The sequence below is a fragment of the Rhinolophus ferrumequinum genome, chromosome 22 (genome assembly GCF_004115265.2).
Source record: "Rhinolophus ferrumequinum isolate MPI-CBG mRhiFer1 chromosome 22, mRhiFer1_v1.p, whole genome shotgun sequence".
NCBI classification, from domain to species: domain Eukaryota; kingdom Metazoa; phylum Chordata; class Mammalia; order Chiroptera; family Rhinolophidae; genus Rhinolophus; species Rhinolophus ferrumequinum.
Genome location: NC_046305.1, coordinates 26,103,722 through 26,392,079, shown reverse-complemented (window position 1 = coordinate 26,392,079; position 288,358 = coordinate 26,103,722). Strand labels below are relative to the sequence as shown.

General features: G+C 46.3%; 1 protein-coding gene across 29 annotated transcripts; it reads left to right on the top strand.

The window, feature by feature from the left end:
• Positions 1 to 89,454: 89,454 nt before the first annotated feature.
• On the top strand, positions 89,455 to 271,022 carry NFASC (neurofascin). 29 transcript variants are annotated; one of them, XM_033093328.1, is made up of 34 exons: positions 89,468 to 89,588; positions 130,002 to 130,136; positions 171,536 to 171,644; positions 194,024 to 194,204; positions 202,563 to 202,580; positions 203,346 to 203,451; positions 205,040 to 205,236; positions 205,682 to 205,804; positions 208,303 to 208,473; positions 212,807 to 212,857; positions 219,063 to 219,174; positions 219,789 to 219,973; positions 221,167 to 221,298; positions 223,626 to 223,769; positions 224,362 to 224,473; positions 224,817 to 224,983; positions 225,546 to 225,693; positions 226,963 to 227,087; positions 227,938 to 227,982; positions 229,199 to 229,300; positions 229,580 to 229,777; positions 230,547 to 230,617; positions 231,367 to 231,589; positions 233,672 to 233,787; positions 235,466 to 235,670; positions 236,831 to 236,953; positions 238,032 to 238,205; positions 241,036 to 241,050; positions 245,452 to 245,673; positions 249,551 to 249,667; positions 250,879 to 251,031; positions 258,557 to 258,688; positions 260,850 to 260,919; positions 264,768 to 271,022. In XM_033093328.1, exons 1-34 carry the CDS (start codon positions 89,485 to 89,487, stop codon positions 264,997 to 264,999), a joined length of 4,518 nt encoding a protein of 1,505 aa, XP_032949219.1. In that variant the 5' UTR covers positions 89,468 to 89,484; the 3' UTR covers positions 265,000 to 271,022. The 29 variants fall into 29 exon arrangements, 27 of the variants coding, with proteins under 27 accessions (XP_032949223.1, XP_032949219.1, XP_032949216.1 ...); XM_033093325.1 differs by having other exon boundaries at positions 249,503 to 249,667; XM_033093337.1 differs by lacking the exons at positions 89,468 to 89,588; positions 130,002 to 130,136 and adding exons at positions 122,588 to 122,836; positions 177,938 to 178,042 and having other exon boundaries at positions 249,503 to 249,667.
• Positions 271,023 to 288,358: the final 17,336 nt, after the last annotated feature.

Below are 288,358 nucleotides of genomic sequence, written 5' to 3'. Positions count from 1 at the left end.
ATTATACTAAGAAATCTGTCAAATGAAAACTGTAAACATGAAAATACATATCACTTTAGTTTTGAAAAAGTTTTTTTACTACTATTTCTTTGTTACTTTCCCCCTCGTTTTGCTGTTTTCTCCTTCCTGAACTCCTGTTATTCATGAGTTTATCTTCTAGTTTTCTTAATACTATACTCTATTGTTCCCTTCTTTCTCCCCTTCCCCCCATCATTTGTCTTTTTATTCTGACTCCTGGGAGATTTTCTCAACTTAATTTGTCAACATTTTTTAATTTTGAAATTTCTGCCATGTATATAATTTTGTATTTACAAGAACTCTTTCTTATTTCCTGAATAAGATACATGTATGTATATGTGTGTGTATGTGTGTGTGTACACACATATGCGTGTGCACAAGGTGTGACAAGTTTGCAAACTTGTTGCAACGATGTTGTTAACCTTTTTTGATATCAGAGGGATTTTCATTATGAATTTGTACCGACTGGAAAACAGTTAACCATGTTTACTATTTGGAAGTGTTAAAACAGCTGTGTGAAAAAGTTAGACGACCTGAATTTTTCACCAACAGTTCATGGCTCTTGCATAACAACAATGCACCAGCTCACATGGCACTGTCTGTGAGGGAGTTTTTAGTCAATAAACAAATAACTGTATTGGAACACCCTCCCTACTCACCTGATCTGGCCCTCAATGATTTCTTTCTTTACCCGAAAATAAAAGAAATATTGAAAAGAAGACATTTTGATGACATTCAGGACATCAAGGGTAATACGAAGGCAGCTCTGATAGCCATTCCAGAAAAAGCGTTCCAAACTTGCTTTGAAAAGTGGACTAAGTGCTGGTGTCAGTGCACAGCTTCGCAAGGGAAGTTTTTTGAGGTGACTGTGGTGATATTCAGCAACGAGGTATGGAGCACTTTTTCTAGGATGAGTTCGTGAACTTAATTTTCATACCTCATATATATATTTCCAAGAGCTCTATCTTATTCTGTGAATGTTCTCTTTTATAGAATCCTGTTCTTATTTCATGGATGTAATATATTTCCCTGTATCTCAAAAGCTATTTAAAAATTTTAAAGTTTTCTTTTGCATTTTTCATTGTGTTTTCTCATTATTCTCTTTTTCCTTGCTGTTTTTTCTTTGGGGAAGACTTGTCTACATGTTGTCCTCCTGTTTGTTGATCCTTGACTGTCCATTCAAATCTAAGAGTGAGAGACTTAAAATCTGATTCAAAATTTAGCGAGGCTTGTCAACTAGAGGGTTTCACTGGTGATGGGGCAGGGAGGGGGCGGACAGGAGGTTGGGAAGAGAGAAATAAATACAAATTCCTTTATTTTTTTCTCTTTTCCACCATGATCATTCTTTAATCTCCTGCTTGGGGGTGGCAGGTAAGTGTAGGATTGGCTGCCAATATTCTGGGACGCAAGTAGGGGGAGAGGAGGACTGCAGTGTGGGGGTTCATGATTTCAGGATGCAGACTTTGGTTTAGGCCCCTTTGTAGACACTTGGTCCATCTGTGTTGGGATTCCAGGTACAGAGCCCCTCTTGTTCAATCTCTTGAGAGAATAAACCTCCCCTCTTTTGCTAGGGTGGGATTGGGGTATGTACATAGTTCCAGAGGTGGGAGATTGGATTTTCAACTAATCCTCCTATTTCAGCCTCACCTCACAACTCCTGCTTCAGAAATACCAGGTGCCTCCAATTTCAAAACTTTTGCAAAGGTCTGGGTGCTTGCTAATTGGCTTCTTCTTATTGGCTTTTTTAAGATTCACTTTTCCTGGTCTGCTAAATTAGTTATCATTTGCACACCAGCATTTCAGCTTCTAAGTCTTTTTAAACATTTCTCTTTTATCTTTGACTTTTATCCTCTTTGAACTTGAGGGATTATGACTTTAAATTATTTTACTCTAACTTCAGCGAAATATTGGAAAGAAGCTCAGATATGTATGTGTAATAAATCTGTCGTGTTTTAATGGAAGTTATTACCTCCTTTTTAAAGATGATTCCACATGCTGTAGCAGTATCTTCAGTGAGGTGCAGTTACTCCCTCCCTGTCACATCCTGCGGACAATTGGGGCCCCCACTGCTGATTCTTACAGGTTCTGGATCCCCGACAAAAGAATTGTCAAATTAATAATCTAAGTTCTTACCTTGAAAACCTAGGAAACAAAAGCAAAGAAAAACAAAACAAACAAACAAACAAAAAACAAACCCCAAAGCAAGTAGGAGAAAGGAAATAACAAAGAACAATGGAAACTAATAAAATTGAAACGAGTAAAACAATGGAGAAAACCATTAATCTGGTTCTTTGAAAAAATCAGTAAAATTGACAAACCACTAATAAGACTGACAAAGAAAAAAGAGAGGACACAAATTACCAATATCAGGAATGAAGCAGGGGATAACACTAAAAACCCTGCAGACACCAAAAAGACAATAAGGGAATGCTACAAACAACTCTATACACATACGTTTGACAATTTAGATAAAATGGACCACTTCCTGGAAAAAAACTGCCACAATTCACTCAATATGAAATAGATAATTTGAATAGCTCTGTAACTATTAGGGAAATTGAATTCATAATTAAAACATTCCCCCCAAAGAAATCTCCAGGCTCTATATCCTTGTTGATTTTTTGTCTAATTGTTCTATCAATTGTTGAGAGAGGGATGTTGACATCTTCAGCTATAACTGTGGTCTGACCATTTCTCCCTTGAGTTCTATCAGGTTTTGCTTTGCGTATTTTGCAGCTTTGTTGTTTCGCATGTACACATTTAGAATTGCTATGTCTTCTTAATATACGGAGCTTTTTATCATTATATTAATGCCCCTTTTTGTCTCTGGTAACTTTATCTGAAGTTAATATAACCACATCTGATTTTCTTTGATTGTTTACATGGTATATTTTTGCCTGTCTTTCTACTTTCAGTCTGACTATAGCATTCTATTTGATATAATATAGTTGGTAATGTTTTTAAAGTCACTCTGCCTATCTCTTTCTTTTAATAGGCATATTTAGATGATTTATATTAAATGTAATTATTGATATATTAGGACTTAAGTCTGCCATTTTATTTCTGTTTCCGGTTTGGCTCCTCTGTTTTTCATTTCTGTTTTCTTTTCCTGACTTCCTGTGGACTGCTCAAACACTTATTAGAATGCCATTTTGATTTATCAATAGTGTTCTTGAGTGTATCCCTTTGTATAGCATTTTCAGTGGTTGATCTAGGCATTACATTATATATAATAACTTACCATAGTCTACTGGTGTCATCATTTTATCAGTTTGAGTATAGTATATGAGGTCTGACAATTAAGTTTGAAAACTCATCCTAGAAAAAGTGCTACATACCTCATTGCTGAATATCACTACAGTCACCTTCAAAGTACTCCCCTTGGGAAGCTATGCACCGATGCCAGTGCCTAGTCCACCCTTCAAAGTAATTTCGGAACTCTTTTTCTGGAATGGCCATCAGAGCTGTCTTCACATTACTTTGATGTCCCGAATGTCATCAAAATGTCTTCTTTTCAATATTTCCTTTATCTTTGGGTAGAGAAAGAAGTCATTGAGGACCAGATCAAGTGAGTATGGATGGTGTTCCAATAGTTACTTGTTTACTGGATAAAAACTCCCTCACAAACAGTGCCATGTGAGCTGGTGCATTGTTGTGATGAAAGAGCCCTGAAATGTTGGTGAAAAGTTCAGGTCGTCTAACTTTTTCACACAGTCTTTTTCAGCACTTCCAAATAGTAAACTTAGTTAACTGTTTGTCCAATTGATACAAATTCATACTGAATAATCCCTCTGATATCAAAAAAGGTTAATAAAATCATTGCAACAAGTTTGCAAACTTGATTGTCAAACCTCATAGAAATCTCAGTATTATTTACGTCCCTTTACTCTCCCTGTTTGCAATATAATTTTCTTATATATTTTTATACAAACATTTAGAACCTCATCAGATGATGTTACAAGTTTTTCTTCAACTGTCAAATATAATTTAGAAAACTTAAGGAGAAACACATTATATCAATCCATATTTTTACTCTTTCTATTTTTCTTTTTTCCTCTTGATGTTCCTGGATTTCATCTTTATTATTTCCTTTCTGTTTCAAATATTTCCATTAGCCATTCTCTTAGGGCAGATCTAATAGTGACAAAGTCTTAGTTTTCCTTCTTCTGAGAATGTCTTAACTTTCTTTCATTCCTGGCTAATATTTTCATTGGGAATAGGATCCTACATCGACAATTCTTTTCTTTCAGTACTTGAAAAATATTGTGCTACTTCCCACTGGCCTCCATAGCTTCTGATAAGAAATCTGCTGTCATTCAAATTACTTTTCTCCTATAAATAGTGCCTTTTTTCCCTCTGAACTGTATCTTGACTTTTGTTTATCTCTTTAGTTTTCCGAAGTTTAGTTATGATGTGTTTTGGCATGGATTTCTTTTAACTTATCCTGTTTGGGGTTTTCTCTGATTCTTGAATCTGTGGGCTTATGTGTCTTGTTAAATTTGGGGAGTTTTCAATCACTATTTCTTCAACTACTTTTTCAGCCTTACCTTCTTTCTTTTCTCCTTCTGGAACTTTGATGACATGGGTGTTACAACTTTTGTTATAGTCCCACAGACCCCTGAGAAAATCTGTTCATTTTTTTCAGCTTATTTTCTCTGTTATTTAGATTTGGTCATTGCTGTTGTTATATAAAGTTCACTGATCCTTTTTTCTGTCTCCTCCATTCTGCTGTTAAGCCCATCCACTGAGCTTTTTATTTTGAGTACATATTGTATTAAGTTATAAAATTTCCCTTTGGTTCTCCTTTATATCTTCTATTTCTTTGCTGAGACTTCTTTTTCACTTCTTCCAACCATATTCATAATTTCTTGTTGAAGCATTTTATCATGGCTGCTTTAAAATCTCAGATAATTGTAACATCTTTGCCATCTTGGTGTTGACATCTATTGATTATCTTTTTTTTTCATTCAATTTGAGATCTTCCTCGTTCTTGATATGACAATTTTTTTATTGAAACCTGGACATTTTTATGTTATGTTATGAGACTCCAGACCTTATTTACTTATTTTATTTTATTTTTTAACTTTTTTTTGTTAGTTTCAGGTGTACAACACAATGTAATAGTTAGACATTTATCATTTATGTCCCTCACACAGTGATAACCCCCCTCCCCCATCTACTACCCCTGTGACATCACATACAGCCATTACATTTCCACTGTCTCTATTCCTAATGCTGTACTCCATGTCTTGTAAATTATATATATATATATATTTATATTTATATATATTTATTATATATATTTATTGTAGTTGACATTCATTATTGTTCAGCTTCAGCTTCAGGTGTACAGTACAGTGATCAGGCATCTACATAATCCCTGAGGTGGTCTCCCTAATGAGACAAGTGTAGTGTAGGATACCCTACAAAATCTTTACAACATTATTGATTACATTCCCCAAATTAACTTTCATAACCCCGTGGCCATCTTGTGGTTACCGATTGTGCTTTCTAATCCCCTCATCTTCCCTCTTATCCCCAACCCTCCCTCCCATCTAGCAACCCTCCGTTTTTCCTCTATGTCTCTGAGACTGTTTCTGATTAGTTCATTCATTTATTCTTTTCTTTAGATTTCACATATAAGTGAGATCATATGGTATTTGTCTTTCTCTGTCTGATTTATTTCACTTAGCATAGTGTTTTCTAGGTCCATCCATATTGTTGCAAATGGTAAGATTTCATTCTTCTTTATGGCTGTGTAATACTCCATTGTATAAATGTACCACAGTTTCTTAATTCAGTCATCCACCGATGGTCATTTCGGTTGTTTCCATGTCTTGGCTATTGTGTATAGCACTGCACTAAACATACAGTTGCATAAATTTTTTCAAATTAGCATTTTGGATTTCTCCGGATAGATACCTAGGAGTGAAATTGCTGGCTCATGAGGCAGTTCCATTTTCAGATTTTTGAGATACCTCCATACTGTTTTCCATAGTGGCTGCACCAATTTGCAATCCCACCAATAGTACACAAAGGTTCCCTTTTCTCCACATCCTCGCCAGCACTTGTTGTTTGTTGATTTATTGATGATAGCCATTTTGACTGGGGTGAGGTGGTATCTCATTGTGGTATTTATTTGCATTTCTCTAATGATTAGTGAGGTTGAGCACTTTTTCATATGTCTGTTTGCCATCTGTATGTCCTCTTTAGAAAAAAGTCTCTTCATTTCTCCAAAGAGGACATACAAATGGCAAATAGACATATGAAAAAATGCTCAACATCACTAATCATCAGAGAAATGCAAATAAAAACTACAATGAGATATCACCTCACCCCAGTCAGAATGGCTATCATCAACAAGACAAATAGTAACAAGTATTGGAAAGGCTGTGGAGAAAAAGGAACCCTCATACACTGTTGGTGGGAATGCAGCTTTGTGCAGCAGCTATGGAAGGCAGTGTGGAGGTTCCTCAAAAACTTACGAATAGGGCCAGCCCGGTGGCTCAGGCTGTTAGAGCTCCATGGTCCTAACTCCGAAGGCTGCCAGTTCGATTCCCACATGGGCCAGTGGGCTCTCAGCCACAAGGTTGACGGTTCAACACCTCGAATCCCACAAGGGATGGTGGGCAGCGCCCCCTGCAACTAAGATTGAACACGGCACCTTGAGCTGAGCTGCCGCTGAGCTCCCGGATGGCTCAGTTGGTTGGAGCGCATCCTCTCAACCACAAGGTTGCTGGTTCGACTCCCACAAGGGATGGTGGGCTGCACACCCTGCAACTAGAAAACAGTAACTGGACCTGGAGCTGAGCTGCGCCCGCCACAGCTAAGACTGAAAGGACAACAACTTGAAGCTGAATGGCACCCTCCAAAACTAAGATTGAAAGGACAACAACTTGACTTGGAAAAAAGTCCTGGAAGTACACACTGTTCCCCAATAAAATCCTGTTCCCCTTCCCCAATAAAATCTTAAAAAAAAAAAAGAAAAAAATTACGAATAGAATTACCATATGACCCAGCAATCCCTCTCCTGGGTATCTACCCAAAAAATCTGAAAATATTTATCCATAAAGACACATGTGCTCCAATGTTCATTGCAGCTTTATTTACGGTAGCAAGTCATGGAAACAACCAAAATGTCCTTCGATAGATGAATGGATAAAGAAGTTGTGGTATATATACACAATGGAATACTATTCGGTGGTAAGAAAAGATGATATAGGAACATTTGTGACAACATGGGTGGATTTTGAGATTACAATGCTAAGCGAAATAAGTCAGACAGAAAAAGCAGAGAACCCTATGGTTTCACTGATATGTGGTATATAAACCAAAAAGAACAAAAGAACAAGACAAACAAATGAGAAACAAAAACTCATAGACACAGACAATAGTTCAGTGGACACCAGAGGGTAAGGGGGGAGGGGGTGGTAGATGAGGGTAAAGGGGGTCAAGTATATGGTGATGGAAGGAGAGCTGACTCTGGGTGGTGAACACACAATGGGATTTATAGATGATGTAATACAGAATTGTACACCTGAAATCTATGTAATTTTACTAACAATTGTCACCCCAATAAACTTTAATTAAAAAAAAAAAGAATGGTCATATGAGATAAGGATTAGACTTACTTCTCATGGATTCAGAGAGCAGAGCTGTCCAATCAGAAATCAGAAACCATGCATCAGAGATACTATGAAAACGGTCTCTAAAGGCATGGTCCGTGGACCACCTGCATGAGAATGTTGACCACGTTTGTTAGAAATGCAAATACTGAACTGACTGTATGTACACCCCCGCCTCCCCAGATTAACCACTGCTACAAAGAAAAAATGGGGAAAATTTTATAACCTGTTGGAGCTCCTCAAACTGAGACTACGATACTCCTGTGGGAATTGCCACAGTCACCCCACATGGGTGACTTTCCATGCTGCTCTTTCAGTTTCTGGTAAAACTAGCCTGGTGAGCAAGGCCAACCCAGTCCTTGCTTATAGGGACAAGCCATGAGCCTTGGGTGTCAGGGTGCTTCCTCCAGAGGAAGGACAATTGGGGGAAGAGAAGGAGAGGGCTGGACCTAGTCAGAAGTGGCAGACAGTAGGAGACTAATGGGATTCATACTTGACATTCATTAGCCAAGGATTCTGGAACCTTGCCAGCCCGCTCCAGCAAATGGCCCAAAATACCCTCTTAATAGCATTAAGTGAAATTACAAATCAGAGATGCTGGCTGATCAATCTCCTTGGGGTTTCTCTGCAGACACTGTTCAGTGGGGGTGGGGATGATCCTTCAGTGGGGCTGCTGCTGCTTCTCTGCCAGCAGCTGCAGCTCTTAGTCCACTTGATCAGTTCCCCTCTCCTCTGGTCTTAAGGGAAGGAGACTGTCTGGCGCAGGTCTGGTCAAGGTCAAAGCTTATTCCTTACCCCATCTCACCCACCTCACCCCAAAGCATAACGTCACCTTTCAAAGGGGAGCAAGGAGCAAAATGCTCTGTCCCACCAATTTTCATGGGTACAAAATTTATTTATTTATTTATTTTAAATTATAGTTGACATACAATATTATATTAGCTTCAGCATAGTGACTAGACATATATGTACCTTACAAAGTTATGACCCCGATAAGACTAGTACCCACTTGGCATCAGATTTATTACAATATTATTGACCATATTCCCTGTGTTGTACTTTATATCCCCGTGGCTATTTTTATAACTGGCAATTTGTACTTAACCCCTTTCACCTTTTTTCCCATCCCTCTTCCATCCAGCAATCATCAGTTTGTTCTCTGTATCTATGAGTTTGTTTCTGTTTTGTTTGTTCATTTATTTTGTATTTTCAGATTCCACACATAAGTGAGATCATATGGTATTTGTCTTTCTCTGTCTGACTTATTTCACTTAGCATAATACCCTCTAGATCCATCCATGTGGTCGCAAATGTTAAAATTTCATCCTTTTAATGGCTGAGTAATATTCCATTGTGTATATGTACCATATCTTCTTTCTCCATTCATCTTTCGATGGACATCTAGGTTGCGTCCATATCTTGACTATTGTAAATAATGCAGCAATGAACATAAGGGTGCATATATGTTTTTGAATTAGTGTTTTGGATTTCTTTGGATAAATATCCAGAAGTGGAATTGCTGGGTCATATGGTAGTTCTATTTTTAATTTTTTGAGGAACTATTTTTCCATGGCCACAAAATTTAGGTTGGAGTGGTGTCTTGGGCAGAAAAGACATTTTGGAATTGTGCCAGGAGGGACTTTCTTTTTCTCAACATAGTCTGAGAATAGGTTGCTTGAGAATCCCAGAGGCTTCAGATTGAGAAGAGGGAGCCCTCATTCGTGGGTACCACTTCTTCTCCCAAGGCCAGGCTCTGGGGCACGGAACCTACTCTGAAACCCATTTGGGGCTTAGAGACTCAGAGATTTGGTGACTTGAGTTACTTCCCCTGTCTTTCAGCATGTGATTTATCACAGCTCTTGGCTCTGCCTGATCGAAAGTTCTTGGATTCTCCAGCAGACGCCCTGCTGCCTCATCAGACCACTTGCTTGCATTCTCCACTGCCTTGGCCTAGCTAATGGGGTTTAATGGTGATCCATCATCCTCTGCTTCTCATGACAAGTCTTGATTACCTAGTCACCCACACCCTTCCTTTCTCTTAGGAAGAGGGATGGAAAAGATAACCAAGCCTGGTCAGAAAGTGAGAGCAGATGATTAAGTAGTGTGGGCTCCTGTGGAGTGGCTGAGACCCCAAGGGACCCAGAGATGGTGGGCCAGATGGGGTGCACCTTAGGTCCCAGGATGCTTCAGTGTCGGCAGCAACCATTAATTCTGCCTGTCAGGATCTCATTGGCTAGGCCTTGTCTCCTGCCAGGAACAGAGTCTTTGCCCCTCACTGAGACCAATCAGCAGCACAGTCAGCTGCAGAATGGGCCCAAAGCAATTTCTTTATGACATTTCCAAGGGAGGGTGGGATTTAGCACAGTGTTCATTTCTATGGGCTCCCTAAGGGTCAGATGGCAACTGAACCTACTACTAGCCAGCACCTCAAAGGTGGGTGTGGATGGTGAGCGTGTGTATGTATGTGTGTGTGTGTGTGTGTGTGTGTGTGTGTGTGTAGGCCTGCTGAGGCTTCGCACAGTTTTGCATGCGTGAGTAAGCACAGGTGTTTCCAGGTGCCCAGTGAATAATTTTCTCTATGTACATCAAAATGGGAAATCAATTCTGATAATTATCCTAATTCTGCAATACTAATATGCCATTGTTTATAAGATGCACCATTGATTTAACAACTACTTAAAAAAAACTTTACAATAAACATGCATATCTATTTTAAGACATATTTCTATTTCAGAAATGTTAAAATGTGTGTAGGGGAAGGGGGAGACGCATATTATAATTAAGAGAAAATAGTAATTGGGAGAAGATAGTCAAAGCAATTGCCTGATTAAATTCACCAGCAAATGCAGTCAGTATGATTTATTAGTCGGTACTGTGAGAGAACCTTTATAGATGAAAGATTTTTGTGTCAGTGGGCACCCTAACCAATGACTCAACCACCTTGAGTTCAATTATTGTGCCCCACTCCTTGCCAGTCTCAAGGGCCCTGCCTTCCCAAAGAGCATCTCCTCATATTCACTGCCATGTGAGGTATCTGATTGCAACTAGGTGATTCCCAGAATTACAGACAAGAAGGTACCCTCATCTCCTTTCATCTGGCACTGTCTTTTCAGCTCGGTTTCTCCCTACAGCTCCCCAGGGATTCAGATTTCCCTTGTCTCGTGTCACCATCATGAAAGGCTCATACCTCAGTCTATATCCAATTTTAATTTATTGGGGTGACAATTGTTAGTAAAATTACATAGATTTCAGGTGTACAATTCTGTATTGCATCATCTATAAATGCCATTGTGTGTTCACCACCCGGAATCAGTTCTCCTTCCATCACCATATATTGGATCCCCCTTACCCTCATCTCCCACCCGCCACACCCCTTACCCTCTGGTAACCACTAAACTATTGTCTGTGTCTATGAGTTCTTGCTTCTCATTTGTTTGTCTTGTTCTTTTGTTCTTTTTGGTTTATATACCACATATCAGTGAAATCATATGGTTCTCTGCTTTTTCTGTCTGACTTATTTCGCTTAGCATTATACTCTCACGATCCATCCATGTTGTCACAAATGTTCCTATATCATCTTTTCTTACCGCCAAATAGTATTCCATTGTATATATATACCACAGCTTCTTTATCCATTCATCTATCGAAGGACATTTTGGTTGTTTCCACGTCTTGGCCACCATAAACAAAGCTGCAATGAACATTGGAGCACACATATCTTTATGTGTAGATGTTTTCAGATTTTTTGGGTAGATACCCAGGAGAGGAGGGATTGCTGGGTCATACGGTAATTCTATTCGTGATTTTTTGAGGAACCTCCACACTGCCTTCCATAACGGCTGCACCAGTCTGCATTCCCACCAACAGTGTATGAGGGTTCCTTTTTCTCTACAGCCTCTCCAACACTTGTTACTATTTGTCTTGTTGATGATAGCCATTCTGACTGGGGTGAGGTGATATCTCATTGTGGTTTTTATTTGCATTTCTCTGATGATTAGTGATGTTGAGCATTTTTTCATATGTCTATTTGCTATTTGTATGTCCTCTTTGGAGAAACGTCTCTTCAGGTCCTCTGCCCATTTTTCAATTGGGTTGTTTGTTTTTCTGTTGTTGAGTTTCATGAGTTCCTTGTATATTTTGGATATTAGCCCCTTATCGGAGGCACTGTTTGCAAAAATCTTCTCCCATTCAGTTGGTTGCCTCTTTATTTTGTCGATGGTTTCTTTTGCTGTGTAGAAGCTTTTAAGTATCATATAGTCCCATTCGTTTATTTTAGCTTTTACTTCCATTGCCTTTGGAGTCAAATTCATAAAATGCTCTTTGAACGCAAGGTCCATAAGTTTAGTACCTATGTTTTCTTCTATGCAGTTTACTGTGTCAGGTCTTATGCTTAAGTCTTTGGTCCATTTTGAATTAATTTTGGTACATGGTGACAGATAGCAGTCCAGTTTCATTCTGTTGCACGTAGCTTTCCAATTCTGCCAGCACCATTTATTGAAGAGGCTGTCTTTCCTCCATTTTATGTTTTTAGCTTCTTTGTCAAAAATTATCTGTCCATATTTATGTGGTTTTATTTTTGGGTTCTCAATTCTATCCCATTGGTCTATGTGTCTGTTTTTCTGCCAATACCATGCTGTTTTGATTATTGTAGCCCTGTAGTACAAGCTAAAGTCAGGAGTGTGATACCTCCAGTATTGTTCTTTTTTATTAAAATTGCTTTGGCTATTCGGCATCTTTTGTCGTTCCAAACAAATCTGATGATTTTTTGTTCTATTTCTTTAAAAATGCCATTGGGACTTTGATGGGGATTGCATTAAATCTGTATATTGCTTTGGGTAATATGGCCATTTTAACTATGTTGATTCTTCCAATCCATGAGCACGGAATGTCTTTCCATTTCTTTGTGTCTTCTTCAATTTCTTTCAAAAATGTCTTATAGTTTTCAGCATATAGGTCCTTCACATCCTTGGTTAAGTTTATTCCTAGGTATTTTATTCCTTTTGCTGCAATTGCAAAAGGAATTGTTTTTTGTATTTCTTTTTCTGAGATTTCATTGTTAGTATATAGGAATGCAATGGACTTTTGTACGTTGATTTTGTAGCCAGCAACTTTACTGTATTCATTGATGGTTTCTAATCGCTTTTTGGTGGAGTCTTTAGGGTTTTCTATATATAGCATCATGTCATCTGCAAAGAGTGACAATTTAACTTCTTCATTCCCAATTTGGATGCCTTTTATTTCTTTCTCTTGCCTGATTGCTCTGGCAAGGACTTCCAACACTATGTTGAAAAGCAGAGGTGATAGGAGACAGCCCTGTCGTGTTCCTGAACGTAGAGCAAAGGGCTTCAGTTTTTCACCATTTATTATGAGATTAGCTGAGGGTTTGTCATATATGGCCTTTATTATGTTATTTTCCTTCTATACCTGTTTTATTAAGTGTTTTAATCATAAATGGATGTTGTATCTTGTCAAATGCTTTTTCTGCATCAATTGATATAATCATATGATTTTTGTCCTTTATTTATTTTGTTTATGTGATGTATCACATTGATGGATTTGTGGATGTTGAACCATCCTTGTGCCCCGGGGATGAACCCCACTTGGTCGTGATAAATGATCTTTTTAATGCATTGTTGTATTCGATTTGCTAGAATTTTGTTTAGGATTTTTGCATGTGTATTCATCAGAGATATTGGTCTATAGTTTTCTTTTTTTGTGTTGTCCTTACCAGGTTTTGGTATCAGGGTAATGTTGGCCTCATAAAATGAGTTAGGGAGTACTGTCTCTTCTTCGATTTTTTGGAAGAGTTTGAGCAGGATTGGTATTAGATCCTCTTTGAAGGTTTGGTAGAATTCACTAGTGAAACCATCTGGTCCCGGATTTTTGCTTTGGGAAGGTTTTGGATGACTGATTCAATTTCGTTACTGGTGATCGGTCTGTTTAGATTTTCCAGTTCTTCATGGTACAGCCTAGGAAAGCTATATGTTTCTAAGAACTTGTCCATTTCTTCTAGGTTATTGAATTTGGTGGTATATAGTCCTTCATAGTATTCTTGGATGATCCTTTGTATTTCTGTAGTGTCCGTGATAACATCCCCTTTTTCATTTCTGATTTTGTTAATTAGTGTCTTCTCTCATTTTATGTTAGTGAGTCTAGCCAAGGATTTGTCAATTTTGTTAATCTTTTCAAAGAACCAGCTCTTTGTCACATTAATTTTTTCTATTGTCTTTTTGTTCTCTATTTCACTTAGTTCTGCACTGATTTTTGTTATTTCCTTTCTTCTGCTGACCTTGGGTTTCACTTGTTCTTCTTTTTCTAGTTCTTTAAGCTGTAACATGAGCTTATTTATTTGGGATTTTTCTTGTTTCTTGAGATAGGCCTGTAAGGATATAAATTTCCCTCTTAAAATTGCTTTCGCTGCGTCCCAAAAATTTTGGTAGGATATATTTTCATTGTCATTTGTTTCTATGTATCTTTTGATCTCTCCTTTAATTTCTTCTTTGACCCAGTCGTTCTTTAAAAGTATGTTGTTTAATCTCTATGTATTTGTGTTTTTTCCTGCTTTCGTTTTGCAGTTGATATCCAATTTCAATGCCTTGTGATCAGAGAATATGCTTGGTATGATTTCAATCTTCTAAATTTGCTGAGGCTGATTTTATGTCCCAATATATCGTCTATCCTTGAGAATGTCCCATGTACACTAGAAAAGAATGTATAGTCTGATGTTTTAGGATGAAGTGCTCTATATATGTCAATTATGTCCATTTCATCTAATGTGTCATTTAGGGCTGCTATTTCGTCATTTATTTTCTGTTTGGATGATCTATCCATAGCTGTCAGTGATGTATTTAGGTCCCCTAGTATAATTGTGTTTTGGTCAATTTCTCCCTTTAGTTCTGTTAGTATTTCCTTGGTATATTTTGGTGTTCCCTGATTGGGGGCATAAATATTGATGACTGCTATGTCTTCCTGTTGTATAGTCCCCTTTACCATTATGAAATGTCCATCTTTGTCTCTTGTTATCTTTTTCACCTTGAAGTCTGTTTCATCTGATATCATTATGGCTGCACCTGATTTTCTCTGGATACCATTTGCTTGGAGTGTCAATTTCCACCCTTTCACTTTGAGTCTATGCTTGTCCTTGTAGCTGAGATGTGTCTCTTGGAGACAGCATACGGTTGGGTTTAGTTTTTTGATCCAATCTGCTACTCTGTGCCCTTTTATTGGTGAGTTCATTCTATTTACATTTAAGGTGATCATTGATATGTGAGGATTTCCTGTCATTCTATCTTTAGTTTTCTGGTAAGGCTGTGTCTCCATTGTTTCTTTGCCTTTTTGTTGTTGTCTATTATTTCTGTGTGGTGGTATTCTATGATGTTTCCCTCTGTTTCTTCTTTTATTACAGTACATATTTCAGTTCTGGATTTTTCTTGAGTGGTTACCCTTAAGTTTAAGTAAAAGAAAGTTTGATATTTAGAGTATTCCATTTTCTTTAGCACGCTTGCTTTCTCCATTCCCATATTCCGGTTCAGGCCTTTACTCTCCCCCTTTTTATGTTTTGGTTGCCACAAATTGTCCCTGTTGATGGTCGAATAGCCTCCTTTAGTATTTCTTGTAGTGCAGGTCATGTATTAGAAAATTCCCTCAGCTTCTGTATGTCTGGAAAGGTCTTTAGTCCTTCTTCATATCTAAAGGATATCTTTGCTGGATACATTATTCTTGGCTCATAATTTCTCTCTTTCAATAGTTTGAATATTTGGTTCCACTCGCTCCTGGCTTGTAGAGTTTCTGCTGAAAAATCTGATGATAATCTAATGGGCTTTCCTTTGTAGGTTACCGTCTTCTTTTCCCTAGCTGCCTTGAGGATTCTTTCTTTGTCATTGATTTTAGACAGCTTCAATACAAAGTGCCTTGGAGAAGGCCTGTTGGGATTGAGGTAATTAGATATTCTATTTGCTTCTTGGATTCGAGGATCCAGTTCTGTCCACAAGTTTGGGAAGTTCTCATCAACAATTTGTTTGAATATAGTCTCTGTTCCCTTCTCTCTTTCTTTTCCTTCTGGTATGCCCATTATTCTTATATTGCTCTTTCTGTTGGAGTCAGAAAGTTCTTGTAGAGTTCTTTCATTTCTTTTAAGTCTCAAGTCTCTTTCTTCTTCCATCTGTGTAATTTCCAGGTTTCTGTCTTCGATGTCACTGATTCTTTCCTCCATCTGGTCAACTCTACTACCTAAGCTGGTTTTTTCATTCTTAATTTCTTCTATTGAGTTCTTAATCTCCAGAAATTCTGTTTGGTTCTTTTTTAAAATTTCAATTGCTTTCGTAAAATGCTCATGTTGTTCTTTGGTTGCGTTTCTGAGTTCATTAAACTGCCTTTCCGTGTTTTCTTGCATCTCGTAGAGTTTTTTCCGAACTGCAATCTTAAATTCTCTGTCATTTAAGGCACATATTTCCATATCTTTAAGTTCCTTTTCTGGAGACTTTTCACTTTCTTTCTGAGCTGTCTTGTTGCCTTGGTTATTCATGGCAATTACTGATTTATTATTTCTCTTCCTAGACATCTACAGGAGTGGCCTCTACAACAGGTTGATAGGAAGAGGTCTTTCTTTTGTTTTCCAGTACTTGTTGGTAGAATGTTTTATTTTCTCTCCGACTGCAGCCTTTTATTTCTCTTAGTGCTATGTTTTCTCTGCACTATTCCAGCTTCTCACACAATGGGGGATTCCCTGCGAGACGGGCTTCTCCTCTGTTAATAGTTCGCTTGGGTCACAGGACGCAGTGTTCGTGTGGGTATGCGGAGAGCTTTTGAAGTTCCAAAGCTCTTCCTGCACCAGATTCAGAGCCTCTATATTTCAGCAGTTCTGTTTCCTCCTGCAGGGATCCTCCCAGATAGGTGGGGCCAGGGGTGGGGTGAGTTGTGAGAGGTGGCCCAGAGCAATGGCGGCTACCACCACCACAGTTGGTCCTGCTTCCACAGCTGCCTCCCCTTTGCAGGAACCAGTTGGGCTGCGAATCTGTGTCTGCGGTCCACAGTTCGCAGAACAGCAAATATTCTGTTCTTTTGATCTGACACTGCTACTGTTCCGCTTCTAGCACCGGCCAGGTGGGGGCGAGGCGAGCTCTGGGAGGGTAAGGAGGGGGTGGCTAGTCTCAGTCCCTAAGGTGTCCGTTCTCTGCTGGGCAGTGAGGGCTTAAACCACCGTTTTCAGCCTTCTTCCCTCAGTCTTTGCTCCGAGGTCTCTGCCGTGAGCTTGGGTTCGGCTGTGTTATATGCTGCCCCCTCAGCCCTGTGGGCCATAAGCGGAGCCCTAGCAGTCCGAGTTCTTCCCTCTCCCGCAGCTGCGGTAGCTCCGGGATGCAGCGAGCTCAGAGCACTGAGCTAGGTCTGCATCCTGCGTCCGCCCGTGTGGCTCCGTCTCTGCACTTCTCCCTTTCCTCCTCCCCCACTCGCGCGATTCGCCCACCTTTAGGTATATTCAGTAGTGAGACTCTTCGTCTTGCCTGTCTGCTGTGCAGGGAGTCTTTTGTGGAGTTATTGTTGTTCCATTAGTTGTAAATTCTAGCGGAGCTTTACAGAGGCTCACCTCACGCCGCCATTTTGATGACGTCAATCTCTCTCTTTTTTTTTTTAACTCACAATTTTTCTGTGATTGAAGCAATTGACTTGGTGCAAAGACCTCGTTTCTCCTTACTCTAAGGAAACCACAACCAGTCATAGTTCAGACTGGTCCCGATGCTGTCCTGTTTAAGCTTTCCAGAGGCCAATTCCCAGACCTTTCTCTGGGTGTGACCCAGAAAAATCATGGGTTCAAATCCACTCCAGTCTCAAGCTGCCCTGGCCTTCTGGGCTCTTCCCAATCTCTGGTTCATCACACTATTCTGAAGCATCAGATCTGTCTGAGCAAGGTGTGGTCTTCCCTTCTGCCCCTTAGGGTAAGGATACTGCTAGCAGCTAAATGGGATGCTCATAAACTCTCATGGTTTAACACAATAAAATTTTATTTCTCACTCACCTAAAATCTGAAACAAGTATTCGTGATTGGCAGCAACTCTCCTCCAAGTGGTAATTTGAAACCTAAGCTCCTTCCATCTGGTAGTCCCTCCATCTTTGATATGTAGTTTCTAAGGTCAATATGTGCTCGCCTTCATCACGCCAGCAGCAGAAGAAAGACTGCGGAGGGATTGTCTGTGGGTGGTCTTCATGGGCCAGACCAGTATTGCCACACATTACTTCTGCTTATATTCTATTGGCAGGAGCAGACACTTGGCCTCACCTTCCTGGAAAAGAAACTGGGAAATGTATAGGAAAACAAAGAATTGGGTTTGATGAGCAGCCAGCAGTATCTGCTTAAATCCCTCCTTGTATGGAATTTTGAAAGTCCTGTTGTCATTTTTATGTACCATTTTTGGCTGGTATACAGCAATTTTCTGGTTAAGAAGAAATGGCTTTTTCTTCTAAAAGTAAAACATAGAATTACCATATGACCCCACAATTCTACTCCTAGGTATATACCCCAAAGAATTCAAAACAGTACTCAAACAAACACTTACACATGTATATTCATAGCCGTACTATTTGCAATAGCCAAAAAGTGGAAACAACCAAAATGTCCATCAATAGAATGAATGGATAAACAAATTGTGGTATATAAAATATATATATATATATATATATATATATATATATATATATATATATATATACACACACACACACACACACACACAATAGGGTATTATTCAGCCATAAAAAGGAATGAAGTGCTGATACATGTTACAATGTGGATGAACTTCGAAAACATTATGCTAAGTAAAAAAACAGACACAAAAAGTCACATATTGCATGACTCCATTGATATAAAATGTCCAGCTAAGGATATCCATAGAGACAGAAAGCAGACTAGTGGTTGCCAGGAACTAGAGGAAGGACAGAGTGGAGAGTGACTACTTATGTGGACAGGGGCTCCTTTGGAGGTGATGAAAATGTTTTGGAAGTTGACAGAGGTGGTTTTTGTACAACATTGTGAATGTAGTAAATGCCACTGAATTGTTGACTTTTAAATGGTTAATGTTATGTTATGTGGATTTCACCTCATTAAAATTTTTTATGGTTCTAAAAAAAAAAAAAGAGTAAGTGGATGGGCTTAAAAACTTTTGTTCCAGCCTGGAACAATGATGATTGACATACTCTGGACTTGATTATTTTTACTAGCATTTTTCAATAAATTCCCTTTTCAGATTATATCAGTCTAAGTCAGTCCTGACGTTTACAATCAGAAACCCTAACAGATGTAGAAATTGGATCTTAAATGGTGGTGAAAAGCAAATCTTCAGAGAAATGAGACATTTGTAGTGTGCCTGGTTGGAGCTGAAGGCAGTGGTATCCATGGCCAGGAATTCTAGCAGCCTGTGGCTCAAGTGGCAAAACAGCTCCTTAAGTTATCACCAGTGGTCACTGGAGTGAAGCATTCACTGCAGGCAAGGACCTGGAGCCTCTGTAGTAGATGCTCTTCGCGCCTGCCCTCCTAATTTCAGTGCAGCTGTGGGACGGTCTACATGCAAGCATGTGCCAGTGTCTGCTTTTCTACCTCAAGGCTTTCTCCAAAGCCACAGAAGAATACTCAGCCCATGATCAGTGCAGCCAGGCACCAAGTGTGGGAGAAATTAACATTCTTGAGGGCAAACCTCAACCCAAAGGGGATGGGAGCCAGGGGATTTATGTTCCTTTCCTTCTGAGGACAATTCAGAGGCGCCTTCTGCAATGTGCTTCTGAAGATGCCCAGTAGGAGTGAGCCCACCACATTTAACAGCTCAATCATGCATCCTTCGTTAATTTCTCTCCCTCTCCTGTCTCACACTCCCTGCTCTCTCATCTGCTTCCTGATGGCAACCCAGATAAACTACCTTTACCCAAGTCTGAGTCTCCAGCTTGCTTGTAGGAGAGTCCAAACTAAGATAGGGAACAGTATGAAGAAAAGAGGAATTTAAGGACAGTAGGTGGAAGAGGAAATGGAATGAGTGAACGTACGGTTGCTTCTGCCAGCACTGGAAGCTTAAGAAGAGAATGGAAAATTCAAACTCATAAATTTGAGCCCAAGGCATGGACAGAAACCCAGGGACTTTCTATGACCTTACTAAAAGGCTTTCCTTTTTTTTTTTTTTTTCTTTCTTTTTTTTTTAGAGGACATTATTTATTTATTTTAGATGTTTGTCATTTATATCCCTCACACTGTGTGAACCCCCCTCCCCCCATCCACTATCCATCTGACATCACACAGAGCCATTACATTTCCACTGTCTCTATTCCCAATGCTGTACTCCGCTTCTTGTAAGTATACACATATACTTATATATATAAAATTATAGTTGGCATTCATTATTGTCCAGCTTCAGCTTCAGGTGTACAGTGCAGTGATCAGGCATCTACATCATCCCTGAGATGGTCTCCCAAATGGGACACGTGTCCATCGGATACCCTATAAAATCTTTACAACATTATTGATTACGTTCCCCAGATTAATTTTCAAAACCCCTGGCCATCTTGTGGTTACTGACTGTTTTCTAATTCCCTCACCTTCCCCCTTACCCCCACACCCCCGCCCATCTAGCAACCCTTAGTTTTTCCTCTTTGTCTCCAAAACTGTTTCTGATTAGTTCATTCACTTATTCTTTTCTTTAGATTCCACATATAAGTGAGATCATATGGTATTTGTCTTTCTCTGTCTGACTTATTTCACTTAACATAATGTTCTCTAGGTCCATCCATGTTGTTGCAAATGGTAAGATTTCTTTCTTCTTTATGGCTGTGTAATACTCCATTGTATTAAGTACATGTGTATTAAGTACCACAGTTTCTTAATTCAGTCATCTACCAATGGTCATTTCAGTTGTTTCCATGTCTTGGCTATTGTGTATAGTGCTGCAATAAACATAGGAGTGCATAAAGATTTTTTTTTCTTTTTATTGGGGAACAGTGTGTACTTCCAGGACTTTCCAAGTCAAGTTGTTGTCCTTTCAGTCTTAGTTGTGGATGGCGCAGCTCAGCTCCAGGTCCAGTTGCCATTGCTAGTTTCAGGGGGCGCAGCCCACCATTCCTTGTGGGAGTAAAACCGGCAACTTGTGGTTGAGAGGACGCACTCCAGCCAACTGAACCATCCAGGAGCTCAGCAACAGCTCAGCTCAAGGTGCCGTGTTCAATCTTAGTTGCAGGGGGCGCTGCCCACCATCCCTTGCGGGACTCTAGGAATGGAACTGGCAACCTTGTGGTTGAGAGCCCACTGGCCCATGTGGGAATCGAACCGGCAGCCTTCGGAGTTAGGAGCACGGAGTTCTAACCGCCTGAGCCACCGGACGGGCCCACATAAAGATTTTTGAATTAGAGTTTAAGATTTCTCCAGATAGATACCTAGGAGTGGAATTGCTGGATCATAAGGTAGTTAGTTCCATTTTCAGATTTTTGAGATACCTCCATACTGTTTTCCATAGTGGCTGCACCAATCTGCAATCCCACCAACAGTGCACAAGCATTCCCTTTTCTCCATATCCGCGCCAGCACTTGTTGTTTGTTGATTTATTGATGATAGCCATTTTGACCAGTGTGAGGTGGTTTCTCATTGTGGTTTTTATTTGCATTTCTCTGATGGTTAGTGAGGTTGAGCATTTCTTCATATGTCTGTTTGCCATCTGTATGTCCTTTTTAGAAAAATGTCTCTTCATGTCCTCTGCCCATTTTTTAATTGGGTTGTTTGTTTTTTTGGAGTTGAGTGAGTTTTTTATAAATTTGTGATATTAACCCCTTATCAGACATATCATTGGCAAATATCTTTTCCCATTCAGTAGGATCCCTTTTTGTTTTATTGATGGTTTCCTTTGCTGTGAAAAAACTTTTTAGTTTGATGTAATCCCACATGTTTATTTTTCTTCTTACTTCCCTTGCGCGAGGGGATATATCAGTAAAAATCTTACGCCGGGTAATGTCTGTGAAGTTTCTTCCTATATTTTCTTCTAGGAATTTTATGGTTTCAGATCTTACATTTAAGTCTTTAAGCCATTTTGAATTTATTTTTGTATATGGTGTAAGGAGGTGGTCCAGTTTCATTTTTTTGCATGTGTCTGTCCAGGTTTCCCAGCACCATTTATTGAATAGACTGTCTTTACCCCATCGTACATTCTTGCTTCCATTGTCGTAGATTAAATGGCCATATAGGCATGGATTTATTTCTGGACTCTCTATTCTGTTCCATTGATCTATGTGTCTGTTTTTATGCCAGTACCATGCTGTTTTGATTACTGTAGCCTTGTAGTATAATTTGAAGTCAGGTATTGTTATATCTCCCACTTTGTTCTTATTTCTCAAGATTGCTGAGGCTATTCGGGGTCTTTTATGGTCCCATATAAATTTTAGGATTATATGTTCTATTTCTGTGAAAAACGTCGTTGGTAGTTTGATAGGAATTGCGTTGAATATGTATATTGCCTTAGGCAGTACGGACATTTTAACTATATTAATTCTTCCTATCCATGAACATGGTATGTGTTTCCATCTATTTGTATCTTCTTTCATTTCTCTCTTCAGTGTCTTATAATTTTCTGAGTACAGATCTTTTACTTCTTTGGTTAAATTTATTCCCAGGTATTTTATACTCTTGGAGCAATTGTAAATGGGATTGTTTTTTCAATTTCTCCTTCTGATGTTTTATTATTGGTATATACAAATGCAACTGATTTCTGAATATTAATTTTGTATCCTGCTACTTTACTAAATTCATCTATCAGCTCTAATAGTTTCTTGGTGGAGTCTTTAGGGTTCTCTATATATAGTATCATGTCATCTGCAGATAATGACAATTTTACTTCCTCCTTACCGATTTGGATGCCTTTTATTTCTTTTTCTTGTCTGATTGCTGTGGCTAGAACTTCCAGCACTATGTTGAAAGAAGTGGAGAAAGTGGGCAACCTTGCCTTGTTCCTGATCTTAAGGGGAATGGTTTTAGCTTTTCCCCTTTGAGTGTGATGTTAGCTGTGAGTTTATCATATGTGGCCTTTATTATGTTGAGATATGATCCCTCTATTCCCACTTTCTTAAGGGTTTTTATCATAAATGGCTGCTGGATTTTATCAAATGCTTTTTCTGCATCTATTGATATGATCATGTGATTTTTATTTTTCATTTTGTTAATGTGGTGTATCACATTAATTGATTTGCTGATGTTGACCCACCCTTGCATACCAGGGATGAATCCTACTTGATCGTGGTGTATGATCTTTTTAATGTATTGCTGAATTCTGTTTGCTAATATTTTGTTGAGGATTTTTGCGTCTATGTTCATTAGCGATATCGGCGTGTAGTTTTCTTTTTTGTGGTGTCTTTGTCTGATTTTGGGATCAGGGTGATAGTGGCTTCGTAAAAAGTGTTTGGGAGTCTTCCCTCCTTCTGGATTTTTTGGAAGAGCTTGAGGAGAATAGGTGATAATTCTTTTTTGAATGTTTTGTAAAATTCACCTGTAAAGCCATCTGGTCCAGGGCTTTTGTTTGTTGGGAGATTGTTGATTACTGATTCAATTTCCCTGGTGGTAATCAGTCTATTCAGGTTTTCTGTTTCTTCTTGAGTTAGCCTTGGAAGGTTGTACGCCTCTAGAAAATTGTCCATTTCTTCCAGATTGTCAAATTTGTTGGCATATAGTGGCTCATAGTAATTTCTTAAAATGTTTTGTATTTCTGCGGTGTCTGTTGTCACTTCTCCTCTTTCATTTCTGATTTTATTAATTTAGGTCCTCTCTCTCTTTTTTTTAATAAGTCTGGCTAAGGTTTGTTAATTTTGTTTATCTTCTCTAAGAACCAACTCTTGGATTCATTGATCTTTTGTATTGTTTTTCTGGTTTCTATTTCATTTATTTCCGCTCTGATCTTTATTATCTCCTTCCTTGTGCTCCCTTTGGGCTTATTTTGCTGTTCTTTTTCCAGATCACATAAGTGTTAAGATAAACTGTTGATTAGTGATGTTTCTTGTTTCTTTAGGTAGTCCTGCAATGCTATGAGTTTCCCTTTTAGGACTGCTTTCGATGCATCCCATAGATTTTGGGTCGTCATGTTTTCATTTTCGTTTGTCTCGAGATATCTTTTGATTTCTTCCTTGATCTCCTGGTTGACCCATTAATTATTTAGTAACATGTTTTTCAGCCTCCATGAATTGGTGTGTCTTCCAGTATTTTTCCTGTAGTTCATTTCTAATTTCATAGCAGTGTGGTCAGAGAAGACAATTGGTATGATTTCAATTTTCTTAAATTTATCAAGACTCATTTTGTGGCCTAACATATGGTCTATCTTGGAAAATGTTCCACGTGCACTTGAGAAGAACTTGTATTCTGTAGCTTTGGGGTGAAATGCTCTGAAAATATCAATTAAATCCAAGTGGTCCAATGTGTCATTTAAGGCTGTTGTTTCCATATTGATTTTCTGTCTGGAAGACCTGTCCCTTGTTGTCAGAGGTGTGTTGAAGCCCCCTACTATGATAGTGTTACTGTTGATCTCTGTCTATATATCAGTCAATATCTGTTTTATATATTTAGGTGCTTCTATGTTGGGTGCATAGATATTTACTAGGGTTATGTCCTCTTGTCGGATCGATCCCGTTATTATATAGTGCCCATCTTTGTCTTTTAATATGTTCTTCACTTTAAAGTCTATTTTGTCAGATGTAAGTATTGCAACTCCAGCTTTTTTCTCATTTCCATTTGCATGAAATATCTTACTCCAACCCTTCGCTTTCAGCCTGTGTGTGTCTTTTGATCTGAGGTGAGTCTCTTTTATACAGCATATACAAGGGTCTTGCTTTCTTATCCACTCAGCCACCCTATGTCTCTTAATTGGCACATTAATCCGTTTACATTTAAAGTGATTATTGATAGGTACATAGTTATTGCCATTTTTAAATTTGTAGTTAGATTGTTTTCATCTTTCTTCTATTTACAGAAGTCCTTTTAGTATTTCTTACAATGCTGGCTTGGTGGTAATACATTCCTTTAGCTTATTCTTTTCTGGGAAGCTCTTTATTTCTCCATCAACTTTAAATGATAAAGCAATCTAGGTTGTAGGCCTTTGATTTCCATCAGTTTGAGTATCTCCTGCCACTCCCTCCTGGCCTTCAATGTTTCTGCAGAAAAGTCATTTGATAGTCTTATGGGAGTTCCCTTGTATATAACCCTCTGTCTTTCTCTTGCTGCTTTTAGGATTCTCTCTTTGTCTTTAACCTTTGCCATTTTAACTATAATGTGTCTTGGTGTGGGCCTGTTTGGGTTTATCCTGGTTGGAACTCTCTGCACTTCCTTGGCTTGTATGTTGGTTTTCTTCATTAGGTTAGGGAAGTTTTCGGGTATTATTACTTCAAATATATTCTCAATCCCTTGCTTCCTCTCTTCACCTTCTGGTATTCCTATTATGCGCATGTTGTTGTGCTTGATGTATCCCAGAGGTCTCTTAAACCATATTCATTGTTTTTTATTCTTTTTTCTTTCTGTTGTTCTGTTTGGTGATCTCTGCTAACTTGTCTTCTAAGTTGCTGATTTGATCCTCTCTTCATCTAACCTGCTGTTAATTCCTTCAAGTGAGTTCTTTATTTCAGTAATTGTGTTCTTTAGTTCTAACTTGTTGTTCATTATGATTTCTACATCCTTCTTTATGTCGTCTCTAAGCTCTTTAAACATTCTTATCATCAGTGTTCTGAACTCTGTCTCTGATAGGTTGGTTACCTCTGTTTCATTTGGTTCCATTTCTGGAGGTTTCTTCTGTTCTTTTATTTGGGACGTGTTTCTTTGTTTATCCATTCTGCCTGACTCTCTGTGTTTGCTTCGATGCATTAGGTAGATCTCCTAGAGTTCTTAGTTCTTGCTGGGTTATCTTATGTAGTATGTGTCTTTTATATTTGACTTGCACTACTTCGTTCTTCTCCTCTGCGTGTGCTCCAAAGGTGACTCTTGTGTTGTGTATATTGTCCTGTTAAAGAAGATCTTTAATTGCTTTTTGCTTGTGAGTAGGTGGGGTTAACTCCTAGGCTGACTCGTTGTGAGACTTGGCTCTGCCCACCGCAGGGTGTTCTGCTGCGTGAGGGTTGACCACTTAAATGTGGTTTGGCCTCTATGGGCTCTTGTGCCTGTAGAGAATTCCCTCTGGGTGTGTCACTTGTAGGTCAAAACCGGTAGTACTCTGGTTTGGTCTGGAGTTGGCCTCTGGGTATTTTGAATCTTGTGCCTTTTAAGCTGGGCCCTGATAGGGCAATTTCAGAACAAAGCAAATCACCAAGCACAACAACAACAACAACAACAACAACAACAACAAAGAGAAAATCAAATACATTCACATGTAGAAACAACCAACAACCCCCACTTAACACAGGCAAAGATATCAAAGATATAAAGACAAAACAAAACAAAACAAAACAAAACAAAACAAAACAAAAAGTAGCGCCACTCTGGGCTTAAGCCCACCAAGTAATCTCCAGGTTCTCCTCTGCTGTACCAAAGAGTCCCTTGCGTATTGTGCAGGCAGAGCCAGTCACCTGGTGCCCAGAGTGACGTTGGGACTGCAGATTTAGATGCGTGGGGCTGAGGGGTCTGGATGGTATTTTCTACAAAGTCAGTGCAGTTTCTGCCCTTGCCTGCACATATGCACACTGAGAGTAGCACCACCAGGCCTGTGTCCAGTTCTCCTGAGTCTTAGGGAATTTCTTCCCTGTGTGTGTGTGTGTGTCTGTGTGTGAGTGTGTGTGTGTGGCGGGCGCGAGATTTCTGAGCTACTGAAAGCCCAGAGCTGCATCTGCCGCTTACTGCTGATCCCTGGGAGTACCTCCGCAGTTGTAACTACCCTGCCCTAGGCAGGCCAGAAAGGGTTGGGGATGGGGGTGGGGGAGTCTCTTCTCTCCTAGCCCAGCAAAAATCACAGTCTTCGCAGCCTCTTCCCTTGGTCAGAGCTGCACGCCAGTCTTCCTGGGCACTAAGGCTCCTCTGTAATCTGACACTACTCCTCAGTTCAGGGACCAGTTTAAGTCTCTGGCAGGGCGGGGGTAGGATTGGAAGAGCCGGGTGGAAGGGCCCAGGTATGGAGTTTGTGTCCTTTGTCCGTCCTAGGGCCCAACTGGAGGTCCCAGCTGAGGTTACTGCCTCAAATGCTGGATATGCTGCCCCCTCGGTGGGAGAGATCAGCTGTGGGATGCAGGGAAAGAGCCCACCTCCTGGCTTCTGTACTCTCTGTTCTGTCCTGGGATCCCCTGCGTCTCCCAGCTGGGGAGGCCGGCCACGTTTCCACAGCTGTAGATGCAGATTCCACAGCCGCAGATGCGGGCCGCGTTTCCACTCCGCTCCCTTCCCTCTTCTCCTGCTCGCCCAATTTGCCCACTGTCATGCAGGGTGGCCTGCGGGGTCTCTGCTCCCGCTCCTCACATAAGGACGCAGGGTATGGTGAGGCCAAGAAGGAACACTCACGGAGCCACAGGTAGGGGAGTCATACCACTATAGTCTTGCTGGCGGCTGGGTTGGAGACACAGGAAGCAGGAGCCACACTGTCTGCAACGTGCTGTCCACTTCTCTGCAATCTGCAACCCGCACTCCGCCGTGCTAACTGCAATCCACGCTTGCAGGCTTAGCCACCATCTTCTTGCTAGCCCCCATTTGCTGCTGGCCTAGCCACGGCAGTTATATTAGTGGCCAATGGCTCACTGGTAACAGCTGACGGCCAACTAGCCACAGCTGATGGCCATCCAATCATAGTTGATGGCCATTTACTACCTGAGCCATCACCTTTCCACGTGAGGCCAAGAGCCTGGAAACTGCATTCCTGCCTCTGTCCCCACACCCACCTTCAATTAATCCTTGCACGAGTCTCTTACCTGTTCTGCGTGATGAGCAGAGAGTCCTTTGATGGGTTATTTGATGTCCCGTTTGTGATAAGATCCGGAGGAGAACTCAAAAAGTGTGCCCTGCTGCCGCCATTCCTATGACATCCTAAAAGGCTTTCTTATAGCTCACAGTTACAGGACTGAGATAGACAAAAACTGTCAAGTATGATCCTGGATGGTCCAATTGCAAACTTAGTTAAAAATCACAGCTTTTCTACATTTCCAATGTGAAAGATAGGGTGTTGGCCAGGAAAGATCGGGGCCCCAACAGTTGGAATGAGGACATATGGGAAGATTTGGACTCAGAGTTCCCTTTCACCCCCACCAAGCCTTTCATGCTAGAAACAGTAGCTGTTTCTGCCTTGTTTGGAAACCCTATGTGGACCCAGCTTATGGAGTTAACTTACAAAGGGAATAGTCACAATCCTTGTTATCTACAGACACACACACACACACACACACACACACACACACACACACAAGGCGGAGCTCAGAAGGTCATGGGTGGTGGTGGTGGTTAATTACATAGTAAAATTCTGGAGAAAAAAATGTGCACAACAAAAGTATTGCATGATGTTATGAATTTGAATCACGAAAAATCTGGGAAATTCATGTAAGAATAAATAAGACCAAGGAGGAGAAGAATTAGATTGCCTGAATTTGAAGATTCTAGGTTGAATGTCTACCCTAAGTCACTAAGTGCTAATTCTGTGTTTGGTTGATTGAAGCATGGATTCCACATTGGTTCCCACTAAATGGAGTTTGAGAAACCAGAAATTCCTTGGACATAGGGAAAGGATGTATAGAATTGGAAGGACAGAGATGCTGAAATGGATTTATGTGAGACCCCCTCACTTGCTCTAAGAGGATCCAGAAGACATTTCTTTACCTCATGGTCTTGAGAAATATGTATTTACCAATATGTCTAATGGGTCATGATTTGTTGCCCTGGAATAATGGTTAAGGCCAAAGGGTAGAATGGAAGTTACTAAGTATCACACATTCTAAATCCAGAGTGGTCAACTCACCTCCATGCAGGGCATACTGAAGGATAGGTACCAGCACCACCAACACCCTCTCTGATCCTACAGTGTGCGGTGATACCTGAAAGAGATCTGCTAGCCTTTGAGGGGTGTAATGTTCATAATGAGAAGCTAAAGGAGAAGGGGTGCTCTAAGAGAATCATTTGTAAAGAAAGAAACGGAGAAGACTGCCATTTCATGTCCTGGTTGGATGTCTGCTTAACTGATCTGAGCAAGGGAAAGGAGACTTGAGGAAAGATGATGCGGTAAAGTATGTGTATTGCAGGGGTCTGGGGCACAAGCAGTAAACCTATACTCCCACCATTTAGCATGGTAAAGACCCATGAGTTTCCCATTGGTTGGGTGGACATAGCAGAAGGGAGCTGGTCTTGAATTGTCTTGTCAGTGACTTCATACAAGGACTGCCTGCCCACCAAGGTATTCCCGGCGCTGGAGGCCCAGCGTAATTGCATTTGGCTGGTGCTGAGGGGTGGTGGGGAAATATGGCAAGCCAGAGTCAGTCTCTTGAGCCAAGAAAATGTTCAGTGCAGGTGCCTACAGGCGTTCCTCACATGTGGGACAAAGCCCAGCATTTGGTGCCTAATGAGGTAAATGCCGAGAACTCCAGGACTGGTAAATAGAGGTCTGATTTAAGCTATAATGAAGACCGCAGCCCCTCACTTCTTTCCCATTCCTGAATTAGTTTACTGAAGGTCAACAGAAGGTCATGCATTATAAATCTTCTAGCTTTCCCTCAAGGGATCTGTGGCCATATACCAGGGCTGATATGTATTGATCAGGATAACTGGATTACCCAGATTTTTCAAGGATTATCAGACACCGGCTCTGGTATAACATTAATTCTGGTGTAACATTAAAGTCTGGGACCCACAACAGCACTTTATCTGCTGGTCAATGTGAGGCTTGGAGGGCCAGGTGATAAATGAATTTTTACCTGAGTTTGTCTCATGGTAGACCCAGTGGGGCACTTAGCCCATCCCATGGTTATTTTCTCAGTTTCTGATTAAACAATTGGAATAGATAACCTCAGCAAATGATAGAATCCCTGCCCTGGCTCCTGATCCATGGAGGAAGGGCTGTTGCCATAGGAAGATGGGGTTGGGGGTGGGGAGACTAGGGTGTGTGTGCGGCGGTGGGGAGGGGGCGTCTCTGGACTCCTCCCACAGTCCTATGGGAGTTGCAGAGAACAGCTTCCAGCTTTGAGAGGGGCCCAGAGCACGTGAAGTTGTGGGTCCAGGTGTCAATACAAGCAGCTTTGCCCTGTGCCTCTCATGACCAGAAGATCCAGTGATGGTCAGTGTGTGGTAGGTCAGAATTCCCTGTGGAGCCATTGGCGAGCACCAACTGGAGAATCAGAGTGAGGGCCCCTGCAGTTTGGGAACAATGATGTCTCACTCTGCCCAGTAATTATTCATAGGAGAAGTAGCTCGTAACTTTTTACTAGACCTCATAGACTGAACACCAGAATACAAGACACCAGGTGACCATGCAACCCACATTGCCTAGTGTGTGCTGGGTACGCTCTGACCAACAAACCACGGAGGGTGCACCAGCACCGCCACACCGTCAGGTGGAAGCACTGCGTTGGGAACCAGGTCAAGCAGGGCCTGAAGACATCAGCACGTTGCATGTGGCTCACACTGCCTGCCAATCTCTTTGCTCCCGTTACAAGGCCACTCTACCCTCAGCACACACCTATGACCTCATGGGGAGCTCCTTCTGACCAGGTGACTATGAAGGAAAAATTGGAGCCTTATTTTCAGGTTGCTCTACATAATATGCTGGCATCACACAGTAAGGGACTGCCATGACATTGGAACTGCCCTCAGGTCAGACTTAAAGGACATCAGAGAAGGCAAATCACCATAGGGACAGAGCTTCCAGTGGTATATTTTGATCACTCTTCCCAAGAGAAGAGAGGTCCTGAGGGAAGCATCTAAAGTAATTCATGAGCAGCATCTAATGGTTTGGCCAGATGGCCAGGGATTTGGAAGGAACTAGATAGGAGAATCAGTGACAAGGAGGTTTAGAGAAGGGTGAATGGACCCAGACCCCCAAATTACGATACCCTCTAGTCTCCCTCCTACTTCCAATACATCCCCAACCTGTTCTCCAAGTGATCTTGCTGGCAGGCTAATATGACCACGTCATTCCCCTGACAAAAATTTTAATGACCCCCCCTTTTGTTTATAAGATAAAGTATAAGCCCTTTACATAACCTGTTCCTGTCTATTTGTTCAGCTTCACCTCTTACCACTTCCTTCTCTAACACTTTATGCTCCAGTCTGATCCCCAAAAGTATGGACAAGTCACATGGCGAGTAGAAGCTTCAGTTTCCTCATCAGCAAAAGGAGGATGATAGCACAAATATTAAGCTGAACCATAGGAAAGTGCCATATTGTAGGTCAAAAACAATTAATATCAGCAAGTTCATATGCTTCAACACAATCCTTACATCTTAGGGCTGAAGGGAGGCCCAAATGAGGTAATGGATGTGAGAATGATTTATAAGCTGTAAAGTGCTGTACAAATGTTGGTATTGATTATTATCAGATATGTGTGGCAGGCTAGAGTTGATGTACTGTGTTTCCCCCAAAATAAGACCTACCCGGACCATCAACTCTGATGAATCTTTTGGAGCAAAAATTAATATAAGACCCAGTCTTATTTTACTATAATATAAGACTGGGTCTTATAATATAATGTAATGTCATGTAATGTAATATAATAAAATAATATAATACCGGGTCTTATATTAAGTTTTGCTCCAAAAGACAAATTAGAGCTGATGGTTCACCTAGGTCTTATTTTCGGGGAAATATGGTAATAGAGTAGAGGAATAATTTCGTTGAATTCTATTTGTATAATAAATAGCAATTTAGAGAAACAAATTGAAATTTTAAATTCTCATACAGATGGCATCATGCTGGGTTTGAACTCAGGACTGAATAGAAGGACCATGGGTTTGGGTGAGGCTTCAGCCAAGGGAGGAGCACAGGGATGTCTGGCAGAGTGCTGTGGATCTGAAAGAGGCAGTGGCCTGCCTGTCTTCCAGCCTGTTTGCATTTAGCATTCTGTAGCTGTCCAAACCCCCTCAGGGATCTTTCCAGCACTCTGGTTCCTCCAGGAGCACACACTGTATTTGTTCACACTCACTACACCTTGCCCAGACTCCCAAGGTGACAGGCTCCCTGGAATTCCTGATGCAGCAGGAACTTCCCTGGTGAATGTCAATACACACAGGTCCATGGGAGCCCTCAGCTTCCAGCCTGGACAAAGCCCCTCCCTGCCTCCTGGTGACTCTGCTGAAAGAGATCTCTATATAGACTCGGGCTTCTCCTAGCAAACGTCCTTCTTGCTGTCCTTTCACCAACATGTGACCATGTCAGGTATGATATGAGGAGGGATACGGGCTTGATGACTTCTGAGGTCCAGGCTGGCCAAGCAGAGTCGGTGACTAGCAGAACTAACACCAAGCTGCCTTTAACTCAGAGCCCCCAGTTACTTCTTTTGTGTATCTTTCGCCCTCTTTACTTTCCTGTATAAAAAAGACTCTCAGTCACCTAAACTTGGAATGAGTTGAAGTCATAGAACCATCCATTAGAGCCAGAAGGGTCCTCAGAGACCCCTAATTTATAGCTGAGGAAACAGGCCTAACCAGAGATAAGAGGTTTGATTATAATCTAGGCTCGTGGAGTCCCAGATTAGTACTTGTGATGCCATGTTATGTGTTTTAAACAATGGACTATCATTTATAAAAATAAGAGTGTATGACATGAAATAGTCCTGGGTTCACCTAAACTTGCCTTATACCAGCTATGTGACCTTGGGAGCATCGCCTGACTTCTCAGCCTCAGTTTGCTCATCTGCAACAAACTTCTCAGTGTTAGAGAGAATCAAATAACATGTAAAGTGCCCAATATACAGAATACTAATTAAAAGTAAGTTTCATTTAACTGTAGAATAAAAGACAAACTTTGTCAAAGGATCAATAAGTAAGATTTTTGGCAACTTTGGTCGGGGGGAGGAGAGGAGAGTAGTGCACCCCAACATATCTGATGTCACACTATTTTATCCTGCTTTTGTATAAGATTGGAAGTTTTTTCCTAATTTGATTAAATTCAAGAAACATATATTGAATATTTAGTACATGCCAGACTAGGTTAAGTTTTGTTGGTACAGAATATACTAAGACAGTGTCCCCTACATTCTGGAAGGTGACCTTCTAACTTGGGAGACTGATGGGCAAACAAGTAACGGTGACGTTGTTCTGCATAAGAGAGGAGCTAACAGAGTGTATAAGAGTGTATAGGAACAGGCCATTCCAGGCAGAAGGGACAATTTGAACAAGTGCCTGGAGGCATGAAAATCAATTTGGAGAATCTATCAGGTAGGCATAGGCTTGGCAGCTGACAATAGAAAACTCAGAATAGCAGGGGCTTAAGTAAGCTTGAGGTTTATTTCTCTCTTACATTAAAGAAGTGCCGAGCTAAGGAGGCCAAGGCTGATGTGGCAGCTCCTTGGTCGTCAGGAACCCAGGCAGTGCACAGTGGCTGCTTAGACTACGGACTGCAGAGTCACACTGTATGGATTTTAATTCTTTCTTAGGCCATGAGATCGTGAGGAAGTTACCTTTCCTCTTTCTTACAGCATCTGTAGAATGAGGATAATAAAAGTATCCATCTCATAGGATTTCTGTGAAGATTAAATGATTTCATACAGGAAATATGTTTTGGACAGATCTTGGTGCATAATGGTGCCATATGTTTTTTAATATTTTATTTTTCTGTTCCACCTTCCTTAGCACACGGCTTCATACTCAAGTTCACCTTATGGTCCAGAATGATTGCTGGAGCTCCAGCCATCACATGTCAATTCTAGGCAGCAGAAATAAGAAAAGGGAGGAGAACAAAGACCCCCTCCCTCCAGGTGAGTATGCTTCTTTTAAATAGTTTTCCAGAATTTCCACACATCACTTCTGCTTATATGTCACTGGCCTGAACTTTGGTGGCCTCATGTAGTTGCAAGGAAGACTTGGAACTCTGACCTTTTAGCTGGGTTCTCTTAGAAAGAAAGAAGAGATATAGATTTTGATTGGCAACTTGCCGTCATCACCACAGGGAATAATGGATAAGCACCAGCAGGTGGGCTCCAACACCAGGGTTTAGGGTTAGACCAAATTGTGGACAGCCCTGACTGTCATATCACATGCTAGTTAGATGCATAGGATCTAAACCTCATAGGAAATTGGGATTGGAGATATTTTCTGGGGTCATCAGAATAAAGGTGGGAGTTTGAGATGTCTTACACATCACAGGGAGAGTGAGATGAGGGGTGAGGAAAGAGGCATATTCAGGTCCTAACATCACGCCTGCCTGGGAACAGGGATTAGGTTGATGATTGGTAAAGGGTAAGGGAGAAAGTTGAAAAAGTGCCACCCTTTGACAACTGTCTCTCCACATCTCATCTTACTGTGCTATTTTCACGCTGCTTCCTCTTCTAACAGATTTTCATCAGTCTTTACAATTGTCATGCAATATTATTGCCTTGAAAAATGAAAGGTGCCACTTTTCAGGAGTGTGCTTGCCTGCACCCCCTCCTGACACTGCAGACAGAAGCCTGGAGAATACCAACATCTAGGGAAGAGGAAGCAGAGTCCATGTGTCTGGTTAGGACTCTGAGCACCCAGCTTACCATAGACTTTTATTGAACAAATGTCTACTCTGCATACGTGAGTTTAGAAAGTATGGGGGTGGAGCTGGCCATGATATTTCTCAGAGAAAGAGAGGGGCTCAAACATGGTGTTCCAATATTCATCCCAACTGTGGTTGGTGGCAGAGTGGTGATCCAATTGGAGACCCTTCTGGAAACCAGACCTACTTTGGAAGCTCTACTTTCATGCTCCAGGTCCCAACACCTCCACATCTTTTGAGGAGAGGCAGCTTCTCAGCTGGCCCCTTACAGGATAAAAGGTTGAGCCAGCTTTTCTCTAGGAGCCAAAATTCTTAGTCCTCAAAGTATTGCTCCTGGTCTGCCAGCCCCTGCCGCCTTCACCCAGGACAGCAGACAGACTGGCAGGATGGCGAAAGCAGGGTGCCTGGGCTGCATTTAACTTCAGGCAGATGGAGTGTATTCGTTATCTATTGATGCAAGTCTATTTACCCCAACCTTAGTAGCTTAACATAATAATAAAAACACACATAATAAAAAAAATAATAATCAACATAGTTTCTGTGGGTGAGGTGTCTGGGAGCCACTTGGCCTGACAGGTCTGATTTTGGGTATCCCTGAAATTGCAGTTAATATGTCGGCCGGGGCTTCAGGCTTCTAAAGGCTGGACTGGGGCTGGAGGAGCCATTCGCAAGATGGCTCACCCATATAACTAGCAAGATAGCCCTGGTCTTTGGTAAGAAACCTCAGTCCTCCTTGTAGGTGTCTCCTGGGGATGCTTAAGTGTCCTCATGACAGAGCAGCTGGCTTCCCCAGGGTAAGAGAGCCAGGAGAAAGAAAGCAGGCAGAGGCTGTCCCTTTGATGTCCTGGCCTTAGGATCACATTGCACAGCTTCCACCACATTCTATTGTTTAGAACTGAATAACTAAGTTTGGCTCACAGTCAAGGGGAGGGGAATTAGGCCCCGCCTTTTGAAGGAAGATCAAACAATTTGCGGAAATATTTTGAAGCCACAACATAGGATTTAGGCCCTGGGGATCCTGAGAAGGAAGCCAGAGGTAGAATCAGAGGGAGGCTTATGAGCTTCTAGAAATTTAAAGGCAACTGTGAGAAATTATGTTGCGTTAGGTTGCCACTGGAGGATCCTATGACCTAATCCAGAAACTTCCAAATGCCAGGTGGCTCCAATGTTGTCTCCGAAATGCCCCTGTTTTGTTTATGCTGACGCCCAAGAGGCTGCCAAACTGCAAGTCGGTATCACTATCAAGCCCCATTGCCTCCTCCCCAGAAAACACCTTCCTGTGGTATGTAAATGGAAACTGAGGCCAGGAGAAGGTGAGCAATTTGACTTGTCGTCTGCCAGTGAGGCCCAGGCAGTGGTGGGAGGATTCTGAGAAAGGTCTGACCTATATACCCCACCTCTCCACGCCATAGCATCTCCCTTCTGACACTCCGGGAGCCTAGCATTTATGGGAAACTTTCAACATGCCAGCAGTGTGCTGAGTGTGTTTATGTCATTTTCTCCTCCTCCCGATCCACTAAAGTAAGTATAGATTCCCCCATTTTACTGACGAGGAAACTAATGCACAGGTACAAAAAGTTATGCTGTAGAAGTAGCTCGAGGTTACTCAGCTACTAACAGGTACTGTGATTCTAATCCAGCCTGACTGACTCCAAAACTAGCGTTCTGAATCCCTACATTCTCCCACCTCCCAGATGTCTGGCTTCTGGAATTATTAATACATCTGTTCTGCTGCCTCCCTGGCACCAGGACATCTCCTAATTTCCTGCATGAAGCTGGGGGTCTCCAAGATGCAGAAGCCAGAGGTCCAAGATTCCTTTGCAGGAAAGTAGTGTTCAGGCTCACTGCCCACCCTACCCCATGTTCCTCCCTTCTGACAGCAACCTGCAGTATCTCCAGAATCCTGGAAACAGGAGTCAGAAGTCTACCCCCTCTGTTTACCCTGAGCTCCCGTGTCACCGATCCTCTTAATGGGTAGCAGGGTCATACATAGCATGGTCAGCTTGGTCTCCAGTTCTGGCAGCAGCTGCAGTCAAGGTCAACAGTGATAAGGGCCAGATTGTCTCTTACTCATCCACCCAAATGGCACAGCCCGCGCGTCCCACTCCTGCCTCCTCCCTCTGGCTCAGTGGACACCAGAAAGGCCAGAAGCCCTTCTCCCTGAGCCCTGCAGCCTGTATTGGTGGGCGCAGAGCCCCAGTCTCCACACCCAGGAAGCTGGCTCTGCCTGGAGATGGGGTAAGGGCGTCACAGTAGGGGTGCAGCTTCACACCCATACCAGCCTCCAAAGGGCACACCTGGACAAAAACTGTTCATTTAAGAAAGGTTGTGTTTCTACCATGTTTCCACAAAATAAGACCTAGCCGGACAATCAACTCTAATGCGTCTTTTGGAGCAAAAATTAATATAAGACCTGGTATTATGTTATATTATATTATATCTTATCATATCATATTATGTTATATAAGACCTGCTATTATAGTATGTTATATTATATTATACCGGGTATTATGTTATATTATATTATATTATGTTATGTTATATTACATAAGACTCGGTCTTATAGTAAAATAAGACCGGGTCTTATATTAATTTTTGCTCCAAAAGATGCATTAGAGCTGATTGTCCAGCTAGGTCTTATTTTCGGGGCAACACGGTAGACATTGAGCACTGTCAGCTGTCTCCAGCAGAAGAAAAATAATCTGAGAAACTCTCCCTGCATACTGGAGACTTAATGACCCCCCTCCCTCACTGAAGGCCAATTGCTCGTTTGAAAGATGTTCAAGGGGCAATTCCAAGCCTAGAGAACGGACTCTGCTATGTTGCCATGGAGGCATCAGTGTGGGCAGCGCTGTGCCACTCAAATCCCGCAATAGTCAGCTATCAGTCTGGCCTCTGAGAGCTCCGCCTCCCCAGTGTGGAGGGGGATTAGCAGAAGCCTTCTTAGACCACTCCCTCAGAAAAGACAGATAGCTGATGCCCATGGAAGTGGGCCTCTCCCGAGCTCCCCGCCACCTTCTACAACCCCTCACATTCTCTGCTTCCCTAGAGCCAGCTGTGTTTGGTCCAAAACCTGCTTGTGCCAGTCGTACTCTTTTGTAATTACATACTTTTAATTAAATATATGAATGGATGATATATGAACTCCCAAAAAGAGTTGTTTCTATGAAAATTAAATTGGAAAGAGCCCATAAAAGCAATTTTCTTTTTTTAAAGAAAGGGAATAAGAAGAAAGCCTACCTAGGTGTGGTTGAGTTGTTGGTAAAATTTTAGCAGGGGAGAGAAGGGGAGTTATAAAGATCCCAAGGACTCTATATTCAAGTAGCTACACAAATGTTTTCAAGTCCTTGGATAAAATAGAAATAGTTACTGATGCCTCATGAGTGTGACTCAGGGAGGAAAGATGGGGAGAGAAAAACAGTGGGTCTGTACTTACAAAAAAGTCATGGTCTTATATCAAAAACTTAGTAAATGTTCATTTATATTTTTCAAGGTAAAGTATTATTTAAGGTAGGAAATATTTTGGCTGAGTCCCCACTTGAATGAGGATTTCACCCAGTGTAGGTGGCAGCCCGGCCTACAGAGCCTAACAAGGGAAAAGACCACAGCACACATCAAAGGCTAATTAGAAAATCAATGCCTCCAGGCCTAATTGACAATGCTAATCATCTCTTGAAACTGAAGTGTCCTAGCGGTACTGGGATCATTAGAGCCTGTCAGTGAGAGATAAGGTCTTCAGATTTCCACAACAAGCAGGGTAGTTTACTCAGCAGACCTGGACTTAATCAATACTTCCAATATCATGACCTGTGACCTTATTCCAGTTAACAAATGCTTATGCTTCATAATAGACTTCACAGTCCCGCATTTTCTAGTGGCTTTCCCTGCATTAAAGCTGTTTCCCACTTGGTCCTTCCCCACCCAGGTCCACCTTTGTGTCTGCACCTGAAGTGCCATGTTGTTGGAAGGAAACCTTACTGCTGAGCCTACTTTTACTTTAAGGTCATGACCTCAATTCTCAAATTGGCACCCAGTTCTGCACGGTGATTCCAATATGCTTTTTTTTTCCCCTGAGGAAAACATTTCCATTACCAGATATGCCTATTTCATACTTTTACTCCTTCCTCAAGCCTCTCACACCTGATCTTTTACCTCTTACTTTACTGGGAGGATAGAAACCACTGACATGCATTCCCTCATCTTTCTAAAACTTTCTTCCCCTTTCGATTTCTTCTTCTCCTGTCCTCTGGTTACAATCAAGAAAACTCCATGAGGTAATGGACCGGGTCTGTTTTGTCCTCAGCACATAGCACAGTGCCTGGCACACAGTGGGCCTGGAACTTGATGATGAATGAATGAATCTCCATCCTTTCCTGATCTATCAGTCAGTACTCATTGTCTATAACCTTCTGAAGGGGAAGGAGGAAGAGCCCATCACGTTGGCTTTAAGCATCTGAGATAATAAATAAACATGAAATCCTTGCTGTCTTCATCCTTCACGGATGTGGTTCTGAGCCCACCATTCCAAGTCCATCTCAATCTCATATCCATCTGTCATTTGAGTTTGTGTGTGCTTCACCCAGAAGGTTACCCTTCTCATGTCTGAATCCTCAGCGTGTATCAGCACATTGCTTGACACATATATGGTGTGATCAAATAATACGGTGAATGCTGCTGTTGAGTGCCATCCAATGGAAAGGCAGCGATCTTCAATACAGGAAGTGCATGTCAAACCTTAGTAACAGTGTGACAAGTTTCAGCTTGTTCAGTGCAGTCAGTTGGGTGTGAGCTACAGTTGAGAGAAGATGTGTTTTAAAGTTTGCCCTAAATCATCATGACAATTCTCCATGTCACACATCACTTCTGGTATACAGCAATTTCTGTCAAATAAAAACATTATAGTGTGTTCTCATCCACCTTATTCACAGGATCTGGCAGTGTGAGACTTCTGGCTCTTTCTCAAAGTAAAAATGATTCAGGAGAGATTGACGTCATCAAAATGGCGGCGTGAGGTGAGCCTCTGTAAAGCTCCCCTGGAATTTACAACTAATCGAACAACAATAAACCACGAAGGACTCCCTGCACAGCAGACAGCCAAGAAGAAGAGGCCCACTACTGAATTCACCGAAAGGTGGTCGAATCGCGCGCGCGAGCGGGGGAGGAGGGAAGGGAGAAGTGCGGAGACAGAGCCGCGTGGGCGGGCGCAGGACGCAGACCTAGCTCAGTGCTCCGAGCTCGCTGCATCCCGGAACTACCACAGCTGCGGGAGAGGGAAGAACTCGGACTGCTAGGGCTCCGCGTATGGCCCACAGGGCTAAGGAGACACCATATAACACAGCCGAACCCAAGCTCACGGCAGAGACCTCGGAGAAAAGAGTGAGGGAAGAAGGTTGAAAACGGTGGTTTAAGCCCTCACTGCCGAGCAGAGAACGGACGCCTTAGGCACTGAGACTAGCCGCCCCCTCCTTACCCTACCAGAGCTCGCCCCGCCCCCACCTGCCCGGGGCTAGAAGCGGAACAGTAGCAGTGTCAGATCAAAAGAACAGAATATTTGCAGTTCTGAGAACTGTGGTCCACAGACATGGACTCACAGCCCAACTAGTTCTGGCAGAGGGGAGGGAGCTGTGGAAGCAGGACCAGCTGTGGTGGTGGTCGCCCACCATTGCTCTGCCACCTCTCACAACTCACCCCGCCCCTGGCCCCACCTATCTGGGAGGATCCCTGCAGGAGGAAACAGAACTGCTGAAACACACGGGCTCTGAATCTGGTGCAGGAAGAGCTTTGGAACTTCAAAAGCTCTCCGCATACCCACACGGACACTGCGTCCTGTGACCCAAGCGAACTATCAACAGAGGAGAAGCCCGTCTCGCAGGGAATCCCCCCATTGTGTGAGAAGCTGGAATAGTGCAGAGAAAACATAGCACTAAGAGAAATAAAAGGCTGCAGTCGGAGAGAAAATAAAACATTCTACCAACAAGTACTGGAAAACAAAAGAAAGACCTCTTCCTATCAACCTGTTGCAGAGGCCACTCCTGTAGATGTCTAGGAAGAGAAATAATAAATCAGTAATTGCCATGAATAACCAAGCTAACAAGACAGCTCAGAAAGAAAGTGAAAAGTCTCCAGAAAAGGAACTTAAAGATATGGAAATATGTGCCTTAAATGACAGAGAATTCAAGATTGCAGTTCGGAAAAACCTCCACGAGATGCAAGAAAACACGGAAAGGCAGTTTAATGAACTCAGAAACGCAATCAAAGAACAACATGAGCATTTTACGAAAGCGATTGAAATTTTAAGAAAGAACCAAATAGAATTTCTGGAGATTAAGAACTCAATAGAAGAAATGAAGAATGAAATAACCAGCTTAGGTAGTAGAGTTGACCAGATGGAGGAAAGAATCAGTGACATCGAAGACAGAAACCTGGAAATTACACAGATGGAAGAAGAAAGAGACTTGAGACTTAAAAGAAATGAAAGAACTCTACGAGAACTTTCTGACTCCATCAGAAAGAGCAATATAAGAATAATGGGTATACCAGAAGGAAAAGAAAGAGAGAAGGGAACAGAGACTATATTCAAACAAATTGTTGATGAGAACTTCCCAAACTTGTGGACAGAACTGGATCCTCGAATCCAAGAAGCAAATAGAACACCTAATTACCTCAATCCCAACAGGCCTTCTCCAAGGCACATTGTATTGAAGCTGTCTAAAACCAATGACAAAGAAAGAATCCTCAAGGCAGCTAGGGAAAAGAAGACGGTAACCTACAAAGGGAATTTGTATTAGATTATCATCAGATTTTTCAGCAGAAACTCTACAAGCCAGGAGGGAGTGGAACCAAATATTCAAACTATTGAAAGAGAGAAATTATGAGCCAAGAATGATGTATCCAGCAAAGATATCCTTTAGATATGAAGGAGGACTAAAGACCTTTCCAGACATACAGAAGCTGAGGGAATTTTCTAATACATGACCTGCACTACAAGAAATACTAAAGGAGGCTATTCGACCATCAACAGGGACAATTTGTGGCAACCAAAACATAAAAAGGGGGAGAGTAAAGGCCTGAACCGGAATATGGGAATGGAGAAAGTAAGCGTGCTGAAGAAAATGGAATACTCTAAATATCAAACTTTCTTTTACTTAAACTTAAGGGTAACCACTCAAAAAAAATGCAAAACTGAAATATATACTGTAATAAAAGAAGAAACAGAGGGAAACATCATAGAATACCACCACACAGAAATAATAGACAACAACAAAAAGGCAAAGAAACAATGGAGACACAGCCTTATCAGAAAACTAAAGATAGAATGACAGGAAATCCTCACATATCAATAATCACCCTAAACGTAAATGGACTGAACTCACCAAATAAAAAGGCACAGAGTAGCAGAATGGATCAAAAAACTAAACCCAACCGTATGCTGTCTCCAAGAGACACATCTCAGCTACAAGGACAAGCAGAGACTCAGAGTGAAAGGGTGGAAATTGACACTCCAAGCAAATGGTATCCAGAGAAAATCAGGTGTAGCCATACTGATATAAGATGAAACAGACTTCAGGGTGAAAAAGATAACAAGAGACAAAGATGGACATTTCATAATGGTAAAGGGGACTATACAACAAAAATACATAACAGTAATCAATATTTATGCCCCCAATCAGGGAGCACCAAAATATACCAAGCAACTACTAACAGAACTAAGAGAGAAAATGACCAAAACACAATTATATTGGGGGACCTAAATACATCATTGACAGCTATGGTAGGTCCTCCAAACAGAAAATAAATAACGAACTAGCAGCCCCAAATGACACATTAGATGAAATGGGCATAATTGACATATATGGAGCACTTCATCCTAAAACATCAGACTATACAGTTTTTTCTAGTGTACATGGAACATTCTCAAGGATAGACCATATATTGGGACATAAAATCAGCCTCAGCAAATTTAGAAGATTGAAATCATACCAAGCATATTCTCTGATCACAAGGCTTTGAAATTGGATATCAACTGCAAGAAGAAAGCAGGAAAAAACACAAATACATGGAGATTAAACAACATACTTTTACAGAACGACCGGGTCAAAGAAGAAATTAAAGGAGAGATCAAAAGATACATAGAAACAAATGACAATGAAAACACATCCTACCAAAATTTTTGAGATGCAGCGAAAGCAGTTTTAAGAGGGAAATTTATATCATTACAGGCCTATCTCAAGAAACAAGGAAAATCCCAAATAAGTAAACTCATGTTACAGCTTAAAGAACTAGAAAAAAAAGAACAAGTGAAACCCAAGGTCAGCAGAAGAAAGGAAATAACAAAAATCAGAGCAGAACTAAATGAAATAGAGAACAAAAAGACAATAGAAAAAATTAATGTGACAAAGAGCTGGTTCTTTGAAAAGATTAACAAAATTGACAAACCCTTGTCTAGACTCACTAAGACAAAAAGAGAAAAGACACTAATTAAAAAAACCAGAAGTGAAAAAGGGGGGCCGGCCTGGTGGCTCAGGAGGTTAGAGCTCCATGCTCCTGACTCCGAAGGCTGCCAGTTCGATTCCCATATGGGCCAGTGGGCTCTCAACCACAAGGTTGCCAGTTCAATTCCTCGAGTCCCGCAAGGGATGGTGGGCTTCGCCCCCTGCAACTAAGATTGAACATGGCACCTTGAGCTTAGCTGCCGCTGAGCTCCCGGATGGCTCAGTTGGTTGGAGTGCGTCCTCTCAACCACAGGGTAGCCAGTTCGACTCTCGCAAGGTATGGTGGGCTGCGCCCCCTGCAACTGGTAACGGGCCTGGAGCTGAGCTGCGCCCGCCACAACTAAGACTTAAAGGACAACAACTTGAAGCTGAATGGTGCTCTCCACAGCTGAGATTGAAGGGACAACGCCTTGCGACTTGGGAGAGAGTCCTGGAAGTATACACTGTTCCCCAATAAAGTCCTGTTCCCCTTCCCCAATAAAATCTTTAAAAAAAAAAAAAGAAGAAAAAGAAAAGATATGAAAAAGGGGAAGTTATCACAGACACCACAGAAATACAAAGGATCATCCAAGAATACTATGAAGGACTATATGCCACCAAATTCAATAACCTAGAAGAAATGGACAAGTTCTTAGAAACAGATAGCCTTCCTAGGCTGAACATGAAGCACTGGAAAATCTAAACAGACCAATCACCAGTAACAAAATTGAATCAGTCATCCAAAACCTTCCCAAAGCAAAAATCCTGGACCAGATGGCTTCACTAGTGAATTCTACCAAACCTTCAAAGAGGATCTAATACCAATCCTGCTCAAACTCTTCCAAAAAATTGAAGAAGACACAGTACTCCCTAACTGATTTTATGAGGCCAACATTACCCTGATACCAAAACCTGGTAAGGACAACACAAAAAAAGAAAACTATAGACCAATATCTCTGATGAATACACATGCAAAAATCCTAAACAAAATTCTAGCAAATCGAATACAACAATGCATTAAAAAGATCATTCATCACGACCAAGTTGGGTTCATCCCTGGGGCACAAGGATGGTTTAACATCCGCAAATCCATCAATGTGATACATCACATAAACAAAATAAGGGACAAATATCATATGATTATATCAATGATGCAGAAAAAGCATTTGACAAGATACAACATCCATTTATGATTAAAACACTTAATAAAATAGGTATAGAAGGAAAATACCTTAACATAATAAAGGCCATATATGACAAGCCCTCAGCTAATCTCATAATTAATGGTGAAAAACTGAAGCCCTTTGCTCTACATTCAGGAACACGACAGGACTGTCCCCTATCACCTCTGCTTTTCAACATAGTGTTGGAAGTCTTTGCCTGAGCAATCAGGCAAGAGAAAGAAATAAAAGGCATCCACATTGGGAATGAAGCAGTTAAATTGTCACTCTTTGCAGATGAAATGATGCTATATATAGAAAACCCTAAAGACTCCACCAAAAAGCGATTAGAAACCATCAATGAATACAGTAAAGTTGCTGGCTACAAAATCAACGTACAAAAGTCCATTGCATTCCTATATACTAACAATGAAATCTCAGAAAAAGAAATACAAAAAACAATTCCTTTTGCAATTGCAGCAAAAGGAATAAAATACCTAGGAATAAACTTAACCAAGGATGTGAAGGACCTATATGCTGAAAACTATAAGACATTTTTGAAAGAAATTGAAGAAGACACAAAGAAATGGAAAGACATTCCGTGCTCATGGATTGGAAGAATCAACATAGTTAAAATGGCCATATTACCCAAAGCAATATACAGATTTAATGCAATCCCCATCAAAGTCCCAATGGCATTTTTTAAAGAAATAGAACAAAAAATCATCAGATTTGTTTGGAACGACAAAAGATGCCGAATAGCCAAAGCAATTTTAATAAAAAAGAACAATACTGGAGGTATCACACTCCTGACTTTAGCTTGTACTACAGGGCTACAATAATCAAAACAGCATGGTATTGGCAGAAAAACAGACACATAGACCAATGGGATAGAATTGAGAACCCAAAAATAAAACCACATAAATATGGACAGATAATTTTTGACAAAGAAGCTAAAAACATAAAATGGAGGAAAGACAGCCTCTTCAATAAATGGTGCTGGCAGAATTGGAAAGCTACGTGCAACAGAATGAAACTGGACTGCTATCTGTCACCATGTACCAAAATTAATTCAAAATGGATCAAAGACTTAAGTATAAGACCTGACACAATAAACTGCATAGAAGAAAACATAGGTACTAAACTTATGGACCTTGCGTTCAAAGAGCATTTTATGAATTTGACTCCAAAGGCAATGGAAGTAAAAGCTAAAATAAACGAATGGGACTATATGAAACTTAAAAGCTTCTGCACAGCAAAAGAAACCATCGACAAAATAAAGAGGCAGCCAACTGAATGGGAGAAGATTTTTGCAAACAGTGCCTCCGATAAGGGGCTAATATACAAGGAACTCATGAAACTCAACCACAGAAAAACAAACAACCCAATTGAAAAATGGGCAGAGGACCTGAAGAGACGTTTCTCCAAAGAGGACATACAAATGGCAAATAGACATATGAAAAAATGCTCAACATCACTAATCATCAGAGAAATGCAAATAAAAACCACAATGAGATATCACCTCACCCCAGTCAGAATGGCTATCATCAACAAGACAAATAGTAACAAATGTTGGAGAGGCTGTGGAGAAAAAGGAACCCTCATACACTGTTGGTGGGAATGCAGACTGGTGCAGCCGTTATGGAAGGCAGTGTGGAGGTTCCTCAAAAAATCACGAATAGAATTACCATATGACCCAGCAATCCCTCTCCTGGGTATCTACCCAAAAAATCTGAAAACATTAATACATAAAGACACGTGTGCTCCAATGTTCATTGCAGCTTTTTTTACGGTGGCCAAACATGGGAACAACCAAAATGTCCTTCGATAGATGAATGGATAAAGAAGTTGTGGTATAGATACACAATGGAATATTATTCGGCAGTAAGAAAAGATGATATAGGAACATTTGTGACAACATGGATGGATCTTGAGATTATAATGCTAAGCGAAATAAGTCAGACAGAAAAAGCAGAGAACCATATGATTTCATTGATATGTGGTATATAAACCAAAAACAACAAGAGAACAAGACAAACAAATGAGAAACAAGAACTCATAGACACAGACAATAGTTTAGTGGTTACCAGAGGGTAAGGGGGATGGGGGGTGGGAGATGAGGGTAAGGGGGATCCAATATATGGTGATGGAAGGACAACTGACTCTGGGTGGCGAACACATAATGGGATTTATAGATGATGTAATACAGAATTGTACACCTGAAATCTATGTAATTTTACTAACAGTTGTCACCCCAATAAATTAAAAAAAAAACACCTGGCTTTGCCACTTTCTAGCTCTGTGGCCAATGCCACAGACATGTTACTTATTTGTCTTCCTTTCTGAGCCTTATTTTCCTCAACTATAAAATAGGGGCAAGGAAGTCTTTACAGGATGGCTGTGAGCATCATATGAGATAACATATAAAGTGGACGGCTATGGCACACAGCAGATGCTCAGTGAATGTCAGCTTTCCGCTTTCCCCCTGTGCTGTACTACCCTCACCTTCATCAGTCCACCTAAACACACATGTTAAGGAAGGTCTCCCTCCCTCCTAACAGCACTCATTGTAATATCGTGAAAGCCAGGCTTCCTTGTCCTGTGCTGGGTGAGATTGGCAGTGGCTGGGATACTATACAATGGCTTGGCCTGAAGTTCTTCATCAAAGGACTTGAGTCATATGTCTTACTTTAATAGCTGCATGATATTGGGCAAATGAAGAATAATCTCTGAACCTCATTTTTTTTCATGTTTAAAATATGTTAACAATAGTGATATCTATCTTAGGGTTTCTCTCATCAGAATTCGAAAAGGATGAACGATAAAAACTACAAAGTGCTGTATATACTTGTATTGTTACATGAGAATGTTGACCCTGTTGAACACCTTAGAACCCATTTCCAGGTCTAATAAACCCTGGCTTTCATTCTAGTCATTTCTGCTACCTCTTGTTTACTAAGTATAAACTTTCTCTCTTACACACCCACGAACACATTCATTTATGTATTCATTTTTTTCAATACATTTTTGCTGAGTATCTGCTATTTGGCAGGCAGTGAAGGTGGTCTTTGCTTTCAAAGACGTCACATGGTTTTAACACCATTGGGCATAAGAATCGCTCTAGAGTAGCTTGCTGAAAAATTCCAGTTTCCCCGAAAATTCAGAATCAGTGGTGAGGATTCCAGAAATGTGCATTTCTAAATTAGCATGCCCAGTTATTCTGACATTAGCGATTCTTGGCTCACACTTTGAGAAACACTGGCGTTGTCTTTCCAGGAACCAGAGGGGCTCACAATTCATCCCCTTGTGCCTGCCAAAGTCTTCACTCTCCGCCAAGGCTTTCTGTTGAAACCGCAGAGCCTCCCGAGCGCAGGTGGGGCTCTGCTTGGTGGCTTCAATCTCAGAAATGTGGGCTTCCTTTACCTCCCACCTTCCTCCTCAGAGGAAATCAGCCTAATAGACTGAGGTCTGACAGACCCTGGATAGAAGACCCTGTCATTAGAACAAGTGCCTGTGAAAGGTGTTTGTAAGGAGTGGGCCCTAGACGTCCTACAAGGCTACCAGCTGCTCTTATTCTTTGAGCCTGTTTGGCTGGCTGTGCTAATGGACTCTGACATTCTTGTCCACCCTGCTCAGAAGTCATGCCTCTGGCCACATAACTCAGCATCTGGCCCTAGACTGCCTGCGTTGTGATGTTCTGCCTTCACTATGTTCCATGGAGAGCAGCAATTCTGCATCTTGGTTTCACTGGACTGCAGAGAGAGGATGAAACCAGGCTTTCCAAGTCCAAGAAAACCTGCTGGACCACATGAACTGGTGTATGACCCACGTACCTGTTTGCAGGGAGACAAGCACCAGTGCAATCCACAGAGAGAGACCTGAAGTCCAGGTGCTCAGGTCGCCAGGGTTCCCAGGCTGTTCGAATAAATTTCTCTCAATCCTGAGACTTTCCTGCTGTTAGTGCATTCTTCTTTCTGGACCAGCCCTTTCTCAGTTGCTTGGGATCCCAATCCTTTCTCTCCACATGTTTTAATCTTCCCAAATGTGTTGTCCACTCCCCTGTGCCCACCTGGTCCTTGTTTTTTCACAGGCATGGCCCTCAACATGCAAGTTTCTCTCTAGGGAGACAGTGTTTCAATCCATTGACTGTTAGACTGTAAAGAGCTTTAGAAATCATCTAATAAAACTGACTACCCTGCCTCAACCTCCCCCTTTCCATTTCACAGATGGGAAAACTGAGGTGCAGAGAGAAAAAGTGACTTGTTGTGTTCATTCAGCTCACGGCCAGACATTAATGTGCACCTCATCCTCAGTACCAGTTAGACCCAAGGCAGAAATGCATAAGATAACGTACAGCCGGAGGCAAACGGGGCAGGAATTTAGGGAGAAGTGGCAGCAGCCTCAGAAACTGCAGATCACTGATGTAGTGGATCCCTAAGAGTGACTTAATTGGCTGTCTTTAGTCTTCTTATTCCTCAAAAGTATAGACTGTCTTTCTTTCCCCATGATCGCATTTACTTACAGAGTAGTCTTGGAATTCAAGAGCGGCATGGATAATTCACCCCTCCCATGTGCATGAGAAGTCAGAGGAGCCATAGAAAATTCATTTGATTTGCCTCTGGTGGTATTGCCAGGACTTTGAACCCAGGTTCCTGACTACTAGCTCCATGTTCTTTGCATCCCCAGTTGCTCCACAGTAAAGAGCCACTTCGTCAGCCCAAAAGGGCCTTTTCCCTCCTTTTGGGGAAGAAGCAGGAAGCAAAAGACACATCCCGTTGGCCAGAGTCCTTCTCCCAAGGTGGAGGCATCCTCTGACTTTGTCCCCATGGCAGATGCCAGAGACATGGCCAAGAATGTCAGGGCAGTGGCAGAAATTGCCACTGTAGGAGAAGGATGGCCTTTGTGCTGTGTTGCTTGGGGCTCTCGCCATGTGGCAGAGACATGCCACTTTCGGTTCCAGACACAGGAATTTTGGGGAAATCTCTTGACTGTCCTGCAGCCCAGCTTTCCCACTGCAATGTAACCACCACATTGAGTTTTTTTCTTTCTCTTTTTTTCCGTATTAAGATCCATGAAAGTGTGTTGCCTTCTTCCCATTATCTAGGCCTTAGAGAATGCCCCAGGACAGGGACCAAACAAATAAAGAGCAGCAGTTCAAGGTATTTGTGCCCTAGCCTGCCACCACCTTTCTGCGCCTCAGTTGTTCCAACTATTCGATGAAAATAGCAAAACCTTCCTTCACCATCTCAAAGGACCAATGTGAGACTCAAATTAGAGCATAAATATGAAACAGTCATGAAAATGTAGCATGCCTTATAAACACCAGCATCACAAGTTTCTAGCCATTATCATTGCACCAGTAAATCCTCAGCTCTCCAAGCTTTCTACTAACCAAAGCTCCTTGAGGACTCCTCTTTCTGAAGACGAATGATGGTGAATCAATCCGATATCAGGAATTTATCTTTTAATAAAGTAACTTCTGTCCTGTACAGTTCATTCAGCCCTATCACCTTCCAGTTCTTTATCTACATTATCACCTTGAGACTTGGTCTTCTGGAAACAACCACCTTGAGGTCCTTTAAGATTCCTGTTCATCAAAGAAAGCATCAACCATGCTCACTAGGCTGTGCTGATGATGGGAAGAACATAGAGTCAGACATTTCAGGAAGATATTTAACAAGAGTTTTCAGAATAAAACTTAGTTACTTAGGAAGCTCAATTTACCAGAACAATTCATTTTGTGAATGTTCTAGTTAGTCAGTTTTGTTGCATTGTTACCTCCAAAAGCTTTCCAATAAATGTTTGTTGAATTGGATTGAACTTCACAAACCCTGTCTTCTCACCCACTAGAGCTGGAAAGTGATGAAGAATGGAACCCAGCCAGGACCCTCCAGCCTGTGCTTCTCTAAGCCAGCTAGAAGTTCCCTCTGCTACTGGCAAGGTGTCGGTGGGCCCCATTCTAGAGCAATCCCCTATGGGGCCGTGAAACAGGCAGTTGTCCCGGACTATAGTAGCAGCCCATTTCTTCTTGATGACTGGAACCAATCACCTTAATTAGTTATGGAAACTTTTTCTCTGGCTTTTTTCTCTGGCCCAAATATCTTGGGGGGAGTGTTAGCTTCCAATTTATTGAAAACATGGCTGTGTGTATCCCCTTCTGGAAGCATTCCTCCTTTGGGAACTAAGAGCTCAAAACCTGCCAAGACCCAGAGAATGTGCACATCAGGAAAAAATTCTAGATATGTATTCGGTATTAGGTATAATTATGAGAGGTGTGATTTCTACCTCTTCCACTTGGTTTTCAGACCTTTATATTTTGGCTTTGAGGAAAATGGCACCATCATCCGGTCACAGGTTTAAAGCATACATGACATCCTGTAGGACAACACCCCAATCTCTCAGGGTGTAGTCACTCAACTAGAGCGCTAAGTGAGCCTCTACTGGCTATTCCGCTCTTTTATCAGTCCAGCTGCCTTCAGATGGTGGGGTACAAGATGGGATCACTGAATTCCATGGTCATGAGCCTGTTACTGCACAACTTTTGTATTGATATGAGTCCTTTTGCCAGAGGCAATGTTGTATAAGATACCATGATGATGAAAAAGAGATTCAATAGCTTCCCTGATGAAAGTGTTGGCGGAAGAGTTTCAGGCAAAGAAGAGAAATCTGCATACAGAATATGTTTCTAGTCCCATGAAAACAAAACACTGCCACTTCCAAGGTGAAAGGAATTCAATAAAGTTAGGTGATTGCCTTGTTCCCAAGAGATTGGTACCCTTTCCTAGGCTCAGTGTTGTCCTCTGCTATCGGCAGGGTAGGCACTCAGCAGTGGTGATTGCCAGGGATACCTTGGTGAGGGGAAACCTCTGTTGTGACCATTTCTGCCCCTGTGCCCGTTCTATACATACAGCCATGGAACAGGATGGCCGGGGAAAGAAGCTGACTATCGCCACAAGGCGGCTCATCTTGTCTATCCTATTTTTGAAAGCTTTCTCTGGGGTGAATGATCACTGGTAATCATTTCTTGGGTCATAAATATCTCCAAAATTTTCACTCATTCCAGCAGTTTCCTTTACTTACTTCTTCCCCAGCTTTTTCTTGTCACATCAGTCTTTCCAAGTCCCTGACCAGTGAAACTAACTGTTCGCCACTGCCCATAAGACTGTATAGATTTGTGCTTCAGCTCATCATTTCTTTCAAGCAAATGAGGTATTTTGTCCCAGTTTCTGCCCACTGGAAAGTTTTTCCTCATCGCTGTCTTTCAGGCCCATCCCTGAGTGGGGCTCTAACGCATTAGTCATCTACTCCTGCTGGCGCCGACATGCAAACAGATCTGTCTATGGACCAGGCCTACTGCTAACTGTCCTTCTGCTAACTGGTCAGAGGGAAGTTCCCATGAGACCACTTAAGTGGACTGAGGAAGAGATGGTAAAACAGCAAGAGGAGATGCAATGGGAGTCTCAGTCAATTTCCCTGTGCCACCCAGACTTGCTCAGGCCTGGTTTCATATACAGTGTCTCCATTGAACAATGGAATGATGCTGCACACACCTAACTTTATGATTTGGTAAATAAGAGAACACCTGATTCTTAATGAACAGCTCAGGCCACATCATCACTTGGTATCCTTTGGTCAAAAGTTCAGATACTTCAAGTGTCATTGAATCTGCTGGTGCAAAAGGTGTCAGTGGTGGAGCAACTTGTGCTGCAGGCTGGGCTGTGTGTTGAGTTCTCTATTGCTCTGGACCCACCTAAAATGGCAACCTATGGGTTGCTGACTGAATGGGCCGGAGTGGAACACCCAAATGCTGCTTTCATAATTCAGAGACGCATTAAGCATTGGGCATTTTTCTTTGTCGTGCACAATGCAAAGTGGACCAACTTAACTTTTACTTTGGAAAGGCTATCTCAAGATATTCTGGACCACTGGATCCCTAGGCATTTCATCAACGTGTCAGCCTTCTAAATTTTGTGTGGTTTCCCTTCCTATCCTCCGGCAGGCCTATATCTTATAGAGACTTTGAGGGTTCTTACTGCATCCTGCTCACCAAGTTCAGCTGACATAATGTCATCATTATAATGGACCAGCATGAAGTACTGTGAGACAGCAAGGCTCCTTTGGGTTATATGAAAGCAGGAGAGTTGACATAACCCTAAGACCATAAATGTATACACTGTCTCAGCCAGGTGAAAGCAGATGCTTCTGATTGTTCTTACTAATTAAGATAAAGGAAAAAATCATTTGCCAAGTCAATAACTGTCTACCAGGTGCCATTGCTCTAGTAAAGATACCACATCCACAAAAGCAGCTGCAACCAGCAACAGCTATCTAATTGAGTGGAACACAATCCATAGTCGTTCTCCATGGCCTACGCAGCACTTTCCCTGACCAAGTAGGTATTAAACAGGGATATGACTGGAACCACCATCCCTTCATCTTTCAAGGCTCTAATGGTGATGTAATCTGCAGTTCCCCCCAGGCATGTGGTATTACTTTTGGTTATTATTACTTTTGGCAGGCAGGAGAATGGGTGGTAGTTGGCTTTCCTGAAGTTTCCTTTTGGCCTTTCTCTCCTACCATGTTTCCCCGAAAATAAGACCTAGCTGGACAATCAGCTCTAATGCGTCTTTTGGAGCAAAAATTAATATAAGACCAGGTATTATATTATATTATATTATATTATATTATATTATATTATATTATATTATATTATGTAAGACCCGTTCTTATAGTAAAATAAGACCGGGTCTTATATTAATTTTTGCTCCAAAAGACGCATTAGAGCTGATTGTCCAGCTAGGTTTTATTTTCGGGGAAACACGGGAGCAGTTCATGGACCGGGGAACCAGCGTGGGAGTGCTCCCAGCAGTCAGTTATGTCTATCCATGAGCCTGCAAGAGTTATTGTAAGAAAGCTTAAGCCAAGATTTCATTTACCATTGGTCCCTACTTCATAAGTCCCTACTCTGGCTGGTGGACCATGATAGTTTTTAGGGTCCCCCCAAATTAGCATCAGTTCAGAGTTAGTATCCAGTAACCCTACAGGTTTGTGTATTTCCCTTTCTTTTGTGCCCAGTCCCCCTAGCAAATGGTCCATCAGGTATGTTTGAGGAAGGCTTAGAAGAAATGTACAGAAAACACTTTTGGTCACATTTCAGCCTATTACTTAGTCAAAGCATTCTGAATTTGTGATCTACCTTATCTCAGCAAACTGGGTGGGAAAGTAAGAATTATGACTATGGCTACTTCAATCAGGTTTCTACCCACCACAACAATAACTTCCCCAATACTATATAGATCTATGTTATCTAATGTGTTAGCTACTAGTCACATGTGGTTATTGACCACTTAAAATGTGGCTAGTCTTAATTGAAATATGCTTACATGTAACATAAAAATACCCTCTGGATTTCAAAGACTTAGTATAGAAAAAAAGCAAGATATCACGTTAATACTGTTTTGTATGGATTACATGTTAAAATAACACTTTAGATATGAGTTAAATAAAATATATTATTAAAATTATCATTGCAATTTCTTTTTACTTGTTATACATGTGGATACTAGGAAATTTTAAAGTAACAAATGTGGCTCGCATTATATTTATATTGGATGGTACTGGCATACATCAAGCAATATCACAGTAGGTTGCATGTCTATTTCCTTCCTTTTAACCCTGTGATCGGTTAGCCACCACCATAGATCTATGTGGAACAAAACAATCTGATTACCATTCTATCCTTGTGGCTTATTGGAGCCTACCTTTTCTCTAATAATCTGTCACTGGGGGTTCCCATTTTTACAATAGTGGTAGAGATCCCAATTCAATGGCAGCACCTCCCACTGTCATCTCTGACCTATAGGGGATCACCACCACAGAGCTTTTCAAGGATGCTGGTGATGAATTTGTGATACGAGTATCCTCTGGGCCTTAGAGGAAGGATTAATCAGGTTATATATAATAGATACATTTCAATTTGCCATCACCCTAAACTTCTTTCACCCTAAGGTTCTTTCTACAATATGCTAGGGAAATTCTGCAACACTCAGCCTCATTAGATATAAGACACTATTCCATCCAGTATTTAATTACTCAACCAAGAAAACTATTAGAGTCTCTCCCAACTGCTTACACTACCATATTACATCTTGCATCCCATGCAAATTCATTCATATTGACAAATTTGATCCAACCGAACTATGTTTCATCCTCCTTGGCCTAATACTCTTGGAATCTATTCATGCATGCATGTCCTCAAGGTTCTTGACAATACAAATGGAAAGATATTGCAGTTCTTTTGGAGTTTAACTACCTCCTGGAGAAGATCTTTCAAATTTTTATCTGGGCTCTCATGAGATGTAACTCTCATTATGAACCTGGAGGCAATGAGATAAGGTGGGGTTAGGTCTTGAGGACAATAGATATACCTCTTGCAAGGCAACTGCCTTATGAGAAATCATAGAAAACTTTTTATGCAAGGGACTGCTTTTCCTAGCAAGAAAGACTCAGGGGGCCTGAGTCTATGTCAGTTTAACATGTGCCGTTCCAAATGTTCTTATCCCAACCTTAATGGCCAACTCCTCCCTGACCAGTGCCCTAACATTAGCATAGCAACTGGTGCATCTAACAGGCATTGCAAATCCTCAGCCACACAATGAGACTTTAGGCCTTACCGATAGCTCTGTCTTCTCTGAGGGTGCATGAAAGAAGGATTCTTTTAAGGCTTCCATAGAAACTTTCTGGTTCTACACTCTTCCAACTTGAGTTGGAAGATCAAGATTTAAAGTTCCTCTCTCTCTCTCTCTCTCTCTCTCTCTCATTCTCTCTGTCTCTCTTTCTCTCTCTCTCTCCCCCTTTTTCTTAACTCTCCAGCACAGTCAGAAGTACCCAACCCATCCTGCAATTATTGTTAATTATCACTGTTGCCATAGAAATCAAGTGTAGTGGTCACTTGATCATTTAAAACCTTGCCTTCCACTGACTCTCCATCCTACATCACTATTAGTAATAATTTGAATAATTTTTATGCTACTTCATGCCACAGATTATCAGTGTCCTATTTCCCCCAGCAATGACCCCTAGGTCATTTACGCATTCATTAAATAATTGAGAGACTGGGTCTCAGAACCTCATTTTGAAGGTGGTTTTCTGGGACCACTCCTGTTACCAACTATTATATTAGTCAGAGTCTCAGCAGGAAACAGCATCTACGCCAGATGCTGTAGGTAAAGATAGCTTAATGAAGAGATATGGCAGAGGTATGAGCAAGGTTAAGGGACCAAATGAGTGATGCTAAGGAACTCAGGGCTTAGCCACTGTGCAAAGTCATCACTATCCAGGCCTGAAAAAACAATGAAAGAAATAATGTCACCAAGGGAAAAAGTGGGAGGTGGAGTCATGGAGGAGAAGACACGCAGTGGGAGCTGCAGTCCATGGGGGGTCACAGTCACTGCCAGAGACATGATGCAAAGTGCAGAAAGGGGCAGGCAAGAAATACTCCATTTTTAAACCAAGTTGGAAGCCAGAGGACAAAGAAGCCCAGGTATTTTAGTCCAAAAAAGGGTCTCAAGCCAGGCAAAGAAAGACTGAGAAGGGATTTCAGGGAGGAGGGCAGAAGGAGAATAACAGCCCTCCAGGTGTCACACTTGACATAAACAATCTCCTTCATCCTTTTATCCTAATAACAGTAAGGTATGTACTATTATCTCCATTTTACAGATGAAGAAACAGTTTTGCTCAATGTTATACAAATAGTAGTGATGGGGCTATAGCTTGAACCTGGGTGATTTTAATTTGAGTTTTTATATCAGGCTAAATGAGAGTGGTTAGGATACAATAAAGAGTTCAATTAAAGGAGAAGTGGAGACAAAGGTTTTGTCCAAAGTATGAAAAGCCTTGAAAGCTCATCTAAGGAATTCTTTAGGCTACTCTCCAAGTACTGGCTGGAACCACATCTGCTCCTGCAGTGCTTTGTCAAGCCCTGCGGGAATTAGAAAACCCATTGACCTTTGCTTCCTCTTCTGAGTAGCCTGAACCAGATAGCCTTGAAAACCCTGTCCACTCTCCTATGTGAGGTGGACACTGGCTGTTTGGCCTTCCATTATCCACTTCCTTTCATTATTATGTCATAAAGCTTTGGGGGAACCTTACTTCCACTCCTCTCAGGCCATGTGTTTTGGGTTGAGGTCCTAAGCAAGCCAGCCTATTGCATGTCCCAGTGACAATAATTGGTTAAAGATGGGCTCACGACCCAGTCAAGCGAAAAGGAGCCAACAAAAGTCACTTCCTGGAATTTCATTAAAGGAATTAAAAACATGAGAAGAATTGGGGGTAAAGCTTTTGCTGCCAGGTTTCTACAAATGGAGCCAAGACCAAAGTCAATAGAGAGGAAGGGCAACAGAGAGATGAGCAAAGCCAAGTCCTTGTGACAGGTTTCAGCCCCGATTCCAGCCATAGACACAGCTGGTTCATCCCTAGACTTTTGTTACATACGCCATAAATTCACCTTTTTTTTTTTTTTTTAAAGATTTTATTGGGGAAGGGGAACAGGACTTTATTGGGGAACAGTGTGTACTTACAGGCCTTTTTTCCAAGTCAAGTTGTCCTTTCAATCTTAGTTGTGGAGGGTGCCGTTCAACTTCAAGTTGTTGTCCTTTTAGTCTTAGTTGTGGAGGGCGCAGCTCAGCTACAGGTACAGTTGCCGTTTTCTAGTTGCAGGGGGCACAGCCCACCATCCCTTGAGGGAGTTGAACCGGCAACCTTGTGGTTGAGAGCCCACTGGCGCATGTGGGAATCGAACCGGCAGTCTTCGGAGTTAGGAGCATGGAGCTCTAACCGCCTGAACCACCCAGCCGGCCCCTCACCTTTTTTTTTAGTTTAATACAGGTTTCTGTCTTTTATAATCATGAGGCAAATGTACAAGATGAGGAACTGGCCCTATTTCCCCAGAAAGAGCTCCAACCTTTGTCCCTAATCCCACAGGTTTTTCGAAGCCTGTGGAGGCTGGACCCATGGAAAGGACCTGTGTCATAGCTAAGGATGAGTCCCAAGAAAGAGGAATGTGTCTTCTAGTATCAAAGACAAGATAAATACATAAATCAACATGCACCTCCACAGAGGTATATTTAGTAAACTTTTTTTTCTCACAGGGCTTGAAAGATCAAAATTGCTTTTTAAAAAATAATAAAAAGGAAACAGCCACTGTGGTTTCTTTTAACACCAGCCCAATTTCTTGGCTGTCACAATACTTCCAAATAACATGTGTAAGACTTTGCTGGGCTGTCTCTTTTCCCTAAAACCCAAGGCAAAAACAACAACAAAAGTCTGCAGTTCCAGCTGCATAACAATGTTCGGTCAGAGGCTTCCTGAGATCACTGACATTATTGATGGCTTACAGTTTTTCCTGCAACTGCAAAATGGCTTTATGCAAATATAATGTGGGCTAATGGTGTAAACCCAGCCTAACAACCTAAACTCCTGCATTCGTTATTTAGTGTCCTTGGATCACCTTTGAAATCCATCTGGTCAAACTTTACAACTATAAAAAAATACTGCCCATCATGTTCTTCCTCAGGGAGATAGAGCTATTGGGCTGTGGAAATTCCAAAGTTATGTTTCACTGTGGTCCTGAGACTTCTTGTTCCACCCCCACCCCACCCATACACGTACTCCCAGGAGTCTCTCTATTCTCCTGCACTCTGACTTTCTTTCCTCCAGGTAAAGCTCAGAGGGAAAAATATATCTTGTTTTATTCAAGATTAGCCCTTCCATCTATTGTTTTGATCCAATTTTACACTTAGAACTTAGTTTCCAGTTGTTCTTTCTCTCTCTTTCTTTCTCTCTCCCATATTTAAAATAATTGTTTAATTAGCTTTATTGAAGTATAATTTACATGCAGTGAAATGCAGCCATTTTAACAAATAGGTGAGTTTTGACAAATGAATATACCTGTGAAAGCACTAGCACCGTAATCAAGATACAGAACAGTTCTGTCTCCCCAAAAACTGCCTCTGTAGTCAATTCCCTCCTAAATCCACCTCCCTCCCCAGCAACCTGCACTGAGAAGTGACAGATCTGCTTTCTGTCATTCTAGATTAGTTTTGGCTGCCATAGAATTTCATACAAATGAAATCATATAGAATACACTCTTTTATATTTGACTTCTTTCGCTCCACATAATATTTTTGAGATCGATCATGTTGTATATATCGGTAGTCACCTTTTTTATTGCTGAGTTGTATTCCATTGTATGGATATAGTACAATATACTTATCCATTTACCTGTTGATGAACATTAGGGTGGTTTTCAGCTTGGGGCTATTATGAGTAAAATTGCTATGAACATATGTATACAATCTTTTTATTTTCATTTCTCTTGGGTAAATACCTAGAAGTAGAATTTTGAGTTGTATAGTAAGTGTATGTTTACTTTATAAGAAACTAATAAATTTTTATCCAAAGTGGCTATACAATTTTACATTTCTGCCAGAAATATGTGAGGGGTATACTTGCTCCATATCCTTACAACACTTGGTATTGTAAGTCTTTCTAATTTTTTGCCATTTTAGTACATGTGTAGTAGTGTCTCGTTGTGGTTTTAATTTTCACTTCAACGACTAATGATGTTGAACATCTTTTCATGTGCTTGTTGGCCATTTGTATATTCTTTTGTGAAGTGTCCATTCAAATCATTTGCTCATTTTTTAAATCTTATTATTGAGTTGTAACACTCTTAAAATTCTTACAACTCATAAAGACATATGTATATCTTTATATGAAAATATTACATATGTGGTCTGACAATTAAGTTCGCGACTTGTTGCAACGATGTTACTGACCTTTTTTGATATCAGAGGGATTATTCATTATGAATTTGTACCAACTGGACAAACAGTTAACCAAGTTTACTATTTGGAAGTGTTGAAAAGGCTGCGTGAAAAAGTTAGATGACCTGAACTTTTCACCAACAATTCATGGCTCTTGCATCACAACAATGCACCAGCTCACACGACACTGTCTGTGAGGGAGTTTTTAGCCAGTAAACAAATAACTGTATAGGAACACCTCCTTACTCACCTGATCTGGCCCCCAATGACTTCTTTCTTTACCCAAAGATAAAGGAAATATTGAAAGGAAGACATTTTGATGACATTCAGGACATCAAGGGTAATACGACGACAGCTCTAATCGTCATTCTAGAAAAAGAGTTCCAAAATTGCTTTGAAGGGTGGACTAGGCGCCAGCATCAGTGCATAGATTCCCAAGGGGAGTACTTTAAAGGTGACCATGGTGATATTCAGCAATGAGATATGTAGCACTTTTTCTAAGAGGTGTTCGTGAACTTAATTGTCAGACTGTATATATGTCTTTTCATTTTCTCAACAATGTCTTTCAAAGATCACAGCTTTGTAATTTTGATGGAGCCCTATTTATCTCCTTTATTTCTAACCTCTGCTGGCTCTTTCCCTTCGCATATGAAGTCAGTCAATTCTCTCCAATTGACTAAACCAATTGATCCAAACCAAAATAAACAAAAACAAGACAATGACCACCTCCCCCTATGACCTCCAAACGCCCTTGAATAAACTCATATCACTTTCTAACTACTATTGTATCCTTTTCCTCCTTTCATAGCCATGCGGTTCAAAGGAAAAGTCTTCATTTACTATATCTATCTCTTCTAAAACTAAAAAACTCTCTTCAACCCATCCACCCCCACCCCAGTGTGAAATCTCTGATCCATGGACCCAGAAGCACCACATGTTTTAACATGTAGGGAAGCAAGTTTGTATAAATGTTACCACCCTTTGTTTGTGAGGGAGGGCCGATGAGGAGCAGGACCTGGATGGAGGTGGGCCTGTGTAGTTGATTGGTGGAGACTAGGAAACCCTACATTCCTATCTCTTGGTGTTTCAGTCTTGCTTTCTCTTGGTTTCCTCTAATGTCTTGTGTTACTGTCTAAATAATCATCATATCAACACTTCCCTTAAAAATGATTGATGAGGGGGCTGGCCTGGTTGCTCAGGCGGTTGGAGCTCCGTGTTCCTAACTCCAAAGGCTGCCGGTTCGATTCCCACATGGGCCAGTGGGTTCTCAACCACAAGGTTGCCGGTTCAACTCCTAGAGTCCTGCAAGGGATGGTGGGCAGCGCCCCTGCAACTAGCAACGGCAACTGGAGCTGAGCTGCACCCTCCACAGCTAAGACTCAAAGGACAACAACTTGACTTGGATAAAAGTCCTGGAAGTACCCACTGTTCCCCAATAAAGGCCTATTCCCATTCCCCAATAAAATTAAAAAATAATAATAAATATATATATAATCATATATAAATATACATATATTTATATATGATTGATGAGGAATTCCCTTTGGTGAGTTCTTGATGACAGTAAGCTTCTCTGGCCTCCACCTTGAGTTACACTGCTTCCCCCAGCCCTTTACTTTACCACACCATTCTCTTCCCATCTGCCCCATCAAGTGGACTCTTGGGGTTTATCTTTCTTGACACCCCTGCAGTGGTGGTCAATGCCAACACTCTCTCTTTCTCTATTTATTCCCCATTTTGCTTAGCAAATACAAATTGAGCAGTTATTGTGCAATAGAACTCAATGACAAAAATTATTGACTTCAGATTGTGAGTCAGATGATGCCCTGGTCCAGCTGGTGAGATGATTCAGTCATCTATCACCACAGCATGATGTGTGAGAGTACAGAGGAGTAACACCCAAGTCAGCTTAGGACTAGTAAAGGGGCTCCAAGCACTGGAACAGCACATGCAAAGGAGTGTGAATACATGTGTGAAATAAGTGAGGTGTGAGCAAGCAAGGCATGTAGAGTGAAAAGTTCAGATGTGGGGAGCTTAGGTAAACTATGGTAAGTGCCACAGGATATACATATCACAGGATGCATTTCCTACATACATCTTAAGCTGTCCACCAAAATCCATTCTCTCTCTAACAGAAATGGGAGTGTAGCCAATTTGATGGCTGGACTACATTTCCCAGCTTCCCTTGGTGTTAGGTGGGAACACGTGACTAATTTATCACCAATGGACTGTGAGCAGAAGTGGTGTGTGTGCCACTTTGAGCCAAGGCTTTTTAAGAATGGGTATGCCTCTTTTATGCTCTCTTCCCTTTTTTGAGAACTGGATAAAGACAAGAACAAAGCCCTAAGGAGATAGTGGAGCCACAAAAGGAAGGAGCTCAGGTCTTTGAATGAGTTTCTGGAACAGAGCTGCCCTATGCAAACCTGAATAATCAACCAAGGTTGTATCATGAGTAACAAATAAACTGCTAAGATGTTAAGCCATGGGGAATTTTGAGTGACCTTTATTGTTGCAGTATAGCCTACCCTACATAATATATTCTGATTATGGGGCACTTGTGAAAACTTTATTATATATATATAATATATATAATATATATATGTAGTACATATATATATGAAGTATGAAATATAGTATATATATATGTAGTGTGTATGTGTGTATATATATATATAGAGAGAGTACATATATATATATATATATATATATATATATATATATATATGTAGTATGAAATATACCAAGATATCAATAATGGTGGTATCTCTAGGTTGCTGAATTATGGGTTGATTTCATTTTCTCTGCAATTTTCTGCCATTTCAAAATTTGCTACAATGAGCATGTTATTTTATAGTCAGGGCAAATATAAATCCTCTAAATTCAAGTAGTTACAGAGATAATAACAAGTTAAGAAAGAACCTCATTACCAGGAGGCATGTAGGAAGTCTATTCAAGTAGTAGAATTTAAGGGTAAGAAAATGCAGAGGATAAAGCAAGAAAACAATTCAATTCCACATTCATTGAAGACGTAGTCAGGTAAAGAGATAGAGAGGGAAGCCCTAATCCATGCCTAGCCTGCATCCTTACCCCTCTCCCCTCCGTCTTAGTCTACCTCAGTCCCTATTGCTGCTGGTGGGTGGGGGAGGGAGGTTTCATTTTAACTTCCTTTTGTATTTTCCTTCATTTAGTTTAGGGAGTACGAGGATATACTTGAAGTTAACAGAGAGAGATACTAGGACCAGAAGATAGATGAAGGAGAGTGGGTGTTGGGGAGGGGGCCCTAGTGGGACATGGGTGCTGCACACACACTTCCTAAAACTTACTCCTCCCTTAGTTTCCATGAGAATATAAATTCCTGATTGCCTTGCTACCCCTCTGGTCTCTCTGGCCACAGGGTTCTACTTTTTCTCTGGCCATATTTTTGGTTCCTCAAGGGCCTACCCTTAGGCTTCTTCTCAAAACACACTCCCATCCTCTCCAATGTCTTCCCAAGCCTGCCCCCCTGCTTAGCCCCAAATCCAGCTGGACAACTGCCTCTGAGATATCTCAATAGTATTCCACCACTTCCCACTTTATTCCAGGGACCATATCTCACCACTATCCAGCCAAAAGAAACCTGGTGTTGGCCTCATTCCTCATGCCCCCTACCTCTTTAACATCTTTCCACTGTATCTAGTTCCCTTCACCCCCATTGCCATGGCCTGTATTCAGGCCACTGTATCTCTCTTATATGTCTGTAACAGCCCCCTAATTCATGTCCAGAACCTCAAGACCCTCCATTTTCCACAAAGCCCCAACAATATATTTTTCTCTAACATAAAAAATTATGAAATTCTTCTTATATGCAGGAAAGGGCATTGAGAATAAATAATACAATAAATATCTCTTTACCACCCCATCCAGGATTCTTCAATGTCCAACTCTTGCATCTGGGCCTACTAATTGGGAATAGGAGGGTGTGGGTGATCTTAGCCTTGGTCTCTAATGACACTTGGTGATCTTTCCTAATTCTCCATTGCTGCCCTTCCAAGTCTCAGCACAGTACCTGGCATATAATACACATGTTCAATTTCTAACTCTTCTATCCTGAATTCCAAGGCAAGAGAGAAAGGAGGAAGGAAGAGGAGGGAGGGAGCTTTCAAAGGAAGGGAACAAGGAAAGGAAGAGAAAAAGATCAATAGAGTTTAAAGAAAGAGTTGTACAAGAGGGAAAAGAGGGACTGAAGAGATGAGAGGGACATCTAAATGGAGGAAAAGAAAATAATGAGGGAAAAAATGGCAAAGGAAGAGGTACCTTCCCAGGATGGAAGAGGCCTCCTCAGGGTGAAAGGGGTGTCGGGGAGGATTTGGTATGACAATTAGAGCCAGGGATCAACGTCAGTGAGGCCTTGCTGGCAAGGTGCCAATCCCAGAGCTGGGTCACTGGCTCTGTTGTAGTTCCACAAGGGGGCAGTGTGGAGCTCTGGCCTCTTTGCCTATAATTAAAGTCCTCCCTGGGGATGCTGAGGAAATACTGATTCAGCTGATGCCAAGTCCCTGGGATAGATTCTGCTACTTGTTGAGGGACAGGACAGGTATCGAGCTTTCTGTAGATTAATTTTTGATTTATTGGTGCTAACAATGATTTATCCTGATACACCCCCAGGGCAAAGAAAGGACTGTAAATATTTTAAATGCTGTTAGCTGGTGACAAGAAACATCGCTGGTTGGGGAGCAGGGCAGATGGGAATTTCAAATGCCTTCCTTAAATTACTTAAAGGCAAACTGTGAACACTTGCTAGCTTGTTTAAGATGGAGGACGGGGTAGGGGAGAGAAACGTATTAAATTCTCTTATTAACTCAGGCAACATCTTACGTTTTCTCCATAAAGTCCATTTGTTTTCCCTATGCATTACATTGGACTGATGCTCACAGCCTGCAGAGGCAACACGAGGAGGCAGCTCTCAGGCTCCCGGAGAGAGCGGTGACCAGGGATAAGAGCCACCTCACTCTGCTCTCCAGCAAGACCCACGGAGCCCAGGACTGGAAGCAAGGATGGGGAAAGCCTTGGACCAAAAGTTCCATCTTAGCTGTGCAGCTTCGGGTGAAGCACTTTGACCCTGAGTCTCAGTTTCTCCACCGGTAAAACAGGAACTTAGTCCTTGCTGGTGTGGCAGGGTGGAGACTGTATTTGATGTGATCATTGGAAGAAACAGCCCCGCTCCCCTTGGTTCTGGCATCAGCCCTGACGGTCAGGCAGAGGAGAATGGCTCTTTCCTCTCACATGACAAGGAAACTGTGGCTGAGTGATGGAATGAGCAGACAGCCAGGAGTAGGTTGTGGGTGACGGTCAGTGTCAGCCTCTCTAGAATGGAGACTAGGGTGAGGCACTCACCTCTAGCGTGCAAAATTTAAGGGACTGCCAAACATCTCAGTAATCAAGATGAATAATATTTTAGTGCAATATTTTGAAAAATCAAAATGCAAAAAATCCTTAATGAACAAAATATCTAATTTTTAAATAAAGACAGAATCAGTCCTCATTTCATAAATCAAGATCTTCCTTCTCTCTGATCACAGAGGCAGGGATTCCAGGGATGGAGGAAACACTACCTGGGACTCCCTATTGGGACTTTTTCTCCCTTGGTCCCTTAGTTTATGGTAGGCCTCCTTTTCTTCTCTGGCCTCTAGCTTTCCCCTAGAGTTAGGAGAGCCAGGCAGCCTGCTCAGGGGCTCTGGAGTAAGGCATGGCAGGATTTCAGTCCCTGCTCCGTTACTTACTAGCTATGGGATCTTGGGATAGTGGCTAAACATTTATAAGCCTCAGTTTCTACCTATAAACATCAGTTTTCTCATGTGTAGCTGCCTCATTGGATATTGTAAAGATTAAGTGGGATAATGTGTATAAAGCAGTTAAAAGAGTGTCTGGTCCATATTAAGTGCTCAGTAAAACTTAGTTATTATTTTTACCTGTAAAATGGGTGTCATGTCCTCAGTCCCCAAGTGAGACAAATTGTATGCTTAAGAGACATAATAAAAGTGCTGTGCTCCACTCCGGAGCCACCAGGGACACAGTACTATCTACTCATCCTTCCAGCTTCTAAAAGAATTTTAGGCATGGCCTGGGCATCTCAGCCCGCCCCTCCCAAGACAGGTTCAAGGCTGGACCCGACCTGCTGGACCACCTGCCACAGTGAGTCCACTTGTGCTAGCCGCACAGTGCCTGGGGCAGGTGCTGGAAACCCTGGTCAGGTCACCTTGGGAAAGAGACTTTAGGGCAGTGAGCCCTGAGGGTCTTGGTGATGAAAAACTCTCCCCCGACTCTATAACTAATCCTGCTTCCCTTTTGACTTACATACTAAGAGCTTGGAGCTAAATTTACGGCCCATCTTTAGCAAGCACATGCTCTCATTTCATACAAAAACTCCATCTAAATGTGCACTCTTATTTTCTTTACCTTTGTCTCATTCCCCTCACTTGTTTTAATTTACTTTAAGCTGCCCTAAATCCATTTTGAAACAAGGTGGAAAATAAATAAATACGTCCTATCTGTATTTAAACAGCTTCCCACTGTGTGTGTGTCTGTGTGTGTGTGTGTATACATATATATATGTATATGTATATATATATATATATATTTGTGCATCTCTTTTCCAAAAATTACTGCCTGCTGGTGCCTGCAAATGGCTGTGTTGGTGTGTGCTAATTGTGTAACTGACTGGATTTAAAATTCAGAGGTCTGATGAGTACCCAGGAAGCAAGGAAACAGATGTTTTCATTTTCAATATAAAAGGTGGGGTTGGGCTCAGGGGTCTGCCCTAGGAATAGTCAATTTAAGCCAGTGGTTCTCAACTGGGTCTGGTTTTGCCTCCCAAGAGGCATTTGGCAATATCTGGAGACACTTTTGGTTGTCACAACTCGAGGTGGGGGTTGGGGGTAGGGATCTGGCGTTGCTTTTGACATGTAGTGGGTAGAGGTCAGGGATGACGCTAAACACCCTACAAAGGAGCCCCCACAGCAGGAATGACCCGCCCCAGATGTCCACAGTGCCGAGGCTGACAAGCCTAAAGGTAGGCCAGTCCTGGACGGGAGGAGGAGCTGAGGCTTGCAGGTACCAAGGGTGGTCTAGAAACCAGGGGACAGCCTTCCTGACCCAGGCAGGAAGACGGAGAGCTGAGTGTCCATCTCCTCAATTACCAGGAGGACTTGGGTCGCCCATTCAGGTCACAAGAGAAGCAGGAGCAACTTGAGAAAGAAAGGACTTGTCCAGAGTCCCCGGGAAGGGTCAGACTTCCGGACGGAAACCTCTCATTCAGCACTGGACATGTTCCGGTGCCCCTCCCCGGCCCACGAAGCTTCCAGCCGCGTTCCGCCAAGGGGAGCCCCAGCAGAGGGTGAGAGGGTGGGCGAGGCACAAGGAGGGGCTGCTGACTCCAGGCCGCTCTCCCCGGGCTGCCTCAGGCTGGCTGTACTCCTCAAGTGAAGTTGCAGATCCTCTCAGGGCAGCCCCTCCTCATGTCTATCCTTTCAGGTTCTGCTAACAGTCTGTAGGTCACCCTCTTTGGAGCCTGTTAGGTTACAGCACTCATCTAGGACGACAGCCCCACTGTACTAGTACTGGGGTCTTCTGTGGTTTCCCCAGCCCGGCCCATACCATTATAATAGTCCCTTTATTAAACCTTCCTCAAAGTCTTCTAATTTCAGTGTGTCATCTGCTTCCTTCGGGGATCTTAGCTGTCACACACGTCACACCACACACGTTTACCGAATGTTCTCTGAGCCCCTACTATATACTTAGGCACCGTTCTTAGTGCTTGGACTACACAGGTAAACAAAACAAGGGTCCTTGCCCACTGGCCTCTCACCTTCCAGGTGGTACTGAGGATCCTGCAGGAGACTAGCTCCCAGCAGGACAGAGTGTCAGTGTGTCTGGCTCCGCTTCGTGCCTGTGTGTAGCCTGAGTGAGGGCTGCTTTCCAGGCTGGGCTGGGCAGCTTCCTGAGGCTGTACCCCCAAGGCAGGAAGCAGCAGGCCGTTGCCCCGACCACCAGAGCTCTGCCACCAGCCAACTCTGCATACCTGGGCACGTCACTCAACTTCTCTGGCTTTCATTTTCCTTGTTTGTAAGGTGAGGGTTTGAATTAAATAACCAACTTACATATTTTCCGTATTTGGAATTAAAATTTCCCAGCCTGGGTTGCTGCCCAAATCCTGGATTAGGAGCAGCAGAAGCAGGCATGCTGCCTGTATCCCGGGCCTTCCAGAGAGAAGCCTGGTGAAGGCGGGTTACGCTGGGATCTCCAGGTCCTGCTGTTGGCTGTCTTGCTGATCTTCTGGGGTGTGGAGGTGAGGTGAGCTCCTCTGGGTCCTCCGAGGCCCACTGACTGCCCTCCTGTCCTGCCTTCCTAACCATACCTTCTCTCGGGGCCATATGTGTTCTTCTAGGTTCAGGCACTGCAAGCCAGGAAGCTCTGGTTCCCTTAGTACACCCAGTGTGGCCCTGCTGGTGCCAGCTGGCAGGCCTGAGCAGCGTCCTAGGCAAACATGCACAAAGCTTTCTGGATGCTGCCGCTGGCAGGGCCTGCCAGAGGCCAAAGGGCCCCCAGGACTCAGGGAGATGCTGCATCCAGCCCCGACTTTCAGGCATCTTTTCTGGTCTGACGCACCTTCAGGGTTAGACCCCAGCAACCTCATTTTAGAAAGTTGAGGGAGATTGAAGGATGAGCAAGGGGACCCTGGGCAGTGCGCTGGGCCCACCCCGGGCATGAGTAAGCACACACACTGGGCGAGACTGCATGGAGCACAGGGCTCTGTGCCAGGCACCTGCATAGAGAATGAGCATCTCATTTAACCTCGGTTAGGTGGGCCATCGTACAGCCCTTTCTTGATGAAGACTCTCAGCTTTGAGACGGGTGACTTTCCCAGGGTCATATGGCTAGCCAAATGGAAAAGCAAGGATTTGGGCTCAGGACTATGGACTCTGACCCCTGACTGCTTCCCATTACACCACACGCTTCTCACCTTATAGAGACAACCCTCCCCTAATCCCTCCCCCCTTTCCCTTTGCACAATATGGTCCCCAACCTCACTCCTTGGCCCCATGGGGAGAGGCAGGGTTCAGTGGGAGCTGCCAGTTGCCAACATCCAGTCTGTTGGTGCTCTGCAGGCTTTCAAAGCCTTTCCAGCCAGTCACTTCAAGAGGGCTGGAAGTGAACAGGGGTAGGGAGATCACTCCAGGAGAACAGGACTCTTGAGCTGCCCGCCACCCCTCAGCACGTGGCTTTCGGGCTAGGGCCCACCCCATCCCATGCTGGGCAGATCAGGCATTGCAGGGCGTCTTCTCATGACATCTCCCAGTGGACAGAGGGAAAGGCAACAGGGGCCGGGGTCTAAGGAATCTCCCATCAGCCTTTCCTCCACCTGGTCTGAGGCTGTCTAGGAGGCAGATTTTGCTAACCCATTAGTCAGGGACAGGGCCTCTTTTCCCCTTTGAGTCTGCAAGAGGCAAAGATGAGAAAAAGTCCTTTTCTCTCCATCAAACTTCTTTTCTTGGCTGGGATGAAGAATTTCTCCCTCCCTCCCTCCCTTCTTCCTCTTTTTTTTTTTTTTAAGATTTTATTGGGGAAGGGGAACAGGACTTTATTGGGGAACAGTGTGTACCTCCAGGATTTTTTCCAAGTCAAGCTGTTTTCCTTTCAGTCTTAGTTGTGGAGGGCGCAGCTCAGCGCCAAGTCCAGTTGCCGTTGTTAGTTGCAGGGGGCGCAGCCCACCATCCCTTGTGGGAGTCGAACTGGCAACCTTGTGGTTGAGAGGACGCGCTCCAACCACCTGAGCCACCTGTCTGCCTCTTCCTTCCTCTTTATCTCCCATCCACATGCCACCACCCTCCCCCAATACAGACTTAGTTCATAGCTCCCTTTGTGCTCCCAAGAGCCGAGTGTACCCTTATCACAGCCTTGTCACCTGGCCTTGTAATTGCTTCTTATTGCCTGTGTCCCCAGCCTCTTTGAGCTCATATCCCTGCCCCGGCAGGCTAAGGGCTGCAGACAGAGGAGCAGCCAGCACCTCTGTTTGCTTTCTCCCACAGGGTACGGACTGCCTGCTCTGCGGCCAGCTCTAGGCTTGGTGCTACAAGAGATGTTCCGAACTAGAAGGCTCATCCCTGCCTTCAAGGCTCCTGAACTGTACATGGGGAGATAAAACAATCCGTTCTCAAGCAGGATGGTACAGTAATCTCAAAACTATTGTCAAGACTTTCTGGAAGACGATGAGTGAGGACTGAGGTTGTCAGAGAAGTCACTAAGGAATACGTGCGTGCTGAACTCTGTGTGGAATTGGACTGGTGAAGAGGAGGAGGAAGGCTATTCCAGGTGGGGAGAGGGAAGGGCACAGAGAGGGCAGGGTCCACGGAAGAGACAGCCCTAGCCAGGTCAGAGGGTTGTCACTAGGGCAGGTGGAGAGGACATGAGGCCAGCTCCTGTTCAATCCCTGCTTGTCGAGTACCTGCTCTGTGCCACACAGATGGAGGCACCTCGGATGCATGCTGTCACTCACTCCTTACAACAGCCCTATGGGAAAGGCAGGACAGCTTCTAGCTCTGCAGGAGACTGGAGGTTCAGCAAACATTCAAGGTCAAGAGGCAAAGGACTGAGTCATTCTAATCCAAAACCCCTGCTTCTACAGTAGGGCGCTCAGTGGATGGCGGCAGTGGCAGAGCAGGAGTTGGGTGCTCATCTATTCATTCAACAGGTATTTATTCAACACCTAACAGCTAGATGCTGGAGCTAAGCCAGTGAGTAAGGCACGCATAGCGTCTGCCTTCATGGAGTCTGCAGTCTAGTGAAGAGATAGCCTTTCAATTTAAAAATATATATAAATATTTATATGTATGTAATTCAAATATGTATTCTATTTCAAACATAAACTTTGTTTTTAATATATATAGATGAATTTTGAACAAAAAGTGCATGAGAGCAAGTAGCAGTGTACCAGTGGGTCCAGATTTCTATATACCATGTTTCCCCAAAAATAAGACCTAGCTGGACCATCAGCTCTAATGCATCTTTTGAAGCAAAAATTAAGACCCAGTCTTATTTTAATATAAGACCCAGTCTTATATTAATTTAAGACTGGGTCTTATATAATATAATATAATATAATATAATATAACATAACATAACATAATATAATATAATATAATAAATACTGGGTCTTATACAAGACCCGGTCTTATATAATATAAGACCGGGTCTTATATTAATTTTCGCTCCAAAACTGACGTTAGAACTGGCATTAGACCTGACGGTCCGGCTAGGTCTTATTTTCAAGGAAAAGGGTATGTAGTGGTCTGTGGCGAGTGGTTGACAACTGGCGGGGGGTCAGGGTGCCATGATTCATAGCAGCATGATCTCCTCACATGTGAACACGCCCACTGTAGCCAGTTTCAGGGACCGACCAGAAGTCACTGAAAGCAGAGCTGAGAAGGCACGCACACAACTCACTCTCATGAGCTCGTGTGAGCAGTTTCAGCACACCACTGAATTATGCTTATTATGATTGATCGAGATGATGGGACTCTAAAGTACCCTCAAGTCTCCCCTTAAAGCTGCCCCTGGGACTATCCTACTCTGGAGAGACAGGAGAGGATTGCTCCTGGTCTCCTCTCTGGGCCATGTTTGGGGATTACCTTGTGGGTCACCTGCTGACTCCTGCAGGTATGTACAGAGTCCAGCCTTGCTACCCTCCCACCCCCTGCACGTCCAATCAGGGTGTCAGATCAGGTGAGATTCCTTCCAGGTCTGCGTGTGGTGCACCCAACTCACAGTGTCCCCACCCTGTCTTCAAAGCATGCCTACAGCAGACGCCCTGGCATGTCCTCTGCAGACAGGATCACGACATTGTCCTGTGTGGGGTTGATTGGGCAGGCAGTCCCATTATAGAGAAATCAGCACTGGTCTTGGATTCAAGAACTTGAATTTGAATTGAGTTCTGCTGCTTACAGACGAGGGACGTCTCCATTCTGTGTCTCGTTCTCCTCTGGGGAAGTGCTTGGTAGCAACTTCTGGGCATGTAAAAGGCGGCATGAGATGACCAGTACAAAAGCACTTTCTGGTGCTGGGTGCATGGAGCTTGAATCCTGGCCTCCGTGTGTAATTGTCTGTAAACCACAGCGACCACTTACATTCTGCAGAAGCACAGCATCTGGGATTGGGGTGTGCTGAGCGGGATGTAGCTTTCTCCTTCCCACCCTGTTAAGAAACCCTGTTACAATACCCCATTTCTGCTTGATCCAGTCTAGAATCTCAAGTTCACCAGACGTTGGAGCCTCAGACAGTGCTCAGGGTTAGAATGTTCTTCCTTTCACTGACTTGCAATCCTTCTTCTCGTGTCCAGAGCAGGCCCTCCCCTGCATGCACACACACACTCTGACACACGTCAGCAGGAGCATACATATTTATGACATGTAGCTAGTGCAGTCGGCTGGTAGGATTCCTGGTGCTTCGGATGGGAGCTTCTTGCACAAGAAGCCATTTATCTGAGGAGAGGTCCTGGACAGGCAGTGGTGAACTTGAGCACCTGGGAGACACCTCTTGGTCTCTCTGAGTGTTCTGGAAGCCTGCCCTTTACTGCAGCGCGTGTCTAGTTTTGAAGGGGAGGTAGGTTCTCAGCTGCCTTTGGGCTCTGGGCATTGAGAATCAATCAACCTTTGGAGGCATTTACTCAAGAAAACTCTCCCAGGCTCTGCAGGGCCTGGCTTCAAGATGAAAGGTCTGTAATCAGAGGGTCTGAAGCACTCCTCACCTGGCAGCCCTGAGCCCTTCAATAGAGTAGGGCAGAGGGGTCTTACTCCCACCTGCACACTGGCGACTAGATTTCCTCCAGAGCTGAGCCCAGGGAGGAAGTCCTAGACAGAAAGATTCCTGGATGAGGTCACCTCACCACATTCCTAGCACTTAGCCCACACTACAGAAAATGCAAATATTCCAAAGACTTTAAATGGTGTCACCAGGAGCTTGTACACATATGAGATCGCTTCCTCCCGCGGCTGGGCCGCCAGTACCCTCATTGTGACCATTTTTCTGAGCATCCAGGGACAGAAGTATGTCATCCTCCAGACTGGAAGGCGGGTGGTGAGAAGAGGTGGGCAAAGGAGTGAGGTGGGGTAGGAGAGTAGTGTACTTGTGCCTGGGCCTCCCAGGCAGCCCTTTTCTGGGAGTGTCCACAAGGGCAAAACCTGAACTGGAGAGGAGGGTGCTCCCTGAGAGTAAGACGACGCCTAGCTGGACTCTTGATAAGGCAAGATTTAACACCCCGGAGCTCCAGGTGCACTGTCGGCGAAACGACACTCTAAACCACTACCTGCCCAGCAAGGTCTCGGGCTGCACAGCTAGTCTACCAGCACCTGATTTCATTCTGTTTGTCCCTTTGGCAAACCCAGTTTCCTTTTCCAACTGAAACAGCTCCTCTGCTAAGGGAGAAATGGGCAAAGAAGGGTGACAAAGAGTACCAAGGCTGAAAAAGACAACGAGCTGTAAAAGCTGGGCTGGGTGCCCCAGACTCTCATTTATCATTAAATCTGGGCCATACAACATTCTCCTCTAGGAAATTGTCCCTCATTCCACTCACCCCCAAAACCAGGGAATCCCCGCCTCTGTGTTCTCGTGACATCCTAGGCATCTCTCTATCACTGTGCTATCAATATTCCATTAATTTTGGTCATGTGACTGTTTCCCCTCAAAAGACCATAAGCTCCCTGAGAGCAGAATCTGTATTGCTTCTCTGTCTTTGAGTTCCGAGTGCCCACCTCAGTGTCCAACACATAATAAGTACTTCATAAATATTTGGAGGAAGCTCCCCTGAGCCTGTGAAATTCACAGAAGAAAAGCTTCAGTGTACACATTAATGGTTAAGGAGTGGGGGGTATTGAAGTGCAGTCAGAGAGAACAGAGACCTGCCTGCATTTATACACGTTTTCTGGGGGTTGCGAGGGTGGAGCCTGGGAGCAGCAGCTGCCATGGTGGGAGAAGGCTCAGGGCTCTGAGCTCGTGGGGATGAGGTCAGCTGGAGGCTGCCCTCTCTACTCATTTGCTGTTTCCACAGCAGGAAAGGACTGCAGTCCTTGTAGCTTAGAAAGTGACCACACCTCCGGACACCCAGGACCAAGTGCCAGTATAAGCTAAGTGACCAGTAAAGACAGTAGTGGTGTTATTCTATGTTGAATGGTCATCCATCACCTGAGAACTCAACACATCTTTCTGGAGCATCCAATCTGCTCTGGGCCCCCAGTTCTAGGAACTCCCAGTGCAACTTGAGGGAGTCAGAGGCTGGAATGAGCCCTGAAGATACGACAGTACCGTATTTTGCCGTGTATAGTGTACACCGTTTTGCCCAAATTTGTGAAGGAAAAATAAGGATGCGCATTGTTCATGGGTAGGACTAATTCTGTATCTATATAAATGTTTCTAATTCTTTTATTTGTGCTTATGAGTTAAAAGTGTAACTCTAGAAATCCATAATGATACCCGTATGCAAAATAATACCCTGGAATACGATAATCGGTTTTGTTGAACTTACATGGAACTTGCAACTACAAAGACTTCTTGGCCTTCTGTGATGCGTAAATATTGTAAATTTGTTACTGGTACATAAAAGATACCTTGTATCTGTTCTTGTGTTTTGTAACTATTGTTACATGAAATTTCTTAAACCGTAATACGATGTTAAAAAATAAACGCTAAAATTCCTTTATAATACAAAAAACAAGTACCTAAATGTAAATAAATATAAATTTTAATTAAAAAACTAAAACAAAAGATTTGGGCCAAAAACTTGGGTGCTCATTATACACGACAAAATATGGTATTTAATTAGGGAGAGAAGAGCGGAAAAACAGGGCAGACGTCAGACACTCCATTCACTCAAGTCTGAAAAGGTAATAGGGTGCTGGGTTTGTACCGTGGAGACCTTTTCCCCTATGAATAAATTTTTTTAAATGTTTAAAATTAAAGCATTTTAAAACTGAAAAGAGTTTTAAAAGTGTATTGATTGAAAAGCTAAGCTCCCTCCTACCCTGATTCTTAGTCCACAATTCTCTTCTCAGATCTCACCGGTACCTATCACTTCTGTAATCATTCCAGAGATTTCTAAGAATATAAAAGCTAATATTTTAACACAAATGGCAACACATTAAATATAATTTTCTATGCCTTTTTTAATTGGAAAAATGTAGGTGATTATTCCATTTCAGTACTTATAGAATTGCCTTATTGTTTCTGGTGGCTGTATAGTATTCCATTGCATGCATATCACAAGTTAATTTAACCAGATTTATATTGATGCACAATTAGGTTATTTCCAATTTTGTGCTATTGTAACTAGTGTTTAGATAACATTCTTGAATATATGTCATTTTATACCATGCATATCTATAGGAATAGCTGGGTCAAGGAGTATGTACATTTTAAATTTGACAGGTATTACCAATAGTTCTTCATAGAGGTACCCCTGTGTGAGAGTAACTGTTTCCTTCTCACCACTGTGTTAAACTTATTTGATCTTTGCCAATATAAGTGAAAATGGTGTCTCATCATAGTTTTAATTTATATTCTGCATGAGTTAAGTTGAGCAACCTTTCACATATTTAAAAGGCATTTATTTACATTTCCATTCCTGTGAACTGTCTAAACCCTGTGTCTATTTTTTTTATGAAATTGTTTTTATTTTCTTATTGATTCCTAGGAACTCTTTATTTATTAAAGTAGCCTCTTGTTTATGATGGCTCAAATGTTTTCCCAATCTGTCATTTGTACTTTTACCTTTTTATAGTAATTTTTGTCATAAAAACATCTTGTTTTTAATATGTCTGAGTTTATCAGCCTTTACTTTTATGACTTCTAAGTTTAGGACATACTTAGATCTTACACACTTCAAGACTGTACAAATATGCTGCCACATTTTCTTCTGGTACTTGTAGAGTTTCCATTTTATTTTTAAACGTTTGATTGATATCTAGAACAAGTTTTGATTTTCGGAATGACTTTGCTTTTTTCATGTAACAATGTAGCTTGGTTCTCATTCTTACCAGTATATGAAAGTTATCTCATTCTTTTTACTGTGTGAATAGTTATTCTATCATATAGATTTATGATAATTTATTAACCAGTTCCCCAAATTATAGACAGATTATTTCCATATAATGTACCACTGTAAAGAATAATGTGATAAGTAGCCCCCTCCAAGACATCTAAGAGGTAATTTAGTTTAATGCTTCTAAAACTACCACGTGCTTACGAGTCATATAGGGATCTTGGTAAGATGCAGGTTCAGTAGGTCTGGGTGGGGCCTGAGATCCTGCATTTCTAACAAGTTCCCAGATGATACAATGATGTTGGTCTGTGCTCTGCATTTTGAGTAGCAAGAGTGTAATTGACTTCTTGTATGATTCTTAAATTCTTTTATGCATCCCATCCATTGAGGAGGAAGTAGCACTCATGAGCCATCTCATTCCATCTTTGTATGGCTCCCGTTGGAGTTCTTCTTCATATTAAGTCAAATCTGTATTTTTGGCCCTAGTTTTATGTCCTGTACCGAGATGGATCAGATCTGAACCGTCACTCACATGCCAGCCCTTCAGATGCTTGCTAGTTTTCTTTCATGTCTTTTTTTTTTTAAGCTGCACATCTCCTCCTCACCTACTCCCCATATGGCTGAGGTTGTGGGGGGGTGGGGACAGTGATGGGGAAGTGTGCTTCTCATTTTGCACTCTAGTCTGTTGTAAGTTCTTCCATATCTGCTCGTCCAGGTAAGGTTATTAATCCTCTCAGTGCTAAAGGTCAAAGTCATGTCTTACATCTCTGTACCTATGAAGAGGACTCAGGCTGACTAGTTGGGGTGGGGGAAGAGATCCTAGAACTGGAGATAAGGACAGGAGTGGGCCCTAGTGGTGTGCTTATAAGTGCTTAACAACTGGCTCTCCCAAAGAAGAAGCAGCAGCCCTGATTTGTAGCATTTGCTGATTTCCATCATGTCAATTCTCCCACTGTGACAGACTTCGGCCTAGCAGTACGATGTCACTGCACACTAGCACATATTATATAGCATTGCCACCTCACAGATAGAATAAATGTAAATAAACGTTTACTTCATTGTAAATTTTTAATTATCGACATGTTTAACAACTGGCTTGCAAATATTTTGAAAGTTTACCCATCAGCTCTTGTGAGCCTGTACGAGCCACCTCCAGCATGGAGTTTCAAGTCAGAGTCTCTCTTCCTGAGCCCTCCGGAGGAGAGTCACCTGCTCTTTCTCTGCAGGCCCTTTTCTCCATCATGCCTCTGAGACCTCTTTTCTCTTCCCACCTTGCACTTCCAACATCTGTGTTCTGCTGCCCCCTTGTGGCAGCTTCTGTCCTCTGCGGCCGCCTGAGAGCTTTATCCCACCGCAGGACGAGCAGCTTCGTAGCAGGTTCAGAGGATCCTGGCAAGTTAAACAATCTGCCCCTTCCACTCCAGGCTTCTGGAACCCGGAAGGGGGTGGTGGTGCGGAGAGCAGGTCAGAGTGTCCAGGGCCTGCGGCCTCGCTGCTCCCCCCTTCCCTCGTACATGGGTTCTCAGTGCCCTCTGCAATTCCCTTGGGGTGGTGATGAGCAAGGCAAACAGATCCTTCCTTATCTGTCACTGTGGATTTACCCAGTGCGCCTGCCAAGTCAGTGCGTATGCACCTGGCATTGTCAGCCCCATATTGAGCACCCCGAGAGGGAGCTACGCTAAGGGAATTCTGACTCCAGAGCTGTGGTGTGTTGTTTTCGCTTTGGGACCCCATGGGAAACTCTTACCAAGTGATCTGCATCGGAGCTGGATTCCTGTCACCTTAGAGTAGCTGAGGGAGTTGGGAAAGAGCAAAGACCATGTCAGCTCATCACCAAAGCTCCATCCAATGGCAGAGTAGACCCAGTCAGAACTGAAAGCTCCAGTTGGGAGGACCCTAGCTCTCCTGAGGCATTGGCCTCCAAACCGCATTGACCGAGGACACCTTATGTAGAGAAAGTTCAGGAAGCAATACTGACTCTTACTGTGCCCAATGCATTTTCACATTTCCTTTATTGTCTACCCTGTTCTTTCCATTAAAAAAAAAAAAAAAAAAAGCTTAAATAGAACTCACAGCTCATTAATGGGTCACCACCTGCAGTTTACAAAACACTGACCCGGGTGGACCCTCATTTCACTAAGAAACAGAAGACAAAGAAAGAACAAAAGAATAAACTTGCCCCATAGCAAATCAGGATCTAGAATTCAAGTCTCTGAGCTCATCAGTCCTCACTCTAAGGTGTCCTCTGGACCCTGTCCCAGGGCTCTCTTCACACTAAAACCCAGAGAAGTCTCACTTTCTGTGGCCCTGATCCATTTAGGACGGATTATGAAGATCTAATGGCAGGCCCTTCGTGCCCTGAAAGTCAGGAAGGTCAGCGGCTCTCCCTCAGGTCCTCCCATAATGAATTTCTCCTGTTACACCACAAGGAGGCAGCAAAGAGAAGCAAATGGCTTTGCTTGTAGAAAGGAACTAGGGCCTGGTGGGCTCCTGGCTGGTGCCTTAACCTAAGAGGTGAATGAATAGTTTTAGCATCTTCGCTTGAGGTCAGAAGCTCAGAGGCTGTATTTTACTAAAGACCTTTGGAATTTACTGTTAAAGGTTCAAGGGTGTATGGAATACTCTTATGACTACACAACGCCTGATGCAAAATTTGTTGAATGAGTATTGATGCGGATATAAATCTGTTCAGTCTTCCTAGAAAGTGTTTTGTCATTATGTTTTCAAATTTTCAAATTTTCAAACCCACTGATCCAGTAATTCCACAAATAGGAATTTAATATAAGGTGCTAAGTATATATACAAAGATGTTCATCACAAAAGTTTATATTTTTTAATGGGAAACATCTAAATAATATAAACATGGAATTAATTTTAAAATTCTGCTACCACCACAACAAAAAATGTATACTATGTAGGCATTAGGTATAATGACACAGAATGTAAAAAGTAGTTTACAAAATAGCAGGCATGCAATGACCCCATTTGTGTAAAGTGTCCAGGCATTCTCTAGGTAGTGGTTAAATGTGGAATGCCGTCTTGAAAAAAGGAGTCATTCAAAGTCACCTGGGGAGTTTTTCAAATCACATAGCCTTGCCCAACGCGTCACCCCAGGAAACTGTGGCATGCCCCTCTGAGAAATACAGCTCTCCTTTGAGAATTATTGCTGGGAGGGAAAAGGGTAAGGAATTGCTGGAGGTGTACACATACCTATTTGTGTGTGGGATGTCTGTGTCTGTGAGATGTTGGTGGGATGTTCAGCAGACTGGTAGCTGAAGTTCTCTCCGGTTGGTGAGATTTTCAGGTTCTCAACAATAATAATACATTTAATAATTATGATAAAATACAGTTTAACCACTCACCTATTAAAGAACATCTGGGATGTTTCAAGTTTTGGGCTATTACGAAGAAAGCTGCTATGGATGTTCACATACAGGTCTTAGTGTGAGTGTAAGTTTTCATTTCTCTGACACAAATGCCCAAGAGTGCAAATGAGGCTCGTTCCATGGCCTGGCATATGGTCTATCCTGGGGAATGTTTCACGTGCACTCGAGAAGAATGTATGTTATGTTATTGAGTAAAGCATTCCATAGATGTCTGTTAGGTCTGGTTGGTTTATCGTGTTGTTAAAGTTTTCTATTCCTAGTTGATCTGTCTAGTTTTTCTATCGATTTTTGAAAGTGGGCTATTGAAGTCTTCAAATATTATTGTTGAATTGTCTATTTCTCCATTTCTGTCTATTTTTGCTTCATGTATTTTGGTTCTCTGTCATTAGGTGCATATATGTTTGTAATTGTTATATCTTTCTGATGGATTGACTCTTTTGTCACTACAAAACATCACTCTTTATCTCTAGTAACATTTTTTGTTTTAAAGCCTATATTGTCTGCTATCAGTCAATATAGCCATTCTAGCTTTCTTGTGGTTTCTATTTACATAATGTATCTGTTCCATCATACTTTTAGTCTATTTGTATCTTTCAACATAAAATGTGTCTCCTGTAGACAGAATACAGTTGGATCATTTCTTATCTATTCTGACAATCTTTGTCTTTGGGTTGCTTGATCTAGTCACATTTAATGTTTTATTTATCTAGTCAGATTTACATCTGCATTTTCCTTTTTGTTTTTTATATGTCTTAGACATATATATGTCTCTGTTCCTCCTTTAGTGCTTTCTTTTGCATTAAGTGAATCTTTCTAATGTAGCATTTTAATTTCTTTAATGATTTTTCTTACTTAGCTTTCCTTGGGAAGACTACTTATAACCTATAGTGTCCATAAGTGCTTTACAAAAAGCAAACTTCAGGAAAAAAATTTTCAGAGAGACTACAGAAGTTTCTGGATACAAGTAAAATTTTTTGTCTGTTTCCTGTATATCTCCACTTTCTTTAGAAAAGAAATATTTTCTTTTCTTGCTAGCAAAGGGAAAGAAAACTTCAAGAAAGAGTGAAAAATAGAATGTAATATTCCACATCCTATGTCACCAGGCAAAAGCAAATTAAAACAACAATGAGATACCACTACACACCTATTAGAATGGCCAAAATCTGGAACACTGACACCAAACCACTGAATACCAAATGCTGGCGAGGATGTGGAGCAATAGGAACTCACTTTCACTGATGGTGGGAATTCAAAATGGTACAGCCACTTTGGAAGACAGTTTGGTGGTTTTTTACAAGACTAAACATACTTTTATCATATGATCCAGCAATTGTGCTTTTTACCCAAAGGAGTGTATTGACCCAAAGGAGTTGAAAACTTATGTCCACACAAAAACTTGCACATGGATGTTTATAGCAGCCTTATTCATAATTGCCAAAACTTGAAAGCAACCAAGATGTCCTTCAGTAGGATAAACAAATGGTGGTGCACCCAGACAATGGAATATTATTCAGCACTAAAAAGAAATGAGCTATCAAGCCATGAAAAGACAGGGAGGAATATTAAAGGAATATTACTAAGTGAAAGAAGCCAATCTGAAAAGGCTTCATACTGTATGATTATAATTAACTTACATTCTGGAAAAGGCAAAACTATGAACACAGTAAAAATATCAATGGTTGGCAGGGGTAGGTGGTGAATAGGGGTATTACAGAGGTTTTCAGGGCAGTGGAACGTCTCTGTCTGATACTATAATGGTAGATAGATGTCATTCATTATACATTTGTCTAACCCCATGGAATGTACAACGCCAGGACTGAGCCCTAATGTAAACTATGGACTTTGGGTGACAAAGTCATGTCAATGCAGGTTCATCAGTTGTAACAAATGCACCCCTCTGGTGGGAGGTGTTGGTAGTGGGGGAGGCTGTGTGTGTGTGTGTGTGTGTGTGTGTGTGTGTGTGGAGGACTGGAAAATCTCCATACCCTTCCCCTCAATTTTGAACCTAAAACTTCTCTAAAACATAAAGTCTTAATTTAAAAAAAATAGAATTTAGGGCAGGGAACACATTCACTCATGCTTTTAGGAGTTCCCTGCCTCTATTTCTTTATATTTTAATTGGCTATGACATAAAGAAATGCTCTCATTCACATTTTAACATAATCCTCTTCTCTCCCTTTCACCAAGGCCATCGGTTCTACTTTCACTGTGATCCCTGCCCCCACCCATCACTCTAGAGGCTGTCCTGCCCCTTTGCCCCTCCCATGGTTGGCTGATCCCTGCACGGCACAAGCACAGCATTCTCACTGGTGGAGGGTTTCTGCAGAACAACTATAGCCCAGGTGGCGAGGTAGGTGTCATTACCCTCCTGATGCCAGCAGATACCCCAGCCTGACCCCTCCCAAGATCCCTACTGAGCTAGAAGATAGAGAGCAATTAACTTCATGAACAAGCACATGGCATTCCCCAGGATTGGTGTCTGTCCTCCTTTCTTCTTCTCACATCCTCAGCCCCTCCTCCATTTCTTCCCGTCTTATTTCCACCCAGAACAATAAATAGAGACCAGAAGGATGGAAAAGACTTTCCACCAACTACCCAAAGGTCATGGCAGAGTGAATAAGTCCCCACCCCACCACCCCACTAGGAAAGGAAGCCGAAAACCTATAGTTGTAGCTTGAACAGTCATCAAATTTTGTTTTCTACTTTAAAATAAATCTGCATTTGCTTGAAGACATCTAGTTTTGTGTTAAGGGCGCAGGCTCTGGAGCCTTACCACATGGGTATGGCCCTGGGTTCAGATCTGGATTCAGATCTTCAGTTTGCCCGCTGGAGACCTTAGGCAAGGCACTTCACCTCTGTTTGTAGCCTTGGTTTCCTCATGGCCATGATGTAATGATTCAGTATGTTTAATAGATATCAAGTTCTTAGACCAAGGACAGGCACACAGTAAGCACTACCTACGTTAGCTACTATTACTTTAATATAAAAATATAGACAATTACTTACACTACATGGCTAAACTCCCCCCACCACATCTCTGTCCTCATCAAATCTGAGCAAAACTGATAATCTCTGAAGATATGCCATACCTGGAAACCTTGGTACAACACTGATGACCTCAGGTTGTAAAACATGCAAACAGGGACAAGTTGGCCCCAGAACAACTCCCACCAAAAGCCCTGTAGCTGGGTGTTTCCTGCCAACTGGCTCCATTTCCCCTTGCACCAAGGCCGAAACCCCTTTGCCTGGCACCAAAGCCTCAGCCATCCTTGCTTGACCACGGGTTTCCATCATAGTCTCTTCCTGATTCTGAATACCCTAAGGGGAAACATACCTGGACTAATCATTGAAGGAACCTTCCCAAAACCAATATTTTGAAATATTATTTTTATACACTAGGGCAATGCACCGTAGTAAAAGTTGAGATAGATGGGGGAATTTCCCTTTCTTTTGTAAAGTGGTAAAAGGACTATTTTGAATGCAGACTGACAATTTTAGGAAAGCACAGTGTGGAAGTTGAGGACCTAGAAACCAGTTCCCTAAAAACTACTTTTGTGCACATACTTCTTGGAAAGTCTTCCACTATCTACAAGGACAGATATACCCCATTTTGAAGACTGCTAGTCTAGAGTACAATGCCTTGAATACAGTAGGCACATGCTACCTTTAAATTTATTTGCCTTGAAGAAGGAACAACAGAATCAAACGCATGGAGACAAAAAACCCAGGGCAGTTTTCAGGAACAGAAGGCAATCTGCTCTGGTTGAAGTCAAGGGTGTAATTAGAGGGAACTCTAGAAGTAAGGCTGGAAAGGAAGGCTAGACTCAAAGCGCTGGGAACTTGAACGCCACACTAAGGGGTTTGGGCTTCAGCTTCTTTCCTTAGTAACTAAAGAGTCTTGAGTAGAAGCAGCAGCTGTGGGATGATGGCAAGAACACTTTTTTGAAATTGGGAGACCGGGGTTCAACTTTTATCTTGATCACTGTGGCATGTCAGGCAGTCCCTCTGAGGTATCCCTCTGAGTTCCCTAGAAGCAGAGCCTGAGGCAGGGATTGGGTGCATATCTCAGACGAAGGGAATGGGAGAAGCAGGATGAAGAAGAGATTGCCAAGCCTGGCTGCGTCTTAGATAAAGACCGTGGCCTGACCCACAGATGGTCTGGGTGTAACACACTCCACAACACAGTCCTGCCTGAGGGAAAGGCTCAGGCTTTGTACCCTGCATGAGTTATTGGCCCCTGTAACCTGCAGGCATGTCAAGGCGAGGCTGCTTCTGTTAGCCAGAGTGGGCCTCCAGAGAAGGACACAGGTGGAGCTTTGTGCTGTCACCGCAGCTGGGGACAGTTGCGCCCACCACTAACGTGGATTTGCATGGATTATCACCAGTGTCTCCTGCATCTGGTGTCCACTTCTTTAAAACAGGTTGAGCACAATAACCTCACTGAGGTTGTTGTGGAGCCATGAAACAGAAATTTGAAGCTGGAAAATGGCAACAACAGGCACTCGAAAGTACCTGAGCAGCTCAGGGCAATAATGTGCTAGAGCCAGCCTGTGCCAGCTCACGGAAGAGCCCATCACTGAATTTTCAGGAACTTTGCAACGGGTTGTGATACACACTCATTACCAAAAATTAAATTATATAAGCTCACAATTAAATAATTATATTATAAACAAAAGTAAGAAATAATCCATAAATCGTCATTTTCTAGTTATTTTACTATAGTGAGGTTACTTCCATGGATGGTATTGGTATGGTGGAAATATTATACAATGGTGAGCAACTCTGCACCTCTTCCCAACTCCACATTCAATGACCTCATGCTGGTACCTTGGAATTGACCATGGAGGGAGAATTACACCACAGAAATTGGAAATCCCTACACATTAGGGCTTCTTTTTCCCCCCAGTGAATCGGCTGGTAAATATTAACCTGCACATAACTGCTTCAGACAGACTCATTCTCCCCCTCACGCACAAAAACGCACACACAATGGTCAGATGCCTGTCCAAGGGCAGGTTCCCCATGGTCGGGGCGGGGGGGTAGGTGAGAAGCTTTTGTCTGTCATCGGAAGTTTTAAATCTGGGTGTCAGTAAAAGAAGAAACACTATCTGTGGTGGGTGGGGCTTTCTTCCCTTCTGACCCTGCCCCCCCCACACATACACACACACCTTTGCAGGCAGGGTCCACCTGGTCATGCATGGCACTTGGTCCATATGAAGCAGAAGGAGCTCATGGCCCATGAAAGTTTCTTAGGTGCTTTGAATAATATTAAATTATAGCTGTTCATTAATTCATTTAAAATGCTCTTTTGTGTCTGAGAGAGTGTGGCACCATTTATTTCATCCCCCGTTTTAATGAGGACTCATTACAAACCAGGAATATCCTACCAGGAAGATAGCATTTCCCTCAGCTCCTAACATTTCAGAACTGAAGCAGTTAGTTCATTCGAAGCCTGAGAGAGAGCAAGGTTTAATTATTAAGGCTATTTTTATAAAGCCATTGTTATTTCATAAACAAACTCTTTGTTGCAAATGAACTCTTAAAGGACCCTTAAAAGGAAGCCTGCACAAACACTCCTGAAATTGTGACAAATCTCCTGTGTTCAGGAGTGTACACCATCCCATCTGCCCAGTCAGATCCATTCTCCTGGGTTCACCCACCCAGAGGAAGTGGGGGGCAGTGGGGGCTCCCATCTTGGGCCTGGCCATTCCCACTGAGCTCGGGTGTAAAGCTAACAGACATGAGGCACAGACGCTTATTTAAAACAGACACTTCCTCCTGCTCACTTCCCAGGGATTCTGTCCTAATAAATTGGCATTAATAAGATAAACTATTTGGGGGTGGCCAGGCCCACAAGCTGGGTTTTCAGCTGCTACCTCCTCGCTCCCAGCTCATGCTCTCCTGGCAGCCACAGGGAATTATGCTGGGGGGTAGGGGTGGAGGGTGGTGGGACAGGGCAGAAACAGGGGAGCCCTGGGTCTGGGGCCTGCTGTCTGGTGTACAGGGCCCCAGGCCTGCTGCAAAGTACAGGTGACGCCTCTTCTGCTTTGATCCAGCCTGGTGGGTATGGTCCAGTGCAAAAGAAGGTATCCTTAACCATTTGGACTTACAGTTTCTTTGGCAGAAACGGAAAGGTACATTTTCCTGATCAAAAACTGAAACATGGTCAAAGGATATTTATGCATTTGCAATGTGCAAGAGACAGTGTCGGAAAGATAATCTGAAGGTTGAAATGTTGCAATGGATAGGACATTTCAATGGTTTATGGAAAACAACAGGAAATACCATTATAAATCTTACCTTACCCAGAAAACCAGTGGCTGCCATGTTAGAGATCTTCTATGCTTGCTCCATGAAGACCATATTTCCTTTGGGTGTACGTCAAGAACCAGCAGGATTATTTCTGTCTAATATGTTGATTTTCCCAAGAAATAATTCTAGCAAAGTCATGCCCATTTCAACTATAAGAAGGGTAACATATTAGTTTTCAAGCAATGAGGACAGCCCAACCTCTTTTTATTTCCTTCCTTTGGTCTGTTCATTCTTCTTATATTTGACAACACCTATTTACTTCACTTGGCCTGCATTTATTTATCAAGGGGGTATTCTTTATAGTGTGCTTTTTGATGTTCTCATGCCTGTCTTAGACTATAGATGTCTGTGTAATTCGTTTACTAGCAGGTAGCCAGCCACACCACACACATGGACATACTGTGTTTCCCCGAAATTAAGACCTAACCAGAAAATAAGCCTAGCATGATTTTTCAGGATGACATCCCCTGAAGCCCTAATGCATCAGAGCAAGAAAATAAGACCCAGTCTTATTTTTGGGGAAACACGGTACTTCATTCACACAGGCCCACTCTGGACCGTTGTGCAGGTCGAGCACTGCACAACTCCATGTGGCACCAGTCATAATGTGGTCCAGTGCTGTTCAATAAAACTTTCTGCCACAATGGAAATGTTCTTCAATCTGTGTTAGTCTATACAGTAGCCACTAACAATATATTGAGCACTTAAAATGTAGCCAATGTGATTGAAGAACTGAATTTGTAATTTTAGTTAAATATCCACAAGTGCCTAGTGACTACCATCATTAGACAGTACGGTCTATGTTCGTAAGAGCCCTGCTTTTATTCATACATTCATTCATCTCTTTGACAAATACTAATGGAGCTTTAGCTGTGAGCAGTGTGCTGTGCGAGGCTCTGCGGATACAGATCCCCTGATCTCAGGAAAGTTCCAGTCTAGGCGGGAGACATGCTTATAAAGACATGTGGTGTGATAAGTGCTGAGGGAAGCATTTGCTGTGTGCACCGCTACCCAGATGAGAGGCTGGGTCTGGCAGAGGGAGAGATTTTTTCCCCCACAGGAGATGTCTGAGCTGGGTCTTAAAATAGGAGTACTGTATACCACAAAGGTAAGTGAGCGAGTGGTTTCCGGAAGAGAGATTGTTTAATATGTCTTAATCATTTGATTGTGCTGGCATAGATGTCCTTGCGGTCAGCAGTGCACATCACTCTCAAAACTATTTGCACAATTGTGTTTAAAAAAAAAAGCTCTTTGACAAGGGTTTTCTAAATGCCAAGACTCCCAGCTGGGGAGGGGTCTTGTTAATTCCTGTTTGGTTTTAAAAACCAAACACTTCCATACTTCTCCACTGCACGGATTATCACAACGTATTTGATCATTGAACTCTAGGTGGGCTATACCGAACATCCTCGTGTGCACACATCTCTGTGACTTGTGCTAGTGTTTCTGCAGGCTGCATTCCTAGAGGTGGCACGGACAGGTCAAAGAGTACATTTCAAGTCTTTATGGTACTTCCAAATTGCTCTCCCAAAAGGCTACATCAAGTTAAACCTCCACCAAAAAAAATGTATGAAACTGCCTGTTTCCCTACACCTTCTGGGGACCAGGAGGAGGGTGGTGGTTTGGAGGGTGTAAGAGACACTGGCGGCCCAGCCCCGTCCCTCTACGTGCCCAGTGTCCACTGTAAGCACCCAAGACTCAGTGCCTGGGGGCTGTCTCTGGGCCTCAGCCCGGGATAAGGCGGGCTTGTGCAATTTGGTGGCGAACTCTGAGATGCTAGGGAATGTGACAATCACCAGTGACTCGTCATTTGCCACAACAGGACACAATGAGTGGGGTTTCAGGTCCAGGGTCAGCAGAGTCCATGTGGGCTGGGGTTTCAGCCAGAACTAGAAATACAAACTCAGGGAAGGAAAGAAAACAGGAAGGCCACATCAACGTCTGGAAAGAAAAAAGCGACCACTTTGTGCCCCTAGCACACAAAGTCTTTTCCTGACAAGCTTTAGACCAGCCTGCAAGGCTGAGGCTGCTTCATCCCTGAGTCCTTCACCAGCAGGTGGTGCCCCACCCCCATCAGGACAGGCCAGCAGCTGGGGACTCGAAGGCCAAGGAACTCCTGCCTTTCCACCCTCGGTGCCCCCGGGTGCTCTGCACTCCCCTCAGACCCAGACTTAATTTCTTTACACTTGAGTTCCAGTTCAGTTTCAACCACCGAATCACTGTGTGATCTAATATCCCTCTAGACCTCAGTTTTCTTAGCTATTAAAAAAATGGGCAGAGGACGTGAAAAGACATTCCTCCAAAGAAGACATACAGGAGTGAAAGAATCTTTCATAGGATGAAATCAAGAGATACATAATGCCTAAACTAGAGGCTAGAAGTAGTAATATGGCATGATATTTAGAGATATGGAGGTAAATAGCCAAAAAAGCAGCTCAAAAGAGCTGAAAGTGGTGACTTCTGGACAGAGGAAAGCATGAGGGAAATGCATTTTATGAGAAATCTTGTAGAATTATTTAGCTGCGATTCAACTATGTACTTATAAAGCTTTAATGATACTTTCTAAAAGAAATAAAAGGGAAATAAGTAAATTGCCCAAGTTCACCCAGATCTGACGTGGTGGAGGTGGGATTTGAACAGCAGCAGGCTGTCTCTAGAGCTGATAGCACAGACACTATGCAATACTGCCTATAAAATATCTACATCCTAGTGCTGTAAAAAGCAAGGGAATGATATATACAAGAAACCCAGGTGGTTAGAAAAGGAAAATTATTTTCTTTATCTCATGGAGCCAGCCACAGCTGCATACTTCCAGTAAGGAGGGTGTCATACAGGATGTCATGTGGGGCTCTCTGGTCCCACTCCCCACATAGGAACGCAGGATATGGCGAGGCCATAAAGGAACACCCACAGAGCCATAGATAGGGGAGTCATAGCACTATATTCTCACTTGTGGCTGGGTTGGAGACATAAGAGGCAGGAGCCACAGGATCCGCAACCCACCGTCCACTTGTCTCTGCCAACCAACCTCATTTGCTAGCTGCAATCCGCCTCTCTGCAATCCATAATTCACACTCTGCCACGCCACGCCATGCCACGCCATGATGCCACACTACCACGCCACACCTTGCCAGTTTAGCCACGGCAGTTATATCAGTGGCTAATGGCTAATCGGTAATAGCCGCTGGCCAACTAGTCACAGCTGATGACCATCTACTACCTGAGCCAGCACCTTTCTATGTGAGGCCGAGGGCCTGGAAACTGCTCTCTGGGACTCTGTCCCCACAGAAGGTAAGAGGAGTCCTGCCCTGAGTCCAGACCTGAGGGGCCTTGATGCTTGGAAGCACCTTCCTCTAAGTTTTCTAAGTGTCCCCTTCAGTGCCTGGGACTGGCCGGGGCCTGTGGTGCCATTTGGACAGGGCTCCCAGTTTCCAGATTCTGCCCTTCAGAGAATTTTCCAACCCTCTACACTCCCTATCTCTCTGCAGTGGGGTTGACCAGACACCCCCAGAAGCTCCAGCACTGGCTGCTATGAGGTCATGCCAGGGCCTATGTGGTCAGGCGGGGCTCCAGGAGAATACACTATTTTATTCTCAGTGTGCTGTTTTATTCACAGGATTGTGTGCAATCGGGCTGCCAGAATGACGCTGATGACAAGATTTTGAGTGGAATAAAATTGTTTGTATAAACAGGGCCCCTGCAAAAACTTGCCCAGAATCTCTGACAGCTGTGGGCAGCTATGTTTTCTGGTCCTGCCATATCCACCTTTCTTCCTGTCCTATAGCATAGCCTTTGCCCATTGGCTATAATTGTTGGTCTCAAAGCACCTAACTGAAGATTGGAACAATTTTATCAGTTACCTAGATGATTTCATCTATTGTTATTAGTTATTCATTCCTTCAGCAAGTATTTATTGAGCACCTACTATGTGCTAGGACTGGAGAAAGCATGGGGAGCAAGATGTATTCCTGCTCTCCCAGAGCTCACAGGCGGAGGGGACACAGAGAGGCAGGCAGATGGGTACAGCTCAGCAAATGTGGTGTCAGGGCAGCAGCTGTGTGTACACAGAAAAGGTGGCCTAACATGGCCTTGAATGGAACCTCAGAGGGGGGCTGCTGAGGGAACTGTGGTTTGGGATGGGGGGCTGGACTTCCAAGTGCTCTTCTAAGTCCCAGGTTCTATCCCAGTCCAGCGCTTTCCACTGTTTCAGGTTATAAGTGAGCTTGGGTTTCTGCCTGTGCATGTTAACTAGGGCCTAATGCATTCTCCATGTCTGAACTAAAAAGAACCAGAAGGGAACATCCAAGCAACTTTTCATGGTTCAGTTGGCGCAACTGAGGCCCACAGAGAAATGTCTTGCCCATGTCAGAGGCCAGTCACCAAGCCGAGGCTAGCACTTGGATCTCCGGTCTCCCAGGCCTGGGCTTCTTCCAACTAACTCAAGTATAGGACAAGGTCTGTGTCCCCTTAGGGCAGATGAAACCTCCCGTTTTTTGAAGGCCACTCCACCCCCAGCGGGTGTCACAACCTTTCTCACATCCTCAATTCAGGATCCAAGAATTCTTCAATCAACAAACATTCCTGGAGAGTCTACTGTAAACAAGTCTCCCTGGGAAGACAAATTTCTGCCCCCAAGAAGTCACAGTCTGATGGTGGAGGAGCATATATAGGACAAACACGTGATACGCTGGGGCTTCAGCATCTTTCTTCCTGTGTGTTTGGTCCGTATTAGGCGCTCAGCGAACTGAAGGATCATTTCCAAAGCCGGTCCGCAGTGAGACCCATACGTAGCCCAGGAGAGAAAGGAGGGGCTTTTCCCCCCGTCCAGGTTGTGCGAACCGCTCCCGACGCCCTGGGCGGGGCCGCGCCCGAACATCCCTTACGCCTCCTTCTGCGTCCTGGTCCCGCTCGGTGCGCGAAGGGAGTGGTGCGGGGGCGCGCACGCAGGGTGTCGGGGGCGCGCCGCCGCTCGGGGACGCGCACGGGCTGGTCTCTGCCCTAATGCGGCGGCTGGCGGCGAGAGGCGCTGCGGGGGACGCGGGGGAAGTGGTGCCGGCAGCGGACAGCACAGACTGCGCCCAGGGCCGGAGCCCGAGCCCTTGGAGGTAGGTGAGCGCGGACACCAGAGAGATGGGGGTGGGGGCCCAACGGGGGTCGTGGGAACCCAGTTAGAGACACTCCCTTTTTCCCCGCCCTCCCCTTTCGGTCTCCATCCCCCGACCTGTCCCCATCCCCCTCTGTCCACATCCCGTCCTTTCTCTTCACACCGTCACCTGCCCTGAATCCATCCTGTTCTGTCCATATCTGCACCCCACCCCCATCCAGCTCCCGACCCCTGCACACCCCATACCCTTTCTATCTCATTGGCCACATCCCCTCCCCCTTCTTGCATCCTAACCGTCTTCCCCCTTTCCTTCTGTCCCTGCCTCCTCCACGAGCCCTGCCGTGATACCTCTGTTTACCTACACACCCCACTTTGTGTGATCCTCGTCCCTTCTATTTATCCTACCCTGCACATGAGCCCCTCTCCTTGCCTTCCCCAGCTCTCTCCCCGCCTCATACCCCATCACTCTGTGTGCCTGTCTCTCCATCAGCCCCCTCACAGTCCTTTCCGGGTCCCCTCTGCACCCTGTCCCAGCTCCTTCCCAGCTGCTTCGGTCCCTCTCAATAACTCCATCTTCTGCCCCTTGGCTGTTAGCTCGCATGCCCCCGTCACCTTCCCCACCTGCCCTTCTCAGTGATGCTTGTAGCCACAGGGCTTGTACTGAGCCCCTCACCTGCCACTGGGCCCTCCTTCTCTGCTTGGGGAGGCCTTAGGCTCTGAAGGCCCAGTGTACTTGCCACTGCCACTTATAACCCCTTTCTGCATGTTTGGTCGTATTCATGATTTGGGGGCAAAGGGTGCTGGGGTTGCTAGACCTTTCTTGTGTTCCGCTTCACCTAGCTGTTCAGGTTTGTTTCCTAGATGGACTGGGGGAGGGGTGCTAAGCATAGGGAAGCTGGATGGGGAAGAGGCAGGGTCAGAGGAATGGCTGAGTAGCCTCTTCCCGGTCTTGTTCTGAGCTTTGGGATGCAAAGGCCTGGATGAGGAGCCGCACTGGAGAATTTTGGATTTTAGAAGGGATTCTTCCTCAGCCTCCAAGTCAGCACTTTGGCTTCAGGAGCTGTCATGAGTGTAGCCAACGGGCTGGGCTGAGAGTGGGCAGAGTGCTGAATCACCTAGACTCTGATCCCCATGGCAGCCCCTCTCCTGCCCTGCCTGAGCCAGGTTCTGCTCCTGATTCCTTCTTGGCATTTCTCAATGGGGTGTGTGTGTGTGTGTGTGTGTGTGTGTGTGTGTGTTGGGGAGAGATGCCTTTTCCCTCAGTCTGGAGGAGTGGGTAACAGTATCCCTTTTCTGCCTGTCCATCTCCATGGGATGATGTGTCATATCTACCCTTGGAACTATGGTGAACCCTGCGGGGCCTTAGTCAAATCTCCAGCAAGGGCAGACTGCAGAGCAGGAGTTGAATTGTTTGTATGGGCCAGAGACTGGCAAGTTCAGAACCCACCAAACTTGAGACTCAAGTGGGAGAAGCCTAGCCATAATGTGTGTGGAAAGAGGAAGCCCCTGGAGATAAAGGCCATATCAATTGTGGGAAGGGGGTAGGGGACAGGGAGAAGAAGAAAGGCAGAGACCTGTCCTCCCCTGGTTTGGGAATGAGTGGATCTGGTGGAATTGCATTGCAGGAAGAATTGAAGAAGGTGAGTGGGGGTGGGGGTGGGGGTCTGCTATGCATCTAATACTTTCTACCTTTTGTCTTGACTGAGCTGGCACTTCTGAGGGAGTAATTTCTCCCTCTTGTCTTTGGATTCAGCTGAAGATTGTGTGTGTGTGTGTGTGTGTGTGTAGAGAAAGGATGAGAATAACACAAATGAGGAAAGAAACATTTACATTTAGCCCTGTAAATTGTGTTTACCTCATGAAACAGGGAGTGGCAGCCCAATTCCTGTCTTGGGGACATCAGCTAAAACCCCCAGACTTAAATTGGAGGTTAAGAGCAAGTTGCTGACTGATCTGTCCCTTCTCCGCCAGGTTCCCTAACTTTAGAAATCTGAGTGGTTGGACTCCAGCTCATGTGCCGCAACTCTGAGTGGGACTCCGGCAGTGCCTGGCAAGGGGGACGGGGGGCGTGCAGCTGGAGGACTGGCTGTCCTCTGCTTTGTTGCCCTTCTGTGCCCCCTTCCCGTCAAGAGTGGGGGTGGGGCAGGAAGCTTCCCCTGGCATTTCCTGGTCCAGGAGGCGACATCACCTGGAGATGTCATCCTCGAGAGCTGATAGGATTAAGGTTCTGCCATTTAAATGTTTGATTTGGGCTCAGGTTAAGTGGGGGATTCTGATAACAATGTACATATATCCTAGTTTTGTGAAATGAATCTCACTCCATATGTTTTGTTTGACATCACAAAGGCTACACAGAGATCCACTGAGGCACAGAGAAAGAGGAGCCAGCTCCCTGGAAAGCTCTCTGTGGCTCTGAGGGGCTGACTCTTTCAGGGGCACATTGAGGAAGTGGCTGATATTTAGGGGGTGGGTTCTGGTTTTGGATATCAGAAGGGGGGAGGCACAGAGGAGGGTCCTATTTCTGCAGTGACTGAGGGACAGGCTTCCAAGTCTCACATCACTCTGGTGTTGCAACTTGTTCCCTTCCCCTGGCACCACTCTCCTCCAAGACCATCTAAGAGCTGGGATGTGAGGATCATCACTTAGTCTTTAGGAAAAAAAATTCTTAAGCAACCAGAAAGGGAGAGACAGAGAGGTGCAGGCCTCAGTCTGTTTGGTCTCGAGGAGGAGAGGAGAAAGAAGTGAGAGGAATTTAAGGCTGGTTACATACTTATTCCTTTAACAAATGCTAATTAAACCCTAAAATGTGCTGCTCTGCTGGGTGGTGGGATCCTAGAGATGAAAACAAGACAGGGTCTGATCTCTCAGAGCTCCCAGTGTAGTGGAAAAGAGAGACAAGAAATCAGACAAATAACACAGATAAGCTGGAGTGAGAACGTCTGGACGGGCGTTGAACGGCGGCATGTTTCATTCCAGTGGTGTTAGCCCCCTCTCCACCACAGCTGTGAGGAGGGCTGGGTTGAAGCTACCCTGAGTGGTAGGTCAGGGCTGGCTCTGAAGTGGACTCTGAGGAAAAGAGTGGAGGGGGAGGCAAAACAAGATGTTACCAAATCCCTGGTTTGAGAGGGAAAACGGGATGTTCTTTGTGCAGCCGAACACGGCTAGGTGCTGCCTTAGCCTGATTAGGGGCACCCATAGGGAACTCGGGGACAAGGTCGAGGTTACTTATCCTTCCCATTCTTGTCTCCTAAGCACTTGTATTTGAGGGCCCAAGTATGGTCGGGATATGCTTAGAATGTCAGAGTGAGTCAGAAGAAAGATGCCCAGTTTCTGCCCTTGGGAGGCTCCTGCGCCCGATGGGGAAATAGATCTGTTCTCAGAAACAAGGTGAGTGAACACATTGCAATCTCTGAGGTGGGTGGAAGGGTCTTGCAGGTCTGGGGAGGGCAGCATCATGGAGTCAGAGAAGTCCAGATTGGGAGCGTAAGTGTTGAGCAGGGGAGGCTCTTAGCAGACATGGGCTTGAGCAGAGGTCACCGTGAACATCCATAGCTGAACTGGAAAGGAGTCTCAGGATAGAGATACCTAGCCTCATCTTCTGAGGGCCCTCCTCTTCCCATACACCTAACTGAGTGCATTTCATTAGTGTGTCCTGAGCTTTTGTGTATATCCCAGGAACTGTGCTAGGTGTTGGGCGTATAAGTCAAGTTGAAGAGGCAGAAATGGAAAATTAAAAGTCAGTACAGACAATAGAGGTTATACAGAGTACAAAACAACAGTGGTTAGATGGGTTCTGGCATTGGAGGAGGACTGCTAAGGGGTCACAGTGGACAGGACCTGGAGTGATTGTACCTATTAGGATAGACCCCTGCTTTGGATAAAGCAGCTTGATGTCAAACTTCTGAGCATTTACTCAAAATGCCCAGCTAGTTCCCAGGCTTAGCTGCAAGGGCAGATACTATAATAGATGCATATAGCCTGGGCCTTGGGACTGCAGGGGAGGGCCCTGGGAGCTAATGGCTGTGCTGGGTGCTTGAGTAGGCACTTCCACAGCTTTGCTGACCTTGGCATTGGTCTGATTGTGCCAACCAGCTAAAGAACTCTTGAGCCACCCTCCTTTCATTAGCTCTTGAGGCAAGCCAGGAAAAATTAAAGTGTCATGATGCAATAGTTATCATTATAGAGTGCTTACTAGATGCTAGGCCCCTACTCTGCGCTTTATATACACCATCTCATTTAATCTTCATAGGGATTAGCCCTACATAAAGAAATATGGTTAGGGGCCAGCCCGGTGGCTCAGGCGGTTGGAGCTCTGTGCTCCTAACTCCGAAGGCTGCCGGTTCGATTCCCACATGGGTCAGTGGGCTCTCAACCACAAGGTTGCTAGTTCAATGCCTCGACTCCCTCAAGGGATGGTGGGCTCCGCCCCCTGCAACTAAGATTGAACACAGCACCTTGAGCTGAGCTGCCGCTGAGCTCCCGGATAGCTCAGTTGGTTGGAGCGCATCCTCTCAACCACAAGGCTGCCGGCTCGACTCCCGCAAGGGATGGTGGGCTGCACCCCCCTGCAACTAACAACGGCAACTGGACCTGGAGCTGAGCTGCACCCTCCACAAGTAAGACTGAAAGGACAACAACTTGAAGCTGAACGGCACCCTCCACAACTAAGATTGAAAGGACAACAACTTGACTTGGAAAAAAGTCCTGGAAGTACACACTGTTCCCCAATAAAGTCCTGTTCCCCTTCCCCAGTAAAATCTTAAAAAAAAAAAAAAAAGAAATATGGTTAGGATCCTGGTTTTACAGATAAGGAAACAAACTCAGAGAGGTTGTTGTTTAAGATTGTAGAACAGGTAAGTTGCAAAGCTAGAATTTAGACATATGTTTGTTTGACGTCAAAGTCCATGCTCCTCTCTTATGTTTTGTACTGAGCTCCCCCTACCCTGGTGGAAAAGTAAAGAACTGGGATGTTTTATCTACTTGCACAAGGCTCTCTAGAAAAATCTGTTAGGACTCTGCATGCATTTTTGAGTACCTACAATGTCCTTCTGAAGGATTGATACAGAAATGTGGTTCCTGCTTTCAAGTAGGGGAGAGAAGACAGAAACATGTGAAATCCCTTGGGAATAATACAAGACGGTGTATAGTTAAGTCTTTAGGCCTTGGGCAGTAAAATTTCACAGGAAGGAATGATCCCTCAGTATGGCTGCTGGGGTCAGGGAGGTGACATGGCGTAGTGGAAACTGCTCGGCCTTTGAGTTCAGACAGACCTACATTCAAACTTTGCTTCTTCCACCTACTACCGGAGGAGCTGCAGTTTCCCAGTTTGTAAAATGGGGATATTAATATGAACAGAGATGCAGAGATGTTATAAGGATTAAATGTGATAAGGTAGTGAAGGGCCCAGCACTGTACCCAGCAGTGTTACTTACCAAATGCCAGCTGCTGTTCGTAGAGGAGGTGGGAATGGAGCTGAGCCTTGAAGAACTGGCAGAATTTTGAAATGTAAGTTAAGAGGAGGGTATTCTAGAGGAGGGAACCCACCAGGTGTATAAGCAAAAACTTGATGAGTTCAGATTCCCTGGCAAAGAAGTGACCTGCCATATCAGCCTGTCTCCCCACATTCCTGCAGTAAAGTTACAGAAAAGGTCATGATGAAAACATGAGGGGCTTGTGTTCTACTTCTGGTCCCATGATTAACAGAGCTTAAATGTGTTTCTCTGTAAAACTAGAAGATTGCTGCTAGTCTCTTGTCCCAGAAGCCCATGTCTCTGGAATTGATGTCATTGATTAATTTCTTGGCCTGTATTTTCTCTCCCAAATGCCATGCTATGAAAAAGCTGGAGTGCCTGGGTCCTGGTAGGGTCATTTCCCGGGGTCGTCCTCATTCCCCAGCCGACTCCTGCAGCTCCTCTGAGAAGCAGCTGCCTGAGCATCTGCTTCCCCTCCTGCACTTGCTCCTCCTTGCTCTTCCCCTCCCAGGCTGGGCCAGCACCTCCTGGCAACCCCTCTCCCGTCATTATGATGCTAAGCGTGTTGTTAATTTTTCTGAGATGCTGAAAGAAAGCCCCAATCTGTTCTAGTGAATTTAATTAGAGAAAGGCTTGGAGGGCTTCAGAACCTCTTACCAAGATCACAATAAATAGAGTTAAGGAGATAAACAGCCTGGGATCAGCGGCTCAGGGGTAAGAAGGGAAGATTTCCCACTCAGTCCTAGAATGAGGAAACCTGGCACCCAGGGTTGAAAGAAGGCTGTGTGAGCTGTTGTCCACCAGGTGGGCCCCATTTGGGGCCGTTTTTGCCTGCCCTATCTGGCCCATGTACTTAGCTTCACATCTAATTTTGCCTTTGGGTCGCAGCCGTCCCTCTGGAGAAGGTTTTACCGTTCCCATCATCATCACCAAGCATTTACTGAGGACCTGCTATATGGCTAAGGGGTACCACACCATCTTCTGGAGCAATGTGGAGGCTCTAAGACCCTGTTTCTGCCCTATAGGAGATAAGAGAACACATGTTCAAATATAAGAAACATTTGCTAATTCCAGGCAGTAAATGCAAGAAGGTTGACAGGAGATTATGTTGGGCTTGGGTGATCTGGAAAAGCCTTTTGCAAGAGGAAGTACTTGAGGTGGTTTTTGAGACACCAAGACTTGAAGACTTAATAATCAGAATGGCTGCAAAGGCAGGAATGTGGACGGGATCTTTGACTCATGATGAATAAATTATATGGCTTGAGTGGTGGGTGCATATAATTCCGTAGTGAGGATATGTCTGGAGCAGTGTATTCAGATACAATCATAGAGGAACCTGATCACTGGTGTCTTTACTCTTCTAACCTGGTTGTACTGGCATCTCCCTGCTTTCCTTCTCTGAGCACGTAGGATGGCCAGCTTGGGGAAGGGCCTAGGACAGGATGGTTCTGGCCTTTGTGCTGAGCTCAGTCTCCTGGATTCAGTTTTGGTCACTTGGGTGGGTTGACCAGATGTTAAGTTTTGTTCTCAGATCTTGTGACTTTCCTGGATGAGATAGCTGGCAGAGCTATTCCAGTGTCTTTTCCAGTGATGAGAATTCCTTCTTTCTTTACTGATGCTGGCCAATTTGCTTCTGCAGTAGTATTTTGTGCAAGCATTTAATGGAATGTTCCAGTCAGGGTCAGTGAGTTTCATAACTCAACTCTTTATATTGCTAAGTGTTCTCGGAGTGTGCATTATATGCATGTGTCGTGTGCATTTTTGTGTGCATGCTGCCTATGTTAGTGAAATTATTCTAACTAGATTGGTTCTAGTTCGATCTTTATTTATAATACAAAAGTTATTAAACATTTCCAGGCCTTAATTTGCTCCTATTATGTGTAGATTCATAAGCTGAATGCTTTGAGGATAGGATTTTAAACATGTGGAGGTATTATAACTATCATTTTGACAAGGAGTATAATATTGAGCTGAAATTTTAAGTCAGTTCTCCCTCCCCCCTGGAACTTCTTGACTTGGGAGATTAGCCAGAATTTTATTTTGGGGTACCACAAAAGATGCTTTTTGTCATTTTCCATAATCTACCTGGGCTTATGCATAATTATTAGTGAAGTTAGTACACTGCTGTCAGGTGTTGGTTGACCTATCCATGTGTGTTTGCATGAGAGACATTGTTATAATGCCACTGTTATAATACCCATTGTGTGATATTTTCCCACATGTTGGAGGTGACATGTTCTTTATGAAGGAAAATGCCTCTGAGGCCCCAGGCAATTTTCCTCTGCTGACGTAGGTGAGGACAGAAACTGGATCGCTGATTATCATCACACACTGAGTGGAATTAAAGACTTTGTGACTCACGTTGGGAGCTTAAACAGGGTTCTGGCTGACCCCAGCCCTGGACTCTGCCTTGGTTTGTTTTTACATAATGTTCATTGCATCTGCAGTTGCTCTTTGAAGCCTCTGCTCTGTGCACAACATATGTCTGAGTGGCAACTTGTTTTGAGAGAGTCCTTGACTCATTGAATGTTAGACATGGTTAGTCTAAGATCATGATTTTACTGATCAAGAAACAGACGCTGAAGGGTGATGCAGTTTGCTTGTGACTGCATGGCTGGTGTTGGCAGAGCTAGCTCCTCCACATACTGTACCACTAGGAGCTTTAAAAACCACATCTCAACATAGTAATTATACAAGACGATATGTAATGAAGTTCCCTAAAGCATGCTCTAAACTAGACGTGCTTTGGGATCTCAGAGAAGAGAGGAAATCAATGTAGACTAAAGTCCTTTTGGGAGATTTAGAAGAGCCTCAGGGGCTGGTTTAGGTCTCTAAGAATGGCTAGGATTTGAATAGGTAATGGTAAGGATATGGGCATTTCTGGTGGGATAAGGGAGCATAATCAAAGGTTTAGAGGAGGGAAGGTGTGGTCAGGCATTGAATTGGCCAAGGAGCAGGGGAAGGTGCAGCTGGAGGGAATGCCAGGGGCCAGGCTGCAGACAATCTTGACTGACTGAGGAGTTGGTCTTTTTCTTGGAGTTGGGGAGGAGCATTTAAAGCTTCTTAGCTGAGCTTGCTCTTGCTGTGAAGAAGAGGTTGTGGTATTAGGAGAAGTGAATGGGAAATCTCTTCACAGGCACCTAGTGGTGTCTGGGAATTAGTTCATTCTGAAGTGTTGTCCAGAGAAAAGCGGAGTGCTTGTACTTTCTCTTGGGCGCCAGTAGGGAGCTTGTTGCTGTCCAGGGTGCTGACCTGCCATCTGAAAGATTTTTCTCATCAATAATGCCAGGTTAGAAAGTAAAGCCAGGGAATGCTTAGAACCTACCAAAGGGATCTAGAAAACAATTCTGGCCACAACTAGGTTGTGTGTGGGCTTTCTGGCAGCAAACTGGTTTACAGCATCTGACTTTACAGTCTTTGTGATGAAAGCAAAAGTATGGGTTGGGGAAAACTAATAATGGCCCTCCTAAGAAGAGACCATGTGTGTGCACATATGCATACTAAAATGACTCAATTTGTAGCCCTGTACGTTTTGCTGTAGAGTCTTTGTATTTACATGAGAATCTTAGCACATTGCTTCTTTCATTGTGGAAAGTGCACTCCTTCTGCTCAGCATTTCAGAGTACCTGAAACTTCTTCAAACACGGAGAGAGTAACAGAAGTTCCCAGAAGACCCTACTCATTACTTCAAATGAAACATCTAAATGTTTAATGTTAGTACTGTCCAGTAGAGCTTTCTGTGATGACGGATGTTCTGTATGTGTGCTGTCTAACATCGTAGCACTAGCCACACCTGGCTTCTGAGCACTTGGAATGTAGCCGATGTGACTGAGAATTGAATTTTTAGTTTAATTTAATTTAAATGTGTGGCTAGCGGCTACTGTATTAGACTGCACAGCTTTACAGTCAGAATCTCGACCTTTGCCACTTTCTCTTGCTTTTTGGTTCCTCATGCCTAAACCTCTGTGATGTAGAGTAAAGTAGACTTTGGAACGGGGGTGAGTTTGACGCATTGCTGAAGAAAGCCCCACGCTCAATCTGAACTGGAAGTCTGCATCTGACTGTGAGTTCTGCCTTGACTTCCTTATTGTCACAGTGAAAACAACCATCCATGATGCACTGCAGTTTTCTTTTCAAGGGCAGAGAGAAGGCTCCTTGAATTCTGGCTGAGGTTCCAGGGACCTGATGCAAGACTTTTTAGAGACTTGAATGGGCGAGTGATGCTGTGTGTACAGCCCAGGAAATTGGCTTTAGGATAAGGTGGCATGCCGGTGATGTGCTGTTGTGTCGGATGGGCATCCAGCAGAGAGAAGTTCCTGGTCTTGCTATATCTCCCTTTCTAACTCCTGACATCTTTATATCCTGTTTACCTGGTATGGTGGACATGGCCCAGGACGGGGCTATGGGTGAGTAGTAGAGGTACCAGAGGGAAAAAATGCTTTAAAATGCCAATCAACAAATAAGTGAAAATAACCTGTCAAAAGACAGGAGCAGGAAATGTCCCTGTGTTGACATATATCAGTGCCAATAGGCCTGCCTAACCTTATCGTAAACATGCTTGAATTCCTTGGTTCTCTGGTCTTAGACTTGCCATGTATAAATCTGATTTCATAAACCAGACTGCATGCTTTCTGAAGCCATACCCTATAGTTTTCTCCTGTAGAATTTCAATGTGCTTATAATAATCCTTAATAAGCACCTGCTTATGAGTAGCTCTTTGTTAGCTTGGCACTATGGCTTTGACTCATAGAAAATGTGTGCACTTGAACACAAATAACTTTTATCGAGCCACTGCTGGACACAAGTCTCTGTACTTGGTACTGTGGACAGTGACAAAGGAGGAGCCAAGGATGGTTATTCTCAGTCTAATGGGAGAGCAAAGGCAGGCATGTGTGAAAAATGACACACAACTGATAGAAACAAAGAACGGGTAGCCCAGATGCAGGGTGGGGGGTGGGGTGCAGTGTGCTTGAGTGGCCAGATTATGTGTGTGTCTCTGTCTGTCCTTCTTTCAAGGATTCTCTCCTTGATGAGGCTTAGCTGGTACCAGCCACCTCCATGCCTGTGGTGACAGTGCTTCCTTTATGGTGCGTCAGGCAGTTCACTGTCTCACGGGGGCTGTGCTGAGCTGCCTGTTCCGCAGCAAAGAGCACTCGGGGAGGGGGGTTGGGGAAGAGGACTGTGTGGAAGAGGAAGAAACTCCTTTTTTTTCTCGTCACTTAAATGGTGACAGGGTTTTGCTCTTAGATATCCTAGTCACAGAAGCGGCCTGATGGGACTCCAGCAGCTCTTATACATGAAGCCCTGTGATGCAGGCCCAGGTGTAGCTCGAGAGGAGACGAGAAGCAGAGCTTGGTGACGTGGCTCCCCACATCACCTGAGTCCCCCTGCCCCCCGCCTGGCAGGGAGCAGTGGGCTGCATCTCCCAGCCGGGCTGGGAAGGGACTTCTCTGGCTGCCTCACAGGGAGGAGCCTGTCCTTTTTTGTCCTCCATGTACTCTCGAGTCACCTGGAGTCTTGTCACAGTGCACATGCAGAATCAGTAGGTCCGGATAGGGCCTGAGATTCTGCCTTTCTGACAGGCTCCCAGGTCATGCTGGTACTGCCAGTCAGCAAACCACACTGATTGGCAGGACCTTATCCGTGGGTTCTCAACCTGTAACATGCTGGCCTCAACTGGGGAGATTTTAAAATGTGCTCATGCTGGGACCCACTCTATACCAAACAAATCGCCACCTCTGAGAGGCGGGTCTAGGCACCAGAATGTTTTAAAGACCCTCCAGGTGATTCTGCTATACAGCCAGGCTGAAAACGACTGGCTTTCTGGATAGTTTTTCTTCTCCCTGTGAGATGCTGTTCCCCTGGCTGTGTCTCCCTTACCCCAAGAGACTAAGTGCCTGAAGGGCGACCAAATGACATATATCACCAACCCTGCCCTGCTTGTGGTCGTTAGCTTGACTGGTTACGGCATCACGCCCAAGGGCTCTATCCTGTGGCTGCACCATTAGTCATGAGGGATCAAAGCTGTGGCTGGCTTGGAACAGGCCAGTTCCCTCTTAGAACAAGTCAGAGTGGCTTCCAGTGTCTGGGACCATGCCTGGAACTTAGAAACTTGCAGGAAATATATATTGAATGGATGATTATTCCAGTGTGGGGTGGCAGGAAGGGCACTGGATTAGGGATCTGAAGACCCGAGGGATTAGGGATCTAAAGGGACCAGGGCAAGTTATTTAGCCTTCCTTAGCTTTAATTTTCTCAGTGGCAAAATGGGGATCATGATGCCTACCCAACAGGGCTATTTAAATAAGAAGAATAAATGCTAGTGTTGTATAAATCAGCAATTGTGTAATAGTTCATTTTAAAAGTGGCAGGGCAAAGCCATGGCTATCGGTCCTTTAATCCTCATTCTAACAGACCCTCCCAGGTTCCACCATGCATGCCTGTCTGCAGAACAAGGGAGCTAAGGGAGGTGCCGTTGACTGGACCCCTACTGCATGTCAGGGACTATGTGAGACGCTTGGCTTTTGTAATCCCATTTATTTATGACAACCCTTGGATTGGATGTTATTATCCACATTACACTGAGAAAATGGGGACTCAGAATGGGAACCAACTAGCCCAAAGTAGGACAGCTCTAAGTGGTAGAGCTGGGATTGGATCTGATTCCAAAGTCTACCCTGGCTTACTACCCAGCAGACAGCTCTGAGTTCCAGCACACGCTGATGGCTTCTTTGTTTGAGAAGCTCCCTTGCCTGGGAGTCGCTTATATTGAAGAGTAAGAGCAGAGTCTAGGTATCCTGGAAACTCTAATCTTCCATTAGGAATGTTAGGGTCTGATGGCACCAGAGCTTTGAGTCTTGGCTAACACTGCACTATACAGCCACTGCTCAGTCTTCTTCTGGCCCCGAGGTGGAGGCTGGGACACCCTCCCCATGGAAGAATCACCATCTGCTCCCACAGTCCCCTTCTGTTGACAGAGCTATGGAACCCAGCTCTTGTCTATTTTGCCTACATAGGTTTACCTTTCATTCTGGTGCTAAAAGAAAACAGGAGCATAAAGGGGGACAATCCCATGAGCCTCCTCCTGTTCACAGATGTAACATCCACAGAATGTTTTCATCACCTGGTGCTAGCGCTCCCATCCTGGTCGGGGAACCCATCTCCAGTAGGTTCAGTACTGAGACAAGATCCCAATGTCGGTTGTCGTCATGCCCACCTCTGCCGCTTCAGCAGTGCTGCCATTATTCCAAGGGCACATTCTGGCAGAAGTCAGCTGGCTAAGCTGTTCAATCAGAGAGGGGAGGGCTGATTTGCATAGTCTGACCAGTTACGGAGGGATCCAGGCACTTCTCTATGTGTACGTTGACGAGTTCTTTAACTCAGCACCTTACCAGGGATTAGCTGAGACTAACTGGATCCAAACTGAGAAGGAGAACTATATATATAGTTCAGCAGACAGGTAACCCAAGCATGACTACACAGGCACAAATACTGCATGATGGGCTTCAGATGCAAATTTCTAGTGCTCCTCACTGAGACATGACTAACTGTTTATATCCGGTTCACATTTGTCCTCTTGCTGGGTTCTAATTTGGCTGGTTTTTCTCTTATGTATTCCATGAAATTCTGTGCTGGGATATTGCTTTCCTGTATCAGGGCCAGTATTACAACATCCAGAACTTTCTTAAGCTTTGTTTATGAATTGTTCAAAGTTTACTTTTAAGCACAGAAGGTTTATCCATTAGTGTTGCTTCAGTACTTTCTTTGCTAAATCCCCATTTTATATTTTGGTTTTCTTCCCTCTCTTTCTTTCTCTTTGAGTGTCCCTAGGGTTTTCTGTTTCTGAGAACTCTGTTTCCTGTCTCTGGTTCTGTATGGTCAGCATTCTGCTCCTCTGACAGGGATAAAGAGTTCTAGTTAGGCCCTCTCACCCGGAAGCCTGCCCACCCGTGACCCATCTGTGTAACACTATTAAATACCCCACTTAACTACGGAGGTCTGGGATCTTAGTGCTTAATCTTTTCACTCCTACAGACCTGTGGCTACTCGAGCAAAACCTGTCCTGAGTATTTTAGGAATCAGCATAAAGCCTACTGGCCTTCTGGGACTTGGATGGGTTTGGCTGTTGCCCCCACCCCAGGTTTCTGACCCTTTTCCTTCTCGGTCTGGCTGCCCTCAGCAGTGAGGCCATCATGAGTTGTCACACTGCAGCGACAGTTGGTGGAATGTGCAGGTTAGGGGGAGGCCAAGGTTAAAGGAAATGCAGTGAAAGACTGAATGCTGTGTGGCTGGAATGCTGTGGGGCCCTGCTGGAAGGTTCTGGAAGACTGATGCAGGATTGGGGTCAGGGCCTGGGTCAGGTGCTGGCTCCATTCTGAGTCAGACTAGGAAAACCCTCTCTGAATACATCCCATGGTTCTTCTGTGTTCTTGCAACCTTGAAAAATAAAGAGGGAGCTTTTAGCTGGCACCATAAAAAGTCGCAGCTGGGGCTTCTGAGAGCAAAACTGCCTTGTTTCTCATTGGGCTGGTGATGGCATCTAGGGTTACGCAGATGCTGGTGCCTTGGGGACAGACCAAAACAGGCCAAGGACTGTCACTGGTGGGAGGTGCTCTGTTGGCTGGGCCTGTTCATTTGTCTGTGCTCTCCCCATTCTCCCCTCCCCGGGTTCCTTTTCTTTTCTCAGTTCCATTGTGGAGTGCATGTGTCTGGTCCAGGAAGTAGAAGGCAGTGCAAGGCAAGGGCCGGATTCAGAGTGTCTGGGTTCAGATTGGCTCTCTATTCACAAGCTGTGTGTTAGGTGCTGTGAGAATTACAGTGGACAAGAAAAGGTCATTTTTGCCCTCAAATACCTGCATGCTAGTTGAGGAAGCATACCAGGTATCCATGAGTGGCGAAGGTAACTAACAACACAAAGTAATAAAAGGATCAATGAAGATGGATAGCTTAGGCCACAGAGCTCTTGGAGTTTAGGAGAAAGAGAGTTTATTTTAATCTGTGGTAGCCTGGAAAGACTTCACAGAGGAGATTGGGAGATGGACCTCTTACTTGTTCAGTGTTCCTAACAAGCTCGTGAGGGAGGGTCTCCAAAGGGGAGGGGCGGAAATTCAGGCGAAATGGACAGTGCAGTTATCCTCCTGCCTTAATTTCCTAACTTCATGCTGCCTGCGCTCACAGGGAAAAAGGATGATGGGGAGCAAGGGATGACTTTTCAGAGCCCCACAGAGCGTGAAGAAACCAACACAAGAAGGTTAGTCAGGAAGACAAAGGTAGAAGTGAGATGCACATGTCAGGCCAAGGAGTGAGAGTCCGTTTCTCACAATAAGCCATTTTGGTCTCCTTGCCTTGCTTCTTCTGATCTAATTGTATCCTTATCATACCCCTGGCCATACTGAGTTAATACATAAAGCTAATGTATCATTTCCACTGTAGAGGTGGGGAAACCAAAGCCCAGAGAGTTGGGTGGCCAGTGGAGGAGGCAGTGCGAATCCGGGTACAGCCAAGTCAAGTATCCACGTCCTCACTCTTGCCCATGGATTCCTAGTCTAGCTCCCTCCTGCCTTTCTGTGACTCCGGATTCAGCTGGTATCTAGCAGAATAAGGCAGCCCTGGATCCCTAGGTGGGGGACAGAGCACAGTCACCCCAATGCAGGACCTCTTCCAGTTCAAGCAGCTCTGGCCTACAACACCATGTGACCATTACTGTACCCCTCCCAGCTCTGTCAGGCTTCCAAGTCCTGGTCTCAACAGCCATGGGACTTGGTGGCCAGACCTGGGAAGAACCCATTGTCTTCTTGCATTACCTCTGGCTGTGATGGCTGTTGGCTAGCTTGCTTGTTCATTTGTTTTGCGTAGGCTGCTCTGAGCCTTATATTCAGCCACAGCTGGGCGGCTGGCACCTGCTCAACCTTTGCCCTAGTCTGTTCTAGAATTCTCTGTGGTACTGATGGAAGAATGCTGGGTGTGTGTGTGTGTGTGTGTGTGCTCATGCATGCACGCATGCAAAAGAGAGAGAGAGAGAGAGAAGGGGAGAGGAAGGTGTTAGGCTTCCTGAAATCGGAGGAGACCTTTTTGTTCAGAGGGGGCTGGTTCTGGGTTGAGAGGACACCCGACAGATACGGCTGTCTTTTGGGAGCCCCTGTTGTCTTCTTGCAGATGTGTGTAAAGGACCATGTTTATCAGCCTGACCACCAGTGGAAGGACAGGAGGTGTGTTGTCGTCAGAGGTTCTAGGCGTGAGGGGCCCAAGACCTCCCCCATCCCTGTTATTGTTATAGCAACAGCAGTAGCAATGAGAGTGAAGTTAGAACAATGGCAGCTACCTGATATTCAGAGCTTACTATGTGCTAGGCAGCGCGCTAAGGGCTTTTAATAGATAGTGTCTCACTCCACGTTCCATTTAGGATGTATTTCCAGTAGCCTTGTTTTACAGGAAACTGAAGCACAAGGACTTGATTGCTTTTTTTCTGAGTTCTGTCAGCTAGTAAACTGTGCAGTTGGGACTTCCATTCAGATCCTTTTGATTCCAATCTGATTCTAGCAGGTTGAGTTGTTAACCGCCGTGCTGTCCTGAATGCTGAGAAGAACCTTCCTTCTCAGCCACAGGCCCACTGTAACCCCAGCCTCCGCCCCCTTCCCCCCTACTGGAGTAAGAACTGGCACAGGTCCAGGAGGGGAACCCAGCTTCCCGGCTTGTAGCAGGTTCTCTCACCGCCATCTGTTTGTAGAAAGCCTTTGCCGCCCACACCCCTCCACCCACCTACCCAAGACAGCAGCGTGAGAACGGGGGATAGGGCCAGTCCTAATTCTCTTCTACCACGGGGCTACTGACCTTCTTTGCGCTGCCTAGGCAGTGGACAGTCCCAGCTGGGTCTTTCCCTGAAAGTCCACCAGCCCCTTTTCCTTTTTGTCTCCTCAGGCACTAGCGTGCATAGAAAGTCAGGGGCTGTAGAGGATGTTCTCCCTCCTGCCACTCCCAACCCCCTTTCCACTTTTTCTCTCCAGAAAGTTCCACAAACCCAATAGATATGAGTGACTTCTCCCTGGTGCCGTGTTGGATATACTTCCATTTGCATTTGAAGGCAGGCCACTTTATATTTTGCTTCTTCCCCTATGAGCGGTACGTTTGGCAATAAGGGATCGTGGCGGTGGCAGTTGTCAGGTTTGTCTGGCCCTTTCTAGAAGCTCACAGGACCCCTTCAGGGGCAGAGGAAATCAACTGCGTTGCTTAGAGCTGTGATGTTGATAAGAACATGAATACAAAGACAAGGTGGAGGGCAGTGTGGGGTTCAGGGGACTCACCTCTGGCTCTGCCTTTATCTTCGCATTAACCCACTGGATAGAGTAATAATTTCCCTGTTTCCCAGAGGGATACACTGAGACTCAGAGGTGCCCAGAACCCAACGATGAGGGGATGAGAGATGAGGGAAACGTGGAGAATGCATCCTGTCCCTCTCATCCATTCTCTGTCCAGGAACTGACACTACTTCTTAGCAGGGAGCAGCAGGGACTCAGTGGGTTGTATATAATCCCCTCTGTCATTACTTGTTTTGGTAAATTTTATTAAAGTAAAACATACAGTAAAGGACACAAATCCGTACTTTTCATTTTTGAAACATTGGTTTTTCTGGTGATAAAGGTTAAAGTTATAAAATCTGAAAAACACACAAACAAACAAAAACCCAATCATTTGGAAATAACAACTATTAAGGTTTGATGCCAATGTTTTCAGTTCATCTTATTCTGATTTGAGAGTTGTTGCTAGAAACTGGCTTTGGGGACCGAGACGCTACGGCCGGGGTCGGGGAGGGTCTCGGGATGTTTCAGTGCTGGTCCCAGCTGCAGACTAGCTTCTGATCTTCACCTGCAACTTAGAGACGTTATCACTCCTGCCCCCACTGTTCAGAAGTCAAATAATCAGCAATAACACTGGCAGGCCATTACTTATTGAACAGCCTGTATTGTTCAGAATACAAAAGTCAGGCTTGACAGGTTGGGATGAAAGTCCCGTAGCCCTCAAGGGCAGGTATGTCCCCAGGGAGACCAGTTAGTCTGGGTAGATGCTGTGTTTACACACATCTAAATTGGTGTCTGCTTCCAGCTTGCTTCTCAGGCCTCCTTTCAGGGCTTATGAACAAGGCTTTAAGAGCGGGAGCCACTGAGTGGGATCCTGTGGTCCCATTCTTGGGCTTGTCAGCCTCAACCATTTGTATCTGAGCCTCCCTACCTTGATCAGCTTCCGCTGCACATTGACTTATTTTCTGTGAAGTGCTCAGAAGAGTGAGCTGTGAGACCCCTGCAAGTGTTCGCTCGTACCATCACCATCAAGGTCATCATCATCTCGTTCTTCAGGCCAGGATAGAAACTGTCAGCGCTGCCAGGAGTCCAAATCTTGACCCTGCTAGTTCATCCATTTATTCATCCAAGAAACATTTACCAACTACCTCCTATGGGAAAAGAGCTGTGCCTGGCGCTGTGTGGGGTAACCAGGCAAACAGGACAAAGTCCGATTCAGTGACAGCCATTTCCCATCTCTTCCTGTCTGATCCCTTGACACTACCATACCCTCCAGTGGGCTTTGGGGCCAGCCTAGCACTGCCAGGCGCACAGTGAGAAGAGAAGACTCAGTCAGGAGACTAGATACCAGTTCTTGCTCTGCTCTTACTTACCAGCTGACCTCAGCTAAATCCTTCTCATTTCTAGGCCTCAGTTTCTTCATTAGAAAATTCAGGGAGGCAGTGGGTGAAGTAGTTGATGGTTGAACAAGACTCCTTTCCCAGCCTGTGATTCTAAAACTCCGGGGATTCTCAAATGGCTAACAAGGCATCCAACTTCATCTCTGTTTTCAGTCAATCAATAAATACCTTTATTCCATTTTTTCCTCCTTAATATGAAACAGATTGAGCCTCTCCAGGTGTGTAAGGTGTGAGGAGTTCGAGGAGATGGGTGGAATATTATCTGCTGCACACTGCTGACTGCAGGAGTGGTTTTGCCCTCATGGTTTTGATTTGCTTTTCTTAGTCATCTATTGTTTAATTTATCCATAATGAATCACAAATGGAGACAGGAAACATATGGAACTTCATAGAGTTAGTGAGGAACACAATAATAATAATACTATTTCTGCAAATTTGTCTGAAGATCATGGTTAGCACATTGTATTCATTTGACCAGAATTTTTGTATAGCATTTCAAGATGTTTCTAGTACTCAAAAAAAGTGACAGTTATATCCAAGTGGATTTTCATTCACTAACACAGAAGTGCATATAAATCAGTCAGAAAGCTTCTCTCTTTTATAATAGAAACAAAAATTTTAAACTTTACAAAGCGCCAAAGATAACAATTTTCAACTTAAGGTTGTGAGAGCAGCTTTTGACTGCTTTTATACCTTGGTTAAATTTTATGCATTTGATTAAATTGTTACAATGTAATTTGATCCCCATGCCTGACATGATATGACATCTAAAAATGTGTTAACAAATCATGCTTTTTCTTATCTAGTTAATCTGAACTAAATTGGAAAGTATGTACCACTTGCTAAATGGGGGAGGGGGCAGTTGAATTTATGCATGTAATAACCACTATTAAAGATTGTATTATTAAAACGACACTTTATAAACATTTTAGTAAGCTGACCTAAAATAGCATGTTTTCAAACTTAAGAAAAAATAAACAAATTATGTTAACATTTCTTTGGGGTGATAACAAGGTAGAAAGATGGGAAGCTTTAGCAATCTTAAAGATTCTTTCTGGCTCTGACATGCTGAGATTCTAGGATGGTGCAGCGTCTGAAAACCTTGATGAAAAACAGGAGTGTATAATAGTTCGGCTGGGGGTGAGAGAGACAGTATGTCCCCTGCCCCCCAGATTGTTGTTGGAAATGGGTTAGACACATTCTTTGAAAGTCTAGATGTCAGAACTAGAATCAGAGAGGAGCTTTCTGCCTAATTACCCCAGATCTTTCTAACCATTAAATCACTGGATTGTAGAGCTGGCCGGGATGTTAGACACCCATCTGATCCTGTTAGAGCTGCCCCCAATAGAAAGTGGTGAGAATCCTGTGAGGGGCGAGTTCTGTGTCTTAGGCTGTGTCTAAGCAGAGGCTGGGTGATCCCGGGCCTGGGATGATGGGCTGCTCTGTTGTCCTCCACAGCTGGATCCTGCCAGTGGGGCTCAGAAACCAGGGCAGCCAGTGGACAGTACTCTCTCCTCTCCTTTCCCAGCAGCTAAAAATTGTCTTTGGTAAAGGCCAGTCCATGGATAGATGAAGTCAGGGCCTGGGCCTCCTGAGAGCACTGCTGTGGCACCCTGGGGCTTTCACCAGCCTCTTGGGCATTCCTCATCTGGGTGAGCTGGCTTGTGTGCCCTCAGTGGCATCAGAATTTTAGTTACATGTTTGGAGGGAGGGAGCAGCAACCTTTGAAAGAGGCGCAGAGGGCCTGGTCTGGAGGAAAGGCCCTTGGACTTGGACTCAAGACAATCTAGTTGCAAGATTATACTCATGGTTAGGTCTAGGTGTGAAAGACAGGAAGGCAGAGTCCCTCAGAAGGCAGAGCAGACAAGAAGCCAACCCACCACTCAGGCCTCAGTAGCCCAGAACACGTGTTGCCACGCCCCTCACGCCCACGGTGGCTGCTGCTTGTCTGACCATGTTAACAGATGGGAAGCCCAACCTCCAGATAATCTACAAGCCCCACTGGGTTTAGGAATAACCTACCGAATGTCATTTTTATACAGATTATCCTTTCTAATTTTTCTTTTGTTGAGGCTGAAAAGAAATGCTTTTATATACTTGGAGTCCACATTAGAAGTGGGTAGCCTAGCATGTGTTCAGGCTTAGAAATAAGCTGAGCTGCAGATAACTGAGAATTGCTTTTAGTTCTCCATAATCACATTAGCTTATATTTTTATATATTAATCCCTTTTCAACTCTGGTCATTTTGTGTGTGTGTGTGTGTGTGTATGTGTCTCATATACCTCATTTAGATTTGACTGGCCTCTCGGAGCCTCAGCCTAGAGCCTTCTTTCTGCATCTTTCTATACCTAGTACTCAGTAACTGGCTCCCACATTATTTGGGGGTTCAGTTAAAATGAAGCCAACTAAAGCAGAGGGTTTATAACCCCGAGCCAGTCCTTTGTGTTTCAGTGCTATCTGAGAGAGCCATTTGCTGTGTATGTGTGAACACAGCTATTCACATGGCCCATGCCTCCTGGTATCATGTGGAGCCCGTGCCAGCCCCTCCATATCTCACAGACGAGTTTAGAGAGGTCTCTGATGCTCTAGGGTTGCCCACTTAGAGAGTGAGAAGGGAGTCCCCATGGGGAGGGTGTGAATGAGTTTGTCAGCTGGGCTTCTCAGGACACACACCCTTTCCTCCCGCTACTGGGTTGTCTAGGCACACTGGTGGATCTCTGCTGGCACGGGGAACCCACACTAGGGAGGAGGGGAAAGGGGTTGGAGGGAGACAGGGCAGACTGGCTTCTTTTCTGCTCTGCCTTCTGAGGCTCTCTGCCTTCCTGTCTTCACCGTGAGCATAATCTTGCAGCGGGATTGTTTGCTGACTGCCACTAGGCTGCCCTTCCCCACTCCCACCCCCCAGCCTTTCTGTCTAACCTGTTCATAGTCCCTCAGCAACAGCCCATATCCTTTGAGTTCTCTCGTTCATTCTGTTCCTTGGACAGTGGGCTCATCCAGGGGACCTATGAGTGGGGACTGTTTGTAGGTAACTTCACCTACTTCCATTTTCCCTGCCTGGGCCCCTTCATTTTGTGGCTGACACTTCATGCAGTAGGTGTGTGCCTGTTGTGGGGGAGGGGCTGGCTCAGCACCTGGGAGCTTGACTTGAGAGAGAGCTGGGGAGGGCTGCCCACCTCCCCCCCCCACCTGGGAAATCCTCTAAGCTGACCTAATTACTGAGTGACAGAGAGCTATTGGGTATTGATTCCCAGCAGGTGCTGCACTTTGAGGAGCAAGGGGATCCTTGGACAGGGGTGTGTGTGTATGCCACTCTGGGATTAACACTTTGGCTGCTGCCCCCCTAGGACCACCGACTCCTTTCACTGCCATCCAGTGGGAGTGAACCCCTTTGGAGTTTTTCCTGGCTGATCAGCCCTCCCTGAGCTATTCACTCATCTCTGGAACAGACAGAATCACAGTCCCAGCTTAGCACAGATTTGTCTTACTTGGCAGTTCTGGTCTGTCGTGGCGGGATCATCAGGAGATGGTGTTTTTTGCCGGAAGCCCTAGTCTTTGCTTCCCCAGGGTCCCCTCCTAACCCTGTCCAGGCAGGAACTGTTTGGTCCCCTGCGGAGTCCTTGGTGAGAGGCTGTTTCCCACTGACCCCTCTCTGGGCCTCACTGGGCTGACAGCTGCTCTTCTAGTCCCACCACCTTCATGGAAGCTGGGCTCCTGGAGGGTGGTGTGCAAGGCACGTTCACCCAGCTCATCGAGCTGTGACTGAGCATGTGCTTTAGAAGTAGTGTTCATAATGTGCAGTGTTCTTTTACCTGCAGGGCCTCATTTGAGCTTCCTTACAGCACGGTGAGAACTCTGACTGGGAGCCTGGACTAGGACCCCTGGATGAGGGAGGGTTCATCAGTAAGGGAGGGGTGGAGCCAGGATCTGCTTGCTCTCAGGCTTTCTACAGCTGAGCATCAGTGCTTGGCAGATAGAGCACGGGTATGAGATGTAGTCCCTTTTTTAAGTTTATAATCGTAATGCAGGAGCGAGAGTTACACCTGCAGAAAAAGACTCAACACCATTTCGGGCTCGAACATGACTGACTAAGACCAGGAACTGATAAACAGCAATGCAATTAGGAAGAAGAAAGGCCGCTGCTGACTGGAGACATTGGGCAAATCTTTGTGGAAAAGGCAGGCTTTGAGCTACACCTTAAAAGGTCAATAATATTGTCACGTGGAAAAAACGGGGAGAAGACTTTAGGAATAAGGAGGCATAAGAGGAAGGAATAGTGAGGAGACCTCTAATTGCAGGCCAGGGTGTATCTGTTGAGTAGAGGAAACTGAGTGATACCTGATTGTGGAGGGTTGAATTCCAGGGTGAAATCAAACCCAATTAGACTTAAGAACTGGAGGGAAAGCGACTAGGGCTGCCTTGGACAAGGATGCCCAGAAGAGAGAACAATTCCAACTCGGCCTTGCTTTTGACCTTGCCCTCCAGCCTTTGCTGCTTGGGGCGCCAGTCAATCATCCATGCTCCCAGCCCCACCCTTTGAGACCTGGAGCCCCTGCTTATTGATGCAGCTGGCCACCCAGCAGATATTTGGGGACCAGCCAGTGAGGTACTAAAATGGAAATCATGTAACCAGGCATGAAAAATTTGCAGGAGTGATGAACAGAAGGAGAATATTTATTAAAAAAACATTTCTGTTTGGCCTTTTATATATATGTGTCTCAGTAACCCTCACAACAACTCTGTGAGGTAACTGTTATCATTATTCCCTATTTACGTGAGAGGAAATTGAAGCTCAGAGAGATTAAAGTACCTTGTCCTTGGTCACACAGCCAGTAAGTGGTCCGTTTGGCTCTAACAGGCTAACACCTTGGCTCACTGCTTGTAATAAGGATGAAAGGATACATCCTTTGCCCGCAAGGGCTTGCAGTCCAGTTGGAAGAATCAACTAAAAGTCCAAGGAGATTTCTAAGAGTGCTGGGCAAGAGAGGGGGGAAAAGTGAACATAGAGACAAAATGTTAGGAGTGGGGATTCAAGGTGGGAGATCCAGTGTGAGCTGTCACAGACAAAGCTTCATGGGTGGAGCTGGGCTTCAAAGACATGAGTGAGGGGCAGACAGGTAGGAGGCCAGTCCTGATGGAGGTGTTTGCAGAAGCTCAAAGGAAAGATGCAGGGGTGTGTGTGTGTGTAAGAGAGAGAGACGCATACACAAAGGTAGAGAGACTAGAATGATCCTTCATATATTTAGTGTTTCACAATTTATTGAGGTACATTTGCATGACATTTAATAGATTCACAATGTTGTGCCACCATCACCTCTCTAGTTTCAAAACTTTTTTGTCACCCCAGAGGAACACCCCATACCCATCAAGCAGTCACTCCCCATTTCCTCCTCTCCCCATCCCCTGGCACTACTACTCTGCTTCTTGTCTGTGTGGATTTACCTGGTTTGGACATTTTACGTTAAAGAAAGCGTACAACATGTAGCATTTTGTGTCTGGCTTCTTTCACCTGGTTTTCACTACCATGTTGTAGCATGTATCAGGACTGCATTCCTTTATGGCTGAATAATGTTTCATTGCAGGTGTACACCACCATTTGTTTACTCCTTCATCCATTAATGTACTCTTGGGTTGTTTCCACCTTTTGGCTATTGAGAATAGTGCTGCTATGAAAATACATGAACATGTATTTGTTTGAGTAACCATTTTCAGTTCTTTGTGGTATATACCTAGGAGTGGAATTGTGGAGTCATGTGGTAATTCTATGTTTAACTTTTTGAGGAACCACCAAACTATTTTCCCCAGTGGCTGTACCGTTGTGCATTCCCACCAGTGATGCACTAGGGTTCCAGTTTCTACACATCCTCCCACTAGTGCTTTTCTTTTGACTTGAAGTCACCCCTCAGTTTTATACACTGGACTCAGTACAGTGGGTGCTACCTCTTTCTCAAAATAGGTCATTCAGTCCTCCCACCTTGGGCCAGGGGCCTTGGTTGCTTCTAGCGCTTGTCATTCCACGTCTCACACTGGTTCTGCCTTCATCAGCTTTGGACTCTTAGGTTAGGCAACTGGCTGAGAAGCTGGATGACTGGATGACTCTGCTGTGGTCATCCTGAGCAGAGGAACCCAGGGCAGCTGCAGTTTCCTGCATGGCCTGTCCTGGCCTTCCCAGTACCAGGTCTGTTGGCTGGTTTCTGGGCTGTCCTGCCTCTCACATGCCCTCTGTCTCCCAGTTTTATCCCCTGGAAGTCCATTGTGTGAACATGTGGGAGTGGGATCTCATAGTTCTTGGCTCTGCTGTTAAAATGTTGTTTTCAATCTGTTTGAGCATCCCAAAATGACAGCTGGCTTTCAGGGGCTCCGACGTAGGTAGTGTATTAGTTTTCTAGGGCTGCTATTACAAAGTACCACAGCCTGGGTGGCTTAAACAACAGAAATTTATTTCCTCACAGTTCTGGAGGCTGGAAGATCAAGGTGCTGGCTGGCCTCTCTTCTTCACGGTCATCTTCTCCCTGTCTTCTCACATGGGTTTCCCTCTGTACATGTCTGTGTCCTAATCTTCTCTGTAAGGACACCAGTCCTGTTGGATTTGGGCTCCCACTAATGACCTCATTTTACCTTAATGTCTCTTTAAAAGGCTAAAATTCAGTCCTCCTTCAGCGCTGTTCTGAGGTACTGGTGATTAGGACTTCAATATATGAGTTGGGGGCGGGGGGTCACAGTTTAGGCCCTAAAGGTTGTCAGAGCAGCAAAATTGCATAATGGCTAAGGAGGCAGAGAGGCTGGTAGGGGTTGGAGATGGGGGACCTTGTGATTCTTCTGGGCTCGTGTTTGATTTCAGAGTGACTCTCATGCAAATACAGAACATGTGGAGGAGGGGAGAGTAATGGAGGCAGCCAAGAGGGCACTGGGGGCTATGGGGAGGCGAGAAAACAGTGTCCATGATCAATAATTTATTCCTGGATACTATGCAGGAGGGCGTTGTCATGGCAACAGGCTGGCTCTCTGAGTGGATGGCCTGACAGTTGCCTCTCAGAGCTGCCTCTCCTCGCTTGGCTCTTCTCTCCCTCCCTCCCCTGCCCCCTCATTTTTCTTGTGTGTCTCGGGAGCCTTTCCCCTGCCTGCGCCTGGGAAAACACCCTGTCTACTTTCAGTGTGGAGCTCACAACAGCTGTAGTAGCTTCTTCCCACCCTTGTGTGGCCCCATGAGGGTGACCAGGGTCATAGCATAGCCTGACGCCTTTTTCTGGAGTCATCTCACTAGCTTTCCAACCACCAGGCCTCTTGCCTTAGTGCCGGTGCTCAGAGTGCTGCTTTTTCTCACAGCCTGTCCCTCGATGTTTCCTAACAAGTTGGACGCATTGTCCTCTAACCACACTGCATTAGGTGCCTCTGTCCTGGAGAGATCCACTCAAGCAAGGCCAGCTGGGCAGGGCCTTCGCCTGCCTTAGTCTCCATATGAGTCATCCTCGGCATTGCCATTACTGGCAATTGGTCCTTCATTCCTTCCTCCTGGCGTTGGGGGATGGAAAGGGGCCAGGAGCATGCAGCTGACCAGAAAGTTTGTACTCCGCAGCATGCTGTGAGCGCCATGGCGCTGCACGGAGGGACCCAGTAAATATGTGCGCTGTGGTGTGCAGTAAATGAAAGGGAGGTCTGAAGGAGGCCTCGAAGAATGATGGAATCAGGAGGTGCTTCTTATGCTATGCAGAATTCCACATGGGTGTCTCTCTCCCGCTCCTTGCCAGAGGCTGTGTCTTAAGTCCAGCAGCTGCACGGAGCCTCAGCAATTGAGACCATTGAATTTTTAGTTATTTTTCATACGCATTACAACTCACTGCTCTCCTGATTCACTGGCTGTCACAACTAATAAGAGATCTGGGTCTGTAATAACCATTTAAGACTTAATGTTATTAGTCTTGTAATTGCAGACAAGGGTCTTGTCTGTTCTCTGAATTTGTAAATCCTTATGCACAAAGATTAAGAAAACATACCCCTAAGCTGGAGGCTGCCCAGGTGGCTGGGGGGTTGGAGACTAGCTCAGCTGCCTGGCTGCTATGTGAGTTTCCTGATAGAGCCTGGGGGTGGGGGTGCAGACATGCCCAGGGAGCATCCATGATCCCCTGTGGGAAGGGAGGGATGCCCTGCAGACGAGCATGGCCTGGGTTGCCTTCATGACAAGCAGCTGCTGATGGAGAGAAGAGCCTTATCTCCAGGGAAAGGACAGCTCCTCCCCACCCCACAGGCTCAGGGCCCTGATGGCCCAGAAGAGATAGCAGTGATGTCCTGTGCTGCAGGCAGAGATGGGAGTTGACAGGAAAACCAGCTGTGTTAGAAATGTCCTCCTCTGGCTTTGTCTCAAGAAATGTCCCTCTTCTCCCCACAGCGTATCTTTTTCCACACAGGACTCTATTGAGTCCTCATTGAAAAGCATTTATTATGAGTTTGATAGTTTTGCTGTGGTGAAGGGCCAGGGCACTTGGCTGATTGTCACTGGTTTGTGGTCCAGTGTCCCTTCACCACCCTTTTTTCCTCTTCTACCTGTGAAGGTCTCAACACTGCTGTATGTGAGCACTGCCAACCAGAACCAGTATGGCTGCCCTCCACATACCACTCTCCTGCCAGAAATTAGCATGGAAATTCTGCCTCCTCCTTTTTTTTCTTTTGTGGTAAAATACGCATAACATAAAATGTACTATTTTAACCATTTTGAAGTGTACAATTCAGTGGCATTTAATACATTCAGAATATTGTGCACCACCATCACTATTTCCAGAACACTTTCGTCACCCTGAAAGGAAACCCTCTACCAATTAAGCAGTCACTCCCCATTCTCCTCTTCCCCCGTCCCTAGCAGCCACTAATTTGTTCTTGTCTTTACCAACTTGCATATGTTGGATATTGCATATAAATGTAATCATACAGTATGTGGCCTTTTGTGTCTGGCTTCTTTTGGTTACCATAATGTTTTTAAGGTTTAGCTACATTGTAGCATGTGTCAGGACTTCATTCCTTTTCATGGCTATATACTATTCCACTGTGTATACCACATTTTGCTTATTCATTCATCTGTTGATGAATATTGAGTTGTTTCTTGTGAATCGTGCTGTTATGAACATTTGTGTACAAGTTTTTGTTTGAGCACCTGTTTTCAAGTCTTTTGGGTATATACCTAGGAGTACAATTTCTGGATCATATGGTAATTCAATATTTAACTTATGGAGGAACCAGACTTTGCCCACTTCTTTACACATGTCAGTCTCTGTCTTCATTTGAGAGGGAGCAGCCTGTTCCCTATGCCCACTCTAGGTTACAACCTTTGGCAGCCACTTTTGGAAAGTTTCTAGTTCCTGGCTCCTGGTCAAGACACAGTGATGTGGGTGGACACAACAGAGGAATCTAGTGGTGACAATGGAGTGATTTCTAATTGTTTTTAATGTTATTACCAGATCTTACCCACACATGTACTGTTCTCCAAAGGACAGTGGTCAGAACCCGATTTCATCCTCCCTAGGAATAGTCTTCAGAGATCTTTCCTTGATGATCATTCTTTGATTTTGGTGCTAAACATTATTTCTAACTACATCACCCACCATCCTTCCTGTTCTTGGCTCTACGTTTCAACTTTTAAAAAAAACACACAAAAAAACCCACGATGGGGCCTGTCAAAAGAATATGCTGCAGGTTTTGAAAGCAGTTCCAAAAGGAAGCTTCAGAAATGTTCTAGGCACAGGCAGTACATTGTTGGAATATGCATATAGCCTCCCGAGGGAACTTCTGTGAAGGAGGCAGCACTCATTTCAATGTATAAATTCTGGTGTGTTCATTTAAAAGATCAGTCAGAAGGCTTTATATGCACACAATAGAAAGATTATGTGATTGGTTATTGAACTATGTACACCTCCAGGAAATCAAAGAAAGATACACATTTTGTGAGTTTTAGGAAGATGAAGTCCAAAATATAACCTGGGAAGGTGTTGGGATGGTTAACACAAAATAGTATTACCCAACTGCTGGGTAGGAGAGGGGTCAGTGAGGACCCCAAAGGCTTAGAACAAGCATCCCCATCTTCATAAAGGGTAGTGGGGCAGTTTGGTTATCCCAGCCATCAGTCTGGCTGGGAAGGGAACCACGTATAGCCTTTGCATTTTTATTATTCTTCATCTATGGGGCCAGTATGAGGAGAAGGGAAGCTGGTAAGAAGTACAGGTGAACTGTGTTTTAAGCTAAGTTTTAAAAATTTTTAAGTAGCATGTCTCTTGCCATCACCTGGTCCTTTACAAATTAAATATTTTAGCCAGCTTTGGAAGTCAAAGAAACTTAGGCCAGTGTGCTGGGTCTCTTTGACCTACTGGGTGGTGGAGTTTTTCCTCCTCGTTCAAAAAGCTAAGGTCAGCAGTGAAGGAGATGTCTAGTGGGTCAGAGAAGAGTAGTCTGGTTCTTTCAAGATTTCAGAAACAGGTTGAAGGCTGATGACATTGTCCCCGTTTTCTAACCAGGCCCGAGAAGTGAATGACAAGGTCAGCAGAATTTCAGAGCCAAGAATAGATCCCTCAGCCATTCCATCACCACAGTAACTCATTCCAAGTTTTGAAGAATGTCATCCTCTGGGGAAAGAGTGCTTCTGAAAAAGGTTTCTTGTCTTTGTCTCCTTTATCCCAATAATCATTTATTTGGGGTCAGATATACGTGGATTTGACAGCAAAGCAGAGACAGATGCTGCAGTGACTTAAAAAAAAAAATTATTGCAGTGAACATATATGTATATATCTCATAAAATTTGCCATTTCAGCAATTTCAAGTGTACAGTTCATTGGCATTTAGCACGCTCATAGTGTGCAACCATCACTACGCTCCATTTCCAAAGCTTCTTTACCAACCCGAATTGAGACTGTGTAACCATTAGGCAGTAGCTCCCTATTCTCTGTTCCTCCCAGGCCCTGGAAACGCTCATCTTTCTGTCTATGAATTCTATTCCAGAATCATACAATATTTGTCCCTTTGTTTCTGGCTTATTTCACACAGCATAATGTTTTCAAGATTCATCGATGTAGCCTGTATCAGAACTTCATTCCTTTTTATGGCTGAATGTCTAGTGAGTAATGCGGTGGTGAACACTGGTGTATAAGTATCTGTTTGAATCCCTATTTTCAATTCTTTTGGGTAGGAATTGCTGGATTATATGGTAATTTTATGTTTGACTTTTGAGGAACTGCAAAGTTTTTTCCACAGTGGCTTTACCATTTTATGTTCCCATCAGCAATGTAGGAGGGTTCCAATTTCTCAACAACCTCATCAGTGCTTGCTGTTTTCCATTTTATTGATAACTGTCCTAGGTATGAAGTGGTATCTCATTATGGTTTTGATTTGCATTTTCCTGATGATTAGTGATGTTGAGCATCTTTCATTTGCTGTTAGTCATTTGTATGTATTCGGAGAAATGGCTATTCAAATCCTTTGCCTGTTTTTAAATTGGGTTGCTTGTCTTTTTGTTGTTGAGTTTTAGGAGTTCTTTTTATCTTCTAGGTATTAAACTCTTACCAGATGTGTGATTTGCAAATATTTTCTCCCATTATGCAGGTTGTCTTTTTACTTTCTTGATAATGTTCTTTGATGCACAGAAGCTTTAAATTTTAATGAAGTCCAATTTATCTATTTTTTTCTTTTGTTGCTTGTACTTTTGGGGTCACATCTAAGAATCTATTACCAAACCAAGGCCACAAAGCTTTACCTCTAGTTTTCTTCTAAGAGTTTTATGGTTTTAGCTCTTATGTTTAGGTTGTTGATTGATCCATTTAGAGTTAATTTTTTGTGTGTGCTGTGAGGTAGGGGTCCAACTTCATTCTTCTGCATGTTTAAATCCAGTTATCCCAGCATCAGTTTTTGAAGAAACTGTTATTTCCCCATTGAGTGGACTTTACACTCTTGTCAAAAATCAATTGGCCGTATACGTATGAGTTAATTTCTAGATTCTATTCTAGAATCAATTTCTAGAGTCAATTCTATTTCACCAGTCTTGCCTATTCTTATGCCTATACCACACTGATTTGACTAATATAGTTTTACGAGTATAGTAGGCTTTGAAATTGGGAAATATGAGTCTCTGATTTGTTGTTCTTCTTCAAGATTGTTTTTGCTATTCAGAGCCTCACACAGACTCAGGCCACGCTGCTCCTGGGACCCCCACATTCTCCTTATAGGCTCACTTCTCAGAGACTTGCTTCTTGACAGCTGCTTCCAGTCTGTGTGTTCCTGGGGTCCCAGCGCTAGGCGGGCTCAGAAGTGCTCTTCACCAACCTCCCACTCTGTACTGGGCTTTCTTCAGCTCCTCAGACAGGGTTTACCCAGCTTCTGCTTAAACACTTTAGACAGAATCCTTCATGACTGTTGTAATTGAATTTGCTTTCCATTCTGGGAAGTGAGGATTGTGTGCGCAGGGATGAGAATGGATCCTTAGCCATAGCAGTAAACAGTTTGAGGGCCTCAGGCTCGCCCCGCACCCCTCTGACCCCTTGACTCCGCGGGCGGACCCTGGCCACACTCTGGCAAGGTCCACAGTCCCCCCTGTCATTTTACTGCCGATCTGTTTGGGTGTGGAAGAGTGGGGGGCTGGGCATGGCATGCCGATCTGTTTGGGTGTGGAAGAGTGGGGGGCTGGGCATGGCATGCCAGTTCCTCTTAGAAGGGGGCTGTGGCTGGCAGGGAAGTGATCCTATGGGGCGGGGGTGGGGAGCAGACTTGGCTGCCTGCTAGGACGGGATGGAGCTCCCCCAAGTACGCCAGCTGTTACCACAGCCATCCTGAGCCGATGTTAGCTGTACTTGGTGAATGTGACCCACTTTCAGGCCACCCTCAGCCCTGGCAGTTCTCTGCCTCCACTGCGGCTCGGTTGTTAACTTGAAGCTCAATACCGTTTTTCCCTGAAAATAAGACCTAGCCGGACAATCAGCTCTAATGTGTCTTTTGGAGCAAAAATTAATACAAGACCCGGCTTTGTATTATATTATGTTAGATAAGACCTGGTCTTATATTATATTATAAAGATCCAGTCTTATGTTATAGTAAAATAAGACAAGGTCTTATATTAATTTTTGCTCCAAATGACGCATTAGAGCTGATGGGCCGGCTAGGTCTTATTTTCGGGGAAACAGGGTATGAGGCAACAATGTGATGTGCTGGTCAGAGGTGAGCAAGATGAGCTTCCCTAGGGAAAGGCCGATCCAGGCCCAGGGCCGCCCTGTGCTCTATGCTGGGAATTACGCTCCATTCTGGGCACCATACATTACAAATACGTTTCCTTATTAGCAAAAGTAATTTATGTTCTTTGCAGACAATTTAGAAAATATCAATAAGCACAAATGAAAGAATGAAAATTATGCATAATTTCACTACCCAAAAATAGCTATTCTTATCCTATTTTTGTAATCTACTTTTTTCACTTAATAATTTTTCATATTACTGAAATATTCTGATATAGTATTTCATCATTTTAATAACTATATAATATTTCATTGCGATGATAGTAGTAAGAATTGAAGATTTTTTTCTCACCATATGTCTTACCATAGCATTTACCATATGTGTCAGGTACTGTCATTCACTGACTCTTTGTCACTTGAAATTGATCCTCTTATTATCTCAATTATACAAATAAGGAGAATGAGGCACAGAGAGGTAGTAACTTACCCAAGGCAACACAGCAATAAATGGCAGAGCCAAATTCTGAAATCAGTTCATCTGGCTCTAGAACCTTTATTGCTACACTCTCCTTGCTGCCTGTCAAACCATGTACATGCCATGGTTTATCATTTCCCCTAGTGATGACTGTTTAGGTTATTTCTGATTTTTTTACCATTATAAACAATATTCTGACGAACATTTGTGTTGGTTTAATATTCTAATTATCCCTGATTATTTACTTAAGACCTACTCCCAGAAATGGAATGTGTGGAACAAAAGGCATAAACATTTTTAAGACTTTTCAGTGTATTCCAAACTTTCCTCCAGGATGTTATTAAGGTACACTCTCACCAGCAGTATGGGAGGGCTGGGCCTTGTACTTTAAGAGAAAACCTGACCCACTGAAGTCTGGCTATTGTAGGGGAAACAGGATGGTGCAGTGAATGGAAATAGTTTTATGAGGGGCAGCTGAAAGGACTCGAGGCATTTAACCTGGAGAAGACTGAGACTTGGAGTGCTGGAGGGGTGAGGGCCACACTCATGGCTGTAATCAAACCTGTGATGGGCCTCGAGCAGCAGTGGACCAGTGGGCTGCATCTGACGTTGTGGAGAGTCACTGTCCTGTGCAGGGTTAGCACACGGCTTTGGGCAGGCAGGGTGGCTGTTGGGTACATGTTGCACGGCCCCGCTGGCATCCCTGGCTTGGGTTGGTGTAGGGCATGCGTATAGGGGAGGGCCGGTACCACACATGCCACACTGTGCTCCTGCACAGAACATTACGTCTCCGAATCTTAACTGGGGGTTCTGCTCCCCATTCCACCCCCACCTCGGGGAGCCTGGCCCGGCCTGGTACCTCTCTTCGTCTGTCCCCTCAGAGCCTGAGCAGCACAGTCTGGCTTGTGTCATGGGCCACACAACTCCTCCATTATGCACGAGGGGGACCCAGCGGTGAGTGAGTGAGCAAGCCGGGTGCGGGGGAGTGCTTATTAATAAACAAGTGTATTGTGTGGTGTTCCATTCACGGCACTCTCAGAGGACGTGGTGGGCTTGAAATAATAAAGCCCTTTTTTGCCACAGAGAGGGCTGGGGAGGTGGCAGGTGGGTGTGGCAAGGAGCTGGGAAACTAGGGACTATTTTGATTCCGCCTCGGGCAGGGCTGCTATGTTTGCTCTGAGGCCAGCATCCAAGGGGAAGATCTAGCTGGGGGTTTGCTCAGACCTACATCAGCCTACTGAATGGCCTGGGGTCTAAGAAATGCCTAGCTCTCCATACCCACCTGTCCCCATGGAGGGAGACTGAGAAGATACTGGATGAACTGGACCATGACTCATTCAGGAGGGAGATAGGATGGTCAACTGTACCCTATTTCTTGACCTCCTGTCCCTACTCCGTTCCCCCTTCCAGGTGAGTCCTTCTGCTTTGCTTTTTAAAGGCTCCAAAGTTGTATGTCTTAGGTTATCACAGTTTCCTGACGATGCTAGAAATGTGTTTGTGTAGAAGGTCTGCAAGAAGCGTCCTAGCCAGGGAGAGGACCAATTTGGTGTTAGGATCTGCAGTATGAGGCAAGCAGTCTAGAAGCAATTATAATGAATGAGCTGCAATTTAAGAGGAAAAGAGGCAAGGGACAAAGCTCCCAAACCCTGGTGTGTGTGGGCAGAGGAGCTTGGGTATGAGAAATTAATGTGTCTGGGAAAGTGAGATGCTGAAGAGCATTTTGGTAGAGGGAGAATTCGGGACTGTGTATTTAATTGCAAACGCCGAGTTAACTCTGTGACTTGTCCACATTAACACTCAGTCCCTCCCTTTCTCTCCTTCAGCCCTTTGCTCTGGTCTCCACCATCCCAAACCAGCTCCCTCTCTCTAACCCAGCCTGTCCCTCTCAGTCTTGGCATCTCTGCATCTCAGGCCAGGAATTTAGAGCTACTGGTTGGGAAGAAGTGAGAATAGGCCATTTTGCTCTCACCTGGCTTCTAGGGATGGAGAGCAGGTCCTGGTTCAGGGGAACCTTGGTTCCCTGTTAGTTAGTGCTAAATCAAAGCAAGGTGAATGCCAGGGCCCAGGGAGGTGTAGGTCACCTGGCTCTATTAGGAGCCGATGGTGCTCCCTTGGACCTTTAAAAGTGGCCCAGAGCTGTCCTCCAAGAGGTGTGCTGGTTTGCCTGTGAGTTGGGAGGGAAAAGGAGTTCAGTGGCGGGGACAATCTGTCCTGCCCTCCTCATGGGTGCAGGGATCCCTGTGGCAGGGGTTTGGACCCAGTGACTTTAAATTTTTGTTTGGATTGAGGATTGAGTGACCCTGCTTAATCTGGGAAAGCTTGAGGCTGCACTAGAGCCAGAATGGGCTGATTGTAGCCTATTGGAGGAACTTTGCATCCCTGGCTCAAACCACAAGGGAACAACCTCCCCAGAGGCAGGCCAGATACCCTCCCCCACACCCCACCCCACACTGCCCCATCCAGGACAGAGTGTCAGAGACTCAGAACCGTGCAGGCTGCTCCGCACCCCTGTGCCCAGAGCAAACAGGGCAGCTTCCTTGAGCACAGACATCTCTGGCACTGCCCGCCCTGGCCTGGCCTCAGCTGTGGGGTGAGGAGGAGGCTCTGCAGACAGTGCAGCTCCTCCTTGGGCGCTCTGCTTCTGTAGGTGCTGTGGACACGCACTTCCCTTCTCCCTCCCGCAGTCTGAAGCAGCAGTGACTATCAGAAGTATCTGCTTGCCCCTAGGAGTACTGTGTGTATGATGTATGTGCTAGGCTGGATGCTCCTCTACTTAGAGCGGGTGTGAGCTGGTGAAACAGCTGTAGGTGGGAGTGCGGGGGTGGGGGGTGTGGCCAACCCAATGTCGCCTCAGCCCAGCTGGGCACCTGGCCTGGAGGAATGACCCAGCGTCCTCCACAAGCCTTTCGCGGGATCCTACTGGCTATGTTTTATGGTTGTCAGTTGATGTGGGAGGTTCCTGGAAGGTTCAAGAACAGAGACAAGGCTTCCTCCTAGGGGCAGGCAGGCTGAGTCATGCTGTAGGCACGCCCTTCTCTGAGGCTGTGCACTCATGGTGTACCAGGAGGACTCGTCAGCCAGGTGGCCTTCCCCAGTGATTCCGCCATAACAACCATAACAATGGCTACTGTTCATTGAGAGCTCACTCTGGGATAGGCACTGCTCCGAGCACTTGAGGTCAGTACCTCATGTAAACCTCCCGACAACCTATGCTGTCCTGCTCAGAATCCATAAAACTGAGACCCAGAGAAGTTAGGCACACTGCACAGTGTCACACTGTCAGTGACTGAGCCAGGTGGCCACCCCAACCCCAGGGCCTCATCTCCTGGCGCCCTTATGTCATGTTGCCTCCCAGTAGAAGGCAACAACATGCATTGTTTTGGCAGCCACAAGAAGGACTGGGGTCAGATGCAAGGAAAGACCTACTCACAGTAAGAGGATCCCTCGTCCTTAGGGATCTTTGAGAAGCATCTGGCTCTTCAGTAGGGGCCTCCCTGTAGGCTGGACTCTGCATGGATGACCACTTGGACATGTGTCAGTAACACAAGGAATAACCTTCTGCACACACTAAGTGCCCCGCTGGGATTTGGGATATGGGAAAAGGCCAGGGAGAGTGGAGACTTCCCCAGGCCCGGAGAGGAAGCTGAGAGGGAAACCACCCTGGGAGCTATGGAGCAGCCTGTGGATTAATGGAGTTTTCGTTTCCACCTTCCAGTCAGATGTGCTTCGTTCATCCAGAAAGAAGTCCTTAGCCTCAGGACGAATGTGCTGGGGTCAGAGAGTGTGTGTGTGTGTGTGTGTGTGTGTGTGTGTGTGTGTGTACACATCTGCGTGCACGCACAGTCTCTCCTCCCTGACTTGCTGCCGTGATGAGTGGGTTATTGCACCCTGGAGGAGGTAGTGGAGTGTCAGACCCCGGGGTGTGGAGCCTGGCTGCCTGAGTTCCAGTGCCAGTTCCACCCAGTGCTGGGCGACTCCCGGTTTCCTCGTCTGTCTGGTGTGATATTAATAGTGCCTGCCTCTTAGACTTTGTGAAAAGAAATGAAGTCATCCATGAAATCATTTGGTACAGGAGGAAGAAAGGAAGGCCTCTCTGTTCAAGGCCACGTGGCCACTTCGGTCTCTCCCACCCAGCCCAGACTGTCCTATGCTGGGGCCCAAGCCTGCATGCGCCCAGTGCCAGTAGGTCTGTCGCCCGCCTGGGCTCAGGGTAAACATCCCAGCGGTCCCCTGACTACTTCCTGCTGCTGCCCCCTTTAGCCATAGGAGCCAGTGCTAAGAGATGCTCAAGGTCCAGGTCTTTGCTCCCAGGGCTGCCTTCAGGCCCATTTTTTTCTGGTGTCTAAGGGCAAGAACCCTCTTCCAGCTTATGCTTCATTTCTGACCTCATGGGTCTTCCTCACAGCTCAGCTGTTGTCCAGCTGTTTGGGGGCCTGGGGTTGAATCATGGCTTTACTCCATCCCGTTTCTGCCACGTGGCAGGTTCTCCAGGGCCCTGCCTCCAGCTCTTGCACTTCCAGCCCACCGTCCTGCGTCCACCTCCCTCGCCCCACATTTGGCTTCTCATCCTGATCGCGTCTGCCCCAGATCCTTCCTTTTCTCTGCCACTACCCTTCTCCTCTTCCCACCTCTGCCTTGTCCCTGATCTGCACACCACCCAGTTCATACTTCTCAGGAATTCAAGGACACTTTCCTTGCCTGAAGCAAACATCTGTTGACATTTAGAAATACTTAAAGGCCCACATTTTCATTCTTTGTGAACACAGCATATTCTCCTCCTGGTATAGGAAACGCAAAGGAGGGCCTGGTGATGAAAGCAGCCCACATATATAACCACTTTTGAAAAGCAAAAGTAACTTCCCACTTTTCTCTAGACTGGGCAGGGTCAGCATGAGGGGGTTGGGTGGAGGAGGGTGGCATATGCTTTCTGGTTGCCCCCAGTCACTGCCCTGTGCTTTAGATATATGTCCTCATTCGTTCCCTTCAATGACCTGACAAGGCAGATACGACAGTCCCCGTTCTATCTGCAGACGGGGAAACAGAGTAAGTGATTTACCTAAGGTCACACAGTGATTAAGTGGGAGAGTCAGGATTTGAGTTGTGGGTCTTTTTATTTCCCCTAGAGTCATGCGGGCTCTAGAAGAAGGTGGCTTGGAGAGGGGATGTTAATGCAAACTTACCTGAATTTTGATTACCCTGGAGCTGGCTTTCTGACTGAGCAAATCCAAGCGTCCTGTTCATGGCCGTCCGTTCTTCCTAACTCTCCATCCCTTGGCTGTGGACCTCTGTGAAGGGAAGAGGAGAGGCCCCAGCCTTCTACCACTCTGTCATCCTCCGGGTTAGACCAGGGAGGTGGTGACACCGCTGAAGTTGCCAGCTTCCCAGAAGTTACACGTACCTTAGAATAGATTGTATTTTGCTGGAAGAAGGGGAAAGAAAAACAGAATAACGAATCTGGAAGTGCATGAGTATATAGTATTAGAAAGTCAGTACTTCTCCTCCCTAAAAACAAGCGTGAGAGAGGAAATTTTTGCAGGTTGTCCAGGAGGCCTGAGGGCTGAAAACCTGTACAACTCATAGAAAACCTGTACAACTCATAGAAATAACGTTCCAATCTCCAGGCCCTGGGTTCTCCTCAAAGCTTCCCTCCTCCCCGCGGTCCTCAGCTCCCGTGCTGGGGGCTCTTTGTCAGGGAGGACGTAAGTGACAGGGTAATAAATGGGCCTAAGCACACACACACCAAGAGCCAATGGTAGGTACCAGCCCCCTGGTCTCCCCTCCACAAATCCCCAACCAAGACAGGATGTTACTAACTAGTGCTGAGGAGAGGCCTGAGGAGAGGCCTGATAGGATCTTTGTTTGCCTGACTCTAAAATTCGGGGGTTGGTGGGAGACGGGGAGGCAGGAGGGGCCTGCAGGCCTCTTCGACTCAGCATGGAATCCCAGGGTAAATACAGTCCTGTGGGATGTATTGTCATCCTTCCGGAGCCTCTAAGATCGGCCTCCTAAATTACTACTAGATCATGTGGCTCTCTTACCCAAGCTCTTAGGGTTTTTATAACTTTAAAATTAAATGTATTGAGATATAATTTACATTCAATAAAATATACTCATTTTAAGGGTATAGTCAGCTGGGTTTTGACAAATACATACAACCATGAACCCCCATTCTAGTCAAGATACAGACTATTTTGTCACCCCTGAAAATCCCCTCATCTCATTTGCAGTCATCTCCCCTAAGCCCTTGGCCCCAGGCAACCACGGAGCAGCTTTCTGTCATTGTAGACATCCCTGTATGTAGTATGGTCTCTGTGTCACTCCTAGGGTTTGACGAGCCTCAAGGGAGAATAAGAGTTATTTCAGGCACACACCTCTGGTCTCTGCACCCTCTCTGTCCTTCCCTAAACCCTTCAGCCCTCTCTCTCTCTGGTTTGTGGACATGGTATACCAATGTCTGCCGCAGGGAAAAAACCCCTCCCTTCCCGCTGCCTCAGGAGTGAATCCAAGGAAATAGTACGGAAAGCTCTGTGGGACTTTGAGCCTATGGCTGAGGAACTCAAGATGTGGAGGATGACTCTCTCAACCAGGAAATGGGTGTGGGATTCTGGGAGGCAGCCGTGGGTAATGTGGGGTGGAGAGGCCACAGGGACATCCTCTCTTCTGCTGCAGGTTTGTCACCACTGTCCACTGTCGCTGCCATTCTTTGCATGGAGGTGGGTGTGAAAGCTGCTTTCTTAGGAACATTTACTCTGGAGTTCTGGGTCTTTTTGAGTGAATTGAGGGGCAGGGAGGTGACAACAGACTTCAGAGGGCAGCTCCAGGTGGGGTGCTAGAGCGAACCGGCCAGCTCCTCACTCTGTGGTCAGGTGCGGCCTGTGGCTTCTGGCAGGGAGGTGTGTGTGTTACCTAGTGAGGAGGTGCTGGGGCACAGGGGGCGGGGAGCTGGCTTGCGAGCTGTCCTGTCCTGCTGACCCCAGGCCGACCAAACCACAGTCTTCTGCTTGTGCCCAGGTCTGCAGCTTCTCCTCTCCTTGGGCAGGCAGGAGGGCAGCAGAGAAGACTGATTCTTACATGGTGGCAGCGATCCCAGGCAGCCTCCTGTTGGAGGAGGACACAACACAGTGCTAAGGATTTGCTGCACTTGCCTAACCTTTCTGGGACCCAGTTGACCCATTGCTACAAGTGGGCATATTTTAAGGGTGCTTTCAGCTCTTGGGAAAAAGAGATACAAACTAAAGCCAAGAGGTTGTCATTATGCTGCTTTTTCTTTTCTGTTATTATTTCATTGTGGCAAAATATACACAATATAAAATTTATCATTTTTAAGTGTACAGCTTCCTGCCGTTAAATACATTCACATTGTTGTACAAGCATCACCACCTTCCATCTCCAGAATTTTTCATCCTCCTCAACTGAAACTCTGTACCCATTAAACAATAATACTCCTTCCCCCAGTCCCTGGTGACCACCATTCTATTTTCTGTCTCTATGAATGTGACTGTGAACCTCATGTAAGTAGAATCATAACAGTATTTGTGTGTCTGGCGTATTTCACTTAGCATAATATCTTCCAGGTTCATCCATGATGTAGCATGTATCAGAATTCCATTCCTTTTTAAAGCTGAATAATATTTCATTTATAGGTACACCACATTTTGTTTATCCATTCATCTGTCAATGGACATCTGGGTTGTTTCTACCTTTTGGCTATTGTGAACAATGCTGCTATTATGAACATTTGTGTACAAATATCTCTTCGCGTCATTATGGTGTTTAAATGTCAGCAGTCCTTCCTAGCAAAGCCTCCTGTTTAAACCCACTGCCGCCCAAGGCCCAGAGTGGTGTGCATTTCTCTCCCCCAGCCTGCTACCCCGTGGGAAACGGTGTGCTTCAGACACTTCAGTGTTTGATGGGTACCGGGAACTCAGCTTTCCCAGGCAATGGAGTTTTGAGTTCCTTTCTCCACAAGCTTTCTTTTCAGTGTATCTTAGTTACTCTTGGCCACCAGCTGTCTTCTGGAGTTGGATTCTATTAAGTTTCTTAATACAAGAATACAGCAGAATATCTTTGTTTCATAAAGAAAAGAAACTAAATTTTATCAAGCATTTACTATGTGCTAGATACTCTTCAAGAGTTATCACAATACAGCAAGCTTCACCTCCATTTCTAGGGCAGCCTGTGAGGCACGGACAAAACCTGTTTTAAGGGTAAGGAAGCTGAGGAAGAGGCTCAGAGAGGTTAAGTTATTTACCCAAGCTCAAAGAGGCCAAAGTTCCTTCTGTACATCTCCCATCAAATGCAAATGAGCCAGAGAAATTTCTTTTCTTTTACAATAGAAATCCAGGCCTGGAGTTCCCCTGTGATTTGAGAAGAATACCCTCTGGGCTTCCTTGCTAGTTTGGGTAAAATATGGAATTGTTAATGAATTAATGTTTTGTTTTGTTTTTCAAAATATATAAAAATGGAGAGAATAGTGACGTGAATCCCTATGTTCCCATCACCCAGCTTCAACAGTTATCAACACTTGGCCAGTCTTGTTTCATAGATCAGTCAGGTTCTTCTTTTTGATCTGTAGGGTCCTGCCAAGTGGTGTGGTTGCAGTTGGAGTTTTCTGGAAGAGAGACGGGGAATCAGCAGAACTGGGCGTCCTGGAGCTAAATCTCTTCCCAGCTGGAGGAGTGCTAATTGCCACCGATTGGAATCCCCTCTGGTAGTTCATTATTCTTCCGGTTACTGAACACCATCCAGGAGGCAGGGGAGGAGGCAGATCTTTTGAGAGGCCTGGCAAGACCTGGTGAGGTGGTACGCAGAGAGATTTCCATTTTTTAGAGCATTTACTGGTTGACTTTATTGGAAATCTTCTGAGTGGGAAGAGAAAAGGTTATGTGATGATAACTGTCCTCTTAGGGGAACAAGCCAAGGCAGTCTTGGGGCAGAGCAGGGACCTGTGGGATAAGAGCCTGTGACCCCTTCAACGAGACCTATCGCTTTCATTTTTATCTTAAAATACCGACAGTATGCCAGGTACTGAGCTAAAGGTGGGAATTCAGCTATGACACGTTGGTATCTGCTCTCAGAAAAAGTGTGATCCACCTAAAGAATAGCTAATAACAACCAGTGTTGGTGTGTGTCAGACCCTGCCCGAGTACTTTATGTACATTGTCTTGTTGTAACCCCCAGAACAGTTTGTAATACAGGTACAGTTATCTCCATTTTACAGACAGGAAGCTGGGGTTCTCTGCACCCCACCTGTCTGTGCAGAATGAGGAGTATAGGGAGGGAAAGATAGAGGGAGGGAGAGAATGGAGGGCACAGGGGACCCTCTGTTAGGTTTCAGGTCTGTACTTACGTAAATCCTGCTTTCTCATAGGATTAGGGGCAGCCAAATGGCACATTTTTGTTCTCTCACCTTTATAGAAGACGGGGATTTATTTTTATTTCAAAGACAAGACAGTTCTTTGGCAAGAGTGAAGCCTGAAACTTGAGAAAGAGTTATTTCCTTAGGCTGCAGAAAGGGATGGAGAGAAGAGAACTGAGTTGGGTTTATTCTGTTTTTATTTAAAGAAGATTTGGCATTTTTCAAGAGAGAGGAGTTGTGGGAATGAGTTAGCTTTAAGTAGAAGGAAAGGGCGTTTGCTGATCTGGCTTAACGTTGTCCATTGATCAGATGGTTTGGGGTTCTCATGGCAGGTGGGTCCCTTGTCGCAGGAGCAGCTGGTGGTGCCATCTGTCTCCTGGGGTGAAGCCGGCTTGGTATGCCCCATTTCCGAACGAGTCCTTCTTTGTGAACTTGAACATATTTTCTAGGGTTAGAAAATAGACTCAGCTAGTATCTCTATAGCAGGTGGCAGTGAATGATTTATTTTAAAACTATGAACCCTTTTTCCACTTACCCCGGGCAGCCCCTTATCCTGCCCATGTTTAAGCCATAACCTGTAGGGTTAAGGTGGAGTTAGAAGGCTCTGCTGACCTGAGGGAAGGACAGAGGTAAGGAGAGCATAGAAGGGGCAGAGGACGTGTCCTACAAAACGGACGTGAAACATTGAAACGAGGACCCAAGGACCCGAGGCTAAGGGAACTAAGTGAAGAGCAAAGTGTTTATTGTTGGCATTTTAATTTTTAATTAATTTAAAAAAATAAAAATGGATTTTCCCCATGAGATGGGGTGAGGTGCCATGTGGCTCAGACACAGGAAGATGGAACATCTCAAGTTCCTTCCAGCTGTGTGATTTTGTTCTATATTCTGGTTGTCCCCACCCTGACTTCCCAGGTAGTTTAAAAGCGAGGATCAGCTTCCTTTTAAATTGCAGTTGTGTGCAGGATCAGCTTCAGATAGAACCAAAGAGAAAATCCTATCTTCAAATCATTGCATCATCTTCCTTTGCACCTTGTTGACAGAGAAAGGAGGCAGATGAATGTGGATGAGGGCACCTCTTTCAGGACCTGAGGGCTTCCTAACCCAGCAGCAGAAATGCTTCTCTCAGCATAAGCAGCACAGAGTGCGGCTGCCCTTCCTCCCTCCCTCTGGGGACTCACACTGGCTGGTTGCTATGGATACAGGCAACTGAGGCTCCCCTGGGGCAGTGGCTGCAGTAGAGGTGAGAGGCTGCTTGTTTGCGTGATGTGGAGCCTGGCGTTAGTCGCTCAGTGATGGAGCCTTGGGGCAGGGACCAGCCTTGCCTGAGCCCCCACCTGTCCCCCACCCCCACTCCAGGTGGCTCAGCCCAGTGAGGTGTGCACCTGAGGTAGGCCACATCTGTGCGGATGAGGCTGACCAGCAGCCACAGATCAACGAAAAGCCCGAAAGGGGGAGTGGGAATGAACAAAGACACTTACACAAATGTTGATGATGCGATCGATCGGTCTCCAGTGATGCTGAAGCACCTCTTTATTGAAAACTTCCACTTATATACCCTATGCATACGTGCAGACTAGCAGTCACAAGTGTACATTACCTCACAGAAAGTAAATTGTTAACCCCTAACCAGAAACTAACTAAATCACAAAAGCATCCCAAATCCCATTTCCACAAGACAGGAACCATCAATTATCCTGATAACCATCTGTGCTCTGTGTCCGAGAAACCGGCCATTCTTATCGCATACCTCAGCAGCCTGCAAGCACCCTCCAGGTGCAGGCAAGACAATGCCTTAGGAGCTAGAACAGGTTAATCATAAACTGAGCCAGTTCTCAAAGTTCCAAAGTACAGAGAAATCATGGCTCCCCACATGCGGAGCTGCTGTGCTTTAGGCGGTTGGTGGGAGTCAGTTCCAGGTAGGAGGAGGAGGCCTGACCATGAGCAACAGATGCACAGTTCTCTTTTCTTATTTTGGAGCCTACCAGAACTAATGCTAATAGTGTCTCAGCCCCAGGAACGCGTTTCTGGATTGGAAGCACTACCCAGTGAAGCTTTACTGAGTGGCGCTCCGTCCTGGAGGCCGAAGGGAAGGTATCGGAAGGTAGGGGAACATGGTTACCGTCATCAGGGAGCTCTTGGCGTGAGAGAGGAGACAGCCCTATCCTCAGTGAGCTGCCAACCTGTTGGGGACAACCAGATGCACACAAAGGACACGGGAAGTGGACAAAGACAGAAAAGGAAAAACCCTGGCACTTCCTTGTTTCAGAGCGTCCAGTGGTCTCCCACCACACTTCCCGTAAAGTCAGACTGTGGTGTACCCAGTACTGCGTGTCCACCCCTGCACCCCTCCAGCCTCATGACCACTCTTCCTGCAGGCTCTTCTTCTGCAAGGAAGCAGAGGGCTTTGAGCTCTTCCTCAGGAGTCCGGCTGGCTGCTGCCCTGGGCCCCTTTGTTGCTGTTCCCTTGGCCTGGAGCGGCTTACGCATCACCTTCCAGCTGACTCACTTCTTCACCGTGTTTATTCAGGCCTCTGCCGTGCTGTTTCCTGACCATGTCTGTCGAACCAGCCCTTCCTTTCTCCCCACATCCTCACTTACCCTCTTTCCCTGCTTTACTTTTCTTCACAGCACTTTTCACTATCAGCATGTACATTATTTACTTGTCTACTACTGTTTGATTACCTGCCTCTACTTCTGGAAGGCCAGCTTCTCCAGTCCTGGGACAGTGTCTGTTTACCGCTGAGTGCCATTGCCAGAGCATCGTCTGGCACATGTGAGGTGCTCAATAAATATTGGATGAATGGATGACAACTGTGTAGCTCATGGTTCTCATTGATTTCTGTGAGAATGTTGACAATGAGCTTTATTATTCTACCAGTTGGAAAGATAAAACTTCTGGTTTGCAAATCTAATTTGCAACTGAAAGAAGTTTTTCTTTAAAAATTAGATTTTGTTTTTTTAAGATAGTGTCTCTCACACAGGGGTATACAGACCCCTGGGGGTTCTTAGATACGCTCTTGGGAGTTCCTGGATATTTTCTTCTTTTGGAAGATGTCTGTATGTTAGTGAAGTTTGGGAAACCCACGTGTAGCTGCTGAGAATCATGTTTGTAAGTGCTTGCGAGTCCATTGGAGGTGGCCTGGGGCGGACATTCTGGAAAGCACATCTTGAGCAACACTTGGAAGGAAGGTGCAGTTCTTAATACAATACAGAAGAGCATTGGATGACTTGCTTTGAGGACCTGGTTTGTAATGCTAAGAGGCCCCATGGGGCAAGCCCTCAAAGGCCATTGGGTAGCATGTCTGCCTGGCTGACGTGGAGTCTGAACTCGGCTAGAACAAGGTGAAGCATTTAAGTCCAGGGCACTTCATGCCCTGGAAACCTGATTTGAGTGACAGCTGTGCAGGGCTGGGACTGTGCTGGAGTGGTGACCCATAAACTCTGCTCTCTGTCGCCTTCCCCATCATTTACATCTCACTGAAGTCATGTTGGCATGATGGCCCCTCCAGGGAGCTCTGGCCACCCTCCTGTGGCCTGTGCAGCTGGGGTGTGGAGTGTGTGCAGGAGTCAGCTGGCAGGTGGAAGATGACCCAGCCCTTGGGAGGACAGTCCCAGATCACCAGCTTGCATTCTTTTGTTTAACTGGGAATCAACCAGGCCAGAGGTCAGCATTTTCCTTGGAAGACTGTCAGAGTTGAGGGGGAACAGGGTCAAATTCCCCGGGAGTGGGCGGGATGAGGGCATATCTCCTGCATCAGCTCTCCACTGTCTGCAGCCTGGCTGGTGCCAGCAGCATGTGACTGGCAAGGCAGTTTCTGCAGCCTGGTCACAGAACTGTAGACCTCGGCACGTGGGAGGCCCTTTTATAAGCCATGCGGTAACCCCCTTGTCGTAGAGATGAGGTGCAGAGCAGAGAGTTACTGATGAGTTGGGAACCAAACTTTGGGTGTCCCAACACCCAGCTCAGTGCTCCTCCTGCCACGTCCTCTTTGGGACAGGAACCCAGATGGGCACTCAGACCTGGGTAACAGTACTTCAGCAGCTCAGTCTCCGCAGGTGCATCTCACTCAGAAGCATTAAGGTCAGCTTTGGGAGGTTAAAATAAATGTTTTCCCCTCTCTGCCGCAGTGACACTTATTCTCCTTGGGCAATGGCTATGATGTGGCTTCCTATCAGGGTGGTGGAAGGCATTGGGCTTCAGGCAGGACTGTGTCTGGGGGACTCTCAGCCCTGTGGGTGATGTGTGTGTATAGAGTGGCTCCGAAATGGAAAGGCAGCTAGGCCTGAGGAAGAGGAGGGCTGTGCCCGGCAAGGCTCTGCCCTTCCCTGGCAGCCAGCTTCCTCCACCTCCCCCAGGTCTTCCAGCATCAGTCATCTCGGTGGTGGTCCCTAAAACCACTTCCTGGATTTTGAGGTCCCTTCCTCCTGCCTGCCCCTGAGCCTGGAGGGTGGGAGAGTGTGGAGGTTAAGAAGCAAAAGAGCGGGGCTGGGGCTGGGGCTGGGGCAGGGAGGGCACCTGAAGCAGAAGAGAAGATGAGGGTGTTCTCACTCCGTAATCGGGACTCTTGAGGAAGGAGTGATGTCTAAGTGTTACAAGCACTGCTTTTGGAGTCCAGGAGACATAGATTTGCACTGAGCTCTTCCCCTTGATCTTGGTTAGGTTACTTAACCTTTTGGAGTCTCAGTCTCCTTATCTGAAAAGGGAGTTAATAGCACCTCACACATTGTACTGTGATGAGGATGCATGGAGAGAATGCGCATCAACAGAGTACCAGGCAAGTGCCCAGCGCCAGCAGGGAAACATGGTCATGTAACTTAGCATTATCGTTGTCACCACGTCATTGCCGAGTGTCCACTCTGTGCCCAACACTATGCCGGATGTTACGGAAAATAAAGAGACTTGCACACATCAGCCACTGGGCAAGTAGTCTGACTAGAGAGGTAATTATACATGAAATAGAGGACAGTGCAAGACATACGTATAAATCTAAAATGAGGAGATGTAGACCATAGGGTTTTGGGGAGAGAGCCATAAGGGAAGATGACTTTAAAGCTCTTTTGGGGAGTTGAGGGTGGGATTAGGAAAAAGCTTTGATGTGTATGCAAAGTAATGTTCCACTTCCAGTGTCTCCCCCTAAAGTGAATAGTAGAATAACACAGGGTGGAGTGAGGAGGGAGTCCTCTGCTGAGGGGCCAGGCAGAAGTTCTGGGGGGCCAGCAGCCTGGGGACTAGAACCTGCCCCTCTTCCCTGCCCACTGGGTGCCTCTTTCTTAAAGACCAGAAGGCTAGATGGAGGAGGAATCTTCCACCCTCTTTGCTCTCACTGGACTCTGTGGGATGCTTGAAATATTTTGCAACCCACCAAAGGAGAAAGAATTGACCAGGACTGGTGCCAAAATATTCAGTAAATTCAAAAGAGCCTTTTGTCAGATTAAGAATGCAGCTGGGCTGTAGCCTCCTCTTCTGATCTGACCTCACAGCCTGGTGGGTTGGGCCTTCCATTCTTGTCCACTCCCGGGTTCAAAGGTCGTGCCTATTTGGGAGTTTTTAAAGTTAGTTTCTGGCTCCACCTGTGAGTTGCATCGCCTTCAACAAATTGGTCAGCCTCTCTGGTCTCCGTTGCCTTGCCTGTGAGATGGCAATGAAAGTTCCAGTCCCTTTGAAGAGTGAGTGCTGACAGGATGGTCTCTTGCTCCACCTCCAGCTCTCAGGTCTGAAGCTGGATGAGGGAGTGGTGCCCCCTTCCAGACGGGCACTCTGGGATGCCAAACATGTAATTCTGGCATTCTCCAAAACACATTTACGCTCCACTTTGGAGTTTCCTGTTAAGCCTGTGGCACATTCTTTTAATTTCCTCAGCAACGGGCAGTCTTCTTCCTTTTAGAGGGAATTTGATTTCTGGAAGCAGCCTAATCAGGACAGTAAGTATATGATCAAGCTGTATGGGGATACTTTGAGTTCCAAACAAATGAAGCTAATTTCATTTGGCTTCCAAACGGACTCAGAAGTCGGCTCCAAATGAAATTTCAAAACTGTTTTGAGCAAGAACTGCATCCTTAGAACACAGGTGGTAGGCACTTATAATTTTAAGAACAGCACTCAATTGGATACATTAATTCTGGTTTTTTAAAAATAAATTTGCTACTTTATGTTTATACCTTATGTTTTTAAAATGTAAGCATCCTGTTCATTCCTGGTCATTTCCTAATGCATGTGTCTTATGTGTTTGGATATTTGTGCTTTTCATTTTCTTAAAAGAATGGCCTACTCAGATCATTATCAGTTAGAAAAACATAAAATGTCCTATCTCAGTGGTTCTCAAACCTGTCTGGCTCGTTCAGAACCAGATGGCTGGGCTCTCACTCAGAGTTTCTGGTTCAGTGAGTCCTGGGGTAAGGCTTGGTAATTTGCATTTTCATATATCCCCAGGTGATATTGCTTCTCTGAGACCATATTTTGAGAACCCCTAGCCTAGATGAAAGGGGCTTTGGTGATCTAATCCGACCCCTTTATTGTATGTATGTTGTAAACTGAGGCATGGGAAGAAGTGACTCCCTTGCCAAGTATCATCTAACTCGTTTAGTGACAAAGCTGGGACTGGACCCTAGGCATTCAATATGCCCAGTCTAGTTGGAGACTAGTTTACATGACTGTAGGTTTTTGAAGTTCTGCAGGACTTTCCTGATTTCAAATAACCTGGCCTCATATCCCCTTTAATACAACTGTGTCGTGATTTTTATTTCCCCACGGGAATAGCTTATGCTTGATTTGCCTTTTTAAAAATTGTGATAAAATATATACAGCGTAAAGTTTACCATTTTAACCATTTTAAAGGGTACAGTTCTATGGCATTAAGTGTGACCACATTGTTGTGCAGCACTCACCACCATCCATCTCCAGAATTTTTTCATCTTTCCAAACTGGAATTCTATATCCATTAAACAACGACTTCCCATTTCCTCTCCCCCAAGCCCCGGTAACCCCCATTCTCCGTTCTGTCTCTATGAATTTAACTACTCTAGGTAGTTAAAGTGGAATCTAAGTGGAATCATACAATATTTGTTCTTTTATGACTGGTTTATTTCACTTAGCATAATGTCTTCAAGGTTCATCATCCATGTTGTACCATGTGTCAGAGTTTCCTTTCTTTTTAAAGCTGAATAATATTCCGTTGTATGAATTGAGCACATTTTGTTTACCCATTCATCCCTCGATGGACACCTGGGCTGCTCCCACCTCTTGGCTACTGTGAATACTGCTGCTGCGGACACGAGTGTGCACATATCTGTTTGAGTCCCTGCTTTCAGTTCTTTTGGGTAAATACCCAGAAATGAGATTGCTGGATCATATACCAATTCTATGTTTAATTTTTTGAGGAACCTGATTTGCTTTTGACTTTGACATTTTAAGGCTAGAAATAGGGATCTGCTATTAACAAATTACAGATACTTTTTGACTTACGTGTCAACAAACCCATCGTAAGTTGAAAATATGTCGAATATGTATTTAATGCATCTAACCTACCAAACATCATAACTTGGCCTGGAGTAGATCCACCATTGTAAAATCAAAAAATCTTAAGTCAAACCATCCTAAGTCAAGTCAGGAACTGTCTGTAGCGGATAAACAGAGCCCAAACTGTCCCTGGCTCCTACGCATCTGGTGCTAAGGTTGGAAGGTTAATCAGCTGCCCTGAGGCCGTGTGATAAAGTGACCCTGTTATATATTCACAGTTTACTACCAGAGGCTGCAAATGGTGTCCTGGGTTTTCTCTCTTCTACTCCTTGGCTCTCCTCTGACTTCGCTCTCACCAGTCTCCATTCATAGTTGTCTCGCTCTTTTCTTGGGAGGCATTTATCTTTGTATTCCTGTCCACCAAATCTCATCAGCCCCCAAAGTGGCCCATTGCACTGCAGAATGAAGTCTGGAACCAATGGGTCCGACCCCATTGCACTGCACCTTCAGTTCTCTAGGTGGAGTATAACTGTAATCTGGGGCGGGGGTGGGGGGCAGCATGTCAGGGGTGGGATGGGGAAACCTCACATGTAGTAGAGATTAGAAATACTTACAGAATTGATGAATGAGTGTGACAAGGGGGCTAGAATGCTGTCAGTCATTCTAGGCCTGGGCATTTCACAAGAAATAACCAACTACTGAGTAGTTTTCACCCAACGGTCTCTGGGACTACACCACCTCCAGGGAATCTTGTGCTGCCCTGCAATGAGAGGGGCCCATTGGGAATCCTAGTGCCTTCTGCTTCTAAATAGGTGCCAGCTTGAGGGTTGGAGCATGTGTCTTCCTTGGGATCCACTCTCATCTGGAGGGATCTAGGGCTGCAACTCCCAGAATCAGCAGAGTGTTGGGAACTGAAGGAGAAGAAAAAAACAGGCTCCAGATTTGTCAATTCACTGTTCCAGCCAAAGTTTGCAAAAATCCAGTGTCTCTTCAGTTGACTCCAGAGAATATTGTGATACCTCAAAACAAAAGTTATGATATTTTTAAGTTTAAGGAATTGAGCTAAGTAAATATAGCATTTACTTCCTAGTTGATTGAAAGATTCCTTCTGTCAATGAGGTTAAATCAATCGCGACTAGGTGTAGAAGAACTCCTGCAAGGCAGGTATCCACAGCCGTTTTCCAGCCTTCTTTCCAGGGGCAGTTGACTGAGTGGCTGAGTTATTTATTTATTTATTACTTTAAACCAATAAGATGCCCACTATTGATGTCATGAGAAATTACTCTTTTGGTCGAGTTCTGGCGGTCCATTATCCAAGTTAACAGGGGAAAAGTGAAGCAGATGGTAGTTAATCCACAGAATGTCCATTGGCTCATAGTGGCCCCATTTCTGTTTATTTTGTGTCAGCAGGTGATAACTGCCTGTCTGTATAGAGTTTTATGGTTTACAGTTCACTTTTACCCACATGTCTCTATACAGTAATAAATGTCTTGTCAGATCCAAGGACTTTGAATTTCTCTTCCTGCAGGCCATTTTCCCAGAAGGATGTAGGCCACACATCCACCTCCAAGGTGTATTACCCTTGTTTCCTCCCCTCGGGTTAGAATGGAGGCATCTAAGAGTTCCCAGACCCCAGGAACAATCAGGGAAAGTAAATGTCCTGAGAGGTAATTGGTGATGTCTCTTTGGCTGCTGGGAGCTGTCATCAGGTCTTCAGAGTACAAATTTGTAGAATCCGTTAACATCAATGCCTGCTGCTAATTGTAACCAGATCCCACCTTATCTCAGCATCATGTTGCAGCTTAAAAGGGCAGTTCCCCTCCACCAGCTGGCTGCCCTTTCCTGCTGCTGTGAGTGTAAAAACGAGAGGATGTTTCTTTCATGAAGGCTGTAACAAAGTCATCGAATGAGACCAGCAAGGTCTTGGTGGGCTCCCCTGTCTGAGAGCTGCCCTCCCACATCTGCTCAGGGTACAGCAGAGCACTCAAGCAAGTGTGGCTGACTTGTTGGTGTTAGACCTGCGGGAAGAGTTATCCGCTCTTCAGACCCCTGCAATGGAGGCCATGAAAAGTCTCCTTGGTAACGTTCATCCCTTCTTCCATCCATTCATCCAGGTAGTGTTTGCTGAGCATGTGCTTGTACTGGCAGCGGGCCGGGGCCAGAGCTGTGTGAGACCTGGTGTGTGCCTTCACGGAGCCTCCAGTGTACCTGAGACCAGACTATGGTCCTGGAAAATCTAGGCAGCAGTACAAGGCACGCCTTAGGGCAACCGTCCTCACCATTTTATAGGTAATAAAGGTGATGGGTAAGACTCAAGCTCTTGCTCCGAAACTAGGCATGGAAAAATAGCAGGAACCAGGGAGAAGCGAAGCATTTTAAGCCTAAGTAAAGATACTTAAGAAAAACCATGTTTATGTCTGTAGAAAGCATGGCCCTTTTCCAAAGGGGGTGTTAGAGAAAGTGACAGTGCATGCGTCCTCTGGTGCTTGCCTAGTGGTCTGTGCCCAGTAGTGGGTTTAGGCAAACATAGTGGGATGGGTACAGAAGGTATTAACTGAGAGCCAAATAAATTTGAATCTACATTGAAGCCGCTACACATAAGGTGCCTGAAGTCATATTTGAGGATAGAATGTAAAGTTCTCCCTGATGGGATTCTAGATTACTTGGCATCTTGGCCTGAAGTCCCTAGAACAGAGCCAAAGGCAAAGGCTACACTTTTATCAGAGAGTGCAATCCAGAGAACAGAGTGAGGAAGAGGCCAGAGGCAGGGAAAGACAGTGAGAGCCAAGGTGAGGATATGTTACTGGTCTGGCCACCACTTGGTATCAAGCCCAACCAATGGCTCAGCCTTTCAGGACTGTAGAAAATCACTGCTCGTCAGGACAGTCAGTAGAGGAAGGGCTATCGTCTCCCATTGGCCAAAGGCTTGTCTCATTGAGCATTAAGTGACTTCTGGGTTGCACGTGGATAGGCTTTGTCTCACCCCTCAGTGTCAATTGGAAGTCCCAGGCCTGGAAGCAAGAGATACAGTAAGTGGGCATAGATCTAGGCACTGTGGGGTGGTGCTTGTGTGAAGTGGGTAGTTCTCAGAGCTGGTCACTACAGCAGTGTCTGGAGCTGGAAGAAAAGGCCAAAGGCCAGAGACACGTGTGGCTCAGAGGCACTTGCCAGCACACCTGTACACCCCAGTGAACAGGAGGCAAGATAGAGTTTCTTTCAAAACTGGCTGAAGTGTGGGGCCTCGAAGGGGGCTGGGATGGGGTGGGGGCCAGGAAGCATTACTGGTTTTTTATGGGAGATAGAGATGAAGGGGAAACATGCCCAGGTAAGCAGCAGAGGTTTGGCTGCCACTCGGTCTGTTGTGGCCAAACCTCTGGTCAAATTAACCCAGTCTACAAGGAAATCATTATCTTCTCCAGTTCTGACCTCTGTGGAGCCCTGCATCTAACCCAGCTCAGGGAAAAAGATTTTGTGGGCTCCTCTGTTAATACTGAGCATCAAGGATGTGCCTTGTATTGGTATAGCCATGTGATACTATTTTTTTATTTGAGTAAATATAGGAGCCCCATAGCAAGCAACATGTAAGGTAGCTCAGGGTTGGTAAAATTAACACGTTGAATAAAAGTAAATTCTCTGACACTGACTACACATCTGAACATTGCATTTGCGAGGTGACATTCACCTTTATTTACCCTCTTGAATAGTTAACCCCTTCCTTCCTTGGACTCTTAAGACTTTCAGTTCTTGAGTAAAAGTAGCAACACTGTCTACTACCGTGTTAGTTATTGATTACTATACAACCAGCCACCCAAAACTTAGGGGTTTAAAACAACACCCATATCATTTATTCACATAAATCTGTGGATTAATAATTTAAGCCGGACTTGGCCGGGATATTCTTTGGGGTGTCATGCCTGGAGCCTTATGTGGCTGTAGACACTTGGTGGCCCAGATGGGGTTGGATGATCTGAGTTGGCCTCACATGTGCTGCTCTCTAGGCTGTGTTGTCCAAGATGGCAGCAAGTAGTCACATATGGCTATTGAGCACTTGAAATGTGGCTGGTCTGATTTGAGATGTGTGGTAAATGTAAAATACACACTGGATTTTGAAGATTTAGTAACTATGTCTAATGGAAACTGTCATTTAATAATTTTTTGTATTGGTTACATGTTGAAACAATAATATTTTGAATTTGGGTTAAATACAATATATTAAAATTAATTTCACCTGTTTCTATTTTACCTGCTTCTTTTCAGTTTTTTAATATGACTATTAGAAAATTAAAAATTATGTATGTGGCTTACATTATTATATTTCTATTGGACCATATGAATGATATAAAATAGTTGCATTATAAGTGCAATCATGACTTGTACTTCACAGTTTACACATATAAATGATGAAATAGATGTATGGTGCTACCTTTCACCTCTGGCCCATACATTTCACTTCTGGTGGAAGAAGAATCTTGAATCATTTAAGGACAGAGAGCCTGGGCTAGGATGCAGAGTCTTGTTTTACCACACCCCTGGTATGTGAAAGAAGGAAACAAAAGCTCAGGGGTTAGGTGACTTGGTAAGAACTAGAACCCAGGACTCCTGCCACCCAGGCCTTAGCTACGCTGCTTATGCTCTTCACTGACACTTGGTGGAATCCCAGGTTTCTCAGTGGACCATCTGATTGTCCAGCTTAGGTGCTTTCTTCTTTCTAGACAACCCCAAATCCTCCCCTATTCCCATCACATCTCATGCCTTCATGCCACAAGCAGCCAGATACTTTATACTCAATCCTTAGCACCAGAAGCAGATGCAGTAGGTCAGAGTCCTGCACTTCGACGTTCTGCTCTAATCACTTGATGTTCAATCACCTAACCTGACCAAATGGGACGAGACTGGAAGTAGGACCCCCAACCCAATCTGGAAGCAAGAATGAAAAGTAGAGACTATAATTACTGACAGTCAGTGGGCTAGGCTAAAGCACCTAGCCTTTTGACCAAATGCTTCGAGGTCCTAAGGAAGGCTGCAGCTTCTGTGGCTACAACAAAGCAGAACTATCGAGACACCTTGCGGGAAGAAGCTTAAAGATAATTACTGTTCAGCAGTAGGAAAACAATTATCAGATTTTATAGTGATCAAGTTGAGACTTGAACTAAAGCACAGCAGGATGCATGAATAGTAAGGGACAGAGTACTTAGATACTTAGGAGCCAGAATAGGTAGGAATTGGATGGGGAGGCTTAGAGAGGGAGATGAGTCTGGTTCTCAAGTGTAGCTAGGTGAACCTGCTGGATGATGGTGTCATTCACTGATAATGTGACTAGAAGGAGGAGGAGGAGGAGGTTTGGTAGAGAGGATCATGGATCTGGTGTTCTTTTTAAGGTACCTATGGGAGATCCAAATGGAGATGGTCCATAAACAGCTGGAGATAGGATTTAATTGAGTGAGAGAAGGAAGAACACAGGAAACGGATGTGGGAGTCATTGTTTAGTAGGAGGTGGTTGAAACCATTGGTGGAGATAAGATTCTCCAAGGGAATTGTGGAGACTAAGAAGACATTGCTGAGAGTGAGACCCTGGGCAGTAGCTGTGTTTGAAGCGCAGGGAAAGGAAGCAGAATCTTTCAAGAAGACCAAGACTGATCTAGTAATAAGGTTCCCATCTGTAATTGCTAAAGAAAAGGAGAAAGATTCCTAGAACGTAGTGGGCCCTGTGATGTTCATCCTTTTATTCCCCAAAGGACTTTGTTCATAGAAGACACAAAATTAATGTTTGTAAAGTTAGATTAAATTGTGTTGTGTTGCACTGCACTGATTTGAGCTGAATTGAGTTACTGTTTCCTGGGCCGCTCCTGCAGTTCTAGGCTCTCTCCCACTCCCGTCCAGCTGCTTCCCCCTTCCCTCCTCTTATTCACTAAGTCCATTATGCAGCAAGAACTTTGTTGCCCCATTAAACATTTCAGGGTCTTAGTAAAAGCTGGTGGATTATCCCACCAATCACCATTTACCTGCCTTCAGGGGACTGCACAGAATGCGCAGATAATGAAGGCTTCAAATGACATTTAATCACCTCTCATAATAAGCAGTCTGAAGGTAGGTGGTTTTAGGTTTGGGGAGGACTTCAGTTACAAAGGACCCAGGCTTTTTTTGTCTTTCCACTTTGGTATCCTTGGTTTGTCAACTCTTAGTCTGTAGGTTTATCACCTCATGGTTATGGCCATAATTCCAAGCATCATGGTCTAAAATATAGCCAAGTTCTTTGTAGGAATACTAGTCAGGCCTGTATCTTTGACAGAGAAAATAATCTTTATCAGAAGTTTCCCCAGCTGACTTCCTCTTATGTCTAATTGGCCAACTTGGCCATATGTCCATCCCTAAACCAACCACTAGCAAAGGGGAATGGTGTTACCATGCTGGCTTAACCAAATCAGGGCTCATCCCTTGGAGCTGGAGAAAGAACCACCTTCCCTGAGCATGGTACCACCAAAACAAACAAACAAACAAACAAAGGTCTCATAAACTAGGGAAGAAGGAGGGAATGACTGTTGGGTGGGAAACCAATGCTGTCTTCCATACCCATATTTTTTGGTCCTTGTAACATTTGTCCTTTATGCCTTTTACGATCTTGTTAGGGGGGATACGATAAATAAGAAATAGAAGTCAGGTTGGAAAACATTCGATTCAACACTTATTGAGTGCTTATATGTTTCAAGAACAATTAACTTCACCACTGAGGCAGGTAACCAGTCAGATTTTAAAAATACTGCATTGATCTTCTGCCCGTCACTTCCTGTTGGCCTCTGTTACCCTTGGATATCTATCCTGCTTGGAGACTGAACCAACCCCCTGGGTTCTGCTCAGTTATGAAACAATATTGTGGCCAGTTCCCTCACCATCTTGGTGGGTGCAGCTCACCCTGACTTTGCTAATCCTGTTTTCCCATCATCCTTGTTTTGTTTGTGATGGACCTTGTCCTCCGTACTCCAGGTCTCCCCTTCAGTTCCTCCCATTAAAACATTTACCACCTATTCTCCTTTCTGCCTTTGATTAATCTCCCTCGGTCTTGGTTTCCATCAATCAATTTCAATGTCACCTACAAGCTTGTTTGCTCACTCTCTTTTTCTTCCTACCCCATTCACTCTCTTCCACCTTGTGCCTTGCATTATTCCATTCTTCAGGACTCATCTGCTCACCTCTGCTGACTGTTCCCGATATGGATACAGTGCGTGGCTCAGAAAGTTCCAGTGAGTCCCCATGGCCTGATACATGAAGTCTGTAGCCTGACAGAAGGATATCTTCCTATCCAGTAACAGTGTTTCCGCTGTAGAGGGGACTTAGAGAGGGTGCTGAGGGCTTTGTTAACATCATGTGTATTACTTGAGTCTTGTACTGCAAGAAAGTATTCTGTGTTACTTGCATAATTTAAAAACAAAACAAAACAGAAAACCTCTAGCCTAGCATCCAGAGCTTTTCCACATTCCCACTCCTCTCGATTTTAATCTACATGAACTTTCCTCTTCCTTCCAGTTGGCATCCTTCCTGCCCTTAAGCCTTGAATTGTTGCTCAAAACACAATGCAGTATCGAATGACCTATGCCTTTTCATCCTGGCTTAATTTCTACCCCTTCCTCAAGCTTCCAAGATCTGAACTTGGAACACCTTACCAACAGCCCACCTCCTGCCAACCCTCGCTGCTCCCATAAGCCCCCCACAGTCTCTTCCTTTTCTGAACTGATGCACTTCGCTGTGGTACCTCGGGGCTCTGAACATGTCTGCCCCTTTGTGTCAGCCAGCTCTGCTCTCTGGGTCCTGCCTAATAGTGCATCCATTCTCACTGCCTTTATTCATTTGCTCAATGATATTTGCTGATGACACTGTGGCTGGAGTGACTGAGACAGGATTTCAGTTACAAAAGTGGATTTAAGATGTTATCTCCAGAAATGCATTGCCAATAAACTGGAACACCTGAACTATTCATGTGGTTTTTAGATATTTACTTCCTGGTAATACCTCTGCGTTGTAGCCTTGAAGCATTACTTCAATGCCGTGGTTTTACTTACCACGTACTTCCTATTTATCATATCCCCCCTTACAAGATCGAAAAGGGTATAAATTGTGGGGACAGAGTCCCAGAGAGCAGTTTCCAGACTCTCAGCCTCACGTGGAAAGGTGTTGGCTCGGGTAGTAGATGGCCGTCAGCTGTAACCAGTTAGCCATTAGCCACTGATATAACTGCCGTGGCTGCGTTGGTTGGTTGGTTGGTTGGCTGGCTGGCTGGCTGGCTGGCTGGCTGGCTGGCAGGCAGGCAGGCAGGCAGGCAGGCAGGCAGGCAGGCAGGCAGACAGACAGACAGACAGAGAAGCGGACGGCGGATTGCGCATGGTGCAGCTCCTACTTCAAGTGTCTCACCTGGCCACCAGCGAGACTGGGGTGCAGGAAGACCCCTTGTTGGGGCACTGGCGTATGTTTGCTTTTGTATCTCCATTCTAGCTGCCAGCGAGAATATAGCGGTATGACTCCCCTATCTCTGGCTCCGTGGGTGTTCCTTTTTGGCCTTACCGTATCCTGCGTTCTTATGTGGAGAGTAGGACCACTGTCCCTACGTGACAAAAGGACATACTTATTTGTTTACCCCCACAGTATCTTTCTCAGTAAATATCTGGTGGTTTGATTTTAATGCTATTGCCTTACATTTTCTTCATTGCTGTATCTTCAAACCAGCGCTCACAGACTTCCTCATTTTTTAAATACTTAAAACCCCACCTTTGAATTTCAGGGTTGATGTTTTCAACTCCCTTTATTTAAGTGACTCCTCTGATCGCATAATCACCTACTTGGGGGTACAGAGTCTTCAAGAACCTTCTCCAGGTTTCTAATTTCCTCCCTAATCTGTAGGATCTTGACAATAAAGGGAATTGGTCACCTGGGAAAAAAGGGGGTAGGTCACTTGGAAATGGCCTGATCACTGGTTTCCTTGAGATTATTTTGTTTAGAAGCTTCTGAACTGCACACAGCTCTGCCCACTCTCTGGTCAGAAGGAGAGAACATGGAGTGGGCCAAAAGGAATGAAATGGAGGCAGGGGAGCCAGAGTGGGGTAATCAGAAAAGTTGAATGCAGAGAACTGAGGTCAGTTGCCTGAAATTGCTGCGACATTAGTGGGAGGGGGAGCATTGCAGCCCCCGCCTATGGCTGCCACTGTTGGTTGGGTTTTAGTAATTGTATTCTAAATAGCATGCAAACTGGCATTTAGACAGGCCTAGAATGTGAATTCTTGCAGGGGAGGCAGCCAGCACAATCCTGTTTTGTTCCAGTTCTTTGAGGACTAAGGAAATAGTTTTTATAACAATACCCTCCTTCCTAGGCTGTCACTTGTTTGTTTGCTTTGAGGATTTCTCAGTAACTCTTTGGTCTCTGTTGTTTGTGTTTAAACTCTGTGCTTCTAATCACAAGTAGGAATTGGGAGAAGGGAGGGTTTGGATTCATATGGAAAGCTGGTAATGGTGCCGTTCTATGTATGGTGGACATTCATAAATGGACCAGGGTCTCTCATTCATTTGTTCTTTAGGCATCCATTCAGCAAACATGTTTCAGCCTTGGTTTTATGTCTAGAACCATTCCAGAAACTACTTGGGGTGGAAAAGTGTGGGGACAGAGCCCCAGAAAGCAGTTTCCAGGCTCTCGGCCTCACATAGAAAGGTGCTGGCTCAGGTAGTAAATGGCCATCGACTATGATCAAATGGCCATCAGCTGTGGCTAATTGGCCGTCAGCTGTAACCAGTGAGCTATTGGCCACTAATATAACTGCTGTGGCTATGCTAGCAGCAAATGGGGGCTAGCAAGAGGATGGTGGCTGAGCCTGCAAGCGGCACAGTGAGGGTTGCCAACAGTGTGGCTCCTGCTTCCTGTTTCTCCAACCCAGCTGCCAGCAAGAGTATAGTGGTGTGACTCCCCTACCTATGGCTCCGTGGGTGTTCCTTTTTGGCCTCACCATGTCCTGCGTTCTTGTGTGGGGAGCTGAGACCCTGCAGGCTGCCCTACATGACAAAAAGCATTTACTTCTTGGTTCTTGCTCCAAGAAGCTGTAGTCAGCATGTAATAATATTCTTACTAATAATGGCTGACACCATTTATTTAATTCCTTTTACTCTGACCCAGAAACCAGGCTAGAGACATTATAGATATTGCTCAGTTTAATTATCAAACATTTCTTGAGTGCTTCTCGTGTGGGCACAGTGCTAGGGAGCTTAGGCTGGCAGGAAAGACAAACACCATGAGAGGAGTAATTACAGGTGTGCAAGGATGCCTTGCCACGCTCAGTGGTGTGCCTCCCAGCAGCATCAAATCACCTGGAGCTTGTTAGAAATAACAAAGGTAGGGCTCCACCCATATGTGCTGCGTTTTAGCAAGTTCACTGGGTGATTTATTTCTACACATACTGAAGTTTGGGATTTCACTTGGTCTGAACTACAGGATGAAGGAAGTCCCCTCTAACTAAGGCAATGACTGTTAATCAGATGTGATGAGGACCCAGCAGGAAGGGAGATGACAAGTGAGGGAGAAGTGGAGCATGTTTCAGGAACGGGAGCAGCTTGTGGGCCTGTGAGCCCGGTATGACAGCAGAGCAGAGGGGGAGGCAGGGGCCAGCTGGGGGGAAGGCCTTGTAACCCAGGTGACACATTTAGATCCAGTGAGAATGGACTGAAGTACTGTCCCCAATTGATAGGTGAGGAAACCAAAGCTCAGATAGACCACATAACTAGTAACTCACTGGTTAATAAGCGCTGGGATTTATATCCAGGTCTCTCATTCCAGAGCCCACTACATAATTTTGTCCTCTTGGGACATTAAGAAGACAAACATATAATATAATATTAATGCATCTCTGTGTAATAGGATTTGAAGAATTTTATAATGGCTCAAATAAAACAAGACAATTAAATTTGGAATAAAACAATAAAATGCATGAACCAAGAGGAGATATAAATTCCATCTAAGCACAGATTTTCCCCCCCTAAGTTTCTTAGGAGATATGGTATAAAAGGAGTAAGTTATATAGATAACTCTTGTTATCTGAAAAAAATGAAATAGACTTGTTTCTCAGGAAGAACTTTTTTCTTTTCCCTGTCATTAAACTGTAAGGGGAAGCATGAAACGATTAATTGGGACAATAAGCACTCTGTGATTAAACTAGTGTTATTTCCTTTCCTGGTGCTGCTAGGCTGAGCGAGTCCTAGTACCCTACCTTTCTGTCTTCTCAGGTATGGGCAGCAGTGTTCATGGGCCAGAAGGCAGGAGGGAGGGGCTGGGAGGGAGTAGAGACCAAGTACAGCCTGTGAACTCCACGTCTTAGTCCACACGTGTGAGATTTGGACGTTGATTCCAGCTCAGAGGATGAGCTAAGGTGCCCAATCTCCTCCCAAGAAACTCACTTGGTTCTGTGTGGTTCACTGATTTCTGAGGTCAAATTGGCCGACCCAGCCATTGCAGGGCGTGAAAGCAGACCCTGTCCTTGGTGCTGGGGCATGTTAAAAGAGATGGGAACCCTAGGGTTCGGGATTCTAAAGCTATTGGGAGGTATGACCTTTAACTTTGGGGGAGCTTCCAGTCTAATGGGAGATGCATAACCCTTGCCTTCAGACAGCCCCAAGTCTGATTGGTGGGGAGCAGCTCCTGTCTTCGTGAAGTCCAGACGGAAGAGGAGAAACAGACGTGCCCCAGGGAGAGACAGAGGCACAGTCTTAGGCAAACAAAGAAGAGCACAATGATCAAAGTTACCAAAGCTATAAAAAAATTCCCAGCACTCCTGACTCCACACTGCCACCAAAGGGCTTCGGAACATGACAGTTTGCTTCCTCTTGCCTTTTCTTGGCCAGCTGCAAAAGCAACAAGTGCTAATCACATCTGCAAAATGAGAAGCCAGTGAAGGTAGTGATATCCCAGGTGGAGCTCCTCTGAATTCAGTGGGTTTTCTCTCCCCAGGGTTGACTTTAGGTTGCTACTTACAGCCCTGAAAGGAGAAGCTCCTGAGGCTGAGCCAGGTAGCTCGGCACCACTCAGCCCACCTCTTCTCCTTTCCCCTCAGCCAAACCCCGACTTTGCCCACAGCTCACACTGCTTCACAGCCAAGGATGGTGGCACCAGTGGGAGGTGACACATTGGCCAGTTTCTGCCTCTGGAGAACAGATGTGCCTTCCAGCGCATGTTCTAGAGCACTGTCTAGCGCGCGGTATACTTGCCTAGCCTTAGCAAAGATGGGATCCTTCTGTCTGCCTGACCTCCCTCCCCAACGCCTCCCCTGGAGACTGCTGATGTCATGCAAGAAAGAACTTGACATCCACTGAAAGGGACATCAGCTTGCAAACAGTTCCTGTTTTTGTCCCACAAATGACTTACTTGTCACTTTGAGCAAATTCCTTTGCTGCCAAGACCACCATGTTTCCATTAGAATTAAACTGAGGAAGCATGGTGTCTAGGAAGACCATGTGATCTGAAATCATGAGACCCAGGCTCAATTTTTGGCTGACTACTACTAGCTTCATGACCTTGGGTAGGGAGATTCTGTTTTTCCTCAGATAGATGACTTTTAAAAATCATTTGAGCTTCAGTTTTCTTACCTGTAAGATGGGAATGATGATAATACCTACTACACTGGTGGTTATAAAGATCAATTGTAGTGAATATGTTGAAAAGTTTTGAAAATTTTAAAACATTTAATAACCAGTTATTTTTTTAATTGAGGTAACATTGGTTAATAACATTATACAAATTTCAGGTGTACAACATAATAATTTAATATCTCTGTATACTCTATTGTATGCTCACCACCCAAAAGTCTAGTTTCCACCCGTCACCATATTTTTGACTCTTTTTGCCCAATTCACCCTCCCCTCCGTACCTTCCCCTCTGGTAACCACCATTCTGTGTTCTGTATCTATGAGTTTGTTTTTGTTTTGTTCACTTTTTACTTTTTTGTTTTATATCCTACTTAGGAGTGAAATCAAAGGTTTTTGTCCTTTGTCATCTAACTTACTTCACTTAGCATGATACCGTAAAGATCCATTCACGTTGTTGCAAAGAGAAATATTTCATTTTTTAATGGCTGAGTCATATTCCATTATACATATATCTTTATCCATTCATCCATCGATGGCCACTTCTCTATGGATACGTTGCTTCTCTATCTTGACTGTTGTAAATAATGCTGCAGTGAATATCAGGATACATATACCTTTTCAAATTCGTGTTTTCATATTCTTCAGATAAATATCCAGAGCAGTAATTGTGGATCATGTGGTAGTTCTGTACTTAATTTTTTGAGGAATGTGCATATTGTTTTCCATAGTGACTGCACCAAGTTTCACTCCCTCCAACAGTGTACAAGGGTTCCTTTTTCTCCACATCCTCATCAACACTTGTTGTTTCTTGTCTTTCTGATAATAGCCATTCTAATAGGTGTGAGGTGGTATCTCATTATGATTTTGATTTGCATTTTCCTAATGATTAGTGATATTTAGCCTCTTTTCACATGCCTGTTAGCTATCTGTTGGTCTTCCTTGGAAAAAATGTCTATGCAGATCCTCTGCTCATTTTTCAATCAAATTGTTGTTTGGTTGTTGTATGAGTTTTTTTAATATTAGGTTGGGGCAAAATTAATTGTGGTTTTTGCAATTATTTTTAACCTTTTAAACTGCAATTACTTTTGCACCAACCTAATATACTTTGGGTATTAAACCCTTATCAGAAGTATCATTTGCAAATATCTTCTCCCATTTGGTCGGTTGCCTTTTTTGTTGTTGATGATAGTTTCCTTTGCTATGCAAAACCTTTTGAGTTTAATATAGTCCCATTTGTTTATTTTTGCTTTTGTTTCTCTTGCCTTCGGAGTCAAATTCACTGATACCAATGTCTAGAAGCTTAGTGCCTATATTTTCTTCTATGTATTTTATTGTTTCCAGTCTTAAATCTAAGTCTTTGAGTTAATTTTTGTGTATGGTGTAAGACAGTATTCTAGCTTCATTTTTTTGCAGATGGCTGTCCAGTTTTCCCAACATCACTTATTGAAGAGACTCCTTTTCCCATTGAATATTTTTGGCTACTTCGTCATAAATAAGTTGCCCATAAATGTGTGGGTTTGTTTCTGGGCTCTCAATTCTGTTCCATCAGTCTGTGTGTCTGTTTTTCTGCCAATACCATACTATTTTGATTACTGTAACTTTGTAGTATAGTTTGAAATTGGGGCATATGATACCTCTGGCTTTGCTCTATTTTCTTAGGATTGCTTTGGCTGTTCGGGGTGTTTTGTGGTTCCACGCAGATTTCAGGATTTTTGTTTTATTTCTGTGAAAAATGCCATTGGGATTTTGATAGGGATTGCCTTGAATCTGTAGATTGCTTTAGATAATGTGGACATTTTAACAATGTTAAGTCTTCCAATCCATGAACACAAAATATCTTTCTGTTTCTTTATGTCTTCAATTTCTTTCAGCAATGTCTTGTAGTTTTCAGTGTACAAGTAAGTCTTTCACCTTCTTAATTTATTCTTAGGTATTTTTTGTTGTTGTTGAAATTGTAAATGGGATTGTTTTATTTATTTCTCTCTCTGATAGTTCATTATTAGTATATAGAAATGCAACAATTTTTTATGTTGATTCTGTATTCTGCAACTTTACTGTAATCATTTATTATTTCCTATAGCATTTTTGGTGGAATCTTTAGGGTTTTCTATACATTAAATTATGTTATATACAAATAGTGACAGTTTTACTTCTTCCTTTCAATTTCAACGCCTTTTATTTCTTTTTCTGGCCTAATTGCTCTGGCTAAGACTTCCAGTGCTGTGTGGAATGAAAGTGGTGAGAGTGGGCATCCTTGTCTTGTTCCTGATCTTAGAGGACAAGCTTTCGGTTTTTCACTGAGGTACTTTTTTCTATACCCATTTTATTGAGTGTTTTTATCATAAATGGATATTTTGTCAGATGCTTTTTCTGAATCTATTGAGATGATCATATGATTTTTATCTTTCATTTTGTTAATGTGGTGTATCATGTTGATTGATTTGCATATGTTAAACCATCCTTGCATACCTGGAAAGAATGCTACTTCATCATGGTATGTGGTCCTTTTAATGCATTGTTGTATTCGATTTGCTAGTATTTTGTTGAGGATTTTTGCATTTATGTTCAGAGATATTGGCTTAAAATTTTGTTTTTGGGTGATTTCCTTGCCTGGTTTTGGTATCAGAGTAATGGTGGCTTCATGAAATAAGTTAGAAAGCATTCTCTCTTGTTCAATTTTTTGGAAGAGTTTGAGGAGGATAAGTATTAAAATTTTGGCTGTTTGGCAGAATTCACTAGTGAAGCCATCTGGTCCTGGACTTTCAGGTTTTTTGAAGAGGTTTTTTGATTACTGATTTAATTTCCTTACTAGTGATAGGTATACTTAGTTTTTCTAATTCTTCATGGTTCAGTCTAGGAAGGTTGTATGCTTCTAAGAATTTGTCCATTTCTTCTAGGTTGTCCAATTTGGTGGCATATAACCTTTCATAGTATTCTTTTATAATCCTTTGTATTTCTGTGGTATCCATTATAACTTCTCTTCATTCTGATTTTATTTGAGTATTTTCTGTTTTTTACTTAGTGAGTCTAGCTAAAGGTTTATCAATTTTGTTTTTCTTTCCAAAGAACTAACTCTTTGTTTCATTAATTTTTTTCTATTGTCTTTTTAGTCTCTATTTCATTTATCCACTCTGATTTTTGTTATTGTCTTTTTTCTGAATTTGGGTTTCATTTGTTCTTATTTTTCATTTGTTCTTTAACATTTAGTGTTAAATTGTTTATTTGTGATTTTTCTTGTTTCTTAAGAGAGGCCTGTATTGCTATAAACTTCCCTCTTAGTACTGCTTTTGCTGCATCCCAAAGATTTTGGTATGTCATATGTTCATTTTCATTTATTTCTATGTATTTTTTGTTCAGTGACATGTTGTTTAATCTCCACATATTTGTGATTTTTTCCAGCTTTTTTCTTGTAGCTGATTTTTAATTTCATAATGTTGGAAAAGATGCTGGTTATAATTTCAGTCTTCTTAAGTTTATTGAGACTCGTTTTGTGTCCCAACATGTGCTTTATCCTTGAGAATGTTCCATGTGTGCTTGAGAAGAATGTGTAATCTGTCCCTTTGGAATGGATATAGATATAGATGTAGCTATATATATATATATACATATATATATATATATATGTATATATATATATATATGTAATATGTTCCATTTGGTCTAATATGTCATTTAAGGCCAATGTTTCTTTGTTGACGTTTTTTGTCTGGATGCTCTGTCCATTGGTGTAAGTGAGCTGTTAAAGTCTCCTACTATTATTGTGTTGCTGTCTATTTCTCCCTTCAGGTCTGCTCATAATTGCTTTATATGTTTTGGTGCTCCTAGATTGAATGCATATATTAAATGTTACATCTTCTTGATGGAGTGTCCCCTTTATTGTTTTAAAATATCCATAATTATCTATTGTTACCTTTTTTGTCTTGAAATCAATTTTGTCTGATATAGGTATGACTATATCCACATTTTTCTGGATACTGTTTTCTTGAAATAGCACCTTCCACTCCTTTACTTTGATCCTGTGTTCCTCTTTGGAGCTGAGATGTGTCTCCTTCAGGCAACATATAGTTAGGTATTGTTTTTTTAAATCCAGATAGCTACTTTGTGCCTTTTAATTGGCGAGTTCAGTCCATTTACATTTAGGGTGATTATTGATATATAAGGACTTATTACAGCCAATTTATTTTTTGTTTTCTGATTGCTCTGTGTATGCATTGTTTCTTTTGCCTTGTACTTCTGTCTGCTATTTTAGTTTGGTGGGGTTTTTTTCCATTTCTTTTTTTTCTCTATGTGTGTCTCAGCTCTGGATATTTGTTTTGTGGTTACCATGAGGTTTGTGTAAAATGTCTCAGATAAAATAGTTTTTTTCTTCTGATAGCATTTTATCTTCATTCACCTTTACAAGTTCCATGCTTTTCTTCCTCCCCTTTTATGTTTTGTCATAAATTACCCCTTTTTACGTTGCGTGTTCATTACCAAATTGCAGTGGCTATAGTTATTTTTAATATTTGTATTCCTTTAACCTGAATGTTATAATTAAGTGTTTAATACCCTGTTCTGATGTACAGTTGCAGTTTTCTAGTTCTGTCTGTCACCTTACTCAACATTTTTTATATTTTTGTTTCAGGTAAAAGAGCTCCTTTCAACATTTCTTGTAATACGGGCCTTGTGGTAGAAAATTCCCTTAGCTTTTGTTTGTCTGGGAATGCCTTTATTTCTAAAGGATAACTATTCATGTCTAAAGGATAACTTTGTTGGGTATATTATTCTTGGCTGGTGGCTTATATCTTAAAATACTTTGAATTCCACTCTCTCTTTGCCTGTAGAATTCTGGTGAGAACTCTGATGATAACCTGATGGGGTTTCCTTTATAGGTTAGTGTCTTTTTACCTTACTACCTTGAGAATTCTTTGTCATTACTAACTTTTGATAGTTTGAATATGATGTATCTTGGAGAAGGTCTTTTTGCATTGAGATAATTAGGTGTTCTGTTAGCTTCTTGTACCTGAATGTCTAGTTCCTTCTGTTGAAAATTTCTTGTCAAATACATTTTTTAAATAGCATCTGTTCCTTTCCTCTCCTCTCCTCCTGGGATGCCCATTATCCTTATGTTGCCCTTTCTAGTGAAGTCAGATAGTTCTCGTAGAGTTACTTCGTGTTTTTTTTTTGTTTGTTTGTTTTTAAATTTATTGGGGTGACAATTGTTATTAAAATTACATAGATTTCAGGTGTGCAATTCTATATCACATCATCTATAAATTACATTGTGTGTTCACCACCCAGAGTCAGTTCTCCTTCCATCACCGTATATTTGATCCCCCTTACCCTCATCTCCCACCCCCAACCCCTTTACCCTCTGGTAACCGCTAAATTACGTTCCCCAGATTAATTTTCAAACCCCGTGGCCATCCTGTGGTCACCGACTGCCCTTCAATCCCTTCACCCCCCCCCCCCCGCCCATCTAGCAAACCTCAGTTACTTCGTTTTAAAAAAAAAAAAATCTTAGTTTTCTCTCTTCTTCCACCGGAGTCGTTTCTAGATTTCTATCTTCAAGATCACTAATTCTCTCTTCCATATGGTCTCCTCTATTTCCAGTGTCTTCTAATGCATTCTTTATTTCATTTATTGAGTTCTTCAGCTCCAGAATTTGTTTGATTATTTTTTATAGTTTCAATCTCTTTGGCAAAGTACTTCTTCTGTTCATTAATTTTATTCCTGAGCTCATTGAACTGTCTTTTTGAGTTTTCTTCTATTTCATTCAGTTTTTTCATGAAGGCTTTTTAGAATTCTCTATCATTTAAATCACAATCTTCCATGACTTTAAGTTTGGTTGCTAGAGAATTTTTGTTTTCTTTCTGTGTTACCATGTTACCTTGGTTCATGGTGCTTGATGGATTGTTCCTCTGCCAGTGCATTGGATGTAATGAATACTTATTTAGGTACTGTTTTAATTTTAACAATTCAGCAGATTCATAATTAGAGATTTTTCTTTTGTTTTCCAGAAGATGGTGCTGTAGCACAAGTTTTTGTTTTCTCTTACCTGCTCTACTTGCACCTCTGGGATGGGGGGCATCATGAGAATCAATGCCTCGGTGATCAGGGTGGTGAATGTCCTTGCTATGTCTTGGTTGCTTCGGTCTCAGGTCATCACCACCTTGGTGGGGGGTGAGGTGGAAGGTGAGGTGGCAGGTGAGGTGGAAGAGAGCTGGGTTCACAAGCCCTCTGACCTGTTCCTTTGTTCCCTATGGCCACTGGTGCTGCTGTGCTATAGCCAGGAGGCCATAGACATGCCTCTGCTGCTGCTACCAGGCTCTGCTGCAAGCAGTTGGGGGAGGGAGCAAGAGTCTCAGGTGCCGACGATGCTTCTGTTCATATTATCCTCCACTGGGCTGTAGCGTGGGGATTGCAACCCAACTTTTCTTCTGCTGCATTAGTTGGGACTGCAAGCTCAGCCTTAGTGGCCAGGAAAGTGCATCTGTCGGTACCACTCCTGTCCTTCCCCTGGTTCTGCTTCCCCTACGTGTTCTAGTATGCCCACCTTCAGATGTGCTGACGTGTGGATGTCTGAGGCATTCTAGTGTTTTGAGCAGAGGAGCTGGGTGATTATAGATGTCTGACTAGTTGCAGATTTAAGGGGAGAAATGAAGGGGACTTCTTACTCTGCCATAAAGCTTACATCACTCTTACAGTGTTGCTTTTTGAAGGGGTGATGGGTAAATACCCTTCCCTTTCCTCCTCACATGGTTGTGGTGTTGATAATATTGGGGATCAGAGATCATATATGACAACAAAAAGTTAATTAAAATATAAGCGATTAATGTTAGCCAAAGTAAATGTTGAGTCCACTCAGGTTTAAGAGCCCGAGCAGTCGGAACAACTAATTCATGATCATTACTGTATAGGGCTGAGGGGAATAAAGGATAAATAGGAAACCAGGCCTCGGGCTCAGAGAACTCAGTCTAATGGGAGAAATAAGACTAGACATTGTGACAACAATACATAATATTAACTATTGCATTTCAGACTAAGTGCTGTGGAGGTTTGAAGCAATAAGGGAAGCCTGATTGGAGGAAACACTTTTCATTATAGCTACATGTATACATACATTCATTTATTCAACAAATATTTTTTTTACCACCTTTCCTCGCCTGGGCACTGTTGTAGATGTAAGAGATACAGCAGTAAACTAATAAAATCCCCGCCTTTCAAGGAGCTTACTTTTTTTTTTTTTAAGATTTTTTTACTGGGGAAAGGGAACAGGACTTTATTTGGGGAACAGTGTGTACTTCCAGGACTTTTCCAAGTCAAGTTGTTGTCCTTTCAATCTTAGTTGTGGAGGGCACAGCTAAGCTCCAGGTCCAGTTGCTGTTGTTAGTTGCAGGGGGCTCATCCCACCATCCCTTGCGGGAGTCGAGGAGTCAAACCAGCAACCTTGTGGTTGAGTCAAGGAGCTAATATTTTAATGGGGAAATTTGACTAGCTGATTCCACAGTCCACCCACATTTCGACTAAATTTAATACTCAATCACAAGTACTTAAAAAGAGTGAGGAATGGGGATTTATTGTTTAATGGGTATGGAGTTTCGTTTGGGAAGATGAAAATGTTCTTTGAATGGATGGTGCTGATGGCTGCACAACAATGTGAATGTACTTAATACCACAGAACTGTACACTTAAAATGGTTAGAATGGTAAATATTATGTAACGTATGTTTTACCACAATTTTTAAAAAAAGACTTATTTGGTTGTATCTATGAGAGAAAGAAAAGGGAGTAACTTGCCTGTGTCCCATGCTCCTCTCCTTGGGTCCTAAGTAGGGGGAATCTTGGTTTGAGTGTTCTCTCCCTGGGACAGGTGTGATGTGGCTGGGACAGGTGTGATATTTTACCTCTCTTGAACAATGATTTCTACATCAGATCCCCATTTTCACTTGTTTGCTTGTTCTGTTAAGGATGTCATGGAGGTCCAGGTGGGAATCAAAGCAGCATCTAAAGCACAGCCTCCCGCATCCCTGATTATGGCTCAGCCTTTGTAGAGTGCTCTGCTTGGCCCTTCCTGTCCATCAGCTTGTGGTCTTTCCTAAGACTGTTCTGTCTGAAGGAAGAGCCTGTCTTTCAATGGATCATTTCTTTCTAGGTCCTAGACACAGGAGCAGCAGTGCAGTTGCTGACTTACCTACTATATTTTCCTTAAAAAGAGATGTGTCATAAATCAAAACATTTCTCTCGCCAGATCTTGTTACCAGTACCAATTTGTGTCTGATTCATGATATATTTTAAAACCAAGACATACTAAATATATAAACTAAACATACCGTGTTTCCCCGAAAATAAGACATAGCTGGACAATCAGTTCTAATGTGTCTTTTGGAGCAAAAATTAATATAGGACCCAGTCTTATTTTACTATAAGACCAGGTATGATATGATATGATATGATATGATATGATATACCAGGTCTTATATAAATTTTTGCTGCAAAAGACGCATTAGAGCTGATTGTCCAGCTAGGTCTTATTTTCGGGGAAACACGGTATTTGCACCTTTTCCCCTTTAAGAATAATAAGATTTTTCTGAGGTAATCATAAAGAGAACTTTTTCAAGAAATTTCATAGTTTGCTCATCTTCATATCTTTCACAGGGACTTTCACAAAGTAGTAGTTCGTATTTTGCTGTATTGCTATGAACTAGGTTTTCACATGGCATAAAAGGAGTGTGGGTTTTGGGGATACCAACCTGGGATTGATTTTTGGCTCGCCACCCGCCAGCTGAAATCACAGACAAGTTATTCAACATCACTGAGCTTCACATTTCTAATGTGTAAAGTCAGGATAATAATGCTTTTCTTACAGGAATGTAAGGATTGAAAGGAATGTGCAGGAATGGACGCCTGTTCTTACCTTTCCCTCATTCCTGCTGCCTTTTTTGACAAATATGGCTGGGAAATGATGAGAATGTAGGTAGCTGAGTGACCTTAGAGAGGTCACTGAATATCTCTGACCTTCATTCACATGTCTCATCTATCTCTGCATCACTTTTCTCATTACATTGAATGATGGAATTCAATTAGAAATTTCTGAGGTCTCTTTCATATAAAATAGTCTATGATTCCTTCGATTATTGGAACATATTTTCTTTTATTTTTGGACCTCAGGTCTACAGCATTGAATTAAGTAGCATAATCCTTGGGTCATGACTCACTCTCATCATTGGTTCATGCATGCCCTGCTGTTTTTCTTATTTATTCCTTTTTTTTTCCCTCCCTCACCACTGAACCCCCTTCCTCTTCTCATTACTAACTTCCTTCCTGCCTTTCTGGCCATCCATCCATCTGTCTGTTTACTTATTAATTTATAATAATATAGTAAGTACCTGCAAACCCACCACCCACAACAAAAGACAGAACTTAGATAATTAGCAAATATATCATCTTATGGTCCCACTAACACCACCACTAAGGTAGCCTCTCTACCTCCCCACTACCAGAAGTAATTATCTTTTAAATTTTTCTTTATTTTTAATTGTGATAAAATATACATGTTATAAAATTTACCATCTTTGCCATTTTTAAGTATATAGCTCACTATTGTTAAGTATATTCACTTTGTTGTGCAGCCAATCTTTAGAACTCTCTTCTTTTTTTTAATAATTTTTTTTCATTTTTCAATTATAGTTGACAGACAATTAGTTTCAGGTGTTCAACATAGTGATTAGACATTTATGTAACTTACGAAGTGATCACTCTGATAAATCTAGTACCCATTTGAGACCATACGTAGTTATTACAATATTATTGACTATATTCCTTATACTATATTTTACATCCCCATTTTATTTTGTAACTATCTATCTGTACTTCTTAATCCCTTCCCCTTTTTCACCCATCCCCCAACCCACATCCCATCTGGCAACCATCAAAATGTTCTCTGTATCTATGAGTTTGTTTCTGTTTTATTTGTTTGTTTATTTTGTTCTTTAGATTCCACATATAAGTGAAATTATATGGCATTTGTCTTTCTCTGTCTGACGTGCTCTTCTCAGTACAATACCCTCTAGGTCCATTCATGTTGTTGCAGATGGCAAGATTTCATTCTTTTTAATTGCTGATTAATATTCCATTGTATATATATGTACCACCTCTGTTTTATCCATTCATCCATTGATGGACATCCAAGTTGCCTCCATATCTTGGCTATTGTAAATAATGCTGCAATGAAATATGAATGCACCTGTCCCTTTGAAGTAGTATTTTAGGTTTGTTTGGATAAATACCTAGCGTGGGATTACTGAGTCCTTCTTTTCTTGTTATAGTCTTTGTTTTAAAGTCTGTTTTGTCTGGTATAAGTACTGCTGCCCCAGCTTTTTTGTTTGTTCATTTTCATGTTCATGAAATATCTTTTACCATCCTTTTACTTTCAACCTGTGTATGTCTTTTGATCTGAAGTGAGTCTCTTGTAGGCAGGATATATAAAGGTCTTGTGTTCTTATCCATTCAGCCACCCTATCTTTTGATTGGAACATTTAATCCATTTACATTGAAAGTAATTGTTGATAGATTTGTAGTTATTGCCATGTTATTATTCATATTTTTTTATCTTTTTTTTTTCTTTTTAAAGAAGGACCTTTAACATTTCTTGTACTATTGGTTTGATGGTGATGAATTCCTTTAGCTTTTTCTTGTCTGGGAAGCTCTTTATCTGTCCTTTGATTCTAAATGATAGCTTTACTGGGTAGAGTAATCTTGGTTGTAGGTCCTGGCTTTCCATCACTTTGAATATTTCGTGCCAGTCTTTTCTGGCCTACAAAGTTTCTGTTGAGAAATCAGCTGATCGCCTTATAGGAGCTCTCTTGTAGGTAACTAATTGCTTTCTCTTGCTGTTTTTAAGATTCTCTTTGTTTTTAGCCTTTTGCATTGTAATTATGATGTGTCTTGGTGTGGGCCTCTTTGGGTTCATCTTGTTTGGGACTCTCTGTGCTTCCTGGGCTTGTATGTCTATTTCCTTCACCAGGTTAGGGAAGTTTTCTGTCATTATTTCTTCAAGTAGGTTTTCCATTTCTTGCTCTCACTCTTCTCCTTCTGGTACCCCTATGGTGCAAATATTGTACACTTGATGTTGTCCCAGAGGACCTTTAAACTCTCCTCATTTTTTGGATTCTTTTTTCTTTTTGCTGTTCTGATTGGGTATTTTTTGCTACCTTATCTTCTAAATTGCTGATTCGATCCTCTGCCTCATCTAATTTACTATTGATTCCCTATACGTATTTTTTATTTCAATTATTCTTAATTTCTGACTGGTTCTTTTCTTATGTTTTTTCCATTTTTATGTTTCCTGTCTCTTTGCTGAAGTTCTCCCTGAGCTCATTGAGCATCCTTGTAACCAGTGTTTTGAACTCTGCATTTGGTAGATTGCTTGTCTGTATTTTATTTTGTTCTTTTTCTGGAGCTTTGTTCTGTTCTTTCATTTGGGACATGTTTCTTTGCCTCCCCAATTTGGCTGCCTCCCTGTGTTTGATTCTATGTATGAGGTAGGGCTGCTATGTCTCCTGGTCTTGGTAGAATGGCCTAATGTAGTAGGTATCCTGTGGGTCCTAGTGGTACAATCTCCCTGGTCACCAGAACTGGGTACTCCAAGTGTGTCCCTTGTGTGGGTTGTGTGTGCCCTCCTTATTGTTGAGTCTTGGTTACTGTTTGCATATCAATTGGAAGGATTGACCCTAAGGCTGATGGGTTGTGAGACTGGCTATAACTACGGTGGAGGAACTGTTCAGGGGCTAACCCTATGGAGCAGGATTCACTTTAGCAGGGCTCTTGTGCCTGCCCAACGGGCCTTTTGGCTGTGTCATTGTGGAGATGGCCTGGTGGTTGAAGTTGGCCACTGGGTCTGCCGACCCTGGGGCCTCCTGGCAGGGGCCCCACTACAAGCCAAGTTCAGCTTCAGCCTGTGCCGTGCCTGTGGCCACGTGGCATAAGCCACAAAGTAATCTGCAGATGGCAGCCACCCACACAGGGCTTGGAGGTGCTTCGAGAAACCAAGCCATGAACCAAGGCTGGTCCCAGGCTTGGGGATGCTCAGCAAAGGGTACAGGGCACACTGAGGCCAGGTACTTCTTGTTTGGGCTTTTTGAACATTTGAGAGATTTTAGGAAAATCCACAGCATGAGCCAAGACAGGCTGTATGGATGGAAAAGCCACTGGAAGTGGTTTGGGTGGGACTGCAAGTTGGGTGGGGGCAGGTCTCAGGAAACCACCAAGATGGGGAGAAGAAACGGAGTTAGCCATGTTGATTGAGACTCAGATATGGTGGCTCCCTGCATCTTCACGGTGTGAGGGGGTAGGGCTCAACAAAAAAATAATGGATTCTTGGGGTGGCCGGTTAGCTCAGTTGGTTAAAGAGCTGTGATCTTAACAACAAGGTTACTGGTTCGATCCCCACATGGGCTACTGTGAGCTGCGCCCTCCACAACTAGATTGAAACAACTACTTGACTTGAAGCTGATGTGTCCTGGAAAAACACACTTCAAATAAATAAAAAGTTTAAAAGGAAAAAAAAAATGAAATAATGGATTCTGCCAGCGCTTCTGTATGGGAGAAAGGTGCCCCTCCAGCCCTCGCTCTGTAGCCAAACAATTCAGTTCCTCCCCATTTGTCCCTGTTGTGTTTGAACTGCTGTCCCAGAGCTGGAGCTCAGAGTGAGTGAGTCCGTCAGCACAGAAATCTCTGCACAGGCCCTTTAAAAGAACACCTGGGATTCCAGCTGCCCTCCGTCTCTCTCAGCCACAATCTCTGCTGGTTTTTACAGCCAAAAATTGTGGGGACTTCTCTTCCCAGCACTGGAATCCTGGACTGTTGAGCTTGGTATGGGGCTGGGGACAGTCACTCTTCTGGGGGGACCTCCACAGCCAATGTATCCCTCCCGATTTTTAACTGCCACATGTGTCTCCAACCTATTTCACTCTCCACCCATCCTACAATTCTCAACATGGTTTCTTCTGTATGTCCTTAGTTGTAGGACCTTTTGTTCAGCTAGACTTCAGGTGATTCTCCATGATGGTTTTTCTGTAGTTGAGTTGTAATTTTGATGTGGTCGTGGAGATGAGCACAGCATTTACCTACTCCTCCATCTTGACTGGAAATCAGAACTTCTTTCATCTTGCAATACTGAAATGCTGTACCCATTAAATAACGCACTCCCTGACTCCCCCCAGTCCCTAACAACCAGCATTCTACTTTCTGTCTCTGTGAATCTGACTATGTTAGGTATCTCTTATAAGTGGAATTACATAGTAGTTATACTTTTGTGACTAACTTATTTCACTTAGCATAATGTCAGTGTTTATCCATGTTGTAACACGTTCTACAATATTGTTCCTTTTAAATGAATAATATTCCGTTGTATGTTTATACCACATTTTGTTTATTCATTCATCATCCATCCATGGACTATTGGGTTGCTTCTACCTTTGGCTATTATGAATATGCTTCTGTTAACATGGGTGTATAAATAAATGTCTTCTCAAGACTCTGCTTTTAATTCTTTCGGGTATGTACCCAGAAGTGGAATTGTTGGATTATACGAAAATTCTATTTTTAATTTTTTGAGTAAATGCCATGCTACATCATTTTACTTTCCCACCAGCAATGTAGGAGGATTCCAATTCTGCACATTCTTGCATCCACTTAATGAATGTGATGTGGTATCTCATTGTAGTTTTGACTTACATTTCCCTGATCATTAGTGATGTTGAGCATCTCTTCATATGCTTCTTGGCCATTAGTATATCTTCTTTGGAGAAGTGTCTATTCAAGTCCTTTGCCCATTTTTAAATTAGGATTTTTAAATCAGGTTGTTGTTGAGTTGTAGTAATTATTATCCTTCATCCTGTTTTGTTTTGTTTTCTTTTATTCCCTCTTTGCTTGCTATGTGATTTTATTGCATAGCACTCTAATTCACTTATTTGCTGTTGTGCCTTTCATTGTTTGTCTGTAACACAGTTTAATTGTCCATTTCTCTGTTGATGAATTTTTTGTTTTTTTTCTAGGTTTCTGCTATGGTGTATAGTGCTGCTAGGAACATTTTTGTACATGTACAAGAGTGGCTTTTGAGTATATATCTAGGAGTAGACTTGTTAAATCATAGTTTGTGAATCTTCAACTTTAGGAGGTAATGTAAAACTTTTTCCAAAGTTTTTGTACCCTTAGCAATATATAAGAAACCCTGCAGATCTTCAGCCTCTTTCAACACTTGATATTGTCAGACTTAATAATTTTGCCAATTGAATGAGTATAAGTTGGTATCTTATTATGGTCTTGATTTGCATTTCCCAGATCACCAATATTTTTTTTTTTTAAACTAAGAGTTGTGTTCATATATTTTTTTTAAACATTTTATTGGGGAAGGGGAACAGGACTTTGTTGTTATTGGGGAACAGTGTGTACTTCCAGGACTTTTTTTCAAGTCAAGTTGTTGTTCCTTCAATCTTAGTTGTGGAGGGTGCCGTTCAGCTTCAAGTTGTTGTCCTTTCCATCTTAGTTGTGGAGGGCGCAGCTCAGCTCTAGGTCCAGTTGCTGTTTTCCAGTTCAGGGGGCACAGCCCACCATCCGTTGTGGGAGTCGAACCGGCAACCGTGGTTGAGAGGACGCGTTCCATCCCAACTGAGCCATCTAGGAACTCAGCAGCAGCTCAGGTCAAGGTGCCCTGTTCAATCTTAGTTGCAGGGGGTGGAGCCCACCATCCCTTGGTGGAATTCGAGGAAATTGAACCGGCAACCTTGTGGTTGAGAGCCCACTGGCCCATGTGGGAATCGAACCTGCAGCCGTTGGAATTAGGAGCCTGGAGCTCTAACTGCCTGAGCCACCGGGCCGACCCTGTTACTATTCTTGATAGTAATCTTTTGTCAGATGTGTGCATATCCAATATCTTCTCCTAAGTTTTAACTTGTCTTTGCATGTACGTTAAGGTTTTCTTTTTCCAAGTCAGGTTAATTGCAATATAACTTAAATAAAACGAGTCAGCCTTGTTAGGTGTACAGTCTTACGAATTTTTCAAGCATATGCAGTTATGTAACCTCAGCCACAATCAAGATATACAACATCTCTGTCATTCCAAGAAGTTCTCATGGACTCCTTTTTGGGTAATCCTCTGCTCCCAACACCAGCCCGTGTAACCAGTGATCTTTGTTATGTCCCTAGAGTTTTCATTTTTTGGAATGTCACATAAATGACATCATACAGTATGTAGCTTTTTGAGATTGGCTTCTTTTACTTAGCATGATGAATTTGAGATGCCTCTAACATGCTACCTATATCAGTAGGTCATTTCTTTTCATTGATATGTAATAGTCTATTATATTATATTACGTACCACAGTTTATCTACACACCTGTTGACAGACCTTTGGCTTGTTTCTAGTGTTGGCTATTATGAATAAACATGGTATAAATATTCACATGTGGGTTTTTGTGTGGACATAAATTTTTATTTTTCTTGGGTAAATACCTAAGAGTGGGATTACTAGGTCACTATTTGTATTTTAGTTATTCTAATAGGTGTATAGTGATATCTCACTGGTTGGTTTTTTTCATTGTGGTTTTAATTTGCATGCCCCTAATGGCTAATGATGTTGAACATCTTTTCAAGTGTTTATTTACCATCTCAATGTATACTTTGGTGAAATGTCTCTTTGTGTCTTTCAGTGATATTCTAGTTGAATTGTTTGAATTGAGAATTGTTTGTTTATGTTAGAACTGGTTCTTTGTTGTACATGTGGTTTCTCCCACTCCTCATCCTCTGTCACATAGCAAAGCTTTTTAATTTTGGTGAAGTCCAGTTTATTACATTTTCCTTTTATGGATCATGGTATTGGCTTCAAATCTAAGAACTGTTTGCCCTAAATCTCAGAGATTTCTACTGTTTTTATTCTACAAGTTTTGTAGTCTTACATTTTACATATATGTCTGCCATCCATTTTGAGTCAATTTTGTATAAGGACTTAGGTTAAGTATCCCTCCCCTCCACCCTTCCCCCCCACCCCCAGGGATTGTCCAATTGCTCCAGCACCATTTCTTTTCTTTTTTTTTTAATTATGATTTTTTTTTTAATTGGGGAAGGGGAACAGGACTTTATTTGGGGAACAGTGTGTACTTCCAGGACTTTTCCAAGTCAAGTTGTTGTCCTGTCAATCTTAGTTGTGGAGGGTGCAGTTCAGCTTCAAGTTGTTGTCCTTTCAGTCTTAGTTGTGGAAGGCACAGTTCAGCTCCAGGTCCAGTTGCCATTGTTAGTTGCAGGGGGCGCTGCCCACCATCCCTTGAGGGAGTCGAACCAGCAGCCTTGTGGTAGAGAGGACGCGCTCCAACCAACTGAGCGATCCGGGAGCTCAGCGGCAGCTCATTGACTTCATTCTAGTTGCGGAGGGCGCAGCTCGCTGGCCCATGTGGGAATCGAACCAGCACCCCGTTGCCCAGAGCTCGTGCTCTAACCAACTGAACCACCCGTCCACCCCTATAGCACCATTTCTTGAAAAATCTTTCTCTTCCGTAATTCCTTGTGCATCTTTGTCAAAAATCAGTTGAGCATATTTGTGTGGGTCTATTTCTGGGTTCTCTGTTCTGTTCCATTGTCCGTTCCTCCACTAATACCACATACTTTTGATTTCTGTAATGAGTCTTCCACCTGGGTAGACTGATTTTTTTTTTTTCCAAAATTGTTTTGGCTGTTCTAGTTCCTTTGTCTTTCCATATAAATTTTAGAATAATCTATATTTACTAAAAGTTTTGCTGAAATTTTGATGGAGATTTTATTAAACCAGTATATAAATTTGGGGAGAATTTGCATATTTACTAAGTTAAGTCTTCCAATCCATGAACACAATATGTCTCTTCATTGATCAGGTCTTTGATTTCTTTCATCATCATTGCGCAGTTTTCTGCATAGAAATCCTGTACATGTTTTGCTATAATTTTTAACAACGTGTCTATGTATGCATAGACCATTTCTGGAAGGACACGCAAGAGACTGGGAGCAGTGGCTGACCCAGGAGAAGGGCTGAGTGTGGCTGGGAAGCAGTGGGACAGGTTTGGGAGGGCAATTTACTTATATATTGTTTTATTGTATACTCGTTTGTATCTTTTGAGTTTCATATCATGTGAAGGGACTAACTATTCAAAAACCAAGTAAAATAAATTTTAAATGCTTAAGATCCACAAGAGAGAAATAGAGACAGAGATAGACTGAGTCTTTGTTCCCTGAGCACAGAATGAATATCCAGGGAGAGGAAGCGCCTGATCCAGGACTCAGGAGAAGTTTGATTTTGTACCTCTGCAGAAATATGCACTGATACAATCAAAGAGTTTCCAGTAGAGCAGTGTTAGAGACCCTCCAGACCTGCTTTTATTCTGTGGCAGAGGGAATGAGACTCTGAGAATAAACATTTGCTGAGAAGAAATCTGTAATTATTCCCCAGGCAGACATTCAGATATGAACGCCTGGAGAGCAGTTTGGGAGCTGGTGAGCAACCCAGACACTCCTTCCTGTCATCAACCTGACATGCTTTGCCTTCCTCTTGTCCTTGGGATGCCTTCCTTTGCCCATACCCCTGTGGCCCAGGCTCATTCACAGGAGCCCAGCAGGTGTCTGGCTTTCTGGAATCTGGAGGCACCGGCAACCTGGCCGTGGGCTCCACTCCTCTGTGACTGAGAGCCACTCTTCTTGCAGCCTGCGGGATATCAGGTGTCTTTCTTGATCCCTGTTTCTCCCCAGAGCATCAGGTGTCCTTCCTGGAACCTTCCTATCCTTGGTTCAGGTAGAGAGTCCATACACTAGGTTCTAAGTTCCACTTGTCATTTAACCCTGCAGTCCTATGAGAGATGATAAAGGCATTGGTGGTGATTGTAATCTCATTCATTTTTAAGGGTTCTCAGTCTGTCTGTCTTTACATCTGTCTATCTATCTTCAAATCACAGCTCTCATTTGATCCTCATAGCAACCCCATAGGGCAGATCTGGTCCCCGATTTTCAAATGACAGTAAAATATTTGTACGAAGAATTGTTTTCTGAGTACTTCCCCAGACATTATCTCATTGCAGTGCCCCAATACCATCTTATAGACAAGGCAGTGTTATTAACACAGATATGCAAATGAAGACATTGAAGAGGCAACTGTGAAATATTAATAGTAGGCCTTTTGGAGAAGCACATGTGGGCTTGAATCCTGACTCTATGAATGGATTCTTTACACCTATTTCCTCTTGTGTAAACTGGCGATAATAATATCTACGTCCTTTGTCATCATACTGGATTGTTGTTCCAGTTAAATGACTATGGTTCAAAAGAATTTCAAGAACTAGCATCCTAATGATTTCCCATTGTACTCAAATAACTGGTAGCATATTAGACACTTTTTCCTATAATTTTTTTTTTTTTTTCAGTTAACAGTGATCCTGGAGATTACAACCTGGCATATGGGGTATATTTCAAATAGATTCCTAGAACTGGGATTTCTGGGTCAAAGAGAAAGTACATACTTACTTTGATATACAGTGTTCTATCACTTAAGTGTTCTATCACTTAAATTTTATTTTTATTTTGAAAATGTTTTATAAAAAAAGAGACCAAAATATGAACCCAATGTACCCATTACTCTCTTTAACAGTTACCAGTCCAAGGCCAATTTTGTCTCAGATATACCCCTACCCACTCCTTCTTTTGCTATATTCACCAGTTTTCAAAATAATGAAGTATTTCTTTAACATCTCCAATAGGTGGGGTTTTTTTTTTTAAAGTATTATTAAGGATTTGTAAGATTTAAATACATTTGTTAATGTTTCATTCTATTGCAGTTATGATCCTGATTGAAGCTCAGCTTGACTAGGGAGGTCTTCTGGTTGGCTTCTGAGTCCTTTTGGCACAATTCTAGTAATCTTTGGCACTTTGTTTCCTTTTTTGATGTGATGAGATATTCTAGGCTCATCTTCTACATACGCTACATCTGACTTTTCTCCTTTGTGGGGGAAATGGTATTTAGAGTTCATAATCTGATTTCTAAGGGTGTTCATTCCTATCAGAATGATCCTGTTTCTAGGCCTGACATTGAACAGAGCTAGGAAATGTGTGTGTGTGACACAAAACGTATGGAGTTCATACTAATACCTCTAGTTCATAGTAAGGGCTACAGAATTTTTGCCTGATCTCAAGAATCTGATATTTGTATCCCCTTTCAACAAGAAACTTTTTTTCTCAGCGATATCAATATTATTACTCATTTGATTTATCACAAAATACACATACAAAAGCCTCATAATAATAATAATAATAATACCATGGTACCATGCCCCAATAATATGATTATTAAGAACAGTTAAGGATTTGGTGTGGGGGCAGTGCATTTTATCCTTAGGGTACTTCCTTCTAAGGATATACAGTCCAATTACTGTGTTTTGATTTCTCTGTGTGTAGTTGTGCTAACCTGTTGGACACATAGACTCATTTGTTGCATTTTCTTTTTATTTTAGGGATTTCTTTTAAAATATTAATTATGCTTTATAATTATGTCAGCTACTTACATGTTCCAAAGCAAATCTACAAAACAAGTTATATTCAAAGTCCAGCTTCTCTCCCTGTCCCCACCACCTCATTCTTCCCCGCCGTGTAGGGCTTTCAAATTTTATTTAATGCTTAAATTTTACTGTTTTTTTAAAAAATATAAGCAAATACATATATATGTTTGCACTCATCCCCTTTTCTTAAATAAGTGGTAGCATATTAGACACTTTTTCCTATATTTTTTTTTTTTCACTTAACAGTGATCCTGGAGATTACAACCTGGCATATAGGGTATATTTCAAATAGATTCCTAGAACTGGGATTTCTGGGTCAAAGAGAAAGGACATACATACTTTGATAGATAGTGCCACATTCCGCTCTTCAAATGTGGATTTTAGTGTTTCCTGCAGCCGCATTTTAATGTTAAAGCAAATCATTAAATGAGACATGTTATCTGTACTGAGAAAAGCTAAATGATTGGCCAGAAGGACTGGAGCTTGGATTTGAATCTGCAGAATCCTTACTAATGGCCGAGGGTCTGACCAACTCTACTACACGGTCTCCTCCTTTTACAGATGAAGGAACTGAGGCACGTGTAAGGAAGCATGTGCCACCCTAAATGATACAACCAGCTAGAACGTAAAATCCGTGTCTCCCGATGCTAAAGTTACATCTCCTGTCGATGTGTTATAGATTTATTTATGGTGAACTTGATTTGATTATCTGTAGATAAGGAAGAAAAACATAATAGTTCTTCTAAGTAAGTTAAGAAAATTAATGAGATAATTATAGGTACATTTCTCCCTTGGGTGTAGGAGAGAGTCTTTGAGCTACAGCTCAACTCCTTTACGTGAACAGGGATCAGCAATTAGGTTACAGTGTCAGTGCAATAATAACGATCTTATGGATGAGAGAGATGATTCCCCACCCCTCCGAAGTCTAATGTGTTTAGGCACCTTGCAGAATCTGTGCTATCTCTGCAGAGTGCTTTGAACTTCTTTGAACAAAGATGCACTTTGCTTTGCAGAACCTTCCAAATAGGTGTGGACAAAGATGCCATTTCCCAGTGAATGAACAAGTGGCAAACCACAAAGCCTGTTCTTTTTTTTTCCTAGAGTGACCCTGGGTTCTTCTTTGTGTTTGCTTTGTGACAGGTTGATTGACATATGTGCAGTTTGGGACACTGGAGTTTTCCTTTTCGCTGCAGACGGGGAGGGAGTCTCCTCTGGTCTTGCAAGAAGGAGGCTGAATGAGGCAGAGAGGGTGAGTGGGGTTTGGGCCTGGGGCTTGTGTCTGAGGGGTGAGGGTAGGGGGAAATTCTTGCCTTCTGCCCCTTCTCTTTGAAGAGAAAAGGTTCTTTTCCTGGCCCCTGGAGTCTTCTGAGGGGACAACTTCTTCCTTCTCCCCAGAGTCGGCCACAGAGCCAGACCTCAAGGCTCTCCTTTGCAAAGAGGTTGGCGTTGGGGGAGCATTTGCTCCTTTTCTCCAGCAGATGCCGTCAGCTGGTTGGCCTTGTCATTGTCTCCACTGTCAACTTTAATGGAAAACTCAGAAAACAGCTTTGTTTGTGACCCACATCCCCCCCTAGCCTGGCCTCCACAACCTGAGTGACAGCCGCAGCATATGGGGCAGTCTGAAGACCTCTCCTCTGGGCGGGGCGTTGGGCCCTGGCAGATGGACAGCTAGCTGTCCAGGGTGCAGTAAGCAGCTGAGGCTGACATCATTGAAGTCACCCCCCGTGTCCAAGGTCTGCATTGTTCCATTCTGGGTTAGAATTTCCTGTTGCTCTCAGGGACTCCTGTTTTAGTCTCAGGCCAGGGGTGGCAGGGGAGGATATGCAAGAAGTATGGGCTACAATTTTAACTGAGGAGTAACTGACATTATATCACAAGCTAGCAACTTGGGGGCTGCTGGGCTAGAGGTGTCTGACCTGGAGGCCTGCACAAAGAAGGGTTTTCTTATTCTTGAGTTTGGGCATCTCTGCCTCATTACAGTTTCTCTTTCTTGCGCTAGCTCCCCTTCCAAAAGTCCTCTGTTCTCCAAGAAAGAGTTGGAGATGGGGCTGAGGGGCAGTGTAGGGAGGAGATTGAAAGGTGGGAGCAAAAATGCTGATGACATGGATTTGGGATCTGGGCAAAATCCAGCTCTACTTGCTTTGTGACTGTAGGAAAGTTTCTAACTGCTCTAGGTCTCAGGTTTCTGGTTTATACAGTGGGGTTAATAATAAACACTTTGTTATAAACACTAAAGATTAAACATATAAAGAGCCCTGCACAGTGTCTGGCATGTAGTAGGTGTTCAGTAAATGGCAGTTATTATTATTTATCTCATCAACAGCAGCTCAGAGGTACTTGTCTATCAAGGTAATTTCTGTGTGGGCCCTGTGAGGGCCACAACTTGCTTGGAACGGTTTCCGGCTTCCGGGACCACCTAGGAAACCCATCTGAACACAGGGCTTTTTCACCCAGTCATTGTTACTGATACTGAGCTTGAATGTACTGACTGACAGTGGTGGGGAGGGGCACCTCTCTTTTATTTTACTGTGTTTGCAGAAGTGGTGTACCAGGGTATTCTAATGGGCGTGTGAAGATATGTAAAACAGTGTGGGAAAGGAGCCCCCGGTTTGTGACAGGATCGGGAATTAGTCCAGCTCTGTGTCACCATGCCTCTTTCTTGGAACTTTTTCATATACCTTCCCCACTTTCTATCCCTATGCCCCACCCTCCACCCCGCTCCCTCCACCCCCACACAGTCTGCCCTGGGCACAGACACTCTGGTTGTCTAACCAGTTCCCTGCCTAAGGAACCTGGGAGCCCCTCCCTTCTTTGGTGGTACCAACATCACTGACCAACCGCACGGCTGGCTGGCAGCTGGAATCATGCCCTGCCACGTCCTGCCTGATGACACAGGGCAAACTTGTTCTAACGTGCACCTCTGGACATTTTAAATCTAATCAACAGTCCCTAATATTAATTCAAAGCTTTATTTTTATAGCGTGTCTGTTTACATTAATTTGACTTTCGCGATAATTCTGTGATGTGAGCAAGACTGGTGTCTTTCCCATTTGACTGATGAATACACCAAGGCTCAAGAAGTTATTTCTCTAAGGTCCACAAAACTAATAAGCAACAGAAGCCACATTAGAACTTAGATGCCCTGAGTCGCGGGCCATTTCCCTTGCTGTAACACCACACTGCTTCCTTCGGTCTGAGGCACCACACACGTCATGAGGGGTCAGAGGACTTTCAGACAAACAGAGCATCCTTTAAAAAAGAACAAAGAGTGCAGACAACGCCCATAAGCAGGGACATGTGGCTATTGAGGGAACAATAAGTTCTGAGAGAGGGGAGCTGATACAGGTTTCCTTAGAGGGTGATAACCGTCACCATTATAATGATCACCATTTTGGGGGCTCCTTGTGCACCAGGCACTGTGCTCTGTACTCCATGTGCGTTTCCCGTTTACTCCTCCTCACAACAACCCAGTGAAATAGGGGCCATCATTACCCATATTTTCCTGGTGACAAATACAGAAAGATGCAGGAATGTGCTCAAAGCTCCACATTTAAGCAAGTCCAGCACCTGAATTCGAACCCTACATTCCAACCCTGGGACCTGCACAGCTGATTACTTCAGTTTGGGCTGCAGTGTGTTTTCAGGTGGCTTTTTCCAAGTCTCCCTAGAAATAGTGCATAACTATTTCTGAGCAAGCCTCCAGGCAGCTTCCAGGTGGGAATCTGATTTTTGTCCCATCATTTCGGAAGCCTCATAGAAACAAGTCCTCTGTTTCTCGGTCCTCCTTCCCTCTGGCTCTTCTTTTGTCCTGAGGCCACTGCCATCTGGAGCTGCCCCAGCATCTGCTCTGGAGCACACTCCTCCCACCGCCCCCTCCCGCCCCAGTGAGGCACCTTCTCTCACTCAGACTAATCTCTCCCCTCCTCCTCTCCCCACCCCCAGTGCTTCAGCTCCTGGTCCTCACCAGGCTCTCAGAGCAGACACCTGCCCTCTGACACAAGGCAGAGAAACCACTCAGCTTCCCCAGGCCTTTAATTTCCCAAATAGATCCATTTGGTTAATTGTACTCACACTCCTATGCCCCACTGCCTGTCGGTAAGAAGCTGGGTCTCTTTTCTCCAGAAACATTACAACAGGCCATCAGGGACAACATGGGCTCAGGACACACAGCTCTGGGTTGATTGGAGAGGGGCCATAGAGCTATATTAGGAATGGTCTATATTGCTCCCAGGACTTATTCCAGTCCCCTGAGGCAGCGCCCATGCTTGGCTACCTTCTCCTATGAGTGCTGAGATCTGCAGGACTGGGTGTGGGGACATGGGTGGCAGCAGGGAAAGCTGTTCCTTTTCATAGCTGGTACTGTCACCTCGTTTCTGCTGCAACCCCGCTCAGCCTTGCCTACTGCCCCCTAATTGTACCTTTTTACTGGAGGCTGGGCTCTTGGGTTTGGAACAGCATGTTACCCTGAGTTTCTGTTTCTAGTGGGAGGACCACAGACTATAGCAAAGGGAGGCCCTTCTGTGCGCTGGTGTCTATGCTTACTCAGGGCATAAGACACAAAGTTCTCCTCTGGAGCCAGCAGTGTCTGGTGTAAGCATGGGAGCTGCCAGCACTTTGCACGAGCCTCCTAGACAAATGGTGCATCTTACAATGCAGGAAACAACCTTCCCATGTCCGTTCCACCACCTCTCCTCCAGGCTCCTGTATTTTCACATCTCCAGCCTGTAGCAGCCTGCTGGGGTGGCAGTTGGATGCAGACTGATGTCTGTATTGGATGTAAATGCAGAGGACAGTAGGAACAGATGCTACTCCCTCCTGCTGTCTTAGTCCTTTTCTCCTTCTGCATCAGAAAGGAATTTTAAAAATGCAACTGGGGATGTGCTGTCCTGGGAATATTAGCAGCTAGACCAATATTGCTGGCAAGATGGAAGTCACCTCCGAAGAACTGGCCCAGCTCCCTCCCTGGGGCCGGCTCCAGCCAGGTACAGTTGACGTCATAGGTCATAGGGCATTGGTGGAAGAAGCTGGCATGAATAACGGGTGGAGGTCTCCAGGAATGTGAAGGGCTTTGGTTAAGGAGACCTTGGCAGAGGCAGGAGAGAGGCGACCCCAGAGATACTTTGGCTGATCTGGGGTCTTGCAGGAGCCTCCCTTTCTCCCTGGTCCAAAGTAAACAGTGCCTGTATAGATAACCATATGTTGTCTCTAAGAGTGAATAATAATTCCTCGGTCACAGAGCCAACATATGGTTATTTGCACAGGCACTGTATATTTTGTAGATCTACAAAGTAGATTTGTAGATTCAAAAGCCCAGCTTTTCCAAAGCAGTGTAGCAAAGCAGTATAGCAGCTGTAACTTTAGGGAAAGAAGAAAGGACCAGTGGTTTTTGAATGCCAAGTTTGTGCCAGGTCTCGGGTTAAATGCTATACATTAGCCCATTAATTCACTTAAAATGAATTAACTCTAATTTCTTTAATTAATAATCGCCACAACAACTTTGTGATAAGTGTATCTATCCCACTCAAATACAAGAAAACTGAGGCTCTAAGAGAATAAACAAATTGCTGAAGACCACACAGCAGGCTGAGGTGGGATTGAAACTCATGTTTGTGGCTTCAAGTCTGTGCCCTTTCCATGTGCCAGACGGATTATATGTCACTTCCTCTTGAAGCTACATCTCTGAATCTCTGTCTTGTGTGTTCCCCTGGTCTTGTGGTTTCCTAGCTAGTTCACTGTTCAGCTCTCTAGATTAAGCCCAGCCCTGTTCTGCTTTGAGTCGGTGCTTGTTCCTGTGAAGGACACAGAAAAAGGGCAGAAGACACTGCCCTCACCCTCAAGAAGCTCGTAGTCTGGTTAAAGGGGAAGGACATCTCTTTCCCTCACCCCAATCTTCTCCTGTAGTCTTGCCCTCTTTTTTTTTTTTTTTCCTGCTTGCACTCAGCCTATGGTTTTCAAATGCCTTTAGAACCTTGGTCTGTTGAAACCAGGCTTAAAATCCCACAAATAGAGGTCAGAATAAGCAGCTTCACATGAATGACATCGTGAGCAGATGGACAGTGGCCTGGACTCCAAATGGACATCCCACTCAGGGAGCCCGGGAACCCATTGGTCAGTGCCTGGGGTGAGGAAGCTGCGTTTGTAACAAAGATGGCTGGGGGGTTGCACAACTGTCTTTCTTTAGGAAAACTACGGCGGAACAGAGATTGTGGTTTCAGGCTGTTCTTTCTATAGCGTTCTGAAATTTACTATGGAGACACAGACTAGACAGTTTGTGACTTACTCAAGGTGGGATACAAGAACTTAGCCCGAGGTCTTTATTATTTTTTTTAATCAGTATTCAATATATTAAAGTAAGAAACCAGGAAACCTAATTTTTGCTTTAACTTTTCATTTCAACTGACAAATTTTCAATTCTCTTCATAAATCTCATAAATTTCAACAATCATTTATTTGATCCTATCAATAAACTTAGTTAATTAAATTCCTTTGAACATTTGAAACTGTATTTATAAATTTAATCATTCACTTTTCTTTTTGAAGTATCTCAATTTTGTAACAAAGTTTTCCAAGTCCTAATGTAATTCTTTTCTCATTAATATTTTAAATAACAGCTTTATTGAGTTAAATTTACATACCATGCAATTCAACTATTTAAAGTATACAATTCAATGATTTTTAGTATATTCAGAGTTGGGCACCCATCACTACAATTAATTTTAGAATATTTTCAATCACCCCCCCCAAAAAAAACCCATACCCATTAGCAGTCACTCCCCTCCCCCCAACACTGGTCTTCCCCAGCCCCAGGCAATTACTAATCTACTTTCTACCTCTATAGATTTACCTATTCCCCACATTTTATATTAATGGAATCGTACAATATGTGATCTTTTGTGTCTGGCTTCTTTTACGTAGCATGATATTTTCAAGGTTCATACATGCTATAGCATGTATCAGGACTTCACTCTTTTTATGGATGAATATTCCATTATCTAGATCTATCACACTTTATTTATCCATTCATCAGTTGATGGATCTTTGAGTTATTTCCACTTTTTGGCTATTATCAATTATGCTGTGAACATTCCTGTACAAGTTTTCATGTGGAAGTATGGGCCATATGGTAACACTGTTTCACCTTTTGAGGAATCCTCGGTCTTTTTATACTAAACCCAAGCCTCCCGTTCTGGTCTTCTATTTTCAGTCTCCACTTTCTCTCTCACCCAGGTCCCGCCTTGTCCTACTCAAATCTTGGGACCACCCTTGGAGACCTTGCAAATAGGATTCTGATCATTTCCCCCTCCAGCCCTCCTCTGAGCCATTTCCCTTTCATGACAGGCCCAGGGAGACAGCTGCTGCTACCCCAGGTGTCTTCACTCACTTGGAGAGGAGGTGGGGCGTTTCACAACCCTCTCTCTCCAGCTGTGAAGAAAGATGTGTCTAATTGCTGTGAAACTTTCTCCCTGAGGGTAGCAGATGAGGAGCCAGACAGTGAGGAGTTAGGTTCTTGCAGTGAGGTAAGGCTTCTCTTCTCTTTCCCAGAGGTGGCAGAATTCCTTCCCAAGTGGAGGTGGTTTCCTGCTCTTCCCCTGAGGCTTTGGTTTTCGCTGAGGACTTCAAATTGGAAGCTGTCTGCATATGCTGCCGGTTAGCTTCTGTTTCCTTTCCAGTCTTCTTTACCTGCTAATCTTTATAAGGAAGGAAACTGATGAGAGTTAATTTAATCCTGAGCAGGGCCAGTGGGTGGACCTGAATAACGGAAATTAACAGATATGCACAGACTTTATTTAAACCAGTCCCTGCGCAGCTTGTTAGATCAGCCACTCAGCAGCTACACTGACTATGTGTGAGAGTCTTCCCATTCCAGGTATGTTTCCTAGTCCTGCCCCTTGGAAGATTAACAAATAAACGATGGTAACAAGGAGGAAATGCACCGCCCCATAGAACCTTAGAAAGCTAGCTGGATTATAGCACCAACAACGTCCTTCCCAGTGTGCCGCTCAACCGCTGGCCGCTATGGTGGGCTGTCAGCAGGGCTGGGCTGTGGACCAGGCCGCCTGTATACTTTAAGCTTCCTTGCTGTGCCAGGATAAGATGTGCCTGGCTGCATCTGGCCTGGAGTCAAAGATATGGGGTAATCCAACAACCCCCTTCCACTATATATCAGTCTGTATGTATAAGGATGTACATTGCAGCATTATTGTAATAGGGGAAAAATAAGGAAAACAACCTAAAGGTCCACTACAAATAGCCAGTTAGAAGCTTTGTGGTAGCCCACATGCAGTTATGTTCGAGCTGTATGCCTTAATGACTCTGTCAGTTACTTACGCAGTGGCAGCCAGCTGCGGGGCACCTCCCACCCTACAAGTGGCTGCACTTTCTCAGTGGATGCAGCCTTCTCATGGGGCCCCAGCCTGCCTGGTGGCTCGAATACTAGGGCGCCCTGTGAGTGCTTTGTGTACCTAGAGACCCTGGTGTAAGCACTACATCATTCAAGGTGGTCACCTTGACAGAAAGGTCTTGTGGGGACAGAGCCCCAGAGAGCAGTTTCCAGGCTCTCGGCCTCCTGTGGAAAGGTATTGGCTCGGGTAGTAGATGGCCGTCAGCTGTGGCTGGTTGGCCGTCAGCTGTAACCATTGAGCCATTGGCCACTAATGTAACTGCCGTGGCTACAGAGGGAAGTCGAGGAGAGAGGAGGAGACTGAAGGAGAGTAGAGGAGAGTCGGTCGATTGGCAGCAAAGCAGACAGCAGGTCGCATGTCATGTAAACCCAGCCTCCAGTGAGACCATAGTGGTATGACTTCCCTACCTATGGCTCCTATGGTGGGTGTTCCTTTTTGGCCTAGCCATATCCTGCGTTCTTATGTGGGGAGCAGGAGCAGAGACCCTGCAGGCCGTCCCGGGTGACAGGTCTCTTCCCCTTTCTTCTTTACTACCCCCTTCCTCCCTTACCCCAACTTAATAAATAGCCAAGTGGTTCAGGTTTCAACCTATAGATTAGTTCTGGGTGTTGAGCAAGAAATAGCTGTTTTCAGCAAAATCCCTAATCGTAAACCCAGGTGTCCCCCTCCCCAGGTGGGAATCAGGGCCACCTGACCCTGTTGTTTCCCCACTCACACTGAGACCCTGTGGCCTCTGTGAACTTAGCTGAGGCAGGGCAAGGAGGGGATGGGCCTGCCAGGTGCCCCTGCCACTGCCACGAAGCAGATCTCTATCAGTGGTTAAACACACAGCCCCTCACTCCTCCCAGATCTCTCCCCCTGACAGTGAAGAGGAGCCAAGCATGAAACACAGCCGGGGAGCAGATGGAGACCACCCTCTTCCAACCCTGAGAAGGAAGGAGGGGGGAAGGGGAGCTGAATCCCATATATGAGGTTTCTGTGGCTATTGGAAAATCCTAAGACAACTGGTTCCACCCTATACTGGTGAGGAAGCTGGGTCTCTCTCCTGGGCATAGGGAGAGGCAGAGATCTAGAAGCAGGCTGGTGAGTGTTTTCCTAGACTGTCAAGTCCTCGTGCCCAGAGCGTGTGGTACAGTTACAGCTCTTTGAAAGGGGATGGGAGAGGATTGTGTGGGCAGGCAGACTTTCTTAAAGATACGGAGACATTTGGTCATTTCATGGGGGTGAAGAGGAGATGTGAGGCAGGCGCTCTCTGAGAGGAAGCCAGGGAGCTCCGTGCTGCTTCCCCTTTTAGTCTTGTCTTTCAGAGATCCCTCTTTCTTCCCCTTGCTTGGCACTCTGTCTATTTGGGACAGGCTAATGATTATCAGTAGAGGGCATTTTGAGTTTCCTAGGAAACCTACCTGCCTGGCCTTCTGATGCCCGTGAGTGGAGGGAGTGGAGCAGGCTGGGGTCAGCATCTGTTGCACGGTTCCTTCCTTGGCATGAGAGAGACAGAAAGGAGGTAGCTGGGGTGTCAGAGAGCAGGAGAGGAAGAGGCGGGAGAGCCCCCTGCAGTGTCCGGACAATCCCTGTGCTGAAGGTGGAGTTTAGAACCCAGGGCAGCTAAGCTGAGGCCCTCAGGATGAGGGGATGGGGAGGCTGGAAACGGAGGTGACGGCAGTTCTGGGGCTAGCGCCTGGAGCAGCTGAATACCTGGATTCTGCCTGCAGGATGGAGAAAACTGGATGGCCCTGACTGAGATCAGACAGGAAGCTTTGAGAGGGAGAGGGGGAAGGATTTCAGAAAAAAAGGAGATGAGTGTGTCTGCTGAACAGGGACAGGGTCTACTTCAGAAGATGCTGAATAGGTATTAGATTAGATTACTGCTGTATTTTTATTACTCAGACTTATACTGTAACAACAGTTCTATCCTATGTGATATTAACCAAGGATTTATAATATACTGATTCGTTGATGGGATAAGTATCTCCCAATAATAGGAAGTGTCGGATAAGATGGCTGTTCACTCATCCCATGAATATTTATTGCACTGTCTCACTACAGAGGGCGAAGACATGCGCTCTGAGCTCACGAAATTCAGAGTCTGAGGTAGGCGATGGATGTGGGAACAACTAATCCCCCAGGAGGAGGAAATGACTGATGGAACAGAGCATGCTGGCTTACTGGGGGCACAGGAAAATTGCGGCCCTCGTTCAGTGGGAAAGCAGGGTCAGTGACAGGGGTAGGTCACCGCTTAGGGTCTTGACAAAGAAGGGAATTTGCACTATAGAGAAGGAAGGGAATAGTGTTTCCAGCCTTGGCAGAGCAGGAGAAAAGATGGCCAAAAGGGCAGAGAGCACCTGGCCTGTTTGGGGAGTGGCGTGAGGCATGGAGGTGCTGCGGGAGAAGGGGCTGCAGGGGATGGGATCCAGGTTACCAGGTCATAGAGTGCAAAGCAGAGACTGTCAGTTTTGCCTCTTAGGCCAGCTCCTCAACTACTTTTTCTGTCAAGACAAATACGGTAAAGGATGGCCCCAGGCAAGACACACGCTGCTCTTTATTATTCAAGAAAGGAAATGGTGTGTGTGGGGGGGAATGTGATTGTTATGGTGGTAATCTGAGCCACTCCGATTTATGTTTATGTATAAATCATTTCAAACTGTTATTTGTATTAGGAACAAATTACTTGAGAAATACCTTACATCTCAGTCCTGGGTTCCTGCTAAGAGAGCCGTCCTGCCTATCTGTGTGGAGCCCTCCAGCCATTGTGGGATTCATCTGCCCTCTTCAGATCCTGTAATGCCTGGCCCTTCCCCACTCCTTATTTTGATGTGCCTCTATTTCCTCTTTTGTTTCAGCTCCTCGCTGTGAGTTTTAAACAGGTTGCTTCTGGGCAGCAATGATAATAAGCCCTGCTGTGTTTTTTGTGTTCTGTTTTTATCTTCTAATCTAATACAGAAAGGCTGTTTTGCTTGGCTCTGTTGGGCTTTTATTTTCTCTCTGTTCCCCCACAATATCCTGTGACAGTGATGTGTGAATGTATTCCTTAGTAGGTTCTTGTAGTACTCTTCCAGTCTTTGATAGTTTATTCTAAGAGCTAATTGCTGGCATGCAGCCTTGGAGCATTAATCTGTGGGTGTGTCCTTAGGCGTTAATTCAGGAGCACAGCCTCCAGGATCTGCAGCGCTGTTTTGTTCGTGGCTCTGAGCATTTCAAACTGAACATGTTCAGTTCCCAGTTCATAATCTACCCGCGCCCCAACACTGTGGGATTTAGTCCCCTTTCTGTATTCTTGATGCTAATTATTAGCATCGTCCTAATCCACTTTTCCATCCCAGACACCTTGATGCCATCGTTCTTCTCATCATCCACTACCAGTCAGTCATCAGATCCTGTTAATTCTAACCCAGGAACTATCCTTGAATCCCAAGGTGGCCTTGGAGACCATCAAGCCATCTGTCTGTCGCACACACTCTCTCTCACACCCTGTGCAGGGGCAACTGTGGAATATGGGAGAAGGCGAGTATAGTGACAGGAAGAGGAAACATGGCCAGGCCTGCGCTTGGCACCCAGCGCAGGAGGATGCTGTAGGGCAGACAGTGGCCTGTGGCGAAGCCCCGACCAGTCACCCACTGGGCAGACCCCAGGCCCCGTCCTGGACTTAGGTTTGCCCGCAATTCAGAGAAAACATGAAGGTCTGGCATGTAGTGGAGTCACTTGAGCTCATCAGGAAGGAATGCAAAAGAATAGAGGAAACGTTTACGTTTGTATCATGCTTCGTGTTCCTGTGCATTATCCATTTGATCTCACAACGACCATCTGAAGCAAGCAAAGCAGGGATATTTCGTTTTTAAGATTTTAAAACAGGTTTGGAAAACAAGTAATTTACAAAAATTAAGTGGCAGGACTGAGACGTTTACTTGGATCTTCCATTCTGTAGATGTTCCCTACCAGGGACCATGCCCTGTATTGGGGACAAAAGAATGATCGGGACCTGGCCTAAGGCTTCCACAGAGGAGAAAGGTTAACCCAGTAGTAAGCAAACTAAGCCACTTCCAGCTCGCTGCCTGCTGTGTGAATAAAGTTTTATTGGAGTGTAGTCAGGCCCATTTACTTACTTACTCTCCATGGCTGCTCTCACCCTAAAATGGTAAAGTTCAGTAGTTGTGACAAAGACTATATGCTTCACAAGTTATTTACTATCTAGACGTTTACAGAAAAGGTCTCCAACCTTTAGTTTAAACATACGGTTTTACCACAGTGTGCTGTGTACCCCAGGTTTAGAAGAGATGGACTCTCAGCTGTTCTGGTAGAGGGGACAGGGGGCACAGGGGGAGCACAGGGAATTCTTCACTGAGCAGATGTCTGAGCATTGCATAGTGTCTTCAAGATTGGGTAGGAATTAATCACATGACAAGGAGGGAAGGCCTGTTCAGACACAGAGGATGGCACGTGTGAAGTGTGGCGGTAGTAAATGGTGTGGTGTGCTTAGAAAATGACATGTCATTCAGTTAGGAAGCATTTAGGTTTGGGTGGAGTTGGAGAGGCCTGCAGGAGCCTGATCTCCGAGAGCCTTACATGCTACGCTTGGGAGCTTGAATGGGATCTTAACAGATTGATGGGGTGATGATGGACGAGTTTTCAGCAGAGCGCCGACATGATTAGATGGGGATTTAGAAAAATCACTGTAATAGCAACATGGAGAATGGATTGGAAGGAGACCGGTTGGGAGGTTATTGCAATGGACCATAAGACGTGATATATATATCAAAGGCAAGATGGGTGGGCGCCTGGAGAGGCAGGGGGATGAGAGACACTGGGAAGGATACAGTCCAAGGGTCTTGGTGCCTGGATGTCAGGTGGACTTAAGGGAGATTCCTGATGTCTGGCTTAAGTCACTTAGGTAGGTACCACCAACAGAGATGGGGAATAGAGCTGGACCCCTGCAGAGACACTGAGAACATCAAGGCAGAAGAGGGTCTGGCAGTGCGATTAGTGTTGCCATGGAGGTTGGAAGGGCCAGAGAAAAGAGGAGGCCCCAGACTGGTGTTTAAGAGGTCAAGGAGGAAAGAATGGTAGGAGGGATGCATAGAGTGGTTAACAGTTGCTAATGCCTCCAAGAGATCTGGCAAGATGAAGACTGAGAACACTGTATCTGGCCAGTGGGAAGTCTGGAGTGTGGTTGGATGAGGTGTGAATGGGAACTAAATACGTAAAGTCAGAATCCATAGACCACTCTTTAAAAAACAAATTTTCATGAGAAGAGATGGAGCAAAAAATTTTCAGCTATATATAGGGAGGCTGTGGGATACAGAGAACAATCTTTTTGTTTTGTTATGAGAGAAAGTTGATGGTATTTCTCTGCTGAGGCAGGAGCCAGTTGAGAAGAGTTTGGAAATTCAGGAGACAGTGGATTGTTGGTGGTGAAGGGCAGGTTTCTGTGGAAGGGTAGGACTGGGTCCAGGCAGAGAGGCAGGAGGAAGGGACACTTTTTTTATACAGAAAATGGAGGCAGTGGGAAGCTTACGTGTTCAACCAACATTCTAGGGGCATTTCTGATTTTGATAGCACTGTCAGTCGCAAGTCATAAAAAGTCAACTCCACCTGGCTTAAAAAACAAAGGGAATTTTTAATGTAAACGTATGTGTAATTTGAAAGTCCACAAGTAGGGCTTGGTTTGGGAAATGGCTCAATCAATAACACAAATAATGACACACACAATCAGATCTTTCCATGTCTTCTCTCTGCCTTCGGCAGTGTTGGAGCATCCTCACATTGCACGTGGAGACCCCATATTCCCACAGTCCTCTCCCCTTGTGGGAGTTCCTCACTGGGTCTTTTTCAGAAGAGAGGGAAAACATATCTTTCCTAGAGGTGTCAGCAAAAGCACATTGCCTCTTAGGATTACATGTCCATTCCCAAATCACTCATAGAGGTAAGAGGCTCAGGGATACTATACTAATTGGCTTAAACTCAGCAGAGCTTATCCCTGGAACAGGGGTAGGAACAGGGGTAGAGATGAATCCTCCAAAGAAAAATACGGATACAGTTGTGGATTGAATTATATCCCTCAAAATTCCTATATTGAAGCCCTAACCTGCAATGAGACTGTATTTGGAAACAGAGTCTTTAAAGAGGTGATTAAGGGTGAATGTCATAAGGGTGAACCCTAATCTAATATGACTGGGATCCTTATAAGAGGGAGAGTCACCAGGATGTGCATGTGCACAAAGGAAGGGCCATGTGAGAACACAGCAGGAAGGCAGCCATCTGTAAGCCAAGGAGACAGAGGCCTCAGAAGGAACCAACCCAGTTGACACTTTGATCTTGTACTGCCAGCTCCAGAACTGTGAGAAAATAAATGTCCAGCCTGTGGTATTTTTGTAATGGCAGCACTAGCAGACTAATACAGTTACAGTGGGTGGGAAGGAAGAGGATAGCAAGGATGTTGTATGAACATCCAGTAAGTGCCATTAGGTTTTCTGCGTGTTTGACCTTCTGCAGGTTGAATAAGACACTGTTGTTAACCTCAAGGAATGCGTCATGTAGTTAGGGAGATGACAGTCTACACTAAGACCTAGTACTCATTACAATGAGTATTTCCCAGAATTCTCTGAGAGCACAAAGAATGAGGACCTAATTCAGCCTTGGTGGCAAGGGGTGGTGCAGGGAAACCAAGGAAGGCTTCCTAGAGGAGGTGTCACCTGCCCTGAGCCTAGAAGGTAACAAAGAGTTGGGTGAGGGCAGCCAGATGGCTCAGTTGGTTAGAGCATGAGCTCTGAACAACAGGGTTGCTGGTTTGATTCCCACACGGGCCAGTGAGCTGTGCCCTCCACAACTAGATTGAAGACAATGATCTGCCACTGAACTTCCAGAGGGGCTGCTGGATGGCTCAGTTGGTTAGAGTGTGAGCTCTCAACAACAAGGTTGCCGGTTCAATTCCTGCATGGGATGGTGGGCTGCGCCCCCTGCAACCAAAGATTGAAAATGGCGACTGGACTTGGAGCTGAGCTGCGCCCTCCACAGCTACATTGCAGGACAACTACTTGGAACTGATGGGCCCTGGAGAAACACACTGTTCCCCAATAAAATTTTTTAAAAAAAGAGTTGGGTGAAAGAACAGAAAAGGCAGGGTAGGAAAAGAGAGTGATTTATGTAAAGTTAGTGTGGAAATAAAGACCACACAAATGAGAGCAAACAAAGCCATTTATTTAGAGCTTGCTATAGCAAGGGGGTCAGCTACCACTACTAAACTTACATTTGGCTGAGTCTCAAAGACAGAGAGGGGAGGTGACAAGCTTTATAGTGAAAAAAGGAAAAGTATCAGGTATGCTCAGACTGACGTAGCAGTTGGAGGCATCCTATGTGATTGCTTTGGGGAGCAGATTTGTCTTTCCCTGATTGGTCTTGATTTGGGAGTGCTGGTATAAAACATAGGGCAGCTTGTAGTCACTGACCAAGCCTGAGCATTCTGGGCTGGTTGCTATAGTGGTTGTGAGTCAGGCTTTTATTGTCATATACGGTGTGGCCATCATCTGTATAGTCATCTCTCAGTGGGTGGGTGAAAAGCCAGGACTATTCATGAAACTAAAAATTCCGTCTAACTGAGAGTGAGAGAACAGGGTTGGGGAAAGATGAGACTGGGCAGGTAGGCCCTGATCAGGGAGGTCTTTCCAAGTGTGTTTTAGGAGAGACTTAAAGGACAAAAACAGCTGTGGTGGGGAATGGGAGGGGGATGTTGAACCAGAGCTAGGGAGGATTGTGAAGCACTCCCAAGGAGCCACCTGAACCTGGAGAGCTCAATGCAAACGCCCTCACGTGGGACGCGGACAGCTCTCCAAGTCCGCACCTGCAGCCCAGCCTGGTGTGCACCTTCTCGTACCCTGCCTTGCTGTGGCAGCCATGCCTGATGGCCATGGGGTACAGCATTCTGCATTTGAAAAGTTAGACTGTTACACAAGGATTTTCAGTTCCTTATTTTACTAATAGAATCCTTTCTTCAAAATAAAACCTTATGCAAAACCTCAGTGTAAAACCAGTGACTGTGAAGCAGCTCTGGTGAGACTGGGGTAGAGGGGCCTGAGTCCTACCCCCTCGTTCCCCAAACCCACCCTCTTGGAGAAGGCTCCTGAGGTACTTCCTGGAAGCCATCGGGCTCCTGTGGACCCAGTGTGAAAACGCAGCACTAAAATACTTCTTTAGAAGTCTGCCAGCTCCGTCCTTGTCACCCTGAGCACTGTGTGGAACCCCAGGGTGGCCCTGAGGCTGCTGCACTGAATGACTGCACTGACACTGCTGACGTTTCTGGGTTTGGAAGCTGAGGGGCTGGCCTCGCGTAGCTGAGGAGGCAGAGGAGCCTCCTGAAGTCTCCCTGCTTCCACTATTGCCCGTCTCCACCCCTCCCTCCACAGATCAGCCAGTGTCCTTTACAAACCCACCTCATCAGGTCACTCTACCACATGCAAGTCCACTCAGCATGTCATTTAAAGTCCTTACTTTGTTCCTCAGAGCCCTCCATGAATCCTCCCTTGCCCGCCTCTGATTGTGACTCATTCCCTTCTTCACTGCGAGCCCTCAAAGCTCCAGCCACACTGGCTTCTTTTAGTTCTTTACCGGTTCCGGTCTGCTTTTTGCCACACCACCTCTGCACAGGTATTTCTCCGCCTGCCGTTTTTCTGAGCCTCTTTACAAAGTTAGCTCCCTCATGCCATTTAGGTCTTGGTCAAGTGTCACCTTCTCAAAGGCCTTCCTTGACCACTCACTTCCCTTTATCACATCACCCTATTGTGGTTTTTAAAAAATAGATTTAATTTTTTAGAGCACTCTTAGATTCACAGCAAAATTGAAAGGAAGGTAGGGATTTCCCGTGTCCTCCTGCACCCGCAACCACACATGCACAGCCATTATCAATATCCCCACCACAGTGGTGCATTTGTTACTGCTCATGAACCTGCGTTGACACGTCCTTATCACCCAGAGACATCGTTTACAACAGGGCTCACCCTTGGTGCTGTACATCCATAGGTTTGGACAAATACATAATGACATGTATCCATCATAGTATCATATAGAAGTTTCACTGCCCTAAAAATTTCCGTGCTCTGCCTATTCCTCCCTCCCCCAGCCCCTGGCAACCACTGCATTTTTTATTGTCTCCATAGTTTTGCCTTTTCCAGAATGTCATACAGTTAGAATCATACAGAATGTAGCCTTTTTAGATCACTTCTTTCACTTAGTAATATGCATTTAAGGTTCCTCCGTGTCTTTCCATGGCTTGATAACTCTTTTTAGTGCTGAATAATATTTCACTGTCTGGATGTACTACAGTTTGTTTATGTATTCACCTACTAAAGGACATTCTGGTTGCTTCCAGATTTCAGCAATTATGAATAAGGCTGTTGTAAACACCCATGTGTGGGTGGATTGTGTGTTCTTTGCACCTGTTGCTGCCTGGTTTTTTTTGTTCAACATTTATTTCCTGTCTTCCCCACTAGCACGTGAGCTCCATGACAGCAGAGACACCTCACTTGTCCCTGTGTGTGTTCTCTAGACCAGTGCCTGCTGCCAGGTCTGTTTAGTCAATGACTGGTATGCTGACTGCCACCCCAAAGTCCAAAGCGGGTTCTGCACCAGGGGACGTAGAGCGGCCAGATGAGCCATCTCAGCACCACCAGTCTTTTCTCCCTATCACTTCCGATGTGTTGTGACCACCAGAACCGCCTGCCTAGAATGGGGCTGTGGGAATGTGGGGAGCTCCCGACGGCAACAGCTCGCGGGAGCTGTGTGCCTCTCGTCCGTCTGCCAGGAAAGCTTGTAGAATCAATGCCAGAGGCTCCCCAATCTGGGGAAAGAAAGCAAACCAGGACCCAGAAAAAAGGAAAAACAGGCTGTGATTGTGGATGGCTAATTATTATTACGACTTGCTGCTGTTACTGGTAATGTCACGGAGGTAGCCAGGACGCTGAGTGAGCAGATCCCACTCAGTGGCAGCAGCTGGCATCTAGTAAGCCTTTTACTCTGCGCCCACGCTTTCCTAAGTGCTTTCCCTAGGACCTGTGAACTAAGTCATCACAGCAGTTCTCTGCAGTAGGTGCTGTATCATCCGTAGTGCTCAGGTGAGAAAGACAGAGCTCCAAAGCTTCAGTACTTGCCCGTGGTCCCCGCCTTGTAAGTAGGGAGCAGATGCAAACGCAGGCCATCTTGCGGCTCAGCCAAGCTTCTCAAGCTCAACTGAAAGGCAGTCCCCACCAGTGGTTGATCATCACCCAACTCACGTATGCTTTTCTGGGCTCCATCTCGGACATTTCGCATTCAAATCTCCCACAGGCTTGCAAATTTCAAGGCCTTGCATTCAGGGCGGTTGCCTAAGTGTGAGAAGCATCCCCATGTAGGATAACAGAGGCTCAATGGCATTCAAATTAAAAAAAATTTCTTTTTAATCTGCATTTAACCTGATTTGGTCCCTGCCTAGAAGTTTGAGGGTCCAGGGATCTGTGTATTAAAATCGTGCCCAGCTGATTCTGATCAGCATCCAGTTTCCTTCCTGTGTGGGCACATTGACAGCAGCACCCCTGGCCAAATGTCATTTGGATTCATTATGAAACAGTAAGCTCACTACTTCACATGGCAGAACGTTTCATGTTCATGACTCCATTCTCTCTCTCTCTCTCTCTCTCTCTCTCTCTCTCTCTCTCTCTCTCTCTCTCTCCTTTTCACACAAGAGGTTGGGGAGGGGACCTGAGATATATAAGAAGTGAATTAATCATATTCCCCACTTCATAGTACACCATCAGTCCACATAAGATTTCTCTTGGTTTTATTTACTTTTGTTTTTCCTCACTTCCCACAGCAATAGGGCTCCCTCTGATGTATTTTATATTCTTACACTCCACCTCTTACCTATTTGATTATATATAAAAGGATCCTTCAAACACAATGTGGGTAGTGTTTCATTGTTATGAATGGCATGGTAGGGTGGCTGTTTTTATTAGATGATTCTTCCCCAAATCTCAGGGGCGCTCCTGCCTCTCTGGAACTTCAACCCATTTGGTCCTAGTTTTGCCCTCGTTCCGCTCGTTGAGCTAAACAGAAAACTTACCCCCCCTCGTCCCGCATTCAAGACAGTCATCATGGCCCCTCTTCTGCAGCTTTGACCCGCCCTCTCACAGGAGATGGGATTTTTCTTATTCTTCCCAGGATGCTCCCTAGTCATATGGCCTTCCCCTTGAAGGGCTTTGTCCACTCCCACACACACTGGATGGTGTACTTGTCTATCCCTAGTGACACTCTCTTGTTGTTGGAAGGACCAGAAGAGGAACCTAGTGTTTATTATGTGGCCTGGCCATACAGCATACTAGTGCAAGAACTGAGATTTGATTGGAAGTGTGAATTTAATTTTTCTACGTTAGAACTCCCTACCCTTACCCCTTTCTCCCTAGTTATCAGGACGGGGGACCTGTAAGCCTTGGTAATGTGGGGGTACCTTCAGGCAGGGCATCACGGCCCTCACTCTGCGTTGGGTTCTTTGTGCACAGCACTAGAACCCCCCGTGCCCAGACAGCTCCCCTTCCTTTGACTTGAATGGAAATTTCCTCAAAATGTACAGGAAGGATTGGAAGCCATGTGCAGGACAGGTTGAGTGGACCTGCTTGGGAAGTTGAGGGTGCCCAGCTTCCCTCCTGTGGAATAACCCAGCCTCCTCGTCCTCTGCTGTTTTATCTTTATGAGCACATTTTAGAGACCAATGTTACATGTTTCTGTTATTGAGGTAAAATTCGCATATCATACAATTAACCGTTTTAAAGTGAACAATTTAGGAGCATTTGGTGTAGTCACAGTATGCAGCTGTCACCTCTCTCCGGTCCCAAACATTATCGTCACCCCAAAAGGAAACCTTGTCCTGTAAAGCAGCTACTCCCCGTTCCCCTCCGCCTCTGGTAAGCACCAGTCTGTGTTCTATCTCTATGGATTTACCTATTTTGGATATTTCGTATAAATGGGATCATTCATTCCATTTTGTGTCTGACTTCTCTGATGAGCATAATATTCTCAGTTTTCGTCTATATTGTAGCATGTATCAATCAGCATGTCATTCTTTTTGGTGGCTGAGTAATATTTCATGGTACATATGCACTGCAATTTGTTCACTCATTCTTCCCTGATGGATATTTGTGCTGTTTCCTCCTTTTGGCTAGTGTGAATGATGCTGCTCTGAACATGTGTGTACATGTCCTCATTTGAGAACCTGTTTTTAATTCTTTGGGGCATATACCTAAGCGTAGAAATACAGAGGGTCATATGGTAATTCCTATGTTTAATTTTTTTTTTGGGGGGGGAACTGCCAAAATATACATTTCCTGAAATAGCAGCTTTATTCTGGAACTTTCCTGCATATTGAGAGGCAGGGAAATCGGGTGGGAAAACTCTGGGCTAGATGTCGGGAGACGTGGGTTCTTTTCCTAGCTTTCCCACTAATCAGCCTTGTGACCTTGAGCAAATCACTTCCCTTTCCTGGGCTCTTGTTTCCTCATCTGAAAAGTAAGGGGATTGCAGAAAGCTAAATAATCCTTAAATTCTCTTCCTCTTTTAAGATTTTATTGGGGGAAAAAATGGGTTCCAGAGAGAATTGTCAAACAGCTAAATGTAATTATCTCTAGTTCTTTTTCTACTGTGTTTTTAAATTGTTTGTTAAAAACACTCCAAATAATTGGGCTATTTTCCTGCCAATGTGTTTCTAGTTAATGATTAGCTTCTGGCTTCCTTTTTCCATCAAGATTCCCAGAATAAGGTGTTCTTCTCTTTCCCATCACTCCAACTGCTGGGCGGCTCCTTAGCAAAACATGGCAGTCGTGGAGCCAGCACTGGAGGCGTGCCCACTGTCTTTTTTGAGGGAATGCCGAGCCTTCCCATTCAGCCGGTTCTCTCAGCACTAAGGTTTCAGCGAGGTAACCTGAGTCTGGTCGTTGGTGATGTAGGAGGCAGCAGACTTTCTGAGACAGTGTTAGGACCATGTTAAAGAGTTAGGAGGAAAAATCAAAGCCCTCCTGTGATCCCTTCTAGCCAGATGGTCCCTCCTCGGGAGATTTTCTGCTTTCTTAACCCTGGCAGTACCTGTGTAGGAAGGGAGGTTTTTTTCTCCCCCAGTTGGTAGCCATCACGGTGTGCTGCCCAGGTCCAAATCATGTGTTGTTCTATACCACCTGGTGGTTTTCTGGGGGAAACATGACGTTTAAAAATAACATGTGATCCAGGTGGTATATTTCATAAGTCAGTCATTCATTTGTTCATTTTTCATCCACCAATCACGTATTTTTGAATGCCTGCTATGTTTTAGGCACTATGTTAGAGTCTAGGAATAACCAAGACAAGGCACCTCCCTTTATAGAGCCTTCCTTTTTTATAGGGGATATAGAGTGGCTTTTGGAATGAATACAAAGTGACAAGTGCTATTATAATAGGGAGGCATAAATTATGTTCAGGAACACAGACACGTAAGTCATACTTGGAAAATCCTAATGAGGGCAGATTCAAAGAGTGTTCTAGACAGATGTTAATCTGTGCAGAAGTCAGCATGACAGAGTGTTGATGCACAGAGAGACCCGGTAGAAGCTCCAAATGGGCTGAACACAGAACACGGGAGGGTGATGAGAGAGGAGATCACAGAGGGGGCTGCATCTTGCAGGGCCTCTGAGCCGTGTCAAGGACTGTGGCTTTAACTTTCAGGCAGTAATGAGCCAGTGGGGGAATGGCATAGTATTTATATTTGCACTTTAGAAATAACCACTATGGTTATGGGTGGAGAATAAGTCAGAGGGGCAAGAGTAGAAGTGGGGAGATCACTTAGGAAGCTGTTGCAGTAACTGGCATGAACCGATGACGACCAAAATCAAGGTAGAAGCAATGGGAAGGGAGACAAGTGGATGAAGTCCAGAAATATGCCTGAGGTTGGGGACTGGTGTTGAGCCCAGCTTCCAGGAAAGAAACTGCTGCAGTCTGAGTCAATATCCTTAGCTTGGCCTGCATCCTGGCACTGGGGAGGTACCTCTTCCTCCAGGTCTTCAGAAGCATGACCTTGTCTGCCAGAAGCCCTGGAGCCCTGCTCCTCTCTCTACACCCTCAGTCAGTGTAGGTGGGAGATGGTGGGTATACCTGTGAGAACAGGCTTCAAGATGCTGACAAAACAGGAACAGGAAAACATTGTGTCCATTTTGATAGGTGGCTATTAGTCCCAGAAAGCTGGAAGAATTCTAGGGAAACCTCCTCCTGCCATCCTCTGGACTTGGCCCCATGGTGGAACAGCAAACTGGAACAATTTTTTAGACTCCATGTTTCTTAGAGCTCTTTGAGTGTCAGCTGTAGGCCATTCTTGTTCTTCTGTCTCAGGAGGAAGGGAAAAGGGCTCGTCTCTTAAGGATCCATTCCAGGCTCCTTGGACCACCATTTTTAATCCTTCCTCCTGTAGGCCCTGGAATGATTTCTTGTGTTTGAGGATGTAAACACTGGGCTGTCACAATGTCGCTCATTCTACCAACCCCTTAGAATCCCCTCCTGAGCCATCGTCTCAGCCCTGCCATTATCTCTAAAGGGACAGCATCAGGGACTGCACAAAGTATCTGCAGAAATCATTCATTTAAAAAAAAAAAACAAGTCCTTTGGGCAGCGAAGTTTCACCTGTCTAACTCCTGATCCCCAATGCTGCCTGCACCCGCTCCCTGGATCAAAGGACATCAGTGTGATCTTGTCGCTCTGCTCCTACCCCAAACACACACACCCAGATCCACTCAGCACATATGGTTCAGAGAAGCTGTGAGATCGATGTGTTTATTACTGGCCCAGTGTGTGGCCTCTTCTAAGTGCTGGGCCTGTGGACCAGTGTTTGTTCTCATGACTGTTCTGTGCAGAGTTGCCCTTCCTTCTAGAACACTGGTTCTTAACTGCGGGTGATTTTGTCCGCCAGGGAACAGCTGGCAATATCTTGAGACATTTTCGACTGGGGACAGAAGTGGGCTCTGCTGGCATCTAGTGGGTAGAAGCCAGGGATGCGGCTACGCATCCTAAAATACCCAGGACTGTTTCCCACACTAAAAATTGATGGCTCCCAAATGTCAATAGTGCAAAGTTAAGCAACCCTGTTTTAGAACATCAGTCTCTGACCAAGGGGACCCTTGCTTGCATCCTTTCGGCCCTGTAGGATTGCTAGGACAAGCCACGAGTTCAAGAATAACACTTGTATTTCTTTCCACAGCTGAACTCTGTCTGGGAGGCCAAGTTAGAGCGGCCGGAGGCAGCAAGACCCCGCTGGCCAGGGAGCAGGGAGCGGGGCCCAGTGCTAAGGATGGCCAGGCTGCAGCCACCACCCTGGGTCTACGCAGCCTTCCTCCTCTGCTTCCTTGGCCTTGGCCGGGCCATCGAGATTCCGATGGATCGTGAGTTTGCTCAGTCCTCTTTTATTTTCCTGATTTGGGGCAGCAGAGTTGGAGGGCAGGGGAGAGTTAAGACCAGCTTTCGAAGAAGGTTCAGGGAGGGGAAACAGTAGGTTCTAGATCAGAGCTGCATTTCCCAAAGAACAGAAACGACCATGCTCATGTTTGAGAATGTGAGATTGTGAGTCTGCAGCGCCGTGTCTCAGGGCTGGGGCTGAGTGATGCTTAGGCTGCCTGGGGCCTGCTGAGCAGGACTAGACATGGCAGAGTTTGGAAGTCTGAGTGTCCTCTGGTCTGATTTGCCCATCAAAATGGAATTTCCAGGGACCAAATGAGTGGACAGTTCTCATTTGTCTTTGTAATACCTGAGCTGGACCCTTCAGGCCCTCTTGGCTGAACTGATCAGGAGGACAGATGGCCTGGGGAAGGTTGGGAAGGGGATTATTTGACAAAAGACTGGCTACATGAGACATTAACATAGGGCCGCATTGTAATGCCGCTGTGGGAGAGCCAGGCACTGATTCCCGGCGTTTTCAACTCTCCCGTGGTAAAGTTGAAAAGTAAAATCGATGTCATTCTGTTTCCCATGGGAGGGGCAGTATTTGGCCATCAGAATCATAAAGTAAGGGGCTGATTTAAGAGCATGTCTCCAGCAGCCATGTCTGTGGTTACATTCATAACAGCCCACTGACTGGCAGCATTTAGAAGTGCATCGCTTTTGCCACATTCTGACACTTCTATCAGGACGTCTTACATCCAGTGCTAAGGTGGGAGCACACCACATCTGTCCCCTGTTTCCTGATTTCAGGAATAGATGGGACCCACATGATGCCAATGTTGACTTGTCTCCAGGTGACAGATGTCGAGGGAGGGAAAGGACAGTGATATAGCCTCCAAGTCATCCCCACTGAGTTTTCCAAAGCCAGACGCTGGGCCCTGGAGTTAGCAAAGCTTGGAGAAGAGCTGCAGGTGTCTCCTCCCCTCCCACCCCACTTCACCAATAATAGCTGCCCCAGAGGAGTGGGCACTTCTGGATGAGATAAGGCCAGGGTAAACTATAGGGTAAACCCAGAGCAAGATGGGCAAGGCCTCTGCTGACCTACCAGTAGCCCCAAGTGTGTGTGTGTGTGTGTGTGTGTGTGTGTGTGTGTGTGCCAGCACGCGCATGTACGTGCACATACACTCAGGGAGTGGAGACGGGAGTTGTAAAAGGAACTATTCCACGGAGACCATCTGCACTGCTGGCTCAAGGAGAATTTCTCATTAACAGTCCCAGGCAGACAGTCTAATGAGGAACATGATAAGGCCCTCTCTCTCTCGGGAGGAGGGAGGTGCAGAGGAAATTGGGTTATCCAGGAAGTGCTGAAGGCTCCTTTCTCTTCTGCTGCTTCTCCTCACTCGCGCACCTGCCACTTTGATCCCCGAGGCTGGTGGGTGAGGCGCTCCTGCAAGGTGAGCTCTAAGTGGATGGCTTTGACATCTGTGCTAGGAAATGGATTTCTAAAGTTGTACCAGGCAAGTGACTGAGCAGGCACTCTCCCAAGGCACCACCCGCGGAGCACGGAGCTTCAAGTGCCCCGACCTCCCCCCCCATCTCCCCTGAGGAAAGCCTGGAGGATCCACCCTTCCTGCGTCGTTGTGTTCATGGAAACCCCAGGTCCTTGCTTGGTCAGGGTCCCACAGCAAATGGGTGATGGAGTGGCTAGAAGAACCCAGGTCTCTTGATGACTCCCAATCTGGTGCCCCACACGCCCCACGGAGACCTCGGGTAAACCTTCCTCCTTTTAGTTCTTAGAACTCCCCGGAGTAGCAGCTGCGTGTGCCTGGCAGAGAGCTAAGTGCTTTACAGGCATTGTTTCCTGTGATTCTCACAGCTAATCCCCAAAGTAGGTATTGTCCTTAGCTGACAGGTTAGAAACTGAGGTGCAGACAAATAAAGTCATTTCTCCAGCTCACAAGTGGCAGGCCAGCATGTGACCACATCACTTCTCTGAATGAGGAGATGAGTCCTTCTGAGACACCATTCCAGTGCCCCTGGGTGTGATAGGACAAGAAACTCATGCTGTCCATACACCTCCCTGGTTGCTGCAGGCACAATGGTGATGGCTGTATCTCCAGAATGAGTCTACAAAAGCTGAACTCAAGACAAGAGAAAGGCAAGCTCTCCAGAAAGGGCCCAGGAAGAAGTCCTCTACAGCCTGGTTTCTCCCTCCTGCTGGGCCCATCCTTCCTTCTCACCCTGGGCTGAGACCCAGTGGAAGGGCTTGGGAAAGATCAGGCATCCCTTTTTTCCCCGGCTTCATTGAGATATTACTGACATAGAACATATGTAAGTTTAAGGTATACAACTTGATGATTTGCTACATGTGTATATTACAAAATGATTACCACAGTAGGGTTAGTTAACACATTCGTCCCCTCACATAATTACCTTTTTGTGTGTAAGGTCTACTTACACAGATAACTTGTAAGGTCTACTCTCTTAACAGCTTTCAAGTATAGTTGTTATAATATGGTACAGGCATAACTTGTTTTATTGTACTTCACTTTATTATACTTTACAGATACTATGTTTTTTACAAATTGAAGGTTTGTGGCAACCCTGCCTTGAGCAAGTCTATCAGTGCCTTTTTTCCAACAGCATTTGCTCACTTTGTGTCTCTGTGTCACATTTTGGTAATCTTTGCAAGATTTAAAAATTTTCCATTATCGTTATATTTGTTATAGTGATCTGTGATCAGTGATCTTTGATGTTACTATTGTAATTATTTTGGGGCTGCCACAAACCACGCCCATATAACACAGCAGACTTAATCTATAAATGGGTGTGTTCTGACTGCTCCACTGACTGGCTGTTCCTCATTTCTCTCCCTCTCCTCGGGGCCTCCCTGTTCCCTGAGACACAACAATAGTGAAATTAGCCCAATTGATAACCCTACATGACCTCTAAGTGTTCAAGTGAAAGGAAGAGTTGTACGTTTCTCACTTTAAATCAAAAGCTAGAAGTGATTAAGCTTAGCAAGGAAAGCACATCTAAAAGCAAGATAGGCTGAAAGCTAGGCCTCTTGTGCCAGTCAGTCAAGTTGTGAATGCAAAGGAAAAGTTCTTGAAGGAAATTAAAAGTTCTACTCCAGTGAACACACAAATGATAAGAAAGCAAAACGGCCTTATTGCCGATATTGGGAAAGTTTTAGTAGTCTGGATAGAAGATCAAACCAGCCACAGCATTCTCTTAAGTCAAAGCCTAATCCAGAGCAAGGCCCTAAGTCTCTTCGATTCTATGAAGGCTGAGAGGTGAGGAAGCTGTGGAAGAAAAGTTTGAAGCTAGCAGAGTTTGGCTCATGAGGTTAAGGAAAGAAGCTGTCTCCATAACATAAAAGTGCAGCAAATGCTGGTGTAGATGCTGCAGCAAGTTATCCACAAGATCCAGCTAAGATAACTAAAGAGGATGGCTGCACTAAACAAAGGGTTTTCAATGTAGGCAAATCAGCCTTGTATTGGAAGAAGATGCCATCTAGGAGTTTTATAGTTCGAGAGGAGTAGTCAATGCCTGGCTTCAAAGCTTCAAAGGACAGGCTGACTCTCTTGTTAGGAGCTAATGCAGCTGGTGACTTTAAGTTGGAGCCAATGTGCATTTGCCATCTGAAAATCACAGGGCCTTTAAGAATTATGCTAAATCTTCTCTGCCTGTGGTCTATAAATGGAACAACAAAGCTGGATGACAGCACATCTTTTTACATCATGGTTTACTAAATATTTTAAGTCCACTGTTGAAACCTACTGCTCAGGAAAAAAAGATTCCTTTCAAAATATTACTGCTCATTGACAATGCACCTACTCACCCAAGAACTCTGATGGAGGAGTACAACAAAATTAATGTTGTTTTCATGCCTGCTAACACAACATCCATTCGGCAGCCCATGGACCAAGGAGTAATTTTGACTTTCAAGTGTTATTATTTAAGAAATACATTTTGTAAGACGAGAGCTGGCATAGATAGTGATACTCTGAAAACCTCCTGGAAAGGATTCACCATTATAGATGCCATTAAGAATATTTGTGGGAGGCTGGTGGGCTCAGTAGTTAGAGCGCAGTGCTCATAACACCAGGTTACCGGTTCGATTCCCACATGGGCCAGTGAGAAATAACTGGCTTGAGCTTGGAGCTGAGCCACCGGTAGGTGGCCAGTTGGCTCAGTAGTTCGAGCGCAGTGCTCATAGCACCAAGGTCACTGGTTCGATTCCCACATGGGCCAGTGAGCTGCGCCCTCCATAACTAGATTGAAAAAAAAAAGAACATTTGTGATCCATGGGAAGAAGTCAAAATATCAGCATTAGCAGGAGTTTGGAAGAAGTCGATTCCAACCCTCATGGATGACTTTAAGGCGTTCAAGACCTCAGTGGAGTTTGCAACTGCAGATGTGAAAATAGCAAGAGAAATCGAATTAGAAATGGAACCTGAAGATGTAACTGAATTGCTGCAGTCTTATGATAAAATTTTAATGGATAAGGAGTTGCTTCTTATGGGTGAGCAAAGGAAGTGGTTTCTCGGGATGGAATCTACTCCTGGTGACGATGCTGTGAAAATTGTTGAAATGACAACAAAGGAATTAGAATATTATATAAACTTAGTATTAAAGCAGTGGCAGGATTTGAGAGGATTAAATTACAATGTTTGAAAAAAAGTTCTGTGGATAAAGTGCTACCAAACAGCATCGCATGCTACAGAGAAATCGTTGGTGGAGGGAGAGTCAATCGATGTGGCAAAGTTCATTTATGTCCTATTTTAAGAAGTTGCCACAGCCTCCCATCATCCCAACCACCACCCTGATCCGGCAACAGCTATCAACATCAAGGCGAGACCCTCCACCAGCAAAAAAGTACTTGCTTTATTGCAATATTGTCTTTATAGTGGTGGTCTGGACCCAAACCTGCACTATCTCTGCAGTTTGCCTTCCTGTTAATTATAGCTGCCATGCTGTAAATTAGATCCCCAGAACTTACCTATCTTATAGCTGGAAATGTGTATCTTCTGAGCAACGTTTCCCAACCCCCAACCACCATTCTACTTGCTTTCTTTGAGTTTGGCTTTTTCAGATTCCACTATAAGTGAGATCATACCGTATTTGTCTTTCTCTGACTTATTTCACTTAGCATAATGCCCTCAAGGTCTATTCATGTTGTCGCAAAAGGCAGGAGAGATATCTGTACCCCCACATGCAGCGCCACATTATTCACAATAGCCAAGACATGGGAACAAGCTAAGATCAGGTACTCGTGTTAACTTTCCCTGTGTGTTGGCTGGGGGGGTGGGGGTGGGGGTGGGGGTGGAGGCTCAGGCCAGAGGCTGCCCTGCCATTGTGCCCTTCTTTTTACTTGCCCCCTCAGGGGGCGTCATCTATGTCTTGAGGATGGGGCATTGCTTCTGCTCTGGGGAGTTTAAGTGCAGCAGCCTTCCTGGAACAGAGCCCTGGGCTGCTACACAATCCCTCATTGAGGCGCCCAGCCTCTGGCCCCCACCAGTCTGCCAGCTGAGTCACATGCATCCACTTCCCCCTCATCAGCCCCAAGGAGAACAGCATGACCTTTGAAGAAAGCAAAGGGTCACCTCATCAACCAGAGAGGTTTGCCAAAAAGTGAGTCTGCTGGCAACTGGTCCCTCTCTCCCCCTCCCCACATCAAGAGACTCAGCATTTTTCTCCTAGGAACTCACAGAGTTGGACAATGGTGTGGGAGAAACACTTCCTCCTCACCATCATCCCAAATAGTGCTGCAGGATGACCGCCACAACACACACACACACACACACACACACACACACACACACACACTCTCACTCCATCCTCTGAGGAATGAGTGCCAGAGGGCACAGATATCAGAGCCAGGGAAAGAAAAGAGGTGCGTGAATAAAAAACACTGGGCGGCATCTGCCTTACCACCTGCAGAGCCCTTTAGAAAAGTTTCCTTCCCCTTGGAAGCCCAAAGAGCAAATGTATTCTCCACTCTACATTATCATCCAGCAAGTTACATAGAAGGAGAGAAAGGCAGGTGGTATGACACGGAGTGGGGCGTGGAGGGTCACAGACTAGATGGGTCACCTTGTCCCTCGGCAGGAGATCCCCACTGTCTTCTCCCAGTGTCAGCTTGTCTTCTGGGTTGATTGTGTCCCTCTAATAAATTCCTCTGTAGCATAATAGTGGCTGCAGATGTCATTTACCTCATTAGGCAAGTAGATTCTCAGTAGGCCCCTGGCCTGATTTCAGTGTGGGGCTAGGATAGTATCCAGCCAGCTGTAGCTGCTCAGAGTTGCCACTCCCCCAAGTTCTCCCCTCTTACTCACTTTTGTCCAAAATGTCAAGGACAACAGAGTGCTGAGGCCCTACCTAGCCAATTAACCTCTCTGGCCAAGGATGGATTTGTAAAAAGACCTTTGGACCAGGCAGCAGAAGAGCTGGTTCTCATTCCAGTTCTACCACAGACTTCCTATGTGACCTTGACCAAGTGACATCCCTTCTTTGGATTTCAGGTGCCCTGGACAATGTCTAGGGCTCTTTCCATCAAACCGGCTTTGATTCTGCATAAGAGGCTTGAAGCCCATGTGGGCAAAGTAGAGACTTTGTCAGGCTTCCCATTGAGGGCAAGGCCAGAGACCTCGGCTGTATGTGAGGACCCGGGAGACACCAACTATCTCCTGAGATGAAAAACCAGGGATGTAGGCTGTAGTCAAAAGCAGTGGGTCAAGTTGACACTTGAAGAAGCCCTGCTTCTCCTGAAAGTGGCCCCTTTTCCCCACCTCCCCCATCCCCCTGTAGCAGAATGTACCATCTAAAACCAACCACACTGCTTTCAGTCTTTCCAGAAAATCATATATGGGTGAAGGTGCTATAGTGGGGAGCTCCACAGAGCATGTGTTCAGAAACCATAGATTTCTGCTTTGCCCCTAGACGTTTCATTCCTTTTTGTTTCCTGCCAAGGGCACCAGGCAAGTGGTAAAGCAGACAAAATTTCTGTACCCCAGCAGGCTTTATAGAAAGAATTATTTTGAACCTTTTTGTGGGTCTTACTCTTAAGATTTTTTCACTTACTGACAGCGTGTATAGTAGGACACTCATTCCTGCCACCGTCCACCTCCCCTCTGTCTTCTCTCTTCTGTGATTCTTCCCACATCATTTGGCCCTGTCTTAACTCTGCCTTCTCCAGACTGCCCCCCTCTCATCCCCTAAACTCCTCTCCCACATCTCACTATGGTCAAGTCAGAAAGCTTCCAAGTCACCATGGCTCACCAGCAGCCTCTTCTTCCCCAGGAAGCACTCGCTCTGAAAAAGTCGTCCCGCATCACCAGCACAGTATCTGACGCCTGCATCAGCATGAAATAGGGATGACATATTGTTTTCTGATATGACCATAAGGAAAAGACCTCTTTAAAAGTTATGGCAACACGTGTTCTCAACCACTACCTCCTCCCCACAAAGCACATACCATCTAAAACCTTGTATTCAAAGCGTGGTCCACAGACCGCCAGCATCCACATCACCTGGCTGCGTGTCAGAAATGCAGTATCTACTGAATCAGAACCTGCATTTTAACCAGACCCTCCAGGTGATTCCTATGTTTGTCAAAGTTTGAGAAGCACACTCACCTGTACATGGGCACGTGCACATCTCAGTACAGGCTGGGAAGGTGTGTCCCATCTGCCCTATTACCCCATTTGTAAAAAGCATGGAAAAGAGCGGTGGGCTCTGCTTCATCCTGCAGTTCAGCAGCGGAATTTCCGTGCAGCAGTGTTCTTCTGCCATGAGCGGGACTATGAAAATCCATCTGTCCCTAGAGTTTTAGAAAGGTGAAGATGGTGACCTTTCATGTGTGAGAGAGAAGAAGGGGCACTGGGAGACCTGTGGACCTTGCTCGGACCTTGGGGCTTTGTCCTGTACCAGTGGTTCAGATCCACCCATTTCCAGCCTCACCCTGGTACCCTTGGCCAAGGAGCATCTAGAAGTGACAGGTGGCATCTTCAGAGTCCAGCCTCTTCTGAGCAGCATTGCCACTTTGTTTGGACTTACCTGGTAATGTCTTTATTTGGTCAGAAGTTGCTCTTTCTGCTCCACTACGTGGTTTGGTCTCCTGGGAGAGACGTTGCCTTCTCCATGAAGCACTCGCTGGGTCCATCTGCACTCCAGCTTGGCTCTTCCACCGACCCCTGCAGCTGGGAGGAGGACAGAGCCCCTGCACAGTGCCCTCCCCTAGCCCTCCTCGCCCCTCTCCCTGCATGCTGCGGTGTGAGGACACCTGGGCTATTGGTCGTGTGTGATAACTTACTGTCTTCTTTTCTCCTCTCGCAATGCTAACCCATCGGAACTAACAGCAAGCATTCAAAATGAGCGTAAGTCCCGGTCGCCTCTCCGCACTTGTACCTCTGGGAGGTAGGAGGGCAGGAAGGAGGGGTGAGAAAGGGCCAGGTGAGGGCACACAGGAGGATTCTTGGCCTCTCCACCCTGCCTGCTGGAGTTTCTTGACACTAGCGCCCTATAGTGAGGTACCTTACTTACCTCACAGGAAGGAAAGAGGCTCAGCCTATAGCTATACAGGCAAAGGGGCAGGTGGGTAAGAATTACCACTCAGGTGGCTGGCACGGGAGCCTTGGGGAGAACTTGACCTCAGGACCGAGAGGAAGGAGCTACTCTTTGACCTGCAGATGAGTCCCTGGGAAGTTCTCTGGGATCTAAAGCCTCTTTCAGCTCCTTCCTCACCAGTTTGGCCACCTGTTGACCTTCCAGGACTCGGAACTATCACAGCTCTTTAGTTCCAAAAATCTAAACTGCTTTTTGTTCCTTTATTCATTCTGCAAACATTTATCAAGAATATTGTGCCTGAGGCATTATCCTAAGCATTGGACATAGAATGGGTCAAACAGAAGCCGGGCCTTCAGTTTCTCATGGGGATACTGTGAGATCTTAAAGGGATTCTTCACATGCTTGGTCTGTGACATGCACCCCCTTTCCTGCAGTCTAGAATAGGACACTATCCACCGCCTGCTTGCCTGATTGTCTGTGTGGCTCCCGAAGCTCTTAAAAATCATCTGTTCCCTAAGCCAGGCACCGGGGCAGGTCCCTGCAGCCCTGACCACCTACTGTTTGCCCTGTTGCAGTGTCCCAGCCCCCGACCATCACCAAGCAGTCAGTGAAGGACCATATCGTGGATCCTCGAGATAACATCTTGATTGAGTGTGAAGCGAAGGGGAACCCTGCCCCCAGGTGAGTGCAGTGGTAGGGAAATCCAAGCTGGGTTGATGGACAGAAAGGGGCCTGCAAAGAGGGCATTTAAACCCCCCCTGATGATGGTTGCAGCAGCTGAGAAATTAAATTTATCCATTTCAAAAATCTTCATTAAGCCCCCACTAGGTACAAAGTACAACTTGGATAACTAGGAAATTTAGCTCATGAGGAAACGGGGAGCCAGAAAACTTAAGTGGCTTAAGGTCACACTGAAAAGTCAGGACTAGATATAAAGTTTCCTGACTTTCAAAATAACATTCTTTCCACTGCCTCATGTTCTCGTCATCCCCCTCATGCTTAGTTTATGGGAAGTCCCTCTCCCTAGCTAACTTGAGTCTTTCATCTGAGCTTGTCTTTGCTTGTTTCTGTTCACTCAGCATCACATGAGGTGTCAGTCTAGACAAGTTGAAAGCCTGCTGTGTGCCAAGCTCTGTGTTAGAATTGTTCCTCACACTGTCTTGTTCAACGACCTCACTGCCCTTCGGGGAAGGACCTATGTCCTTGTGAAGTGAAAGTGAAATGGAAGCACAGAGATATTAAGTACCTTTTCCAAGGTCACTCAGCTTGAGTGGCAAAGCCTAGATTTAAACCCAGGCCTCTGACTCCCCAGGCCAGGTTTGTTTATACTGAATGTCAGGCATTGGTGATGTGCAGATGGTACGCTATGCGACCCTCATCTTTAAAGCACCTTCCAGGCTGGAGCTTTCAGGAGCCTTATGCCAGATTCAGATCCAGATGTGACAGAACACTCACATGGTGGGGGGTGTTTCAGCAGGAGAAATGAGGCCAGGCAGAGCCTCAGGTGTGTGGCAGCCTTCTTCTGCCCCCGGTCCCCAGGTTTGCATGAGCTGGTATAACTCAGAGCTGTGAGCCTGGAACAAGCAAAGCCTCCCTCACCCATGGTAGGAGAAGCAGGAATCACCCTGAAGGGTCAGGCAGGGTGTGACCTTGCAAGGTGACCTTGCTTCTGAGGGCTCAGTTTTATGAATGCTGCTTTTTCCTTCAAAGCTGCCTCTCCTGGGCTATAATGTGTGGCCACTGCCTTCCAGTCCCCTCCCACTGAGAAGGGGTACAGATAACCTGAATCGTTTTGCTCTGGCTTTAGAGTCCATGATCAAATAAGGAGGCAGGAGAAGCAGAGCCAGGTCCCTGATGCATGTGGGTCAGGTGAAATGTGAATTTGGGTTTGCATTCCTAGTTGGAGGTTGGCAGTGCCCTGGCATGGAAGCAGCAGCTGACTCCAGATTTAAAATAATCAAAATCACTGCCTACTCCTCCAAAGAACATAATCCTCAGGGGCTACCTGGGTATATACACTTAGAGCCATGACTGCCAGCCTTGGCTACCATCAGGGACCTGCCCCCGGAGATTCACCTGGGTGGAACTGGGGGCGCTGCATTTTATCAGGCTTCTTGGGTAGTTCTGCCACTCAGCCAGGGCTGGGACCCACTGGCATGGAGATGTGGTTTGGGGACTGAGTCAAGGACTAGGGCCCTAAGATTCTCAGCTGGAGCCCGGAACCCACCCTGTTACTCTGTTGCTCCTGTCCACCCCCAATTTTCCACAGCTTCCACTGGACTCGCAACAGCAGGTTCTTCAATGTCGCCAAGGACCCCCGGGTGTCAATGAGGAGGAGGTCTGGGACCCTGGTGATTGACTTCCGCAGTGGCGGGCGGCCAGAGGAGTATGAGGGGGAATACCAGTGCTTTGCTCGCAACAAATTTGGCACGGCCCTGTCCAATAGGATCCGCCTGCAGGTGTCCAGTGAGTAGCGTGGGGCAGGGCTGAGATACATTCCTTTGTACATGGAGGGGAAGGTATGGACGGTCAGTGCAGAAGGGCCTCCCCGGCCTCTGGCCTGTTGGTGCTCTGGAGCCCTGCATGGCCTGCTTGCTTTTCTGCCTCTGAGCTGGGACACACCTCCCCAGCTCAAAAAGATTCCTTGGAAAGGAAGTTCCAAACCAGAGTCTTGACCAGCTTCACTGGCCAGTCTGGGCACAGGAGGAAGGGAAGGAGAGGAACCTTTGAAGATGTGCGTCCGCTCAAAGGGCGTCTCTCACCTCCTTTGGAGGCTGGGCCCTGTCCCTCTCTCCTGCCCCCCTCATTCTCCAGCTCCCCTTCCCCTCCTCAAATTCCTCCCTCTAACCCCGCACCTTGCCCCAGCTCAAGTCATCACCGTCATTTCATCCTCTTCTCTGTTTCTCCCCAGAATCTCCACTGTGGCCGAAGGAAAGTCTAGACCCCGTGGTGGTTCAAGAAGGCGCTCCCTTGACACTCCAGTGCAACCCCCCGCCCGGACTTCCGTCCCCGGTCATCTTCTGGATGAGCAGCTGTAAGTCTTAGGGGCCTGGTGTTCTATGCCTATTTTAACCTTAGGGAGTGGGGTGGGTGTGTTAATGGGAGGCACTTGCCTAAGGCGAGAAGACCTTGACTTGTGAGAAGCAGATCTGGACACATGGCTGAGAACATAGGCTCTGTAGAGAGAGGTTGCTGGAGCTCATTTCCTAAAATCGCTGTTATTAGCTGTGTGATCTTGAGCAAAGTGCTTAACATCTCTGGGCCTGTTTCCTCCTCTAGAAAAATAGGGCTGATAATTGTCCTTATTTAATAGATTTATTGTAGGGATAAATAAGTCAATACATCTAAAGTGCTTGTAACAGGGCCAGACACACAGTAAGTACTCAGTAATATCTGTGATGATGAAGAGCAGGAGAAAAGAGAATAAGGAAGAAGAGGAGAAACTGTGTTTTTCAATAGACCAATTGAAGGTGGGTTGACAGCAAGCCTCCTCTTTCAGTCCTTGGTTGGTCTGGATTCACTCTTCTTATAGGACAGCATGGGGGGCTGTGGGAATGAAACTTTTGATAAATGATTGATGGGGAGGTAGGATGTTTGGAGCAGGGGCTAGAGTGTCATCATCTGGAGCTTCACCTGGCTCAGTTTTAGAATGAGTCTCATTTACCACTCTGGACCTCAGTTACTAAAGGTAGCAAGGATGAGGGGAGCATTATGAAGGTGAATAGAGGACTGCTATCCATCTGTGTATCTTCCTGGCTTTCCTTCCTCCCTCCACTTCTGCCTTCCCTTCCCCCTCCTTCCATAGACGCATCCATCTGTCATCAATCTATAGATTATAGATCTCGTGCCTGCCTGCCTTTCATCCATCATTCTATCCATTCCTGAATTCTTACCAGCCTACTTCCGAAAGAGGCTGCCTTGTCAGTGATGCAGCATGTGAGGTGTTTTGCAGAGTGCAGGGGGCTTTGTGCCCAGTTGTCCCTCTCTTCCTTCATTACAGAGCACATCTGTGGGGAAGGCTGCCTGGCCACAGGCTGGGGTGTGGGTTTTTAGCTAACAATTCAGACCCTCCTCTCTGAATCACACTTCATCACACTTGAATGACCTGCATCACACTTGTCACCGGCTGTGTCCATCCTACATCCTGAGCAGACCTTGTGACCCCCCTCCTCTTTCCATCCTCACTGACATCTCCCTAGCACAGGCCACCATGAGCATTTCCCTGGGTTGAAATAATTATCCATAACTGGCCTCCCTGGTCTTTCTAAAAACATAATGTGACAGTTTAACTCATACGCTCAAAGCCCTCCATTGGCTCCTTCATCATCGCAGACAAAGTCTGGACTCCTTTCCTTGGCACACCGTTCCCTTCCTGATCTGGTCCCCTCTGCCTCTCCAGTCCTTCCCCCGTTCTCCCCGACCCCCCCAACTCCCTACTCAGGCACTGTCGCCTTTAGCATACTGTTCCTGCTGCTTAGAACCCTCTTAGCTCCTTTCTCTTCTGCCTGGTAAATGTCACGCAGCCTTCAAGCCACACTCAAGGCCTGTAGAATGGACTGGCTGCTCCTCAGTTCATCCCCTTCTTACCTGGGCTTCCCACTCACCACAACGCGCTGCAATTATTGATTTATCCACTGTCTCTTCTAGACTGCAGACTGTTTGAGGGCAGGGTTCTGTCTTACTCCTCTCTCTTCCACCAGTACCTAGCATAGTACCTGCACATAGTAGGCCTGCAGGAAATCTTTGAGAAATGATTTCAACAACTGACCAGCCCATCTTTGGAAAGTTGACATCATTAACTTTGTGCTTTAAGAAATGGTGACTTAGAAAACACTCGGGGATAGGAAGGAGTTCGCTATGAGTAGTCAACCCAGAAGTATACTTTTACAAACCAAATAGCCGGGAAAGCTGGCCATTTGAGTTTACATAAAATACAGTGCTTGAAAAAATATAGATAATGCATTCGGCATTCTCAGCCATTCCTATGATCTCATTAATTCTAAAAAGTACACATTTTTATTTTTCGCATCTCTAAAATTGGAAGGCATCCTAAAATGGATGGTATGCATCATCGATTGGAGTGCATCTTAAAATTATAACTGGTAATGATTTTTTCTTTCTGGGGGGTAGGGATTAGAAAATAAAACAGGTGATTTTGACTCTTGATTTGGGAGCATCTGAAGGATCTTGCCCCCTCCCTCTGGCCTCGGGGCCAGTCAGATCTTTTGTGGCATGAACAGGAGATAGAAAAATAGGGTCATAGAGCATGGGCGTGATGAGCAGGCTGGTCTGAATCTAAATCCTACTCTCCCCTCATTGCTTTTGCAACCAGAAGAGTTAAGTCCTCTGCTTTCTTATCTGTAAAATGGGAATAAGCCCCACTTCAGAGTTAGAGTGAAATAGACCAAATAATGTGGAACTCCTGTCCCCACCAGGCCCTCTCTCTGTAGGTGGTCACTCACCAGAAACTTCGTGATAATTATTACTGTTATCATTCTGCTAACCTCCCACTGTACCTCTGCTTCCTTCTAGCCATGGAACCCATCACCCAGAATAAGCGGGTCTCCCAGGGCCATAACGGAGACCTATATTTCTCTAACGTGATGGTGCAGGACATGCAGACCGACTACAGCTGCAACGCCCGCTTCCACTTTACCCACACCATCCAGCAGAAGAACCCGTTCACCCTCAAGGTCCTCACCAGTAAGTTTAGGCCCCTGCCTGGGGCTGGGGGTTGGGGGCGGCAGCCCACCTAGCCTGAGCAGCCCCTGGTGCTGAGTCTGGGGAGAGCCTCGTCCGAGGCTGACCTAGAAATCCTTCCAGCTCATTGTGCCTGAGCTACTTTAACTTCCGTAAACCACAGCTCCTTCTTCTTTGCCTTGAGTTGAACTTAGCCATACTCTAACCCAGTGCTTCTGAGACTTCGGTGGGAATCAGAATCACCTGGGGAACTTGGCACCATCCTGAGGCCCAGCGCGATCCCACCGCTTTTTCTTCATTAGCTCCTGGGGGGTTTGGACATGCAGAGGCTTCTCTGGAATTTGAGAAGCCCTCCTTTAATGGTCATCCGGTATCCCTCTGCTAGTATACTCAGCTTAATTACTTCTTTTACTTCTAGTCATTGTTCGGTTATCTTTATTTCTAGAGTAAATCCACAGAATGGAATATTCAAATTAGTAGGTACACCTACATGAATTGTATTTGATTCTGTGATACGCGTATGTGCTGGACCATAGGGAATCGCTGTGTTTGCAAGTTGCAGGTCTGTATTTAGTTTTGTTTTTGTTTTTATTCCCTGATTTTGTTTAACTGGTACCAAAGCCAGTCAGCATTTCCTGCCCCATTATAGTGTTGGTGGCCTTCCATAGAGGAGAGAGAGAAGCCAGTCAGTTCAGAGACACACTTCTTGCCAGGGAACCGCTGGCTGGGAGTTTTGGCTGCAGAGTCCTCAGCCTGCTCAGGACATTGAAAGTGGCTGTGTTGGTTTACTCCATGGATTTATAAGTGCCTTCCGTAGAAGAACCCCCCTCCCCAGAGACCATAATCTGTCTGCCTCAGCTGTGAATGATGTTTTCAATACTGTGGAAAGTGGCAATTGTGGAAGAGGCCAGGCAGGGGTCACCACTTGGGCGTTGGCAGCTTCCACAAGTCGGAGAAAAGAGGTTGAACCCTGGCTGCTTGGAACCCACATGCAAGTGGTTGACGACGCCTCCTTGGAGGATGTGGGAGGCCGGGGGGAGGCTTGGATGAACTCCTCACTCAGGACAAGTGGGGGCCTGACCCCCTAATGCCCTCTTCTTTCCTCATCAGTCCCTGCGCATAGTGGAAACAGGCAGTGCTGAGAGTCAGCCCAGCTCCACACTCTGTTTCCACCAGGGCATCGAGTTGCATCCACAAGAAGCAGTTTCTTTTCTGTTCCCCTTTCCCTGCTGTGGGTACTTTTTTTCCTTTCTCTTTTTTTCTTCCCTTTTCCACTTCCTTCCCCTCCCTCTTTCTTTCCCCCACTCTCGTCTTCTCCCTCTGAGCCCATTTTACCCACCTCTAATCCTCCCTCTCTCTCCTGCCTTTGCAGGTCCCCACACACTGTTTTGAGCTACCCGTAATTTAATAGCCAACAGGATGGCCAGAAACCCAGGGACAAGGCTTGGCAGGGTCACCCAGCTTCGGTCTGCTTGCTGCCCCCTGCCTGGCTTTCTTATTCCAGACCCTAGCCCAGACAGGAGCCCTGAAGAAGAAAGTTGGGTTGTCTGAAGTGTCTCCTAGTACAAGGCAGGGGTGACTGCCTGCCAGCTGGCCAAGCTGGGAAGGACAGTGTGGTCTGCCCAGGACCTCAGAGTGGCCTCCACAGCAGGACAAGGCTGGCAGCACTGGGCAGTGGGAGGGGCAGGAATGTCATGAGCCAGATGCTCACTGAGCTGATCCCGGGATGGTCTGCAGTGCCATCACCTGGATCCCTTTCTCCCTGCCCAGGAGATGCTTGAAGGCAGCCTGCCATTTGGGGACTGAGGCAGGTGACGGTCTGCGGTCCTGGGCAGAGGCCCCCACTGTCACACAGGGTAGAGGCAGGGAGATGGACGTAGTAAAGAGCCTTTCTCTGTGTAATTAAGCAGTTAGAGATTTCAACCACATTTAGAGGTTGGACTTTCCAGAAATATCCTTTTCTCTGAGGTAAGGGATGTTTGTTACTGCTCCGTTTCTGGGTCCCCTACTCCACTGAAAACTCTCAAGTGCTGAAAATCCCCCAGGTGCTGGGAACAGAACCCTGTCAGCTTCCTGGGGTCTCCCAGGGGCAGCTGTGGCCAGAACAAGTTCTGGGCATCCACACCAGCCCAGATTTGGGTAGAGTTGCTTAAAATAGCATAGTGGAGCTCTCTCTGCTTCCTGCCTGGAAAGGACACAGGCTTTTTCTTGTACCTTTTGAACCAGGTCTGGGGGTGGGTGGCAAAACAGCCCATTGGGACGGCTTCAGAGACTGTTCTCACCAGGGGTTTCTGTCACAGTTTGCTCATGGGGGAAGAAATAAATCTCATCCCAGCCGATTTTGCAACAAAGGAAGGGGAGAGAGATGTGCAATACAAAATACGGGGCGACCTGAAATCACTTTTAAATTTGTTCTGGGAGGTAGTGAGAGACACACAGGCTAACAAAGACGCGCCTGTCCCTTTGCCCACATCAGGATGGGTTCCAGCGCGTCCTGGTGCCTCTGCCACACGAGAGGCAGTGGCGGTGAGGGAGGAGGGTTCTCTGTGAGGCAGACAGTGAACGCTAACCCTGCTTCCTTCTAATGTCCACTGTCTAAGTGATGCTCTTAGAGAAGCCAGAGGTCTCCCTGAAGTTCTCAGATGTGCTCCAGAATCCACAAACTGGGGTCCAGAACGAACTTGGGTCACTTCTCTGGAAAGAGATAGGTTCTATTTCACCTGGTGGCGTGGGAGCATGAAACAAGGCCCTGTCATCTGTGCGTGTCCCTAGGAGAGGAAGGTGACCTGAATCCAGCACTTTGCCACTCTGCCTCTTCATTGCCTTGCAGGTCAGTTCCCACCCTTAGCTCCAGATAAACCCAAGCTGACTTCCCAAACACAGGCGAGGTCTTTTATCACAAACGCCATCTGGAGGGGAAAGTTCTGAACGCTGCAAATCTCCCTACGGAGTGTTAGGCAGATTTGGGATGCAGCGCGATGCAGCCTCAGACAAGCGCTTCATGGCCTCCACCATCAGCTGTAACAGGATTTGAGCTGTCTTCAAATATGCAAATGCTCTGGCACAGCACCTCTCTTCTCTCAGGCAGTTGGACGTGTCCTGGGCTTCTCAGGGCTGTCTGCTTGGCTTCCAGTCAGCTGTTCCCCCCCCCACTTTCTGTGGGTACTGTCAAAACTTGAACCCAGCTGGAAGTGGACGGTAGTAGAAAAGTGAAATGTTGGCATGATTATGTGCCCTGTTTCAAAATGTCTTTCTCTCTGTGGGTTAAATGCCCTGGGGTTTTCATTACCTCATGTTGGAACCGAGACCACACCGCTGGTCTTGCTCCTAAGGTAATATCTTTACCCCAAGACAGTCCAGAGCGTTCTGAATCTCCAGCTTAGTCAGCAGGCCTTTCTCAGTCCTAAGTGTGGAAGTCACAGTGCTTGTGTAGCATGCCCTCCCCTCCCACTCTCCTTCTCCCTCCTCCACTTCCCCCTTCTTCCTCTCTCCCCTTCTCCCCCACTCCCTCTTGGCCCTACTCCCCCTCTCCTTCCCGTCTCCCTCTCTCCCTTTCTCTCTCTGTCCCTCCCTCTTCCTGTCTCCCCCACCCCTCCTTCGCAGGCTCCCTTTATAATCCTAAAATCTGAACCTCAACCTAGCTCTCCCCACCAACCTGGACCGCTTCTAGCCTCCTCAGAGGGAGGTCTTTCTGCCAACAGACACATCTGGGAGACCACAGTGTGCCCACTGGTCAGGTTAGGGGACGCTTTGCTGGCCAGCACAGATTTTTGGGCATTGCCAAGGGTCCCTCTGTCCCTCTGTGTTGATGAACTGTTTCTCTTGGACGCCTTCTCTCATTTACCTCCCGCCCCTTGCCTACCTCTGCTCAGGTAGGACTTTGCTCTTTCCCCAGGGCTCACTAACGCTTTCTCTTTAGCTACCCCAAGAACTGGCCTGATCCAGAGACCTGGGAACTGAGGATATTGAAGGGCAGAAGGTGTTCAAAAGATTGCTACGGAATACCGCTAATCCTCATCTCATTTATTTGAAAACACGATAGGACCACGCCATTAAGGGTCAAGCCTAATATTTTAATTAAAAAAGAAACTTATTTTATTATTGCCTTCTTTTGCAGGATTTAACCTTTTCTTCCCTTTTTGGGCTGTTTTGTGTTGCTTGTTCTTCACCAAGCATATTTCTTTTCCAAATATGCCATGCCTTTTCTTTGCAAAAGACCACCGGTGCTCTCCCGGTTGTTTTTGTGGCTTTGCATTTCCGTTTGTTCTCTCCCCCTTTATGCCTCCATGACCTCTCCGTGGCCTCCTGTTTGCTCACCCTCTTTTGTTTATTGCAGACCATCCCTATAATGACTCGTCTTTAAGAAACCACCCTGACATGTACAGTGGTGAGTCGCTGTGGTAACCTTGGGAGTAACCTTGCCTGTCCTAACCCATTTGCCTAACTTGACTGACACCATGTCATTATCTCATGCTGGGTGGCAGGTCTGACATTTGGCCAGGCCAGGGTGCCACGGTGCCACCTCCAGAACGCTGCTCACCAGGAAGACAGTGGCCAGGGAGTTTGAGGTGGCTCATGTGGTGGTGTGTTCTCTTCGTACTTGCAGGCCTCCAGTTGCTAAATTCTGGACAAGTTGGTCAAACCAGGGTAGGACTTCAAAAGGGCTTCAGTAGAAACTTAGGAATCAGTGGCAGGTGGATGGAAAATATCTGAGGATAGGTGAGTGCCCACAGTGAGGAGAAAACAGGAAGTCTTCGTATTAGTGGTTTAAACAGCATAGAAAGCTTTGTAGTGCATGTTTAGTTAACTCTTAAGTGTCTAGATGTGAATTGCCTTCTCTGTAGTCTGGCCATAGCTACTGGGGATATCATGTCAGGTCCCTTGTCTCTTTAAAATGCATCTGGGAAATAGAGCAAGAGCCCACTCTGAGCTCTCTTTCAAGGTGAGTGTAAATAAAGCTGGACTGTCCATTGTACTCTGTCACTTGGGCCTCATCTCTCCTCTGGGAGTCCATGCGCCGTGCCCACCAGTCCACACATTTGCAAGTCATGGCACAGTTTCCATGAGGTATATTTCTAACTCGTCATACAATTGGTTGCTCAAGCTTATTACGGAGTAATTGGCTATTTCCACACCTGAGTTACCCCCACCATGGCTATGAATGTCTTCTTTTCCCTGAGCAGCCAGAGGAATCATCAGTTTCTGGCTCTGGTGAGGCAGCTGGCCCTCATCATCAGTTATGCCTCAGAAGCCAAGGCTGCAGGTCCCCAGGGGGGTCATTGTGGGCTCAACTCGATAGGAAGTGTCTGAATTGTGATGTGCTAATATAAACAATGATTGGTGTCTGGAGTGGGGGATGGGGAGGGGGAATGAGAGCCAAGGAGAGAGGCAAAGGCTCTAACTTGGCACCAAACAGCTAGAGCCACACTGAGATCCTGCCAAAGAGATGCACTGCCTGAGGAAGCAGAGGACCTTTGTTGGATTCTGGGCATTGTTTGTTTTCAAAATAATGGGGCCAACCACCATTGTGTCAAGAGCCCCAGAGCACTGGTATGGAATGTGCCTTTTTCTAAATTGGATTCTGGGTAATCTGTTATGGAATATTCTTAAAGCACCAGAAGGTCCCTTAAAGACCATCCCATCCCAGCTTCTCTTTATACCTATAAGATAATCCATTCAGGAGATATGCATGTAGAGATGTTTTATCAATGGAATAAGTTTGAGTGATTCCAGCCAGTTTGTGACCGGTGGTACCGTGTTTGCCGAAAATAAGACCTAGCCAAACTATCAGCTCTAATGCGTCTTTTGGAGCAAAAATTAATATATGACCGGGTCTTATTTTAGTATAAGACCCGGTCTTATATAATATATATAATATAATATAATACAATATAATATGATATGATATGATATAATATAATATATAATACAATGTAATACCGGGTCTTATATTAATTTTTGCTCCAAAAGACGCATTAGAGCTGATGGTCCGGCGAGGTCTTATTTTCGGGGAAACACGGTAGCTGTTATTATAAGAACCATCCACGGCTGTGAAACCAAGCAAAGCTCACATGAGATTGACCCCTTCTCTTCAGTCCAAGGTAGAATGGGGCTGACCAAGTATAAAGCCAACTGGAAAGAATATAAAGTCAAAGTGAGGCATATGTTGAACAAAGGATTGCTAGTTTGAAAGAAATAGAAAGTGAAAAGGAAGGAAAGAAGATAAGGTCCTTCCTGAGTGCGGAGAGCTAGATCGAGAGACGCAGTGCAATGAAAAATGCCCAGTGCATATCTGTGCTTTGCTGTGAAATATGACATGTCTCTTTTGTAGCAGCAGGGCCATCCTATAATTACACGTTGTTCTAGTGATTCCTACATTGGTTTGGTATCCTCTGCACATATGTCAGATGCCCCCTGACTTGCCACTTAGAATTCACGCAGGCCAGGAAACAAGATAAGAGTGTGCACGCTGAAGTAGACTGCCTCGAACTCAACTCAGGCTGTAGGACGTACCACTGAGTAACCTTGGGCAAGTCTTTTAGCATGTCGGAACTTTAATTTCTTCATCTGCAAAATGGGTATATTACCTACCCCATAGGATTGTTGTGAAGATTAAATAGGATAATGTGCATATGGTTCCGGACACATCAGTGATTGATAAGTCACCCATTATGATATTAAAGGGAATAGTATAGTGTTGACTGTAGCAAGTGTAATTATTGTATGCTTCTGAAATTAGGAGAGACTCAGAGTACTTGAAAGGAAGCCAAGGGGAGAAAGGTAGGCACGATTATGGGAAGAAAGTACTATGGAGGGAGAAATTTTATGACAGATCAGAAAAACGAAAGCTGTTCAGATCTCAGCTGTGCAGAGAACTGGATAAGAACAAAGTTCCAACTACTACATGAGAGATTTGGGTTAGACAGAAGAGATTTCCTGGCAGTGGAAGATACCAAGTGTTTCTAGATAAAGTTCTTTTCTCATCTTCTGGGATTATTGGTCCAGCCATTTCTAGAGCCAAAGAGGTGGATGAGATCCCAGGGATCCAGCCTATGAGTTCTCAGTTCTGAGAACTGAAAGCAGCAAATGGAGGATCTAGCTGCCCATAAAAGCTGTTTTTTAACAAAGGTTTTTGGACACATCTGATTCACTGAACTCTCCTCTGTTAACACGCAACACTTGACAGAGGGGAGAAACTCAGGTTTTCAGCAGTCTTGACCATTCCTCTTGCAGGAGACAATTGAGGCATTTTTCACTAGCCCTTTTTAAGCTGAGGTGGTTGAGGTGGTGTCATCGCCTGATGTCCCCATGCTCACCAGATTCCTCAGGGAACCCGTGAGCCTACTCTTGAGCCACAGCTGTGAGAGCAGGCGAGGAAAGATTGTCCTTGGGCTAAAGGTCAGATGGGGCCATGGGGGAAGCTCTTCCTGAATCTACATGAATATGAGCTTTGGCACCTGGGTTCTAAGTTTGATCAGGTGTTGGGTCTGACCTCAGCCCTGAAAATCAGGGAGAGTAACAGAAGCATCATCAGGCTGGACAGGTTCTTCAGGGATCCCTGCTTCCGTGATAAGAGAGAAGCTGTCCAATGACACCCTAGGAAACAATCATCTTCCACCGTTTGGAGTCTCTTAGAGTCTCATATAGTAATCACCTTTGTCTCACAGATTCTTCCGGGGTCTGCTTCTACAGGGAAAGAAATGAACCACCCTGCCTTGGGAGCAGTGACTGTGTTATCCTTATCAGTTTTCATGTAAATCTCTCTGCTGGAGCTGACCACACCTCTTCACAACCTCCCCTTTGGGTCCAGCCTTCTTGTCCCATAAAGATATCATGTGTCACTCTGACTCCTCTTCAAGCTTTCCATGGCCTTAAGAATTCGGTTGAGATTCCTTTGGAGCCTCTTAGTTTGCAGCCCAGCTTCTTTTTTTCCAGCTTGGGCCTGAGTTTATTTAATAGCCACCGAGGAGAGATGAAATCTTATCTGAGACATTGAGAACAATATTTGAGGAAAACACAGTGGAAGAGTTTCACCACCGCAGCTCACTTGAAACAAAAATGTCTATCTCCTTCACTTTTTTTGCCTTTGGATTTTGGTTTTCTTTGGTTTGAGCAAGAAAGATATTCCCAAAGCTAACTGTCAGAAGTCGGGACAACTGGTCTATCGTCCTTAAAGCGAGGCAATATAGATGTTAGAGCACATGCTTCGGCTCTAAATGGTCCAGAATCCAAAACAGAGCTGCTTGTGGCATTAGCAAATCTGTTGACTTCACTGAGCCTGTTTCCTGTACTGAAAATGGGGGTGGTACCCCCAGGTTTGTTATGAGGATTAAACATGGTGATGATAAAGACAGAGCTGCTAGCACAGTGCTTGGCCCATAATGACTGCTCACCAAATGGCTGCCCCAATTGTTACCTCTGACTTCTAAAATGTTCTTCCATAGGTTTTCCGACTTTGGCTTGTTTCCCAGTCGTGTCTCCCCTTTTGGGATAATTCTGTGGTTGCTAGCCCACATCCTACATGTGAAGTACTGCTATAACCTTTTTATAGTCACAGGTGCACATCAGGGCACCCACAGCGGGACTCTGCTCACTTCTCCTCCTTCCCATACTTAATGCTTTGCTGGTCATGTGTGCTTGCGGTGCTGCATGCTGTCGTGTGAATTAAATGTCCACAGCGTCACAGATTGGTTTCTGCAGATTGTGTCCCTGCGGGGAGGAGTATGCCAATTGAATTGGGACCTCTTCCACATAATCGTAGGGTTCCCGGCTCTCAAGACATTTACCAGCCTGACATCAGAGGTTCCTGCCCGAAATCTCCTCCTCATGGTGCCCTTGACCTTGTGTTGTCTGGCTGTTTTGGTGATTCTAAGATGATGGGTGGGAGGAAGCTGCTGCTTTGGTATCAAGCTTCCTTGGTACTGAGAGCTGGAAGCTACAAGAGTTATAAAACAGTAACCAATTAACCACGTAATGGATTAACCCCTTCAGTAGCCACTGTTGTCTATGTCTGTGCTGGTCGGACAGATGAGAACATCTACAGAAGAAGAAACAAGTGGGGGGTAAATTGTTGCCTTCTTTTTGTTCTCTTCTTCCCTTGAACTCATTCATGTCACAGACATGTATTGAACACTTGCTATGTGCCATATGTTGTGCCAGCAGCCTAAGTACCTCTGCCTGTGTTTCATTATTTTTTCCCCTGACAAAAGGGTAAAATAGATGTAAGCTCTAGGAAATGCACCCCGCCCCCAATGGCTAATGGAAAGAAAAGCTGAGTGCCCCTAGGACAGAACCCCTCTGATCCCACCAGGCACCCGCTAGTCCAACAAGCTCCTTTAGGAGACACCAGTGTCACAGAGACAGAATTCCCCCTGCCACTCTGTCCTCGCTCTGCCAGCACCTATTAGCAGCCCAGAAAAGTTCCTTTGTTCTCACTGTGGGCATCTCTGATGGCTCCCAGCTCCTGCTTTCCTTACACCTCTTAACCTCTCGAGCGAGCGGAGTGCAAGATCCATTAAGCCATGAGTAGGCTCAGCTTGTATGTTAACTCCTTGTTTACAGTCATGCACCTTTGCACAGGGGCGCCTCTTCCAGTCTCCCTGTGCTTTGGGCTCCTGGTGGGAAACTCCCGTTCTCCCTTCCATCATATCCATTTCCACAGAACTATACAGAGAGCTCTGAGGGAGCGAGCAGTGGCGCTCGGGGGAGTGGGCTCCACTCGGCTGTGGTGCGCCCAGACTTGCATGACCCCTTCCACTGGGAAACAGCCACCCTGACAGTTTCAATCTCTGTGGGCCACCTGGCTTCCAAACCTGTGTGCATGTCATTAACTTCAGAGCCCTGGCTGCTCCAGCCTGGTTGAATTGTAGATCTCCTCCTCCATCCTGGCTGTCACTTGCCTCTCTCCCTTCCCGGTCTCTCACATCCAATTAACACCCTCTTCCCTAGCCCCTTTCAACGTCATTAGTGAAGAGACAGAATGGTCTTAGCCCCAGAGTGATTTCCTGTCATCTCTGCTCATTAATTCTCTCCATGTCTTTGCGAAACCATTAATAATGCTTTCTGCATCTCTGATGTTCATCTGGGTCTCTGTGGCTTCATCCTAGCTCGTTGTCTCCAGGGTCCCCAAGAGCAGATTGTCTGTCCTGTGGCCCCAGTTCGAGCCTTCTCTTTTTTCCACCGCTGCTGAGATGGCCTCCCTAGTGGCCACTGAATTGGTCTCTGGGGTCCCAACACAAGACACTCAGGGAATAAACCACTCACCTCAGGCAGCCTCCTCCCCCGTTTCAGGGAAGGGGAGGTTTACTGAACTGTGAAGGAAGCTGGGCTCCTCTTGGCAGATCCTTTCAGAACTTAAAGCTGCTCACACACATGTGCTGCTGGTGCCGAGGAGCCCCACGCTTTCTAACACTCTCTCTTAATGATGCCCAGTCCTTGGGGTGGTTTCTGCTGGGAGGATTCAGGGCCTGGTGCTTTGAGGGTAAGGGGGAAAGCAGAGGCGTGATGACATTTCTTTCTTGCCGACAGCTTTGGCCCAGCTGGGTCAGCCCCTGAGCAGCAGGCTTATGCCAGCGTGTTCTATCCTGTTTCAGCCCGAGGAGTTGCAGAAAGAACGCCCAGCTTCATGTATCCCCAGGGCACTGCAAGCAGTCAGATGGTGCTGCGTGGCATGGACCTACTACTGGAGTGTATCGCCTCTGGGGTGTATGTACCATTTCACCCCATTTCTGGCCACCCCTCAGGAGGCTGGGGAGGGAGTCTGTGCATGCTCTGTTCGTGCCACATTTGGGGGTGCAAAGAGAGATGCAGATGGCCCTTAGGGAGGACTTTGCAAATCATAGTCATCTCCATCCTATTGTGGCCATCGCTTTGGTAATGAGGAAAAGAGACGGGTGGGCATCCCATACATGTGTTAGAATCTCATGTGATTTTAGATAAGTCCCTCAAACGCTCTGAGACTGAGCAATCCCTCTGTATAGGAGAGATCAGCTCTCAGAGGACATGCATCCTCTAGGTCAGGGGTGTCCAAACTGCGGCCCGCAATCCATTGTTAATTGGCCCGCAGCAAATTCCAAAAATATATTTAGTTTACTTAAATAAACCAGGTGAGGCAATACGTACTTCACCTCGAGTGAGTGGCCCGGCTGTTTGTGGATTTTACCGCATATGGCCCTTGGTGAAACACGTTGAAAAAAGTTTGGACACCCCTGCTCTAGGTCCAAGTACACTTTAAGGACACCTGGGAATCCCGGGCTCCACAGAATAGCAGGGCCGCAGTTTGTGATAAGTCCCTGTTTCCTGCTTGGTCCCTCTTCTAGCCCAACACCAGACATTGCATGGTACAAGAAAGGTGGGGACCTCCCATCTGACAAGGCCAAGTTTGAGAACTTTAACAAGGCTCTTCGTATCACCAATGTCTCTGAGGAAGACTCTGGGGAGTATTTCTGCCTGGCCTCCAACAAGATGGGCAGCATCCGGCACACGATCTCGGTGAGAGTAAAGGGTACGTTATGTGTATTTCTCATTATGATGATTTTTGCCAACCCTAAATGCCATGACCACCCTTTCTTCTGAGGGTAGCTGGGGACAGGGTGAGTGGGGGAATTTCCCACACACTGGTTAGTGGCAATAGTAACCTGCCAGGGATGGTGTCACCCCCCTGGATGTGTGTGTGTGTGTGTGTGTGTGTGTGTGTGAGAGAGAGAGAGAGAGAGAGAGATGTTAAGAGAAGAAGATACACCCAGACCATCACCCAACTGTCCTTGGTGCCCGGGGCTCCCTCAGCAGGTGAATTTCATGGTCCATTTGGTCCACACCCAGAGCCCTCTCTTTTATTTTGTATTCCTGTTCATAGTGTGTCGTCCTAGCCCTGTGCTGTCTATGTCCTGTGCTTGGTTCTTTTAAACATGGGAGTCATCATGGCCCAAATTATTTTTTGAAAAATCACTTCTTTCCCCCCAAAGCATAACTGGCCCCCCTGACCTATTGTAAGCAATAGAATACAACATGCCTTTGTGGGTCCCAACCAGAGATGGGGGTACACGAGTCGCTTCTCTTTCTCAGACTTTTTTAGCAGAAGCTCAGTTGACCTTGTGACCTTGGCTTGAGCACTGTACTCAAACCAGGGGTTCTTAATCATTTGGGGGGTAATCAAGATCTTTGAGGATCTGATCCAAAGAACCCTCTTCTCAGAAAAATCCACCTAATCAGATATTCACAACATTTTCCAACAATTGAAAGGGGTGGCCAGCTCAGAGCTTCTGCTCTAACCAAAGCTCATAAGTATAAGGCCTTTTCCTAAAAGCAGCAACAACAGAAACCCAGTGCCCACCTTTCCTGGCTTGGGCCCTTGGGTACACATCGTGAACGTCTGTGGACTCCTGAAAGCATTTGCTGCCCGGACCTCCGCTGGGAATTCTGGTTCAGTAGATGTCAGGTGGGCCCGAGCATCCATGTTTGTTAAAAGCTCCTCAGGGAACTCTGATGAGCAGCCCCAGTTTAGAGCTCAAGTGTCTGTCGTGTGACGCTGGCCAAAGGCAGGTTGGCACTGAGTCATCCCATGAGGATGAGCCTGGGCGGGTGTAAGGGCCTGGGGCTGGCATCTGGGCTCCCGTCTTCCTAGAGGAAGTCCGTCTGGTTTCTTCTGCCTGCCCCGTGCCATCTAACTCCCCTGCCTGTGCTGTGCTTGTCTTCCAGCTGCTCCCTACTGGCTGGACGAACCCAAGAACCTTATCCTGGCCCCTGGCGAGGACGGGAGACTGGTGTGTCGAGCCAGTGGGAACCCCAAGCCCACTGTCCAGTGGATGGTGAATGGGGAACCTTTGCAATGTGAGTAACGAGCCATCATCTCACCTGACTCTGCTCTTTCTCCCGTCAAAGGCTCCCAATCCTCGTCCCTGTGAGCAGCCCTGTTTGTTCCAGAAGTGAGGGAGCAGCCATCTCCTTGGACATCTCAAGAGGCAGGAAACCTGCCACATGTCTGTGTGAGAGAACAGGAAGCTGTGGTTATTTTTCCACATTTAGGGATTTCTCCTCCCTTGGGTATTCCATACCCAAGGAATGTAGTTTAAAAACTACAGAGCCCATTTCAAGGTCTTGGGTCTGCAGCTGCATCTCCTGAGATTTGGGGCTCTGAGTGTCTGGAACTTGGAAGACAGAGGAGAGCTCAGTAACCCAGTGTCGTTGGTCGCCCAGGTCCCACTCTCTGCTAAGGGCAAAATGAGAGGTGGAGTCATATAACAATATGAACGATATGGTTGGATATGAAGAACTTCCCATAAGAACTGAGATGCACAGTTCAGTGTGCGCGGCCTTTGGGGATATGTAGTCCTGCCTGGATGGCTGGAGTGGGTGAGTCCCAGGCCCCTTTCAGCCAGAGGCCTCGGTTAAGTTTTTACATCATATTTACTCCAGTAGCATTTACTTTTTTAAATGTCCTGTCATTACTTTCTCCCCGGGATCAGAGGAAATGCAAAAGGTGATATCACCCAGGTGGGGCAAAACAAATGGAGAGAACTCAGAGCCAAACTCAAGAGCAGCAGGTGGAGAGGCAGGGGAGAAAGGCAGAGAAGTGGGCAGAGAAGTTAGACAGTCATTGTGTTCCAGCCGCTCTGCTAGGTGGTGCATCCCTCTTCTCTCTTTAACCTCACACATTAAAGATGAGAAAACGAGGCTCTGATGGTGCCATGAATTGCCCAAGGTCACAGTGGTGAAGCTGTGGGTGGTTGTGAGAAGGCAACAAGCCTGCACGACCCAGTTCGGAGCACAGTAATTTTCAGTGATTGTCCTTCCCTGGATACAGGAGAGATAGGGACATCGCCTGCCCTCTGCCGGTCATTCTCCCTGTCATTACAGCACTTTGAGGACAAGGCAAACAAAGGCACTGAACTTCACAGCACCCTTGAGTAAACGCAGAGCTCCTGGAGAGGTCACCCATCACTTAAGGGGAATGACTGGGTCCGTGAGAATTGCCAGGCAAGGAGGTGTTCAAGTTGCTGGCATTGCTTTCCTCGTGCCTTTTTGCTGAGTGGAGACTCAGAGAAGTGTGATAGGATGCTGACCTCATCTTCATTTACCTCCTGCTGATTCCCCAGTTCTGGATTCAGACTTGCTATCTGTGGCGTGGCGCCTGCAGGGCCAGATCCTGGGTCCCCCTAGGCTGACGGTCGCTGTAGGTCTGAGTGATCCTGCATGAGTTCACAGACCATGGAAGCCAAGTCATATAGCCCAGTTCAGAAACCTTAGAGAGGAAAGTCATCTTCTGGTGAAGAAAGATGAGAAAAGTGGCAGTTCCTTACATTTCTAGAAAACTTTTATTTGTACAGCTCATTATCTTTCTCTTCTCTTAACCTTCCTCAGAGTAAAGGAACCATGGTAGTAATTCTTCTCCAGATGAAGGAAATAAAGCCCAGAATGACTTACTGTTTTGCCCCTGGTCCCAGAGCCACTCCCCAGCCTCTGTTCTCTGCATCTTGGGAGATGCAGCGGTGCTGGGAGAACCGTGGGGGGAATGTTCTCTCTGCGCATAAGATACATTTCTTGGGACAGTCAGGTATTTTTGGCAAATACAAGGACTCATTCAGTTTTCAGCAGGCACTGACCTTTGGGTTTAAGTTTGTGAACGTCTGCAGAACGCTCTGCTCAGAGGATAGGAAGGTGGTAGGCCCCATCCGGTTGCATATTGCTTTGCTCTTTTCAAAACAAGTATATGCACATTGGATTAAAATAATAACAACAGTAATAATCGGTATGGGCCAGGCCCTCTGCTAACGACTTTTACATTCATAACAGCTCAGGTCATCCTCATAAAACCCCCCAGAAGGTGACATGTTTTCCCTGTTGTACAGACAAGGAAACTGGTGCTGGCAGGAATGTGGTTAGAATTCACTCCCCTCTCTGTTGCCACAGCTTATGCTCTCAGCCACACCTGCCCAGCTACTACATAGGTTGAGTGGGGATTCATATCCCCATTGGACAGACTGAGAAGTAACCTCCAGTAGATTAGATGGTGGGCCCAACGTCACACAGCCCAGCAGTGGTGGGGCCAGAAGCCTGGTCTGCGAGCACCCAGTCCTGCTAGGGAGCCCTGGGCAGAGCCCCAGTGCCCTTCACCTGCCTGCCCCGATCCTCACGAGGAGCATCTTTCCTGTCGGTAGCGGCACCACCCAACCCAAACCGTGAGGTGGCTGGGGACACCATCATCTTCCGGGACACCCAGATCAGCAGTAGGGCCGTGTACCAGTGCAACACCTCTAATGAGCACGGCTATCTGCTGGCCAACGCCTTTGTCAGCGTGCTGGGTGAGTGTCCCCTCTGCTCCCTGCAGTGCTGCCTCCCTGGGGACTGTCACATCATGGACGAACTTTCTTCTCCAGAGATCAGCCGGGCTGGCTGGGGAAGCATGGAGACTGAAGATGAGATTTGTGGGAAGGAGGGAGGACTTAAAACCCACAGAGCTGGCTGTGCAGACAGAGTGAATTCTATACTAGAAGTCAGTCTTGGTCCCTCTTTCCCCTGATAAGGACCTGTCCTGCCACCTGGGTGTTCCCACGCTGACTCTCCTGGGTTCTCATTGGTCACAGAGTGGGAAGTGGTTCTGAGGATGTTTGCAGGGAGCAGGGAGAGGGTGGTGGGAGGGGCCAATACAGAGCCTGCTGGGTAATTTGAGGAAACCCTTTGCAGAAGCTGGATTGGTTGTTGAGGGCAGATGGAAAAACTTCCTCCTTCCTCACCTAACCCTTAGAGGCTTCTTAAAGGAGGAAGGTAGATAAGAGAAGGCATGTTGGCACTTGGAAAGCTTCTGTACAGAGAAGGCATGTAGAGATAAGACCCAGGGGGAAGAAATGGAAGAGTTAGATTCCCCACCCAAGATCGGTTGTCTGGGAATTGCAGACGTACCACCTCGAATGCTGTCACCCCGGAACCAGCTCATTCGGGTGATCCTGTACAACCGGACACGGCTGGACTGTCCCTTCTTTGGGTCCCCCATCCCCACACTCCGATGGTAAGTTCCAGGAGACCAGGCCTCCCCCACAGGGGTCATCTGCCTCACTGTTCTCATTCCCATAAGTATTCAGCAAGACCTGGGAACTTCAAAGGGTCAAAGCTGGGAGAAAGTTGGCATATCAGCTGGGTGAACCCCCTTATTGTGCAGAGAAGGAAGTCAAGGCCCAGAGGGGGCAGAGACTTGCCAGGGCCACCCGTTGGTTGGAGGCAGATCCTCCAAGGATGAGGGCTTCAAGCCCTAAGATGGGGCTCCCTCCATACAGTCTCTCGAGTGGTTGACCCCTGCTCCCTTGGGCCAGTCCTGTCTCAGTATGCTATGTATTCTGCTGCTCTGTTGTGAGGTTTAAGAATGGGCAAGGAAGCAATCTGGATGGTGGCAACTACCATGTCTATGAGAACGGCAGCCTGGAAATCAAGATGATCCGCAAAGAGGACCAAGGCATCTATACCTGTGTTGCCACCAACATCCTAGGCAAAGCTGAAAACCAGGTCCGCCTGGAGGTCAAAGGTAAAGCAGAGGGTTGGTAGGTGGAGGGTGGGGTGAGGTGGGGAATGGAAGCTGTCTCAAAGTTATCCATGTGTGTTACTCTCTTTGAAAGTGCACCATTCCTGTTTAATCCCTAATGGGACCCTCCCTGTGGGTCTGTGTGTCCTTGCAGGGCTTCCAGTTGGCTTGGGTGCTGGGAACCCTGAGTCATTATCAACCTGATCCAAATGGCATTAAGAAGGGAAACCTGCTCCCACACAAGCTCCCCCCGCCCCAGAAATTGCATCATATCTTCCTGAGCCAGTTATTAGGTTGGTACAAAAGTAATTGCGGTTTTTGCAATTATTTTTAACCTTGTAAACTGCTTTTTTTTTGTACCAACCTAATAGAAAGGATTTGGGGGTTGTTTACTATTTGGGATCACTCACACCAGGCCTCCCTGCACTCATATACAACTGAAGACTACTTCTGGCATACGTTTTCTGGAATACTATTCCCTTTGTCTAACCTTGAGGTCACACGTGTCACACTGAGTGTCCACGTTCGGGGATGTCAGTGACAAGCACCCTGGGTTTCTCCACAGACCCCACCAGGATCTACCGGATGCCTGAGGACCAGGTCGCCAAAAGGGGCACCACAGTGCAGTTGGAGTGTCGCGTGAAGCACGACCCCTCCCTGAAACTCACGGTCTCCTGGCTGAAGGACGACGAACCACTGTACATCGGGAACAGGTCTCTGCTCCTACCTCTTCTCTTCCTGGTGCTACCTTGGGGCCATCCTTTTCCCTTGGTCTTAGGTGACACATTGAAGAACCCAGGGATAGGGAACCTGTGTCCTGTGTGTCACTGAGAAACTGCTGAGGAGGGCGGGGCAGCCTCAGTGACTCCCCCTACCTCAGGGCAGACCCTCACCATATGCCCTTCTCCCTCTCTCCCATCAGCTCTCTGCTTCTCTCTCCTCTTTCCTCTCCCTCCTCTCTTCCCCACGCCTTTCTCTCCTCACTTCTCCCACTCACTCCTTTTTTTCTTCCCCAGTTTATTTTGACCCCCACCCTTCATCCTCTTTTGCATCACAGCCAGGAGCCCCTCCCCATCTTCAGCCCTGCCTGCAGTGCCCTTGTTGTCCAGCAGAGGGCAGTGTTGGCCTGAAGCGACTATCACCATGGTGGTTTGTGTGGTTCTCAGCCCTTATTTCACTTGGGATGCTTTTACTAGATTTATGCCGTCCCCCTTCCTCATTCCAGATTCAGATTTAATTGGTGTGGGGGGAGGGCCCAGGCACTGATAGTGTTTACATATCCCTGCAGGTGTTTCTAATGCGCAGTCAAGTTCCAAGCCTCCCTCCACAGGGCTCTTTGCTGTACCCTCTTCCACCTCAGGGCCCCTGAGGTTGGCCATAGGTACCAGCTGTTTCTAGAGACCATCTAGTTTTTCGCAGGGGTGCACCCTGCAAGTAGACAAAGGCATTCTGGGACTCACGTGATGCTAACAGTCTGCCTGCTTTTTGGTGCCCTCCTCCCTCTGTGGACGACAATTCTGAGGAGCCTGGGCACCTGGCTTGAGACCAGGTGCAGTGACTGTTCTGGGCTGAAGATAGAGCTGAAGTATGGGAAGAGGAGGGATCCCCATCTGCCTTTGGCTGGGGGTGGGTCTGCCTGTGCTCTAATTTGGAAGGGGAGCAGGGCACAAGGAAGACACAGAACAGTGTGGAATTTCGGGACAGTGAACGTGGCTCAGGGCCATGTTAGTCTCAGCCACATTCCTTTTCCCCTCCATCAAGCACCATAAGTGCTCCAGGTGATGGTGAAGACATCGTGATGGAGCCTCATGTCCCCTAGGAGGGGCTGTGGCTGCCCAGCGCAGCCTGTGAGGCTTTCTTCCCCCTTTGACTCACCAGCGCCCTCTAGGGAGAAAGCAGCAGGTAGTGCCTGGCACTCCCCCCATCTCTCTCCTATTGTCTCCCCACTCGCCCTCCTCCCAACTCCTCTGGTACCTTTGCAGGATGAAGAAGGAAGATGACTCCCTGACCATCTTTGGTGTGGCTGAGCGGGACCAGGGTAGTTACACGTGCTTCGCTAGCACCGAGCTGGACCAGGACCTGGCGAAGGCCTACCTCACTGTGCTAGGTAACTGCTGCTGCCCATGGCACTGACCTCGCCTCCTGTCCCCACACCTTTCTGCAGCCAGAGAAGCGGTGGGCCCTGGATGGTTCTGAGGGCAATGCCAGTGGTCAGCTGGCGGGTCAGGTGTGGCTATCTCTGCCATTTGATCTAAGGGTCGGGAAGCTGCTCCTTTCAGAACAAGCTGTGCTGGATGATTTACTTCTGAGTAGCAAGCATCATTAACTCCCCAAATCCTCAGCTGAATGAGAGACGGAAGGTGGACGGGGGTTCTTGTTGTGATCATTTTTACCAACTTTACAGCTAACTAAACCACTAAGTCCATTAAAACGATACATCAATGAAGCAAGACTGAATTTCGTGTTTATCCTTCCAGTACCTGTGCTAGCCTTACTCCCCTCCCCCTGCTTCTTGATGGGATTTCACAGGATGCTATACACTTAGCAAGATGATCGCATCTCATCGAGGCCGACTGTAAATACTAAGCCGTTCCAAACTCAGGGAAAGTAGCCTCTCGCGTCCGGGGAGGCAAATCCCCCGTTGTCCCTCGTCACCTCTGTCCTCATTCTGGGCACCTCACTGCCGTCACTCGTGGTGTGCTGTCCCTTCTGCAGTGGGGTGCACTATCACAATAGATGGAGGCCCAGGCATGATAGTAGCACTGGGACAGGAAAGAGAGGAAACACAGGGAGGCCTCTCTAAGGGGCGGGGCCTTTTCCTGAAGGGAGGGTAAAGCTGTGCCAGGAACATGTCACAGAGGCGGCTCTTCCAGCCTCGGCTGCCTATTCCCACCCTTCTAGAACACCTCTAACCCTGGATAACCTGCTAACCTGGATAACCCATCTTACCTTTGCAGCTGATCAGACCACTCCAACTAACCGTTTGGCTGCCCTGCCCAAAGGTAATTCGTACTAATCGGGACCCTCGCCAAGCCCTCACGAGGCTCGGGGAGGGTGGGTCTATGAGGGGAATGCAGTGCCAGACAGGACGTGCTGAGTGTGGGCAGTAGGTAGCACCCCCACTTCCTGCCAGGTCAGCTCCTCCACATGCCCGCGTCCCTGAGCAGCACAGCCCTGCTTAGGGCTTCCTGCAGGTTGAGCCTGGAGGTCCTTGGCTGCCGTTTCACCCCCATCTCTTACCTCTGGCCACCTCACTGCTCCCGTGGGGGTGGCCTGTTCGTTCCCGCAGCCTGGCCTCAGAAGTGTGGGTGGCACAGACGAGAGAGCCCCTTGCTTCGAGTTATCTGTAGGCCCATGTTTCCTGCAGCCTCTCCACGTCTACTACTATACACCTATGTACAGTCTGCACACACACAAGCGGGCTTATGTGACTCACCTTCCAGATCCTTCCAGTAACCAACCAAAATGTGGAAATAGCTGGTTCAAGGAGCCAGGAAGGGAAAAAAATCATGCCTACCCCCACCAGTCAGTGGTGGGATGGCTTTATCCTCAGGCACTGACACCCACTGAGGAAATTCAGTGAGACTGGAGCCCCTAAAAGGTGCTGCCCTCATCCCTGTTAAGAAGCCTTCTGGGGCTCCTCTGTCCTTCTGTGCATCACTGACACTTCTCAGCCAAGTCCCCATCTCCTCCTTGGCCTGGTCCCCTTTGTCCCTCCCGTTCCCTGAACCTGTCTGCCCTGCTCAGCACTCCAAACACCCTCCTGGGCTCCTGGCCCTCAGAGACCTGGCACACAGAGTAGAAGCAGATTATCCTGAGAAAATGAAACAAAACCCCATATTTTCTCACTGGCTTTCCTAAGTGTTGTGAATGTGTATCTAGTGAAAATCATTTTCCATATGGTTGTGCTCTAAGACTACCTGCAGAAATGGGATGGGTCGGTCCGAATTCTCTCTGCGCCCTCAATCCTTTGATACTCTGTTGGGGATGGTGGAATTGGGGTCTCCTCTTTGTTCTTCCTTGAACCTCTGAGGGAAGGGTTGTCCCTGTGCTGTGCTGTGCTGACCCTCCAGAGTAGGCTGGGGATGTTACCTGCTGTGGTGACCTCAGCCCGTCAGGGACCTGTCCGTGGAACAGTGTCCAGGGCTGGGGCCAGCACGAGGACGGGCTGGCTCTAACTCGAGAGTCCTGCGTGGTGTCTTCTTCCTCTGCTGCCAGGACGGCCAGACCGACCCCGGGACCTGGAGCTCACCGACCTGGCCGAGAGGAGTGTGAGGCTGACCTGGATCCCGGGGGCCGATAACAACAGCCCCGTTACAGGTCAGCCAGGCGCCTGCACTGCAGTCCTGGAGGGGAGGGCAACAGCCTGGAGGCCCGAGGCCTCGCCCTGGCTTTTGGTCCCACTTCTGCCTCACTTGATGTGTTCTCTGGGCTGTTTGCAGAACACATGGAGGCCTTGGTTTCCCTTTCAGGGAATTCTCCCCATGCCTTTGTGTACCCGAGGGAGGTTATGAAGACTAGTGGAAACCATGAGCGAGTGCTCGTAAGGAAGAAGTCTGCTAACAGCTCCCAGAACAGCTGTCTTTCTTGCCCACTCAGACTATGTTGTCCAGTTTGAAGAAGACCAGTTCCAGCCAGGCGTCTGGCATGACCATTCTAAGTTCCCAGGCAGTGTCAACTCAGCCGTCCTCCAACTGTCCCCATACGTCAACTACCAGTTCCGGGTGATTGCCGTCAATGAGGTTGGCAGTAGCCACCCCAGCCTCCCCTCCGAGCGCTACAGGACCAGCGGGGCACGTGAGTACTGGAGGGCTACCAGAGACGGCACTGGAACCAGGCACCCTGAATCCAAACCGGGTTTCCCCAGCCCCCAGCCACACGAATTTGGGCAAGTTACTTAACCTCTCCAAGGCTGAAACACAGAATAACAACACCTGCCGGCACGGGGCTCTTGTGAAGATTACATTTGAAAATGCAATTCCAGTACTTCCCATGATGCCTGGCATATAGTAAGCACTCAGTAAATGTTAACTGACATTTTTATCATTACTAATATTATTAATAATTCTTCATAATCTGCTTTAAAGGGAAGAGCTATGGCAAAGACTTGCAATAGAAATATGTAATCTGGTATTCTATCAGATTTCTTTTCCTGGGTAATAGTTAGATTTCTAAAATTACACCAGCTTGTTGACATCCCCCAAAATGTTGAATGCTACGGATAAATCAGCCTGGTATTAAACGTATTTAGTGGCTTATTCATGAAGTTGAGTTGGCTGTATGACCATCTAAAGTGTGGAAAGCCTCATGATAACTCCTGTCTGGTAAGGGATTAAAATTCAAAAGAAATTAGCTCTGCTTTCAGGGGTGTTTAAATCTTAGCTAGGAAGGCACGTCACACACATGAGAAACAGCAGAGCGAGTTCATGGACAGAAACAGCAGAGCGAGTTCTATGCTGAGGAAAAGCATAGAAGGGACCGGTTGGTGGGGACGGGACAAAGGTTGCTCACCGTGCCCTGGTCAGGCATAAATTGGACTTGAACTTTGTGTCAAATTGGGTTCTAGCCCCTGAGTCCAATCCCAGCGACGTGAAGGGAGAGGGGACCAGAAAGAACAACATGGAGATCACGTGGACGGTAAGAGTCCTTCCCAGCCCACCCCTTGAGGGGTGGCAGTGTGCATCTGGCAGCCCTCGCGCTTTACCCACCAAGGCCACAGAGTGGCTCAGACTATCAGGCTGGTTTGGTGGCCACTCGTCTGTGTTGGGCATCCAGAAACCAAACAGCAAGACTTAAGACAGGAGAGGGGCAGAGGTGACTGAAGAACACAGACTGGCCGTCTGGCAAAATCATGGAACCAGCAAAATAAAGCAGAGTTCTTTAGAAGAAGGAGGGATTGAGGTTAGACTCTGGGAACGGTCGGTCATTAATACCAGTCCTTGCTTTTGTGTTCGGGGTTCGTTCACTAGAGATTGATGGGACTGAGGAGACATGCGTGGATTCGACAGAACTGAAGTCGGTTCTGGAGTTTTGAGTTCATTGGCAGGAGGCACACAGTGGCTAAAACAGAACTCATGTCTTTCCAACTTTGGAGAATATTATATTATCATCCATATTTTCTGGTTGCTGTCATGGGAAAGAGTCCTGTCAAAAATAAAGCTTTCACTCCCTATGCACTTGCAAATGTGGGAGTCACAGTGACTAGGTCTTGGGTGACGCCTTTGTCCCAGAAAATCTGCGTGCTGCTGGGTTCACAGAGCTCTGGGCCTGTCCAGTGTTGGGCAGACTGGGGAGGGGTGCCCTGAGTAGAGAGAATGCGAGCTATGGGCGGGTCTGGGCTCCCCTCCTATCCCCTCCACCCCTGCCCTCTGTCTCTCCCTGCACAGCCCATGAATGCCACCTCTGCCTTCGGCCCCAACCTGCGATACATCGTCAAGTGGCGACGGAGAGAGACTCGAGAGACCTGGAACAATGTCACAGTGTGGGGCTCCCGCTATGTCGTGGGGCAGACTCCTGTCTATGTGCCCTATGAGATCCGAGTCCAGGCCGAAAACGACTTTGGGAAGGGCCCTGAGCCAGACACGGTCATCGGTTACTCTGGAGAAGATTGTGAGTCCTTCCCCTACCCCCCGCCCAGAACCCTCCTGGCAGGGCTGCATGAGACCACACTCACAGACCAGGAACCTGGGGCGGGTCATGGGACTTCCAAGAACATCCTGGCAGAACAGCCAGTTGCCAGGAAAGAGAAACCCCCTACAGTGAACCAGATAATGACAGGTTCCTGGTAACGTCAGGAGCAGAAATATGAACATCTGAACACTAGTTAGAATTACTGAACATCATCACCTTGTCCATTGCTCTCCTTTTATGGATGTGAAAACTGAGACCCTGCAAGGAAAACCCTTGCCAGTGTTACACAAGAGCAAATGTCAGGCTTAAAAATATTAGGTAGGTGCGAAAGTAATTGTGGTTTAAAAGGTTAAAAATAACTGCAAAAACCACAATTACTTTTGCACCAACCTAGTAGAACCCAGGCCTTTTGATCTACCTTATTGCCAGTCCTTGCTAGCACCAAGAAAGACTCAGGACTATCCATCCCAAAGAGCCATAATTAGACTCCTCTACAGGAAGCAGGGCCACAGGCCAGAGTCCTCCCCAGGCTCCCCAGGGGAAGCCTTCGGAATGGAGAAGGTCCGCAGAGCCCCATACTGGAAGCACCCAGACCAGCCACCTGCCAGCACTCCCAGTGATGCTCTTGCCCTTGGAGCTGAACATAGAAGTTCTTTGGAGGCTTGCGCTGGGTGAATCAACAAGGTTTTGGACATATATGTGGAAGTACGTGCCTGGCTTCCCAGATGCGGTGCCCTTTTTGTCCCCAGCACATAATCCAGTATGCTGCTGAGCAAAGAAGGAAGGTCAGTGAAGCCTGTCCTGGTCAGGGTGATCCGAACCCCAGTGGGTCTGGGTCTGATCTAAGAAGAGATCACAGGGTGACCAAAAAGAAGGGGGAGGCGGAGAGTCACAGGGGCAATGCTGGGGTCAAGACGAGGCCAGCAGTGTTCATAAAGGGAAGACGGGAAGAAGTGAGGGTTGGGCCCTGTGCCCTCCTTTCCTGGAGTGATTATGGATTGGACCTACTTGGGAGATCAGCAGAGGGGGTCATTCTGTCCATGCCGCTCCTCATCTGCAGGGTGGCAGGCCCCTCTGGACAGCAGACCAGTGGGAGCCACCGGATGGTACGTATGGGATGGGCAGCGTCTGGTCATGAACTTCACGACGGCCCCGCAGTTCCTGTTGCATCTGTCTACCCTGTGCTCTGATGGAGCGGAGGGACGGGGCGGAACTGCTTCTGCAGCAGAGGGGGAAAAATGGGTATAAGAACCTGTTATGGGGGAGGGAATGGCCCTCCCTTTCCAGGTAGTCATGGAGAGGGCATCTGCAGTCTGTGGGTAATGTTTGCTACAGGGTCTCGACAGGAAACAAATGCCACTCAAAGGAGACTGTTTCTAATGTGAGGACAAGGAGAGAAAACAGCAAGGTAGGGTAAATCACCAGGAGGCTAGCCACAGCAGGACACCATTATATCACTCTAGCTTTGAAGGGGCAGGGGACAGGTGAGTCACCACAGCCAGTGAGGGCCACCCACAGGAGCCATGGCCTTGAGTAGAAGAATGCAATTTTGTTAACCCTCAGCCCCACAAAGAAGCAGCTAAGGAATAGATACCCACCTGTTCTATTGAGTGGAAATAGATACCCACTCTCTCTACTCCTGCCCAAGGATCTCCTGTTGGTACCTCCGATTGGGCAAACCCATCCGGAAACCTGAAAACAAGGGAGCCCAGCTGATACAGTCCAGAAAGGGCAGCCTCCCGGGACATGAAACAGGGTGGGTAAGGGTGGAGAGTGGAGTGGAGGGGTAAACAGACTACCCTGCTCATGAGGGTAGCAAGTTATTGCCGTATCAATGCGTAGACAGACCCCTCCCACCTGGAGTGCCACCCTATTGCCCTGAGCCTTCCCACACCACTCCAAGTACAGTCTGATGGAGGAGACATAGTCCCTGCCCTCATGGAGTATCCGGGGTCTGGGGTGGGGTGGAGGTATGGGCAGCAGAGAACAAGTCGAGGGCAACCTGGGGTCAGGGGGCCGGCCCTCCCAACATAACCCTCTCTCTGTCCCAACACATTGCAGATCCCAGGGCTGCACCCACTGACGTTAAAATCCGAGTCCTGAACAGCACAGCCATCAGCCTTCAGTGGAACCGCGTCTACTCCGACACGGTCCAGGGCCAGCTCAGAGAGTACCGAGTGAGAAAGCCAGCTCCCAGCCCCGCCTAACCACCCAGCTCACTAACCAGGGCAAGGCGGTAGCAAAGGCAGGCCATGAGATGTTTGGAAGGAGCCTTAGGGGTAGCTGTTGAATTCCAGAATTGATTCAAGAAGATGATGTCTAGGTTTGGCTGCTCAGAATTATATTCAAAAAATATACACACACCCAGCTGTGTTCTGCAGCAGAGACATTGAGAGATTCTGCTCGGCAGAAAACCATGAAGGGTGGGGGTGGGTTAGGGTGGACGTTGCAGAGCACACCATGCACATAATGCGTGTGTGAGTGGATGGATACGTGTGCATCTTCAGAAGCTCTGTAGAAGCACCGCTGAGCTATACTTTGCCCGCTCCTACTGGCCCCCGCTGGGCTGCTTGCCTCACCCACTCTTATTTTGTGAAGCCCCAACTAAAAGGTGGAGCCACTAAAAGGGTACAGAGGCCCTCCCTCTTGTCACAGCCGGCGGTGGGTTGTCCAGCAGATGGAGTGTCCAGGCCTTGGCTTCTCTTGGTCTTCTGCCTGTGCGCAGTTTCTGCTCAGTTTGCTCTCCTCTGAAAGGGTGAGCTGAGGAAGGGAAGGGCAGAGAGAACCAAGGGTATGCAAGGCTCTCCCCCTGAGGAGCTCTGTTTAAAAGTTGCCTGGGAGGTGAGGGAGGCTCTAGCCATGGGATAACACAGGCTCTGCAACCCCAGAGGCCTCTGAGAGTTGGCTGATGGATAATTAGGGGCAGAATGAAGGGGGTCAGTCTCTTCTTGGAAAATGGATTTTCCATGGGGGAGGCAGGCGAGACGCTGTATGCACTTGACTGAGCTCTGACACTTGCCTTGCACCCTTAACCTACTTACCTGCAGACATTTCTGGCTAAAAGATCCCATGGGGTCCTCCTCTTAAGTCTGGGCTTCCCCCTCACTTTGTCATTTGAGGTCTGGGTGACGCTGGTGTGGCAGCCTGACCTGGGGCTTCTTACCCACTGCTAATCAGACCTGTGTCACAAACTCTCTCAACTGCACCTGTGACACTACCACCTTCCATAGGCCATCCCAGCCTTCCAAGCTCTTGCCACCATCTCAGGGACTTGGACATGTATGTGTCCCATTCTAAAGGTCTTCAAACAATATTAAAAGAAACCATTGGACTTCAAAGGATTATATCAACCCTTTCTCATATTCAGACTTCTGGGGGTAACCCACTACTTTCCAACTCCTGTCTGCCGCCAATCTTAAACTGTACTAATCTAACTCAAGGGGGCACGGTCTTTGAGCATAGGACAGAGCTTTGCATGCCTGGACCCTCGGCTCATATTTGTGCTCTTGGTCCAGACTCCCTGAGCAACCTGTATCCCAGCATGGAAATAAGGTTCATGATGGAGCAGCTCAGCTGTAAGTCTGGCCAGCTTGCCTATTCTCGACAGAGGTGACACTGCTCAGAAAATGATTGAAGCCTAAAACCCTATTGCTTGTTTGACATCAGTTCATACTCACTAGTGGCTGATGAATGGGGACTGTAAGGCCACTCCCCCAGCCCTGCGTGGGACTGATGAGTTCATTTGGGATTTGGAGCATGTGGCAAGCAAAGGGAAGACTGGTCACTACCACCACCACTAACAACTAACCCGGCTGTGCCTGACTGTCCCCTCACCGGCCTGCCTCTGTCCTGAAGGCCTACTACTGGAGGGAGAGCAGTTTACTGAAGAACCTGTGGGTGTCTCAGAAGAGACAGCAAGCCAGCTTCCCTGGTGACCGCCTCCGGGGCGTGGTGTCCCGCCTCTTTCCCTACAGTAACTACAAACTGGAGATGGTTGTGGTCAATGGGAGAGGCGATGGGCCTCGCAGTGAAACCAAGGAGTTCACCACCCCAGAAGGAGGTAGGTCTGACCTGCAGCTCTTCAGGGTGGGGCAGGACCAGGGTAGGCATCCAGGTGGGCCTGCAGCAGCTGCAGTGTGGCTTGGCATGGACAACACACGATGACCTCTGCCTCACCTCGAATTGATGACCTGTGAGCTGATCAGCTTCCACCGTTCCCACAGAGCACTCCGTCACCTGGGTGGCCTGCCCTGACAGGAGACTGTAAGTCACTAGAAGACCTGAGTGGTCTGATGGCATTGTATGCAGGCTGACCCCCAGGGCACTGCGGGAGCCTCCTGAGGCTGAAGCACAGTCACCTTGACCACCTAGAGGAATCTAGTCTGTTCACCAGCACCAAGGACCTACAGAGCTCTCACCATTGCAGTCAAGAAGCTTTCTCTGAACTTGCCGGCCGTGGGCACAGTGGCCCTGCAGAGGGACACCTGCCTTCTGCATGTCCACAGGCCCTGGTCCTGGGAGGCAGACACCAGCAAAGCCCCAGTTCATCTCCTGTTCTCTCTTAGCTTGGCACTTGCTTTGCCCACTTCTGTTTCTCCTCCCTCCCTTCTTAACTGTTATTTTCCCCATTTTTCTTCCTCCTCCTCTCTCCTCTCCTCTCCTCTGTTCTTCCCTCTTGTTTTCTTTATTCCCGTCTTGCCCTCCCCTTTGTTTTGGTTTTTATCATCAGCCTCTCCCCATCGCTCCCGCTCCTCATGCCCTGTGCACGTGCTGCATCTTGGCTTTCTTTCTCCTCCCCCTGAACCCAGCATCCTCAGCTCAGAGGCCTGGGCCTGCTGCCTGGACCTGATGGTGAGAATCCGTGTCTGAGGATCGGGAGCTGCAGCCTCTGTAGGAAACAGTTGGTTCCCTGCCTGGGACTGGCTCCGCCCTACTTGGAGGTGTCTTTGCAGGGTCAGAGCCTAACGTGCGGAATCCAGGGTAGTTGCTAAAGGAACACTTGATTTATTTCTTCCATTTAGACAGCCTGAGCCAGTCTTGTCCTGAACTGGGGGAAACGCCACCCAGGATGGGCCATGGGCTCTGGCTTAGCAGCAGTCCAGCGTGGTGATTGCCCGAGATCAGTGCCTTCATACTTGTGCTTTGTTTTTTGTGTTTTCCTCATCCTGCCCACTCCTCTCCTCTCCTCCTCCTCTCCCCACTCTCTCCTCCTTCCCCAAGTACCCAGTGCCCCCAGGCGTTTCCGAGTCCGGCAGCCCAACCTGGAGATAATCAACCTGGAATGGGACCATCCGGAACACCCCAATGGAATCCTGATTGGCTATTCTCTCAGATACGTGGCCTGTACGTTCTGCCCTACTTTCTCTTAGATAATCTGGGAATCAGAAACCCCATTCTCACTGCTTTTCCTAAGGAACCAAGGTAGATAGCCTGTGGTGCAGAGGGCATTGTGAGGGATGGAGAGGCGAAGGGAAGAGCTCCCCACAGGCTTGGGAGACCCAGTCCCTGCCCTCCTGACACAGCTCCTCCTGCAGGGAGCTTCTGGTTGGCAGGGTGACACAAAGGGGACTCCTGGCCTAATAAGGAATTTCGCACCCGCCCTCAGGGATCTTAGAGTCTCCAACACCTACAAGTCTAGGAGAGAGAGTTCCTTACCTGACAGAACCTCCATCCAATGAGATAGACAGTACCTGCACAGGAATCCACACAACACTCGGGGACAACAAGCTGTCACTTGTGGTAAGGCAGCTAGCTGTATGTAGAGCTGCCGAGAACTTGGAGTGACCCAATCAGGAGCCTGGGACCTCACCTTAGGAGCTCAGCGTCACCATGCAGGGACAGGTGTGTCATTACATTTGAAAAACAAGCCTTCTAAAGTAGGTGATGTTGTACTTCATTGGAAAGCTCAAGGGGCTGGATGTCGTGTTGACAATTTTAATTCCAACTGTGTGCTCGTATGCTGTTCCATATTGATCTCTGGGGCTGACCTTCCCCCTTTGAAGTACATTGAATAGGCCTTTTACAAAGGAGGCATTAACCATCAAAAACTCGAGTGGGTTTGTCCTAGTTCTGTTTGAAAGGAAGAAAGGAACTCAAAAGTTTTGTCCTTGTTGAAAAGGCTTGGGATTATAAATTGAGTCTTTCAAAATTAGCTTCATAACTTCGCAGTGAGCTAAAGATAACAGAATCAGCGAGATAGTATTAACTCTGAGGTGTCATCACAAAGCCTGGAAGGAGTTCTTGCCCACCACTCCACCTTTAAGCCAAGTCTCCCATCCCCCAAGTCTTCAAGTACATGGGACAGGTTCCACTGTATCCTTTTCCAGCAGTCAAGAAGGCTTGCTCCTTCCAGCTGCAGATTATATAACCCATCATGGTCAACGTTGCTAAAGTTCATTTCCACTTACCTATCTCTCCCCAGTTAATGGAACCAAAGTAGGAAAGCAGATAGTGGAGAACTTCTCTCCCAATCAGACCAAGTTCACGGTGCAAAGAGCAGATCCTGTGTCGCGCTACCGCTTCACCCTGAGTGCCAGGACGCAGGTGGGCTCTGGGGAAGCTGTCACGGAGGAGTCGCCAGCACCCCCTAATGAAGGTAGGTGCATTGCAGCAGCCTCAGGGGGGACAGGTCCCAGCTAATTCAGATGTCCAGGGAAACACTCTGAGCTGGCCTCTGGCTGCCCAGCCTCCTGGCATGGAGAGGAAATGAGGCTGCAGGTCCTCCAGCCCTGGAAGCAGAGAACCCTTCCTGCACGCTGACAGGTAGGTGCTGGCGATGTATCTGGAAAACCCAGTTCTCCTTAGACTGTTGCCATCAGATCTGGGTCCCCACTTTGACTTGACTTGCTCTGCTACTTAACGTCTGTCATCCTTCCTTCTGGGGGTGGGGGGGGGGAATAAGAAAGAGAGCATGAGTCCAGAGTGGAGATGAGATAAGGGAAAGCATGTTGTAAGCAAATGTGCTACTGAACTCCAAAGAATAGTGAAAGTGCTCACCTACTGAGGGAGGCAGGAATATTGAAAGTGCCCCATGAGGGCTCTGGGGATACCCCTTCTTTTCCCAAGGGCACGTGGGGTCAAGGAAGGAGGGGAAACAGGCTTAATTGAAGCCACTTGCCCAGATCATGAGTAGACGTAGTCCCTCCTTGCAGCCCGAATTAGGTGAATTGTCGGGTTGTTGAGAGGAAGGGGAGTTGGGAAATAGCCATTTGCCAAACCAGCTTCACAAAGAGCAAATGGATTTATTTTCTGGGTCCTGGAGTCTGCCAGCAGCGTAGCACTCCCCACAGGAGCTGCACCTGCATGAGAACTACACTAGAGGGGGCACCGGGCCCACCTGCATTCTGGCTTCCACAAACCTCTGGTTCAAGCCTATGGAAGCGTTGGTTTGGGCAGCTCCCCTGTGAAAGGGGAGAGACCCTGCTCCTCTCCAGAGGTACAGTGGTCTATTCAACAACCATTTCTTGAGCACCCACAATGGAAGGTGCCAGACACTGCCAAAAGACAAGGGAAACATAGGTAATAAGCTCACACAGTCTAGAAAGGGAGACATCCACAAGAATATCTAGTTGCAGTTTAACTAGATGAATGTTTAGATGAGGAAGGTGCAGTGGTTGTACAGAGGCGGGGATTGATTCTGCAAGGGAAGTCTTCAAAGAAGAGGTGATGTAAGTAGGGATCCTTGAAGCTGACAGCAGGGTATTGTGTGGAGTACTGTCCCCAGAAGGCTGAGGTTCTGCGGCCTGACCCTGGCCTGGATCAGAACTGCTGAGCACTCTTACCCCCAGCCCAAGGCAGCAGCAGTGCTCCCTTCCCTGGGGCTGCCAGGCCCTGCTGCCTCTGCAGCCTTACCCCGGCCCCCAGTTCAGCTTCGTGAGCAGCCCTGCATCCCTCCCCAGCCCCCACCTCCTTGGCCCACACACCAGCGCTGAGGCAAGGGGGAGAGGGGCCCAGCAGAAACTGGAGAAAGGCTGACAGTCCTTTCTGCCGCCATCTCGAGTCGTGTAAACCAGGAGCGAGCCACACAATAAGCTCTCCTCCTAGTTTGCCCTTCCCAATCCACTGGGTAGTTTATTAGGGCTGAGGGACTTTGGGTAAGTGCCTGATACATATGCCTATTACCAGGGGCCTACAAGACCCGGGATGATGCACTTTCTTGATTACGTAGCTCTATAAGGAGACACACAAAGAGAGCCTCTTTTCCCACCCCAATGTAGAACATCAGATAAACAAAGCCCCATTGTCCAGCCCCAGTGACCACCACAGGGGAAGTTCTGCAGCCCCGGGTGGCAAGAGGACAAAGACTTTCTTCTCAACTTAGGGATTTGCAGCAAATTCAGGAATTCCTTTTAGGGCTCAGTCCACAATTGGGTTTTTTTTTGTTTTAATAAATTTTATTGGGGAATATTGGGGAACAGTGTGTTTCTCCAGGGCCCATCAGCTCCAAGTCATTGTCCTTCAATCTAATGGAGGGCGCAGCTCAGCTTGAAGTCCAGTCGCCGTTTTTCAATCTTTAGTTGCAGGGGGCACAGCCCACCATCCCACATGGGAATTGAACTGGCAACCTTGTTGAGGGGTCACGCTTCAGCCAACTGAGCCTTCCGGCCGCCCCTCTGGCAGCTCAGTGGCAGCTCGTTGTCTTCAGTCTAGTTGTGGAGGGTGCAGCTCACTGGCCCACGTGGGAATAGAACTGGCAACCCTGTTGTTCAGAGCTCACGCTCTAGCCAACTGAGCCATCTGGCCGCCCCCACAGTTGGGTTTCTTATATTATAAAATACAACTGGTGGGAAAGAACTGTGGCAGCAGAACAGGACAAGGGCCTCAGGGCTTGTCTGTCACAGCTCCCGGGCCTTCCAAGGCTGAGATAGTGTGGGGAGGGTTTAGCTAGATACGCTCTCATCTCTCTCACCCACCCCAGCACTATCCAGCATCTTCCCCCAAAGATACAGTCATCCTTTTGACTGGGGTTGGTGTCCTCCTACACTACACACACCTTATGCTCTCAAGTCCTGGCGTAATGGAGGGTCACCCAGCCTGCTTCATAACGGTCAGCACAGCCAGAGCAGGACGTGCTCTTGGAGGAAAGACCTAGGAACATAGCACTCTCGGTGGACTGTGTCTGCTGCCACCTCAGACGTTAGGCCTTGAGTAGAGGTAGAATCAGTGTGTGTTTGAAAGGTCTCTAAGACCCATGTGGAAAGTTTTCTGTAGAAACAAATCAAACCCCAGTGGAATTGATCATGAGCCCCGAACACCAGCTGGCATCCGCAGGGCAGTGACAAGCGCTGGGCCTCACCGTCTGGGTCAGGTTTGAGCCAGAACCTTCTCTGCTTACTTGTCCTGTGGTTTCACCTGTGTTCTGTTTTCTCTTCCCTTTCTCATCCTTTCTCCCTCTCTCTGGCCATCTTGGGCGCTGTGTTCTGAAGCTACTCCAACCGCAGGTACCGTACCAGCAGCGGAGGTAATGGGCAGGGCATGGGATGATGCAGGTGGAGCCCAGCCACGGCGGAGAAGGAGGGACAGGCTCGGGATGAAAGCATGCTCCAGACTCACGCTTTCAGTGGTTGGGACCCCAGACTGTCAAGGAAGATGTGTGCAGAGGATGGGACCAGAATCAAACACATTCTCTCCCCTCACTTACTGTTTGCCCTCATCTGAGAAGGAGAATGGCTTAGAAGGGTCCCCACACACATGGGCTCCAGATCTGTTCTCTGGAGCTGCAGCTTTCTCTGAAGCTAAGTGATTACTTCCTTGAACCACCTGGGCCCTTGCCTAGGCTTGACATCTCAGAGCACAGAGCCTTTGGGTGACCAGCTGGGCCCTGAGAAAGCATGTTGTACCGTGAGTGGGCACAGCTGGCTCCTGTCTCCTGGTCAGGCTGCCATCCCCTGAAAGGGTGACCTGTGGGTGCGCACGCTATGCATGCTGGCCTTGCATGCTGCATGGGGGCCCGACACCAGCTCTGCCATCAACCGCGGGTTCTGGTCAGGGAGAATGAGTGAGCACGTCCTTGGGTAGGGTCAGGTGCTCCAGGACCTGGAGCCTCAGTGGGTGCCATGGGCTGATTGTCCCCCCTTTAGAGACTCAGATTCTGTCTTTAGCGTTGAGAACAGTTTCTAGTCTCGGGGCCTGGGAGGTTGATACACAGAAGTGAAGAGTTGGGCAGGCAGGACTCAGCTTAGAGGACAAGCTGCTAACCAAGTTCCTCGTCTCCAGTCCTCGTGTGTGCACTGGAGGAGCATCAAAAGGCGTTTCACCACAGAAGGCCTGTCCTCAAGCCAGACAAACTAGATAGGGGACCCCAGCGTTCCTTCCCCTGGCAGAGCAAAGGCTATGGGGCAGGGTTCCCCAGAGCCTCCTTAGGCTCTAGGCAGTGGGGAAGAACCGAGAACCAGATGAGGAATCGGAGGGTTGGCTTAGGAAGAGGATACCCTTGCCTGGTTTGACTTCCGGCTCACCTTCACTCATTTACCCCCCACCCCATTTTAGGTTGATTCTTTTTCTGTTGCACACTCTGCTTCCTTCAGTTTGTGTTTGTTTTGTCAGCCAAATCTGTCATTCTCCTCCCCTCCCTGAGTTCTCTCCACCCCCATCCCTCAGTAACCCAAGCTGATGGGGGCCCAGTGCCGCCCCACAGGGTCTGAACATGTCTGCTGGGATATGAGGTAGATTGTCCTGGGCCCGGGGACGGAGGAGAAAGCCATCCTTGCACTCCGGGGGTTGTTGCCCTGACTTCCTGATTCAAGTTTAAAAAAGGATCTCTTCTGGAACTTATAGGAGGTGCTAAGGGTAGCCTGAGCAGGCTTAGTGAAGATAGAACGGGAGACACAGGGAGGGCACCAGGGGAATCAGCTAGAAACTCACTAGTCAAGCAGCTCCCAGTCTACCTCCCCCATTCTGGCACCCCGCGACCCAGGGCAGCTGGTTCTGATGGCAGGGAATCTGCCTTGCTCAGTGGGCAATGCCAGTCTGTGCTACCCCTCATGAGTGGCAGATGCAAGCGAGATGCGTGTAATTCCAAACACCCCACTTCGTACTTCCCGTCTAGAAAAGATCCAAGCTCATCGTGGTATGCAGAATGAGCGCAGGGCCTCTGTCCATCAGTCAAATGTGTTTCCTGGACTCGCACTTCCACGGGATGTGGTACTAGAGGCACATGGCATTTCTTCATAATGAGATGTGCTGAGAACATCAGCTGTTCTCAGATTTAAATGCATAAAAACCTCCTGTACAACCTGCAGGTGGCAGGCGATGGAGCCCAGCTTCTACATTTTTGCTGTGGACCTGGCATCCGGCCCACTGCTTCCTTCCCTCTCATCCTCCCCAAACCTGGACGTTTTTTCCCCAGACCAATCTGTTTGTATGTCACCTGGTGAAAATGATCCCTGTCGTGCACCCATACATGCTGTCTCTTAGGACTGCTGCCCATCTGTCCTGGCCATCTGTGATTTGGCCAGGGTGATCCGTGCACCGTGTGGGCATTTTTAGACTGATCTTCCACCTGGAAATGTCTGGAAACTGCTATCCTCATCTTTGACTCAGCTCAGATCTGTAAATGTTTGGTAGGCAGCTCCATGGCAGGTTCTCGGCTCAAAAAGATGAATAAGAGATATGTCTGTCAGCTCTTCTCAATTTTCTCCATCTCCTCTGTGGTGTTCCTGCAACTCTGGTGGAAAACCTCTGTCTGTGGCCAAGGTGCCTTCCAGCGTGCATTAAGCTACGCTTTAGGTAGTCACTGCCTTCAGTGGTTCTCCAGCCCTTTAGTTCCTGTTGTGGCTGGGGGTGGTATCCTAGCAACGTGTCTATCCAGCCTGCGGGCCACTCTGTCTATAAGCCCTACTTCCCGGCCTTATTCCCCTTCTGTCCTCTACCCCAACCCTGCCCCAGCCACAACCCATGGACAAAATAGCCTCTCAAGGTTCCGTCCAGCAGCACACAGCAGTTGTGTCCATGGCCCACGTGTGTCATGGCCCCAGTTGCTGCCAGGGTCATGGCCTGGCAGAGAGCTGACCTTTGCCTGGTGGGTCTCTCAAGGTTTTCCATGTGTGTGTCTATGTCTTGGTAGGTGGGCGGGATAGATGAATTCCCTGTGCTGAGCTTTTATAGCACTGAGCCTTCCAGGTCTGGGGCCACCTTGGACTGAATACATCCTTGAGTAATGACTATGAGAGAGAGATTGTCCCTGCCACATATACCCCTACATCTTCCTGACGTCTGTGAGTTGAGTGCCACCTGGGGAATACAGCACTGTCTGCTTTGACCTTGCCCAGGAATCTCTGGAATGTGTGGGGCAGAGTCAGCTGCCCCGAGTGACTTCGTGGTTAGCACCCTCGGGGCCCAATAATGCCTCTGATCTTACAACTAGAGATGCAGCAGGGATCCCAGGAACAGTCCCTCCTCTGTGGGGGACTTGGAATATTGGAGGCAGAGGAGAATGAAGGGCTTTTGTTGGTCAGACTCTTACTGAGAAGGCTCGGGATCTCTTAATTCTCCCCTTAGAAAAACTCGCTGGCAATTTTCTCTCTGGCTCCCTCCCTGCCCTGGCCCCCTTCTGGTGGATGGGGATATTTTTTTCTTGAACTTCTGGAGATTTGAGATAGGGCGGGATGGCACTATTCCTTGGAAGTTAGAGTTACCTACTTAGGTTTTAACATTCCTACCTACTGCCCCATTAGCATTAACATTAGCAAGGAGACCGTGATCAGATCACAGGAGATAGAGCGCAAGGAGGAGAGGCAGCTCTGTCTCTCTGATTTGCCCCATCATTCTTCTATACCCTCAAGCTTTAGGAGCATTAGGAATAGGGCAGCCCTTTGTTAGCTTCCATGACCCTTCATAGAAGGAAAGAGAGCTTATGGAAATGTCATCACATACATAGACTAAGGGCTGACCTAAGAGCTGACCTACGTGGAAGGCTAGCTTTGGATGGAAGATGAGGATGTAAGAGTTAGCACAGATTTGAAAACCTCTGAAGATTTATGCAAAAAAAGCTGCGCATGTGCTTCACTCTCATCTTGGGATTCCTACATCTACTGTGGGCCGGGAAGATGCCTAGGCCACGTCGTGATTCCATTAGTGCCCTTCCCCCCATGCTAATGCAAAGGGAATGGACTTGGAGTGCCTGGACCCCAAGAGAAAGGCAGTTACTGCCATCCAGGGTGGATTGAGGCAATTTCAGGAAGAACCATCACTGCGCAGAAGAGAAGGGAGGAGAGGAAGCGGAAGGAACAAGAGCTGAGAGACGGGGGCAAGGGGAGAACCAGCCGTGGAGGTGGGACAGGCAAACCATGTTGCAGACTCCTCAAATTGGGGATTGTTCTCTTTGTCCTTGTGTTTGGGTAGCATTAGAACTCAAGCAGACGTGTAAAAGGGTAATTTGGAGCTGAATGGTTGGGAATGGCAGACTTCCCAGCGCTCTCGTAAGATGGGGGCACAGCTGCCTGCCTGCCTCCAAGGTGGGGCTCCAGGGCTGGACCCCAGTGGTACTGCTTGCCTTCTGTCTGGGTGGCACTTGGCCTGGGAGCCCATGTCGCCATCCCTGGGGTCTGAGCAGTTTGGTCCATGCCGCTTCCCATTCTCCTTGGCTGGGCGCATGCTGGGTGCTTTGAGCCACACAGACCATGAGAAGAAAATGAAACACACACAGGGCTTCATTCTCTTCCTGTCCCATGGTTGTGTCCTTTCACTGTGATCCGTCTGACCCAGTCCATCATGCTTGGGGAGGCTGCTGATTACTGAGCTCCATCTTGTCACCAGGCTGCCTGCCTTGCACGTGGGGCCGTGTGTCCAGGCTGGGGACAGCCAAACCAACCAGACTCGGCTGTTTTACATTTCCCTCTCAGCTTCTCCCACGTTGCCCCCGACTACGGTGGGTGCGACGGGCACTGTAAGCAGTACTGATGCTATTGCCATTGCTGCCACCACCGAAGCCACAACAGTCCCCATCATCCCAACTGTTGCACCTACCACCTTCGCCACCACCACCGTCGCCACAACTACTACAACCACTGTCGCCACCACCATGGAGAGTCCTCCCACCACCAGGACTAAGACACACGAATCTGGTACTGCCCACTGTCCATGCTCCCCACCCCTCCACCTGCAGGCTTCCCAGACAGGAGGGGCTGGGATGGTGGTGACCACCACCTCCCTGTGTTTCTACTTTGGAAACACAAGACTGGATTGTCAGTCTGGTAGCCTAGCGGCACAGAGCACCCCCAACCCCACTCCTTATGGTTCTCCACTACACCATCCAGCTTGTCCTAGCCCTAGATCTCTGTCCTTTAACAGAGGGCCAGCTCCTCCCCCAGTAGGGCTGCCTTCGACTACCCAAGCCGTCAGCTCGGGATTGAACGTTCTGGCGGGGAGAGTTTGGGGAAGGAAAGGGGCCTGACACTGGACAACCATCCTGAGAAGGCTCCCTGACCCGGCCATGTCTCATCCAGCCTTGCAGCACAGAGGGCTGCGGCGTGCAGAGTGGCTGGCCATGCCAGGCAGCTCTGTTCCCAGGACCCTGCCCCTCCTTGCCCCTCTCCCACAAGTCACACTTACAGACTTTTTTTAAAAGTTCGTTTCCAGGAAACAGTATTTCCAGGGAGTCCCATAATGCCTGAAGGTGCTCTGTTGTTCTTTCCAGTCACACTCCCCATGCCCTCAGATGCACACATGGAGGGAAAATCGCAGTCTTTCTAGAGACCTCTGGTAAGAATCAATCCCAGAGCTGGCCTGCTGAGCCTGGATATATGCTGTTCCTGCATCACGCAGCCAGACCAGCAGCAGCTCTGTTCTTCCAGCATTAGGAGACCTCTTGGGAATCCAGCAATATTTCTAAGAACCGAGCATCAAACCCTTATTACCACAGTGGGGAGGACCTCTAGCTTGTGGAGCCCACAAGCCAGCTATCAAATCAGCGTGATGCTGCCCGAGGGCTGACAGGAAGCACCCGGAACCTTCCAGCAGCTGTAGCTTTGTCGACCCCCTGTTTCCTGGGCAAGTCCCTTCACCTTCCTAGGCCTCACTGTCTCCTACTCCACCCACTTCTCAACACCTGAATGAGGATGGAGGCCTGATCCACCTGTGTTTTCTCTAATTCAGTTGCCCGATGTGATGTGAGCTTTAAGGGGAGACGAGGGATACGTGACTGACCACCTGATGCTCCTTAGACCTTGACAACACTGATTTGCTTTAAAGGTGCAATAGCTAGAATTTAAACAACATATACGTTAGGAAAAAGTTGGCTGAGGAGAAACCTGCTAGGCTATTAGAAGCTGCCACCAGCGTTTGGTGATGGGTATTCTTTGGGACCCCACAGTGAGACATCTTTTGCATTAAAGTGGGCTACGTGTCCCACTTGAATGCTTTGTGTTCACAGAAGAGATGCACAAACAATGAAGAAGAGGAGTGGAGTTTGTTCCCCAGCAGTTACTTGCCCTCTGGAAGGATTGGCCTTGCTGCCACGTGGGACTAGCCCCATGGACTAACACCCCAACTTCTAACTGCCGGGGGCACTGTGGAGGGCCTAGCCATGCCCCTGATCTTATCTTTAGAGCTCGGGGACACCCTCAAACACCCTCACTTCCTTTAATGCAGCAGAATAGCTCTGATGTTCAGAACTTTTAAAATGAATTTTCATCTTCATCATGTCTTTCATCTTAGAACAAAATGTTTTGTTTCATCTTAGAACAAAAAAAATGTTTCGTAAGTTTATTTTTTTTGAGGTAAAATGGGACTTTTTATTTGTCTTAACTTGTCTTTTTCAGATTTCAAGGGAGTGTCCCTAATTCTCACATTCTAGGAGTCAGCAGAATAATCCATGCCCTACCTTACTTAAAAGCATTTTTGTTTCAATAGTAGCCAATAGCTCTCCTTCTTGGTCCTTCTCTTGGAACTTTTAAGTTCTTTTTATAAAAATTTTTTTATTGGGCAACAGTGTGTCCCTCCAGGACCCATCAGTTCCATGTCAAGTCATTGTTTTTCAGTCTAGTTATGGGAGGCGCAGCTCAGCTCCAAGTCAAGTCGTTGTTCTCAATCTAGTTGTGGAGGGCGCAGCTCACTGGCCCATGTGGGACTCGAACCGGCGACCTTGGTTTTATGAGCACTGTGCTCTAACCACTGAGCAAACCAGCCGCCCACTGGCTACTCAGCTCCAAGCTCAAGCCATTGTTTCTCACAGGCCCATGTGGGAATCGAACCAGGGACCTTGGTACAATGAGCACCGAGCTATAACCACTGAGCCAACCAGCTGCCCTTTTAAGTTCTTTAGTGGTCATCATCCTGGTCTCTCTATATGGCAGTGCCTTCCTCCAACTCCCACCTTTAAATCCTTTTGGTTTCCCATCACTTGACCTTTTCCGATAGTGCCCCAATCTCATTGACAGTGAGATTTGGGTCAATGTTGTATGAGTGGCCAAACTGCTTAAACCAAAATTCTCTGGCTATTTCCAGTGCCCAGAGCTGAGAAGGAGGAAACTCGAGTCCCCTAATCATGACTAATCATAAATCGTTCCCCCTAGCAAGAGCCGTGAGAGTCCACGAGCTGAGATTGGGGTGGTAAAGCAGCCAATACAATGGAAACATCTGGCAGATAAGTAAAGAAGCCCACCTTCTGCCCGCCCCCATGGAGAATGCCCTGTAGGGCTATCAGTGGGATCTCTTTCTTGGTGTCTCACCTAACATGAGTCATACTCACCTGGGACAACCAGCAACTGACAAGGTTGTAGTAGAGAAGGCACTCCTTTGAAGTGAAGACCAGATCTTTTATCATTTCCCCAGCCCTGCAGACTCAGTCACATGTCAAATAGATAATGAATACATGCATCACTAATATACTACATTTATTTTTGACAAGTGAGTTGGTGACAGTGCCCCCTTGCATGCTAATAAAATATACAGGAGCCATACTTGTAAAGTCTTTGAAATACAAGGCCTCATGCTAGTACTCTGCTATTAAATCTTTGCTGGGAAATGGGGTAATCAGACTGCTGGGACTCTTGAAAAATGATTACGTTTGAAGATGAGCACCTGTCCTGTCCACAGGCTATGGTTTCCGACAGCACGATAGCTTTCAGTAAGTAGCTCCCAGATCATAGGAACTAGATAATTAATGTCTTCTGTGTTGCATGGAGATCAAGCCTCTAAGACTGTATGTAGTGCTGAGAAGCCAACAAAACAGGATTCTTCTGGTGTCGGGACCACTGAGGACTAGGTGCCAAGAAAGCGTTATCTCCGTCCCAGTCAGCCCATGAGAGGGAGAGGAAGGGTTCATACTGTCTCTACTTGGAATCCTGGGGTTCTAGGCGCCAAATCCCCTTAGACAACCAGGGGGCGTTTTCCACATAATCCAGGATTTTAGTGACCGAGAATGACCCCAGGGGCTCCTCAGACCAGACTGGTTACCATTCTCCTCCAGTTTCAGGAGCCTATAAAGGCTTTCCCATGTTTGGTCCTGTCCTTCCTGCAAATCTGTTATGACTCTCGAGTGGCTCTGAAAGATACCCTTTCTCCTTCCTGTAGAATGTCTGTAGTTGAAGGGAAAGAGGTGGGCACATCTCTCCCGCTCTGTCTGCACTTGAGCCAACAGGGCTTTTTCCTGGCCCTTTTTACTGCGCCGTCACATCCATGACGGATCTAAAACAGGAGTGAGCTGAGGTGAAAGCCTCCAGTGGTATGGATCAAAACTCACTCGCATTCCCATCCTACCTGTGTGGAGAGAGAGTTTCCTGCCCTCCCTCATATATGGGTCCTCAGGGCTGCCCCTGCTCGTACCTGGATGGGGACCTCCAGCCTGGCCACCCAGGCTCCAGCTTGGAGCTCTGTCGGGCCGTGTGCACAGCCATTTCTGACTCGACCCTTTCCTGGCCGCCCACATGTGTTTGTCTGTCTGTCTGTCTGCAGCGCTGCCTCCCTCCTCACCACTAACTCCTCTTCTAACCTGCCCACCAGCCCCCGATGAGCAGTCCATATGGAACGTCACGGTGCTCCCCAACAGTAAATGGGCCAACATCACCTGGAAGCACAATTTCGGGCCCGGAACTGACTTTGTGGTTGAGTACATTGACAGTAAGCATTGCTGTGCGGGGTGGTGGTGGCGGCAGCTGCGGCGGGGAGCTGGATGCCATTAAAGAGCTCCTGTGAACTGCCCGGGCTCAGAGAGGCCTCCTAGCCTGGCTTAATTATGACTTAATGAATCAATATGTGTTCAGACGGCAGTGAGGTGGGCGGAGCAGGCTCAAGGAGAAGGAAGGGGCTTCTGCAGCCACTAGTGAGGTCTAGGGTTTTATGTGCTGGGGAGGGCCTAGGTAATGGGGCCCTTCATCTACTTCCTGCCCAGGACGAGGCTTCCGAATAGCCCCCAGGGGCGTCCAGTCTCACCTGTGCATGGTTCTCCTTAACTCAGAATCCATGTTTTCTAACATCTCCCCTAGACAGGTGGGGCCAGTTCAGACCTGGGGTACAACTGTGCTTTGCTCACAGAGGCACACCCATGGCCACAGTCAGAGACACAGACCAGAGTCATTTGTCTCAGCTGGTGGCTTGAACTGAGCTGTTCAGACTTTGCTGGATCTTGAGACCACAGGTACAGCCCTGTTAAACTGTAGAGTGTGGTCAAGATATCTGCCTTCTCTGAGTGAAGGCCCCTGTTCGGAGGGAGCAGGCCCACCATGTAGGCCTCTTTGGCATGTGCTGTACGCAAGTAAGCCAACTAACCCGGCTGGGCCGGCCTCCCGAAGTTCTCCGAGAAAAGAATAAAGACAACCCTTAGTTCTCTGTGGTCGGAGGGGATTCACGTCCACAGAATCCAAATCCCAAGTTTGGTCTGTATTTTTCCAGCTTCCTACCACCACCATTCACCCTATATCCCCAGACACACAGGCACTCACTTCTCCTGATATGTGAATTCTCCACACAGTGAGAGATGAGAAGCAGGGTTCTATCTCACCTCCAGTTACCATGAAGGATGCTAACTGGCCCTCTGACCCTCTTCAGGATAACAGCATTTGGCTGACACCTTGAGAGTTTAAGGAAGTAGGTCATAATATGTTTATCACCAAGACTGTGGTGAGAAGAAACGGTGTCCTCAGCTGAAGCGCCATCACGTAAGAGATTGCGAGGAAGGGCTGGTGATGGAGTTGTCTGGTGACCTCCTGGTCTGTATGATGGCCTGGCCCCTTCCCCCATGCTTTGCCCTTTGACAGGTAGCAGGAACCTAAGCCCTGCCTTTGCAGCTCCTCGTGCGTGGCCCTAGGCTGACTAAGGTTTCTGTTCCCCAGGCAACCATACGAAAAAAACTGTCCCTGTTAAGGCTCATGCCCAGCCTATACAGCTGACAGACCTCTTTCCCGGGATGACATACACGTTGCGAGTTTATTCCCGGGACAACGAGGGCGTCAGCAGTGCCATCATCACCTTTATGACCAGTACAGGTGAGAGGGGATCTGGCCTGGCCATCCCCTACGAGCATGGGGCATTTCATTCTCATTCTCAGCTTCCTGCTTGTCTCTTCTCGGAAAGAAGACCCCTCCCCACCCATTCCCCACCTTGCATGGTGTGTCTCGGCTCTTATACTTTGCGGCTCCCAGGAAAACCAGAGAAGCCAGAAGTGCATGCACAGTGGAGAGAAAACCGTGCTCTGACCCTGTGGGAACAAACGGGGAGTCAGAAGGAAACAGGGATGGTAGAATGAGGACGAGGAGACGCCCAGCCCCAACTGTACTTCAGCAGAAGGGTTGTGTGTGTGCGGGTGAGTCTGGAGGCTGCTGGACTTGCATATAGCCTGGGGCACAGGGGCTTGCTTCCTGCCCAAGGGATTAGGGGATAGGATCATCCAAGGACATTGATTCAGAAATCTCCCCAGGAACCAAACCAAGGATCAGATGTATGTCACTGCCTTGCCACTGTCACGTTAAAAAATTCCAAAGTGTATTACACAAGTTGTTTGGGATTTGTTTTGGTTTAAATTTTGTCCTGCATTTGTCATGGTTTAAAAGTCATTGACCTTTGTCTTGCTGGGTGAGAGGAAGAAGCTCTTCAGTATTAGAATAGTTCTGGCTCTAAAGGGGCTCCAGCTATGGATGGAGAAGTATCTTCATTGTGCCAAAAGAACAGGCCAACTGGGGTTCAGTAAAGGTAGAAGATTCAGAAATCTCTGGTCGGCAGGATGGTTGGCAATCTACAGACATGAGGGCACTTGCTTGTCTATGTATACCTTTAAAATTAGGCAGGTGGTATGCTAAGCCCTGGGGCTAAGGGTGGGATTGGGGGAGAGACTGAGAAAAGCACCAGTCCCTGTCCCCAGGATGTCCTAATCAGATGCAGATTAGTAGACACACGCACTAAAACCCCACTGATTTATATGAACTTCTGAACGTTGACTTACTCATTACTCTTCCTGCACCTGGCCTGGTGAGGCTGATCCTGGTAGCGTGCATCTTGAGAGTCACTGCCCATCTGTATAAATGTCTCACTCCACTCCTTCTAGCCTATTCCCTCCTGGTCTGGGCGTCCTGTCCTCCTCTCTGTGCCTCCTCCTCTCCTGCCTATGTCCGTGCCATCAAGACTCAGGGAGTCTGAGAGTCCAGCTGCCTGCTTGAGGCTAGCCAGACTTAAGCAGGATGTCTGTGAGTGGCCAGGCTATCCTGGGAGCCAGGCAAGGGAACTGGACAGTTGACCAACTGGAGCAGGTGGCTGGACTGTGACCCAGTCAGGGTCCCAAGCTGTTGCTCACCAGTGCATGTTTTGATGTTGCTTCCTTAACAAACTTGAGCCCAGCACAGAGGCAGGAAGCAAAGATGATATTCAAGGATAGAATTCCATCCTAGGGATACTGCAGAAGCCAGTGCAGCCTGCTTCCGAGTGAGACTTCTGGTGCTAAGGCCTGGAGCTGTGGGTGAGGGTTGGGGAGAAAGAGCCAGAGAGAAAAGGACCAGTCCTTGCCCTCAGGGGTAAATATGCAGGACGGGCGGGGAAAGCAACTGATCATCTACTTCTGAGCATTGACTCAAATGTTAACTTCTCTTTCCTGTGGTTCATCTGGAGAGTTTGATCCTGATAGCTTGTTTTCAGAGCAGGTGAGACACTCGGCACTTCCAAGTTTTCCTGCTTCCTCCCATTGCAGGTTGGAGTAGGCAGGTTTAGGACCCTAGTTAGCTCTGAGCACATAGTACTCACCTACCTCCACGGCAGGCTGGAAGTTATTATGTGGAAATATAGGGAAAGAAAACATTGTCACTTTCTGAAGTTCACATGTGCCTGCGGGTGTGTTCAGATCCTTCAAAAATACACACTGTGTTTCCTGTGGGTGGATTCCAGAGCCAAGTTCACACAGTCCCCCAGGTCCCTGTGTCTCATCAAAGCAAGAGTGTGAGCATCTCTGGACCTGCCTGACCACTGGTCATTTAGGCAACCACAGGCCATCACTGACGTCCACGGACTCAAACATGCTATGGTGGTTAAGAAAGAAAGTGGAAGAAAACCACAGGGAACGCCAACAGGCTCCCTGGATCCTCACCCTAAAGATCCCACAGGGGAAGTGAATCACCTCCTTGAAGCTTTTGAAGCCAAAGAGGCCCAAGGGACTACAAACCTACAGCCCTGGACTCCAGGAGTCCTGTCAGCTCTTCGATCCTGGGTGGGTGGGATGAGGTGAGGTAGCAGGATGGTGGGTGCTGACAGTGGGCCAGCAAGACAGACAGAACCCACGGCAGACCGCAGGAAGGCGGCAAGGAGGGATATTAGGGAAACTAACTGTAGTTAGCCTCTTTCTACTGTGTTTGGAGAAACCCAGAATGGGGTGAGGTGGGAATGGAGAGGTGTAAATCGATGCTTAAGTGAGAGCAGTCAGGCCAAACTGCATTTAAAGAAAGACCATCCCTGTTATATTTGTTCATCGATCCTTATTTCTGAAATGTAATTCCCCTGCCAACCTTGAATGACTAGCCTCTCTTCATAGCCAAACCAAATCCCTCCTGGTTGGTTAGGGGTCATGGGAACAGTTGGCCTTGCAGGTGACTCGTCTGTTTCTGAGTGAGGTTGTAGGGAGTGGTGTGGAAGGCACACAAAATGTGGCCTCTAGTCCAGAGTAAGAGGCACTGGGACTCGTGTTTGCCAGGTTGAGCCCACCTTACCCCAGATCCCACTTGGTCTGGGGTGTTTTTGTTAATTGAGATATCATTGACAGAAAGTATTTATTAGTTTTAGGTATATAACATAATGATTTGATATATGTATATGTTGTAAAATGAACACCACGATAAGTTTAGTTAACCTCCATCACCATACATAGTTACAAAACCCATTTGGTTTTGAACAGCCTTCTGTATCCAAACTTCACAAAAAATTCTTTGACCGTTTCGGTAAGGACTGGAGGTAGCATTTGAACTTCACATGGCAAAGTCAGGAATGGAAAGCTACATTTGCTTTCTAAATTGCCCATATAGTCACTTTCCCTGGAATTGTGCCTTTCTCTCCCAAGAGAAAGGGAGTCTCATAGAGACACTGTCGGGCTGCATCAGAACAACCATCAGGAAGCTGGTGGAGCAAACAGGCCACTGCAGACATTCAAACCAATGTCTCTGCAAAAGGTGGGAATCACCATCCAAATACAAGTTGAAGTGATTCCTTCATCCCAGGGCCCAGGTGTAGTTCATGGTCAGGCCAATATTCCTGGGTCCCCTAGCTGGTACCAGGGAAGAAACTAAAGCAGTATTCCAGGTTGACCATATTGTATTAGGATTAAATTGATCATTAATCAATAAGTAGTGACTGACGAGTTATGTGACCAGCATCGTACTAAGGACTGGAGGCTCAAAGAGTCCCCTGTTCTCAAACCTTTAATAGTATCCTTGGAAATCAGGACCCAGGAAACAGAGCAATTAAATGTTACGTTGTGTGGAGTAACCAGGGTGATGTTGGAGTTCAGAGATTGGTGTGAGCTGGGGGAGTGGGAAAGTCAGGAAGGAGGGTAGAATGGAAGGGGAGCAAGAAGGGCCGCAGTGCAGACGCTGAGGCAGGGTGGCAGAGATGCAGGGAGGGGAAGATCGGAGCTCCTGGAAGTCCAGGCCTGATGGAAGTATCCTAGCAACAGAACAACATAATGTGCCGTGTCCTCTGGATCTGGTAAGCAGAGGGTGCCCCATGCCCTTCTGAAATGGAGCAGAGGTGAATATGGTACATTTTGGAAGGAGAAATGCTAGTCCTTAGAGATGGGGAGAATGGGGAAGCCACTGGCAGAAGCAGCGGGCAGGAAGACACATGTTGAATTTCAAGCAGATGGACCATCCAAGGAGCTGGTTGGAGCAAGCACTGGGCTTAGTGTGCAACTGGCTGGAGGGACAATGCGAAATTAATAGAAGGATTGCCAGTTGGAAAGTCAGGACTGAAGGACAGTGAAGGTAAGAGTCAATGATACAGAGGTAGGTTTGGGAAAGACCCACTTCATGAAGGGAGATGAAGCTCTTGAGTATAAAGGGGCTTGAAATTGGCTTGCTGGGGGTGGAGAAAGCAGTTGGCAGGAACTGGAGACAATGGAAGATTAAGGAGGTTACTTATAAAACGACAATGCATGAGCTAGAGCTGAAAAGTCTGGCAGGTTCCTCACGGGTTTTTATTTTAAGATACAGGAAGCTTCAACATATTTAACAGCAGAAAGGAAGAGACATCAAAGAATAAGAAATTGAAAACACTAGAGTTTGCAGAAATCCGTTCAGGATTGAACTGCCAAGAAAGTGAGGAACAGGTCCCACAACCGAGGGCGGAGTAGCTTCAGAGGGGAGAGGGGAACCTAACCTGCTTGACATGGGAGAAGGACGGTTGTGGAGGCTGGGAGGACGGTGGTGGGGAGGGGTGCTGCAGTTTGAGAGGGACAGTAAGAGGTGAGTAAAAAGATTGCCAGGCAGCAGTGGAGGCCCAGTTGAAGGACGACATCGTGAATCTGTGATGGGCCTGGCTCTGCGTCTTCCTCCAGAAGGGCTCATGGCAAGGGCAGAAAAATACAGTAATCGCCAAGGAGACCCCCAGCTGGGAGTTGAGTTGGTGCTAGAATGGGCAACACACAGGGAGGGCAGTGTGGAGTGTTAGGTTCACAGAGGCCCCGTCAGGCTAAAGAGGGTGAGGAAACTGAATGACGGGAAGGAAGTGGCGGGTTCATCCCCTGAGGAGATGTGAACTGAGTGCCTCCTATGTGTAAGGTCCCAGCACTGGGGAGAGAACAATAAACCTGACAGTCCCTTCTTCAAGGAGCTTACTTTCTGGGTGGAAGGACAAAAGTGGTAAAGAGCACAGACTCTGGAGCCGGACAGCCTGGGGTCACATTTCTACCACTTAGTAGCTCTGTGACCTTGAGTAAATCACTTAACCTCAGTGCCTCAGTTTCGTTGCCTATAAAATAGGGATGATAATAATAAAAACGCACTTTATGGGGTCGTTGTGAGGATTAAATTAGAGAACGTGTACGAAAGTACTTAGACCAGTGCCTGGCACCACAGGAAGTGCTTATAAGTGTAAACTGTTACATAGTAGTGGTAATACAGTAGTCCTCCCTTATCTGCGGTCCACTGCAATCCAAAAATACTAAACTTCCCCAACCATCGACATTGTCTGCTCCTGACATCCAACCATCAACTTCATCATGGCTCAGTGATCCAGGGTCACCTGAAGCAGGTGACCCTCCTTTTCACATGTGGTCAGCAGGTCAGTAGAGCCTACCGCCAAGTCACAGTGCTCTGTCACTCAGCTCACTTCATCTCATCAGGTAGGCATTGTATCATCTCACATCACAAGAAGGCTGAGGACAATAAAGTATTTTGAGAGAGACCACACGTAACTTTTATTACAGTATATTGTTATGATTATTCTATTTTATCATTAGCTATTGTTAATCTCTTGTGCATAATTTATGAATTAAACTTTGTCATAGGTGTGTATGTAACTATAGGAAAAACAGTAACTGTCGAGTTGCAGGCATCCACTGGGGTCTTGGGACATATCCCCTGCGGATAAGGGGGACTACTTTTTATCGTTCAGATGGTTACAAGTGCTGTGAAAAAGATAAATGAGAGCCCTCCGAGAGTGGCTGGATCCGGGAGAGGGCCTTTGCTTTAGCTGGGAAGGTCCAGGAAGACATTTCTGAGAAGATGACTTTCTCATCTTTTGATGGCTTTCTGAGACAACCATCTGAAGAAAGAGCAGCAGATGCAAAGGTCTTGAGGTGGGAATGAGAGTGGCCGGTGCAGCTGGAGTATAGAAAGTGAGGAGAGAGTGGTGGGAGGCTGGAGTAAAGAGGTGGCCAGGGCCAGCTCTGCTGGGACCTGACGAGTCAGGATAAGGAATGTAGGTTTTTCCCAATAGTAATGAGATGTGCTGGAGGTTAAAGCAGGAAGCAGTTTGATCTTATGTGGGGTTTTAGGAAGATCTCTTTGACACTGTGTGACAGTGGTTTGTGGGAAGGGGAGTAGCAGCAGGAAAGGGACCTTCCCCCACAGCATGCTTAGATCAGGGCAATCACAGCCATGTTCTGTAGAACTCAACTGCTGCTCACCTGGGCAGCCAGGGCTCGGAGAGCATGGTAGCACTTGTTCATCAGTCTTCACCATTGTTTGAGACCTTCTCGGTGCAGTGCCCTTGGCTAGGTGCTGGGAAGGCTCTAAAGACAGTGTCTCTGCCCAAGAGGAATAAAGGGTGGGATTGTTTCCAGATACCTGCTGTGATAAAAAAAAAAAAAGTGCTGGAGCACAGCCAGGGCCCCAGAGCCACCCCTCCCTGTGCTGCTCCCCTGGAGGAAACCCCGTGCCTGAGCTCTAGCTCCAAGGGCTCTCAGAGCTCCCCATGTTCTCCCAGAGGCTACTGGGCCCACTCAGCTGACTCCAGGTTACTTTGTGTCTCTTCTGCTCCGCTGATCCATTCTTTCCTCCAAGTCTTGGTTTGCATGGCAGTCTGCAACTCAGGAAGTGTCACTTTTGTTCTCCAGTCCTTAGGAGAATGGCAAGTGGGTCCTACCCAACCCACACCGCATCCCGAGCCATTGCGTCATCCAGGACACCATCAGATGATGCCTGAGTGCCTGTCGTCTAGGCTCACCCACATGCCCCTCAAACCACACAGGGGTCTGCCCACTTGGAGACAGGTCCTCCATATATTCCAGGCAGGGACAGAGAGGGACTCACTGTCATGAGGGGAGGGAGGGAGCAAGTCAGCTTGTCACAGTCACCAGGGGTTGTCTTTGACTGTGGAAGTGGTCTGAAGTGGCCTGGGATGCACTGAAGGCACGGCCCCAGCCCCAACTTCACCACCAGCCACCTGGGAGTATCCACCCAGTATTGTCTTTGCTGTCAGGGAGCGCATAGTCCAGTTGGGGAGACACGAAAAAGTAAGGGCATCCTGGAGCTGCACCCTGCCCAGACCCACTGCCAGGAAGACTGGGTGGCTTTGGAGCCATGCTAGTGGGCAAGGTTGCTGCTCTGGGCCTGTGCAGGCCCCAGAAGGTGTTCTTATGATGGGTGTTTGCAACGTGACCACAGCCCCTTCCCTGGTTGGTAGCATGCAGGGCCCGTCTCCTCACCCCGGGCTCATTCGTGGGAAATCGTACCTCGGTCGCCAGTTCCTGGCCTTCCCACCGTCCCTGCCAGGCTGTGACCAGGATGTGGTTTGCAAGAATATCATGCCTCGTCCTTAGGAAACTTCCTCTTCCTAAAGGGTCTGTCAGCTTTCTGCTGCTTATTCTGCTCCTTGTTTCCCCTTCCTCTGCCTCTTTTCTGACCTTTTGATGTTGGCTCCTTAATTATTTCCTCTTTGTCCCTATGGCGGGGCAGTTTGGGCCACAGGACCAAGGTGACAGCATTAGGCAGCAGGAGGAACATGGACACGCAGTGGCTGAAGTTCTTCCCTCACCTCTCCCTCCTTGCCTGCTCCCCTGCAAAACCCTTCACATGTTTGCTTCCGGCCCTCCCCCTCCAGCTTACACGAACAACCAGGCCGACATTGCCACCCAGGGCTGGTTCATTGGGCTCATGTGCGCCATCGCTCTCCTGGTGCTGATCCTGCTCATCGTCTGTTTCATCAAGAGGAGTCGCGGTGGCAAGTACCCAGGTAAGATATGTCAGAGCAATGGGCGCAGGGAGTGGCCAGCAGTCTCTCCTGTGGTCACCAGGTCCCCTGCCAGATCCGGGGGACTCTGTTCTCTCAGTGAGCCCAGTCCTTGCTAAGCTTGCAAAAACAGCGCTCTTGCCGACTCTGTGCGTCTTAGAGCTGCCAGAAAGCATTTGAGTTAATTAAGTTCACCTGAGGTGGGCGCATGGCGTGGTCCAGGCAGCTCCAGAGGGGATGGAAGGAACCCGGGCCCCTCGTAAGAATGATCTTCCTCCCCTTGACTCACCATCCATCTGCTCGGTAAATTGGCTTTTTTTTTTCAGTCTGAATCTCATTAGAATCCTGTGTCCTAAGGAAGGAGAAAAGAGGAGAGGCATTTTCTCTAACCATGAGAGAGAGAATGTAGTGAGGAGAGAGGTCTGGACAGGAGAAGCACACCCATGAGAGGCCTGTAGAGCTGGCTCTCAGCGTGACTAGGACATCATCACAGACACCCTAACAGAGGATGGAAGCTCCTATGTAAGGAGCAGGCGGACGCTAAGGGGCGGGTTGCGCTGACAGGGACACCCTTGGGCTTCCCTAGAGTCCCCAAGAGCCATTTGTCTTCTGTGGGCCTCATGATCCTCCAGCCCAGACAAACCAAGGTCAAGGACAAGGACAAGGACCTCTGATGTTCTTGTTTCTGGAAATACTGTTTTTCAAATGGGCAAGAAAGCCATCTGTCTGTGATGGGGTGGGTAGGGTGACAGCAGACAGGATAATGGATGACCCTGAGAGTGAAAATCCAGCTGGACTGCAGAATGAAATTGCTCCCTGCCCCGCAAAGCCCCACTGGGGAACACTCTGTGCTCCCCAAATGCCTGCTTCTCTCCATCTCTGTGAACAGATCCTCTTCCAGGACCCCCCTAAAATTCAGAGAGAGGAGATTCTATTTATTTCCTTTCCCTACCCTCTTACCCTCAAGACCCTAGGATTCTAAACAGTTATGCCTCTCCTTTAAGTGAGGGAGGCATCTGTATGGGAGGGCAAGAAATTAACATTTTTGTTTTGGTAAATGATGTTTTCTTTCAGCTTGCTATGCTGTGTTGGGATTGTATTTCTTCTGTAAGAGAAGGCCAGAGTTAGGGAGGGGGGCGGCCTTATTGAGTTCACCCCCCTGTTCCAGGTGGAACTGGAACACCTGAAAAATTCATCAGATGAACTCTGAGCCTTCCTTTGCCTAGTGGAAAGTGTCCCATTCCAGTTCTTCTCATAGCTACCCTCTGTCCATCCAGCGGCAGGGTGAACCCCTAGTCCATTAGAAAGACGAGTGAACCAAGAACCATGAGGCCTGGGCTCTAGTCTTCACTCTAGACTTTATTCAGTTCACCAGTTAGTTATGTGACATGTTCTTCACCACTCAAGGCCTGTTTTCCGTCCCCTAAAATGGGGGTTATTATCCTGTATTATACCCCAAAAAGGATACGTAAAGAATCATTCATGTAAGTGTCTGCTGTGTGCCAAGTTCTGTGCTGTGTGCTAAGGATTCTAGAAGGAAAGGTGATCTCTTCCAGGACATTTCAGCTGGCTCAGAAGGAAGGTCACAGCAAAACAAGACAAGGTCTTGATGGGTGTTTGTAAGTCACAGAGGAGGCATAGGAAAAGAGAGCTATGAAAACAAGTGAAGTCACAGCTATGTGAGCACTTTCCATTCCAAGGATGTGTATGGAGTGTCCTCTCTGCCAAGGCACTCGGCTAGGAGCTTTGAAGAAACACAAGGGTCGCCACCCTCAAGGAAAGAACTGGCATTCTGTCACAGGCATAAGAAAAACACACAAATCGTTATAATACAGAGCAGAATAAGAAAGGTGCCAAGGAAAGGATGGCATTCCTTTGGTGTTTTGGGATGACCATGCAGAAGTATGGGGAGCCAGGTAGGAGGACAATTTAGTTGTCAGTGGAGATGTAAGGAAACCCCTGGCGATGAGGAGGAGGCAGAATTAGCATGGCAACTGATTAAATGTGGGAAGCCAGAACAAGGGAGATATCGATGGTGCCTTATTGAAAGAGAGACTGTCACTGAATCCAAAGGTGGCATCTTCTGGCTGTATGGTCAGAGCCCTGCAGAGCAGGGGCATACTCAGTCATCGTGTCTGTGTCTTTGCTTCTCTTATTGACCAAGTGCGAGAAAAGAAGGATGTTCCCCTTGGCCCTGAAGACCCCAAAGAAGAGGATGGTTCATTTGACTACAGGTGCGTGATCTCCTTGGCCCCTGTTCACACAGTGCATCCCGTTGGGTGGGTTGTCCTCACCGCCCCTGAGGTAGCACCCTCCCCTCAGAGCAGCTCGACTTGGCTGAGAGGACACTGTATTGATGTCCTTCCCATTGTCCATCGGGCTGTCATCTCTGCCTGTCTGCCAGCACCTGCTCGTCCTGATTGTGCCGGACAGGGCTGCCCCCACCCACGCAGCCTGACTCACACTCATTCTGTGAGAGGCATTTCATCATTCATCTGCACAACTCAGATTTATTGAGCTCCTTAAAGTATATACGTTTCCACGTCTTCTCTCTAAATTTGAGCCCTGGGTCCTCAGCTTCCTCTCTGCCTACACCCCACCCCAACCCTGAAGATACGATCCCAGGGAAGCCGTATTGTCATAAAGCATGGACTAGGTGAGTGAGGAAGGGCAGTGGTGGGAGGGAGGGGCTGTAGGCCTTTTCCTCATGAACTCGAGCAATATCTCTGGGCTCTAGCCAGTGCCTGTCCCAAATGAGAGGACTGAGGCCCAGACTGAGAAGTGACCTGCCCCACACTCCCACACTCGCCACTCAGTGAGTTAGTGGCAGAGCTGAGGCCAGGAGCCCAGCTTCCAGCTACTGCCATTGTCTTACGCCTGTGCTCTTTCTCAGATCCAGGTAAGCTTTCTTTTTTGTTTGCCCCCACCCCCGGTTTTTAAGCTGTTGTTTCTCAGTCTAGTTGTAGGGCGCAGCCCCCAGGCCCATGAGGCAGTCGGTCGCCGGCCGCTCTCATTGGCTGCCGGCCACACACCAGCTGCCGGCCACTTACGGTAGCACATGTCAGCCCATGGCAGCACATAGCAGCTCACACCGAGCTCTGAGCTCCAACTGCTCATGGCAGCCCAGCTCCAAGGAGAGCTGTTGTTTACAGTCTTAGCTGTAGAGGGCGCAGCTCACTGGCCCATGTGGGAATCGAACCGGCGACCTGGGTGTTAGTTAGGAGCGCAGCCCTCCAACCACCTGAGCCGCCGGGCCGCCCCCAGATAAGCCTTCTTATCTGGCTTAACAAAGTGGTAATCTGTCCATTTTGATGGCAAGTATATTTTGAGTTAAGGAGCAGTACAGGGTGGGTCATGGAGGTCTCATTCCCAGACTAAGTTGGGTGGGAGGAAATGCTCTCATCAGAGCCCTCCTTCCCCACCTCAGCCAGGCACTCTCTGGGACCAGGCCACCCCTGTCCTCCTCTGACCTCTCCTTATTTCATCCTGGGCCTCTGCCACTCTGTCCATCAGCAGCCTGGCCAGCGGATCAGATCAATGGGCGGCAGAGCCACTGCCCACACAGGAGCCCGTCTGGCGGCTCAAGGACCACGTCCATCCATCCAGTCCCAACAGGCGCATGAGGCTCCCAAAGGGCAAGCATGAGAGGCCCTTCCTCTGACGACTCTCAGCACCCCCAGCGGGGCCTAGCAACCCCATGAGTTGAGAGCTGTTCCCTGGTTGTCAGTTCCAAAGGCCGTGGGGCTTTCTCGCTCCCAGACCCTCAGTGCGGCCACAGAGGAGGGGTGAGGACCTCCTCAAATACAGGGCCAGGCAGCCTACGCTGTGAGAAGCTGTTTCCTCAGGTACCTCTCCTCCCCTAAACAGTAAAACTGGTAGGCAAAACCTCTGCCTCTTCCCCACCCCATCGCTGCCCACCGACGTTGAGACTGGATATGTATGCATGGACCATACACCCCCACACACACATGCACATGCACACACGCACACCTCAGCTTTGCCTGGGGGTGGGAAGGGTTAGGTTCTGCAGCATCCATCCTAAAGCCCCTACTGGGATGAGTCCAAGAGTCCTAAACTGGGAAAGGACTGAAAGTAATACATCAGAGGAAAAACCAAGTTTCTAGGTGGGACAGGCCTGGGGACGAGGGAACATGGCTTATCCCGCTCCACTCTGTGGCCTAGATGCTGAAGCATCTCTCTGGTGGGTCTCCCTCTACTTCCCTCTCCTTTGTCCACCTGGTCCTTGTCAAAGGTCTCTTGGAAGGTAGGCGGACAGGGGGCTGGGCCAGGGTTCCCCAGTCATCTGGTTTCATTCAAGCTTCCCTTAGGAGAGGTCTGTGCTTTCCAGACCTAGATCCCCTTTCCCCTCAAAAACCTGACACACTAAAGCCCCCTGCCTGTGCCTCCCACCCCGCAGGGCCATCCCTTCCCTGTCCAGCGGGTGCATTTAACTTAGGTGCCTAGAATTCCCTCAAATCACTTAAACACAGTCCTTCTCTTCCTGCAGGTAGGGTGGAGGCCCTCGGGCGGGAATGCATGTGAAAAACCCTGGTAATTGGGATGAGGAGCCTGGTAATTAGAATCTGCTAGTTCTCTGAATGCCCGTCTTGGTGCTAGATGGGATGTGGCCCAATTCATGAAACACTTAATAAAGCCAATTACATTTTCAAATTAAAAAAAAAAGAATCTGATAGGTTTCAAAAGGTGAGTTCCACTTCCTGCACAAACCCTGGAGACCCGCTTCTCTCACTCAGGGCGCCTCTCCCGTAGCACTGCCGTCAGAGAACACAGGCGTGTTAATGGAGCCCCGTTCACTCAGCGTGTGTGTGGGGTGGGGGCGCTAATAGCTTTCCATCTACTAATGCCCAGCTCCTCTCGCTCTGGCTCACGGTACTCCCCTGACAGCTGTCTTTGCCCCCAGCACTGCTGTTAGAAGCCAGAACAACTGCCTGGTATAATGGCAGCTCGGCCTGTTGTTTTCAGCACCCCCAGGAAGGACTAAGTGGGGGGTGGGGGGGAAAGCAGAGAAGAGGGCGGTGTGTGTCTGCTCAGACTGCCTGGCACCACTGTGGTCTCGCCTCCTGGGACCCAGATTCTCACTGCTGGTCCTGCCTCCTGCCTGGGAACTCACTCATCTTTCTTCTGAAGTGCAGCCAGCAGCACCTGGAACCCACTCAGAGCCTAAAGGGCAGAGTTTTCCAGCTAGAGGAAGGGATGTGGTGCCTGAGCTGACGCCCTGCCCACTCAGGGTGTCTCACTTCCTGGGGACACAGCAGGCACAGTGGGCAGATGGCACTTTAACCACCAGCCTCCCAGCTCTCCTTGCACAGGAAGAGCTTAAGGGCAGGACCTGAGGGCCTCAAAAGGAGCTGGGCAGGCTCCTCTGAGCCTTCCTTGCTAGTCTTTGTCTCAAGTTGCTGGCCGCCTTCCTCAATTCCTCTTCCACTTGCTAGGCCTGAAGCAACATCATCTGTTTGTAGATAAACCAGATAGAGAGCTGAGAGAAACAACACTTAGAGAAGAGGAGAGGCAGGGCAGAGGTTTGTTTCTTTAAGGCCCAGATGCTGGCATTTTGTCAAGGGCAGAGCCTGTGTAGATACTCACAGATGACAGTCAAACTAGCCCAACCCCTCTTGATGGAGGCACTAAGGCCCAATGAGAAGGTTTTCCCACGGCCACAGAACCACACAGTAATAGACTTGCGACTAGAACTTCCATCCTGCCTGGTCTCACAGCAATGGGCTCTGCCTCGTCAGGGTGGCCATCTTCTGCCTCTTCCCACCCCAGAGAGTAGTCTGGCCTCAAGGAGAAGACTTCAGACCAGGAGTCTACAAGTGTGGGCTCCTGTTCCAGCTCTTCACCAATGGGCCACCTCACCTTGGAGAAGCTGCTTGTCCTCTCTAGGCCATAGTTTCCCTTCTATAGAACTGGCTGGACAGGGGAGGGCTGGACTGGGTGGTCCCTGAGGTCCTGTCCTCTCTGAACTGTGTGTCGCGTGTAGCGTGTATCCGGCGTCATCCCACCTGGGTTTGGGTAGCACCGGGCTGGGTTGGGCCCTGATTCTCTGTTTCTCTCCGGCCAGTGATGAGGACAACAAGCCCCTGCAGGGCAGCCAGACATCCCTGGACGGCACCATCAAGCAGCAGGAGAGTGATGACAGCCTGGTAGACTACGGTGAGGGCGGAGAGGGTCAGTTCAATGAGGACGGCTCCTTCATCGGCCAGTACACAGTCAAAAAGGACAAGGAGGAGACGGAGGGCAACGAAAGCTCAGAGGCCACTTCACCCGTCAACGCCATCTATTCTCTGGCCTAACAGACCCCCGGGCAAAGCCACGACTTTGCAAGTAGGAGGAGGGCAGAAGGGGAGATGAAGCTACCACCACCTTCAGGGACAAGGGTACAGCATGGGGGTCTGCCAGCTGTGAGGACCACTGACCACCCAGCCAACCACAAGCCCCTCCCAATGACCCCCCACGTCTGGGTGCCACCTGTGTGGGAGAGCGAGAGCCCCGGCCAAGCTCAGCGGGAGGGAGCGCGGGCCCCGTGCACAGCCTGATAACCACCCTGAGCCTTCCACCCACACTGCCCGCCCTTAACCTCTGACGCACACTCACCAGTTTCTTCTGTTGGTTCTGATACTTTTCACTCCTTTATTTTTGCTTTGTGCATCTTCCCCTCCAGACCCAATGTCTCCATTTTCTTTTCCATTTGAAGAACTATCCCTGGAAAAAGAATAGGTGGATTCTTTCCCAGAAAACTGCAAAGATAGGCAAAAAGGATTGGTCTGTAAAAGAACATACAGAAAAGGTGCAGTATTCAAGCCACGCTGGGCCAATGGATTTCCGAAGGATGCCTTGCTCGCCACATGCCTCCCCATGCCCGCGACCCATCTGCCTCAGCCTTGTCAGTTGCTAAGCTGGGCTTGGCTCCTTTCTGGAAAGTGACAGTATTTTTGGCAGGGATAGGGCGGGCAGGCCTCCTTGCCTTGCTCTGGCTCATTTGGGAGGTGGGCCTACCTCTTGCTCCTCACTCGTACCCTGCCCCTTCCTCCAGAGTGTCCAAGACAAAAGCGGCACTGATGCTGATGAAGGAGTTCGAGGAACAGCAGTGGACACTGATGGAAAGGACTTCAACTCCAGTGACCATGTACCTCAAGCAGAAGAAAATCAGGCATCTGGTCCCTGGGGAGCCGTGCTCACCTCAAGAGAAGAAGAGGGCTGGGTTTCCTCATCAGTGGAACCCAGGGTATAGGAGAGAGGGCCACACCCACTGCATCCAGAGTGGAGGGTGCCCCCCACCTGGTCAGGGGTCTACACTGTTGCCCTCAAGGAGCTAGAACCCTGTGTTGCAAAAGTTTTGCTGGTGTGTTTAGGGGTGTAAAGTACTGCTCCCCCTTTCACCTCTAGCAGGTATCATCTCTTTGGTCAGTTCTGTATGACGTTGAAACTGTGTGGATGGGGCCCTATTGCCCCAACACTGAGCCAGTGTGTCCTTTCTTTCGGGTATTTACATATCAGGAGACCCTGCGGGGACACTGCACTAGCAGTGCTGTGAAGCCTGGCCTGGAGGACTCAGTGCTGTTCGAATGCCTTATGCAGCTCTGATCTGTCCCTGTAGTTCCCAGGTTCCCAGCCCCTCCATGCAAGCCTTGAAGCCTCCAGCAATGTCTGTCTCAAGGAGAACGGAGCGGCCTATGCAAACATCACGGCAGAATCAGAAGCAGCCACTCGACACATGCCCTGCAAGCTGTTGCCCCAGATGGATACACTCACAGACCTGCAGTTCTCAGAGACCGAAGGCGCTGCCTTCATCTACCCTACCTAATCCGCTTCTGAAACCAAAGGTACCCAGCCTCAGAGGAGAGAGATCGTGAGCCTAAGAGTAACCCTGGAGCTGTTGCTGCAGCATCAGTTTCAGGAGGGGGAAGCTGACCCTAGTAATGGGCCACCTGCCACAGACACAACCTCTGATTTCAGCCTCCAGCTGCTTGCTAGGGGTCCTGGGCAGGGACAGGGCTGTGTCCTTTAGAGATTTTGTTAAAGCATCATTTGCCACGTGTTTGAGCCGCAAAGGTATTAGCAATGTTTGCATCACTTAGTAACCAGTCAGTGAAGGTCAAGCCCATAGATACACATACTCTGTCTGCAGGTAAGAAACCGTAGCCCAGAACTGAGCCGATGATATTGTTTAAACCTGAGAGCAAGGAATGTCCTTTGGCCCCAGCCATGGCTAGGTTTGCTTCCTGGAAGCCCAAGGGGCAGCTCTCTCATGGTGACAGGGGACAAGGTGAATAGCAGGGAGCTGGGAAGTGAGCTCAAGTCCCCTCCCCTGGCTATCCTTTGACACCTTGGATGCAACTGGGTATTCCTGCAACCTAGGCCCAGGGTCCCTGAAGGGTCTGTCAGGAAGTATGCCTGTGAGCTGAATGAAAGGATTGGCCTTTCCAGAAAACACTGGATCTGAGCAGGGTAGTCACTTTCTCAGGCCCTGAGTCCATGTTGCACTGTACATGCTAGTGAACTTGTTACACTGAAAACAGTCTCTTAGGGCAAGAAAGACTATGAGAGGTCATTGTACCCATCCCCGTGCCTCTAGAAGGTCTGCTGTACAACTGATGACCAGGGGAGGGCTTCTGCTACCAGCAGCCCGTGGGGAGGGTCTTGGGGAGAAGTGATTCCTCAGCCTGTCTTTGCTCCTTGTTCGTGTCCTGCCAGGCTCTGTACCATCCCCCGTCATGTATGAAGACAGCGCCGTCAGCCCTATCATGAGGCTGCCCACACCACCACGCCATCACAGCCCTCCTAGCAGGCAAGAGCAAACCTGGGCCTGAAGAACCACATTGTCCCGAAGCAATGGTGGCAAGTGCTGAGAGAGGTCTGTGGGTTGTAGTGTTACGGTTAAGCAGGAGCCCTTCCAGGGAGAGGAGAGTCCATTTTCCGTGGCGCCCAGGCCAGAGTCCACCCAGCTCAGCAGCAGAGCATATTGTTCCGCATTCCCTGCCAGCTGGGGCTCTCCAGCAACCGCCCCAAACAACCCACAACGATGCCAGTGGGGGTGATACTACTGGTGCTTCAGCCTTTCTGGCAAGGGGGTCAGAGGGAAAAAGTCTCGGTCATCTCATAGTGACTAGAAATTCCATTGCCTGGTCTGTGCCTGGGGTCTGCGATCCCACTGTGTGCTTGGCCGGAAGAGCTGTGGCTCCCTGTGCCCTCAGTTTGTCTGGTGATTTGCTCAGCATATATATACTTTTGAACATTGAGTGCAAGCCAGGCTCTGAGCCATGGATACCACGGTAAGAGTCGTGTGTAGCCCCTGCCCTCTCCGGGCTGACAGTCCCGGACATGAGTCTTAGGACACAGTGGCATTGATTGGGAGCTCACTGAGCATGTAAGCCACCAATGGCCCCAGGCTCAAAGGGAGAAGTTTCAGAGGGAGAACTTGGTCCGCAAGGCTGGGCAAGACGGCATCAAAACTTACAGGGGCATTTGAGGGACAGTCCTGCCTCCTGAGCTTCTGCTCTGCCCCTCTGGGCAAGTGGCTTAACCTACCTGTATTTTGGTGCCTCAGTCTCCCCTGTTTAGTCCCTCCTTGAATGTCTGTCCCCCACAGAGCGGCATGGGCCCACCTGAGGGAGCAAGGAGGCCAGCGTGGGGAATACACCGCCACAGGGCCGGGGGCAGCTGCCTCCCACTTTGCCTGCGTTACAAAGAATGGGGCCTGTTCTTTCGTACTTTGCTTTTGAGGAGATGGCCGAGTTTAGGCTAAAGGGAAAACCAGACTAGCTCCTTCCCTTGTCCACTGCTTTCGCCTTGAGAGGTTGTGGATATCTGGTCACCCCTTCTCTGGCAAGTCCCAAGGTCTAGAGAAGTGTCCACCTGTCCGAGAAGCAGCCAGTGCCAAGATTGCTCACCCTGCAAGGGGTGTCTGCCACCTGGGCCCAGACAGTGCTTTCATAGTTTCCCTGAACACAGTTGGCCTTAGCAAAGGGGTGGAAACAGATCCGAGGATATTTGTGGGTTTCCCAGCTAGGGAACTGCCTCCCCCCACCCACCGCCAGCACCCACACATGGGCTCACCCACTCATTGGCACACAGCACAGACCAAGGCCCTACTGCAGGGCAGCACCTCAGGGGGAACGGTACAGATTACAACACTGTCTTGGAGAAGGTGATTCTACACCCAGGCCTGCTAGAGATGCAAAGGCCTTCATGGGGTACAGTGCACAACTTGGGGGAGGGAGAAGAGACTGCCCGGGCTGGGCCCCCTTTGGGTGACTTCAGAGGACAAAACCAAGAGAGAACAAGTCTGATGCAAAGGAGAGGCAACCTTCCCCAGTAACAATACAGGCAATGGCTCTAGAAGGCTCCTGGCACCCTGTGCAGAATCAGAGCCAAATCGGAGAGCATTTGCAAACAACCCTGTGACAGGAGTGGGGATTTAACATACTTTTGCCTGTCTTTGCAAGGCTACTTCAGTAACACTGAAGAGGTGAGGCTCCTTGAGCTTTTGGTCAGCGGGGCTGGTACCAGACAACCACTTCTCAGTGGGAGGGCAGCAGGTTCCTGGGACACCGGTCACCACACCAGCAGCCCCTGCCAAACAGGTCCACTAAAAGGAAATCACCCTGTAGATCTGGTTGAGCTTTGCGTGGTGACTTAGGAATAACATATTGGAGGTCTTTGCTTAAAAAAAAAAAAAAAAATCAGAGGAATCAGGAGTCAAACCAATGAAACAAAGAGCTTGAAATACCAGGAGACTCAATGTTCTGGTCAGAGTCCACCTCCTGGGCAGCCTTCTCTTAAACCAGGCAGTGGTGACCGTGGCAGTTCAGACCAACCTCGCAGCTGTCCCCAGCCTTTCCAACCCAAGCCAGAACAGCGTGCTGCTTTCCTTCCCTCCCCTACTAAGAATGGACCTTCCTGAGACAGGTTCAGGGAAGGAGTCAAAGGAAGGGTGGACACCCATCCAGGGAAGCCACAAGACCCCACTATACAGTGTCTCAAAACCAGTGCTCCTCTGTCAGTATGTGAGTATTAAACGGACGTTCCATAATGATAAGGATGGAAATGAAATATGTACAAAGGTGTCTAGTTTAGGATCGCTTCAGATTTCATCATGTGAAGGAATCACAAAGCTGATCTAATTGAAATGACTCATTGTACAGACAAGGACACTAAAATCTGGGAAGGTGAAGGGACTTGCCCAGGGTCACACAGCTAGTAAACCAAGGTGAGGTTGGGCTTGAATTCAGGCCCTCCAACTCCTTTGCCAGTGTCCTTGCTTCTCACCCCCGCTGCCTTCTTGGAAACAGAGGTGTCCTGACCTCTGTCCTGCTGGGTCACCCGCTCATACTCCTTTACCACTTCTCTCACATCTTCCCAAAATGACAGACAAAGAATTTTTCTGAGTCCGAGATCAGTCAGTGTGTGATAACCTGTGGTATGAAGGGCAGACCCAAGCCAGGAGAAGGGTGATGAGGTGACCGGCATCTGTCACTGTGAAGCCTAGACTTGTCTCCTGCTCATAACACATCGAGCGCCAGCATGCTGTGCCCCTTGGAAGTGAGGGCATAAGGACCTCTCATCACTCCACCCTTGGCTGCCGGGTGCAGAGGGGCAGCAGCGCCCATAGAAGCTCTGCCACCCTGGGATTTGCTGGGCTGGAGCTCAGCACACGTAAAGACTTCAGTGAAGCAATAAACACAAAAGTCTGCAAAAAGAAATCCAGAATTTTGTGCACTGCTCTGTTTCTTTTTCAAAAATGATGCAGATCAGATGACCCTGCCCCACCCCTTTTTCTGATCCTCAAATGCCACATCCTCAGTGTTGTCCTTCCAGCTCTTTGCCAATTTCTTCATACCCCTCCTGAGCTGAGCCTGTCGCCTATGACGCATCTGCCTTCTGTCCTGGCCCCACCCCAACCCACGCTGGACCCCGGAGGACCTCTTGCTGTGTACCCCGCCCCCCAATACACACATTTCCCCCCACCATCCCAATTTCTTCCTCTCAGTAGGGAAATGTTTTCCCAATGTCCCCATCCCTTATCACATGCGTACACCCACATATTGTCTGATATGTTTTCCATTGGTTAAATATTTAACTCACCATGGCAGACCTTGTTTTAACCCCTCTCACGTCGTGTTCTTTCCTTTTTGCGAGTTATTTTGCATTAACCAATGTCAGTGACAGGTGCGTCTCTGAGGGTGTCACACGACCTTCAGCAGGGAAGACGTCTGGGCCGTGGAGGACCACCTAATACATGGACTTATAAACTGACTGCATGAGCAATGAAAAGGCCAAATTATCCAGAATTTTTTTTGAATCACTGTAAAAAAAAAGAAAAAAACAAACACAAAACTGATTTCTTTTGTATAGAGAACACTAAACGTATAATAAAAGTTGTTCAAAATGGACTCTGGCCATGCGTTAATTTTCCTTAATAGGTGCAAGAGGGATGTCAGGGGATTAATGACAGGAACAAATCAAAGTGTTCTTCATGGGATTACACTTTCCAAATTCTGTGATACCAACTCCCATCTTGAAGTTGGTCTTATCCTGGAAAACTCATTGGCACGATTTGTGTTAAATAGAGGGACTGGTATAGGAATGTGTACAGCCAGGAGTCCCCCCTAAATTAGCGCAACTGTATATATGCTCACACACCATTGAAGGGGCCATGTTTGGGATGCTGGAAGGAGAGAAACAGGCAAAGCCACTCCTCTTTCTGCACCTCTACCCTTAAACGGGAAAACACTGCATCGTACCTGGCACAGAAGGCATTTCAAATTGCTGAATAATTAAAACTACTTACAACAAATCAAGCCCCTCTCAATAGACTCAAAGGAATCTCAATCAACAAGCAAATAGAAAAGGGAAACAGAGCGGGTCGTGTTGGTTGAGGGGAGCTGTATTTGTGCTAATTCTCACTAAGGAGTAGCTGAGGAACATTACCCAGGCAGGATGACTAGTGAGGGACCCCAGGCATTATAACCCCCTCCCTTTCCTCAGGGTGACGTGGGGCTAGAAAGTGGTCAGGGCTGAGAGGTGGTTCTGCTCATGTACAAAGATAGTTTGTAGACAATAATGGGGAGAAAGGGCAAAAGGGTTTCCCTGCAAAGGCAGACCCAATTCTCTTAGATACTAAGAACCACCAAGTAACTATCCAACCCACCTGTGTTTCCTCTCCCTTCAAAAGTCCTCAGAACAGAGCATTACTGTGAGGCATTATTGCTTTATTAGATTAAAATTAGACCTTATTTCCAGGTTTGGCTCCTCCTGAGTTGTTGGATAACTCACTGGGTATGTCATTCACCTCTAAACCTCCCTACTCACTCCTTGGAATATGAGAAAGATTTTTTTCTCATCACTCTCAAGTTCACAGGCTCTCTGAAATTTGTCCCTCGTGTCCATTTGCACTGTCCCAGCATTAGACCAAACCCTCATCCTCAATTGACAGTCTCCTTGCCTCCTGTGTTGCCTACTCCGCCTGTAACTGTAGCCACATGGGAAGTCTAAAACACAAATCTGTATGTGACTCCTTTTCCTGAAACCTTTAAGTTTGCTACAATACTTTCAGTTTGCTGCAATCGGGTAAACTCTCAATTCCTTGGTTTGGCATCTCAGACCTTTTGTGATCTGACCCTTACCTCTACAGCCTCATTTTTCACCACTCCTCACGTATACCCTAAATTCTAGCCATTCCAAGCTATTTCCAGATCCCCCTGACATGCAATTTCTCATACGTCTCAGCTTTTGCAATTTAATTCAGCTTAAAACCTACTCTATGCCAATTAATGATGTAATTAATAACCTATTCTAGGCTAGTTAATGATGTAAGGTAAGTAGGATAGAGTTCCAGTCCTCATGAAGCTCAGACTGTCATGGGAGACAGGCTTTAGTGTCCAGTAAATGTCGGTTCAACAAATGCATTATGACCCAACAGTGGGTTTGCTAGTAAGGAACTCCTCTTGGCCAGCCATACCCCTGTTCTTTTGGCTAATTCATAATCACTGGAGCTGATTCTCACAGCCAGGCCTTGGAACGATTCCAGGCTCTTTTTCTCTTTTCCACCTCTAAATACCTTTCTCCTTACAGATCACCTCTCCTGGGCTCCTTGACGGCAGGCCGTGGCCTCTGTGCTGGATCACACATCTTTAACAATCAGCTCAGGTGACAGTGTCTCAGGAAGTCTTCCCTGATACCTGATGCGGCTTGCACAAGTACACACACACAAACTTCTGCCAAGTCTCGTTCAGATCCCCTGAACACCTATTTTGTGTCTCATGAAGGGAGATGCATATGACATTTATCGTCTATTTGTTTCATTATTTTGTGAACATCTCAGTATAGGAGACCATTGTTTAAATCTCTGTCTGTAGGCCAGGCCTGCACAAAGCAAGAACAAAATGAATGAATATGAATGAATGAGTAAATGAATGAATGTGACAGCTGTTCTTTTGAAAGAAGTGTCTAAGTGGATTCAAGATTTTTGTGTCGTCTTCTTTGGATATTGGATATTTGGATATTGGACTTGGATATGACATTTTGGGGGCAAAGGGTGGTCCACTGGCCTAGTTTTAGAGCAGAAGCCCCCACTCAGGGACAGAAGTGAATAGACAAGCGAGCATCTTACTTGAAGAAAGCCAACCTCAATTCAACTGAGGCCAAACAAAAGCACTGCCTCTCTTCAGAGCCCCAGGGACCCCCAGAATATCTGTCATCTCTCAGCCCTGTCTCCTGAAGGCTGCACCTCCCAGCCTATTAGAAATGCTAATCTCCAGCTTGGAGCTGGATTAACCGACCCAGTGGGAGGGGACAGTCATCGTCCAATCTTTATTAAGAGTGAAGGCTATACCCCCTCTTGCCCAGCTGCCCCCAAAGGGATAGAATCTGGGAATTCGTTATAGCCCCTCTCATCAAGGCAGCCTCTACTGTTCAACACCATTAGGTGGAGGAAGGCAGGGGAGGGCCCATGTCAGCTTCCCCCTCCACACTTAATGCATCAGAGCCCATTTGTTTGATGTCAGTTCCTGCTGGAGCATGCGGACCAAGCAGTGGGCCTCAGAGCAATTTGGAACCACAGCTGCGGCCCAACAGCCCAGCCCCAACCCCCACTCCCCCCCCCATCCCAGCCCTAAAACGTACTGCTGATAAGCCCCAGACCCCACAGCAGAGAAGCATGGCTTTGTGTAGACCAGGGAACAGTCTGGTAGGATCCACAAACAGACTCTCAGCCCTGGCTTGGGTTTCGTAGGAACTCAATCTACCCACACTGAGCAAGAACAGGAATTCAGAGCCCTCAGCCTCACAGAGGAGACCACAGCAGAGGGTGTCGTGGCTGGAGGGAGGGGGAATATTTCACTCTGAAACAAACAAAATTACTTACTATATATTTAACATCACAACTGACCCTCTAACAAGCCTGAATCCTATTAAATGGAGGGTCCGGGGTTGTTGTGAGCAGGGAGTTTGCAAATAGCACCAGGAGGCATCCTGTACAATGAAGGGAGAGGTTTTGGAACTCAAGGGCAGTGCTGTGGGGAACAGGTAAGGAGCAGAGACAGGCAGAAGAAAAATTAGAGCAGTGGCTCTCAAAGTGTGGCCCCTAGACCAGCAGCACAGAATCACCTGGGAACCTACAGAAATGCAAATTCTTGGGCCCCACCCCAATCTACTTACTGTATCAGAAACTGAACTCTTTCTGTTTTGGTTTTTAATTTTTTTATTGGGGAATATTGGGGAACAGTGTGCTTCTCCAGGGCCCATCAGCTCCAAGTCGTTGTCCTTCAATCTAGTTGTGGAGGGCGCAGCTCAGCTCCAAGTCCAGTCGCTGTTTTTCAGTCTTTAGTTGCAGGGGGCAAAGCCCACCATCCCATGCGGAAATTGAACCCACAACCTTGTTGTTGAGAACTCGCGCTCTAAGCAACTAAGTTAACCGGCCGCCCTGAAATCTGTTTTAAGAAAGCCTCCAGGTGACTCTGATGCCGGCTGACGTGTGAGGACCACTGGATTTGAAGAGCACAGTGAGAAGGCTGGGCACTTTGGGATGTGCCCCTTCCCCGTGCCCCCCGAATTGGTAGTCAAGTCTACCCATATTGATGAATTTGCTTCATGTGAGTGGATGTTTTATACAAATTAACCAGGTCAGTGAATTCTACATCCCAATTGATGCGGGTGAAGCAGAGACCACAGGAGAATGGAGGGCTCAGAGAACAAGCCCCCAGGAATTAAAATTTGGCGAGGAGAGTGACTTTCACAGACCACGGAATTGACAGGGACTGATGCAGAAGAGGCATCATACATTGATGTCAGAGAGGCAATAGGGCACCAGATGGGATTTGGGTCGCAATACGTTTGGTGACTTAAGAGGAGAAGGGGAACTCATAACGTTGCTGCCCGCGAGGCGGAGTGACGTGCGCTTTATGCAAATGTTCTCTCCTGACCCTCACGCGGGCCCTTTGGTAGCTTTATGACATGCTGCACAAGAGGAAACTCCGGCTCCAAATGCCTGAATCATTTGCCCAAGGTAAATGACAAAGCCAGAACTAGCTGCCAGGTCTGTCTGAATCTCAAACCTCACCTTTCACTACTGCACTTGGGTATGAACGGGCATCTCTATGAAGAATTAGCCCAACGTCTGTGCTGCCAAGGCATTGTGCCAGACCAGCCCCTGCCAACTCTTCCATCTGACCCGGCAACAATTTGCCCCCTACTCTGCTCTGCTGTAGCAGGATGTGCGTGCTCCTGACTCCACCCCAAGACAACCCAGAAGAGCCCTGGAGAGGGTTGTGGGTGCCCTGCAGCTCAGGGTCCTGTGGTGAGGGACAGCAAAGCCATAGGTGCTCATCCTTCTCCAACTCTGCCTTGAGTACCAAGAAAGAGCTATGACTCTGCACATACATCAGGCACTGCTGTGTGACCTCAGGCGAGTGACTAAACCTCTCTTAGCCTCAGTGTCATCTATAAAACTGGGGTTGTACTTGTAGCTACCTCACAGGTTGTGGCAAGGATCAAATCCTTTAAAATGTGAAAAGTTCTAAGAAGAGTACCTGATGCATAATAATCACTAGAAAATTATTTGTTAAATTTAAATAGATGAGTGAATAGTTTACGCTTTCTCCTCTTTCTGCCAACTAGAATGTTCTCCCTGGCCTCTACTTCTTCCTTCAAAAGTGCTCCCCATCCTTCCAGACAGGCTCAAATCCCACCTTTTGTAACCACCTCGGCACACAGGCTGTCTGTCTCCGAGTGTCCCTCGTTCTTCTTGCTCCTCAGGAGTCTTCAGCATGAACTCCCAATTTGTCTCTTCTATGCCCGGCTAGTCTACATACCTCTGGAGGGCAAGACCAGTACCTCAAGCCTCTCGTACCTCGGTGGCACCCAGCCCTGTACCTCACACACATCAGTGGGTTCTCCACTGCTCTTTGGGACCTAGTGGTCCCCTCAGGGCAAGCAGGCCCCATTTGCTCGAGCTGTCTGCATTACTGTATTGATGGCCCAGCTAGTGGTTTAGTCTGTGTGGTATTGATTTGGGGCTGGGGGAGGCAGTACTTGCCTTCCTAAAAGCAAGTTTACCAGGTTCCAAGTGGCTGGATATAAGGACCAGTGATGAGTATGGAGAGCTAGATTTTCCTTCTACAGCCCGATTGATTAACTTTCTCAACGTCCCCTAAGTGCTCTTGTAACTCTCTTTCAAGCCTAGGAACCCACTCTCATGTATTGGAAAGGACTGTCCGTCTTTCCCCTTCCTCTCTTCTGCCCCTTCTAGCTCCAGCCTAGCTGTTAAGACACAGCACAGCCTCTACCCATGTGGCAGAGGAGAATAAGTCTAGACACCCAGAAGGCCTAGGTTTATCCCAGGAGAGGAGGACCACAGGACAGGACTCAGCCGATGTCCCCTTCATGAGCTCCCACAGGCGGAATTGGGTGTAGCGACCTTCCTGGATCATTTTCCCAGAAATTTAGGAGTGCAGCTCCGACGCTTAGCACAGGAGAAAGCACCTTTTCCAGGCCTCAGATAGAAGATTCTCAGCAGTGACAGCACCTCTCCCCAGGGAAGGGGAGTTTGCTAGAGCCCATTATGGATGCAATCAGCTCTGAGGTCCAAAGGAGCTGAAATCGGCCATCCTTTTCCCTCCCGAGGCCCCACAACAATCTCCACGAGAACACAAAACAAACAAGGAGTCCCTCGTCCTGAGCCACGTCGGCCTCCCTCTCAAATGTTCCCCAGGACTGGCCCTGGCACGGCGGGGGCAGTGGAGCCTGCAGTGTAAAGGCAGGGAGAGAACAGGGGCTGATGTGCACGAAGCCATCGGGCTGTCTAATCAGCAGACTCCTGGGAGGGGCCTCTCAGTCACGCACCGGCTCAGAGGCTCAGACCGCCAGCACTGGAGTGAACCCTGGTCCACTCCTTCATTCCACAGATTCCCACATCAAATGCTACATCCAAAACTGCCCCCCCTCCAGCGAATGCACCACCCTCCCTTCCGCATTAGCTAATGTCTCCTTGGAAAAGCAGGCTCACATTTCAAATTATGGCCAACCAGACTACATCGAAAGGGCTGAGGGTTTTTCTAGGGGAAAAAAATAAACGCACTTACAAATATATTCGTTCCAAGCCAGATAGAAATAGTTTGGGATTTCCAGCTGCTCTAGGCCCGCTGGGGCCCTCTAACCTCCCACCGAAGCAGAGAGCTGGGAGCTGCGCTGAGTTTGGGGAACTTGGGGGCAGGAAGAGGTAATGTAGTAATTCTCAGGAATCTCCTCCTATCCTAGACTGAGGACTACGTTGGTATAACTTTGGTTTCCATGAGCAGGAAGACCCCAGACTAGGCCGGAGCCTCTGCACCTCCTTTGCTCGCTCTCCTCGACCCTGACTTTCACCCCTTTCCATTTCCGATCCTCTGGCCCTTCTTCAGAGCTGTCAGGTGCATTCTCGTGGGTCCATCAGTGGCTTTTAAAGGAGCCCCCGGCTTTCATCCTATTATTGAGTCCGGGAGTAATTACGACTTCATTAGCCAAATAGGTTCTTGGTTCAGAGACGTCCCCCCACAAAACAAAACACACACCCGCTTCCCTCCATCTGAAGTCTGTCCCCTGGGGCATCAGCTAACAATGTAGAGCAGCTCCAGGGAAATGGGAAGGGGGAAGAAGCCAAGGAAGGCAGGCCAAGGGGAGGAGGCCCACAGCCCCCCTTCCTCCAGGGCGCATCTGTCGGCTGGCCGGCCCACAGAGAGATTTTTGACAGGGAAAGGGATGGCACTCCAGCAAATGAGGGTCGTGACCCCTGGCATCTGTCTGCTGCCCCTCAGCCTTCTGGCCCTTGTCGCCCTTTCAAACATAGACTGGCCACCGGTGGATGGCCTGTTCACTTCCCGGATGGATGGAGCAGGCTTCTCCTCTGGGGGACTCCCTGGCAAATGCTCAAGGGCCTCCAGAGTGTTCCCAACTCCCCGTCTCTCATCTATTCTTCAGCTACTGCAACTCCAGGGGCAAGGAAGCCAAGGGTCTGACAAGTACGGACAAAGCTGTGCCCCAGAACCATCTGGCTGGGGGGCCTTTAGCCAGCTGTGGCCACCAGACCAGGTAGGCAGGTCCCTGACACCTGAGAGAGATTCCACCACTCCTCTGTCATTTACCTGGCATCCCACACCTCAGCATTAGAAAGAGTTTTCTTTGTGTCTATATTAGCTCTACATTGCAATTAAAACCATCCCCCTCCCTTGGGAAATTGCTCCTTGTCCTCTTTGCCTAGTCTTTTAATAGGTTTTAGGAGTGTGGAGTCTAATCCTCCTGCCTCCAGCTTGCTCTAACCTGAACCTTCCTTAGTTATTGCCAGCCACACGGTGCTGGGTGCCACCTTTCCCAGGGCAAGCCAGGTGAGCAGCCTGGATGAGGACACACCAGCTCTGGCCACTCCCACTGCCCTCCCTCCACCAGGAGAAGGTGCAGGCTCCCTGCAGACCCTCAGACACATGCCTCTTTGTCCATGAAGCTTCCAGAGAGAGCTGGCTGCTGCTTCTGGGGGCTTTGCAAATAACAGCTGGTGAATTCGCATTCCTGCTGAGGGCCCCTCTGCTTGGCTCCTCAGACGGCGAGATGCCATCTGCTGAGGCTGCACCCAGAGGCAGGAGGATAGATGAGATGACCTCCAGACAGCCCTGCCACTTACCAGACTCCAAGCTATGTACAGCCTGGCCTGGCCCTGGCTCTGACTCTAACCTGGCCCTGTTCTACCCCCAGGCCTCTATCTCAGTCCCCAACCCACAATCAGCCCAGGAGCCAGGCAGGAGGACCCCTGCTCCTTGTCCTTCAAAGAAAGGGAGTCCCCGGAAGAGAGCCCAGCTGTACCCACTATGCCCCTGCTTGTGTTCCCTGAAAGCAACTGTCCTTTTGTTAATTCTGCAATTTCCCAAAGTGCCAGGAGCATCTCATCTGACAGTCACAGCATCTGTTCCTCTCACTTTCCAGAAGGTCGGTGGGAGCAGTGCCAGCCCCTTCCCTGAGGCTCCCCCTGCCTCACGCACACTCCTTCCGCCAGTTTGGGCACCCTGGTCCCCTGGTCCCCTGGGAGCCTCTCCAGTGCCACTCTGTATCCCTGTCCCCTGGCACCACCACCTCCATGGCCATGGCCGGCAGCTTCGATAACCATCTCCCCTTCTGGGACCAAGCTCACTTGCCTAAGCAGATGTACACCTGTCCTATTCCTCAGGGGACTGCTATTCCTCCACTGGTGGCCTCCCCAGGGCCCCTAATAGGTACAGGAGCCTCAGGGGGTCAAGGAAAGAGGAAGCTTCATGCTTGGTCCTTCCCATTGCCCCCTCTCTATATACACACAGTATTTGGGCTGCTCAGTTTTAAGGCGGTGGAAGTTCTGGCTGGTTCCTCAGCCCAGAAGCCCTACTGGCTTGCCCCTGTCCTGAGCTTCCACATAGGGCTTTTCAACCACGGTACTACTGACATTTGAGGCTGAGTGATTCCTGGGTGAGGACTGCTCTATGCATTATAGGCTGTATAGCAGCATCCCTGACCTCCACCCACTACATGCCAGTAACACACGTATCGTGAGGACCGGAGAGGTCTGCAGACATCACCAAATGTCCCCTGCTTGGGAATCACTGAACTAAGGCACAAAAAGAAACCTGATACTTGAGTGTCAGTGATTGACACCCCTCACCCCCCATTTCTGATTCCCAGACTCCAGGTGACAAAGGGATGGCTTAGCTAGGAGTTAGCAAACATTTTCTGTAAAGGGCCAGATGGTAAACATTTTCAGCTTTGCAGACCATAGTTTCTGTCGTAACTACTCAGCTGTCGGTGCAGCGTGAGAGCAGCCAGACAATACACAAACGAACAAGTGTGGCTATGTGCCAATAAATCTTTATTTATGAACATTGAAATTTGAATTTCATATTATTTGCATGTGTCATGAAATATTTTTCTTTTATTTTTTTCGCCAACCATTTAAAAGTGTACAACTCTTGCTTAACACAAAGACCACGCCCTTAGTTTCAAGGATCTCAAAGGGATCAAACACCAGGGTCTCTGAACAAAGCCAAGGGTAGAGGCTGAAGTGAATGGGGTTCTGCTCCTGTAAGGTGTGGGGGAACCAAGTATCCCCAGTTCCCTTTGGCCTAATAACTCCCATACTGTTTTCAGTGGGGCAACCCCACTGACCTCAGTAGGACAGACTACATAATTTGCAGTGCCCGATGTAAAATGAGAATGCTGGGCTCCTTCTTCCAAATGTATGACTAATTGCAACAGCAACAGGAGAGTATGAAACCAAGCAAGGGCCCTTCTGAATACATACCCTGTGTGACTACACAGGCGGCACACCCATGCAGCCGGCCCTACACCTCAGCCTTCTCCCGGGAAAGTCTGCATCCAGCTCACAGCTTCCGCCAGGCAGGGGACTGGCACATCAGGCTGCTTCTCTGACCCCGAAAGACCGCTTCTCCCCAAGGCTTTCAGGCTGGGCTGCTACATACGACTGTGCCCTGCACAGTGACATCCAGCTGAGGTGGTGAATAGAGGGTTCAAGCTAGCCCTGCTGCCCTTGCCAAGCTGTGCGCCTGGCGCAAGGCCACACCTGCTTGGGGGAATTTGCACGAAATGGACTGGTACTGGCCATGTCTCCAGGGCACCCAGGTTGGGGAAAGAAGTAACCAACTCGTTCCCACTATGGTCTCCTCTATCCCCAAACTGAATCCCCAGGGTTGAAGAGATGACCCACATATCAATTAATTTAACAGATATATGTAGAGCATCAGACACTACGCTGAGGGCACAAATATATAAGATGCAGGGTGAAGACACCCCATCACCATACAGGTTAGTAAGAGGGATGTCTATGAAGTGACGAGGGCAATGAAGAGTGAACTAGTGCCTAAGAGATAGCTTCCTGGAGGGGTTGAACATTGGGCCAATTCTTGAGAGCGAGGATGATTTAGCCAGGACACCTAAGGGAGAAAGATGACTATTCCAAACAAGGAACTCATTTCACTAGGAGAGTGAAATGAGAGGCCAGGCCTTTCCGGAAGGGCAGACAGGTCAATATGACTGAAGTGAGCTGGGGAAAGGCAAAAGAACAGGGCAGAGCTAAAGAGCAGGCCAGATGACAATGAGACCTATGTCACAGGAAGGAGCACGGCATCAACCTGGAGGCAAGGGAAGCTGAAGAATTTTTAGCAGTAGGGGCCGGCCTGGTGGCTCAGGCAGTTGGAGCTCCGTGCTCCTAACACCAAAGGCTGCCAGTTCGATTCCCACATGGGCCAGTGGGCTCTCAACCACAAGGTTGCCAGTTCGATTCCTTGACTCCTGCAAGGGATGGTGGGCTGTGCCCCTTGTAACTAGCAACGGCAACTGGACCTGGAGCTGAGCTGCGCCCTCCACGACTAAGATTGAACAAATAAGATTGAAAGGACAACAACTTGACTTGGAAAGTCCTGGAAGTACACACTGTTCCCCAATAAAGTCCTGTTACCCTTCCCCAATAAAATCTTTAAAAAAAAAAATCTGTTTAAAAAAAAAAGAATTTTTAGCAGGAGAGTGCATTTTTAGGTAGCTCACTCGGACCGAAGCCTGGAGGGTGATGGAAGGGGGTGATACTGGAAATGGGGAGCCTGGTGAGGACAAATGGTCAGAATTCAGGTGAAAACCGGTGAGGGTCAGAGCTGAAACTGTGGGCAGGAGGGTGAGGGCATGCCTAGGAGAGGGCTTGGGAGGCAGAGGGGCAGAACTAAGTGTGGGCAGGACAATGAGATGGGGCTGAGGGAGGGAGGAGCCACAGAGAAAGTGAAGGGCTGGAGGGTAGGCATCGCTCAGGGGGGCAAAGGGGAGGTGTCGGTCAGGGTTCTCCTGACTCCACATGCGTGTGCAGGTGTGCGTTACACACATCATACCTATATATGTGGATGTACATATATATATATACACACACAATTTATTTCAAGGAACCGACTTCCACAATCGTGGGGCTGGCAATTCGTTTTCTGTAGGACAAGCCAGCAGGCTGGAAACTCCAGCAAGAGCTGATGCTGCAGTTTGAGGGTAGAATTTCTGCTTCCTCAGGAAAATCTCAGTTGTGTTTTTAAGGCCCTTCAACTGATTGGATGAGGCCCACCCATATTATGGGAGGAAATCTCTTTACTTAAAGTCAACTGATTGTAGATGTCACCCACATCTACAAAATACCTTCACAGCAATACTTAGTTAACTGTTTGGTTAAATAACTAGGTACTATGCCCTAACCAAGGTGACACATAAAATTGACCATGGGGGGGGGGTGGTTGGGATCCCAGGTAAACATGTAAGAGGCCCATGGGCATCCGAGTGAAGACATCTAGCCGGCCATTGCAGGTCTGAGCCCCAGGCTCAGGGACCCTTTCAGGTTCTCCTCTCCTCTCCTCTGACCATGCCTGACTGGCCAGCCTCCCTGTGCATTCCACCCTCCCTGCTGCCCCAAAGTGGACTTTCCAAAGCACACGTCTCAGCCTGTCTCTTACTGGCTCAGACCCCTCCAACCGTCCCCATTGCTCTCATAGGGCTCATAAGGCTCTTCGTGAACTGGCCTGGCCCCCGCCCCTGAGCCCCACTGCTTCTTTACACCCTCAACTGCAGACATGCTGACGGACTCCTTCCCCAACCGGCCGTGTTCCTCCACGCTGCTACCTTTGCACAAGCCGTTGCTTCTTCCTGGAACCACACGCCCTTCCCTCCGCCCAGCCCAGGCCACATACACGTGCTCTACCCGGTGCGCTCAGTCTTCCTTCAGGACTCAGTTAAATTGTCTCCCTGTTTCTGAGCCTCACTACACCTAGGCATGATAGTTTGTGCCAACTTGGGTCACAGCACTTAGTAGGTTGTATTTTGATTACTTTTACATGTGTTACCCCACCATTACACTATGATCTCTTTAAGAGTACAGATAATGTCTTATTCTTCTCAGTGTTCCCAACACTTGGTCCAGTGCTTGGTACAAGATGTACTCAGTATTTGTTTGTTTGTTAGATGGATGGATGGATGGATGGATACAATAATTTTCTAACAATTTCTGGCTATCATTTATTGAGCACTTTTTGTTCCAGGCACTGTGCTAGGAGCTCCAAGTCCTGAATCAACCCAGGTTCTCGGATGCAGGCAGCAGAAACAGACTTTGGCCATAATAAGCCGAAAAGGACTTCACCAAAAGGCTTTCAGGTGGACTGCAGAATCATTGGGGAGGCTAAAGAAGCCAATTCCAAAATGGACAGAAACTGAGCGAGATTAGCCAGCAGTGACACGTGGAGGTCACACCTCAGGAACGGCCTGGTCAGGATGCCATTGTTGGCATCACCCACACTGGACACTCCCTCCAAGGCAGCCAGACCTTGAGATTCCCACTGCCCCCTCCACTGCTGTCCATCACCTAATCTCATCCACACAGCACTTTGAGGCAGAGTCTCACCTCCATTTTACAGATGAGGAAATTGAGGCTCAGAGAAGCCTAAGGTCAGTCAATGGAGTGAGTGGAACCGGAATCTGTCTGACCCCAAAGCCCATTACCTTCCACGCTGCTCTGCACCATCTCCTTCTGGGGGCACTGCTCACTGTTCTTATGAAATGCTGCTTCCTGTGTATCAGGAGCCAGGAAATTCTAATGCACTAGCTTTTTTTTTTGTAACTATACATTTGGGGTGTGTTTTGGCCCTGGCAAATTGTAGTGGGGGAATATAGGTAAAGATAGCAAAATCGGCACAAGAAGGCTGAGTCATTAGAGAGAGGTCTGTGCACTCACATGGGCTGATTGAATCTGCTTCCAAGAGGTTATACATCAGACAGGCAGGGAAAAGAGGGGTCTGGCCTGAGGCTCAGACAGGCCAAGGATTTCCAGTGCCTTCACCTGCCCCTTCCTGCTCCCATGTTTCGTGGCTGCCCACCAGCCACTCTGGGCAGGCTTAGTAAGAACACTCAGGCTATTGCTCTGTTGCCCAGCCCACATCCAGGGACGTTTTTGTCTTGCCAGGACCAAAAGATGCCACTACCAGGGATGTTCTTCTCAGAGCCAGATGCCCTGTTGGAATCGAAGGCATCTGGATCTGAGAAGGGAACGCAAGCATCCAACCCTAATCTCAGCTCTCCCTTCACCGCTCTGTGACCTTGGCCCAATCATTTGAACTTCCTGGGCTTTGGTTTTCCTAGGACTCAACTTCTCTCCACAGCCCCTGACCCTCACTCTCCCACCTCCCACACTGGCCACAGTGTTTTATAAAAAAAGAACTCAGGGTTCTTTGAGCTCTTTGGAGTGACCACAAAAATGCAAGGCATTATTAGCATCATTACTATTAAATATTAATAATGACATTAGCATTGTCTATTATAAGCCTGAAAAAGAAGCTCCAAGAGCCCTGGGTGGAAATGGCTAAGAGAATAATTAGGCCCCTCCAAGCCACCGACCCCTCCAGGCCCTCAGGTGAAATTAGGAAGGCAAATGCAGACAGAATACTGAGATGTCTCTCCCAGCACCCCCTGCTCAGTTCAACTTGGCTCCTCCTGGCCCCACACAAATCGTGCTCTTTCCAGTTCCCTACACCCCATGCCAGGACTGCATTCTCACCTCCACTCTGTCTGTCCAGCTCCAGTTCAAGGCGTGCCCCCCAACCCTGACTGAAACCTCACCCACCTCCTAGTGCCTTCTCTCCCCGTCATCTGAACTGTTACAGCAGTATTCTCCTCCATCTATTCACTCAGTCAACAAATATTTATTGAGTCTCTATTACGTGCTCAAGGCATTGTGCTAAGCAGTGCGGGGGCTTAAGGGGGCTGGGAAAATAGAGACATTAATGAGATAATCCTTACCTTCGGACACTGCACAGGGAATAACCATCAGTATTTTATTTGACACTTGGCTAAGTGCTTAAACCATCCTAAGTAGGAGTAGGATTATTCCCACTTTACTGATGAGGAAATGGATTCCCCCGTCAGTTAAGTATACTTTAGTGACCTACCCAATGTCATCCAGCTTGGAGTGACAGAGCTGAGACAGAGTCCAGTTCTCTTAACCACAAATCTGGGGCCACCGATTTGCAGCAGAGAAAGCCTGGCAGCAGGGCTCAGCCTCATAGTGTGTTTCAGATGGGGAGGCTGAATCCCAAAAAGTCCCAAAGGGAAGTACTGACGTTTATTGAGCACCTACTATGTGCTTGGCACTGTGCTAAATACTTCATGCATAGTTCAATGCTCACATCCATCAGTGACGTTTGTGTCTTAACCTGCATTTTCCAGATGAGGAACCTGAGGCTTTGATGAGGTAAGTGGCTTGCCCAGGGACACACAGCTCATAAGTAGCAAGACTGTGCACCAAGCAGGTCTGAGTTCAGAGCTTTGCCCAACCGGCTTTGTCACTCTTCCCTGAAGCTGCAGATGGACAGTCCTAGTAACGTTATCAGGCTGCTTCCAGAAAGATTACAGGTACTTTGAAGACAGACCACACCCTATAGCTCTTGAATCCCCTGATATTTTAGGTAGATGTTGCTCCATGACATCTGGTCATGGTCTCCTGGGAGCCATGGTCTCCTGGGACACATATGGTCTCCTGGGAGCTCTAGGAAAGGGGCTAAAGTCTGATGCCAAAGCCAAAGATGCTGGTGGATGGAGAGGGCAGGAAAGGAGGTATGAGGCTACAACTGATGCGGAAGATCCACATGGTCAGAGCCCTGGGGCCCTGGCAGGTCTCAGCTCCTCCCCACTGGCCCCTGGGGCCGGGCCCCATTTGGGGATCCACTGGACTCCTTTGCTGTTGATCTGGTGGGGCTGCCGGAGGAAGGAGCAGAGAGTCTCGGAAAGGTTGGGTGGCCCTCAAGATGCCTTCCGGGGGCTCCCGCTCCTGGGTCACCTCACGTTTCCAAGCAGGTTAATGGCCCATTTGATTAGCCACCTGATCATCTTGACTAGCCCTTCTCTGCCCTTCTTGGGAGACTGGGGGACTCCACTTGGGGATGAGGTGCCCCTCTCTAGAAGACAGGGAGATATATTGATTAGCCACGGAGAGCAGAGGTGCCTCTTATAGTCAACTGTCCTGAGGATTCTGGGATCTGGCAGGCACCAAAACAGAGGACACCATCCTGTCCTCTATTGTGCCCAGCTCAGACGAGCAGGCAGCAAATGCCTGAAGCACACAGCATCATGGTTAAACCATGGATGCTGGAGCCAGACCCGAGGTCTCTGCTTCTCCACTTGTTTACTGTTTACTGTGAGCAAGTTCCTTAATCTCTCTGAGCATGTCTGTAAAATGAGAAAAATAGCATCACATATCCCTTGGGTGGATAATTTAGGTAAAGCACTTAATACAGCTCCTGACACACTGGAGATATTAAGTTATTATTAATAGTTTATTCACAATTAATAATGAAATTATAAAATATTTTGGTTATTTTCAAACTCATGGACACCACAAGCAAAACTCAGCCCGGAGCCCCAAACACCCACCCCACTCTCTTGTCAGAAGCAGGAGCACCTTAGAGGCTGGCAGTGATGGATGATCCCCAAGAACCCCCAAAATTCATCTGTATCAGGCTCAGGTGAGAACTGCAGACAGGTGAGAAGATGAAACTTTAGCAAATGGCTCCCCAAATCCAAGACTAGGCCTAGTAAGCGCTCTCATTTTCACTTCCTGTGGCTGCTGGAGCCCACCTGGGGCAGGCAACCGGCTTGCAGTGGGATCTGAGAGACTCCTTGAGATCCACGTCACCTGCACTCATGGGGAGGGAACTGGGGCCTCGCCAAGGACCCAGCCCCCACCACGAGGGCAGCAGCTGTCTGAAAACAGTCACAAAGACAGCTGTCTCCATCTAAAGCAGGGGTGTCAAAACTGCGGCCCGCAATCCATTGTTAATTGGTCCCAGCAAATTCCAAAAATGTATTTAGTTTACTTAAATAAACCAGGTGAGGCAATACGTACTTCACCTCGAGTGAGTGGCCCGGCTGTTTGTGTATTTTACCGCGTATGGCCCTTGGTGAAACACGTTGAAAAATGTTTGGACACCCCTGCTCTAAATCAATCCGTGCATTTCCAGAGCCTTGGCCCCTGAGTCAGCCAATCCCCTGACCAGTCGCCTGATGGCAGCAGACATGCCACCCGGTCTCCCGGTAGCCGTTTTCTGCTTGGAGAGAACTCGAAGCCCTCTTTGCAGAGCCTGGGCTGACCTGGGTGGTGTCAGAGGGCACGGCTCACCTCAGGAGCTCAGGGCCCACGTGCCAGCCCCACAGGAAGACAGACAGAAAAGGACATTGTGGGCAGAGGAGGCAGGAAATGGAAGGTACGTAGAAGGGATTTGCACAGAGGCGTGCCAAGTCGTCCAAGACACGGTGGCACAATCAGATGTCTCTCCATCTGAAACAAAGCAGACTGTCTCCAGAGTTGGGAAAGCCCTTCAAGAGGGGAGTGGCAGGATGGGAGAGGAGGACATATCGGACTTGGGCAGGCATTCTGGGCCTTGGAGGCTGGGCAGCGAAACCTCCCTCACACCACATCTCCTTCTCCTTTTCCAGGCCCTCCCACTCGGGCCAGGATTGTCCCAAAACCTTGTGCCCTGCTCCACTCAGGATGACACATTGCAGTGCTCCAGGCTTGACAGGTACAGCCATTTAAAACTCTGAGGCTCGCCTGGCCCTGCCAGCTGTTTCAGCATCTGGACCGCTCACTGGTCTTGCCTGTGTGAGCTGGACAGCAGGTGGCCCAGAGGGGGATGAGACAACAGTGACAGCCTGATGGGGCTGACTGCTGCCGCAGATGGCTGGTCCCTCTACCTCCAGGCCCCAGCCTTTCTGGTCACAGCCCTCTCCCCATGACAGGAGAGATATTGCCAACCTGGGTGAGCATCTAGAATCTCAGAGCTGGCAGGCAACTGGCCATCATTAACCCCTTCGGTTTCCACGTGAGGCTCAGACAGGACAGGGTACGTAGCCTGGCACACAGCCCCTCAGTAGCACAGCCCAGCTTACTCTTCAGACATTCAGACCCCTAATCAAGTGAGCTTTTCGCGAATCACACTGCTGGTTGATTAAAAACAGGATTGGATCCATAAGTACTGATGTGGAAAGGTGTCCAAGATCTATTATAGTTAAGAAATATTCTGCAAATCATGATTTGTGATCCACTTTCATAAAACAATACTAATAAGCCATGTAATTATA

Coding starts and splice junctions, on each gene's coding strand:
- NFASC (XM_033093325.1), top strand. CDS start 89,485: ATGCGGCGGCTGGCGGCGAGAGGCGCTGCGGGGGACGCGGGGGAAGTG. Junction 229,778..230,546: donor CTACAGGACCAGCGGGGCAC/GTGAGTACTGGA, acceptor ATTGGGTTCTAG/CCCCTGAGTCCAATCCCAGC. Junction 245,674..249,502: donor GACTAAGACACACGAATCTG/GTACTGCCCACT, acceptor GTCTGTCTGCAG/CGCTGCCTCCCTCCTCACCA.